General features: G+C 45.6%; 1 protein-coding gene and 2 long non-coding RNA genes across 4 annotated transcripts; 2 read left to right on the top strand and 1 right to left on the bottom strand.

Moving 5' to 3' along the window:
* The first annotated feature begins 13,653 nt into the window (after positions 1 to 13,653).
* LOC309349172 lies at positions 13,654 to 14,474 on the top strand. Its single transcript, XR_014159794.1, has 2 exons — positions 13,654 to 13,945; positions 14,305 to 14,474. It is a non-coding gene; the product is annotated as an uncharacterized lncRNA (long non-coding RNA).
* Positions 14,475 to 50,587: 36,113 nt separating this feature from the next.
* LOC309349063 lies at positions 50,588 to 51,805 on the top strand. Its single transcript, XR_014159653.1, has 2 exons — positions 50,588 to 51,545; positions 51,623 to 51,805. It is a non-coding gene; the product is annotated as an uncharacterized lncRNA (long non-coding RNA).
* Positions 51,806 to 73,670: 21,865 nt separating this feature from the next.
* Positions 73,671 to 201,018, bottom strand: ADCY8 (adenylate cyclase 8). 2 transcript variants are annotated; one of them, XM_081874004.1, is made up of 18 exons: positions 199,232 to 201,018; positions 155,068 to 155,217; positions 149,381 to 149,511; positions 147,075 to 147,186; positions 139,592 to 139,719; positions 135,458 to 135,616; positions 127,225 to 127,495; positions 118,800 to 118,997; positions 110,654 to 110,754; positions 107,908 to 108,109; positions 106,519 to 106,608; positions 104,673 to 104,845; positions 99,126 to 99,207; positions 92,184 to 92,342; positions 87,851 to 87,997; positions 77,149 to 77,241; positions 75,962 to 76,076; positions 73,671 to 74,257 (listed from the first exon to the last, which is right to left on the bottom strand). In XM_081874004.1, exons 1-18 carry the CDS (start codon positions 200,102 to 200,104, stop codon positions 73,770 to 73,772), a joined length of 3,672 nt encoding a protein of 1,223 aa, XP_081730130.1. In that variant the 5' UTR covers positions 200,105 to 201,018; the 3' UTR covers positions 73,671 to 73,769. The 2 variants fall into 2 exon arrangements, with proteins under 2 accessions (XP_081730130.1, XP_081730131.1); XM_081874005.1 differs by lacking the exon at positions 118,800 to 118,997.
* Between the last annotated feature and the right edge of the window lie 87,340 nt (positions 201,019 to 288,358).

Raw genomic sequence — 288,358 nt, 5'->3', positions numbered from 1 at the left:
CATGGTGCCTCTCATCACACACCCATTTCTCCAGTCCTCCCAGCCAAAGGGTGGATCTAAATTGTGCCACGCAATCGTGTTAATATGGATTTCAAGGCCACATGCAGGCCACATTCACACTTTGCATTTAAAGCAGGAGCATGCCACTTTAAACAGTCATGGCTTCACAGAAACACAAAGCTGGAAGGGACCCCAAGCCCAATCCAGTCCAATAATATTATAATGTTATTATATTATTTATACCCCGCCCATCTGGCTGGGTTTCCCTAGCCACTCTGTGTGGCTTCCAAATAAAGATTGAAAATACATAAAACATCAGTCATTAAAAACTTCCCTAAACAGGGCTACCTTCAGATGTCTTCTAAATGTTAAATAGTTGTTTATTTCCTTGACATCTGATGGGAGGGTATTCTACAGGGTGGGTATCACCACTGAGAAGGCCCTCTGCCTGATTCCCTGTAACCTCACTTCTTGCAGTGAGGGAACCACCAGAAGGCCCTCGGAGCTGAACCTCAGTGTCCGGGTTGGACGATGGGGGTGGAGATGCTCCTTTAGGTATACTGGACTGAGGCTGTTTAGGGCTTTAAAGGTCAACACCAACACTTTGAATTTTGCTCGGAAACGTATTGGGAGCCAATGTGGTCTCATCGGCTGCTCCCAGTTGTCAGTCTAGCTGCCACATTCTGGTCCAACCCACTGCAATGCAGGAATCTTTTGCCCAATGCAGAGATTGAACCCATGGCCCTCAGATTAAGAGTCCTATGTTCCACCAACTGATCTATCCAGCAATGGGAGATGTAGTCTGTTCAAGGTTCTGAGAGTTGTTGTTGTTTAGTCATTTAGTCGTGTTTGACTCTTCGTGACCCCATGGACCAGAGCACGCCAGGCACTCCTGTCTTCCACTGCCTCCCGCAGTTTGGTCAAACTCATGCTGGTAGCTTCGAGAACACTGTCCAACTATCTTGTCCCCTTCTCCTTGTGCCCTCCATCTTTCCCAACATCAGGGTCTTTCCCAGGGAGTCTTCTCTTCTCAAGAGGTAGCCAAAGTATTGGAGCCTCACCTTTAGGATCTGTCCTTCCAGTGAGCACTCAGGGCTGATTTCCTTCAGAATGGAGAGGTTTGATCTTCTTGCAGTCCATGGGACTCTCAAGAGTCTCCTCCAGCACCATAATTCAAAAGCATCAATTCTTTGGCGATCAGCCTTCTTTATGGTCCAGCTCTCACTTCCATACATCACTACTGGGAAAACCATAGCTTTATTATATGGACCTTTGTTGGCAAGGTGATGTCTCTGCTTTTTAAGATGCTGTCTAGGTTTGTCATTGCTTTTCTCCTAAGAAGCAGGCGTCTTTCAATTTCGTCACTGCTGTCACCATCTGCAGTGATCATGGAGCCCAAGAAAGCAAAATCTCTCACTGCCTCCATTTCTTGCCCTTCTATTTGCCAGGAGGTGATGGGCCCAGTGGCCATGATCTTCATTTTTTTGATGTTGAGCTTCAGACCATATTTACTGGAGTGGCTTGCCCTTCCTGCTCCAGGTGGATCACGTTTAGTCAAAACTCTCCCCTATGACCTGTCCATCTTGGGTGGCCCTGCGCAGCATAGCTCATAGCTTCTCTGAGTTATCCAAGCCCCTTTGCCACGACAAGGCAGTGATCCATGAAGGAGCTGAGAGTTGTTAAGAGGTCCCTATTCCTTTCCTAGAACTGCAGTTCCCACTGTGGTGTAACATACAACATCTCTTCCCAGGGAACTCTGGAATTGTTGCTCGAGGGGAACAGCAGCCTTGACAAACCACAACTCCCAGGATTCTTTGGGAAGAAGCCATTGCAGTTTCAAGTGCTATCAGCTGGGATTTCCTTAAAAAAAAAAAAAGAATGACGAGAAAGAGAGAGTAAAATATTGCCTCTAATTTGCTTAAGAACAGTTGGCATATTAAATCACAACGTTTTGCCTTTTCTCTCCTCCTGCTCGGTTGTGCTTGGTCTCGTTCCAAGCCGGCTTCCTCTTTCTCCCTGCGTGGGCCGCTTGCTCCATTTACCCCCTGGCTGTCCTTGTCCTTCGGCTGCTTCCACGTCGCATAATAACAGCTTATGGGGATCTATCATAAAGCAAATTACCGGCTGCGGGGTACAGTTGCTCAGCTGCGAAAGGACGGAAACTTCCTCACTGCTCTCGTTACCTGCAAGCGTTTAAAAATCTGAAGGACCCAAAACCACCAGCAGCAAACTGACCACACAGGGTGGGTGCAGCCCCACAAGTGTCCCTGTTTTCCAAGGACAGTCCCGAATTTACAGAAGCCGTCCCGGTTTCGATCCCAGAAGGTCCTGCTTTCCTTAGGACAGCCCTATTTTCATCAAAGAAATATTGGAGAGCATGATAGGGCACCCATTTTCATTGGAGTAATGATAGAGGGTAGGGAGTTAAGTGACCCCAGAGCCAAGGAGAATTTTGCACTGCGAAATTCAGAGAAGGGTAAGTTTTGAAGAATGGCGTCATCTTGGTTCATATACTGTTCTGGAAAGCATGAGTCTTCAATGGAAACTGAACCTATGTAGGAGAAGGGACGCGGTGGTGCTGTGGTATAAACCACAGAGCCTAGGGCTTGCCGATCGGAAGGTCGATGGTTCGAATCCCCGCGATGGGGTGAGCTCCCGTTGCTTGGTCCCTGCTCCTGCCCACCTAGCAGGTTGAAAGCATGTCAAAGTGCAAGTAGGTAAATAGGTACCACTCTGGCGGGAAGATAAACAGTGTTTCCACGCACTGGTTCAGAAACCAAAGCTTGGCTTCTGATTGGCTGCAGGAAGCTCCTGCAGCCAATTGGAAGCCATGAAAGCCCCACCGGACATTCAGCTTCAAAAAATAGTTCACAAACTGGAACAGTCACTTCCAGGTTTGTGGTGTTCAGGAACCAAAACGTTCTAGAACTAATCTGTTCGAAAACCAAGGTACGACTGTACTGCAAATTCAGACCAGTTATATACTCATAGCCCAGTGGTAGAGCATCTCCCTTGCATGCAGAAGGTCCTATGTTTAATTCTCGGCATTTCCAGGCAGGGTAATCCTGATATTTGGATTTTGAATTGTGATTTGTTGTATGTTTAGATGTTTTAACATCAAATAAATAAATTATGCAAAAAATAAATAAAAACCTTTCAGCTCCTTTAAACTACAACTCCCGGAACTCTTGGGGGGGAAGCCATGACTGCTTAAATGCATTTTAAATGTACTTATAATGTGAATGTGGCTTCAATCTACTTTTCTCCTTGCCCCCCTCTTCTGAGATCTACAAAGGCAAAACTGAGGCTCAGAAGGAGGAAGCTGACAGGCAGGACCACCTCCAGGGCTGGTTGAAGGTGGCAGGCAGGCAGGCAGGTGAGGGGTGGCTGAGGGCAGACTGAGGTTGGCAGGAATGTGCCCCTCTCAACCCAACAGACCCGCCTCCCCTGCTTTTGGAGAAGCGTCATTGGTTCATTGGAAGTAATGGGCACATGCTTCCATCACTGTCCCACTGAAATGAAGCAGACTTCAGCAAAAGGAGGTTGGCTGATGTATAACTTCCTGTCTTATTCATGGTGGCGATATATCTTGGAAGCGAGTGAGACTTTTGCAAGAAAAAGAAGAAAAGAACCTTGAACTCCAGCCTTGGATTTGGACATGTGGAGAATGAGGAGAGGAATAATGGGGATGGAGGAAGGGGAGAGATTCTGCTATTTAAGGTATTCAGCAGCTGGTAAGTGTGCCTGTGTGAGCATTTGCTGGTTAATCCTTCAAAGCTAGAAGTTAGGACAGGCTTTTTTTTGTAAGCACTCATCTGCCTGGCATCTTTGGACACTTAATCCATAAATTACAATCGCATGCTTGTAGCCAAATTGCATCCTTTAAAGTGTCTCCTCCTGCAAGGCACAAGAGCACAGCTTCGCTTATCTTCCGGGTCATCTGCGTTTTGCTAATTTTATCCTTTGAAAGGAGAGATGGACCTGGAAGGGGGGTGCTTCAAAGGAAGGAATCTAGTTAGACTCGATTCTGCATTCTAATCACCCCGTTTCCAGCTCACAGAACAAGCCTCTGTGTTTTGCCCTTGGAAATTCTTGCTGTGCTGTTTGCAAAATGCAGTGTGTGTGTGTGTGTATCTTGAGAAAATTGCAGGCTGTGGACAAATGCTCTAGGGCCTTGTCGAGGCTGAAGGCTAGCCAAAAATAAATAAATAGCGGCTTCCTAGCAAGACCTTTTCAGATAGTGGCATTTTGCGGCTTCCCACTTCCACGGGCAGTAGGGGCTCAGAAGTTCCAGGGGCCGTCTTCAACACAGTCATTTCCTTGTGATGAGAGAGCACTGGAGCCTTTTGGTGCTACTGTAACATCTGCTTGTTTACAAATGTGCAAACCGAGCAGGAGCTAAGCTGGAAGGTCCATAGACCTGCATGTGTTTTGTGATTTAGCAGTATATAAATAAGGGACGCGGGTGGCACTGTGGGTTAAACCACAGAGCCTAGGACTTGCCGATCAGAAGGTCGGCGGTTCGAATCCTGCCCACCTAGCAGTTCTAAAGCACGTCAAAGTGCAAGTAGATAAATAGGTACCGCTCCGGCGGGAAAGTAAACAGCGTTTCCGTGCGCTGCTCTGGTTCGTCAGAAGCGGCTTAGTCATGCTGGCCACATGACCCGGAAGTTGTACGCCGGCTCCCTCGGCCAGTAAAGCAAGATGAGTGCCACAACCCCAGAGTCAGCCATGACTGAACCTAATGGTCAGGGGTCCCTTTACCTTTAGTATATAAATACTTTTATAAATAAATAAGCAAAGCACCTTCCAGCTTCCCCAGATCAGCTACAGAGGGTTTGTGTGTGTGTGTGGATCCAGAACATATTTAGGGTGTGCAGGAGGAGATGGTCCCATTGCACAAGGAGAAATCATAGAATTGTAGAGTTAGAAAGGACGCCTCTAATCGAACTCCCTGCAATGCAGGAATCTCAACGACACCATCCCTGACAGATGGCCATCCGACCTATGCGTAAAAACCTTCAATGAAAGAGAATCTGCCACTTACCTAAGGGAGTTTATTTATTTCAAATCAGTTCTATATTTCCAACTCGCCTCTCCATCACAAGGTTGCCCAAGCTGGCTAATAACAATGATGATGATGATGATGATGATAATAAATAATAAATTTTATTTATACCCCACCCTCCCCAGCCAAGGCTGGGCTCAGGGCGGCTAACAACCAATAATAAAAACAAGTTGAATGAATACAACTTAAAAAACAAGATTAAAATACAACATTAAAACATTAAAATGCAGCCTCATCACAGGAGGAGAAAGGAAAAAAGAAAGAGGGTGAGGGAATCAAACTGACTCCAAGCCAAAGGCCAGGCGGAACAACTCTCTCTTACAGGCCCTGCAGAAAGCAATCGGATCCTGCAGAGCTCTGATCTCATGAGACAGAGTGTTCCACCAGGCCGGAGCCAGTGTTGAAAAGGCCCTGGCTCTGGTTGAGGCTAATCTGACTTCCATAGGGCCCGGGACCTCTAGGGTGTTGCTATTTATGGACCATAAGGTCCTCTGTGGGGCATACCAGGAGAGGTGGTCCCATAGGTACGAGGGTCCTATAATAGTCTCATTTTGCCAAATCTCTAGCTTTTCAGGTTTCGACAGGTATTGCTCCCAAGCTCTCCAATGCAGAGTCACAACCATATTGTCTGGAAACCTGAAAGGAATATGAGAGTCTAAAAAAAAAAAAAAAGGGAGTTCTGGATACAGAGCCATGTCCTACGTTGTTTCTTTGCTGCAGTGGGATCATAGCATAGAGACACACCCCAGCCCCATGGCTCAGGAAGGAGAAAGTGAGGTGGGGCGGGGCGGGGGGCCGTGAGGCGCTATGCACTACCTTCCCAGCTATTAAACATGAAAGCAAGAAGTCTCTCTTTCGTTTGGCAGCAGTGACCAGAACAGCTAGTAACTCATTGACTGGCAGGCTTAACTGGGTTGGCAGCCCGACTGCTCAAATTCTACACACGAGCAGCAAATAAATCCTAGGGCCAAGTCTGGCATGCTCTCAAAACTCAGGGGGTGGTGGTAAATTCTTGAGCAAGTCATTTTCACCCAGAGTATCCTTTCAGCAGCTGGATGGGGGATCTAAGTGGCTTGAGAGGCTATTCTGAGCTTGACAGGCACCCAGAGCAAAAGGCTGCAGCACACCAGAGGGGTTTGCAAAGCCCGGGTTTATTATCTCCTTTCCTTTTCCTGCTGCCAGAGCCCGGTCATATGCACAGAAATGAACGTGCCATAAGGCAAAATTTAGCTTCCCTTTCCAAGGGTGCTTCCAGACTATTTTGTGGATGGGATTTGATTGCACGCCAGCAAGTTTGACTTGCAAAATTCAAGTTGCATTTGGCAACTGTTCACAACAAACTTGCTCCCCCCCACTGCAATAATAATAATAATAATCAGAATTTTTGCTTTAAAAAAATGATGGGGACATGCTCTGGAAAAGGTACAATAGCAATTGCTTGATTATTATAACCTATTTTATTATTTGTTTGTTTGTTTGTTTATGATTATTATTTATTAAATTTGATGTGACATTGCATGTTGTTGTTGTTTAGTCGTTTAGTCGTGTCCGACTCTTCATGACCCCATGGACCAGAGAACGCCAGGCACCTCTGTCCTCCACTGCCTCCCGCAGTTTGGTCAAACTCATGCTGGTAACCTCGAAAACACTATCCAACCATCTCGTCCTCTGCCGTCCCCTTCTCCTTGTGCCCTCCATCTTTCCCAACATCAGGGTCTTCTCCAGGGAGTCTTCTCTTCTCATGAGGTGGCCAAAGTACTGGAGCCTCAGCTTCACAACAAATCAGAATGAATGCACAATAAGTAGCTGACATCATCTAATTTCCCCCAAAACTAGCAGATCAGGAAGACTCCTCAACCAGGTCATCTGGAAATGAGCTAAGCCTGATATTGCACAATTCATTTCGTCCCACCAACTCTGCTACAAAGATGTCAGCAGTCATGAGATTAAGGCTGGCAACATCAACTCTGCTGTGTGGGAATCCTTCACAAATGACCGCAGTGCCTGGTCGTGCACCCATTGCAGTGACCAGAAGAGGGTGTTCCACAGGGTGGGCGCCACTACCGAGAAGGCCCTGTTCCCTGCAACCTCACTTCTTGCAGTGAGGGAGCCACCAAAAGGCCCTCAGAGCTGGACCTCAGTGTCCGGGCTGAACGATGGGGTTGGAGACGTTCCTTCAGGTATACAGGAGGACCGAGGCTGTTTAGGGCTTTAAAGATCAGCACCAACACTTTGAATTGTGCTCGGATACGTACTGGGAGCCAGTGAAGATCCTTTAGGACCAGTGTTTTATAGTCCCAGCAGCCGCTCCCACTCACCAGTCTGGAATCTGCATTCTGGATTAGTTGTAGTTTCTGAGTCACCTTCAAAGGTAGCCCCACGTAGAGAGTGTGGACCTGACATCCCTTTCAAGTAGAAAAGGATACTTTACTGCTTCTTCTAGTCAAAACTCACACCAACCAGCCCCACAAGGAGAAATCCCTTATCTGAAAATAACCACCTGCCTCTGACTACGGCTAATTTTTGAATGGCAAAGCAGAGCAATAAATCCCAAAGAAGAGCATGCATGCATGATGGGAGACTTCCAGCCTTTTGAATAATGAGCAGATTATTTAGGATAGATGAATCTCAATAATAGATGTGTCTAATACAGCCTAAAGGACAGAACGGGCATTCGGGCAATATTCTATCCCGCCTGAATTTAAAGCACCACTTAGAGCCATCAGGGGGTTAGAACCATAGAGAGCCCATTACAAGTCTTTCTCTGGCTTCTGGCCAATGCCTTTCCTCTGCTGCTGTTCTCGATGTAGTTACCTCTAAGCGTACGCAAGGGAGAACGAAAATGGAATGAGCACTAAGGGCAGGGGGAACCCCCTACAGAAATATTGTGATTTCATGGTTCACGCAAAGGGGACTTCTATATACTCCAAACATCCGAGCACGGATATTATGCTATAACTGAATTAACTTCAGTTAATTCCATTGCATGCAGGTTGTACATTGACAATCAAGGTAATTATTATTATTAACTGAAATACAAACTGCACTCATTGACATCTGTGTTTGCTGCAAGATGCTTTAGCATTTATGCGCACACATTTACCAGCCAAATGCACCCACTCATCTACTCAAAGGTTTACTTCATCCCCTCCGACATTTCTCTGATGAAAATAGGGACCATCCTCTTCTACGTCGGGGAAGCTTCTCCTGCATTTGATCTCAGTGCACACATAAATGTCACATATGCATTGACATTGGTCACCTAGTGACCTCTCCTCCAAACCTACCTCACAGGGTCATTGTAAAGAAAACATGTTTGAGGGAAGGGATCATGCGCAACACCTTCCACAGATAAATGGAATGAAGTAAATGTTTAGCAGGAAGCTTCCTTGAGTCCCTGTCAGGGAAAAAGGAGAGACACAACAACAACAACAATGGAAACTATGAGAATGACCAGGAATACACCAGAGACTGAGAGTAAATCCTATTGAACTCAGTGGGACATAGTTCTGAGTAAAGATACTTAGGGTCACAGTGTAAGTTGATCCAGTTACCTGGGTCACAGTGTAAATTGATCCAAATGATCCAGTTACCTGGGAGCAAACTCCATTGAATACCGTGGAACTTACTTAAGAGTATACAGTGTAACTGGAAGGACAGGTCGTGAAGCTGAGGTTCCAATACTTTGGCCACCTCATGAGAAGAGAAGACTCCCTGGAAAGGACCCTGATGTTGGGAAAGATGGAGGGCACAAGGAGAAGGGGACGGCAGAGGACGAGATGGTGGGACAGTGTTCTCGAAGCTACCAGCATGAGTCTGACCAAACTGCAGGAGGCAGTAGAAGACAGGAGTGCCTGGTGTGCTCTGGTCCCTGGGGTCACGAAGAGTCAGACACGACTAAACGACTAAGCAACAACAACAGACAGTGCAAGGCTCCATTTGCAATAAAGGAATAAACACTCCACACACTTCCTAAGAAATGGCCGGCTGCGGAAGCATAGCAGTGAAAGAATTTAAAGTGGACTGGTGACCTTTCCCTTCAAAATTATAGAAAGGGCTTTGTATGTGAGCTTTACCATTTCCTACATTTGGCTCAGGTGTTTTATTTTCAGGATAAACAGGACTCTGTTTTTGCACCCACACAAACCATTATTAATCGCTATCTAAGACATGGAGATAAAAGGAAAAGTGGGGCATTCCAGGGTCAAGTCAGAACCAGGACAGCTTCTGTAAGTCCAGGACTGTCCCTGGAAAATCGGGACACTTGGAGGGTATGTTATTTGTCTCAGAGGGAGCTACCAAGTGCAGTTTGATGCATCTGAATTGGCCAGGCTTGATATTCTCTTCTGAATGTTTTTCTCACTGATATGAAAGCATTGATGCCACCAGGACTGGAGTTTTGGGCAGAAGTCGAGGGCCCCACTCAACAGAACGAACAGGAAGGTCCCGAGTGCAGCTGGGCTGTGGAAGGGGTGAAATAAGTGAATAAGCCTGTTACCATTAAATGCCAAAGTGCAAATATCCATGGAATATCTGCACAGCTAGAACATATTTGGACAATATTCACTATTTACCGTATTTTTCGCCCTATAGGACGCACATTTTCCCCTCCAAAAATGAAGGGGAAATGTGTGTGCGTCCTATGGGGCGAATGCAGGCTTTTGCTGAAGCCTGGAAAGCAAGAGGGGTCAGTGCGCACCGACCCCTCTCGCTCTCCAGGCTTCAGGAAGCTCTGCGCAACCCTCAGGAGACCGGCTCCGAGGGTTGTGCAGAGCTGCCTGCAGTCCCGGGCTCAGCGCAGCTCTGCGTGGCCATCGGGAGCGTGGCGCGAAGTCCCGCCCGGCTCCTGGTGGCTGCGCAGAGCTGCCTGCAGTCCCGGGCTCAGCGCAACTCTGTGCGGCCATCGGGAGCGGGGTGCGAAGTCCCGCCCGGCTCCCGATGGCTGCGCAGAGCTGCCTGCAGTCCCGGGCTCAGCACACTTCTCCCCATCGCCAGCCCCACAAGCTCGGGGGACAGCGGGGAGGCGGAGCGCGCCTTCCTGCTGTTCCCCGACCTGGTTCTTCCAGCCCCGCACCTGGGGGGGAAATAAATTTTTTCCCCTTTGTTTCCCCCCAAAAAAACTAGGTGCGTCCTATGGGCCGGTGCGTCCTATGGGGCGCCAAATACGGTATGTTTGTATGCACTGAGACCCTCCTCAGTTGGCTTGACAGATGATCAGGGATTAAACATGAGTCATTATGCCTGATAGCATAATGGGTCACGAAAACAAGATGTTTTCATGCATGGGGCTTAAATCATTTTCCGTGTTTCCTGTTTTGGCAACGTGGACGAGATGTGCTGCTTGCTTCCTGCCAGCTCGGTGGAGTTCGCTGGTGCTCCCTAGTGGCTTGGCAAGAGGTCTTCCAGCATCTAACCTTCTTTGACCGACATGAAAAAGTTAAGCTGGCATCTCCCACCCATGTGTCTATGCTGCTTTGAGATGCATTGCCAAACCACTTGCTCTGGGGTGGGACTGCCTTGGCAAATACAGGACACAAATCCATCGTTCACGGTCCAGCCAGCCTTGCCTGGAAGGTCATAAGAAGAGTTGGGACTGAGTTTAGAAGTTTATTCTCAAGCAAAACATCTCAGGAATTTTGTGGGAAGCCAAAAGAGTTTTGATAAGGTTTGCAAAATTCCTAAGGACTGGGCTGGAAGGCTTTGCAACAGCCTTAAATTGCGCCAGATTCTGCCCAAAGCAAAATTGGAGGTTCCCGCTTGAGCTAAACATCTGTGGAATTTTGAGGGAAATGTAAAGTCTCTTGATAAGGCCACCATAGTAAGTTAAAGACTAAAGGTAAAGGACCCCTGGATGGTTAATCCAGACAAAGGTGACTATGGGGTGGCGGCACTCATCTCACTTTCATGCTGAGGGAGTGGGCGTTTATCCACAGACAGCTTTCCGGGTCATGTGGCCAGCATAACTAAACTGATTCTGGTGCAACGGGACACTGTGACGGAAGCCAGAGAGCACAGAAATGCCATTTACCTTCCCTCTGCAGTGGTACCTATTTATCTACTTACACTGGCGTGCTTTCGAACTGCTAGGTTGGCAGGAGCCGGGACAGAGCAACGGGAGCTCACCCCGTCGTGGGGATTCGAACCACCAACCAAGAGGCTCAGTGGTTTAGACCACAGCGCCACCCGCCACCGTAGTGCAGGGGTTGCGCTCATAGTTACAGAACAGAAAGTTGGGCACTTGAAAGCTGGCGTTCCCATCCTGACAATCATGTGAAATAATCTATCTGGAATGGTTTTCCTTTGCCCAGCCATGGACATCTGGCTCTCCTGAGTTGTTCCAAATATACCCGCTGAGCCGCATCAGGAACTGAAGGCATTGTCCTTGTGTAGAATCATTCTTTGTCAGCTGTCAGAGGCAGGAAAATCAACGTGATAGATACATCCTCTGGCTCGGCTGAAAACTGTGAGTCACTTTAGTAATCCAGCTTAAAGTGATGGACGACTTTCCAGTTCTGCCGTAAGGCAGAGTTGGCTGACGCAGATACATCCTTCTCGGAGAGCAGAGAAAGAGGCAGGGCTGGAATCTGCTACCCTATGTGATGCCCAATGACCCTATCCTGATAAAAACCGCTTGGACTCTGACATTAATGGAGTGATGGGCTATACCACTAGGGCAGGGTTTCCCAAACTTGGGTCTCCATCTGTTTTTGGACTACAATCCCCATCATCCCTGACCATCAGGGATGATGGGAGTTGTAGTCCCCCCAAAAACCAGACCCAAATTTGGCATATAAGGGAACCAAATAGAAGCCCATAGCAGATGCAAAGCTAGGAGAAGACTGCTGAATTAGGCCAATACGCCACATACTCCCAATGGCTTCAAATTACAAGGAAGGAGATTCCGGCTGAAGATCAGGAAGAACTTTTCTGACAAAAAGAGCTGCTCAGCAGTGGAATGGACTCCCTGTGGAGGTTGTGAGCTCTCTTTCCTTGGAGGTTTATAAGCAGTGGTTGGATAGCCACCTGTCATGGATGCTTCAGTTGAGAATCCTGCATTACAGGGGGCAGGATTAGGCGCTTAGGATCCCTTCCAACCTGACAATTCTATGATTATGATTTGTTCATATCTCACGTGGGTTCCATCATGGTGTCATGGAACCCACCAGTCAGAAAGCTGGACAAGAACTTTATTGCTTTTCCTCAAGAAGAGCAACAGGAAACTTTGTAGTGCCACCTAGTGTGCAAAAATATAATGACACTACCTGCCTAGAGTTAGCCGGTGCCTTGCCATCCAGACCTGAACCTCTTTAGGTGCCCCCATTCACCCCAAGCCTTGAGGCTATATCATATGTCCTGAGGCATGTTTTATAAAACTGAAAAGCCCTCAAAGCTGTAACTTTTCCTTATGGTGAGGCTGCTCTTTAATAAATGGAAATGACACCCTCTCGATGTATATGACTCTGCTTTTTAAATACGGTATATAAGGAGAAAGGAAGGAAAGAATCCTATTTATTGTTAGGGAATGGGTAGAGAATTCAACATTCAGGAGGCTAGGAAATAATTTTCTTTTCTTTCTCCTGCAAGAACAGGGTCCTCTTGACTCCACCCAGATAAAATTAAGTCCAGTGCCACCTAGTGTCTAACTACAGAATGACACCACCTACACGTTTATTTATTTTAAAAAATATTTTTTACGGCGACCTTTCAGTTCACAAAATGAGCTCATGGCTATCATATGGTGACTTGCAAGGAACCACCCACTTCTCATAGATAAATATTGTAAAAATGTTTCCTGTTCCAACTTTCGTTAGTACTGGCTGGTGTGCTGCTTGGCTATTCCCCTCCCCCACCTTTTTAAACCTGTTATGTGGTTTCTATCTTTAATTTATCTTTCCTTTGATATATCTGAACACTTTTTTAATAATTTTTTATTGATTTTCCAATTTTATCAACACAACACTAAACAATACATACAACAACAGACACACACACAAAAACATAAATCCTACTTTCTTAACCTCCTTTTCGTAAGCCTCTTTTCTCAGACTTCCCCATACCTTCCCCTTTTTGCATCCTAGTTTCACAATTTTTCAGCAACTCTTTTAGCCAATTAAAATTTAAACTTATTCTCCTTTTCAATATTACATTAAGTCAAAAAGAATAAATATAGCTGTAATTATACATCTTCCTTTCCCTTCACACTTTAACAGTCCTTATATCTGAACACTTTAGGACAAAAAAAATAAAATAAATATATATATATATATATCTGAACACTTTAGGACAAAAAAATCCTCCTCTTTGAGCTTGGTGGCAGCAGCACCGGCAGAAGAAACTGGGACGTTCCCGGATCAAATCAGAAGCTGGGATGGCTTTTGTGATTTTGGGACTGTCCCTGGAAAATAGGGGCACTGAAGGATACAATAGGTGCCAAGACAACTGGTAGTTGCTTGACAACTCCCTGATCCTTTAATACGTGTGTGTGTGTGTGTGTGTGTGTGTGTACACACTGTTGTGCCAAGTTACCCTAACTCAAGGTTTGACTTAGCGTATCATCTGACCCTATTGAGAGTGTATTGACCTATGGCCTGTGTGTGTGGTTTGGGAGCTGCACGGTCAGGGGAAAAACAATGCTGTCCAGGGTTGTAAAGACTGCAGAGAGAATAATTGGGTGCACTCTTCCCACCTTGGATCAAATTTATGCTTCCAGGTGCCATAAGAAAGCTGCAGAGATAGCGCAGGATAGTGCACACCCTGGAAATGATCTCTTTCAGCTTCTGCCTTCTGGAAGAAGGTACAGGGTTATAAAGACGAGCACTAGCCACCTGAGAAACAGTTTCTATCCAAATGTGATTTTGGTTTTAAACGCAGTGTAAGGTAGTCTCTGGAAGGGATGCGGGTGGCGCTGTGGGTTAAACCACAGAGCCTAGGACTTGCCTATCAGAAGGTTGGTGGTTCGAATCCCCACGATGGGGTGAGCTCCCGTTGCTCGGTCCCTGCTCCTGCCAACCTAGCAGTTCGAAAGCACGCCAGTGCAAGTAGATAAATAGGTACCGCTCCAGCAGGAAGGTAAACGGCGTTTCCGTGTGCTGCTCTGGTTTGCCAGAAGCGGCTTATTCATGTTGGCCACATGAGCTGTACGCCGGCTCCCTTGACCAATAAAGCGAGATGAGCGCCGCAACCCCAGAGTCTGTCACAACTGGACCTAATGGTCAGGGGTCCCTTTACCTTTTAAGGTAGTCTCTATGGGAGCATATTGTATTTAATTATGGGGTATCAGAGTTTTTAGGGGGTTAACCAGGCTGGGATAGCTGGGATAGCAGGCTTGTTGGTTTTTGAATGTCTGATGTAGATTTTTTCAATTTCGTTGTTCTGTATGGGACAATGACAATAAAGATTACCGTATCGTATCGAATCGTATCGACTTGTGGCAAAGCTGTTTCTGGCGAACCCTCTCACCAGACCCTACCTGGGATCTGCCTTTTGCATCTTGCTTTGCCCGCATCTCGTGGCTGCCCCTGCTCTTGTGCCTTGGCTCTCCACAATTATTCAGGTGGTGCTTCCCCCTTCGTGGCTGATCTCCGCGCCAAGGAAAGCCGAATTGTTGCACTTGAGGCTGTTGTTTCAAAGGCTGGAGCAGAGCCAGAGAAGGGAAAGAAATTGGCAGCCTTTTCCCCCATCGTAGCACATGATGGGGCTTTCGAACTGGTCATTACCACCCAGAGAGACGGAGCTGGCAGTTGGTACCACAGCACGCAGGCTGAATTACAGAACCAGGGCGAACAGAACTAGCGTGGAAAGTGACGGTGCGCAGACCACCTACATGCTTGCTGGACTGGAGAATGTTATGCTTCAGGCGCTCTGAAAGCTGTCTGGTTGCCATATGTCGGCTGAGTATTCCCTTCCACAGAGCGGCCTAGGTAATCCAACAGCCTGGGCCCAGCTCATATTTCATCTCGGGCTGCTGCTGTGTTTATAAGAAACAGAACTAAAGCAATGGCTCGATGTCGGAGGATGATAGATAGCTTCTTTTGCTGAAGGAGCACGGAGGAAAATACGGCTTCCTGGCAGGTGACTGCATCCTTTCGGCGATTTCCACTCTGGTAGTGAGCCGAGAGAGCAGCCCTGTCTGAGTTTTCCATTTAGGGAAGGGGTTGGGCACACGCCAGCTCTTTCAAAACACCTGCCCTCTGCGCAAAGAGCCCACAGCGCAAGGAAAGCATTTCCTAAAGCCCTTTAAAATGGAATATTGCTTGCAAGTACACGCCGCTCTCTGCGGCAAACTTGTCTTTCAGAAGGGCATTCCTGGATTTCAACCAGGAGAGAGACAAAGCGAAATCTTTAGTTCGGGGGAAAGCAACAACAAACCTCAACTTTAAAAAAGGAGAAGGGGCAAGTTCCGAACTGTCTGCGAGGGCAGCTGGCTAAATTATCTGATTTACAAATGCAAAAACAAACAAACCCCTCTAGCATTACAAGTTCCTTAAGGCACATATTCGGAGGCAGCTAAGTCCTAACAGCCAGAAGCAGGGATTTTAATTACCGGTAACTCAGGGCCAAGCCACATGGTTTGGAGAATCAAATGGTGCAGCTCTAGAACAGGGGTCAGCAAACTTTTTCAGCAGGGGGCTGGTCCACTGTCCCTCAGACCATGTGGAGGGCCGGACTGTATTTTGGGGGAAAAAATTAAAATGAACGAATTCCTATGCCCCACAAATAACCCAGAGATGCATTTTAAATAAAAGGACACATTCTACTCATGTAAAAACACACAGATTCCTGGTGTTATGTACTGAGGTTCTCACCCTGGGCCAGCAGGAGGATACTGTAGATAGTTTTCACCCAGGTCCACATATGCAAATAAGGGGTTGAAAGTGACGTTCAGTGATTGGATAGTTACAGAAAGTGGTTACAGTTGCATTGTACTGGAGCTCTGTATAAGCAGGCTGGCTGAACCCTTCAGTTCAGTTCTGTTCTGGCCTGTGAATAAACAAGAGCTGTTTGAAGAATCGCTGTGTCGTCTGATATGTTCATCCACAACTTAACACCCAGACTGCCGCGGGCCGGATTTAGAAGGCGATTGGGCCGGATCCGGCCCCTGGGCCTTAGTTTGCCTACCCATGCTCTAGAAGTACATCACTTCAGACTACAGGTGTGGGTGCTGCATTTTTTAAACACCTCTCCATTGTTATCATTTTTAAAGCAAACTCTAGCACACGGGTCTTCAACTGGTGATTCACTCAGGACCCACAATCACGTCATGGCCTGATCTAAGGTGGGTCGCAGTACTGGGGTTTCAACTTCTGCGTATGCAATTTTGGGGTGAAAGTGGTTCACACGTCAGAAATGGCTGGAAACGTCTGCTCCAGCACATTAGAAAGTCAGTATGCCGGGGGGAAACCTCTTTCCTAAGCGTGATAGTTTTCCATGTGTGTAAACTTTTACAGTCGTGCCTTGGTTGTCGAATGCCTTGGTACTCATCCATTTTGGCTCCCAAAAACCACAAACCCGGAAGTGAGTGTTCCGGTTTGTGAACATTTTCTGGAAGCCGGATATCCGACGTGGCTTCCGCGGCTTTCAGTTTAGTTCAGGAAGCTCCTGCAGCCAATCGGAAGCTGTGCCTTGGTTGTTGAACATTTTCGGAAGTCGAACGGACTTCCGGAATGGATTCCGTTTGACAACCAAGGCACGACTGTATTGATGTATTCCTTGGGCAACATTCAAACATCCCTGCCTGTACCCAGCAATCTAAATCCAGCCAGCGAAGAACCATAATGTGCACATTAGGCAAGATTTAATAGACATGTGTGCAAATTAGGAAAAATGGGCAATTAAATGCTGATGAAGTTTCATGAGAAGCATTTTTTTTTTTTAAAAAAATTGCAAACTGATGTGGAAATGTGGAAAACAGAACTTATGATTAGGTAGAGCATCTGCTTTGCATGCAGAAGGTCTCGGGTTCAACCCCTGGCATTTCTAGGTAGGGCTAGGGAATAGCTCCCTGAAACCCTGGAAGGCTGCTGCCAGCCAGTGTAGGCAATATGGAGCAAGGTGGAAGTCATAGTTGTTGTTGTTTAGTCGTTTAGTCGTGTCCGACTATTCATGACCCCATGGACCAGAGCACGCCAGGCACTCCTGTCTTCCACTGCCTCCCGCAGTTTGATCAAACGCATGCTGGTAGCTTCAAGAACACTGTCCAACCATCTCGTCCTCTGTCGTCCCCTTCTCCTTGTGCCCTCAATCTTTCCCAACATCAGGGTCTTTTCCAGGGAGTCTTCTCTTCTCATGAGGTGGCCAAAGTATTGGAGCCTCAGCTTCAGGATCCGTCCTTCCAGTGAGCACTCAGGGCTGATTTCCTTCAGAATGGATCGGTTTGATCTTCTTGCAGTCCATGGGACTCTCAAGAGTCTCCTCCAGCACCATAATTCGAAAGCATCCATTCTTCGGCGATCAGCCTTCTTTATGGTCCAGCTCTCACTTCCATACATCACTACTGGGAAAACCATAGCTTTAACTATACGGACCTTTGTTGGCAAGGTGATGTCACTTCTTTTTAAGATGCTGTCTAAGTTTGTCATTGCTTTTCTCCCAAGAAGCAGACGTCTTAATTTCATGACTGCTGTCACCATCTGCTGTGATCATGGATCCCAGGAATGTTAAATCTCTCGCTGCCTCCCTGTGATGGGAATAAATAGCCTCCCTACCACCCCCCCCCGGATTGTGGTGGGGGACTTCCCTTGCCTGCTGTGCCCTATACCACCCCCGAATTTGTGGGGATGGAGGCACTAGGCACAATGCCCTCCTGTGGGATTTCGGCGTTCCTGGACGCTGTCTCTGATCCACGCCACTAGCTGCAAGAACTTCAAAAGAAACAATTTGGATGAAGCAAATGCAAATGTTTCAAGGACGAAGGGGGAGTAAAGACTGCTAACAGAAGAGATCTCTGATAAAACAAGACGAGTCAGAGGAACAAGTATAAATCAAGAGAAGATACACCAAGACTCGGTATGGCAAAGGGACTGATAGGGGAGGGGAAAAAACCTTTTCTTTCTTTCCCTTATGTGATTAAACAAGAATCCCCTCCCCTCACAAGTCAGAAATGTCATTTTAAGGACTTAAACTGTGGATTTAAGGCTGTGGAGATAAGCTTTCGAACCAAAGCATGTTTTAAGAAGAGCGTGGAATGTATAAGGGCTTTGGAATGGCGCAGTTAAAAATTCCATCGCCGTATTGGGAATTTCTGTCGGAGGACTTAAGTCTGAGAGGAGAAATAGAGAAATAGTGCTGTTTTTATATTGTGGGTGAAACTCCTCAGTGGGACTTAAGAACGACAGTTCTGTAATTAATGGTGGGAAAACCGCTGTTATCTATGAAGGCGATGATATATGGAAACCATCCCGATTTGAGGATTGGAAGAACGGAAAAATTCACACAGGATTATTATTGGTGTTTATCGGCTTAAGGAGACTATCAGAAGAGATCATAAAGAAAAAAGAGAAAATATATGAACAAGATGTGATGTGGAAACAGCAAGACAAGACTGGATAGAATTATGAACTCTGTTTGGACTGATTTGGACATTAACGCAGTGGCAAGAAGATGATCAGAATCCCCCTTCGGATCTTGAAATATGGGTTCCCTCAACAAAATTTAAAATTCGGCTTTGTAATTCGGAATTTATGTGATGTGATTTGATTTGATTTGATTGGCCGGTTAATAATTTTTTTTTTTTAAAAAAATCTCTCACTGCCTCCATTTCTTCCCCTTCTATTTGCCAGGAGGTGATGGGCCCAGTGGCCATGATCTTGGTTTTTTTGATATTGAGCTTTAGATCATATTTTGCGCTCTCCTCTTTCACCCTCATTAAAAGGTTCTTTAATTCCTCCTCACTTTCTGCCATCAAGGTTGTGTCATCTGCATATCTGAGGTTGTTGATATTTCTTCCGGCAATCTTAATTCCGGCTTGGGATTCATCCAGCCCAGCCTTTCTCATGATGAATTCTGCATATAAGTTAAATAAGCAGGGAGACAATATACAGCCTTGCCGTACTCCTTTCCCAATTTTGAACCAATCAGTTGTTCCATATCCAGTTCTAACTGTAGCTTCTTGTCCCACATAGGGAAGTCATAGTACTGTTACACAAATTGATGCAGCAGATCCTAGTGCTACTTTATGCAAGATTCGCCCCAAATGATTTCCTTCCCTCCACCACCCACTGTATTTAAGACTTTGCTTTCTTCTGAGCCCATTTCTCTTTTTTCCCTTCCAAAGTTTATATATATATATATTTATTTAAAAAATGCTTCTGGCTGACATGAAAAAAGATAAAACTGTAAGCTGTAAGCTGTTCTTCCCTTCCTGCTAGATATTTCTAGATCTCCAGAAATACTTTTCTGAGGTTCAGACTTCAGCCACAGAGCTTGGCCACAGCACACCAGGGGTTTGGAATGCACAAGCTGAAACAGCTCTTTAATTTTCAAAACAGAAATGTAGGCAATCGTTACATAAAGCAGCCTAGATTACCCCCCCTCCCTCCCCTTCAGGAGATTTGTCTTTCAGTGGAAAAAGGCTGAGTCATTTTTGCCTGAAAAATCACTTTGCTGGGTGAGATTATTCCTTTGCTGTTGCTGGCTTTGCTTATTTATTTTTAGTGCTAACGCTTGTTTAATTTATTTTTTTTAAAAGAGAAGAAAAAACCATGCATGCCACCAACTGAGGAAATGCAATTTTTCTTCAGAGGGTTGTGAGTTGCTCTGATGATTTTAGCAAGCAGCTGGAATGGTGACAACAGAAAGTCAGAATTCACAAAAGAAACCATTCATTGTTGTGGAGGAGAAAGGCTAGGCATCAGTTTGTGGCCCACGAGCCCTCTCTGTCTGGCCCCCAGAACCCTTCGCAGTCAAACCCCTTCTCCCCTGACAGCACATCTTGCTCTGTGTCTGAGATGGTCCATTAGCCTAATCCAGAAGACTAATGTTCTTATAACCCCCAAGGGAAACTTTTACAGCAGCATCTATGGTGGCATCAGTTTTGCAGTCCCAGTTACAATTCCCACCATTTCCAGATAGAGCAGGGGGAGTTAAAACAGAAGGTGCCAAAATCTTCCACAAGACTGGACTGGTTACACCAGAGGCTCAGTTTCTTGCTGCTATCAAATGAACCTCACCAATTTGGGGAGCAAATCCTGGAGGAGAAGAAGAAGAAGAAGAGTTTGGATTTGATATCCCACTTTATCACTACCTGAAGGAGTCTCAAAGTGGCTAACATTCTCCTTTCCCCTCCTCCTCAACAACAAACGTTCTGTGAGGTGAGTGAGGCTGAGAGACTTCAGAGAAGTGTGACTGGCCCAAGGTCACCCAGCAGCTGCATGTGGAGGAGCGGAGACGCGAACCCGGTTCCCCAGATTACGAGTCTTGACCACTACACCATGCTGGCCACTGCCACTACAGAGTGGCAGCTTTCCCCAACCTTGCACCCTCCAGATGTTCTGAGCTACATCTCCCATCACCCCAGACAGAACGCCCAGTGGCCAGGGATTTGGGAAATTTAGTCTAACAGAATCTGGAGGGCACTACGTTGGGTGAGATGGATAAAGTGAGCTAGATGGATTGGTTAAGTACAGCAGGGGAGCGGAATAAAAATCTGTTTTCTTTTTACTGCCAGCAAAAAACAAAACAATGGCTTTTGTTTAATATTTAAGACGAAACACAGTCTTATTGTTTCTGTTTGCTGCTTAATATTTTATGGTTAACTTTGGGGTGTGTGTGGAAAAGGGGAGGAATATTTAACTGTTCTGGCTGTTACCTTGGGTCCCGTTATGCATTTTGAGATGGCTCTGATACACACACATTCAATAGGCATTCTTGGGCCTTCAGCTTTCTATGGGGAGGCAGCTACAGAAATGATGATGATGATGATGATGATGATGATGATGATGATGATTATATTTATTCCCCGCCCATCTGGCTGGTTTTCCCCAGCTACTCTGGGTGGCTCCCAACAAAATATTAAAAACACAATAAAACATTAAACATTAAAAACTTCCCTAAACAGGGCTGCCTTCAGATGTCTCCTAAAAGTCAGTTGTTTACTGGTATTTCCTTGACATCTGACGGGAGGGTGTTCCACAGGGCGGGTGCCACCACCAAGAAGGCCCTCCACCTGGTTCCCTGTAACCTCACTTCTCGCAGGGAGGGAACTGCCAGAAGGCCCTTGGAGCTGGATCTCAGTGTCCAGGCTGAACGACAGGGGTGGAGACGCTTCTTCAGGCCTGCCATGGCAGCTTTTAAATTCAATCCAAGAAAATTGGGGTGGCAAAAAAACTGAAGAAGAAACTTTGCCATAATCCTTTGGAGATGCTCACTGGAAGCAGCGGTGGAGCTAGCCTCTCAGGCACCCAGAGCGTGATCTGCCTGTGGGGCGATCGGTGCGGCGGTGATCCGCCCAGGGGGATTTTGTCTCCACCCTTTTGGGGTGGACCACCCCCTGCCCCTCCTTCCTACGCCCCTGACTGGAAGCTGTCAGAAGCTGCTTTCTGAAAGGCTGGAAGTCAGTCGGAACAAATGATAACAGCAATAGTGCAAGCAAGGCCATCGGCACCTTTAGGCAGTGTGCACGGGTCCTGGGGGCTAACCGAGAGGCGAGGTCCGAGGTCCGAGTCCAGTCCAAGGTCAATGGTGCGGTATGGAGGCTGCCCATCAAAGCTGTGGCTGGGTGCAAGGCAGGGAGTCGGGTGGGGTCAGGAACTCTGGCAGAAGAGCAGACAGGGTGCAGGCAGGAACAGGCTACCAACAACATTGCTCCCGCAACCTGGGACTGGGGCTGGCTGGCTTTTATCTGCCCCGAGGCATAGGGCGGCCCCAGTGACTCACCTCTCCTGACTTGGAGGTGAGTACTCCTCCTGCGGGAACTTAGTCCTCTCCACCTCTCTGCCCTGAGCCTCTGCAGCTCAGGAGAGGCTGGAGGGTCACCAGACCCAGAGGCAACCTCAGCTTCCTCTGACGGGGCTGAGAGTGGAGCACCTGCAGGCAAAGGGTCCTCCATCATCTCAGGAGCCAGAGCAGACTCAGCTGATGTCTGCACCTGAGGACCCAGCACAGGTGAGGACCCTTCAGGCTCAGGCCCCAGCCCCACCTCAGCTGGTTCTGGAGGCGGGGACTCCTGTGCAGGCTGGGATTCCTCAGGTTCAGCCTCCGAGTCCGAGTCCCAGGCCATCACACTGTTTATGCAAGAGGACTTCCCTCCTAGGGCTGCTATTTTTCTAGAAAAAGAGGTGCCGGAACTCACCACAAATGAGGCCCACCTGAGAGGTGCCAGAACTGAGTTCTGGCAAGTTCTGGCTGGAAAAAAAAGCCTTGTTTCCTTTTGCAACCCACACCCTCCCTAAAACTGCTTCGGAGAGCTGGGGGCACTGACGGACGAAGATGGGGGGGGGCAGAAGCGGTCCGTCCTGGATGCTATTGGGGGGGTTTTTGCTATCATGGCCACCCCCGGGACGCACACTGCTTGCTGCGCACCCCCGTGATGCTCGCCGCGCATTGCGCCACACATTGCGCACCACTTTCGATGCATGCCATGCCTCCCGTGATACGCGTCATGCACCCTGCACCCCGCAGCGTGCGCCAGCCACACCCCTGCCTGTTTGTCGCCGTGGGTGCCGGAGCCTGATGTTCCGCCACTGGCACGGGAAACCCCTAGAACACATTTAAGGTTCAACTGCCACTCCAGTCTGTTTCTGTTTTAGAATGTATTTCAATTAATTGGCTGTGATTTTATGTAAACTGTGCTATTTTTACTGTTGTTAGCCGCTCTGAGCCCAGCTTTGGCTGGGGAGGGCGGGATATAAATAAAATTATTATTATTATTTATTTATTGTTATTGTTGTTGTTGCTGTTGTTTTATTATTTGCTTGGAATTAAGTGGGGGGGGGGCCATCATCTTGTCCTTGAGTTGAAGCAGCAAAGTGCCCTGCCTAAGAAAGCTGTGTTCTGGAAAGCAAAGCATTTCTCAAACCATTTTCATCTCTCTTAAAAAAACCCTGATGGTTTGTTTCCAGCTTGGGTTAATCTATGCCTCAGGTTTTATTATACTGGACTCGTTTCCTCCTTCATTAACTCCCCTCCCCGCCAGTCCTCTAGGTGTGCATATTCTGGCACTGAAGTGAGACTGAAAATAATCAGAATTTTTGCTGACTCGTTCATTCGAGTAGGTGCATGATGTGATTTTGCACATCCGACGCTTTTATTCCGGCAGGTGTGCTTGGCTGCTGGATGACTGCTCTCCTCCTTGAACACGGCGATGGGGTCTTAGATCTCTCTGGCTTCAATATCAGTCACTACAGCAAAACCCCCACCACCAACGCTAACTGCAAGATTAGCAATTGCAGGAATTGCTCAACAATTACATTATGGGCACGTGACATCATTATCCCGTTGGCTGCCAGCCATTCCCTCCTTGTGGAGCAATGCAGAGTTCTTACTTCTTTGTTCGTATTGGCTGGCAAGGTCAGGAAAATCAATGGGGAAACAGGCGACTTTCAGAGACAGCCGAACCTGAAAGCCATCTTCAGGTGCGCTTGCTATCGATGAGCTAATGTAACTCTGAGAGGCAGCCCCTTCATCATTTTCACATCGCAGCTAATATTGGTTGATATGCAAGCAACAGAGCCTTGAATCTACCCTTTCCCCAGGTCTGCATTTAGCAACGTTTGAAAAAAATAAGAATCGGTTTATGCTATTTATGTTGGAGAGGGAAACTACGTTCAAAGCTGTAAGCATCTACAAAGCAGGAAGGAACAGGAGGAAAAGGAAATCATGAGTTACAGATGATACACAGTCGACATAAGAACTTACAAAGAGCATTGCTGGATCAGACCAATGGTTCATCTTGCCAAATCCTGACACACGCATGGTGAGGCCGTGAAGCCTACAATTTCACCTCCTCCAAAGGGCAGAAGTGGCTTTATCGCAGCTTAAAGCCTCCAGAGTTCACAGGCTAGCAGCAGCGTCATAATACAGAAAATGGCCACGGTGGGTTAAAGCTGAAGGTCACCTTTTACATCATTATAAGGTTCAGAGCCACAGTTTTCACGGTAACTCTTCTTCTGAAAAAAGAAAAGAACTGGGGTTAAGGTTTCTGTCGTTATCACAGAACACATCCAGATCCATTGTAGCAGCGAATGTAATCAATAGAGATGAGAGATGAATTAATAAATCAGCTGGTGTCCTCCATACTTAAAGGAGTATTTTTAAAAAACAAACAAACAAACAAACCCTCCACAGTATAAAGTATTCATTTGATCTGGATCCAACACAGAATATGTTATTATGGGCACTGTTGAAATGCTTGCAGGAAACTCTCTAGCTCTTAATGTCTGGAGTAGCTGAGTCTTGATTTTATATTGCCTTTATGGCAATGTTTGGCAGGCCTTCGATGTCTTAATTAGCTCCATTGTATACAGCATTCTTCCTCTGTGCTGTCATTCTCATGACAGATAAATGGGGATCTGCTTAGAGAAACTCCCACAGTGGGACCAGGGATGTACAGAGGAATTAATCCCAGTCCGTCCCATTTCCATGTGCATTCTTTAAAGAAGAAATCTTCGAAAATCTGTAGGGAAATAGGAATCCAGATGAAAACCAGCGTTTCGAAAAGCAAAAAACAACAACCAAGAACAACAATGTGCAAAGCAGTCTGTGCTCCAAGAGGTTTGCAAAATGGCTCCTTTCCATTCTCGGAAGTGGCTGAGAAGCTGTTTTGCCTTCTTCTACACCCCTGGCATCTCCAAGTAGGGCTGGGAATGTCTCCAGCCTGAATCTCTGGTCCATCAGTGTGGACATTTATGAGCTAGATGGAGCTTCCCTGCCATCTAAGGTGTCCAGCATGGAGAGTCCTCTCCTCCGCCTGGTAACTTCACAGACCAGAATTAACGAGCAGTTTACATTTTATTGTCCTTTTTATTCAGTCATCTGGTTGCAAGCAAAAATCCACATCTCTCCACAAGGAGAACAGTTGGCTACTCTAAATCTTCCGCCTTCCGTCCCCCGCAACATCCTGGGCACCAATGAGAATTTCTTCCTCCTCTCTGCATTCTTTGTTCTCTAATATGGATGGACCTCCTAGTTTGTGGGGAGGGAGGGTCCCCCACATTCTCTAATGAAATCTCTGCTATCTGTTCCCTCTCTTCTTCTTTCTCTTGCCATTATCTCACAGCTAGGTAACTCCTGTCTAAGTTTCTGGAAGTTGAGCAGTTGAGGGAGTGGTGCAGGAAAAACAACTTACTCCTTAACTTAAAGAAAACAAAAGAGATTATTGTGGACTTTAGGAAATGTAAATTGAATAGTCAGCCACTCATTATTGAGCGGAAGTGTGTGGAACAGGTCTCAGTCTTTCGATTTCTGGGAATGGAGTTGAGAGATGACCTAACCTGGGGAGAAAACAGTAAAAACCTGATGAAGAGAGCACAGCAGAGGTTATATTTTCTGAGAATCCTCTGTGTGTGTGATTTGGGAGCTGCACGGTCAGGGGAAAAACAATGCTGTCCAAGGTTGTAAAGACTGCGGAGAGAATAATTGGGTGCCCTCTTCCCACCTTGGATCAAATCTGGTGTTATGTACTGAGTTGAATAGGATCCAAATTGCAGCAGTCTGATTGGTCCTAGAACAATAGGATCCAGAATGCAGCAGTCTGATTGGTCCGCAGGAGCCACCCAATCCAACTCCAGGTGGAAGTGAATCCGTAACCTGATTGGCCTACAGGAGAATCCCGGAATTAGCCAATCACGTGGGGCCCATTGTGTAAATAATGTATATAAAGCAGACATTTCAGGGGAACTTCCATTCCTCCTCACTACTATGAGCTGAATAAAGAGCATGAAATCCACACTCGACTCCGAGTATATTTCATCTATGCTTCCAAGTGCCATAAGAAAGCTGCAGGATAGTGCGCACCCCGGAAATGATCTCTTTCAGTTTTGGAAGCCATGTCCACCCAAATTCATCCCCATCGATAACTAAAATAGGAGAGGATATTCTCCTTGTGATGTAGGACAAGTCAAGGCCATTGAACATGTCTTCCTCTACTGCCCATTTTATGCAGCAACCCATGACAAATGCTTAAGCCCCATGCTGAAGGAGAGGTTAAATTGTTCTGACTCCTACAGGGTTTCCTTTTTATTGAATAGCTGTGGGCATGACAGAATGGAGAAAGTAGCAGTATACCTGAGGAACACCATGAAACTGTTGGCGATTACTGCTCCGTGACTGCAGTCATGGGATTGTTGTTTATCACATGACGGTGTATGTTTCGACTCCACAGAGTGGGAAGTGTGTATCCCTAAGTGTGCCGATGTCTGTTGGCATTGGTCGTTGTGATGTTCGGGCAGAAGAAAGCTTTTGAAGCTCCCAAACAATCGACCAGGAGGGAGGGAACATGCCAGTCGGGCACGTGTCTCTGCCAGGTTCCTAATCAAGTGTAGGACGAGCTCCTGACAGAAACTATGTTGTCATAAGACTCGAGTACTACCTTTTAACCTTATTAGGTCTGTATACCATCAAGAAGGCTGATCGCTGAAGAATTGATGCTTTTGAATTATGGTGCTGGAGGAGACTCTTGAGAGTCCCATGGACTGCAAGAAGATCAAACCTATCCATTCTTAAGGAAATCAGCCCTGAGTGCTCATTGGAAGCACAAATTGTGAAGCTGAGGCTCCAATACTTTGGCCACCTCATGAGAAGAGAAGACTCCCTGGAAAAGACCCTGATGTTGGGAAAGATGGAGGGCAGAAGGAGAAGGGGACGACAGAGGATGAGATGGTTGGACAGTGTTCTCGAAGCTACAAACATGAGTCTGACCAAACTGCGGGAGGCAGTGGAAGACAGGAGTGCCTGGCGTGCTCTGGTCCATGGGGTCATGAAGAGTCGGACACAACTAAACGACTAAACGACTAAACAACAACAACAACAACAATAGGTCTGTATAGTTTTATCTCAAAGCATCTCCTCCTGTGAACAGATGCCAATTCTATGCTTAGATTCATCTATTCCTGCCTTCTCTGTATGCCAGCAAAGGTTGGTTGATTGATTGATTGATTGATTGATTGATTGATTGATTGATTGATTGAAGTGAAAATTGCTCAAAAAGGGAATGGATATTTCAATGGAGGAAAATGCACTTTGTGCCAAAAACTTCCTCATGTGGTAGGTGGTTTTGTGGGTAGCCCTAATCAGCTCAAATTCTAAAAGTGACAGCGGGAGGCTGTTCTTGCTGTCTTGCCCTTGATAAAGAGAACTAACTCCTTGAAGCATCCTCACCCCCAAATCAGACCAGGAGCCGAGCATGCGGCAACATCCAGACCAGGTGTTCTGATTTTTCAAGATGTGGCCTGGATGCTGCTGAAGAGCAAAGGCAATGAATGATCATTCTAAGGTGCACACAAATTTAAATACCCAAACATATTTCCCCCCCCCATCTGAAATAACACCTTCTATTTTTAATTCGGTATGAACTGCCCAGATACTGCTGACATGTCTGGGTGAGATATTCATCTTCCTTCCTGGAGCTTGCCTCGAGACAAATTCCCCTGTGCTGAGCAAACGTGACATAAATCTTCTTTATATCCAGTTTTGTGGGCACTCTTTGCCGTTTTGCAGCTTTGCAGCTTGGGCAGTCCGCCCTTCAGTCATTTTACCTGCAAGGTGTGTGTGTGTGTGTGTGTGTGTGTGTGTGTGTGTGTGTGTGTGTGTGTGAATGGATACATTATACCCCATGCATAGGTCTGGCAGAACACAGGCAGTTGCCCTAGACTGAATCAGACCGTTGGTCCACCAAGCTCAATATCATTTGGTTTGCTGCAGCTCACAGGGGCTTCAGACAGAGATTTCTCCCGGCTGCAGATACCAGGAATTGAACCTGGAACCTTCTGTGTGCAATGTAGATGCTGTACCACTGAGTTATAGGTCTTCCCCATAGTGTAAGGGAGGGGGTACAAAGTATTTGATGTTTTATGAGGGTCCCATGCTCATGGCACTGCTGTTCAGCATCATTTGCTGAACAGCATTCAGTTGACCTTTGCTTGTGTGAACAGGCACCTGCAAATGTATTTATTCAAAGAGGTGATTAACAGCTAGCTGAGCTGCCGTGTTTTTAGCCGTTTCTGCTGTTAATGACTGTTTTCGTCCGTGGTTTCATATTGTTTCTTCTTGTTTCCATGCACTGTTGTTTCCTTTTTCTCCCAGCCTTTGTAAGCAGCTCTGCAGGCCCACTGAGCAGAAGAGCTTGGCAAATATTAACAACAACCACGGCATCAAACAATAGAGGCTGAGATGACCATTGTGTGCAACTCTCCCTTTCTGCTCATCACATCAATAACCCTACTTTTTATGTTGGTTTCCTGGATAACTTATGTGACAAAGAAAAAGGGGGAAAGGGTGACGGAGAATAATAGACTTTGTAGAGCTGGAAGGGACCACGGGGGCCATCTAGTCCAACCCCCTGCAATGCAGTAATATTTTGTCCAAAGTGGTGTTTGAACCCATGACCTTAAAATTAAGAGTCTCATGCTTTTCCTACTGAGCTATCCCAGCTGTCAAGGAAAGCTGTCTCTGGAGGGGAGAGCTGGAAATAATAATAATAATAATAATAATAATAATAATAATAATAATAATAAATAATATTTCTACCCCACCCATCTGGCTGGATTTCTCCAGCCACTCTGGAGGCTCCTCCATTCATAACCACAGACCTTCAGCAACAAAGAAATAGCCATTTATCTGTGCTTATGTTGCATTCTGCAGTTTATCTCATAAGCATGACAGATGCTTTGCGATAAAACTCAGCTACATACAGAATTGTCACCATATATGGGACAATATCTCGGAAAACATGTGCGAGGACTTTCCGCCTCGGGTTGACGTGCGGGAGGTAGGAAGAAGATATATGTCTGGAAGCCAACAGAAAGAAAGCTGATGCAGTCAACATAAATTCTGGGGTTCTGGTTGCCTCAGCTCAAAAAGGATATTGTAGAGTAGGAAAAGGTTCAGAAAAGGGGCAACTTCCCTATGAAGAATGCTTACCACATTTGAAAGCCTCAACGGTATTTATGTATGTGACCACTTTGGCAAGAATTCTCTATGCACAGAAATGGAAGGAAAACACCTTCATAGGAAGATGGTTGATGAAAACCTTGGAATACAGTGGTATCTCTGGTTACGTACTTAATTCGTTCCGGAGGTCCGTTCTTAACCTGAAACTGTTCTTAACCTGAAGCACCACTTTAGCTAATGGGGCTTCCCGCTGCCGCCATGCTGCCAGAGCACAATTTCTGTTCTCATCCTGAGGTAAAGTTCTTAACACAAGGTACTATTTCTGGGTTAGCGGAGTCTGTAACCTGAAGCGTCTGTAACCTGAAGCGTCTGTAACCTGAGGTACCACTGTATGCAGAAATGTTGACATTGACAGCAGTGATAAGAGACACAAATTTAGAATCTTTTAAAGAAGACTGGAAACCCTTTTTCATTCCTGAAATGCTCTCAGCCTGGAGGGTAGGACTTGAAACCTCCAAGTTACAAGAAAGGCAATTCCAGCTAAGCAGACAGTAAAAGAAGTTCGACAGTGGAACAGACTCCCTCGGGAGGTGGTCCGTTCTCCTTCCTTGGAGGTTTTTAAGCAGTGGATGGATGGCCATCTTATCAGGGATGCTTTAGTTGAGATTCCTGCATTGCAGGGGCTTGGACTAGATCAGGGGTTGGCAATTTGCAGCCCATGGGCCGGATGTGGCCCACAAAGACCATTTTACCGGCCCACAAGCCGCCCCCAAACCGAGCAGCCCACTCAGCAAGTGCCCCCTCGTACTGCGCTAAACCGGCGCAGTGCGGCACGGGGTCTCACCGAGCAGCTCCCGAAATTGCGTCTGCGCACGTGCAGATACCGAAAATCGCATCTGCACATGGCCAGAGGCCGAAAATCGCACCTGTGCAGGCGCGATTTCCGGCGTCTGGGCATGCGCAGAAGCGATTTTTGGCACAGCAGATATGCACAGATGCAATTTCCAGCATGGCCGACGGATGATCTCCGTGGGAGTGTTCCGGCCCATGGCTGGTAAGCCTTGCTGACCCCTGGACTAGATGACCCTTGGGTCCCTTCCAAGATTTTATGATTCTATGAACCACCTTGGATAGACATGAATACTTTTTAAATTCTGCATCTCATACTTACCAATCCTTTCCCCCCCAGTGAGTCCCACTCACTTTTCTGCCTAGACAAAGGAAGTTCCTCCACTGCATTTAATATTTCATTTCGTGTATGCATCGGAGCCTTTCTCTGACTGATGGCTTTCATATTCATCGTTCTCGCCTTTGCATATCTTTTGTCTTAGCTGGTTCACGTGGGACTTGTGTCAGGTGGCAGCAATTTCTCTCTTTGATACAGCTGTTGTTAAGTGACAGGACTTAATAAGATTTGATGAGTGGGTTTCATTTGTTTCAAAGAGCAACGGCGTGATGATCAACTGCGCTCCCATTTCAACACCTCTGTTGGGTGGAGCGCATGTAAGATCTAATATTTAGGCTACTGGCATGATGGAGGGCTCCGTCCCTCAGAAGGTATGAATTACTCCTTCTTCTCTTCTTAAAGCATTCTCCTTTTCATCCTATCCAAATACGGCTGATTTCTAAGAGATTAATCACTGGTTTTATTTGCACTTAATGGGAAGTAGAGTGAACGGCTATAGCAGGCTGTCAGGATCAAGTATCTCAGATGCCTTCTAGAGTCTCTGATGAAACATGGCCAGCTCCATGGGGACATTGGTTTCCAGGTGGGAATTGATCACGGTGTGGATTTGCCAAGCGTGCCTTCCTCTTAGCACGTTTCTCCCTTGCGTCCTGAGTTCAAGTATCTTCAAAGGCCATGACACCATTGGCAAAGGCTGTTCTCCAGTTGGAGCGCTCGCAGGCCAGTGTTTCCCAGTTGTCAGTGTTTATACTACATTTTTTTAAAGATTTGCCTTGAGACCTCTTTTGGATGTTGAGTGATAGGCCAAGCTTTTCGTAAGCTTCTGCAAAGATATTTATGATGGTTTGGCGGTCATCCTCTGAGCGTGCACACACTACATTGCCCTCAGCATACTGAAGCTCTATGATGGAAATTACGGTAACCTTACTCTTTGCTTTCAGCCTGCTCAATCTCCTTCATTATACCTTTACCAACTCTTCAAGGTCCTAACCACACTCAATGGACCAGAATGTGGTCTAAACCCCCCTTTAAATCCATATCAACGAAAAGAAAAGAACTCGCACTGAAACTCACCTACAGGTGGTACCTAACACCAAGGAAACTAGCGCTAATACACCCAGGAACCTCACCAAAATGCTGGAGAGGGTGCACCTCCACAGGCACATACCTTCACATGTGGTGGGAGTGTCCCAAAATCCAACTATTCTGGACAACAGCCATACAAGAAATATGTAAAATAACTAAGCAAGTATTAGACTTCACCCCAGAATTGGCCCTACTAAACATCTTCCAAGACAACAATGCCCATTTACACCACAAAGAACTCATAACCCACCTACTTTCAGCAGCCAGAAACACCATAACCAGACACTGGAGAGACCTGTCAGGAGTAAGCATGGACTAATGGTACCAAATAGTATGGGAAACAGCCCTACTAGAAAAATTAACTAATAAACTGAAACTGACACGGGGACAAACAGAAGAAGACACCTTCACCCCGGTATGGCTCCCCTTTATCACATACACAGCCCAACAGGACAATGACAATAATCCACCAACAGCATACAAATCAATATGGCTAACCTGATCCAAAACACCCACCCACCTCACTCACACACGAAAACAAAGATCACCACAGCCAATCACAAACAAACAATCACATCCTAGGCCAACCCCAACCTCTCTCACCACCAAAGGAACACAAGTGAACAACACAAGCACGCTGACACCAAACTACATACATTAAGCATAATAGAAACACCGCTCCCGACCCCACCCCCATCCATCTCCCCTCCCTCCACCCCCTTTCTTTTTTTTCCTTTTTTTCTTTTTTCTTCTCCCCCTAATGCCTCAACAAATGAAATGGATTTGTAAAAATGTGACATGGGGGGGGGGGGGGGAAAACACAAGGCATTACACTTACTTACACTGTAAAACAAGAAAACCCTTAATAAAATATTAAAAAACCAAAAACTCTTCAAGGTCCTTTTTTGAGATCTCAGGCAGGCAGGGTCTCACAGGAAGGGGTGTAACACAGTGGTAGAGCACCTCCGTTTCCATGCAGAATGAAGGTCCCATATTCAATCCAGGTAAGGCTGACAGAGTCTCCTGCCCCAAATCCTGGAGAGCTGCTGCCAGCCAGTGTAGACAATAATGAGCTAGATGAACCAATGGTCTGATTTAGTATAAGGCAGCTTATGTTGTTTAGTGTTCCAGGCAGTCCTCTCCTGATCCCTCTAACCCAGCACCTTCTTCATGCTACCTGGGATAGCTCAGCTGGTACAGCATGAGGCTGTTAATCTTAGGGTTGTGGGTTCAAGTCCCACATTGGGTGAAAGATTCCTGCATTGCAGGGGGTTGGACTAGATGATCCTCATGGTCCCTTCCAACTCTACAATTCTATGATTCTGTGTGATGAGCCTCCCCTAGATCTTTCCACAACATCTATCTAGTTGGGTGGGTCTAGACTTGAAACAAAGAAATATAGCTTGCAACGAAGTTTACGGTAGAACCTCTTGCCACCATCCATTGTGGGCATCTTGGCAGCTCCACAGAACATGGAATTCTTTGCCCCATACAGAATTTCACACCAACAAAGAACCGCGAGATGAACCTTCCCCCTCTTGAATCTTCGGAGGTTTGTTTTAGATGTGAGACAAACACATAAACGGAAATACAATGGAATTGGCTTTGGTCCGGCCAATAAAAGGATGTCCGTGGCCTAAAAATTGCACACCGACTGCTTTTGGCTGCTCTCCCAGGACTGCTCTTCACAGCACACCCACAGCATTAGTGATTCCTGTAGAGACTCCATTTTTATTTCCTTGCACATAATTGCATAGACTTCAACTCCACAAGCTCTGCCAGGGCACCTTCTGTACCCACAAGGGTGACCCACTCCTGTTCTGCACTCAGGTTCCATGAGGCATCTGCCTCGGGCAGCTGAAACTAAGTGTCCTGGAGCAGCAACAAATTGTCATGTAAATTATTATTGCTGTGTATTTCCCTGCCTCCTGCCTACAAGACACGATGCTGAGACGAAGGAGGACAAAGTGGACAGCCAGGGCCACACCTTGCACTGATGTCAGGTGTGTGACAGGTGTTCATGTCCACTAATGAAAACACTTAGTGTGCTCCTGATTGTGCACTGGCAAAGGAAAGCAAGCTTTGGCTCTCCTGCCCATCAGCTGATGCCCAGTCACTCCAAAGTCTCAGGTGTTTTAAAGTACCACACAGCGCAATTTGCAAACTGTGTGCTGCTTTGACGTCCCTACCTCAGGACGTCAAAGCATCCAATCACCTGGCATCGTTGAGATGTCAGGTGACTGACAGCTGGGTGGGTGGCAAATGATGGGCAGAGCTAACTAATTTCAGTATTGTTACCATCCTCCTCTCTGCTGAGTCCTCCAAGGAGAAGAGCCAAGGAGGGGGAAGCTGGCAAGCAGGACCCCTCCCTTGTGTGGTTGTGTAAGCAAGATGGCAGACAAGTGGGGGCTGACTGAGAGCAGACTTGGGTTGGTGGGGCAGTACCCCATTTTCACCAATGGGCCAGCTTCCACTGAAGGTAACCTTGCTCAAATCATGGACCGCTTATAAACGCCATCACCAACTCCTCGAAAGATTCCATCAGCGGTGTCTCTGAAAAATTTTACACATCACTTGGGAAGACGGGCGAACTAATATCAGTGTACCGGAAGAAGCAAAGATCACCAGTGTCAAAGCATTGATTCTTCAACATCAACTTCGTCGGACTGGTCATGTTGTGCGGATGCCTGATGATCGTCTTCCAAAGCAACTACTCTACTCCAAACCTAAAAACGGAAAGCGTAATGCTGGTGGTCAACAAAAGAGGTTTAAAGACTGCCTCAAGGCAAATCTTTAAACATGTAGTATAAACACTGACAACTGGGAAACACTGGCCTGCGTGCGCTCCAGTTGGAGAACAGCCTTTACCAAAGGTGACATGGGCTTTGAAGACACTCAAACTCAGGATGCAACGGAGAAACGTGCTAGGAGGAAGGCATGCTTGGCAAATCCACACCATGTTCAACTCCTGCCCGGAAACCAATGTCCCCACTGTGGAAGGACGTGTGGATCCAGAATTGGCCTCCAAAATCACTTACGGACTCATTGTTAAAACCGTGTTTATGGAAGACAATCTTACTCGACTACGAGTGATCGCCAAAGAATAAGAATGAAGGAGAACCAAAATGTTTGGGGAGTTGGGGTGGAGCAACTACAAGGAAAGGGTAGGACATTTGGGGCTTTTTTAGTTTAGATGAAAGGTGAGTGGGGAGGGGACATAGGAGAGGTGTATAAAATATGCATGGTGTAGGAAAAAAAATGGGTCTCCCTCTCCCATAATATTAGAACCTGGAGTCACCTAATGAAGGCAATTGCCCCCACACCTGGCTTGTGGCCTTCACAGAGGCATCTGGTGGGCCACTGTGAGAATGCTAGACGTATTAATATTGCACAGCATGAAGCAATTGGATGCTTAAAGTTGCCTCCTTTTGGAATAAAAATTGCCCAGACTTGTAAGTATTCTTCAAAGCTTTACTAACCAAACCTTATTCAAAACAGGTACAAAAGGATCCATGATGCTTCTGAAGGTTTTATAAATCCTATGCCTATTCAAACATAGGTTCTTCTTCTTACATTATGATTAGAGCAAAAATCCAAGCTCCATGTCTCCCATAGCCTGCATTAGCTTGCATCTAGCCTAAGAGCTGTGCAGCTCCTGTAGAGGCATCTTATTATATCCCTTTCTCACTGTGGCTGGGAACAAAAGACAAAGGCAATGGCAAATTTGTAGTTTAATACCTTACTTGCATGATCTAAGGTTAAACACTCACGCGAGAGCTAGCAGAGAATCACAACAGTCAACTCAGCTAAATGCTCAGAGAGCTTCTTTCTAGCTTAGTATACTCCAATGGAGTTTTCCGATGTTAAATCCTTAGCAACATATATACAGGCATTCTCCGTTTCGGTGTGCAATTAAACAATTATACTTGACAAAATGGGCTATTAGTCTGATCCAGCAGAACTCTCCTCATGGAGTGATTTATTTATTTATCGCATTTATATCGCATCTTCTCCAAGGAGCTTAATGTGGCTTACATGGTTCTCTCCCTTCTCACTGAATCTCCACAACAACCCTGTGAGGTCGATTAGACCGAAAGGCAGTGACTGGCTCAGGGGTCACCCAGTAAGCTTCATGGTCCAGTGGGGATTTGAACCCTGGTCCCCCAGGTCCAGGTCAGACACTCTAACCACTACACCACACTGGTTCTCTTCTTTTTGCTGTTGTTGTTTAGTCGTGTCCGACTCTTCGTGGCCCCATGGACCAGAGCACGCCAGGCACTCCTGTCTTCCACGGACTCCTGCAGTTTGGTCAGACTCATGCTGGTAGCTTCGAGAATACTGTCCAACCATCTCTCTGTCGTCCCCTTCTCCTTGTGCCCTCCATCTTTCCCAAAATCAGGGTCTTTTCCAAGGATTCTTCTCTTCTCATGACATGGCCAAAGTATTGGAGCCTCAGCTTCACGATCTGACCTTCCAGTGAGCACTCAGGGCTGATTTCCTTAAGAATGGATAGGTTTGATCTTCTTGCAGTCCATGGGACTTTAGTACCACCTAAATCAGTCCATAGTTTCTACTGTGTTCGCAAATGGAGAAATTTAAAAATATTGCTTAGCAAAAACAAAACTCATTCAGCCTGACTTCTGAGATTCCTCTTGCCAGCATTGTCAAGCAGCAATTGTCACAATGCATTGGGGTATTTTGGAGTGGTTGGGTTAAATCTTCAAGCCACAGCAGAGAAAGACATTTTCTTTGCAGCAGAAAGAGTGAGCCTGGATTTGCATGTGTTTTTCGTGGCAAGTACACTAAATCCACCAAGCTACTTTTGGAAATGTTTTCTGTTGTTCTTGGGGAAGAAAAGAGGAGGAAAAGCCTGGCTTTTCTATCAAAGTTGGAGAATAATGGAGCTAATCAGTCCAGGGAGCCAATTTTGAATTTGGTGTTACGTTCTTGCATCAGGGGGAAGGTGTTGAAAGATACACCAGAAAGTGGTCTTGTCTCTGAAGCAGAACCAATGCATTAGCAATTTTCCACTTACAGATAGGTAGCCGTGTTGGTCTGCCATGGTCAAAACAAAATAAAAAAAATCCTTCCAGTAGCACCTTAAAGACCAACTGAGTTAGTTCTAGGTATGAGCTTTCGTGTGCATGCACACTTCTTCAGATACACACTTCTTCTGTGTATCTGAAGAAGTGTGCATGCACACGAAAGCTCATACCTAGAACTAACTCAGTTGGTCTTTAAGGTGCTACTGGAAGGATTTTTTTTATTTTGTTTTGACCAATTTTCCACTGTTCTGTTATTTTATTTCTGGAACTAGTTGTGCATGGGTCCATTGATACAACACAGCAGGAAAACAGGAACATGCTATGTTCATACCCATGATTATATCAATAATAATAATAATAATAATAATAATAATATTTTGACATTATTAGTTAGAACTCAAAGCAACTTAGAAAAAAATAGCACATGCATGAAAACTAACTTAAAACTGAAACAGAGTGAAAGATGAAAACATGTCCATATTCATAAATATGTCAGGACTAAGACATCCCGCTCATTGGAGGAAGTAATTAAAGGCTAAATGCCTGGCAGAAAAGATACATAGTACTTAAATATAATGATGACGCCAGGTTTGCCTCTCTCTGTGTGGGGCCACCACCGAGAAGGCTTTTTCTTATGTTTCTTATGTTGACACCACCTGCGCATCCCTCAGATGTTGAATGCAGGTTCCGGTTTGGTTCATCTAAGATATTATGAATGCGTACATTCAAAGGTGCAACTTCATAGAAGCAGCACAATGCCTCCTACTCCCATGTTTGTAAGGGCAGTGAGCAAAATCACTAAATAACAATGAGCAAACCCTACTTGTCCCACAGGGAGGCAACCCCAAGACCCAATCCCCTCACAAGCACACACACACACACACACACACACACACACACACACACAGTGGTACCTCGGGTTACATACGCTTCAGGTTACATACGCTTCAGGTTACAGACTCCGCTAAGCCAGAAAGAGTACCTCGGGTTAAGAACTTTGCTTCAGGATGAGAACAGAAATTGTGCGGTGACAGTGGGAGGCCCCATTAGCTAAAGTGGTGCTTCAGGTTAAGAACAGTTTCAGGTTAAGAATGGACCTCTGGAACAAATTAAGTACTTAACACGAGGTACCACTGTATACACACACACACACACACACACACACACACACAATGGGATGTACTACGACCTTCTACCCTTCACAACCTCCAAACAGATTGATATCCAGATAGCTTGAGAGATAAACTTGATCAATCTGTATAGAGTTCATCTATAGTAGGGGTCAGCAAACTTTTTCAGCAGGAGGCTGGTCCACTGTCCCTCAGACATTGCGGGGACTGGACTATATTTTGAAAAGAAAGAAAGAATTCCTATGCCCCCAAAATAACCCAGAGATGCATTTTAAATAAAAGGACACATTCTACTCATGTAAAAACACGCTGATTCCTGGCCCGTCTGTGGGCCGGATTTAGAAGGCTACTGGGCCAGATCCGGCCCCTGGGCCTTTGTTTGCCTGCCCATGATCTAGAGCTTCTCCATCCATACTAGACAGTGGATACACCTTTAAGCTTATCTTTGAATGAACTCTGAGCAAAAGGTTTGTTCTCTTGGCTCTGTTCGACAGTCAGATTTGGAACAGGCTTGGTGTAGTGCAGCTAGGTTCTAAATTCTGTGGTCTTCCCAAATTCACTTCCCAACACAGGGAGTGCTACAGGAGGGGCGACCGCAGTCTATCTTTCCCCAACCTAATATGGTAGGAACACTTGAAGAGGACTCATGACAAGCTGGTGTTTTCCCTCGGTGATGGAGAGGATGAGCTGGCAATCTGTTGACTGAGGAGTCCTTTGCGAGGTACAAATGGACCTGATAGGTATTCTAGGGGCTGAGATACAAGCATAGTACATAATGGCATGACCTGCTTTGGAACCAGAGTGTTGCCTGCAAACCATAAAAAGTCCTTTCAGATAATTAGTTTCTGTAGATGTTGTCACTGATGCAGATAAGCACGGTTTCTCCTTTGCAATGTAATTGAAGTTGAAAAGGTGGCAGCGTGGAGCTTACCTTTTTCCTTACCTTCATTAGTCCTAGAGAATTAACTGCTCAAACAGCACCAGTCATATGTTTACGGAGAATTCGGCAGCGGATCTTTGCAAAATACCCAAAGCCACTGCAGCAATGATGAGCTCATACCAAACCACCCTGTGGAACCTGACTCTGGCTGTAATTAATTGGATCTTTGCCATCAGCTCTCATAGCAGCAAACCTGACGGCTGATTTTTCCCTTGACTCTGAGATGCACGAGACCTCAGAAAATTCATGCTGAGGGAATGAAGAGAAAGTCCTGCTCACCTGGATATGGTAACTGCCTGTCAACATAATGTAACTACCAAACTTTTAGAAGACACCTGAAGGCAGCCCTGCTTAGGGAAGCTTCTAATGTGTAATAGGTTATTGTATTTTAGTGTTTTGTTGGAAGCCACTCAGAGTGGCTGGGGAAACCCAGCCAGATGGGTGGGGTATAAATAATAAATTGTTGTTGTTGTTGTTGTTGTTGTTGTTATTATTATTATTATTATTATTATTATTATTATTATTATTATTAATTTACTCATCAGGGTTGTATTCAGTATGGTTTCCATACGTCTGGAACTTCCTGGACACAGATGGGATTAGGTAGTCAGAAACTGTGTCTGGGCAGAAATCACAGAAATGTCTGGGAAAATCCAGACGTACGGCAAAATAACAACAACAACAACAACAACAACAACAACAATTCCCCACCCCCCAGTTTTGGTAGGTGCCCAATTTTCACTGAAGCACCCCCTAAAAATGCTCCCTTTTCAGTGGTTAAAATGGCAGCGCCCACTGGTGGCTGCCTTAAAAAACAAATCCCGTCTATATGGCAAGTTTAAAGAAATAAAGCATTTAAAGAGGAACGCCCCACCCCCATAAAGACACATTATAATAGGCGGAGAAAGAGGTGGTAGCCATTTCTACCCCACCAGAGTGCATTGCAGTCGAGCATCCTGGGAGAAAAGGATGTCAGCTACCAGCCAAGCAGAATTGTGGGGGAGCCCTGGGATATCTCCTCCCCCCCCAAATTTAACACCTTTTACCAGTGAAAGCTGCCAAAATCTCTCCCCCCCCCAATTTCATGGGTTTCAGCCGAACTGGAAGGGTCCTTCCCAGCCACAGACTCTCAGCTTCCAGCCAGGTCACCTGCTTGCACATGTTTTGTTTTTTTTATAAGATATTTATTAAAGTTTTCAAAAATAATACATTGTAAAACAAAAAGAAAGAAAAAAACAAAAATACAAAAGTACAAAAATGCAAAAATAAAAGCAATTTAAAAACACATAGAATTTCCATTTACTTATTTTCTTTTAACTTATTTTCCAGACCTCCTCATACCTCCCTTTCTTATATTCCAATTCAAATTGTTTGTTCAGCAAATCCTCACCACTAATTCTTTTAATTATTTCAAAACCTTATTTTCCCTATCTCTTAAACATTACAGCTGAAAACCACTTAATTTCTATCCAACATCATTCTAACATTCCTTAATTTTACAATATTTCTGCAAATAGTCTTTAAACTTGCACATGTTATACAAGAGGAGTTCGCGGTTATTTCTGCTGGCTGCTTTTCAGCTTTCTGGAACAGACAGTGAAATTCTGCCACTCAGTAGTACCGGCAAGAGAGATTCATGTGCATAAGCAACCCCTCCATCATGCCTGGATTCCGATTTACGAAGCACATCGCATCACAATGCTTGTAGGAGCCGTAAAGAATTGGGAGGATGCTTTTGAGGTGTGTGTGTTTTGCCAGTGACGAAGCATCATCCTTCCGAGGACCTCCACTCATCGCTGGCGATGTTGCCAAAATTGAGAGCGCAAGATAAATAACTTGGCTGAATGATCACCAGGGAGGTTGCAGTAGAGTATTTCCTGCATCAGCAGTTAGGTGTGTTAGAAAAGTCCCTTCCAAGCCTTTGATTCTTTCAAAACTGAATCCGTTACAGATGTGGGTCATGGAGACCTGGCCCATGCTCACTACTAGGGTACCAACTCTCGGGAAATGATTATTCTGGGGACAAACTCCAAGTGAGGTCTATGCCATGGGATCACATTCATCCAGTGCTTTACCAACTGCACTGGCTCCCAGTGGAGTACAGGGTCAGGTTTAAGGTGCTGGTTTTGACCTTTAAAGCCCTATGTGGTCTAGGACCCACGTACCTATGGGACCGTCTCTCCTGGTATGCCCCGCGGAGGACATTGAGGTCCACAAATGACAACACTTTGGAGGTCCCGAGCCTCAAGGATGTTAGATTGGTTTCAACTAGGGCCAGGGCCTTTTCAGTACTGGCCCCGACTTGGTGGAACACTGTCACAAAAGACTAGGGCCCTGTGGGACTTGACATCTTTCCGCAGGGCCCGCAAGACAGAGCTGTTCCATCTGGCCTTTGGTTTGGACTCGGTCTGACCCTTATGTTTCCCTCCCCTTATGGTCTTGATTTATCAGTTACTTTAAAATGAGGCTGCATTTTAAATTGAATTTTTACCTGTATTTTAAATTGTTTTTTTCCCCTTTTCCTCCCCTCCTTTCCCCCTATTCTGTTTTTACTGTGATTTTATTGGTGTTAGCTGCCTTGAGCCTGGCTCTGACCAGGGAGGGTGGGGTATAAATAAAAATTATCATTATTATTATTATTATTATTATTATTATTATTATTATTATTTTGGGGTGGGCTTCTGGGCAAAGAGTATCTAGGTGGACCAAGGTGTGAAGCAACACACACTTTGCTTTTCTGTCAAATGCCCCAGAGATGGTCCACTACTCTTTCAAGGATTTTGTGCATAGATCTGCCCTGACAATAGCAGCTTTGCTCCATGCTGGTTAAAATTGTGCAGCGTTTTGGATGCTTCTGCTGCAATGAAATCCAGAACGAGTGACCTCTTGTGGCAGAATGCACACATAGCAGGTGAGCCCAAAGTTCATCCAGAATTTGAGCATTCATCCCAGAAGTTTGGAAGCTGCTCTGCAGCACCATTGGGGAAATAAAAACCTTCACTGATTTATTTAGACTGAGGGCTCCTCCAGACATCCTTTTAAAATTTTGCATTCATGACTATTTGTGCTCACAATGGTATTGGGGTGGTTATACGATTGCACATTCAATACTTGCGCCTGCAAAGGTTTTGAGCTGAACCTACTGCTTCGCTTCTGATCAGTGCATGTCTCATAAAGGTAAAGGGACCCCTGACCATTAGGTCCAGTCACGGATGACTCTGGGGTTGCGGCACTCATCTCGCTTTATTGGCCGAGGGAGCCGGCGTACAGCTTCCAGGTCATGTGGCCAGCATGACTAAGCTGCTTCTGGCGAACCAGAGCAGCGCACGGAAATGCCGTTTACTTTCCCGCTGGAGTGGTACCTATTTATCTACTTGCACTTTGACGTGCTTTTGAGCTGCTAGGTGGGCAGGAGCAGGGACCGAGCAACAGGAGATCAACCCATCGCGGGGATTCGAACTGCCGACCTTCTGATCAGCAAGCCCTAGGCTCAGCATACCATGAATGTTCCCGGGGTGTGTGTGTGTGTGTGTGTGTGTGTGTGTGTGTGCGGCCCCACTTCTGTTGCTGTAGGGCAAAGAGTTCCCTTCTGAACAGCGGTGATGGAATAAGAATGGGGAAGCATCTCAGAGAAACTGCTTAAAAGGAATAATATGTGGATGGTTAAGCATAAACTGATGTGCTATTTTGTTGCATCAATGGTATGCTGCAGAAGGCACAAGTCTGGAGGGACCCTAGCAGTGCTCTCCCTTCTTAAGGTTCTTCATCTTTAAATTGGACCTGGATCAGACATACCTTCAAATAGAGGACCGCCCACAAAGCCACTCTCTTTGTTCTTCCACCTTCCCTGCCTATTTGCCCATCCAGCTCAGGGCGTCTCCCCTGCCTGGAAGCAGTTCTCTAGTACCTTGGGCAGTAGGCCCTTCTCACCATGTGCTCCCTGAACTTCTCAGGTGGAGACATCAGGAATAATAATAATAATAATAATAATAATTATTATTATTATTATTATTATTTATTTGTACCCTGCCCATCTGGCTGGGCTTCCCCAGCCACTCTGGGCGACTTCCACAGAAACCAAAAATACACTAAAATGTCACACATTAAAAACTTCCTGTCTTCTGAATGTCAGGTAGTTGTTTATTGCTTTGACATCTGATGGGAGGGCGTTCCACAGGGCGGGTGCCACTACTGAGAAGGCCCTCTGCCTGGTTCCCTGTAGCTTTGCTTCTTGCCATGAGTGAACCGCTAGAAGGCCCTCGGTGCTGGACCTCAGCGTCCGGGCAGAATGATGGGGGTGGAGATGCTCCTTCAGGTATACTGGGATGAGGCCGTTTAGGGCTTTAAAGGTCAACACCAACACTTTGAATTGTGCTCAGAAACATACTGGGAGCCAATGTAGGTCTTTCAAGACCAGTGTTATGTGTTCTCAGCGGCCGCTCCTAGTCACCAGTCTAGCTTTCGCATTTTGGATTAGTTGTAGTTTCCAGGTCACCTTCAAAGGTAGCCTCATGTAGAGCGCATTGCAGTAGTCCAAGCAGGAGATAACTAGAGCATGCACCACTCTGGCGAGACAGTCCGCAGGCTGAACCTGGGACTGTCTGCCTGCAAAGCAGAGATGGAGCTCTGCCACTGAGCCATGCGGTCCATTTCCCATTAAATGTGTGACGCTGAGCTACCTAGACACAACCAAGCAAAGGGTGCGATATCATTGAGATGAGTTGTTTTCCTTCTATCAGATGATGTGCTTGGATGGGACGCAGTTCTAATTTCAGCTGCAGGCGATTAGTCTGGACTGTCTGCATTAAGAGAGCCTAGTTAAGGGATCCTTATATAACCTTAGCAGCTTTGATGTGGCTATGGTTTATTTATATCAGCTTGCTCTTTGTGAATAATAATTGCTGCTCCAGAGAGCATTTTGCAGCTTGCGGAACTTTCTCTTTCCTGTTCTTGTCTGCCCTTCGGAAACCGAGACAGTGGGGCAGTGGAGAGATGTACTGTTTGCTTGAGCTAGGCTTTGTTAAAAGGTTCCGGGAACAACTTCAGAGTGACAACAGCAGGTATCTCCCTCTTGGCTCGCTGGCTCGCTGTCCATTGGCCAAGGCTCTGAACAATACAGCCAATCACAGCTGGCTGTTCCCTTCTGAGGATGCATCAGTATGTCCAGAATGACCTTTTCTGTTCTCTTCTGTATATTTTTAGTGGCTCTTCCCGACGGCGCTTGGGTTGCGTTTATAGATGGATTTCATAGAATTATAGAACCGTCAAGTTGGAAGGGACCCGCAAACGTCATCTAGTTCAAACCCCTGCAACTCAGGAATCTCAGCCCTGACAGACGGCCACCCAACTTCTGCTGAAAAGCCTCCAATCTGATGACTCCCTGCTAGGCAAAATGATTGAAGGGGACCCAAGTTAGTTTTACCAAAAAAAGGAGGTGTAAAGGGCACAACGTTTCTGAATGCCATAGGGAGAGTAGCCCTGAGAATGTCAGTGCAGGCATCAGATGCTGGGGGTCTTGGTGGTCTTCCCATCTTGGTTGGAGGGACTTTGCGGGTGGAAACTTTATACATGTAACTCTGCTCTTTAAGCTCACATCTGTTCACCCAAATGCATGCCCAGGGACTGGAGAATGTGAGTGTTCAGGGTAGATCAGAGGCACAACCCAGCAAACACAATACCATAGTCACAACCTCATTGCTTCCAACATGTCTCTGATGAAAATAGGGACGTCCTATTCCATAATAGGAGGGACGTGGGTGGCGCTGTGGGTAAAGCCTCAGCGCCTAGGACTTGCTGATCGAAAGGTCGGCGGTTCGAATCCCCGCGGCGGGGTGCGCTCCCGTCGTTCGGTCCCAGCGCCTGCCAACCTAGCAGTTCGAAAGCACCTCGGAAGTTCGAAAGTAGATAAATAGGGACCGCTTACCAGCGGGAAGGTAAACGGCGTTCCGTGTGCTGCGCTGGCTCGCCAGATGCAGCTTGTCACACTGGCCACGTCACCCGGAAGTGTCTGTGGACAGCGCTGGCTCCCGGCCTATAGAGTGAGATGAGCGCACAACCCTAGAGTCTGGCAAGACTGGCCCGTACGGGCAGGGGCACCTTTACCTTTACCTTTATTCAATAATAATAATAATAATAATAATAATAATAATAATAATAATAATAATAATAATATCCCACCCATCTGAATGGGTTGCCCCAGCCACTCTGGGCAGCTTCCAACATATATAAAAACACAATAAAACATTAAATGTTTTTTAAAAACTTCCCCACACAGAGCTGCCTTCAGATGAATTCTAAAGGTTGTATAGTTACTTATCTCCTTGGTTCAGAGGTTGCTTAAGTCCATACCCTCCAACATGCGTCCAGTGAAAATAGGGATGTCCTGAGGAAAAATGGGACATTCCGGGATCAAATCAGAAACTGTGACAGTATCTGTAAATCCGGGACTGTCCTTGGAGGGTCTGCAACCTTTGACTTAGCTCTGTGGTTGCATTCCACTATCAAAAGTATTCACCGTACTATCCCTTCTTCAGTTTTGCTACAATACATTTAAAAAGAGAGGTCAGAATCTGATGTTATTGTCTTTGCTATAGTCATGGGTAGGCAAACTAAGGCCCGGGGGCCAGATCCGGCCCAATCGCCTTCTAAATCCAGCCCGTGGACGGTCTGGGAATCAGCGTGTTTTTACATGAGTAGATTGTGCCCTTTTATTTAAAATGCATCTCTGGGTTATTTGTGGGGCCTGCCTGGTGTTTTTATATGAGTAGAATGTGTGCTTTTATTTAAAATGCATCTCTTGGTTATTTGTGGGGCATAGGAATTTGTTCACCCCCCCCATATAGTCTCCCCCCACCAAGGTCTGAGGGACAGTGGACTGGCTCCCTGCTGAAAAAGTTTGCTGACCCCTGCAGTATAGGTCTTGCTTTCTCCTACATAGGCAGGTAGAAATTTGATTCAGTTTCCATTGAAAGGTGAGCTCACACTTTGCAGACCAATATATGAACAAAGATGCCACCATTCTTCGAAATTCACCCTACTCTGAATTTTGCAGTGCAGCTCCCTGGGAAAGTAATTTGTACGGAAATGCATATACTTCAGCAAAGCGTACATGCAAATCCATGCATTGTTGAAGAGGAGATTTAGCCTTGATGACAGGTAAACACAAAGGAACTTATCCAGGTCTGGTTGGCCTTGCTAAGTCACATCATGCACGGAAATGACACGTCCCTAAGGGCAGAGATTGGCTTGGGAGCCTTGCTGGCAATGCTTTTATTAGAACACCCAGAGTTACATAAACGTATGCTTGCAGTTCATTGTGTTCGGTGTTAGGTAATGTATAAGAATAGTGACAAAGGGACCTCACAGGACCAAGGTTTCTGCGTGAAATGCTATGAATTACCTGCACACTGAATCAGCACTTGCGTAACTCCACAAGAACCACACTTCCCTTGCCCTCTAATCCAACAGACCCCAAAGTTTTGTTATGAAACATAGTGAAGCAATGAACAAATCCATGGAAAAAATCCCAGTGGATTGCAGTATCTGCTGTGGCACAAAGAGACCTAGTCTAGCCATTCTTAGAGGCCTCCATTATCAGTCCAGGCTGATAATGATATTGTTAGACCCTTGGGACAGCAGACAACTTGCTCCTTTAGGATATGCCATGGCTGGGCTTTTGCCGCAGGAGGGCTCTGTTCCCTCACTTTTATGTGGAATTTGCATGTTGTCATAACCATTACCTCTGCCAATTAGTTTCTAGGTCCTGTTCAAAGTGCTGGTGCTGACCTATAAAGCCTTACATGGCTCAGGACCTCCATACCTTAAGGACCCCCTCTCCCCCTACGAACCAACCTGGACTCTGCGCTTGTCATCCGAGGTCCTTCTCCATGCCCTCCCCCTACTCAAGAGGTTTGGAGGGGGGCAGAACAGAATGGGCCTTTTCTGTGGTGGCTCCCCATCTGTGGAATGCTCTCCCCAGAGAAACGTGCATGGTGCTATCATTACAGGTCTTTAGGTGCCAGGAAAAAACAACAACATTCCTCTTTATCCAGGCCTTTGGCCATTAAATATAGTGGTACCTCGGGTTACAGATGCTTCAGGTTACAGACTCTGCTAACCCAGAAATAGTACCTCGGGTTAAGAACTTTGCTTCAGGATGAGAACAGAAATTGTGTGGTGGCGGCGGGAGGCCCCATTAGCTAAAGAGGTGTCTCAGGTTAAGAACAGCTTCAGGTTAAGAACGGACCTCCGGAACAAATTAAGTCCTTAACCCGAGGTACCACTGTAATATGTGGCTTGTTAAAGGTCTGTGTATGGGGGGTGTTGTTATGATTATTTTTTGTATTATGCTGTTTATTACTTTGCTTTGTTTTATGTTTTCATTGTGATGCTCTGTAAAATATGTTTTTTAATGTTGTATACTGACCTTAGAGCTTTTGATTATACTGACCTGAGAGCTTTTGATAAAGGGTGGTATATAAATTGAAATCTTCATCAGCATCAAATAATATACTCCCCATGCCTCGTTTAGCTTCTGTCCCCCGCCGTCTTTGAGCTCAGAAAATCCAACTCTTTATTTATATATATATAAACCATAACGAAACAACTGAGTTTATTCATTCATTTTTTAGATTTATATTCCGCCCTTCTTCATAAGACCTGAGAGCGGTTCACAGAATAAAATACAGGATAAAAACAAGTAATAACTAAAATGAAACAGCAACCGCTTCTCATATTTTAAAGGCTGTAGAGTATTAGTGAGCCAAAGGCCTGGTTGAAGAGGAATGCTTTTGCCTGGTGCCTAAAGATATATAATGAAGGTGCCAGGCAAGCTTCCTTGAGAAGAGAATTCGGGAAATGGGGAGTCACTGAGGAAAGGGCCTCAGAGGTGTGGGATGTGACACATAAGAAGCAGTCAAGTACAACATTCTTTGTTTTCCTAGAGTGGACATGCCAGAGAATGTTTGGTCCAGCTGGTCGAAAACTTCCTGTTTCCTCCTGGCTGGAGCATCCTTCCTTTGCATGTGACTGAATGTGGCCGTGACCTTACCTGTCCAGGTAACAAGAGGACAAGACACACAGCACATTCATTTACTTTTTGACTTCCTCCGTCGCTGGAGCAGCTTTTTAGCTAGAAATGCCCTGTTGGCTTCCAGCCAACAGAGGACACTGGGATTATCCCCATATGGGATAGATCCACATGTATATATATCTGTAACTAAGTCTGCCTTCAGGGATCCCACTGTGAACTGATGTGAGTAAACTTTTATATACTTTAAACAAGATTGTGGCATGCTTATTCTTTTAAGAGGGATATAAGGGAACTTACCAGGAACCTAGTAGTGAGAGGCTTACACAAGCCTGCAACTAGCTACCCTAAAGGGGAATGTAAAACTCTGCTAAGTAAAAGAACTTGCTAGCGCAAGTTAGGAAGGATTTTAATAAACAATATATCCTCTCCTGCCTCCCTGAACATCCCCACAAGAGGATGAACACAGAGCCTGGGATGGTTTATATGGGGAGAGACAGTCCTTGAGTTATTGAAGGATTTGCCCAGATGTAGATTATAGGTTTCATGTTGTTGTTCAGTAGTTTTCTTGGCCAGGTATGGTGTGCGTAGGTTGCTCTGGTCATTTCTGTGAGATCACTGGAAGAGCCTTCAAGTGAAAGGCCTCTCTAATCCAGCACTCTGCTTCCATAGTGGCCCACTAGATACCTATGGGACACCCACAAGCAACTCCCGAGTGCAACTGCACATCTCCCCCTTGTGATTCCCTGTCAGTGGAATGTTTAGATTGGTTAGGAACTGGGGATCATTTGGTGCCAACAGAAACGGGCTTCACCTGAAGGAATAAGATCGCGCTGGCTTTTAACACAGAAAAAGGTTGTCAAGTAGCTTTTAAGATGGGTTCTGAGGAAAGCCTTACAGGGGAGCAGCTAGCTCAGGATGACTCATCCCTTAGAGATGCCAGAATAAATGCTTCAGGTCAGCTAGGGTAGAACTTGAGGATGAGCAGGTAGAAACAAACGGGAGCAAATAAAGGAAGGAAATCACACAGAGGGAAGACATGAGGAGAGGGATGAAAGGGATGCAACCTGCAGTTTATCCACCACCAAGGTACAATTCCCAGCACCCTTAACAAACTACAGTTCCCAAGATTCTTTGGGGGGAAGTCACAGTGCTTTAGATGTGCACACAGCCCAGACATGGGTCAAACAGTCCTTCAAACAGAGGATACCATCCAAAAGAAGACTGTGTTCTGATAGCCCTTCAAACAGAGGATTGTTCTCTGTAAAGTAGGATTCACGGCCACCCTGTAGTTTGGGATGAGGGGCACTGGAGTCCAACACATCTGGAAAGCCACAGGTTTCTCATCCCTGGTTCCCATCCTTCCATGATTTGGACACACACACACACACACACACACACACACACACACACACAATGTCATGAGGGCAGTCAAAATCCAAGGTGCCTTTTGTCTGTAGAGAAAACAAAACAAGAACCCCCTATGTCTTATTTGGAGAGAGAATGAAGGTAGGGTCTTAGGGAAATGCCTGAGCTTTTTGGGTGCATTCGCTGCTGCGATACTTTCCCGAATTTGGAATTGCAAGCAAATGATGTGTCTTTGAAAACCCGCGGGGAGGGGGAAATAGGCCAGGATGTAAGAAGACATGCCGCCTGTGGTTCTTTTTCTCCTTGGCTCCAAAGGGTGGTGAGTGAGAGTCTTCCGAAGCAGTGATTCAGGTGGCCTTAACCAACCAAGGCTCTGCTAAACGATGACATAACAGTGGCATGTTCATCTCTCCTGCAGTCCTCAGGATAATGGCCAGGACTGTCACAACGCATGTTCTAAAAATACTGGATCTGATCTCCCAGCTCCTTTGAGGAGACAGAAAAATTCCACCGCGGGAAGCAAGAGAAGAGAGTTGGATATCATCAAAAGAGGTTGGCTGAACGTTGCCCCTGTACTCTGGCTCCCCATGTCGCTGGCAGATCATTTGCGGATTTTCGACGTGGATGCAAATCAAAAGGCAGGACGAACTAATTTGTCCTTCCTGAAGGTGGGCGTAGATGAAAGAAACAAAACAAAACAAAAGGCTCCCAGATTCTGCTGCCTCCTCATTTATGCAAACTTTGATCTCCTATCTGCCTTCTGATGCCCAGAGGCACAATCTACCAAGTGCTATTCCTCTACTGCTTAACTTCCATTTGAATTCTGCAGCTTGAAATTTGCATCCAAGAGTTTCCTTCCCTGGTTGGAACACCTACACCTACACACACACACACACAAAAAGACACAAACACACACTTACTTGTGTGCTTTTATAATCATCACCTGCTTTTCATCCACAGAGCTCAGGGTGACATAATAATAATAATAATAATAATAATAATAATAATAATAATAATTTATTATCCTTCAATAAAGGTCCATAAATAGCAACACCCTAGAGGTCCCAGGTCCTAAGGAAGTAAGATTAGCCTCAACCAGAGCCAGGGCCTTTTCAACACTGGCTCTGGCCTCGTGGAACGCTCTGTCTCATGAGACCAGGGCCCTGCAGGATCTGATTTCTTTCTGCAGGGCCTATAAGACAGAGTTGTTCCGCCTGGCCTTTGTCTTGGAATCAATTTGATTCCCTCCCCCTCTTTCTTTTTTCCTTTCTCCTCCTGTGAGGAGGCTGCATTTTAATGTTTTAATATTGTATTTTAAATTTGTTTTTTAAGTTGTATTTTAATCAACTTGTTTTTATTATTGATTGTTAGCCGCCCTGAGCCCGGTCTTGGCTGGGGAGGGCAGGGTATAATTATTATTATTATTATTATTATTATTATTATTATTATTATTATTATCTACGGAAGCTTTTAATGTTTAACAGACTACTGTATTGTAATGCTTTGTTGGAAGCCGCCCAGAGTGGCTGGGGAAACCCAGCCAGATGGACGGGGTATAAATAATAAATTCTATTCTATTCTATTCTCCCCCCTGAACCATGGTCGTAGAATAATAGAATTGTAGAGTTGGAAGGAATCTCAAGGGTCATCTACTCCAACCCCCTGCAATAGTCCTGATACGATTTGCCACTGAAGGGACAGGATACCCAAATCCTGTCTGAAATCACCCCAGGTTTCAATAATCACCCCAGGCCTCAAAACTGTCCAAAATTCCTTTTGTCTTCTAAAAATCCAAAACAGCTTTTCTCTGCTTGTCTCTGCTTATTCTCACAAGATGCTGTGCATAGGCAAAATGTTACTTTCAAAGGCTAATGAATAGGCTCTGTCATTGCCAAGAATACTCAGGCCTGAGAAACAAATCTTATCTCATTCGGTTGCAACATCTTGGACATGCTGAACCACCAGGGCTCCTTGACCCACCCCCTCGGCTTCTCACCCCCCTTTCCTGGGAAGAGTCCAATAGTCCCAAGACAGCTTTCTGTTCATGCTCAGAGGAACTCATGGGCAGGACTCCTGAGGGAGGAGAAAGGGGGAGGGAACTGAAAAGGGGTATATATGCTTGTGCACAGGACTGTGAACTTCGTGCATGCTTTTGTGAACTATCACACTTGCTCCTTCTACCAGTTCATGGATGGTAGAAATAAAAGCCTTTTCTCCGAAACTATTCCTTGAGTGTCTGTTGACTCCCATCTCCCTTTCCCGGGCGCAATACTTTTCCCACCCGAGGGCAAAGCCTCATAAGGCTACATTTCTTGGTGCGTTTGGCCGGGAAAAACAACATTCCCTGAGGATAAGGGATGTGGGTTCAAGGCGTCCCTGCGGTGAACAGCTCGGTTCGTGTCAGCAGTTCCAGTGCACCTCCTGCCAAGTTCGTGGGAGGAATTGCCACCCGTTCCTGAGTGGACACACTGCAAGGACCGGAGAAAAAGCAACGGCCGAAAGAAGGTACCTCGAGGAACAAGGTAGGCTCCACAGGGTATAGGTGGGAGCAAGCTCCACAGGGATAGGTGCGAGCAAACAAACAGGGCCTGATCAGCCCGACCAGTAGGGTAGAAAAAGTGCCACTGGTTTTGGTGTCGCCCAGAAAAAGCAGTAAAGGGTGCTGCTGGGCCCCGGTCGAAGTCTAAGCGCTGCCGGTTAGTTGTTGGTTTTGTGCCCAGAAGAAGCAGGAAAAAAGGTGCTCTTGGGCCCCGGCCGAAGTCGTGAAACACTGCCGGTTGTGGTTTTGGTTTTGGTAAAAATGGGATTGGGGGAGGTGCATGGGTTTTTCTGAATGTGCGTGTGGGGACACTCCAGTGAATGTTTTGAGTGCATGAGACGTTGAAAGCAACGTGTGGTCTGTGACTGACTGAGAGAAATGACGTTAGGAGGAGGGAGTGTCCTAGTGTCCCGGTATCCCAGTGTCCAAAAGATGCCACGAAGGGGAGAAGATTGGGGATTTTAAAACCCTGGAGAAAAAAATAGACTCCAACACTTATGTGAAGTTCCTGACCGTCCCCCATGGCTTAGGAAAAATAGAACTGTGATTAGCCCAAGCCAAAACTGTGCCCAGTATGGCAGCAAGTACAAGTTAAACAACAACAACAACCCAGCAGTCTTGCCAGACCCAGAAGAGGAAGGAGGAATAATTAGCCCCCCTCCACCCTATGCAGCAACTGCACCAGGGCTAAATGAGGTTCCCCCTACCCAACCCCCAAGCAAAGAAACTGAGGAAGAAAGAGAAGGAGGAAAGTTGAGGATGGTGAATTCAGAAGGAACTGAGAAAATGGACAAGCAGACAGTCCAAAAGAATATTTCAGTATGTGAATTGGCAGAAAGAAAAGAGCAGAAGATTTTAAAGAGCCGCGTGAGATAGAGCCAGTAAGCAATCCAAAAGAGTGAGCTGGATGTGACCAGAGAAGCGGACACGGAGCAATGGTTCCAAACTACAAGAAAGAAGATTCCACCTAAACATTAGGAAGAACTTCCTGACAGTAAGAGCTGTTCGACAGTGGAATTTGCTGCCAAGGAGTGTGGTGGAGTCTCCTTCTTTGGAGGTCTTTAAGCAGAGGCTTGACAACCATATGTCAGGAGTGCTCTGATGGTGTTTCCTGCTTGGCAGGGGGTTGGACTCGATGGCCCTTGTGGTCTCTTCCAACTCTATGATTCTATGACTTCTTGGTTCTAGAAGCAGCACAATGCAAGGATGTGAATTGGCAGACAGAAAGAAACAGAGCAGAAGGCTTTGAGAGCCGCATGGGACAGAACTGTTAAAAAAGAGACAATTAAACCCAAGGGATTAAAAACCCTAGGATTACAATACTGACCATTGAGGAAATCCGCAAGATAAATGCCCTCAGGGCAGCGGACAATACTGATGTTGCAATTGAGGCAGCTAAAACTCCACTTTGATGGCCCCACCCCACCGAGTGTATGACCCCCTGGAGTCATCCGACGCCCAGGACCACAGACCTCCAAGCACCTTAATCAGAATCCTTCTTTCGAAGAGGACCCAGCCAAAATTAGGGGTTTGTCTTCAAAGAGCCGGCCAGCAGTCAAAAATGCAATCCTGGAGGGTGTCCACGGGAGGGGCAGGACGCCTAGGGAAGAAGCCAGTGCGCCATCTGCAGGCAAGAGGGTCACTGGGAAAATGGAATGCCCACAGGCCCCACGCCCAACACACCCCACCCCCACAGGCTGGGAACAGTAACCAAGGTTCCAATGCCTCAGCGTTACAGCCACAAGCCCAGCCCTGAACTCCAAAAAAATCAAGGCAGAGGGCAAGAACAGGGATACCCCATGGCTTGGACCCCACCTCACCAGCCGGGAGCACAGGCCATGGCCCTGAGAGGCGACGAAGAAACTTACTAGGGTAAACCAGGCCCAACAAACGCAGGTTCCCAGAAGCTGCCTGGCCCTGATCCAACAGCACACAGACTAAGATTTCTCAAAAATGATTTCTTCTCATCTCTGTTCTTGCTCAAAGACTGTTGCAGAAAGCATGTGAACAGACTGTTTTTTTAAAATCATGCAAGTAACAGGACATCAGCCTTTTCCCCCCCTTGTGCACTTGGAGGTAGCTTCAGAGCGTTATCTCTTGGCTGCTATCCCAAGAGGAAAATGCTGCATTCTCGCCAACCAGCTACCCTGAACCTCACACTTTCTGGATTTACAGTCAAGCGACAAAAAACCCAGAAGGCCAAGGGTTACCCACCCCCTGCCTAAGCACTAACCTGAAGAGTGACTTTCTTAAAAAGCAAGTGAATGCTTTCTGTGAACTTTGTCAAGTTTTTCTTTTTAAGGTGCAATTTTACTCTGAAAAAGGAGCCGCTGCTGCAACATAGGAACTGATACTTTGAGGAATTTGATATTTTGCCAGAAGCAAGGGAACACACTGGACACTAGCAAACTTGGCAGATGAAAACTGAAATTTGCAACATGGCTTACAGGCCACGAGAGCTCTGCAAATTAGCGCTTTTAAAAAATCTCAGCTGGCAAACTTAACCCATGAAACAGGATTAAACTGGGTTGCCATGCTATCCCCTTTGAGTTACTATGCCTTGTGTGTGAATGTTATCTATCAATGCACAGTCGCTGCCGTGTCTGTTTTTCTCTTCTCTTGACAGGTAAACCGGCCAGAGACTGTCCTGTTATCTACAGCTGTTAAAGACACCGGCATCTGTGACACCTGATCTACACCCGATCTACACCGGCCCAGATGCTCCACCCTTGTTGGAAGAGACCCAAGACGTCCACCGCCCTGCTATGCAAGACTACAGCCCTGCTCACGTCACTCCTGGACGCTGGCGCTTTGCACGGCTCAAGAATCCAGCATGGATTGAAAGAGGACATATTCTCATTTTCTTTTCTTTCCCTTTGCATATACAGTTTTTATAGAAGGTTGCAGGGCCCCTGGATAGCCTTACAACACCCCTGCAGAGGAGGGTATTTGTGTGGGATATTAAATCAGGGAAATTGCACCCCACTTACACCCCAGCCTGCTTCCACCTGGTAGAGCTCCACCCAGAGCCTCCAGAACTTAACTGACGCCCTTCTTGAACCACAGCACCAACTTGGTAATAACCCTGTGCACGAATGGCACAGATAAGGCTAGGTTCACCGTATTACTGGCTGGCTTTGTGTCAATGAGTCAAAGAGCGCCAGTGACAATCTGACATGTACGTCCCCAGCCCAAACCGTTACACCTGAGTCCACGCCAGGAACTCTTTCTGGCTTAGTATGGCCTTCAGAAGGGGAAGGTAGTGTCTCTGGGGCTCACAGACGTGTGTCAGGCAGGCTTATGGAAGGCAAGCATCTCATATCCACCCACAAGGATGGTATGGAGTGTGCTTCCCAGCCTACCTAATTCCTACCATGTGGATTCCTGAGCAGGTAGCTACTGCACCCCGTCAAAGGAGACGTTCAGCTGACCTAGCAACAATTGCTGGAAGCAGCTCCCAGCTCCCAAACATGGGGCAAGCATCAGTGGCCTCAAGAAAGGATAGTGGTCCATTTGGGACAGGCCTGGCGGCTGTCCAAAAACAAACAAACACTTCCCTTTCCCGGACGCAATATTTTTCCCGCCCGAGGGCAAAGCCTCATAAGGCTACACCACCCATGGCAGCTATTTATTTATTTACTTTAACAGTGAGAGAACAGATTGGAATTCCAGTTTTGCCCTGTGTGCAGCTTTCCCTTGGATCGAGATGCAGTAGTAAGGAAACCTTTACCTGACCAACGCCTGCCTGTCAGATAGTCAGCAATAGCACAGGAGTCCGTCCATGGAAGAAGAAGAAGAAAAAAGGAGATGTCAACCCTAATCTGAAAGGGGAGGGGAAACGGAATGGAAAGTTCCACAACAGAATTGGTTTGCCATCTCTGAAAAATCACAGCAGCATTTAACATTCTGCAGCGACGGCAGATGTCAAGGTATTCTCTGAGAACAGGCGTGCTTTTGAAACATGCTTTTGAAAGCAGACTTTTGCGTTGGAACAATTTCTCCGCGTCCTCTAAACCCTGTGGAAACCATCGCAGACAGAAATAGCTGCAGATGTGCTTTTGCAAATGGCATCTGGCTGCCTCTCCCCCCCTAACCCTCTCTCACTGTCCTAGGTACAATATCAATTATTGTCATTGTTGATATTTTATTGGAAGGATTTCATTTATATATTAAAAAAAAAAATGATAAAAAGGGGGGGGGGCGTGAATTAAAAGAAAAACACTCAGTTACATTTCCATACATCTATACAAATGTTACAAATAAATACCTTTATCAATAACCTAATATATTCTCTTTAAAGTCATCCGAAATATAATTGTACTTATCCAAAGAACGGCATCTTTGGAAACTGCATCTATAAGCAGTCCGTTCATATGTTGCTAATATTATCATGTTGCCAAGCCATGGATTAAGGGAAATAATATCTATGTTCTTCCAATTCATCAGTTTCAGCTTCTTAGCCACCATTAGGGCACGTAGAATCTATTTTTGCTGTCCCATTAAATTAGATCTGCCAACGCACAGCTAAAAAAACGTGTTGACACTTCTTTCAGGGGTGCCAACACCTTCAGTAGCTAAGGGTGGATAAGAGGCTCGTCTTCAGAATACATTCCCCCATATTTTTTCTAAAAATTCCCAGGCAGCTAAACTGCCTAGCAATCTTAAGTCTCTTATTACAAACAAATGAAACTCTTGGAGGAGAATTTTGCCTTTCAGTTTAAGAGGCACAACAGGTTTTCAGCATTCAACTTTCCCCCCTGGGCAGGTAAGTGTAAATCTGCAATAAAATGCAAGGGGCAGGGGAAATAACCCTCCTCTTCCTAATTCCAGAGAAGATCTTAATCTGTCCCATATGAAGCAGAGGCGATGTAACTGAAGCCCACCCCCCATTTTCTTTTATTGCTTTTCCAAAATTTTAAAACAAACAGACAAACATACATCTTAATTATACTTAATCCAATCTTATAGTAACTTTGTTACGTGACTTCCTCAAATCCCCCTAGCTGAATTTCAATGTGTATCATTGTAACAGTTTTCCAAAACTAATTTTCTCATAAAATTAACTTAATCACTTAATATCTTTCTTTCTTTTCATTTCAAATTTAAACATGTTATTCTCAAACATTGCATATTCAAATCCTAAGCCTATCTGGCATTTGGAAGTTTTTCCAATTAAGTTATCTTAACATATTTAACTAAATAGTCTCTGAATTTCATCCATTCCTCCTGGTACTCCTCCTCCTTCTGGTCGCAGACTCTTCCAGTCAGGTCAGCTAGCTCCGAAAAGTCCATCATCTTCATCTGCCATTCCTCTACTGTTGGGACTTCTTGCATTTTCCACTTCTTAGCTAACAAAATTCTAGCTGCAGTTGTGGCATACAAAAACAGTCTAACATCTTTCTTGGGCAATTCCAAACCTGTTATTGTAACTGAAGTTTTCTTGATTGGATAGGAAGGAGGCTGGAGTGAGTGCCCTAACAATACAGTGGTACCTTGGTTCTCAAACTTAATCTGTTCCAGAAGTCTGTTCCAAAACCAAAGCGTTCCAAAACCAAGGCATGCCTTCCCACAGAAAGTAATGTAAAATGGATAAATCCATCCCAGACTTTTAAAAACAACAACAACAACAATTTATTATTTACACCCTGCCCATCTGGCTGGGTTTCCCCAACCACTCTGGGCAGCTTCCAACAGAATATTAAAATAGAACAGTCTATTAAACATTAAAAGCTTCCCTAAACAGGGCTGCCTTCAGATGTCTTCTAAAAGTCTGCTAGTTGTTTTTCTCTTTGACATCTGGTGGGAGGGTGTTCCACAGGGCGGGCACAACTACCAAAAAGGCCCTCTGCCTGGTTCCCTGTAACTTGGCTTCTCACAGTGTGAGAACCGTCAGAAGGCCCTCGGCGCTGGATCTCATTGTCTGGGCAGAATGATGGGGGTGGATGAAGAAACCAGAGGCCTTTCTCCTGGGCATGGTCGGCCAATTGGTGTTAAAGAAGGATAGAACTTTTTTTATGTATGCCACAACAGCAGCAAGAATACTCATCACAAAGTATTGGAAGACACAAGATCTACCCACCCGGGAAGAATGGCAGATGAAGGTGATGGAGTACATGGAGCTGGCGGAAATGACTGGCAGAATCCGAGACCTGGGAGAAGAGTCGGTAGAAGAAGATTGGAAGAAATTTAAAGACTATCTACAAAAATATTGTAAAATTAAGGAATCTTAGAAGGATGTTGGAATGAAGTTATGTGGTTTTAGCAGTAATGTTATAAAGGAGTATTTAAAGATGGATTGTTAACAGGTGAGAATGTAAAGTTATAATATATTAAGATAAATTATTTAGATAAAAGCAAAAATGGAAAGGATTTGCTGAAACAACTAATTGAACTAGAATACAAAAAAGGGAGGTGCGAGGAGGTCAGGGAAACAAGTCAATGAAAGTCAAGCCATGGAAAGGTTGATTTGTTTTTAATTGTTTTTACTTTTTTGTATTTTGTATTTTTTTGCTTCTTTTTTTCTTTTTTCTTCTTTTATTCTTGTAACTTTTTTGAAACTTTAATAAATATTATTTTTTTTAAAAAAAAAGGGGGGGGAAAGAATGATGGGGTGGAGACGCTCCTTCAGGTATACTGGACCGAGGCTGTTTAGGGCTTTAAAAGTCAGCACCAACACTTTGAATTGTGCTTGGAAACGTTCTGGGAGCCAATGTAGGTCTTTCAAGACCGGTGTTATGTGGTCTTGGCGGCTGCTCCCAGTCACCAGTCTAGCTGCCGCTTTCTGGATTAGTTGTAGTTTCCGGGTCACCTTCAAACCCCCAAAACAGCAATTTAACAGGAATTTTACTACCTAACAAGACCATTGATCCATAAAATGAAATCAATAATCAATGTACTGAACTATAAAATAAATAAGACAGTACTGTAGATGATGAAAATTAAAATTATTATTAATTTCTTACATGCACTGATGATAGTCCTTGTTTGGATGGGGTTTTTTTTATCCATTTCTGCAGTCACATAATCAATCAATCAATCAATCAATCAATCCGTAGCTGAACTGGGTTCCACACAGTCACACAAAACAAGTCACAAAAACGATTTCACAAGCCACAGTCACAAGTCAGTTCCATAAAATGAAGAACAAGTCACAGTCAAAAAACAAAAAAGCCACACAAACAAAAACACAATTTTTTAAAGCAAAAACGAAATCTCCAAATATCACCTCTGCGTTGTGTGGGTGCTCGGGACTCAACAGCCGACAGACTCAACAGGAAGCCTCTGATTAGCAGCAGGGGACTCAATTTACAAACGGAACACACTCAACAGAGAGCCAGTGTGGTGTAGTGGTTAAGAGCAGTAGTCTCGTAATCTGGGGAACTGGGTTTGCTTCCCTGCTCCTCCACATGCAGCTGCTGGGTGACCTTGGGCCAGTCACACTTCTTTGAAGTCTCTCAGCCCCACTCACCTCACAGAGTGTTTGTTGTGGGGGAGGAAGGGAAAGGAGATTGTTAGCCGCTTTGAGACTCCTTAAAGGGAGTGAAAGGCGGGGTATCAAATCCAAGCTCTTCTTCTTCAGCAAGAAGCAGAACATGTTCAGCTTCCAAGGCAAAGTTCACAAACCGGAAGACCTACTTCCAGGTTTGTGGCATTCTATTTCCAAGTTGTTCATAAACTAAGCTGCTCTAAAAACCAGGGTACCACTGTACTCTCTAGACAACTTACCTTTTTTGCAGCTTTCGAACCTTCGGAGAAGGAGAGATGACTTTGTATCTTCTTAATTTTTGTAATGTAGTATGTTGAGGAGCGCCACCCAATGTCTGCAGATGTTGGGTGTGCTCCCCAGTTCCTCCTGTGGTGCCCATGAACAGCCTCAGAAAACATGCCCTCTGGCATACTGCCTGCACTTCGTTTTCTCCTGAGGCTCTGGGGCAATGAGGGATATTCAGCAAATAATGGGAGACTTGTGATGGGGCCATTAGGGGGCCCAGGCAAGGCATCTCTGAGATGGGCCTCAATTGTCTGCCTTTGGGCTGGTGCAGGTTTCTCCATGGTTTCTCCAGTGGGTCCAGGGTGGTACAAGGGAGCCAAAGACTCTCCATTGAAGAGGATCTCCTCAGGGTCTGGGTTTGACCGGGTCCTAGCTGAAGTTCATGGAATACAACCGGTGTCAACAATGCCTGCCTACTGTGATTCATGTACAGTGGTACCTTATAACAACAACAACAACAACAACAACAACAACAACAACAACAACAACAACAACAACATAATAATTTATTTATACCCCTCCCATCTGGCTGAGTTTCCCCGGCCACTCTGGGCGGCTCCCAATCAAATGTTAAAAACAGTACAGCATTAAATATTAAAAACTTCCCTGAACAGGGCTGCCTTCAGATGTCTTTTAAAGATAGGATGGCTGCTTATTTCCTTCACATCTGAAGGGAGGGTGTTCCACAGGGTGGGCGCCACTACCGAGAAGGCCCTCTGCCTGGTTCCCTGTAACCTCACTTCTCGCAATGAGGAAACTGCCAAAAGGCCCTCAGTGTTGGATCTCAGTGTCCGGGCTGAACGATGGGTGTGGAGACGCTCCTTCAGGTATACAGGACCGAGGCCGTTTAGGGCTTTAAAGGTCAGCACCAACACTTTGAATTGTGCTCGGAAACGTACTGGGAGCCAATGCAGATCTCTCAGGACCAGTGTTATGTGGTCCCGGTGGGTTACATACGTTTCAGGTTACACACTCTGTTAACCCTGAAATAGTACCTCGGGTTAAGAACTTTGCTACAGGATGAGAACAGAAATCGTGCTCCGGCGGCACGGCAGCAGCAGGCGGCCCCATTAGCTAAAGTGGTGCTTCAGGTTAAGAACAGTTTCAGGTTAAGAACGGACCTCCAGAACGAATTAAGTATTTAACCTGAGGTACCACTGTATCTGATTTAGAGTTCGTACTGTAGGCATTTTGTCGGGAATGCCACAAGATGGCAGTCAAGGAAAACCTAAAGCTCACACAAATAGGGCATTCGAGGATATAGAGCTTCCCAGCTGTGATTAAGAAGCTGAAAATAGTGATGTGTGAGAATCTGGCACACTTCTAAAAAGCCACCTGGCGAGAAAGGGATCCATATATATATAAAAGGGTTTTCTCAAGCTGTCATGAGTTTATGGGCAGCTTAATATAATTGAACGCATGATGTTGCTTCATCCAGAGTTAGTCCTTGGCTCTGGATTAGCTCTACAAGGTATCAGGCAGAGACCTTCAAAATGAAGGTGCTGGATCATAGAATCATAGAACTGTAGAGTTGGAAGGGACCCCGAGGGTCATCTAGTCCAACCCCCTGCAATGCAGGAATCTCAGCTGAAGCACCCATGAAAAGATGGCCATCCAACCTCTGCTGAAAAGCCTCCAAGGAAGGAGAGACCACAACAGTGGCATGTGGTCCATGGACTAGTGGGCCTAGCCTAGTCCCCTTAATGTTGCCAGCAGGAATTTTCTGTGTACCTGCTTAGTCAGTGTCTCCAGGCTCCTTGTATGTGTGTGCATGTCTGTCTGTCTGTCTGTCTGTCTGTCTGTCTGTCTGTCTGTCTCTGTCTGATTACCTCCATAAAGGCTGCAAAACTCTACAAGTCACATGAGTAGAAAGCAGCTGCTTGAGGCACAACTGTAGTCCCTTCTCCATTTTTATTTTTAAGGAAGAGCTGTCAGAAAGCCTGAAGAGCCAATGGGGTGGGGGACAAGATCTCTGCAACCTTAATATCCTCCCTCCCTCCTCTCCTTCAGCCACTGTGTGTGTGTGTGTGTGTGTGTGTGTGTGTGTGTGTGTGTGTGTTTTGAAAGTGTTACAGAAATTACAGGGGGGGGCACATCTTTAAAGTTGTGAAATGTTACAAATATTATGCATAAATGTATCCTTTTGACTAGCAGCACAGGGAAGTTACCTAGCTTTAAAAATCATATAAAATCAACTCCTTTGCCAGTTTCCTTCATTCCACCGCCAATTTGCTTCATTGGCCAAGGACTTGGAAACCAGTTGGTCTCTGCCATAATCCCTCAAGCGGGAGGTCATGTATTCACAGGAAGGTACTCATAGGTGTCAATCGCTGGGCAAAGGCACTCCTCTGGACTTGCCCAGGTGGCAGACTATGCAAACCAAAGTTCTATTGTCCTCTTGTACTAGGTGTTTAGAATGTACAGTGGTGCCTCGCAAGACGAAAAAAATCCGTTCCGCGATTCTCTTCGTCTAGCGGTTTTTTCGTCTTGCGAAGCAAGCCCATTGACGGCTTAGCGGCTTAGCGCTATTAGCGGTTTAGCGGCTTTTAGCGGCTTAGCGGATAAGCGGATAAGCGGATAAGCGGCTTAGCGGCTTAGAAAAAGGGGGAAAAAGGGGGGGGGGAAACGCAGGAACTCGCATGACATTTTCGCCTTGCAAAGCAAGCCCATAGGAAATTCGTTTTGCAAAGCACCTCCAAAACGGAAAACTCTTTCGTCTAGCGAGTTTTCCGTCTTGCGAGGCATTCGTCTTGCGGGGCACCACTGTACTTCCCAATACATATCCTGTATCCACCTGTTGCCCCAACACATTCCTCCTATGTTAATCATGTGTAACCCTCCCCTTTTCTGATGTAGCAATGATGTAGTGATGATGCTCAATGAACTGTATGCTGGGATAAGATAGAAACTTTTAAAAGTCCTTGTCACTCCATCCTTGCGGTTCAAAATTCCTCTTTGACCTGTTGCACAGTAACTTTGGTCTACAGCTATTTGCTCCGGTTGGTGGCTTGACTCCTTCCTTTATTCCGCAGGGACCCACGGGCTCTGCCCACGGAGCTGGGTGAATGAGCACCTAGATTTTTCCATTAAAAAGCATGGTGCTTTAATAAGATAAACCCTCAGCCAGAACCTGAAGGATCAGCAGCAACATGCAACAGCCCACAACAACAGGTATCTATTTAGGTATCTAAAACCTAAACAGCTGCACACCAAACTGGGGAAGAACCCCACACAATTTAAGTGTTCCTTGAGAAAGTCAAGTAGGCAGAAAAGGGAAAAGAAGGAAACAAATGCATAAACTGTTGCAACACCCTTATAGTGAAGTGTTGCTGCAGCTCTTCTTTCTACAAAGGCTTTGACAAGTAGGCCTTTAATGGTGAAGTGGGAGTTCTGTTGTCTAGGCAAACAGGCACTAAGTGCCGCTCTCAGTTATTCAAGGCTTGTGATATAATGAAGGAATCAATCAGATCTATATAAGGGTGACACAACATAGATAAATAGCCTCGAAACTGTGGGGGCTCTTTTTCATCTTCTGGGAATCTGGGAGGAAAATAGACTCTTGAAGACAGGAAACTCTCTTTACAAATTCTTACCACACAACTGACAGGTGGAAATAATTAAGTGCATTTTACCCAAACAAAGCAGCATGCATGCATGAAAATAGGTAAACCCAGTGCTCCCCCCCCTGAAAAAAAATGTTTAGGGGTAGTCTCCATAGCTGTCAACTTTCAGATTTGAAAATAAGGGATCAGCAGCCTCAAAAATAAGGGATCACCTGTCCCGGGGACAGTCTACAGCATATCTAACAATCCGGGATAGCAGTGGGAAACAATGGAAAACGGCGCTGGAATAAGGGAATTTCCCGCAAAAAAAAGGAAAGGTCGACAGCTATGGTACTCTCATTTTCCTACTCATATTGAAATACTTCTGCTCAATGAGGCCAAACTTAGGTTCACAAAATGTTTACGGGAATGCTTACTCCTGCGTCCCCCCCCCTCCGAAAAAAGCACTGGGTAAGCCTGCAGCCTGAAAGAGTCCACGTCCAGCAGTATACTATCATGTTGTTGTTTAGTCGTGTCCGACTCTTCGTGACCCCATGGACCAGAGCACGCCAGGCACTCCTGTCTGCCACTGCCTCCCGCAGCTTGGTCAAACTATCGTACCCTCCAACATTTCTCCGATCAAAATAGGGATGTCCCATTCCATAATGATAATTTTACTATTTATGCCCCACACAACTTATTGTGTTGCCTCAGCCACTCTGGGCAGCTTCCAATGTATATAAAAACAATGAAACATTAAACAAACCTCCCTATACAAGATTACCTTCAGATGGCTTGCGGGTCGGATAACTCCATACCCTCCAACATTTCTCCATACAGGGGATATGTACTGGAGATACAAAAGAAGAACAAACAAACTGTTTTGCATTCTAAAAATACATGGTCTTCAGGGGGACAGGTGATGTCAAAGGATTCGGGGGATGTGAAGTCCCCTCTCTCCTAAATGCAACCTGTCAGCTGACAGTGAAGGTGAGAGAAGGGGGAGAGAGATGCCTTAGTTTGGCAGCAGGAAAAGAGGAGTCTACATTTTCACTGTTTGATGGTGAAAGATGAGAGGCCAGAAGCAGCCTCTGGGGCTCACTTGTTGATGCAAAAGTTATTATGGCTGTCACTCTGAAGCTCTGGCTTCCGAACGTGAAAAGTGTTTGGTGTTTGAATTTCTGGTTCCCTGTGCAAACATTTCACAGCTCTGTTGCTAAGGGGGAAAGTTAAGTTTCAGGAACTTGAAATTACTTAATTTGATGAGAGCTGTGCTCTGAATGTTTTTTGGAAGCCCTGTCTTGTAGAGTCAGCAATGCTGACGATAAATATTATATGGTTATGTCATTATGTATTTTTCTATTTTACTTTTCTGGTAAATCTCTTAGGAGTGAGGGTTTGGTTCTGCAAAGCAATAAACACTTCTCATTTGAGAGGAGACTGAGAGGAGATATGATAGCCACCTTTAAAGATCTCAGTGGCTGCCACATGGACGATGGGGCAAGCTTGTTTTCTCCTGCTCTGGAAAGGAGGACTTAAACCAAGTTATAAGAAACGAGATTCCGGCTAAACACCAGGAAAAACTTTCTGACAGTAAGAGCTGCTAGACAGTCAAACACTCTCCTTCCTTGGAGGTTTTTAAGCAAAGGTTGGATAGTCATCTGTCATGGATGTTTTAGCTGAGAGTCCTGAAATGCAGAGGGTTGGAATAGATGACCCTTTGGGATCTATGATGTTGGGAAACTGTGTACGTGCAGCTACTCACACAGAGTCAATTAAGGTTTGGCAGACAACCAGAAGGCAATCTGAAGGAGTAAGTCTGCCTGGTGATAACAGAGACATGGAGACCGCTCCCTGATTGGTCAAGCTCTCTCAAAGGAGTGATAATTGGCCTACTAACTGTTAGTTCAGAAGTTCGTGAGTTCAGAGTTCAGTCTGTCAGTGTAAGAGTTGTGAGAGAGAGAGCTAGCAAAAGATCTGTGTTCTGTTCCTGTAAATAGTCCACTGTATATAATAAACACCTAACTACAAGTTCCTGGTTCCTGCTTCGTCTATCCTGTCTGCAGCCAAGTTGCCAATTGATTCCGTGGATTCTGCGTGTACTCTGCTAGGTCTGGCTAAGGTCCTGCAACTAGTCGGAAAGTTGTGAAACATCAATAGGTTTTGCCAATAGTAAGAGCTGCTAGACAGTCAAACACTCTCCTTACTTGGAGGTGTTTAAGCAAAGGTTGGATAGTCATCTGTCATGGATGCTTTAGCAGAGTCCTGAAACACAGAGGGTTGGAATAGATGACCCTTTGGGATCTATGATTCTATTATTCTAATTTACCTGCTTAATAATAATAATGTTACAAGCCACCCCAATTTTTGCCGTGTGATAGCAAGATCCTAGGGATCTTGGCCCTTGACCAGGGTTTGTGCTCCTTTGAAGTGAGGCACTGTGGAGACCGCAGTGTCTTTAATAAATATGGTTCATTCACACATATTTACACTGTGGTTTTATGGAGTCAGAGTTCACAGCATTTACATCTGAAGAGGGGCTCTTCCTTCCCAGCAGCACAGTATTGAATTCAGAGGCATCCTAAGTGCCATCCCTATGTTTCTCTGTAACAGCATGCTTCTGCCAGCCAGCATTGCAGCTGCCCATCAAAACCTGCATGAAGTTCTGCCCCCTTCCTCCTCCTCCTTCCCAGCAGCCTTTGCAGAAAACAACTTTCCCCCTTCTGCTTGCAGCCTCCCCCCCCCCAACACCAGTCACCCTGGTAACCTCTGTTTCTCAAACCCATTGCAAAAGCATCTGTCCCCCCCCCCCCGCCGCCCTGTTGCATACATCAGGCCAACGGTAGTCCTATCCCAAAAGCTACTGGGCAGAGGGTCTTATACTTGGCCAAAGGCTTACCCTTATCAAACAACCAGGCCATTGTCAGCGGGCCTTTGCCAGGCTGGCCTCAAGAGGAATCTAGCTGGTCTCCAGTTTCCAACCCTCACTAAATTCACGAGTTTATGTCTTTGCTCAAATTCTATCGCTTTTCTGAATGTAGAGATTATTGTGGGGGTTTGCCCCCCACCAATCTCATAACATCATCAATAATAAATTGCAATTATATAGTGCATTTTAAGCATTCAGAACACCTCACCTGCGTACCTAAATCAGCTCTGTCAGACAGTCCTGCGTTATTCTTACCAGAGACTGTGATTGCCTAGTCAACGGGGAAGAGAGTCAATTGAAATTTGGACTAGGGAACTCTTTCTTTAAGATTCATACACTGATTGCTGGTTTGCACATGCACTTATATATAATTTGGTTTGATCGTTGCTCATGTAATGACTGGCATTCGGATGAACGGCACTGAAAACCCCTGCCTCAGGGGTTAGATGTTCCACCTGTGGTGTGTTATCTAGGACAGGGCCATCTTAAGCATATCCGCCCCCCATTTCCCAGAGTTTTTTTAGGGAGGACGGCACTGCCGGCAGGGCGGAGGAGGCGGGCAGTGCCTGGAGGGTGGCTCCTCTGGTGGGGAAGAGGCGGTGTCTGGATGCAGGGCCTCCCAGCTCAGCTGGATGCTTTGTGCCACAGTGGCCACGACAGACGGAGGCTCTGGGTGTGGCACTGCTTCGGTGTGGCATGGCTGAGGCAGGCGAGGGCGGTGAGCTGATGCCGGGAGGCACTGCTTCCAGCCCCCACCTCTTCCCTGGCACCTTCTAGAACTTGGCACCCTGGCTCCCTGTTTCACTAGCCTCTATGGGTAAGACGCCACTGATCTAGGATGAACAATTCACACACCCATGAACCCTCACTTGATATTGACTTCCTTCCTTTATTTACCACATCCCACTTTTCTTCCAAGGAGCTCCAGGTGGCATCAGTGGGGCCAACTCCCTGGGGCCCTGGGTGCCCTAGCACCCACAAAATTCCCCATGAAGGGGCCAGGCACCCAAAAATATCAGTGCCAGAGTACACTGCATGGCACCCATGACCCTGGGCACTCATGGTTGTGGGGCCAAGATGGCACTCCTGCCAGGTGGCACACATAGTTCTCCCCCTCCCCATTTTATCCCCACAACAAGGTACTCGGTCAGGAGCTCAGCCTACACTCGAGTAGGACCCAGGCAGAGACACATGCCCGACTGGCATGTTCTCTCCCTCCTGGTCGATCGTTCAGGAGCTTCAAAAGCTTTCTTCAGCCCGAACATCACAGCGACTGATGTCAACAGACATCGGCACACTTAGGGATCTGCAGAGTCTGCGCAGTTCGCATGACAGGCCTCAGCAACTCAGCATTTTGGCTAATCTACTTTATTTACATGTAAACACACATGGAGCACTGCAACATGGCTCCCTCTCTCTCTAGCATCAGACAGTAAAGAGAAAAAGAACAAAGGACAAAAATCCCACTTCACGGAACACAGTAACACAAACATCCTGTTTCCGTCACTTCCCACTTTGTGGAGTCAAAACATACACCGTCATGGAATAGACAACAATCCCATGACTGCAATCATGGAGCAGGAATTCTAACATACTCATGGTAACTCAGTGTGATTGAGCACTGGTCTCCCACATGCTAGCCTGATATTGGTCTGTCTTCCAGGCTTGAAGGCATCTCCAGACCCTCCAAATGTCCCTATTTTCCAGGGACAGTCCAGGATTTACAGAATCCATCTCAGTTTCTGATTTGATCCCGGGATGTCCCACTTTTCCTCAGGACGTCCCGATTTTCATTGGAGAAATGTTGAAAGGTATGGAGTTATGTGACCCCGCCCCCCAAGCCAAGGAGATAAGTAAGTACAGTACACAACCTTTAGAAGGCATATGAAGGCAGCCTTGTATAGGGAAGTGTTGTTGTTTTTTAACATTCAATGTTTTATTAGGTTTTTGTATATGTTGGAAGCCACCCAGAGTGGCTGGGGCATGAATAATAAAATGCTGCTGCTGCTGCTGGAATAGGACACCCCTATTTTCTGTTGTTGTTGCTGTTGTTGTTGTTGCTGCTGCTGCTGCTGCTGTTTTACAAATTTATTTATTTGGTTTTTCAAATTACAGATTTAACAGAGATATATCAAACATAAATAATAAAAACAAAATTCCAAGGAATCTCCTGGACTTCCATCCTCCTGTATGTGGGTCCTATTATTAATCATTTCCTCCTGCATCTTTTATGATACTCCATATCCTTTACCTCTTCCATTCTGTCCAGGATTCAACCTTAAACTACAAGTGATATTCCAGTCCTACTAATGATTTAACTGTTTACAATGGTCTTAAGATAAGTTATAAATTTTCACCATTCCTTATTAAAATTTTGGTCTTCTTGATTTTTTTACTCTTCTGGCCATTTTAGCCATTTCAGCATAGTCCATTAACTTCATCTGCCATTCTTCTCTGGTAGGAACATCATCTTCTTTCCATCTCTGGGCCAGTAACATCCATGCAGCTGTGGTCACATACATCAATAGTCTTTTCTGCTCCTTTGGGATTTCAGCACCTAGAATTCCTAAAAGGAAGGCTTCAGGCTTTTTAACAAAGATTGTTTCAAACATTTTTTTCAACTCACCATATATCATTTCCCAAAATTCTTTTACTACCTTACAATTCCACCACATATGATAATAGGTGCCTTCTTCTCTCTCACATTTCCAGCATTCATTAAAGCATGTTTTATACATTTTTGCTAATTTACTAGGAGTAAATAACTAGGATTCCCTATTTTCACTGGAGAAGTGTTGGAGGGTACGCATCTCCGGACCCAGCAAATGCATCCTTATGTTCTGAGCGCATCTTAGGTTTAGCTGTTACAGGATTACTGTAATTAAGGTAATTAAGTGGCCATGGAGACTGACAGCACCACCTCCGCTGGAATTTCACTTCCTTCCTTCCTTCTTGAAGAAGGCAAGGCAAAACAAATGTGATTTATGTTGTGTGTTGAGATGATAACCTATTAATAATTCAAAGTAGTGGAGGCTTTTCGGCTGCTTCGCCCTGTTTCATCCATCAATAAAATATCCCGCCTCCATTGTCTGGCGGCTGCTGCTAAGCCAGGGGAAATATTAGGAGTCAGAAAAGGCAGCATCTGTCTTGAGACGGAAGCAGGCAGCCAATGCGGATCAGAAATTTGGAGGGGGAGATGAGGCCCCGAAGGGAAATAAATTCCCTTTTCCTCCTAATTAGTCTTCATCTAAAGCACAGGAAAGGCATTTTGACTTCTGTGCTGCTGTTGCATGATGCAGTTATTTCAGAACAGCCCGCCCGACATCTAAAAATAAATCTCTCTCAAATTCCAGAGTGTGGCTCTCAATTTGTGTCAAACCAAAAGCACTGGAACTATGTGCGTGTGTGTAAAGGTTAAGGGACCCCTGACCATTAGGTCCAGTCGTGGACGACTCTGGGGTTGTGGTACTTATCTTGCTCTATAGGCCGAGGGAGCCGGCGTTTGTCTGCAGACAGCTTCTGGGTCATGTGGCCAGCATGACTAAGCTGCTTATGGTGAACCAGAACAGCACACAGAAACGCCGTTTACCTTCCCACTGGTGAGGTACCTATTTATCTACTTGCACTTGACGTGCTTTCAAACTGCTAGGTGATCTTCTGATTGGCAAGCCCTAGGCTCTGTGGTTTAGACTACAGCACACCTGTGTCCCCTGTGTGTGTGTGTGTGTGTGTGTGTGTGTGTGTGTGTGTGTGTAGCCCTGTGCAAACTTCCATTCTATGTAGAACTGAATATGCATATATTGTACAGTGGTACCTCAGGTTAAGTACTTAATTCATTCTGGTGGTCCCTTCTTAACCTGAAACTGTTCTTAACCTGAAGCACCACTTTAGTTAATGGGGCCTCCTGCTGCCGCCGCACTGCAAGAGCACGATTTCTGTTCTCATCCTGAAGCAAAGTTCTTAACCTGAGGTATTATTTCTGGGTTAGCGGAGTCTGTAACCTGAAGCGTCTGTAACCCGAGGTACCACTGTACTACCAACCTTATTTTATGCTAGTGAAACGTGGACTGCTTATAAACACCATCTCCAACTCCACAAAAGAGGCTTGCTTAGCATCCTCATTTTGCATCCTTAGGCACCAGGCAAAAACCAGACATTTGGTCTTTTCAATACATTTGTGGGAGAGGGGTTATTGCTTTGTTTCTGTTTCATTGTGTACCGTATTTTTCCCCCAACCCCAGCCCCCAGAACAGGCTGCTATCTGCAAGCCTTGGGAGCCCAGCAGGAACTCCTGCGGGCTCCCCAGGCTTGCGGATATCTGCCCGAAGCCCATGGCGCACTGCTCAGCGTGTCCCGGGCTTTGGGTACAGGCTGCTATGTGCAAGCCTAGGGAGCACGGCGGGAACTCCAGCGGGTTCCCAAGGCTTGCGGATAGCTTCCTGAAGCCTGGAGAGTGGGAGGGGTCGGTGCGCACCGACCCCTCTTGCTCTCCAGGCTTCAGCGAAAGCCTGCATTCGCCCCATAGGACGCACACACATTTCCCCTTCATTTTTGGAGGGGAAAAAGTGCGTCCTATAGGGTGAAAAATACAGTATTTTGTGTTCTCATTTTTTGTTGCTATGTTGTGAACCACCCTGCGAACTTCAGATGAAGGGTGGTATAAAATTTTAATAAATAAGAATAAGAATAAATGACCTGAGACTCAACCAGATCTGAGCTAGCTAGCTGGACCAATTTAAGACAGTTCTGTATAATCACGAAGAAATTTTCTCCCCGTGAAATCATCCCATGCCTCTCTCCTTTCCCCAAGGAGAACGTCTCCTTTTAAAAAAAAGATTTCAGCAATATTCCCCCTCCAGCGCTTTCTCTCTCAAGGTGAAGTGGGGCTGAATCTTCTCTCCTTTAAGCTGAAGGCAGATCTGCTTAGAAGTTCTTCAAATGCGCGATACGCTGTAAATCGGCAAGCCTGCCAACCCGTCAACATTAGCATATTTATTAGGCAGCCCCGGCTACCTCCTGCAGGATGAGAGCTGCTAGGTCAGGAGTAGCAAGCGTGAGGAGCATTCTCAAGGCAAGCTCCCGCCGTGCGGATTCAGAGTGGGCTGTTCCACACCATGGATTTGGATAAATGTAAGGTAAAAAATAGGGACGTGGGTGGCGCTCTGGTGTAAACCACTGAGCCTTGGGCTTGCCCATCAGAAGGTCGGTGGTTTGAATCCCCGCGATGCTGTGAGCTCCCGTTGCTCGGTCCCTGCTCCTGCCAACCTAGCAGTTCGAAAGCACGTCAAAGTGCAAGTAGATAAATAGGTACCGCTCCAGCGGGAGGGTAAATGGTGTTTCCGTGCGCTGCTCTGGTTTTGCCTAAGTGGCTTAGTCATGCTGGCCACATGACCCGGAAAAACTGTCTGCAGACAAACGCCGGCTCCCTCGGCTAGTAAAGCAAGATGAGTGCTTCAACCCCAGAGTGGTTTGCGACTGGGCTAAACTGTTAGGGGTCCTTTACCTTTTTTTAAAAAAGGTAAAAAATGGGTAAAGGACCCCTGGATGGTTAAGTCCAGTCAAAGGTGACTCTGGGGTTGTGGTGCTCATCTTGCTTTCAGGCCGAGGGAGCCGGCGTTTGTTCGTAGACAGCTTTCTGGGTCATGTGGCCAGCATGACTAAACTGCTTCTGGTGCAACCAGACACCGTGACAGAAACCAGAGCGCACGGAAACATGGTTTACCTTCCCGCCACAGGCTACTGCCCAGCAAGAACTGGAGTATTTGGGGGGAAGTTTTGTTGGGAGTTTTTGCTGTTGTTACTGATATTAACTGGTACTACTGATAGTAACTTTTTGTATCTTTATTTTTATGCGGAAATTGTTTCATTTGGTTATGTAGTTTTTAATGTGTTTTATTTATTTTTGGCTACTTTGCTATGTATGTAATCACGTAAATCTTTTCATATTGTAAGCCGCCTCGAGCATTGTTTTAAGTGTGGAAAGGTGGCATACAAATAAAAAATGATGATGATGATGGTACCTATTTATCTACTTGCACTGGTGTGCTTTTGAACTGCTAGGTTGGCAGGAGCTGAGACAAAGCAACGGGAGCTCACCCTGTTGCCGGGATTCAAACGCCGACCTTCTGATCAGCAAGCCCAAGAGGCTCAGTGGTTTAGACCATAGTGCCACCTGCATCCCTAAACCCCACTTAGGAGCGGTGGAATACAAGAAGCTGCAGTAGTGGCTGGCAGGGCAGGCTGACAGCACTGCCTTGACGACCTTGCAGTGGAGTCACAGATGCTTAGGTGGAGAATTAAGGACAAAGTGGTGGGGAGGTCAGCACAGGGCAAAGGAACTCTGCTGGTGCACTCGCATGGTGCTGATGCCATGGACTGGCTGGACGCAGAAGAACGGTGGGAGGTACCAGCTGGGGAGTCCCCAAGGGAAGAAGGCTCAGAGCCCAGGGATTGATGGTGGGATGATGATGATTGGTCAGAGGGAGAAAGAAGCCTGCGAGGAAGCTGAAGCAGTGACAGGGTTTAGTGAACAGGTAGAATCTGTGGCAGAAGCAGAAGCAGGAGAGAAGGGAGGCCAAGAGGCAGAGAGGAGTCAAGCTCAATTCAAGGTGCCTTCCCCTCCTGACGTGACAAGCTCTCCTCTCTGGTCTCCCAGAACCAAGAGAGGCATGAAGAAGGAAGAGCAAAGGCTGGTGTAGTCTCAGCTTGCTTCGAAAGGACCTGGGGGAGAAGGAGATTTAGGCAGTTGTGAGAAGGTAGGGACCTTCAGTCTCCACAACTTAGGGGCAAGACCTACCGAGGAGAGTTGCTGTGCTCATTGGGCTTGAGCCGATTATATTTCTCTAATAAAGAGCTAACTTCCCTCAGTGTGATTTATTGCTGACCTGTTCCTGTCGGCTTACCTCCTACCAACTTGCCTTTCTTGGTAAGCAGCCCAAGAACATAAAAAGAGTCCCACTGGATCCGACCAGTCACTTATCTAGTTCAGCATCCTGTTCTCACAGCGGCTGACCATCTGGTCACTAGATGTCTATAGGGAAACCTCAGAGAAGGACTTGACCACAAGAGTGCTCTCCTCACCTGTGTTTCCCCGCAACTGGCCTTCAGAGGCACCCTGCCTCCAACAGTGCAAGGTAGAACATTGCCACCTTATAGCCGGTTTCAGCTGCTTCATCTTTGCACGCCAACAACATGCTGAAGGAGAGTGGAAGTGTTATGTACTGAGTGGAATAGGATCCAGAATGCAGCAGTCTGATTGGTCCACAGGAGCCACCCAATCCAGCTCCAGGTGGAAGTGAATCCGCGACCTGATTGGCCTACAGGAGAATCCCGGAATTAGCCAATCACGTGGGGCCCACTGTGTAAATAATGTATATAAAGCAGACATTCTGGGGGAACTTCCATTCCTCCTGAACACTATGAGCTGAATAAAGAGCATGAAATCCACTCTTGACTCCGAGTATTGTAGGGATATCGCCAAGTGGACAGTGGGGTCCGGAGGGAGCACACTTTCCACCAGCAGGCAGCCACAGTCTGCCTGCACACGTGACCATGGGGTGCAGGGAAAATGCCCCCTCAGACAAGCCATGGCTGTTGGAACATCGTCCCCTGTGTCTGACCTTTCTCAGCAGTCAGCAGTGTCCTGTCTGTAACCTTTTGTCCCTGAGACTATTTGTCTCCATTCGTCATACACTGCGCAAGGAGAAAATGATGCTGTGGAAAAGGTGCCAAAATAGCTTTGTACCACCCCACGATCTCAGGACGGAAGATGTGTAAAGGTCACAGCCCAAAGTGTATTTGCCTGGCTTGCATATTTGTCTCAATAAAAGGAGGCTCCACAGGAATGGTGGTAGCTCGCTTCAGACCACCTGTGCGCAGCTCACATGATGATCAACACCTGTCTTGGGCCTTCACTTCAGAGTATATTTCAGGAAGGTTTGTGTGTGTCTCTGTGCATGCCTGTGTCTAAAAATAAGCAAACAAAGCAGCCCCGATCTTAAAAAAAATTAAACCATATTTTTATTTATATATTTATTTTTTTCATATAGAAAAAGAAATTAAAAAATGAAGAGGACGACGAAGAAAAAATGCAGGCTTATGGCAGTTCAGTCTTGTCGGCCCCCTCCGCTTGGGCCACGGATTCCGATGCTCCGGAAGTGAGCAAAGTCCTCCGGTTGTAGTGTCCTTTGATGATCCCGGAATTGTTGTTCTCGTTCAAGATCTGCTTCTGCTTCTGCCTGTTGAGGGACTGCACCAGCCCCAACACGACAGCCGCCAAGGAATACTGCCCCGTCAGTTTTCTCGGTTGCAAGATCAAAGGGTTTGGCTGTACTCTTCCCAGAAGAAAATAGGTCTTGATCTTCCCTTCTTGTTCGCTGATGCCCTTGACGTAGATCTCCCCCCGGTAGTCAAAGGCAAACCCCCGGTCCTTGAGGATGAGATACGTTTCCTCGGGCACCTGCATTCGGCCGCTAATGCCGGTGCTGTCCATTCGGCTTGCTAAGTTGACTGTTTTGCCCCAGATATCGTACTGGGGTTTCTTAGCACCAATGACGCCCGCGACGACAGAGCCATGGCTGATCCCTAGGAAGGGGAAAAGAGAAAAGATCAGGCTAGAAGAATAGTCATGTTAGTCTGCTGCAGCACAAACAAAAAAGAAGGACTGTTTTTGGATCTAACATGGCTGGGGTACCAGATATACTGGGGTCAGTATATCTGAAGGAGCATCTCCACCCCCATTGTTCTGCCCAGACACTGAGGTCCAGCTCCGAGGGCCTTCTGGTGGTTCCCTCACTGTGAGAAGCCAAGTTACAGGGAACCAGGCAGAGGGCCTTCTTGGTGGTGACACCCGCCCTGTGGAACGCCCTCCCACCAGATGTCAAAGAGAAAAATGACTACCAGACTTTTAGAAGACACTTGAAGGCAGCCTTGTTTAGGGAAGCTTTTAATGTTTGATGCATTACGGTATTTTAATATTTTCTTGGAAGCTGCCCAGAGTGGCTGGGGAAGCTCAGCCAGATGAGCGGGGTATAAATGAATGAATAAATAAATAAATAAATTATTATTTTCACCCCAGTGATCACATTCCCCTTCAAAGGTCAGCCTTGCTTACTTGCAGGATAGACTTAACCCATCCATGGCTGCTCAACTACTTCTGTCTGCAGAACTGTCTCATAATACAGTCATATCTTGGATCCCAAACGCCTTGCGAGTCGGAGGTTTTGGCTCCCGAACGCCACAAAGTGACTGTTCCAGTTTGCAAACATTCTTTGGAACCCGAACGTCTGACAGGGCTTCTGCGGCTTCCGATTGGCTGCAGAAGCTTCCTACAGCCAATCAGAAGTGGTGATTTGGTTTCCAAACGTTTTGGAAGTTTAGCCATGCTGGCCACACAACCTAGAAAGCTGTCTATGGACAAACAGCATCTCCCTTGGCCTGAAAATCGAGATGAGCACTGCACCCCATGGTCGCCTTTCACTGGTGTCCAGGGGTCATTTACCTCTACCTCTACCTGGCTTTAGGCACTAGGCCCGTTGACAGACTAACTCTGTGCTACAGAGATGTCAGCAAACATGACATGGCAACATCAACACACTACAAGAAAGAAGATTCCACCTAAACATTAGGAAGAACTTCCTGACAGTAAGAGCTGTTTGACAGTGGAATTTGCTGCCAAGGAGTGTGGTGGAGTCTCCTTCTTTGGAGGTCTTTAAGCAGAGGCTTGACAACCATATGTCAGGAGTGCTCTGATGGTGTTTCCTGCTTGGCAGGGGGTTGGACTCGATGGCCCTTGTGGTCTCTTCCAACTCTATGATTCTATGATTCTATGTGGGAATCCCTTGCAGATGACCACAGTGTCTAGCAACAGACAATTTGTGTATCCACAGATGTGACCAGAGGAGGAATGACCGCTGGGAGGGATGCAGAGAGAAATAATGCCATAGTGCATTTACACCAGCACAACCGGATGCCTTCGTCTGTCCCCAGGTGCTGCAGCCTTCCAACAGTTTGACTTCACACCCAAAGGTGCACTCCTGCAATGTATCCTGAGACAAATGGATGGCAGCTCCCAGCTCCCAGGATTATATTGCACATGGCTTCAGTGTAGAGATGCTTGCAAAGGCTTTCTCATTTCCTCCAGGGAAGAATCAGCCTCAAGCCTTCAAAGAGAAGCCCGTGCGCTGCTACCTTTTCTACTGATGTGAAGCCTACTCACCTGGGAGCGGTAGATGCACCTGAAACTCTACATTCGGGTGACTAATGCTAAAGGGCTCAGCCCATACGTACCAATGCGGAGTTCAAAGTTGTTGAACGAATGCTTGTTGATCTCTTGGATGCTTTCGTTCAGGGCTATGGAGAAATCCGCTAGGGCACATAAGTGCCCCCATTTATCTTCGCATTGCTGGGGAGGGAATGAAAAGCAGAAAATCCATTGCACAAGTCAGGCATATAACACCAGTCCTGAGATGACCTGCATTGGCTCCCACTACATTTCCAAGCAAATTTAAAGTGTTGGTGCTGAGCTTTAAAGCCCTAAACGGCCTCAGTCCAGTATACCTGAAGGAGCGTCTCCACCCCCATCGTTCAGCCCGGACACTGAGGTCCAGCTCCGAGGGCCTTCTGGAGGTTCCCTCCCTGTGAGAAGTGAGGTTACAGGGAACCAGGCAGAGGGCCTTTTCAGTAGTGGCACCTGCCCTGTAGAACGTCCCCCCATCAGATGTCAAGGAAATAAACAACTATCTGACTTTCAGAAGACATCTGAAAGCAGCCCTGTTTAGGGAAGTTTTAAATGTTTGAAGTTTTATCGTGTTTTTAATATTCTGTTGGGAGCTGCCCAGAGTGGCTGGGAGGCCTGGCCAGATGGGCGGGGTATACATAATAAAATATTATTATTATTATTATTATTATTATTATTATTATTATTATTAGGCATAGGTCAGCTGCCCTCCACTCACATTTCATATAATCGGGATCTTGCTCCCTGTCCCACTAGAGATTAATTTTATTTTTTATTTGTTTTAATTAACAGAATTTGTTTGCCACTTAATTGCAAATAAACACCCAGAGAAAATGTTTCTATATCTCCAGGCCTCTGGCTGATTAACATTCTAAAGCCTTTTAGATGTAATTTGGGGGTTGGGTGGGTGGGTTATTTTTTTAAAAATGCATTTTGTGTTCACAATTTGCATTTTTGTTGTTGTGAAGCACCCTGTGATCTTTGGATAAAAGGTATATGGTATATATATATATATATATATATATATATATATATATATATATATACACACACGTACACACACCAATATTATTCAACCAGCATGTAGCCATGACAAGTGAGAACAAATGTCTGTTTTGTTCCAGGAAATGCCAAACTGCATATATTTAAAAGCGACTCTAATGTCCTGTGCGTTAGACTATGACAAATGCGTTAGAAAATACAAGCTCTCTTTGTTAGGCAACAGCAAACTCCTTACCTGTTTTTCAGGTGATAACCCGGACACGGCCATGTAGGTGCTGCCAATGGTTTTGATTTTTTCAATATCTTGAAACCTTTCTTCACCTAGCAACTAACAAAGAAGAGAGTTCATTGAATCACGTTTTATTGGATGCACAGCTCCCAAACGGTTTTTTATTTTTTATTTTTCATCACTTGCGATTTGGAAGGTGGCACTTTGCAGTGGCACTTTGCAGAAGGGCTAATGACCTGTGGTTTGTTTTTTTTAAAAAAAGCATAACTGATAGGAAACATTTAAGAATGTTTCAATCCATGGATGGAATAATATGCTTCAACTCACCAGGTTTGCACCAGAATGTGATTATCTGAATATGCATTTATGCAGTTGCGGATGGGACAGAATGAAGATGTTGGCATTTTGTGTTAATATTTGTGCATTTCCACACACCTGCAGTACCGGAGAAGCTGAACTGGCCTTCCTTCCCTGGCAGACTGAGGAGGTTGGAACGCTCTGCTATTTACACAGAACATTCGTATCCTGACCCCATAACCAGAGTTCTCTGGGCACCGAGCCATGAAATTGGCAGGATGCAACCCAAGCATATTAACACAAATACAGCATAAAACAAAATGACCCAAAAAACCCTGTTTAGGCCATAACATCATGTTGGAAGATTGGGAAAGGTTATGGAAAATTGATTTAAAATTCACAGATTGTTCTTTGTTGAAAGAAAACCATATGAAAATGATGTATAGATGGTATATGACACCAGTGCAGTTAGGAAGAATGTATAAAACAAGTTCAAATCTGTGTTGGAAATGTAAGGAAAAAGAAGGGACGTTTTATCATACGTGGTGGAATTGTAGTAATTTTTTTTTTAAAAAAAGGGAAATGATATATCATGAGTTGAAGGAAATGTTCCAATGCTTTCTTGTTAGGGATTGTAGGAAAAGAGCTGCTAAGGAAATTAAAAAACATTTTCATGTACGCGACAACGGCGGCAAGAGTCTTAATAGCACAAGGATGGAAGAATGAGGAAATCCTGACTAAAGAACTGTGGCAAGAGAAACTGATGGATTACGCAGAATTGGCAAAACTGACACATAAACTGTGACTTTAAAGAAGAATGGGAACATTTTATGAAGTACTTAAAGAAACAGCTAAATAAACTGGCAGGTATTGAATAAACATTCACAAACTCTTTATTGGTAATATACCAATAGGCAAATTGGAGATCTTTACAACGTTATAACATGCAGAGAATAATATGTGCTGAGAAACCAGAGAGAGGAGCTGAGGGAAGTCTGGGTGGGGTGGGGTGGAAGGGGGGGGTTCTTCTTTTTAGGGGAGGGGGAGGGGAAAATGGGGGGAATGAGGATGATGTATCTTTGATGAATTGTTATGTCAAAATTCCTAATAAAAAATACTTATAACCCCCCCCCCCGTTTTTGCACAAACCAGCTTACCCTAGCGACTGTTTCCTGACATGAGCCACACCAGGTTGCAGTCACTGCCCCTGCCAGCCCCCAAATATTCCTTTCCCCACTGTAATGGAAAACCTCTCCCAGCGACCAGTTGTGCTAGCAGAAGGGTTTCTATATATTTTATTGGGTTTTTTTGACATATAATTTCCAACAGTCATATAACATAATTTTCATCTTATACAGTGGTATCTCAGGTTACATACACTTCAGGTTACAGACTCCGCTAACCCAGAAATAGTGCTTCAGGTTAAGAAATTTGCTTCAGGATGAGAACAGAAATCATGCTCCGGCAGCGCAGCAGCAGTGGGAGGCCCCATTAGCTAAAGTGGTGCTTCAGGTTAAGAACAGTTTCAGGTTAAGTACAGACCTCCAGAACGAATTAAGTACTTAACCTGAGGTACCACTGTACAATGTTTTAGACTTCCATCAACGCCTCTGATGATTTTTGTTCTTTATCACTTATTCTGCTTTTCTTAATTTCACCATTACTCTTAATTGTCATTACCGGTGACTAATAATTCCCCTCATAGTCTTCCCTGCAATATTTCGAATAATCCTCCTTACAAAACTTCTTGCAGTCCTACTAGCGTAATCTGTTCAGTACAATTACTTTCCAAATAGTTCGTATATTTACTCCAATCTTCTAAGAATCTCTGATCCTGCAGGTTTCGAATCCTTCCAGTTAATTTATCAAGTTCTGCATAGTCCATCAATGTCATCCTCCATTCTTTTTTCGTCGGTAATTCTTCTTGCTTCCATTATTGTGCCAATAATATTCTTGCTGCCGTCATTGCATATAAAAACAATTTACAATCCTGTCTATTAATCCCATCACCTACATTGCCAAGTAAAAATGCTTCTGGTTTCTTGACAAATGTATATTTCAACATATTTTTCATCTCATTATATATAATTTCCTAAGTCCTGTTTCATATTCTTAACTATCATTTTAGTTTTCTTTTTGTTCAATTTAAAACCTGCTACATGTCCAAATTGTTCTATCTCTTCTAATACTTCATTGGCACTAATTAATGGTTCTTCTGTTGTTAATACCAAGTCATCAGCAAAGGCTTTCATTTTATGTTCCTATGATAGCAGAGGGGTTTCTGGCTTGAGTTCTGTAGGGATTCAAGCTTCTCAGATGCCACCTCCCATGTTTGGGAAAAACGCAACGCAACACTCTGATTTCGCATGAAGTGAAAGATTGCATTTTTATGACTCTCTCGATCAGTTTGTCATCTCTGCACCCAACAGCAATTGATGACTAGATAGCACGCTGTTTGCCACACACTCTGTAAATCCAAACTGTGCTTCGAAATCTTCTGTTGGCATGACACTGCAGTCCTGTCTACGCTCAAGGTCACTGCAGCCGTGCCCAGAATGCAGGACCTGGGCTTCTTAAAGTGTGCTTTACAGAACGGCACAAATCTACAGACTGCTCGGAAACTTGACATGCCCTGCAAATGAGGCTTAATTCCCCCCCCGTCATTAATAATAATAATAATAATAATAATAATAATAATAATAAATAAATGTTGCAATGACCGTAATCTGCATTTTGCACCAGGATAATAGATGCCATGTAAAGCAGTTTGATTTCACACTCCCTGCACACAAATCTTTGCAGGATCGAAAGGAGTGAGAAATGTTCCCTGTAATGAGGGGAAAACTTAAAGCATTTCATGACAATATCGATATTGGTATTACCTGCACTGTGGGAGAGAGGAGGAAATGGAGCAATTAAGATTAGATGGGATACGCTCAACAGATAAATGAGAGCAAAACTGTGACTGTGTGCGAATTTGAGAGAGAGGGTGCGAAGAAAGGGAGGGAGAGGAATCACACTGTTTGATTCTTAAGAAAGCCACTTCTGCCCTAAGGAGGAGGTGGGGTTGCAGGCTTCATGGCCCCTCCACGCACGCACGTGGTGGGTGGAGGCCAGCCCCCATGTGATTGGGGAGATTCCCGGCCGCGTCACCCCCTGGCCAGCCAATCAGCTGGCTCAGGGGCGTGGCCTGCCCTATAAAGGCAGGGCTCAGCCGGGGATCTCCCTCTTTGCCGCTCGTGAGCTGTACCTGCTTTTCCCACTCTCCCACCCTATAAGGTTGCCGTTCTTTGACCTTGATATGGACCTTCGTTGGTCGCCGTTGAGGGGCCTGGTAGGAATTTTTCCACTTGGCAAATTGGCACTAGCCACTTGGTTTGCGCCTACCTCGTAGCAAATCGTCACAACTGTTTGGGTATTGGCGGTTAGGCATTGGTATTGTTCTGTAGATGGAAGAGGGGAAGTAGCACCATCACCTGCACCGCATATTGAAGGGTAGTCTGGTCAAGGATTCTGGGGGGGCGTGGCCCTGTCTGAAGCCTAGGGAGGTGAGGGCCTAAGGCACACCCCCTAGCGGTGACCCCGGGGGGAGTTCCTAGTTGACGTGAATCAGCGGGTCTCCCCCTACTGGTGGTTAACCCTTCCCGAACTTCGAGCAGACGGGCTGGAGTCAGATATAGTCAGTTAGGACCAATGCCTAAGCCAATACCGATCATCACCTGTAACCAATAAAGTTGTGGCCTTTTTTTAGCCCATTAACCTTAATAATTGTGTCATGTGCCATTATTTTCACCGGGGGGGGGGGACTCGCCATGCAAACATAAGCCCAGCTGGATCAGGCCAAAGTCCCATTTAGTTGAGCGTCCTTATCTCACAGTGGCCAGCAGGATATCTATGGGAAGTTCACAAGCAGGACCTGGGTGCAACAACCATCTCCCATTTGTTTTGGAAGCAGCAAATGGTTCTGGATATAAGTTGCTGGAAACTGCAGGAGGGGAGGGTGGGTTTGTGATTGGGTCCTATTTGCTGGATCCCTGTTGGCATCAGGGGACGCGGGTGGCGCTGTGGGTTAAACCACAGAGCCTAGGACTTGCCAATCAGAAGGTTGGCAGTTCGAATCCCCACGACGGGGTGAGCTCCCGTTGCTCGGTCCCTGCTCCCACCAACCTAGCAGTTCGAAAGCACATCAAGTGCAAGTAGATAAATAGGTACCGCTCCGGCGGGAAGGTAAATGGTATTTCCGTGTGCTGCTCTGGTTCTCCAGAAGCGGCTTAGTCATGCTGGCCACATGACCGGAAGCTGTACGCCGGCTCCCTCGGCCAGTAAAGGGAGATGAGTGCCGCAACCTCAGAGTCGGTCACGACTGGACCTAATGGTCAGGGGTTCCTTTACCTTTACCTTGTTGGCTGTGAGTAGAGGATTCTGGCTTAGATGGACCACTGGCTTGACCCCCCCCATACTATCCTTATGTTCTTATTGGCTCAGGAACATAAAGTCAGACACTTCATTCGCTGTGCGAGGTCATAGCTGCGGCACTTAATTGAACTGTCTCAGCTCCTTTCCTTCATTTAAGCCTGCTGAAAGAGGCTTCTGGTGGAAGTCAATCAACTGTGTCTCCAAATCAAAAACAGATTAACAACTGGCAAAGGACTGCATCACCTCCTCTTGCTTCCCAAAGTGATCGTTATATATACCTAACGATGTCGGGAGTCGCCTCTAATTGGATCCTTTATAAATTAAGCGGTCAGTGCAAGAATAGAAGGTTAAGTTTCTCGATGAGACTGATGCTTTCTGACTTTCTTGGCTCCTTGGGAAAATCCTAGCCAGTGTTGCGCTTCTTATGTGCTGTTGCAGGAATTTATGTATAGGTTGGGGGGTGGGGGGTTGCCCCTCCAGCAGATATCATGCACATGCAGCCCACTACCAAAACCAGCACAATCGCTTTTGTGATTTGTCCCCACAAAACACTTCATCACAGTTTCTTCCTATCTATTCAAAAGGCCTTTGCTGCACGATACCAAATGTAACAGTTCACCTGATCAATGCATCTATGTACTGGCTCACTGGTAAAACTTCAGAAATTCATAGACATGTGAGCTCAGCTACTCAGCAGCCCCTCTGCCTGAGTGATAATCCCTGGCATCCTGATACCTGAGTGCCAGACAGGTAGCCATTCCAGAAATAACAAACCCAGATGAAGACAAAAGGGTATGATTAACTTGGATGGGAAACAGGGAAATGTAAATATCTTTTTTTTTTACACTTGATGGGTGTTTGGTGGAGGGCAAGGAGAACCATGGGGCAGGGTCCAGGATGCTCAGATTACTGCCACTAGACCTCCCCTTTCATGATGTAATCATGATGTATTAGTGATGTAGTTTGGGGGGGTGTAACATGGGGATTCACAGCTAATAAAAGTTTGGGGGCTCTTGTTCGGGGCTTCCATCTTGTTCCACCTTGTGGCAGGTGGGAGTCCTGTCGCGACAGTCTTCAATAAAGACTAAGCCTACTGGCTGCTGTTTTGCTCTGGTATTCCTGGCTGGTGTCCTTGTTTTTTTGTCCAAGGGAGCCCTCAGATTTCTCCGTTAAGAGTGCTCAAATGGAATAAGGGCCAGATCAGGACCAGGTAATTTGAGAAGTCACCCTACCCCTTAAATATCCAGTAGGCAGCTGCATTCTGCAAGAGATTTTCTCCTTGAAATCCCCCCCAAATATCACAGTAACTCAGAGTAGGTCCTTCAATGTGACTGTCCCTGTTCTGTGGAACAGCCTCTCCATTGAGATATGAGGGGAGGTCATCGCCTGTACCCCCTCTTGAAACAATTGAAGTTGTTTTTGTCTTAGGTTTAAAAACAATGCAAAATGAACGCTATCTCCAGTTGTTTTTTGCACTGTTTAAAAAAAAACATTTTAGCTGTTATTGTTATATGTTTGTATTTCACCTTAAAGCACATGTAAAAGGCATTTCATGATTATTTAATATAATTACTATTATTGTTGGATATGTTTCATTTCTAAAGCATGCTGTTTTGTTCCAGCTGCAGCGCGAAAAACAAAGCCATTAATAAATACACCGATAGCTGGGTAAGAACTTGGGCATAAAATTGAGTTTTTATATCGATAGACACAGTGGGAGAGGATTGCCGGCAGTGTTTGAAAAGCTGAACACCTCTTTGAAATGTCTCTGAGCTGCATTACAACACAAGCTATTGAACGTTCCCGTCTTAAAGGCTACCTCTGCCATGCCCTCGGCTTGTCGATCTATACAGATTTGTACAATTGCTCAAAATGTCACCTTGAAATGAGGGGGAGAGAGAGTCAGAGTTTCAGGGAACATTATTTCCTTCAGCTTGAAATGGCAAGCTGGCAAGGATGGCCAGGTAGAGGCTCCAGAGTGTGAAGAGCCAAGCTGGAACAACCATACCATCTCTACTGTCTGAAATGGCTTGCTGGCTTTCCCGAGGAATTGCACTTTCAAGGAGCTGGCACGCTTGTCTCTTGATACATCCTTTGATCTGCATTTCCTGACGTTTGTGCACATGTAACCAAGACACAGACAGCATCTTAAAAAGCAGAGACATCACCTTGCCAACAAAGGTCCGTATAGTTAAAGCTCTGGTTTTCCCAGTATTGATGTATGGAAGTGAGAGCTGGACCATAAAGAAGTCTGATCGCCAAAGAATTGATGCTTTTGAATTCTGGTGTTGGAGGAGACTCTTGAGAGTCCCATGGACTGCAAGAAGATCAAACCTCTCCATTCTGAAGGAAATCAGCCCTGAGTGCTCACTGGAAGGACAGATCCTGAAGCTGAGGCTCCAATACTTTGGCCACCTCATGAGAAGAGAAGACTCCCTGGAAAAGACCCTGATGTTGGGAAAGATGGAGGGCACAAGGAGAAGGGGACGACAGAGGACGAGATGGTTGGACAGTGTTCTCGAAGCTACCAGCATTAGTTTGACCAAACTGCGGGAGGCTGTGGAAGACAGGAGTGCCTGGCGTGCTCTGGTCCATGGGGTCAGGAAGAGTCGGACACAACTAAACGACTAAACAACAACAACAACCAAGACACACAGCAGCCCAGAATCCATGAGGGGGAGCCCAATGAGAGAGAAACTCAAAGAATGCAACAAAAGTCAGTGAAATGCAACAGTGGAGACCTAGCAGAGGTGTTATCTCAGGACTCCAAGGCACTAACTGTATTTTGAGATGCACTGCCATATGCCAGCGCTGGACACCTGTGTCATTTCAAGCACAGGGAAGACATATTGCAGAAATGAGGAGCCTGGGGCCTGGGAAGCAAATGTGGCCCCTTAGCTCTCTCTATCTGGCCCCTGGGAGGGCCCCAGGCCACATAACCTCTCCCTGGGCCACATCGCTCCCTGCCCTGCTTCTGCCCTGGCTAGAATTCACCCTTCAGCTCTTCTGATATTCAGAGCCGTCTTTCCCATACGGCTTAGTGGTTCGTTGCGCCAGGGCACCGGCCTCTCAGGGGCGCTCCAGTGAGTGGGGGAGCTGCACGTCTTTGCTGGCGGCCTCCCCTTTCCCTGCACACCTGCCAGCTGCTCCCCGTCAAACATATGGCTGGCGGGCATGTAGCTTCCCTCCCAAGCCTTTCCCGCAGCAGCATGGGGGAGAGTTGCGCACCCCCTCCCATGGCTGGCAGTGTGCAGCTTTGCCCCTCCCCACTATCCATGGTAATTTGGGGGTGCAGAGCGGATATTTGCACCCTGGCGCCGCATCTGCTAAATATGGCCCTGCTGATGCTTCTTACTAGCCTGGATGGAGGGCAGAGAGGGGCATGTATGGAAACTAGCCAATTGCACAAGCTGAAATTTACATTTGTTGCTCTGCCCACTTCTATCCCTGTCCACTACTGATCCGTGGCCCCTGCAGAGTTGCCAGGAAGGGAATGCAGCCCTTGGTTTGCCAAAGAGTCATTTCCCTTGCCTCATTGTTACCAGAATAAGCAGTTGTGTTTGGTGCTATATACAGTGAGGGGGGGGGGAAGTATTTGATCCCCTGCTAAATTTGCCTGCTTGCCCTCTGACGAAGAAATGACCAGTCCATAATTTTCATGGTAGGTTTATTGTAGCTTTGAGAGACAGAATAACAACAGGAAAAAACCCAGAAACCCAGAAGACAAAAGTCAGGGTTTTCCTGTTGTTATTCTGTCTCTCAAAGCTACAATAAACCTACCATGAAAATTATGGACTGGTCATTTCTTCAGCAGAGGGCAAACTTAGCAGGGGACCAAATACTCCCCCTCCCCCGACTATATATATATATATATATATATATATATATATATATATATATGCTTTCGTAGATTTTCACGGGTACAGGAATGCAGGTTTTGGTGTCCTCGGGTGTCTTCCCGTGTAAAAGTTGGGGTGTCTAGGCGACGTTTCGACGAGGTCTCACTCGTCATCTTCAGGCTGGTGCTTTCGGCTTCTTGTTACTGGAACAGAGCAGGATCTCAGTGTTTGAGTTCCTATAAATACTGTAGAGGGGGTGTGGTGTATAGCCTCCAATGTTCTGGGCAGAGAGGAAGTTCCCAGGCTAGTGTGCCTTTTCTTCTTTTGTTCCTTAATTACTTGAGAGATATCTTGAGTGATTTCTTGAGTGATATCCTGAGTACCACTTAGGTGGGTCATTAGGTGTGGATTAGTTGCTAAAGTCTTTGTGTCTTGACCTCTTGAACTTTGTGAAGAGTTTTCCTGAGAAGATGGCTGTACTGTACTTAGTTGTGCTCTGGCTTGGCTTCGTGTATAGGGGCGAGCTGTGGTTTTGTGGCTTGTGTCAGCCAGATCTGTGTAGGGATTGCAGGGGGGTGCAGCATCCGGAGGTGTCACCATGGATTGGCTACTGGATGGTGTCTGTAATTCATCTGTGGAGAGGGTCTGGGTTTGGGTCTGGTGTGGTTGATTGGTGTTGGCGTTCTGTGTGCCTCTGGATCTGGTGTCAGTTTTTGTGGGGAGGGCTAATTTCCAGATGTCTGGCAAGCGGGATGTGTCGTCACGCTTGTTCATGTTGTGAGGGTGTTTCTCTATCTCGATGGCTTCCATGATTATTCTCTTGTGGTGATGTTCCGTGTTAAAGAGCAGGAAAACTCTTCACAAAGTTCAAGAGGTCAAGACACAAAGACTTTAGCAACTAATCCACACCTAATGACCCACCTAAGTGGTACTCAGGATATCACTCAAGAAATCACTCAAGATATCTCTCAAGTAATTAAGGAACAAAAGAAGAAAAGGCACACTAGCCTGGGAACTTCCTCTCTGCCCAGAACATTGGAGGCTATACACCACACCCCCTCTACAGTATTTATAGGAACTCAAACACTGAGATCCTGCTCTGTTCCAGTAACAAGAAGCCGAAAGCACCAGCCTGAAGATGACGAGTGAGACCTCGTCGAAACGTCGCCTAGACACCCCAACTTTTACACGGGAAGACACCCGAGGACACCAAAACCTGCATATATATATATATATATACAGTAGCACCTCGGCTTACATTGCCCTCGGGTAACGTAAACTTCAGGTTGCGAAAGTGGCAAACCCGGAAGAGTTTTGGCGAGCGCGTATGCGCAGAAGTGCTCTACCGCACCGCGCGCATGCGCAGAAGCGGTCCCCCTGGTTGCGGAAACCTCGGGATTTGACCGGAGCTCTGGAATGGATTCCGTCCGCAACTGGAGGTACCACTGTATATATTTACATCACTGGAGTCTGGCAGCCAAAGGTTAGGCTATGTGTCAGGGATTCTTTAGTTGTGATTTCTGCACTGCAGGGGGTTGGTCTAGAGGACCTTTGGGGATCCCGTCTCTACAATTTGATTTCAAATTAATATACAGACTTCCTCCACTTTGGGTCTCCTGCTTGCATATTTTTTCTTCCGGCTCTCCCTCTCACATATCCTTCTCTTACGGCTTCTTTTCCAACCTTCGCTTCCCAAATATCCCAGCTTCCCTTGCTGTTCTGCTTTCTTGGGCTGCTGCCTTCTTTCCAAAGCCCTCGACTTTTTCTTTCCTCTGCCCTTCTGTCTGTTCCGTAGGATGCATGCGACTGAGCCAATGGCAACGAGAGTCCTTTCGGAGGAGAGCAGCTGAGCCAATCGGAGTGAGGAAATCTTTCACCTGCCTTCTGTGCCACCAGGGCAGCTCGGCCAATCATTGCCCGAGAACTCATTATCAACCCCCGCCTCCCAAAACCCCCTCAGCACATTACCATATAGATTGAAATAAAAGCAGCAGAAATCACTGCATGGAGGTTAAACTAATGTAATGACTGAGCTGGTGCAAATGCCAGGCCTCCCGACCCTGACCGCCTGTTTTCTTAAATTTCATTCCACTGCGCGCACACACACACACACACACACACATGCCCAAAAACGCCACCAAGGGCTGCGAAATTACCTCATCGAAGTCTGCAATGATTTCGTTCAGCAGACGCAGACATTCCACCCCCTGGTTGTTCATTTCAGTCTGGGAATAGAAGTCGGCAAAGCCCGGGATGGAAGCAAACATGACGCCGACAGCGTCGTAGGACTGGGAATACAGTTCCTAGGGATAGCCAAAGAGCAAAAGGACAGAGAGGTGAAAAATGCACATCAGTGACATATTGTAGGTAGCAGACTGAAGGGGGTGGGCAGTGAGTTTCATTGCCCGCAGTTAACACACTATAGAGTTTTGTGCATCTTGTGAGCAAGAGGAAGGACATTATTAATAATAATAATAATAATAATAATAATAATAATAATAATAATAATTTATACCCCGCCCATCTGGCTGGGTTTCCCTAGCCACTCTGGGTTGTTCCCAGCAGAATATTAAAAACACAGTAAAACAAACATTAAAAACTTCCCTAAATAGGGCTGCCTTCAGATGTCTTCTAAAAGTCAGATAGTTGTTTATTTCCTTGACAACTGGATGCTGTTTAGTTGGAATTCCTGCATTGCAGGGGGTTGGGCTCAATATCCCTTAGGGTCCCTTCCAACTCTACAGTTTTATGATTCTATGATATACAACGGTAGATGAAGGACTCAGCCACATTAGTCAAAATACAGCATTATAAATGCGTCGTAACACTGTGACACCAGATGGCGCTGAAATCACAACTCAACAATATTTTCAATTGTGAGCTTTACAACTTTTTTTTTTGCAGAGCGTATTCAGAACGTTTCTTATAGCTGTTTAGATCTAGCCCTAGGATGCAGGGCTGGCCTCTGGCAACTGGCTTTGGCTGCCATGAAAGGGCTGCAAGGTTTAATGTATGTAAAAGGTAAAGGGACCCCTGACCATTAGATCCAGTCGTGACCGACTCTGGGGTTGCGGCGCTCATCTCACTTTATTGGCCGAGGGAGCCGGCGTACAGCTTCCGGGTCGTGTGGCCAGCATGACTAAGCCGCTTCTGGCGAACCACAGCAGCGCACAGAAACGCCGTTTACCTTCCCGCTGGAGTGGTACCTATTTATCTACTTGCACTTGGACGTGCTTTCGAACTGCTAGGTTGGCAGGAGCAGGGACCCAGTAACGGGAGCTCAACCTGTTGCGGGGATTCAAACCACCGACGTTCTGATCGGCAAGTCCTAGGCTCTGTGGTTTAACCCACAGTGCCACCCGCGTCCCGTAATGTATGTAAGATGTGCTTAATTTATTTAGAAGTCGCAAATACAGCAAGGCCACTTGATACAAGCAAGAGCCTGCATGTGTGAGCCATGTGCCTCGCAGTGGCAGCGAAGCTATTTGATGTGCAAAATTCTTTGTGCCCATCACCTCCTTACGTGGCTGCAGGGGTCTCAACCACGCCGTCAGCACAGCGATGCTTATGGAACAATTCATACTACGGCCACAGATGGGTGGGGTATAAATATAATAATAATAATAATAGTAGTAGTAGTAGTAGTTTAGGGATTATGCATGAAAAAATATTCACTCTTCCATTCCCCTTTCCTGGAGAGCAGTGAAGCTCACATTTTAGGTAGATGAGCACTTTCTGCATTAAAGCACCAACAAGCCAGTGAGCTGATTCACAAATCTTCAGCAGGCATGATAATGAAAGAGGCTGAGAGAGAGGGGAAATGGATTATTATCCTGAGAGATCAGAGTCTGAAAATAACAGGCATAAATGGCAAACTATGCAGAGAGTGCTCTCTGCACAGCGAGAACAGATGTAGCTTAGCATAACAATGGCCTAGTTCCCAAGTTGAGAGCAGTAGACCTGGCTTGAGAGCAGTACATGTGAAAAGGATCTAGGAGTCTTGGTTGACCACAAACTTGACATGAGCCAACAGTGTGACGCGGCAGCTAAAAAAGCCAGTGCAATTCTGGGCTGCATCAATAGGAGTATAGCATCTAGATCAAGGGAAGTAATAGTGCCACTGTATTCTGCTCTGGTCAGACCTCACCTGGAGTACTGTGTCCAGTTCTGGGCACCACAGTTCAAGAAGGACACTGACAAACTGGAACGTGTCCAGAGGAGGGCAACCAAAATGGTCAAAGGCCTGGAAACGATGCCTTATGAGGAACGGCTAAGGGAGCTGGGCATGTTTAGCCTGGAGAAGAGGAGGTTAAGGGGTGATATGATAGCCATGTTCAAATATATAAAAGGATGTCACATAGAGGAGGGAGAAAGGTTGTTTTCTGCTGCTCCAGAGAAGCGGACACGGAGCAATGGTTCCAAACTACAAGAAAGAAGATTCCACCTAAACATTAGGAAGAACTTCCTGACAGTAAGAGCTGTTCGACAGTGGAATTTGCTGCCAAGGAGTGTGGTGGAGTCTCCTTCTTTGGAGGTCTTTAAGCAGAGGGTTGACAACCCTTGATCTAGATGCTATACTCCTATTGATGCAGCCCAGAATTGCATTGGCTTTTTTAGCTGCTGCGTCACACTGTTGGCTCATGTCAAGTTTGTGGTCAACCAAGACTCCTAGATCCTTTTCACATGTACTGCTCTCAAGCCAGGTGTCACCCATCTTGTATATGTGCCTCTCATTTTTTTTACCCAAGTGCAATACTTTACATTTTTCCTGTATATGTGCCTCTCATTTTTTTATATGTGCCTCTCATTTTTTTTACCCAAGTGCAATACTTTACATTTAACCCTGTTAAAATTCATCTTGTTTGTTTTGGCCCAGTTCTCTAATCTGTCAAGGTCATTTTGAAGTGTGATCCTGTCCTCTGGGGTGTTAGCCACCCCTCCCAGTTTGGTGTCATCTGCAAATTTGATCAGGATGCCCTTGAGTCCATCATCCAAGTCGTTGATAAAGATGTTGAATAAGACCGGGCCCAAGACAGAACCCTGTGGCACCCCACTAGTCACTCTTCTCCAGGATGAAGAGGAACCATTGATGAGCACCCTTTGGGTTCGGTCAGTCAGCCAGTTCCAAATCCACTGAATGGTAGCATAGTCAAGTCCGCATTTTACCAGCTTCTTTACAAGAATATCATGGGGCACCTTGTCATCATCATCATCTTCAAAACTATATCTTGACACTAGGAAAACACCCGCCATCATGGTCAAAGCTGAATGTAAGTGGGATAGCTCAGCTGGTAGAGCATAAGATTCTTAATTTCAGGGTCACGGGTTTGAGCCCCACTTTGTGTGAAAGATTTCTGCATTGCAGGGGGTTGGACTAGATGAACCTCGTGGTCCCTTCCAACTCGACAAATCTGTGATTCTGTATGCACAGTGTCAGCAGAATTGTTTGCTGCAATACTCAGGGAGAGCATTTCACAGACGGGAGCCACTGCAGAAAAGGCCCTTTCTCACGTTGCCACCCTCTGGACCTCTCAAGGAGAAGGTACATGAAGGAGGGCCTCAGAAGATGATCTCAGGGTCCGGGTAGGTGCATATGGGAAGAGGCAGCCCTTGAGGAAATATTTTGTTGCCCTCTGGATTGCCTCCCATACATTTTTTAAAATTGTTAGACCTTATTATAAACTCCTTAGTGGTGTTTCATCGCAGCAGGCGGCAGACCACCAGCTCCCTGTTCAGGTGAGTGGCAGAGTGTAAGGGAATGGCGACAAATTGTGCCTTACCTCTAACACAGTTCATTTCAGACTTGGAATTTGGGTTTTCTTGCTCCATGGTTGAAATATACTTGGAGTGGAGATTGGATTTCATGCTCTTTATTCAGCTCATAGTAGTGAGGAGGAATGAAAGTTCCCCCAAAGTATCTGCTTTATATACATTAGTTACACAATGGGCTGCACGTGATTGGCTAATTCTGGGATTCTCCTGTAGGCCAATCAGGTTGCGGATTCACTTCCATCTGGAGCTGGATTGGGTGGCTCCTGCAGACCAATCATACTGCTGCATTGTTCTAGGACCAATCAGACTGCTGCATTCTGAATCCTATTGTTCTAGGACCAATCAGACTGCTGCATTTTGGATCCTATTGTTCTAGGACCAATCAGACTGCTGCATTCTGAATCCTATTGTTCTAGGACCAATCAGACTGCTGCATTTTGGATCCTATTCAACTCGGTACATAACAATGGTTATTATAAATAAGGTTTTAGAACTCTTGGCTGGGACCCAGACATGCATCCATGCACTGAAGTGTTAAGCCAGAGCTTTGCTTGCTGTTTTCTTTCCACTGCTTCCCCCATTTTACTGAAGAGGCAAGCCTTTTCAGCAGCTTGTCTCTTCAGCGGCAGGAATTTCACCAGCTGTGAAGACCCAACTGTACAAGATTTTTAAATGCTGCCCATTCTTAGGTGATACCAGAGCCAAAATATTACATACTTCATTATCTCGGTCCTTTTCCAAGAAGTGACGGGCAACGTGGCTCGGAAGGATATTACGCAGCATGTTTTCGTTGTGCTCTCTTAGCTCCTTCATCTCGTTGATTTCTTCTTTGGCTTGGCCACGCCACAGGAAGTCCAACCGGGCTGTGTATTCAAGCTGTAGAAGTGAGGAGAGGAAGGGGAAACGAATTAAATGTTAAGTCGCTTAGGGTTTTAATTACGTGAGCAAATGCACATAAGTCAGGCACTGTGAGTCAGACGCCAGTCTCACTTGGAGATGGGCTTTCCCTTCCCCATTTCATCCTCACAACAGACCTGTGAGGTAGGTTAGGTAGGGTTGCCATATTTTGAAGAGCAAAAAAGAGGACACATTTGCCAACTTCTGCTTTTAACTACAGATCCCTGACGACTCTCATTTCAATACCCCTACTATACGTAGGCTATAGAAGTTGGGATATATTGCTGGTAGCAATGTTCTTAACTTTCAACAAAATAATAATAATAATAATAATAATAATAATAATAATAATAATACATATTTCTCCCTCACTTGCCACATGAAAGTATTTGGGCCCATGTTCCCATCTTTGTGAACACAAGTGTGCACAGAACAATTGATTAAACTGTTTAACATGTACAGTGGACACTCAGGTTGCGAACATGATCTGTGTGGGAGGCACTGTTGCCACCCACAGCGCCGCGTCTGCGCATGCGTGGGTAGCGATTTGGCGCTTCTGCGCATGTGTGACCGCCAAAACCTAGAAGTAACCCGTTCCGGTACTTCCGGGTTTCGGCAGGTCCATAACTTGAAAACATGCAACCTGAACCATCTGTAACGCGAGGTATGACTGTACATTCCATTCATTAAAATCAGTGAGGAGTGGGAGTGCGATGCATGGGGCTTTAAAAATTGTTTTTATTAAATATACAGTGGTACCTTGGTTTACGAACTTAATCCGTTCCGGAAGTCCGTTCTTAAACGAAAGCATTCTTAAACCAAGAATGAGAGGCACAAATACAAGATGGGTGACACCTGGCTTGAGAGCAGTACATGTGAAAAGGATCTAGGAGTCTTGGTTGACCACAAACTTGACATGAGCCAACAGTGTGACGCGGCAGCTAAAAAAGCCAATGCAATTCTGGGCTGCATCAATAGGAGTATAGCATCTAGATCAAGGGAAGTAATAGTGCCACTGTATTCTGCTCTGGTCAGACCTCACCTGGAGTACTGTGTCCAGTTCTGGGCACCACAGTTCAAGAAGGACACTGACAAACTGGAACGTGTCCAGAGGAGGGCAACCAAAATGGTCAAAGGCCTGGAAACGATGCCTTATGAGGAACGGCTAAGGGAGCTGGGCATGTTTAGCCTGGAGAAGAGGAGGTTAAGGGGTGATATGATAGCCATGTTCAAATATATAAAAGGATGTCACATAGAGGAGGGAGAAAGGTTGTTTTCTGCTGCTCCAGAGAAGTGGACACGGAGCAATGGTTCCAAACTACAAGAAAGAAGATTCCACCTAAACATTAGGAAGAACTTCCTGACAGTAAGAGCTGTTCGACAGTGGAATTTGCTGCCAATGAATGTGGTGGAGTCTCCTTCTTTGGAGGTCTTTAAGCAGAGGCTTGACAACCATATGTCAGGAATGCTCTGATGGTGTTTCCTGCTTGGCAGGGGGTTGGACTCAATGGCCCTTGGGGTCTCTTCCAACTATGATTCTATGATTCTATAAGGCATGCTTTCCCATAGCAGTGGGGAACTCAATTTACAAATGGAACACACTCAACAGGAAGTGAAACATGTTCTTATTCCAAGGCAAAGTTCACAAACCAAAACATCTACTTTTGCAGCGTTCTTAATCCAAGTTGTTCACAAAGTAAGCTGTTCTTAAACCAAGGTACCACTGTGTGTATGTGTGTGTGTGTGTGTGTGTGTGTGTGGACAAAGCTATCAATGGCTCCTAGCCATGATGGCTCTGTTCTGCCTCCACAGTCTGAATACCAGTTGCTGGAAACTACAGGAGAGTAGAGTGCTTTTATGCTCGAGTCCTGGCTATGGGTGTCCTACAAGCATTTGGTTGGCCAATGTGAGAACAGGCTGCTGAAGTAGATGGGCCATTGACCTGATCCAGCGGATCCTCTTCTTAGGTGATATACCAAGAAAAAAAACACACCAAGAACTCAGGCCAATGTAAGTTTCAATAGTGGGAGTGGTCCCTACTCGCAAATCAATAGTCAATAGTAATAAAAACTAATCCATTCAAAAGTATATATTCTGATAAGGATTACAAACTCAAATAGAGATTACAAACACTAACAAAGATTACAAACTCAAACTCATAAAAATATGTATGACACAGTAATTCATTACAGAATTAGAGATAAGAGTTTATGAGTAGAGATAAGTTCATGTTAGTCCAGATTCGTCATAGAGGTCTTAGTTTCAATCAATGAGCAGAAGTCAGAAGTCAATTATGGATTAGAAACCAGGACAGGGCCCTGTTTCAATGTATTCACCTTCATCAGCTAATTTTTAAAGGGTTGTGTAAGTTTGAAGACTTTTGGATAAATAGATCCTGTTATTTTCTACGTTTCTCAAGGATAACAACTACGTGTGGGTAGATCAATGTGTATCTTGAGCTTTTCTGTGCATTTTCAATTTGGAAGTGAGCCTGTTACTGATACTTTTGAATGGATTAGTTTTTGCTACTATTGACTATTGATCTGCGAGTAGGGACCACTCCCACTATTGAAGTTTACATTGGCCTGAGTTCTTGGTGTGTTTTTTTCTTGGTATATTTAATAACAAGAACTTCTTCTTAGGTGATGCCTTACTTATGCAGAGGGTCCTTGTTTATGTGGGTACCTGCCATGGCAGGATTGGGGGTCCTGTACAACATGCATGTATAATAACCAGTGTTATATCTGAACATTCCTTTTTTAAAAAAATAATATTTATTCCAGTTTTAAAGGTTACAAAAAAAACACTAAATTAAGCAAGAAAAAACAAAGCAATACATCACAATAGAAACAAACAGACAAAAAAAGAAAAAAAATCACAGAAAAATACGAACAAAAAACAAATCAAACCTTCCCATAACTTATTTTTCATCTGCTTGTTTCCTTGACCTCCTCACACCTCCCTTTTTTGTATTCTAGTTCAATTAGATATTTCAGCAAATCCTTTCCATCTTTGTTTTTATCCTAATAATTTATCTTACCATACTGTAATTTTACATTCTCTTCTTTCACCAATTAACAATCCATTATTACTTAATCCTTTATAAGATTTCTGCTAAAGCCACTATATCTGAACATTCCATACCAGCATTGAAAATACACGTGCTCGGACCACTCAGGGGATAAGGTAAAAAAAAGGAATGGGATTGCTTTAAAAACTGCCTGACAAAATATGGTTTCAAAACCAATACTTGGTTGTGCTTAGATTAATCTCACAGATATAATGGGGGAAAAACCTGATGTTAATAAATGAATACAGAATATTTGTCACTTAAGTACTGAAGCCGCAAACAGATAGAGGGAAGTCAGCTAATATAGCAGGGATTCAAACTAGTTTTCCAGGACAGAAAGAAAGTGAATGTAAAGAAAGAAAGGAAAGAAGGATCACAAATGTATTTCTTTCGGAGAACTTGGCTTATAGAATATTCAAACTATTGTTTGTACCCTTTGGACAATTTTGTGTACTGGACTAATCCTTTTTCGGTTTTTTTATTTATTTATCACCCCCCCTTTTCTTTTTTATATTTTTACTTTTTCTGTAATTTTTATTTTTATTTTTGGATACTTGGATGTAATGTTAAATTCATGCTTCCTATGTAATTTTTAAAAAACGCAACAAATATAACTTAAAAAAAAAAAAAAGAAAATACACCTGCTCTGCCCTTGTTTAAACTGAAGTTTACTTGTTTTCCTTTTTTCTTTCTTTTTTTTTTTGCATGGAACAAATACTCCTAGCAGATTGATAGGCTGCCTTTTCTTTTAATGCTGTTTTAACGTAACTCTGAAAGCCAGAGCGCAATGAAATTATTGTAAGGGCATATTGTATTCAGCTCCAGAAATCGTTGCTTTTATGTTGCGTCAAGTCTCTGCTCCAAAAGCATCTGATTTATACTAATGCCAAGGACGGCTAATGGAACTCTTTTATTATTATTGTTATTTCAAATTTGGGGCTTAGCAGAACTCATCCTCCAGACATATTGACTATATGAGATATGTATCTAGGAGAAACCTTATTAGGAGCAAACAGTCTTGGTCATTTCAGGTTTTCCCAAGATAAATTAAGTTAAAGGCATGCCTGCTTAGCGTTCGGATTGGGCCTTGAACAAAAAGGAGCGGAGATGCAGACTCTTCATAAAGAATTGCTGGTGGACTGTAGCTCAAGAATGGGACGTATTTGATGCTTATTTGCTCTTAATCCCCATTGGTGCAGGGTTTGCTAGAACTTTATTTTAGCAAAATACAGGACAGGGTGGGTTGGCTGGGAGACATCCCCCCCCCCCAAATCTGGTGCTGAAGTGACTTCAAAGCAATCCATTACAACCTACTGCAGCCTAACTGAATGGTCCTTCTGGAATTTGTTGTGCACACACATACGCATGAGTTTGTAAATCTCTGTGCTTGGCTACCCAGAGCTTAAATATATGACCTTTCACACACCTTTCAAAGACATGCATTTGGAGAGGACCCCTAACTTGGCACAGAGAGCGAGATGAAATACAGTGGGTTAAGAACTTAACTCGTTCTGGAGGTCCATTCTTAACCTGAAAGTGTTCTTAACCTGAGGTACCACTTTAGCTAATGGGGCCCCCCGCTGCCACCGTGCCGACAGAGCACGATTTCTGTTCTCATCCTGAAGCAAAGTTCTTAACCCGAGGTACTATTTCTGGGTTAGCGGAGTCTGTAACCTGAAGCGTCTGTAACCTGAAGCATCTGTAACCTGAGGTACCACTGTACAGGACAAAACTGTATCAATACAGGACATAGCATTTTACGTTGAAACACAGGACAATCCTGTTATATAGGACAGGTGGAAACCCTATGGTACTGTGGATTACTGTCCCAAGCATTTGCTAACCTTCACTTTCCCAGAGAACACTTTCTGCATCATAGAATGGTTTACAGGCACATGGCATAGCTCAGCATCTGAAGCTCAGAGCAGTCTGGAGACTGAAAAATGCCTGGATGGGTGATTGCGTAGCACAGTCCTCTTCAACTTGATGCCTTCCAGATGTTGTTGGACTACAACTCTCATCATCCTTGATCATAGCTGGGGCTGATGGGTCTTGCAGCCCAACAATATCTGGACTTGGCGTGATGATCTAGGAGACCCCGCCCCCCAGCTGCTTTACATAGGGCTGCCATACGTCAGCTCAACAGCAACAACAACATGCGTGTGATTTAGAACAGAAAAAACAGCCAGAGGGGAAAGTATCAAGAAGACTATCTTCCTAATTGTCCTTAAGCATAGTGCTTCATCCTTTCCCACAAGAGGGAATGGTCACCACCCATTAGAGCAGGGGCTGCTAATTCTTTTAGGCTCCTGGGCACACACACATTTGGATTTTTGACATCTGGATGACACTCTCTCTGGTCACTTCTCTCCTCTCTCTCCAAGATCAGCCCTTCCAAGAGAAAAGAGGGAGAGAGAAAGTGTGCACATGCACACACACATTTCCAAGGGATCTGGAAAGATGCTATATTTAAGTAGAATTCATCTGAGTCTTGGCAAGCACATAGATCTGAAACAGGAAGTGGGAAAGAGTGTCAGTCTTCTAACTTCCTCCTTCACCTCTATGCACTTTTCAAGGGAGAGGAGTTTGGATTGGTATCCCGCTTTATCACTATCCTAGGGAGTCTCAAAGCGGCTAACATTCTCCTTTCCTTTCCTCCCCCACAACAAACACTCTGTGAGGTGAGTGGGGCTGAGAGACTTCAAAGAAGTGTGACTGGCCCAAGGTCACCCAGCAGCTGCATGTGGAGGAGCGCGGACGCGAACCCGGTTCCCCAGATTACGGATCTACCGCTCTTAACCACTACACCACACTGGCTCTCCAAAGGAAAGCAACCAGCATCACAACTTCATGACCAAGGTGGCAGGGTGTGTGGGTTGTGGGCACCACACCCCTGCCTTAACAAAGTGATGCAATCACAGACACCATTGGGATAAATTACCCTGTCTCTGCTGAACTCAACATCTGGGGCACAGATAACCTCCCAAATTGTCTCACAATACAGACCGTTTGCATCCACCTCTGCTTTGGGATTTGATTAATTTGGAATGTGCTGTAATGCTGGGAAAGACAGTTGGAGAACTGAGAACCTAGATCAGGACTCGTTTATCTGGCCCACGGAGACCCCTGCTGCCTCCCGCTCTTACCAGCGCTGCGCTGCACGGCTGCCCACTTCTGGGTCGGAGCAGCACCGGAAATAGCTTCTGTGCATGTGCAAGCGTTATTTGCACACGCGCAAGCGTTATTTCCTGTGCACATCCGGGTCGGAGGAGGCCCGTGCACATGTGCTCAAGCTTTTTCCAGTGCTCCTCTGACCTGGAAGTGCCCCAGAAATAGTGTGTGCGCACTCGTATGGGCACGTGCCCTCCAGCCCGCCGCGCGATCGGCACTGGAGACACTGGCCCAAGACGCAGTAAGTTTGCTGACCCCTGACCTAGATTATATATATATATAGAGAGAGAGAGAGAGAGAGAACAAAACTGCATAGAGAAGGATACTTTTTCTCCCTAATCAGTCTTTCTTTAAGGTTAATTAGACATCCAATTATTGAAGGTCATAAAATTCTCCTGGTTGATATTTCATTATTCGCTCCAAATGGCAGCCATTAGTCGGAAGGTAATTGCTAAGGAGCCACTGTGGATATTTTCCACTTTTGGGGAGAATGTGAAATAAAGAATAACCCTTTGCCTTACCTGTTGGCCATGGTAAAATACAGCAAGCAGAAACATGGCCATAAGGAGCAAGGAGGCCTCCTTTGTCCCCAAAAAGTCTGTGCTAGAAAAAAGGTGGGGGGAAAAAGAAAGAGTAGGAATCGCAAAGGTTCAAATACAAAGAAATAAAATAAAAGACCTGCCTTGTAGGGTCCAAGCGCAGGAAAAAGGTTAACCTTTATCACACTGGAAGCATCTATCTTGAACTAAGGCTGCCAGGGCCACTGTCTGCTTAACTGCATAGCGTGAAGTTACATATCTTGCATTATTGCTATTATTAGTTATTAAATTCGTACCTTACCCTTCTTCCAAAGATCACAGGGCAGTCCGCAATATAAAAATACAAAATGAGAACACAAAATGCATAATAAAACAAAACAACAACAACACCAAACGCAGGGGAGCCCAATTCTTACTGGGAAGGCAGCATGCGAGGCTGATCTCTTCATTCCCCCACTGTGGCTAGAACAGAGATTCCTGCACAGTGCTGGATTTACAGTACATATAAGCTCAACAAGCTATAGCTTAGGGTCCCATTCTCTTGGGGGGTCCCCCAAAAAATTAAAGGAAAAAACCTGGATGTACATTTCCAAAATATAAGATAAAAAACTAATAAAACAAAACCTACATACAGCAACAGTGTTTTGTGTTGTGGAGGCTCTTGTGATATAAGTAATGGGCCCTGCCTGCTAGCCTGCTCCCTAAAATATCACTGGCTCGCTCATTTCTATATATAGGGTGCCTACATTCTGCATGGACTGGTTGCATGGCAACATGGGCAAATGGCTTGAGATACCTATGAGGTCCATAAATTACCATATAGCATATATTCAACACAAAAGCAGCAACAATTTGTTGTTGATAAAGGACAGCCGGACATATAAAGCGTCCCATTGCCGTCAGTAGCTTAGGGCCTCATCAAACCTATATCCGGCCATGTTCCTGCACTAGGTATGCATAGGAGCTTTAGGGGAGTAACCCCCACTGGTGCCATTATGTCATTTAATCCTCAAAACCTCTAAGTGGTTTGCATCAAATGTCCTATCAATATTAAAGTAGGGTTACCAGATATTATGTACTGAAGTTCTCACCCTGGGCCAGTAGGGGGATACTGTAGATAGTTTTCACTTAGGTCCACATATGCAAATAAGGGATTGAAAGTGACGTTCAGTGATTGGATAGTTACAGAAAATTGTTACAGTTGCATGTTAGTGGAGCTCTATATAAGCAGGCTGGCTGAACCCTTCAGTTCTGTTCTGTTCTGACCCGTGAATAAACAAGAGCTGTTTGAAGAATTGCTGTGTCGTCTGATATGTTCACCCACTATTTAACACCAGACGTCCCTGTTTCCCGGGGACAGTCCCCAGATTTGCGAATAAGTCCCCAGACAAATTCCATCCCTGGAATGTCCCCGGATTTCATGTAATGTCCCCGGGAAACGAAGCAGCGGCAGTCTCAGCAGCCCGGAGCAGTTGGCTCTGGCTGGCTTCAGGAGCTGCTCGGAAGTCCCCATATGATGGTGGCACAGGGGCTCTAAGATGCAGCTTCCAGGCTGCCTCTACCTTTCCTCTGAAAGGCAGTGTAAAGCCTCGATTCCCCGCTGACGGATCCCCGCCCCCTCCTGCTTGCACACAAGTAGGAATGGGATTGGGGCTTGTTATGTACTGAGTTGAATAGGATCCAAAATGCAGTGGTCTGATTGGTCCTAGAACAATAGGATTCAGAATGCAGCAGTCTGATTGGTCCTAGAACAATAGGATTCAGAATGCAGCAGTCAGATGGTCCACTAGAGCCACCCAATCCAACTCCAGGTGGAAGTGAATCCACAATCTGATTGTCTTACAGGAGAATCCCAGAATTAGCCAATCACGTGGGGCCCATTGTGTAAATAATGTATATAAAGCAGACATTTCGGGGGAACTTCCATTCCTCACTACTATGAGTTAAATAAAGAGCATGAAAACCGCACTCGACTCTGAGTATATTTCAGGGCTGCTCCGATGGAAAGGGAGGCATCGCGCTGCCCAAGCCTCATCACTGCCGCTGGTCTCGGCCCTCCTTCTCCACATTCCCCATGCCTGACCCACTGTGAACTGCTTCCCCACCACCACCACCGAAGAACTCAGGGGCTGCCCAGGCTCATGGAGAAAGGCGATAGAAGCCTTGGAGGGAGGGGAAATGTGGCGGTTGAGGTCAAGGCGACGGTGGCCCCTCTGCCACCACCATTGCTGCAGCATCAACATCCCGAATGTGGAGTGATTAATTAATTAACTAACTAAAGTGTCCCTGGATTCATTGAAAAAAAATCTGGTAAAGGTAAAGGGAACCATGACCATTAGGTCCAGTCGTGACCGACTCTGGGGTTGTGGCGCTCATCTTGCTTTATTGGCCAAGGGAGCCGGCGTACAGCTTCCGGGTCACGTGGCCAGCATGACTAAGCCGCTTCTGGTGAACCAGAGCAGCGCACGGAAATGCCGTTTACCTTCCCGTTGGAGCGGTACCTATTTATCTACTTGCACTTTGACATGCTTTTGAACTGCTAGGTGGGCAGGAACAGGGACCGAGCAACAGGAGCTCACCTCGTCGCGGGGATTTGATCCGCCGACCTTCTGATCGGCAAGTCCTAGGCTCTGTGGTTTTAACCCACAGCGCCACCCGCGTCCCACGTATTCACTGAAAAATATCTGGTAACCTTATATTAAAGGCCCCAGGTAGTTCCATGCAGGACTCTACAATTCTTGTGCATGAGTGTTTCATTGACAGTCACACTCCAACATGGGTTTTGTAGTCTTCAGTTCCTCAGGAGGCTGTGTTTGTGAGGCTCCTACCTGTGAGAGGGGTAGGGGAGTAAGGATTGCAGGGGGAGGGGGTGAACAGATAAGCCTCCCCTTCCTACACATTGCCTTCCCAATAAGAATTGGGTTCCCTTCTGCTTGTGATTATTTCAGGAAAAGCAAGGCAGGAAGCTGCCTGCTACATAATTAAGGCAATTTCTCATTCTGCCCTCACTTTTCTGCGTTCAGAAAAGAGAGAGAGGGAGAAAAACACAGCTTTAGCTTCTCTCAGACATTCACACCTGATGCCTGAACCCCATCCTCATTTCCATGCGACAGCCTAGCCGGCAACTGACAAGAGAGCTGCATTTTTTGACAGTAATAGGAGTAAAAGATTGACACCTCAAACCATCCGTGGTATTGCTTTCCTATTTGTGGATCCATAATAAGGACACCCTTTTTCATTTCTGATGAATCCGTTTTCCAGCTGATGAGATATTCCCAGCACCACTAAGGAATTATCTTGTCTAGATATGAGATGACTTGGGTAAGGCTCTCTATTTCTCAAGGCTATTTTTACTTTCATTATTTGAAGAAATGAAAGGATGTTGTGTAAGGATCTGTTTATATACCCAGCAGAAATGGCAAAGCTTTTTCCCCCCTTCCCCTGAACTGCAGCACTTCAGTCAGCACAATATGTTCACGAGTGCTGGAGAGGGTCAGGGGGAAGAAGAGGGTATTCCAGGCTTGAAAAGACCCTAGTAGAGAAAATCCCTGAGTGTAGAAAGCTAGCTTACCAGGGATAAACCCAAGTTGAGTCCTTCTCCCTGACATGCTAGATTTCCAATAGCAGGAAGTTTGGGGCAAGGGAAGCAGTCAAAGTGAGGGCTTCCCACCTTGGAATAGTTTGCAGTAGTTTCCTCAAGAAAAGTTGAATGTAGAAACTAGTGCTAAGTCATGACAATGGGAAAAGTAAAAAAAACCTAAGGAATGTATAGTCGTGGACCAAAAAATAAATGAATCATGCAACATGAAAAAGAGACGTCTCAGAGAAAAGAAAATTGCCTTTCCCTCCCAAGGCCCCAAAATACTATTTATTTTATTTTATTTTGGAGGTGGGGAGCAAATCTAGTCCAACATACTTACAAGATTGTTACTGTCTTGATGAATACTTTATGTAATTAGTAACAAATTTGGCAGGCTTGCACCTAACGCCATCCATTTACATGGAGCTTTGATCTGACACAGCAAAACAAATTTTAAGTTTCTTAAGCCAGGAGGCTCAACTCCTGATTGAAATCCACTGCAAAGTGTAAATATTCCCAAGCATGATTTGCATGTTGTTCCCCAAAGTTGTTGCAGATCCCTCAATTCCGCTTTCAGTAGTTGGGAGACAAACTCACGCCAAGGTACAAAGGCCTGTTCTTGGATCTGTTGCAAAGTACACTGACCAAACTGTACCGTATACTGAAACACAGGAAACTACCTTAAACCAAGTCATCCCGCTGGTCTATCTAGCTCAGTACTGTCTACACAGTTAGGCAGCAGCTATGAAGCTTTTCCAGCCCTGACTGGACATGCCAGGGACTGAACCCAGGACATTCTGCTTTCAAAACCTGTGCTCCGGTGTGTTATGGAGGTGAAATAAAAAAATTAAGGTCTTATATATATAATAAATGTTCATAAATGTACCAAGCAAACACGTACATAAATATATAAACCACATGTCTGAAGCAGCACAGGAAAACAGCCCTGAAACCATTTTGACTCCCAAACTGACCAAATGATTTCTCTGCAAGGTCAAGGGAAATGGAAAAGCCTCCCCATTGCCTTTTCATTCACAAATCCTGTCTTAAGGGTATGTCTGTGTATGAACGGGGTGAGCCTGTGACCTGGCTCAGGAACGAAGTATTTATCATGACAAAAGACTGGCCAGGCTCCCCAGGGTATCCAATCAAGTGACCATTAACAGGTAACCTGCCAGACAGGAGGTAAACAATGCACTCAGATTTCTGTTGTAGACCGTGTTAGGGTGTGAAACCTAAGACGCTGGCAAGTTAGCAATGTCATGTGACTTTAAGTAGTCAAGCTCGTTAAGTTGTTAAGTTGCTCAGTATATAAAGAGTGTTTGTTTTCTCTGCCTGTGGGGCGTGAAGCAAAAATGTCTGAAAGCTCCGGAGGTGTTTCTGTTATCTTTCTGCAATAAACCTGTCTTTGGAAAGACAGGCTTCCCTGTGTCATTATTTCTTTGCTGCTGAGACTCTGAAGCTTGTACTGCAACAAGAATCTCTGCATTGGACTTAATCAATGCTCTGCAAAGAGAACTGTTGCTGGTTGCGCAGCAGAAGCGTTTACTGGACCAGTACACAGACTCTCTTAGACCGCCCTTTCTGTGATGTAGGTATGATGTTTCTGGGGGTGGTCTTGGACTCCAGAGCTGGCAATTTAAAATGTCTATATAAAGGCAGGCACACCTTGGTTTGGGGTCCTCCTCCTCCTGCGTGTGAAGGGGCACCCTGTTGCAACAGTTCAATAAAGATCAGGCTTACTAGCTGCTTTGCTTCTCAATATTCTCTGGTTGGCCTCTGTTATTTTCTCTGACCGATGGAGAACCTACAAAGGACTCTATAAGGGCTCTTGTGTCCCCCATAAGGGAATAAGGGCAGATTTTCGTTTATTATAGAGGGAAGAGGGGTAATTCAATGTCATCAAAGATCCCGGGCTGCAGGCATTTAAAGCTGCGTTAAACACTTACTCTCCATTGTGATTGATGTCGTCGTATCGCAGGAACAGCGAAGCATAAATGGTCTCTGTCAGGAAGCAGTAGATGGCAATCATAATGAGCAGCACCGCGAGCTTGAGGACGGAATTGAGACGGAGGAACACGGCACAGGTCACCATTGCCAGGATGCCGGTGAAGACGAAATACTTTGGAAAGGAGATTGGGATAGGAATTCGTTTCAGCTTCCAGCGCTCATGAATCTGCATTTCGTTCCCCCCAACTCTGGCTGTCTATTTCCAGGCTGCTGCTGTTGGCCATACTTGCAGCCCGGGTTGGAAAGCCCTCTGGGAAGGATTCTTCATTAAATTATCTTTCCATTGATATACAGTGGTGCCTCGCAAGACAAAATTAATCCGTTCCGTGAGGCTCTTCGTATAGCGGTTTTCTCGTCTTGCGAAGCAAGCCCATTGACAGCTTAGCGGATTAGCGCTATTAGTGGTTTAGCGGCTTTTAGCGATCAGCTGTTAAGCGGCTTATCAGCAGATCAGCTGATAAGCGGCTTAGCGGCTTAGGAAAAGGGGGGGAAAGGGGGGGGAAAGCCGCAGGAACTCGCGAGACATTTTCGTCTTGCGATGCAAGCCCATAGGGAAATTCGTTTTGCGAAGCGCCTCCGAAATGGAAAACCCTTTCGTCTAGCGGGTTTTCCGTCTTGCAAGGCACCACTGTATAATTTTATGGTATTATTCTGAAAAAACCTGGTGTTATGAGCCATCAAACCTCAGAAATACACTTTTCCCAAAAAGTTTCCATAATTTTGGCCACTGGTGTAGAATTGCAGCCTCTGATCATTATCACCTGTCTGCTCCACTTTGGACTCTGTGAGGCAGGTTATGCTGGGCTACCCAGTGAGCTTGACGGCTGATATTTCCCTACTCAAAGGCCAACACTCTATTAAACCAGACTGGTTTCAACCAGTAAGGAGGCAGTCCTACGGCAAGATATGCAGTTTGGACATGGCAGAACTTCGGTTGAGCTTGAGCTTGGGGCCAGTGTATGTCCCCGCAAAGTGGTGTTCTGACACTTCAGCTGGATCCTAACTCTGTTCAGCTCAGCCACGTGATCTGGGGAGAAAAGGTGGTACGAGCCAACCTCTATTTTAAAGGCCTGCTTTGTGTCTGACAGGTTTGGAGCTCCTGAACAGGGTTTGGATCTAGTGTATAGTGGTACCTCTGGTTAAGAACTTAATTCCAGGTGGAAGTGAATCCGCAACCTGATTGGCTTACAGGAGAATCCCAGAATTAGCCAATCACATGGAGCCCATTGTGTAAATAATGTACCTTGGGTTAAGTACTTAATTTGTTCCGGAGGTCCATTCTTAACCTGAAACTGTTCTTAACCTGAGGTACCACTTTAGCTAATGGGGCCTCCTGCTGCTGCTGCTGCGCTGCTGCTGCACGATTTCTGTTCTCATCCTGAAGCAAAGTTCTTAACCCGAGGTACTATTTCTGGGTTAGCAGAGTCTGTAACCTGAAGCGTCTGTAACCCGAGGTACCACTGTAGCTTTATGTTGGCTTAATTTACTCCAGCTTTCTCCCCGAATTGTTTGTATTTGTAACTAGAACAACCAATGTGATCATGTTAGATGTAGCTCAATGACTAACAACAGCTCTCCAGGATTTCAGCCAGGGGGTGCATTTCCCAGTCCTATCTGAGATATTCTACATGCAAAGTAGTCGCTGACTTCAGTGACGGGGGGTGGGGGGAAGGCCTTGGCAGTGACAGTCTCTATTGCATAAGCACTCTCTTGTGGAGCCTTGGAACGGGAAGGTTAGTTGTGAATAAATGCGCTGCCTTTCTAAAACAGTCCGCTCAGAATTACCTCTGGGTAGGAGCAAAGGTCCGTCAAATACACAGAAGAGTTGAAAGTCTGGTTCTTAAAGGGCATCGGTATGTCAAAATCACACCATAGCTGCGGACACAGAAGGAGAAGAATTTTTATTGCAAAAAAATCAAGTCATTTATGTGTCAACCATATGAGAGTGATTAAATACTGGCTTTGGGCAACATCTGATGTTAGAGTAGACTCACTCAAATCAATGGTTCAACATTGACAAGGGATATTACCTTGTGTGTGTATGTGTATTTCAGTCGATAGGTCCCTTTTTTGCCTATCAAAAATCCCTCAAACTAGCTTAAATGGTAAAGATAAAGGGACCCCTGACCATTAGGTCCAGTCGTGGCCGACTCTGGGGTTGCGGCGCTCATCTCGCTTTATTGGCCGAGGGAGCCGACGTACAGCTTCCGGGTCATGTGGCCAGCATGACTAAGCTGCTTCTGGTGAACCACAGCAGTGCACGGAAATGCCATTTACGTTCCCGCCAGAGCGGTACCTATTTATCTACTTGCACTTTGATGTGCTTTCAAACTGCTAGGTGGGCAGGAGCAGGAGCAGGAGCTCACCCTGTTGTGGGGATTCGAACCGCCGACCTTCTGATCAGCAAGCCCAAGAGGCTCAGTGGTTTAGGCCACCCGCTTCCCTACAAATTACTTTTATATCAGTACATATGACAGAATTCATACACGTTCCTTCAGCTGCAGATCAAACATGAGAGCCAATAGGTTTTCTTTTGATTTCTTTTCTTAAAAAGAAAATGTTAGAAAGTTAATCAAATAATAGATCTTATTCTAACTGCCTCTGCTAAAAAATTTGCAGTTTTTGCTGTTGCTTGGTTATCTTAATCTGCCAAAAGAAAGGACAAGCGACCTGATATGAATAGTAGAAGACGGGTAAGTAATAACCTCACTCCTCAAATCTTTATAAAGAGTACAGTCTAGCAGTACACGAGCTACTGATTTGATACTGCCATCTCCACACGGACATGAACTGTTTTCAGTGGAATTTTTTTTTAATTCAGCCCTCCAGTATGAGTCTATATGTAGCCGGAAATAGCAACATATACTGAGCAGAATAAAGCAGGAGGATTTTCTTTTTCTTTTAAAAAAGATTATCTTCGCAAGGGACAAATCAGGCTCCATGTAATCCCGCACTACAGCAGACTGATTTCCCCTGATGTTCGACAGCTCTGACTTGTCTGTGTGACAACATTAAAATCCTCCCTTGTACACATGCATTAGAAGCTCCTGCAGCTGAAAAAACAAAACAAAAAGCTATCCGTTGAAATAATTCATAAATCTTCTTCCTCTCCCCCCAGCCTTGCCCTGCCCTCTGCCCATCATCAGACCCTTCCCGACCCCCTTGGGGGCTTACGATGTTGATGATGGCTCCCAGGAAATTAATCATAATCGAGGCAAAGATGATGACATTCCGGGCCAAGTAAGTCTCGTTGATCCAGCAGCATGTTTTCCGGAGCACGAGGGGCAAGCATTTATAATCCTCCGCGGTTGTGATTAAGACGAGAGCCGAGTGCAGCATAATCAGGATGGAAAACTGGACAATCATCGGTACCATCCTGAGGAAGAGGAGGTAAAAGAGGACATTGTGAGAATCCACGCGGAGGTGTCTTGAAAGAGGAAGGAGAAGAAGAGTGCTTGGAGGAGACCATTTTGGGATAGGTGGGAGCAGGGAGTTCAAGGGAACACGGGAGGCAAAAGCTGGAAGAGGGATAGGGAAGAGGGCGGAGGGCAGAGGAAAATAGCTGGGCGGGAATAAGAATTTAAGGAGAGTTTGCTGGATCAGGCCAATGACCCATCTGGCCCAGCATCCCGGGGGAATGACTGGGGGAAACCTGGAAGCTGGACATGAGCACAACAGTACTCTGGCCACTTCTGATTCCCAGCAACTGGTATTTGGAGGAACGGGTTTAGGACATTGGTTCTCAATTGCTGCAGGACTTGTTATCTTTCCACAGGGCCTGCAAGACAGAGCTGTTCCGCCTGGCCTTTGGTTTGGACTTCGTCTGACCCTTATGTTTTCCCTCCCCTTATGGTTTTGATTTATGGGCTACTATTAAAATGAGGCTGCATTTTAAATTGTATTTTAACCCGTATTTTAATAAACTGGCTTTGTTTGTTTGTTTATTTGTCCCTCCCATTATGTTTTATTGTAATTTTAAAATACAGTAATACATCAAACATTAAAAGCTTCCCTAAACAGGGCTGCCTTCAGATGTCTTCTGAAAGTCTAGTAGTTGTTTTCTTTGACATCTGGTGGGAGGGCATTCCACAGGGTGGGTGCTACTACCGAGAAGGCCCTCTGCCTGTTTCCCTGTAACTTGGCTTCTCGCAGCGAGGGAACTGCCAGAAGGCCCTTGGAGCTGGACCTCAGTGTCTGGGCAGAACGATGGGGGTGGAGACGCTCCTTCAGGTATATTGGGCCGAGGCTGTTTGGGGCTTTAAAGGTCTGTACCAACACTTCGATTTATTCTTATTCTTATTCTTATTCTTATTCTTATTCTTATTCTGCAGACCCCAGGGGGTCCGCTAAACCCACCCAGGAGGTCTGTGGCACAGATTTGTCAACTGCCTGGGGCATCTCATTTTGCGGGCCTGTTGCTCTTGGATGAGAGCACAGTGCCCCAAAACACGTGAGATAGTGGCCAGGCACATACCTCGCGTGAGACCGTGGTTCTAAAAAACATGTGGTTTGGGGCGCTGTGTTCTTTTGCAGGTCACGTGACTTGCACAAGAGGATGGTCTGGTTTTGTGCTGGGATGTGCTGGAAGGCATGGTGGCACTATTCACATGGCAAAAGCTACCATAGAAAGCAGGAGTCCATGGCTAGGCTTTTGAGAAAGGGGTCTTTGGTACTTAGCTAATTGGGGACCACTGGTTTAGTAGATTGCTAGTTCTAATTGTATTCAGTTTACCGTGAATTTCTTTGATTTTTCCTCAAATAAAAACACTGTTTTTAGCCCTGTTCAGGGAAGCTTTTAATATTTGCTGTTGTATTGTGATTTAATTTGTTGGAAGCCGCCCAGAGTGGCCGGAGCAACCTGGTGAGATAAATAATAATTTTTTCTTATTATAAACCCCAGGTAATTGCCAGTGAGATTCACATGTTCCCTGCAGAGAGGGATAGATTTCTGAACAGCTCTGAGAGTTGCGTGGCAAGACCTTCAAGACGATCTCCCATTAGAATAAAGAAATTCACACAGACATTGATATTTATTTAAGGTTTTTGGGCAAAATTTTGGCCACAACTTTATTGACTATAGGAATGAGAGCGGTATTGGCTTAGGCATTGGCAAGACTGTATCTGACTCCTGTCCACTTTGCAGGAAGTCTGTAAGGGTAAACCACCCAAGGGGAAACTGCTTCGGGGGAACCCACCTGCATCTCCCCTGGCATGGCCCTAGCCCCTCAAGTGGACTTTGGACAGGATCCAGACCCCAGACTCCTTTAACGGAATACCCTTGAAATGGAGGGGCAGGCGATGGTCGACCTCCGTTCCCCCATTCTCCATAAGCCAATGCCTAACCGCCAAACCTTACAAAGTTGTGACGATTGCGAAGAGGTAGGCAAAAACCAAGTGGCCTGTGCCAATTTGCCAAATGGAAAAAATTCCTACCCGGTCCCCGACTCAAGACGGGCAACCAACCGAAGTCCAAAGCAAGGCCAAATTAAAGGGAGGGTGGGCGGGTGTTTGGCAGCGCGAAGCAGGTGATTGGCACATGTCGCGCTGCCGTTTTTATACTTTCCCCCACAATCACCCTTCAAAATGATTGGGCAATAGCCCTGGGTGATTGTGGTGCCACCGTGGTGTAAGCGTGATAGCTCTACCCACACCAGGGTGGGGAGGGGGACCGGGTTGGGGGCCTGCCCGCAACCAGGACCATCTATTAAGATGATCCCATTTGTAGCTCTGTGAATGGAAAGATGGGAATCTCCTAACAACTCCCATCACCCTTAACAAATTACATTTCCCAGGATGCTTTGGGGAAGCCATGACTGTTTAAAATGGAAAGATGCTCCTTCAAATGTACTGTGCAATATGAGGCCTGAAACTATTCAGACGGCTGCCTGCAATACCGTTCAAGAGAAGTTTCTGCCTTTACCTCGAAGAAGGAAGCAAGCTTTGGATCGCCGTGATAAAGACGAGGACCATGAACGCACACACCAAATTTGACTTGAACACTTCGTCCCTCATTTGGGAATACTGAAATAGAAAAGGGAACACAGAGGGGAAAGAAATAACTTTAGTCTGCTTTGACAGCTCTGCGAAGAGAGCAAGACAGCTTTGCGAGGCTTCTGGGAAATTAGCAAGGCGATCCGGTAAATTAATTAGCTTCCTAGGGTGAGATTTTTTTAAAAAAAATAGGAGTTATATATATAGAAAAATCCCCTCAGAAGAAATATGCAGTGGAGGAGATTGTAAATCACCCTCACCAGGGAAGCAAAAGACGACCGCTCCATCTTGCAACGAACTTTTCCTCGCCTGCTTTTTTCTTTTCATATAATGAGTCACATTAAAGATGTTTTTTGAAAAGGCAACTTCTGCCACTTAAGCCAGAGGAAGATGCTGCGGCCAAAAGGCCGGGGTTGATGGATTGAACGCAAAATGAGCAGCAAGGAAGGAATCCATTTGGTGAGATATCTAGAGAGCAGAGGGGTGTATGTGTTTGAGCTTACATGATGCAGCCACCACTCACTGGAATCCAGGGAGCTCAGGATTGAACCTTCTGCATGTAAAGCATGTGTTTGACCTGTTCTTTTGGAAGATAGGTAGTGCTGGAACGCTAGAGGTGATTCACTCCAAGAGGTAAAGGGGGCTTATCAGGTCTGGAATTAGGTTTGATGAGGCCCTAAGCTACTGAAGGTAATGGGGCCCTTTATATGTCCAGCTGTCCTTTGTCAACAACAAATCGTCACTGTTTTTTGTGTGTTGAATATATACCATATGGTAATTTATGGACTTAATAGATATCTAAAGCCATTTGCACATGCAGAATGTAGGCACCCTATATATAAAAATGAGCAAACCAGTGATATTTTAGGGAGCAGGCTAGCAGGTGTGGCCCATTACTTACATCATAGGAGCCTACACAACACAAAACACTGTTGCTGTATGTACAACACAAAACACTGTTGCTGTATGTAGGTTTTATTTTATTTGCTTTTTATCTTATATTTTGGAAATGTACATCCAGTGGTTTTTTCCTTTAAATTTTTTGGGGGCTCCCAAGAGAGTGGGGCCCTAAGATATAGCTTGTTTAACTTATACATAAATCCGACACTGGTACTCTTTTCTATGATCGATCTGCCTGACTTGAACACTACCTGACGGCAGCTGCGACTGATCTGGAAGTCCTCTGCTTTGGACTTCTGTAACTTACATTTCATGTTGGGTCACATTATCCCAACTTGACCCAGTCTTGGAAAAAATAGTTTTTAAACCTTCCAGGCCGTGAGCTGAATTAGGCCTGCCAGGCATCCTACCAGGTTGTTTTGGTTTTGAGCAGGGCCCACCTGCCCCACACCTGAGGCCAAAGGGGGTTGACAAACAACTGATAGCTGTGACAAAGTGCCACAGGTGGAACTATGCAAGCCCTGACCACCTCGGGAGGTTGTGGACTCTCCTTCCTTGGAGGTTTTGAAGCAGAGGTTGGATGGCCATCTGTCATGGTTGGCTTAGCTGAGATTCCTGCATTGCAGGGAGTCAAACGACATGACTCTCGTGGTTCCTTCCAACTCGACCATTCTATGATCAGTTGATTGCCGGGGCTTGCATCTTCGACACTTTGCGAGCCCCAAAGATCAACTGATCATGTGCACGGATGAAAGTGGGTCACTTGATGTCATTGTGATATCCAGCGACTGACAGGTGGACAGCTCCACCCATCTCTCAAACGTGGGCCATGGGGGAGGTAAGGATGTAGAACTCTAAGGCCTTTTCAGAAAGACAGCCCAGGCCTGGAAGCAGGAACAGCTAGGTTGGTGTTGTGTACTAGGTGTGTTATTTGCTCCTCAGCCTCAGGGCTGAGGCTTGGACAGGTTCTGGTCCTACTGGATTGGACTGGAGTACACCTATGTTAAAATTTCTGTTTCCAACATTGGTTTGGATCCAGATATGAATCCTCTTCAGACGCTCATCTGTGCAAGTTAAATTGTGGTATCTCCACCCCTCATCCCTGCCACCTTCTTTGTGTTCATCAGGGATGGTCTACAGAGGTTCCAAAACATCTAGGAGCCTCCACAAGTGCAGAATCTTACCCTGCAGTACTTTTGAGTATACGGAGGGTGTGAGGATGAGGGGTCAGAATGTGCACATTCATGTACACTCTACCTTCCTTGCACCCCAGTATAATCCCTCTAAATGATTGTGTTTATAGGGCTATAGGTACAAATAATGCATGACGAGACCAGCTTCTTACATTGATTTCTAGGGGACCTAGATTACTCTGGAGTCAACTCACTGTTGAATTATTTACTTATCAAAACTATCTAGGTGATATACAATATCTAGAAAACACAGAAAGCATGGATCCATATCAGAAACACCCTTCAAAACCGGAACAGAACTGTCATTAAATTTCAAGTCAGGGCATGAACAGAAGAAGGACTGTTAGCTCAGTGGTAAAACATTGGCTCTGCATGCAGAAGCTCTGCAGGTTCAATTCCTGGCATATCCAGGTTGGGCTAGGAATATCTGCAGTCTAAAACCCTGGAGAGCCACTGCTAGACAGTATGGTAGGCAATACTAAGCTACATGGACCAGTGGTTTGGCTCCAAGTAAGGAACCTTTCTATACTTCTAAGACTCTCTTGTGCTTGTCAACTGGCTTTCAGCATGATGCCACTTCAGAGTGTGAAGCTTTTGTCTAACTACCAAACCATCATGAACCTGTCCAAAGGTCCTCCTCCTGCCCAAGGCATCTCAGCTACTAGTAATTTCCATACCTTGTGGCAATGAATTCAATACATTAACCATGTGTTATGTGCAATGCTTCTTTTCACCTGTCCTAAACCTACGGGCAATAAGTTGCACCAGATGACCCTACATTTGTGACACGCCACTTTCATCAACATCAGAAAAGGGGACAAAGGAGGAGGCAGATTTGCATAACATTTTGAAATAATTAGCATAAGTTATATAGAAGTACAATGAGTGGTATCCAACTCAGACACCCCATCAGTGCAATGGGACTTCCCCTCCTCTTCTGCACTCTGTTCCTTCCCCCAATCTGCTCTGGAGGGCTGGGGGAACCCCCAGAACAGATTTAGGGATGGGGTGAGGAGAGGGTGAGAATTCTGTTGGGCAAGCAGAAATCCTTGCTAGTGATGGATACAACCCATTCAACCAAGTGGGGAAGGCTACAACCAAATGACGAGTGTCTCTATTCACTCCATCTTCCACATGCTATTGATGGGCAACTCTCCTGCTTTGTATTCTTTATCTTTAAAATAGTTATGGACCTTCAAATAGAGGATGCTTTCGAGAAACAACTGTTCCCAGTAGGATATATGGGTACCCGACGCAACACTCTAAATGTTCTGAGAGATGGATGGGTGATACCTGCACCTACTTTCTGTACACAATTCATAATTCTACAATAAAATCTCTGGCACATCATAATCCTACGCAGTGTTTAAATTGCAAACTGCCTTGGGTACCTTCACAGGAAGGTAGTACATAAAGACAATAAATATAGAATCTATAAATATTCAGATGGCTGTTCATGAATGATTATTAGGAAAACAACAAAACAACCAAAACCCATCGCTGTTGGGAAATTAATCGTGTTAACATACCCCAAACACACTGAATGATGACCCCTGATTTTTGGCAGCTGCTATGCTGGAATGGGAAAAATCTCTAGGATCCCAAGGTGTAAGGAAACAAAAAGTCTGTCAAATAGTAAAGTTCAGCCAACTAACTAGAGCCCGTGCATGAAGGGACAGTCAAAAGATTCGACAGAAATCTAATCTTATGGCTGAGTGGCAACCTTATGTCAACCTTTGGAGGGCCAGACATAATTTTAATAGCAATTGTTTTGCTGCATTGTAATACACTGCACTATAATGCCCTGTAATACACTGGGACGCGGGTGGCGCTGTGGGTTAAACCGCAGAGCCTAGGGCTAGCCAATCAGAAGGTCAGCGGTTTGAATCCCCGCGACGCGGTGAGCTCCCGTTGCTCAGTCCCTGCTCCTGCCAACCTAGCAGTTCGAAAGCACATCAAAGTGCAAGTGGATAAATAGGTACCGATCAGGCGGGAAGGTAAATGGCATTTCCGTGTGCTGCTCTGGCTTGCCAGAAGCCGCTTAGTTATGCTAGCCACATGACCTGAAAGCTGTCTACAGACAAACACCGGCTCCCTTGGCCTATAAAGCAAGATGAGCGCCGCAACCCCAGAGTCGGTCATGACTGGACCTATTGGTCAGGGGTACCTTTACCTTTACCTAGTCTGAGAGTGAAGGTTGAACCCAGCTCCCATCCTCTCTGAACAATGGTTAATAATAATAATAATAATAATAATAATAATAACAACAACAACAACAATAACAATTTATTATTTGTACCCCGCCCATCTGGCTGGGTTTCCATTTGTGCAGGTTAGGGTGAATAACCAGGAATCATGGGAAGTGTTGTCCAACAACCTCTAGAAGGACACAATATCCCCACCCCCAGAGCTAGGGGAAGAAACTTTTTCCTGGCTGTGGTGCATATAAATTGACTAGGAGATACTTCCCCCACCATTTAGCTCTTTGGGCAGATCCAATGCACATATAAAAAACGTGACTTTCCCCTGCCCTGAAGAATCCTGGGAACTGCAGTTTTCTTCCTTACAGGGGTTCAATTCCTAGCTTCCTTAATAAACTACAGTTCCCAGGTTTCTTTGGGGGAAAAGTCATGTGCATTGGATGTGCTTTAAACATATGGTGTGCCAGAGAAAACTGCATTTTTTTATGTGCCAGCAGGCTCCTGTTTAGATACAGAAGCTAGAGGGGGGAAGCTGGTGACCTTAGGACAGGCACTCCCCACCCCCAGGAAAAAAATAGCATTGTCAGGCAATGAAATCTTAATGCAGCCAGTTTACAACGTGGTTCAGCATTAAGTGGTTTGAAGCTTTGTCTTTTCTGATGGGCAAGTACTGGACTGATGCCAAAATAACTTGGCTCCCAAGAAAGCTCTTCTATTATAGACATTTAACCCAGCTAAGCTTTCAATTGCTATTTACGGTTTGTCCTTCTTCTTAAAAAAGAAAAGAAAAAAGTATCATCATTATGATCTGGCCACTGCAAATTGAATTGCAGTCATACAAGGAAGCGGAGAAATTAGATGAGCTGACATGTTTGCAGTTCTGCGGTTATTATCCATTTCCCGAAAAGAAGAAGAAAAGAAAGCGCCGTTATTTGATTTTCTTCAAGGTTGCTTTCCCTATTCAGCTTGTTTCCAGTATTTCGGAAAATAATGGGATTAAGTGGACAGGGGGCACTTCAGACCGTGGAGAGTGAGACACCTTCCGACAAGGAATGCTTCTTGGAAACCCCCACCAAAGCCAATGGGAGCTGTGTTCAGCTGGAAGATGCTTGGACAAGCGATGGGGGAGATGCAACTCTATGAGTCTGCCTACATCAGTCTCATAAGCCTTAAATTAAAGGTGTATTGCTTCTCATGCTAGGAGGCATTTATGTTTGGAGCAAGGCCTGGAGAAAGATGCTCTGGTGTGAAAGGATTGTGAGCTTCATCCAGTTCCGCTACTAAAAAGCAAACTCCTAGGCTCAGCATACAGTCACGGAAGCACCACATTCAAACTAAGCCCTACCCACTGAAATAAACAGGCCTGAGTCCACGTATGACCATTGTTGGATATCACCCTATCCCCATTGCTCCTAGCTTGGGATTCTAATAATATGCCAGCAAAATAGACCCAACATCATACACAAGGGCACCGTTCTATATACCAGTCATGGGAAGGAGTGATGGGAGGCAGAGGACTGGAACAACAATTCATTAATGAGAAGAAGTTTACAATAAAATAGAGAAATATATATATATATTAGAATCCTGTTTCAAATATCTTTCTCAAGTCTAGCCTGCCTGTAATTTTGGACTCCTTATTAAGCTCTTGGAATTGAGTCACTTCCTTGGATAAAATCAATTTCCCCTCATTCTCCTGACCTCGATGACATAGTTCCTCCTATTCCTAGAGCTAGGGTTTTGACCCATCCAGACTGGCCTGTCATTTCAATCTCAAACTTTTATTGGCATATAGACAAAATTCTGAAAGGTGCAGTGCAAAAACAACCACTCCACAAAATCTTCATCTAACAATTAAAATTCTGTAATTTGTGTCACACTCAGTCTACATTGCCCTTTTATTATTATCACCATTACAGTTGATTTATTCATCACCTTCTAAACCACCGCCTCAAGGAGATTTGCACATACAAGTACAGTGGTACCTCGGTTTACAAACTTAATCCATTCCGGAAGTTCGCTCTTAAACTGAAACCGTTCTGAAACCGAGGTGTGCTTTCCCTAATGAGGCCTCCCGCCGCCGGTGCCCTTCCACTGTTTGGCTTCCGTTCTTAGACCGAGGTAAAGTTTGCAAACCAGGACACTACTTCTGGTTTTGCGGAGTTCGTAAACCGAATAGTTCATAAACAGGGCTGTTCTTAAACCGAGGTACCGCTGTATTACAAATTGTTAAAAATACAAACCCAACAGATACATTTAAAACAACATTAAAACCCTACCCAAAACCCTAATAAATGGACATGTGTGGTATAGACTCATTTACTCAGCTGGGAACGCCTACTGGGGGAAAAATGTATTTAACAGACTGTAGTGATTTACTCAGCACTTAGGACCCTAACATAAAGACTTTGGGCTAATGGCTCAGAGGGGGCATTAAGAACATAGAGAACTGCCTTATACCCAGTCATACGATTGGTCCATCTAGTTCTGTATTGCCCACACTGACTGGACATGGTTCTCCAAGGATTCAGGCCTTATCTAGAGAAGCCAGAGATCTTTTTTGCATGTAAAGCATGTGCTCTAACCACTGAATCACAGCCCTTTCCCAAATCATCAGGGCACTTCCCCAAATCAGGAGCTGATTATCACCAAGTAAGGAGGGCCTGTCAATTCCCAGCTTTAAATCATATACTTGTTGAGTATAATTGATTAATTGACGCTGAAATGGGGAATGCCTAAATGTGAATTACTGAATGTTTAACATGGGAAAACTCCACTGGATTATACTAAGTGGTCTCTGAACTCCTTGATGGGTTGATAATTAACTGTTGTTGTTTTCTACTAGCTAACATGTGAGTGTTTAACCTCAGATCATATGGGAGGCTATTGAATTGCAAATTTGCGACCTTGGAAGGTCAGGATGTGTAAATGACCATTCCCAGTGAGTGAATACAACTCCAGTCAAAATGGAAGCAGTAGGGAGAGACAGACCTCTGATTTTACATCTGCTGGGAGTATTTCATATTTTATAAGAAGCTGAGCCTGTGCTGGACTTGTACATGATCTTATGCATATTTTGCATGTACCATTTACTTCGTCCTGTTTTGAAGAAAGCTCTGCAAGTAAAGCTTTAATCAAAATTATGGGTCTTGACAATGTTTTATTCCCAAAAGGAGTCTGTTTTTATGCATCCTGTTGTTTTAAGCTGCACAATATTAATATCTGAAATAATTCTCAAGTGGCTTATTTGCAATGGCTCTTTGCTTTTATGCTCCTGCTCACCCCTTCCAAAAGAGGGTTCTGAATCCTCTCTCCACCCTTTAAAAATGGCCACCAGACTACAGTTTCATACATTTGTGGTAAATATATGGTTATGGCCCATTGACTGTTGGTGAACATTCCTAGGCAGCCAGCTGTCACAAAACCCCTTAGCACATTGTTACAATAAAAGTGTCTCCTGACTTCAGAGCAGAAAAGCAGAGATTTGTTTGTTGGTTGTTGGTTGGTTTGTTTAAGCCAATCTTTGTCCCTCCTCCCCCCTTTTTTATATCACAGTGCTTTGGTTGTCTTGCAAAGCTTAGTCACTTCTTCCAGAAGGGGTTTCCTGGCTCTTAAACTGAGTCACCACACTTATGCAACTACAGCAACTGGGGGAGAGGGCAGGGAGAGAGAAAAATCAGAAAAGAAAACCCAAAGCAATGTCATCTTATTCACTAATTCCAAGACAGTTTTGAGTTGGCAAAAAACGAAAAGAAAAAAGCATCTATCAAGACCCAGCTACCTTATGCTCCAGGCTAGAGTCTTTAAACATCAGGGAGAAAGGCTTGATATGCTCTCTTCGCAATTTATCGCCACTCCGCAAGTCGATGGTGTGCTCTATTCGCTTGTTAATTTCCTCGGGCCCAGACTGGACATGCAAAGCTTGTGCAAGATGGTTTGGAAGCAGATTTATTGAATTTCTTGTTAGGGCAGCCAGAGTCTAGGGGAAAGCACATGCAAAAAGAATAAACTTGCTAGTCCCCTTTGGATTAAAAATGCAATCTTTATTTTATTTTTTATTTTTTGCTGCTTCTCTTTTTTTAATGACAGCATCCCATGCAATTCATTCACCCCGCAAAGTTTGAAATGTAAAGGTCCGAACCACAAAATCCACACAAGTAAAATAGGCAGAACTGCTTTGATGGCATGTTTTCAATGGGTTTTGAAGCTGGCAATTCCATTTGTCCATCCGTCATCTGTCCATTTATTATTATTATTATTATTATTATTATTATTATTAATTGCTGTTAATAATTTTTGAAGGAATACAACTGCACATCATCCAATAACAAGTTAAACCCATCAAAACAATTTCCAAAGCAGGGGAGTGGGGAAAGATCATGTGCTGCATGGAATATAAGGAAGCTACCTATGTTCTTATTCCTTTTGGAATAAGACAACATCTAGCTTGGTGTTGTCTGCACTAACAGCAGCTCTCCAGCATTTCTGAAAGCAGTCTTTTCCCAGCCTTACCTGAATATGCTGGGGATTGAACCTAGATCAAGGGAGAACAAGGTAAGGTGACAACCCTCAGACCATCTCATGATCATGGAGGATGTGGGAAAGGGCTCAGGTGCTTCATGGGCAACAGTGGAGAACCTCATGGGCACCACTGCACCCAGGTGCTCCAGGTTGGTGACCCTTGTGCTGAAGTCTCCCCATGGATTGCTATTGTGGCTACAGCCATATGGAATGGGAAATGTATAAAACAGCAAGATTGCATGGCTGCCCAGGGGGGATTTGCTTGTACACAGGGACCTGAGTTTCTCCTCCCCCATGTACAATAATATTTTCTGGGAAGCTGTGTGGTCCCAGCCACTCAAACATTACTTCCTTCACAGGCCTGCGTTCACAGCAAGGCACTCTGGTTTGGGGATTTGACCGTGCACGATGAACCAGGTCTACAGAATTCATGTATACTTATCAATTTCATACTTATCACCACAGCCATATCTATCTCTACTGCTCAGATGTAAGTCTAGCACTGAGGACCTACTCCTAAATAAGTGTGTGTAGGGTTTCAGCGTATGAATGCCTCTATTACAGAACACACACACACACACACACCATACATTGAAAAATTAATAGTAGCATTAAAAAGATAAATTGCTACAATATATGTGTTTGAAGCTGAATCTCAGACATGAGAGTTCGGATTTGGATTTGATATCCCGCTTTATCACTACCCAAAGGAGTCTCAAAGCGGCTAACATTCTCCTTTCCCTTCCTCCCCCACAACAAACACTCTGTGAGGTGAGTGGGGCTGAGAGAAGTGTGACTAGCCCAAGGTCACCCAGCAGCTGCATGTGGAGGAACGGAGACGCGAACCCAGTTCACCAGATTACAAGTCTACCACTCTTAACCACTACACCACACTGGCTCTATTTAACTATATAAACACATAGTGTCCTGCTGGTTCAAAAAATGATGCCATCGAGTTCAGCATCCTGTACCAGGTGGTCACTTTACAGAGAGCTTTCCAGAGCACGTCTTGTTTAAAGAGATACAGAATTCTATGAAGGGGCATCAACAGGGTCCTCAAAGTCATCCAGGTGCCCACCTGCTCACCAGGATAGAAGGCTGAGCAGGCAGAAAGGCCACCTGGTCACCATCTTCCCACCACAGTGAGATGCATCATATTTCTATTTAAATAATAGCCATTGTTTCTAAATCTGCATCTCCGTGTATAAAATTAGCACATGCCAATTTCATGCAAGCCAACATCTTTTCTGAAGAGCGCATTGCCGTGAGTAAGGAGCTACCCTAATTCTGTTCTCAGAGGCAGTCTCTGGTGGACCGAGAAGCAGTCTATGGAACATTTCCTCCAGTCTTTGTCCCTTCCTCCCAGCCATTGATATTTAAAGCTACACTCCCTCTGAACACAGAGACTTATTTTGGTTATCATGGCCAAAGCTGCTCATAGACCCACTCCCCAGTCTATCAGTCCCCACGCATTAAATGGTAGTGAATTGCATTAGCTTAGTGTACGATAGGAAAGCATCTGACATTTTTTTTTCATGGTTTCTGCTCTCATCGAGGGTCTGCCCTCTACGTACCATTGTATGTGTACCATTGTATGTGCTGAATCTTCACCTTTGAGCAAATTCTTGTGTGGGTTTGTGGGTGGGGGGAATATACAGAATTGTAGTTCCCATCATACACATTGGCAGAACATCTGAAAAAGGTGCAGCTTGAATCTTTTCAAGGGCTGTAGATCAGCAGTAAAGTATCTGCTTTGCTTGCAGAAGGTCTCAATTTCAATACCCGGCATCTCCAGGTAAGTTTGGGAAAGATGCTTGCCTGTAATCCTGGGAAGCTGCTGTCAGTGCAGACAGTACTGCGCTAGATGGATGAATGGTCAGTATAAGGCAGCATTATTATTTTTTGTTCCTATGAACCCACCTCACAGGGCTGTTGTGAGGAAAAATGGGGGGAGTCCATATTTTTCACCCTCGGACAACAGGGGGGAATACAAATGTAATAAGTAAATAAGGCTGTAGCTGGGTTGTCACACAATGGGAAGAATAGCAGCTGTGTGTTACTTTTCCATGTGATTTATCGCAACTGGGAAGCACATGGAGCCAAAGAGCACAGCTGTTAACAGGTATGTTCTCTACTACAGCTACTATCATGACACTGGCATGGAGCATGCTAAAATGGAGGGTGAGTACAAAAAATTATTTAAAAATAACTGCATATGCTCAGAATGAACACACACACGAACTGTAAAACTGTAAGACAGAAGTTTTGAACAAAGAGAACCCTAGTGTCATGCTCAAAAGGCCTGAGGTATTTCCCTCCAAAAGCAGAGACATCACCTTGCCAACAAAGGTCCATATAGTTAAAGCTATGGTTTTCCCAGTAGTGATGTATCGAAGTGAGAACTGGACCCTAAAGAAGGCTGGTCGCCAAAGAATGGATGCTTTTGAATTATGGTGTTGGAGGAGACTCTTGAGAGTGGACTGCAAGAAGATCAAACCTCTCCATTCTTAAGGAAATCAGCCCCGAGTGCCCACTGGAAGGACAGGTCGTGAAGCTGAGGCTCCAAGACTTTGGCCACCTCATGAGAAGAGAAGACTCCCTGGAAAAGACCCTGATGTTGGGAAAGATTGAGGGCACAAGGAGAAGGGGACGACAGAGGACGAGAAGGTTGGATAGTGTTCTCGAAGCTACCAGCATGAGTTTGACCAAACTGTGGGAGGCAGTGGAAGACAGGAGTGCCTGACGTGCTCTGGTCCATGGGGTCACGAAGAGTCGGACACGACTAAACGACTAAACAACAACAACATTTCCCTCCATCAATGACTCGTGGGGTTTTCTTATTCCCAGTCATAAGCCTAAGATGCAAGGGGCACAGTTGGCAAAGCAACATCTCTAGTTAACAAAGCAATTGTGTTAGACATGTGGACCTCGTTTGGGACGAGGAGGACTAAGCATGAGCAGAAACAGGAATGAGGTATAGTGTCATTACGGATCTACCCAGCAAAGAGGGAAAGACGACTCAAGCTGACCTTCTTCCGCAGTGACTCATCAATCTTTTAAATGTGGTAGAAAGACTGGTATCTTAAGGCACTTTAACCTTTTCCTCTTTAATTTCTTTAAGCAGACAGCCTTCACAAGGGATCTTTTGACAGCTAAAAAATCAGATCCTACAAGCCTTGAGGCAATGGTTGCTGAAGAAGGAATGGAGGCAGTGGTCCAACAAAGTCCTTTCTTTCTGGCTGTCAGAAATCAGTGTTTTCCAGGGTTCGGCAATCTATGTATACAAGTGAGACCTGCAACAAATTGTTGCAGCTGTGGGTTAAACCACAGAGCCTAGGACTTGCCAATCAGAAGGTCAGCAGTTCGAATCCCTGTGACAGGGTGAGCTCCCGTTGCTCAGTCCCTGCTCCTGCCAACCTAGCAGTTCAAAAGCACGTCAAAGTGCAAGTAGATAAATAGGTACCACTCCAGCAGGAAGGTAAATGGTGTTTCCGTGCATTGCTCTGGTTCGCCAGAAGTGGCTTAGTCATGCTGGCCACATGACCCAGAAGCTGTATGCCGGCTCTCTTGGCCAATAAAGCAAGATGAGTGCCGCAACCCCAGAGTCGGCCACGACTGGACCTAATGGTCAGGGGTCCCTTTACCTTTACCTTTAGACTGATCCTATTCAGGGTTCCAGTCACCCACCCATGCCGTCATCCATTCTTCTCCCTGACCCTGTTTTCCATTTCCCTCAGCTCCCAACAGGTAGACTATAAGAACTGCCTGTAGGATCAGGCCGGTGGCCCTTCTAGCCCAGCATCCTCTTCTCACAGAGGCCAACAAGATGACTACTCCTACTGGAAGCATTCTCCTCACCTCTGGATTCCACCAATTCAGAAACATGCTGCTCGCAACAGTGGAGGCAAAGCATAACCAATCAGGGTTAATAGCCCCTGATATAGACTTACGCTCCATGCATTTGTCCAATCCCTTTTTTAAAGCTATCCAAGCTGGTGGCCATCACTGCCTCCTTGGGGAGCAAGTTCCATAGTTTGACAAGGTGCTTCAAGAAGAAGTGTGCCCTCTTTTGTCTGCCCTGAGTCTTCCAACATTCAGCTTCATTGGAGGGTGGTCCCTGGGTTCTAACACGAAGGCAGAGGGAGAAGAACCGTTCTCTGTCTCCTTCTTCCATAGCATGCATTTTGGAAACCCTTCTGTTACATAGTCCAAAGGTTGGGGAAATTCTATTCAGCTCAAGGTCAGATTCCCTTCTGGGCAACTTTAAGGGCCCAATGTGTCATTGGTGGCAGGACCATAGGCAAAAGCGGGAAGAGCAACAAACACGAATTATACTTTTGTACAATAGGCCAGCTTCCACACACACTCCCAAATCTCTCTTGTCCACCATGCAGGCAAGGAAACGGCATTTTCATAGTGCAATGACTCATTCCAACCATGCAAAGATATTCAATGGCAGTGCAAAGCAGTGCAGGCAAGGGGTGTGGCCTAGCATGAGGGGCATGGCTGGGGAGGGGGGTTGCTAGATGTAGTATTTGGCCCTAAGCCTGAAGTTTTCCCTGCCCAGCCCTAATGAGACCAAGAAACAGAAGCCAGGATGGGACATATGCAGATACAAGCAGCCTCGATTTGCAATGTCCAAGGAAGCTGTTGGTCAACCGGGAGAAGAAGCACATTTAGCCTAAACTCAATGGGTACCACCATATTTCAAGCCTTATGAGGAGCGGTTGAAGGAGCTGGGTATGTTTAGCCTGGAAAAGAGGAGGCTGAGAGGAGATATGATAGCCATCTTCAAATATCTCAAGGACTGTCACATGGAAGAGGGAACAAAATTGTTTTCTCCCACTCCGGAGGGTAGGGCTCAAACCAAGGCTTGAGGTTGCAAGTAGATTCCAACTAAACATACAGAAAAAAAACTTTCTGACAGTAAGAGTTGTTTGACAGTGGAACAGCCTCCCTTAGGAGGTTGTGGACTGTCCTTCACTGGAGGTGTTTAAGCAGAGGCTGGATGGCCATCTGTCATGGATACTTTAGCTGAGATTCCTGCATTGCAGAGGGTTAGACTACAGCAGGCATGGCCAAACCTGGCCCTCCAGCTGTTATGGGACTACAACTCCCATCACCCCTAGCTAACAGGACCAGTGGTCAGGGATTATGGGAATTGTAGTCCCAAAACAGCTGGAGGGCCACGTTTGGCCATGCCTGGACTAGAGGATCCTTGGGATTCCCTTCCAACTCTAGGATTCTCTGAGTCCAGCTATATAGTTCCCCCGAAGCAATTCTAAGGAATGCTTACAATGTACACAAAGTCCCTGTAAAAACACCCCACCTGTTATCATGACAGCCATTTGGTAGTTAATCTGGGTTCCATCTAAGCTTCTTTCTTTGGCCAGGGTGGGGGGACCCTGTGAACAAGGGCAAAGTCTCCCGCTTATTGTACTGCTTGCTCTGATTGCCTTCAACTAATAATTGCAATAATCATCATGATGTTGCTTTCATCACAAAAGGGACCCAAAGCACCTTACAAAAGCAATACAAGCACTAAAACCAATTATAACAAACAAACCAATAACCACCCCCAAAACATCTGTACAGGTCTTGCAGATCCCACCCCACTAAAAGGTGCCACAAGACCTCAAACCCCTTCCAATCAAGGGCCAAAAGCCCCTGGAAAAAGGAAAGTTTTTGCCTGGAGCCTAAACATAGATTAAGATGTGTCCTTGAGGAGAGCATTTCACAAGCAAGGAGCCATCAGAACATTCTGCTCACTCATGACAATGCACAGCCAATGAGATTTGGCCACACGTTGTGGATGAAGCCAATTCAAAGAGAGGGCCAACAGCAAGGAGGGGTGCCACAGCCATCACCATTAAGACCACAAATGGTGGGCAAAAGGTGGTGAGTCACGGAAGCAATGTGGGAGAGCCTTGACCCTACTTGAGACAGCACATTCCAGCCCATGTGTATCAGGTGTGTTTATTCCACACACTCAATGAGATGTGAATTAGAGCTAGGAACTGCAGTTGCCTTATGCTGGGCCAGGCTATTTCACACACAGCCACGCTGTTTACTCTGAATAACAGAAGCTCCCCAAAGTCTCCCACCATCTGCTATCTCAGAACCTTTCACAAGAGACATCAAAGATTTGAACCTGGGATCTTTTGCATGTGAACTGGTACTCCACTATTGATCTTTGACTTCTCCTTAAATGTTGTCTACATTATCACTCCATGAGAAGAGCTCTGCTGGATCAGACTAATAGCCCATCTTGTTAAGTATAATTGTTCAACTGCACACTGAAATGGAGAATAATATAATCTATTATTTATACCCCACCCATCTGGCTGGGTTTCCCCAGCCACTCTACCTGTATGTATGTTTTTAGGGATTTAGCACTGGAAAATTGCATTGGAGTATACTAAGCTAGAAAGGGCTCTCTAAGCCTCTAGCTGAGTTGATAATTAACTATTGTTCTCTGCTGGCCCTCACACTGAGTGTTTAACTTTAGATCATGTGATTAAGGCATTCAATTGCAAATTTGCCATTTTGAGTGGTGCCTTTGCCTTTTGTACCCCAGCACAGTCAGAGAAGAATGTGATAATGATGCCTCTTCAGGAGCTGCAAAACCTTAGTCTGGATGCAGGCTAATGTAGGCAATGGGAGAGTCAGAGCTTGGATTTCAGCTCTGGTCATAATTGAGTAATATATTTAAGGAGAAGAACCTGTGCATATGCTTTATATACCTTTCTGGATGCATCATTGATTACTTTGTACCTGTTTTGAAGAAGTTCTGGTTAGTAAAGCTTTGAAGAATACTTACGAGTCTGGGCAATTTTTATTCCAAAAGGAGTAAACTTTTATGCATCCAATTGCTTCATGCTGCACAATACTAATATTTTAAAGTTGCCCTGTGGTTTGTAGCAAGTTTTGCATCCTTTATTTGCAATACTCAGCCACCAACACAGCATGTTCCATCTCACATATTGGAGACTAAGTGGTAAACCTGTCTCCTGACTGCGCAACTTCAGAATAGGGGGCTACATTGCTGAGTTCTCTTGCATACAAAATAAAATAAAATAAAATACATCCTTGCACATAGCAAATCAGAAGTCCAGAAATCAAGACCCCAACCTAGCCTTCACCCATCATGTTGTTTTCTATGTGTAGATGGGTTTTTTAAAAATAAAATAAAATAAAAACATTTTACAGAGGATGATTCTCCTCCCACAACACCTGCAACAAGAAGTGGTGCATTCCAGACACAACCCTGCCGTGTCGCCTGCTATTTGTGAGAACTAAGTCCCGGGCCCAACACACTGTGCTGATAACTAGCAAAATGTTAGCTGCCTGATGGTTGCTTGCAGCAGTTTAAGCAGCTTTCAGGTCTTCTTCTCATACCCATAATGAACTTGTCTGAGGCTCTGATTCAATTAACACTCAGCTGTGTGCAACATTTAATTTTGGCAGGGAGATGGGAGGGGGGACATTAGCACTTCCCGAGATTCTGATGCATAGGTTAACTCTGACCTGTGGGGGTTTGTTTAATCATCTGCAGTTCGTGTTAGAGGGAAAAGGTTAGAGAGAAATTTGTTTTCCTCCAAGGCTTTTGTTATGGAGATGCATTAAAGGAGCATGAGCACAAAGAGCAGGACAGGAAGGAAGGAAGGAAGGAAGCTGGGACTTACATGCTGCTTCCCCACAATGTTATCAAAAGGAAGCTCCGGGCTCCACGATCCTTCGGTGAGCATCACCCCGCTGTTCCTCCTGTCCGCAGCCGCCACCGACTCCTTGACAATGTCCTCGGGCAGAGTCAACAGGCTCTCCTCGGGCTGCTTGATCAAGTACGTCTCAATGTTGTGCTTCCTCAAGAATTCGTTGCGTTCCTTGCCATGCCCTTCTTCAACTTTGTAATCCCCGTTGAGGCAATCGAGCGTAGCTTTGGATATGTGGATTCTCCTGCGGAAGTATAAAGCAGTGGAAAGAATCAACACACATGGTGCCTGGGTAAAACCAACAAACCAACCAAGAAAAAAACACACCCAAAAGATGCAAGGGGGAAACCCTCAACAAAATGCTGCAGTATAGGAGTGCTTCAGTTCAGAGTCCCAGTAAAAGGTAAAGGGACCCCTGACCATTAGGTCCAGTCGTGGCCGACTCTGGGGTTGCGGCACTCATCTCGCTTTATTGGCCAAGGGAGACGGCGTACATCTTCCGGGTCATGTGGCCAGCATGACTAAGCCACTTCTGGCAAACCAGAGCAGCGCACGGAAACGACGTTTACCTTCCCGCCAGAGCGGTACCTATTTATCTACTTGCACTCTGACGTGCTTTCGAACTGCTAGGTTGGCAGGAGCAGGGACCGAGCAACGGGAGCTCACCCCGTCGCGGGGATTCGAACCACTGACCTTCTGATCGGCAAGTCCTAGGCTCTGTGGTTTAACCCACAGCGCCACCCGCATCCCAGTAGGCTGGCCATAATACCCTGCCCCAGGTTACTCCATTCCATCCCTGCTGTTCTTTTTCACCACAGGTTATACTCAGCAGTCTGTGGCTAGCAGGGGGGCCAACTTGAATAAAATATTGGAGAGGGGGGCCAGGTAAGCCCCGCCCAACATAGCTGATCACAAGACACAGCACACACAGACCCATTTGAATGGCAATGTTTATCTCAAATATTTTATTGGGGAGCCCGAAGGGACCTTGGCCCCTAGGAGTTGGCTCCTATGGTGGCTAATGAGCATGCTCAGTCCTCATTGGCTATTTTTTTTTGGGGGGGTCTTCAGTCTCTTTAGTCTTTATAAAAAGCTTTTTTGTATTTTACTTATTTGACCACCTTTAGTTACATCTATAGCAATCAATAGCAATCTAAGATTATCTGTAACATCCACAGTATAAGATTACAGTATCTGTAACATTCACAGCCCAGTAAAATTACAACCGAAATCCTCAGGCTTACCCTGAACATCCCAGTATCTCCCTTTAATTTCTCAATGGCTACATAACTGTTGGCCCTCACCATGTGAGTTTGCTTCTAGAGACATTCCCCCAAGAGAGATGATAAAACTTAATTCTCAGCCCTGTTATATTTCAGCCCAGTAACTTAACTCCTGTGAAGAGAAACCAGCTTTTGCACTGATAGTTAACCCTCATGGAATGGTTCACAAGGACATGGGGGCTAACATTAACTCAGGGCCTTTGAGGGAAGGGGTTAAGATTTTCAGAGGCACACTAAAGGTACCATGCTTGACTGAGCAAACCTGTGTCTGAAAATGCATGCGTCGGGCCACTGAGAGCCCCGTTTAGCTGCAGATCTGTCAAGCATATAATTGCCGCTGTCATGCAATGTCTGGAATAGCTTTTATTGTCTGGTCTGGAGACACTTGCTTTGCTTAGGGTTTCTGTTTGCTTAAACCATAGGGACAATTTATCTTCTGTGTTTTCCAACCCGTATCTGTAATGATTAAACGTTAATGCTAAACGTCTTAAACGAATGCCTACAAAAGGAATCCACAATGGAGGATCATCTTGTTGATAAAACATGCCATCTGCCTACATGCTAATCACTTTTGAGTGCAGCAGCTGCAGTTGTGGCTTCCTGTGCCAGATTCACTAAACAACTCATGACGTTGTTGATGAAGAAGATGATTTGTAAGATTCTTTGACCTGTCCTTCACCATGAGTTCCCAGGACCTCATGCAATTTTGAAATACAGTATTAAAATCCCTTTAAAACACATCACAGTCCAAAGAATGGTGTGGGACCCCCAAAATATATATCCCAGGTGTCAAAAGCCAAGGTCAAGAAGCTCATCTTTAGACAAAGATACATCATGAAGTTAGCAGAACACACCTCTGTGAGGAAGTGTGGTCTAGATACTTCTGCTGAAGAGTTAATGAAAGAAACAAAAGGAGACCAGTCATCATACTCTTCAATGTTGTGCTAGCTGGTCTACAAGAGAAACCTTGCAAACCGCAAAACACCAGTTTTGTGGAGGTTGCATTCTGAGTTATTGAATACTTGTGTGAAATTGTGTGCAATTGAAACACCCCATTCTGCCGCTGCTCTGCCCCATTCCACCCCCCATCCTGCACTGCCCTCTTAGTGACATTTCCAGGTTTGGCGCTGCACGTGTGTCTGCAATTGTGCACCCATTTAGGCATGCCTAAAGTGAGGGTTGCCTGTAGTACATTCACTTCTCCATAATAACACAATCTCCATCTGGGCTTCTAAGATATAGTGGATTATTAATGGCTTAAAATATAATCATTTGCTCCTCAAAATAACGAGAGCAAGACAAAGCCTGGGTCTTCAATCAATGTAATATTGCTCCATTATGAGCAGACAATGTGCGAAATCCTTTATTTACTTGTGCCATTAATTTGTGTTCATCCTTCACAATTTGCAGTGACTGGTTTTCAGCCTTGTAGGCCTACTATATAGTGGGGCATTTGAAGCAATGAAGAACAGGTGGGTTTCAAATGGGTAATTCAAAGCAGAATATTGCATGAGATTCTGTGGTGCAACAGATGACATGTGTGACAAAATGAGATGGGAACTTGGAGCACACAAACAGCAGCCAGATGTCAGAAACCTTCTTTCCTTCTGCCTGCCTCTATTTAATGATGGCGTTGAAACTTGTAATTAGTTGGTATGTACTATGAGTCTAGCTTGTTAATAATTCCTGTAGGTATAACAAATCCTGACTCCGATGCCCCAGAATGTTAATATTTTTGTAACTGGAACATAGATTAATCACAGACACCCTTGTTATTACTGCTTCTGTGGCTTGTTCTCTCGCAGTCACTATATCTCCATCTTTCAACTCCTCCATTTGTAATCAAAGTATACGTGATGCTGACCAATGACAGATCGACAACCCAAGAGGTCATTGTGCCACCTAGAGTCACAAAAGGACCACTGCACTAAACAACCCACAAACCCAAGAGACATTGCAGTGGTGTGCATGTGCTCAAATTTGGCCATTCTTCAAGAGCTTGGGATAATGGAAGACCTTTCATCCAAATTTTCAGTCAGATGCTCCATAGCCACATACTCTTTTCCAAATCACAATGGAAGAAGAGTTTGGATTTGATATCCTGATTTATCACTACCTGAAGGAGTCTAAAAGCGGCTAACAATCTCCTTTCCCTTCCTCCCCCACAACAAACACTCTGTGAGGTGAGTGAGGCTGAGAGACTTCAGAGAAGTATGACTGGCCCAAGGTCACCCAGCAGCTGCATGTGGAGGAGCGGAGACACGAACCCGGTTCACCAGATTACGAGTCTACCGCTCTTAACCACTACACCACACTGGCTCTCAATGGAGTCACCCTCACTGGCCCTATTTACTCCCACAGGAACAAGAGATAACTGATCTTCCATTTTCTGGGGACCCAGCAGAAGCCAGAGATGAACTCTGATCCTTCTGGAAATCTGACAAGGTAAGAGTCCACCTTGTAGAAGTGAGAATGAGGCAGCTGTATTCAGTACACCTCTGAATACCAGTTGCTGGAAATAAGAAAGTAGGGAGAGTTCTGTTGCACTCAAATCCTGCTTAAAGGTTTCCCGTAGGCATTTCCATTGGCCATTGTGAAAACAGGATTTCAGGTTAGATGGGCCTTTGGCCTGATCCAGCAGAACTCAATTTAACTTCTTATAATGATCCTTCTTACCACATCTGATTTTCAGTGATGGAGGAGAAAGGCCCAGGGAGTCGCTGAGATGTTTGTCTTTTGCTTTCACCCCAAATCCTTTGCACCTACTTTAATTTTCTAGAGGGGTTCAAATGAAGTTGAAACCAGAGTCCATTTCAATAAAATCAAAGTTTTGTTTTAACTCTGCAGACCTCACTTAGGTTTGCATGTTAATGAAAAAAAATCAAACAGCAACGTTAATTGGTTCCATCCATTTGATTAGATAGAGGCAGTGAAAGAGAGACATTGACTTCCATTAAAATGCAAATGTACAGTCAATCCATGACCCAGTTGAGCTGCTGTGTTTAGATATACCTAAGTTTCAGCGGGCAATGGCAGGGAAGGAAACAATCTGCTGAAACCTATGTATGCTGCAGATGGGCTATAAGGGCCAAACTACATCTGATATAGAAGTCCTGTGATCAGATCTCCAGACCTTGTTTCTGTTTGCTTTAAAGATGGGTATGTGTGTGCTCTCAGCCTCTTAAAAAGCAGAGGCATCACCTTGCCAACAAAGGTCTGTATAGTTAAAGCTATGGTTTTCCCAGTAGTGATGTATGGAAGTGAGAGCTGGACCATAAAGAAGGCTGATCGCAGAAGAATTGATACTTTTGAATTCTGGTGCTGGAGGAGACTCTTGAGAGTCCCATGGACTGCGAGAAGATCAAACCTATCCATTCTGAAGGAAATCAGCCCTGAGTGCTCACGGGAAGGACAGATCCTGAAGCTGAGACTCCAATACTTTGGCCACCTCATGAGAAGAGAAGACTCCCTGGAAAAGACCCTGATGTTGGGGAAGATGGAGGGCACAAGGAGAAGGGGACGACAGAGGATTTTATGGTTGGACAGTGTTCTCGAAGCTACCAGCATGAGTTTGACCAAACTGCGGGTGGCAATGGAAGACAGGGGTCACAAAGAGTTGGACACGACTAAACGACTAAACAACAACAACATGTGTGTGCTCTGGATTTGATCAGAGTAATCACAGGTTGGAAAGGGTAAGGCAGTGACCTTGTTCCCACCATGGAGAGGAGATGTTGGAAGTTTCTCCTTGGAAGGAAAGCAATACTGAAGAGATGCAGAACATCCCTCTCCCTCTGAGGAGTTGAAGCTTGGTTTTGGAGTCCTGGCAACTCCTCCCAGTGGAGGGAAAGTGGTGTGTTGAGACACAGCAGCTGCTGCCCCTGCAATGGCCTTGACAGTGGTGCTCGTTTGAACAGGTAGGGATCCCAAAGGTAGGCAGAACTGGAGCCAATGACAGGCAGAGTCAACTAATACTAGGTTTGTCTCCATCCTCTTGTCAGGAGTTCAGTCTACACTCGAGTAGGACCCTGGCAGAGACACATGCCCGACTGGCATGTTCCCTCCCTCCTGGTCGATCGTTCAGGAGTTTCATAAGCTTTCTTCAGCCCAAACATCACAGAGACCAATGCCAACCGACACCAGCATACTTAGGTATCCGCAGAGTTTGCGCATCATGCGAGTGACAGACCTCAGCAACTTAGCATTTTGGCTAATCTACTTTATTTACATATAAACACACACAGAGCACTGCAACATGGCTCCCTCTCTCTCTAGTATCAGACAGCAAAGAGAAAAAGAACAAAGGACACAAACATCCTGTCTCTGTTACTTCCCACTTTGTGGAGTCAAAACATATACCGTCATGTGATATACAAAAATCCCATGACTGCAATCATGGAGCAGGAATTCTAACATGCCAACTTCAGCAATAATGAGATTATGGAGAAGGAAGCTGATAGTCATAGCCACCTCCTGGATTGATGGTATGTCAGAAGATAGGCAAGTCAGGGTCACTGAGTACAGATGAGGTTTGTAGAGAAGTGCCCCATTTGCCTTAGGGCACCAACCTTCACTAGTCTTTTGTGTGAGTGTGGGGAACAGGAGAAAGGGAGGGCAATAATGGTTGTGGGCAACTGATGTGCAGGTTGAGTGGGCTCTGCTTCTGATTTTGTTCCTCAATACAGGTGGGACCAGAAGCCATGACTTTCCAGGAGCAAAGAATGTGCTCCCCGTGTTCCTAGAGCATCTCTGTTTCATGCAAGTAGAGGAAACATACCAGTCAAAATTGGCCGATAAGTAGCTGATATATGGGCTTGGAGGACGAGGACTTGACTGGTAGGTTTCCCTCCCTCTTGCAAGCTGTCAACGTCACCGTTGAGAAACGGCAATTGCCTTACCCTGTCAAAGGAACAAGCTGTGCTTCTCGGAATGTGTTGAAAAATAGGCCATGTCAGGTAGAAACAACATTTGTACCCAGCAGTTAGTGCAGCCACTTTGGATGAAGAAACAACTGGGCAGATGGGTGGAAAGAAACTGTGCACATCTCACCTTAGATGCAGCAATGTAAAGGTTATCAGAAATACATGTTAGCAACCCACAACCTCATATTAGTGTTAAGATCGCCTGCAGGGCATGTTTTGCAAAGCGCCATGTCATTATGTTGGCAGATGATAAAAGAAGCAAGCATACATTTGAAATATACATTTTTAAAAAAACCAGAAGCATTTTTTACTTGGTATTATAGGTCAGGACATTAATAGGCAAGACGTTAAATTGTTTTTATATGCAACAACTGCGGCAAGGGTGCTGTTAGCCCAGAAATGGAAACAAGAAGAAATTCCGACGAAAGAAGAATGTTAGACGAAATTTATGGGCTATGCAGAATTGGACAAAATGACAGGAAGGATTTGAAACCTGCGGGACCAGAGATTTACAGAAGATTGGAAGAAGTATATGAATTATTTGAAGAGCAACTGTAATCAACAAATTACGCTAGTAGGACTACAAGAAGTTTTGTAAGGAGAAATATACGAAGTGTTACAAAGTAGAAAAAGATAGAGATATTGGTTATGAGTTTGAAATGTAATAGGGAAGATAAGAAAAGCATAATGAGAGATTAGATTGGTAAATTTTCAGACAGAATTCATGGAAGTCAAAAATTTGAATAAGATGTAAAAGTATGTTTAATTACTGTTGAAAATGATATGTTAAAAAACTAGTAAAAATATATATACAAAAAAACAAAAACAAAAGAAGCAAGCAAGTTTATCTAAGGAAATATAGCAGGTGGAGCCAGTGTGGAGCCCTCCAAAAGTTGTTGGGCTCCATTCAGTCCCAGCCGGCATGGCAAATGGTCAGGGACAAAGTTAAACTATGGAACATGCTCCCGTGGTAGACAGTGATGGCCAACAACTTGGATGGCTTTAAAAGAGGGTGTGATGGCCTGGGAATCTGATTCAGAGGCTGAACCGGAGGAATCCCAGCCTGTACAGGAGCCCTCGCCTCCAGGGCCGGCTGAGCCGGGGCAGGGCCTTGAATCTGAAGCGCCTGCACCTGTGCCGGATCCTCAGGAGCAGACACCAGATGAATCCACTCTGGCTCCGGAGGTGATTGAGGACCCATTGCCTGCAGGTGCGCCTCTCCCAGCCCTGTCAGGGGAAGGTGAGCCTCCCCCTGGGTCCAGTAACCCTCCAGCCTCTCCTGAGCTGCAGAGGCTCAGGGCAGAGAGGCGGAGGGAACTGGTTTCTCCCAGGAGGAGTGCTCACCTTAAGGCCAGGAGAGGCGGGTCACCTGTGGGCTGGGACCACCCCTGGCCTCAGAGAAGATAAAGGCCAGTCAGCCCGGTCCCAGGTTGCGAGAGCAACGTCGTTGGAAACCTGTTTCTGCCAGCACCCAGACCTGTTCTTCCAGAGTTCCTGACCTTGCCTGGCTCCTCGCTTTGGACCCCGCTTTGCCCTTGGTGGACAGTCTCCAGACCCTCGACCCAGGACCGGACTCTGAGCACGCCTCACGGTAACCTCCCCCCGGGACCAGCACAGAGGGTTAGATAAATTCTACGTGGACAAGGCTTTTAATGGCTACTAACAACAATGACTGTGTTCTATGTCCTTTTCACTTTTAAAGCTATACATGTTGGGCTGTCAGGCTATCTTAGGCACTGCCTTTGGAGACATCTGCCTGCCCACATTGCTGGCCCTCAGTGACAGTGGTGGCACCAGTTCAGGCAGTAAGCAGACAAACAAGCCCAATACCATTTTGTTTCTATCCAATGGATATAACAGAGGCAGCCATCTTGATTCCACGTGGATATGACTGAGCAGAATTCAAAATGGTGGCATTTATGCCATGATGCTCTAAGGATACATGACTCAAAACAAATTGCTCCAGCCCTAGATTGTAGACTAATGCAAGCAGACACTTACCCAGGGATTCCACCTGACTCGAGTTTGTTTGCAATATCAACATCCCAGGACCAGACATCAAACTGCCACTTTCGTAGACCCAACACGCCACACAGCACGGATCCAGAGTGTATTCCAATCCGCATGTCGACATCGTGCTTCGTTCTTGACCTAACATACCTGAAAAAGAAAGTTAACTTAAAATTTATCTGAAAGATCGAATAGCCATTTTCCATCATGACATGGGATGCTCTCTGAAGGCCATTTATGTGCTAAGCCAGGATTCCAAGGGTGATGATTGCTCCTCAGTCCTGGAATTAATTCCCTTGAGGAATTACCAAATGTGGTATGGGTGACTTCAACTGCCCTTGCACCTGTGTTTCAGTCATAACAATGAGGAAAAGAATCCTTGATACCCTAAATGACTGTGCCTGTGCTGGTCATGGAACTGACAGCAGTGTGTGTGTGTGTGTGTGTGTGTGTGTGTTGTAGTATGGGACAGAATTAAAACTGAAGTGTATATCTGATGGCAGTAAAGGGGACTTTAAATTACACACCTTTTTTTGCTAGGTTCATACAATTAACACCTTACACTATTAGCGGAAAATATAAGCAGCAGTAAAATAACTCTGCAACGTGGATTATCACAGGAACACTTAATTGCATTGCACGGTCTGGTGGTACACACATTACTGCTATTAAACAGGAGCATAAAAGAAAAGAAAAAAGACTGATGGAGGATATTTGGATGGAAAAAGCTACAAGCTCCATTAAGCTTGCTGAACTTTTCCCCATAGAAACCAGAGCAGGGATATTTATTATAGCACCCACAATTGGTTTAATTAAGAAGTTCCCTCAACTTACCTCCTGTTTCAAGCAATTAACAGCTTTGTACAAAAGTTTCTACTTTTTAAAAAAACATTTTCATAATATTACTTGCTGGAATTATTATTTTTTTGCAAACTTCTAATCATAAATAATAGAGGCAGGAGGATAAAAATGTGGTTGTGAGAATATGAGGTGAGCTCCAGAAAGCTGTTTTGTAGATCAAGGCCTAGCCCTGAAACGTGTTAAGTAGCAATGAAGAAGAGCATGTGGAAAGAGCCTTTCTCCAACTATGAAGTTGTGGCAACTAGTCTCAAAGCATCCTCCATCTTTCTGTTATTTGGGTACCGTATTTTTCGCCGTATAGGACACACTTTTTCCCCTCCAAAAATCTGGGTGCGTCCTATGGGGCGAATGCAGCCTTTCGCTGAAGTTTGGAGAGTGAGAGGGGTCGGTGCGCACCGACCCCTCTTGCTCTCCAGGCTTCGGGAACACATCCGCAGCCTAGGCAGCCCTGTGGGAGTTCCCCGCAGGGCTCCCCACGCTGCGGATAGCAGCCTGCCGCCCGGCGTGAAAGACGCCCTGAAGCAGAGCGCCCCTCGCACCGGGCAGACATCTGCAGCGTGGGGAGCCCTGCATGAGTTCCCCGCAGGGCTCCCCACACTGCCGCCCAGCGGGCAGGGCGCACTGAAGCAGAGCGCCCCACGTGCCAGGCAGGCATTGGCCAGCCCCACAAGCTCGGGGGACAGCAGGGAGGCGCAGCGCCGCCATCCCGCTGTTCCTCGACCTGGTTCAGTTTCCCCAACCTGGTTTTGGGAGGGAAATAAAGGAATCCCCCCCCCCAAATCTAGGTGCGTCCTATGGGACGGAGCGTACTATGGGACGAAAAATACGGTAAGTTCATCAAGTGTCTCCAATACTTTGGCCACCTCATGAGAAGAGAAGACTCCCTGGAAAAGACCCTGATGTTGGGAAAGATGGAAGGCACAAGGAGAAGGGGACGACAGAGGACGAGATGGTTGGACAGTGTTCTCAAAGCTACCAGCATGAGTCTGACCAAACTGCGGGTGGCAATGGAAGACAGGGGTCACAAAGAGTTGGACACGACTAAACGACTAAACAACAACAACATGTGTGTGCTCTGGATTTGATCAGAGTAATCACAGGTTGCGGAAGGCTGTGGAAGACAGGAGTGCCTGGCGTGCTCTGATCCATGGGGTCATGAAGAGTCGGACACGACTAAACGACTAAACAACAACATGAAGTGTCAAAGCAAGGCCTTGTTAGCGTTGAACCACAGCTATGGAAATCACATTGCTTTCCATGGGGGAAATCCCTGCTTACCTGGGAGAAGAGCAGACATAGAATAAACAGCTCCACTTGTCTCCCGTGACCCTACTAATGAGTCTCAAATTTCTTAGGGTACAAATACCTGGAGGATCAACTCTTTGCATCTGAACCTGCCATGCTTAAGTGATACCTGCTGAGTCCCTCACCTATAACCTCCAACATTTCTCCAATGGAAACAGGGACGTCCCATTCCCTAATGATGATTTTACTATTAATACCCCACCCATCTTACTAGGTTGCCCCAGCCACTCTGGGCAGCTTCCAACATATAGAAAAAACATAATAAAACATGGAACATTTTTTAAAAACTTCTCTATACAGGACTTCCTTCAGAAGGCTCTGGGGTCGGATAACTCCATAAGGCAAAGGTAAAGGGACCCCTGACCATTAGGTCCAGTCGTGACCGACTCTGGGGTTGCGGCGCTCATCTCACTTTATTGGCTGAGGGAGCCAGCGTACAGCTTCTGGGTCATGTGGCCAGCATGACTAAGGTGCTTCTGGCGAACGAGAGCAGTGCATGGAAACGGCGTTTACCTTCCCGCCGGAGCGGTACCTATTTATCTACTTGCACTTTGACGTGCTTTCGAACTGCTAGGTTGGCAGGAGCAGGGACCGAGCAACATTTCTCTGATGGAAATAGGGACAGCGTGGGTGGCGCTGTGGTATAAACAACAGAGCCTAGGGCTTGCCAATCAGAAGGTCGGTGGTTCAAATCCCTGCGACAGGGTGAGCTCCCATTGCTCGGTCCCAGCTCCTGCCAACCTAGCAGTTCGAAAGCGCGTCAAAGTGCAAGTAGATAATGTTGGGATTTTGCTATCTGATGCAGCTTCCCACAGAAGCAATTAAGGAGTTGGCCGAAGAGATATTCTGCCTAGAGATATGGAACCTTCGATATAACTCTGCTATTGGTCGAGGTCTCCACATAGGCATGATGACTCATGACCTTCCTGCTTGGTTGGTTAGTTGGTTGGTCAGTGTGTGGTTTGAGAGGTCATTGGAGTTTGTTCTGTGAGAGAGTTAAGATCCGTGTCTGTATCCTGTATATAGTAACTTGTGATTCTGCTGTAAATAATAAACCTATAAGTAACCAAGTTACTAGTAGCAGTGTCTTGTTTCTGCATCATCCTGCCTGCAACGGACTGATTCTGGACTGTCTGCATATGCTCTGCTATATTTAACAGGTTCTGGCTAAGATGCCTCAACAGATAAACAGGTACCGCTCTGGCAGGAAGGTAAATGGCATTTCCGTGCGCTGCTCTGGTTCGCCAGAAGTGGCTTAGTCATGCTGGCCACATGACCCAGAAGCTGTATGTCGGATCCCTTGGCCAGTAAAGCGAGATGAGCGCCGCAACCCCAGAGTCATCAGCGACTGGACCTAACAGTCAGGGGGTCCCTTTACCGTTAAGGAAAAGTGGGACATTCTGGGATCAAATCAGAAACTGGGACAGCTTCTCCAAATCAGGGACATCCCTGGAAAATAGCGTCACTTGGAGGGTTTGCCTCATCTAGGAAACATCACTGGCCTGGTTCACACTTCAAAGTGAATGACCCGTGTCTTGATGCACACTGTTGATATCATGGGTGCCTTGCTTCTCTCTCATACCAGGAGGAAACAAACCAGAGACTGCCTTCTGCGTGTTGTTTGCTTGGAGAAAAGCAAACCACGAGTGCTGCACTGTCTCTTCCCCAGTGCAGCAGGAGCAGGAATGGGGAAGAAGCAATTTCAGGAACTTCTGCCCCCCCCCATCAAGCCAAATTTGTCCTCTCTCTCTCTCTCTCTGTGTGTGTGTGTGTGTGATGAATAGTCCATTGAAAATGGGGAGGGAATCTCAGCTCACTGGTACCCAAAAGAACACAACAAAGCAGCATGAGAGACTTTGAGGCTATTCTGCTGTCTTGCAACAAGGAGCCAGCACATCACAGACTGAAGCACAGTGTGATGGCGGCAGAAGAAATGAGAGAAGGAGGAAAACAAATTACCTGATTGTTTTGATCATGCTGAGTCCCATTTCAACGCAACAATGAGCATGGTCTTGGCGAGGTTCCGGGAGCCCGGATACGCAGTAGTAGCAGTCCCCTAGGATCTTAATTCTAAGGCAGTGATGTTCCTGTAACCAAAAGGAGAATGATTAGAAGTAATGAGATTGGGTGTGATAGAGCAGGATGGTTATAAAAATGAGCAGGGTGGAAAATATGGAAAGCAAAATCTGAAAGCTTTTTGGGAAAGAGATGTTTGTGTGTGTAAAGGACAAGCAATATCTTGATTTTGTTCTGATCTGTGACAAACATTCATTTTATATATATATATATATATATATATATATATATATATATATATATCTCGCATCCTGGAAAGAAAGAAAAAGCATCAGAGAAATACTACAAAGATCTGAGCACTGCAGGCAAGCTTGGCTGTGCTTGCCAAATTACCTAAATCAGAAGACAAGGCAAGACATTTCCATTTACTGGAGACTACAGTCAGAGGGACGTGGGTGGCACTGTGGGTTAAACCACAGAGCCTAGGGCTTGCTGATCAGAAGGTCGGCGGTTTGAATCCCCACAACGGGGTGAGCTCCCGTTGCTCGGTCCCTGCTCCTGCCAACATAGCAGTTCGAAAGCACATCAAAGTGCAAGGAGATAAATAGGTACCGCTCCGGCGGGAAGGTAAACGGCATTTTCGTGCGCTGCTCTGGTTCGCCAGAAGCGGCTTAGTCATGCTGGCCACATGACCTGGAAGCTGTACGCTGGCTCCCTTGGCCAATAAAGTGAGATGAGCGCCGCAACCCCAGAATCGTCCACAACTGGACCTAATGGTCAGGGATCCCTTTACCTTTTTAGATATTGGAAGCCTGAGCAGTGGGTAGCAGCTATGGTGATATCACTCTCCTCTGGTGCCCTCTGGCGGGTCTGCCCCCTAGATGTTGTGACTTAAAATCCCCAACATCTCTGAGCATTGGCCATGCCACATGGGGCTGACTTGCATCAGAGGCCAAAAACATCTGGAGCACCACGTGCCAGTTATTCCTTCTCTGTATATTCAGAGGTAGACCACATCCCCTAGATCGGGGGGAGAGGGTGCAGAAATACCTCCATATGTTATTGGACCAGCATGGCCAGTGATCATGGAGGAGTTGAAACCCAACATCTGGAAGGACACAGGCTCTGCATCTCTGCCCTATATGCTCACGTCCTAAGATTTGGGAAGACAGGAGGACGGCTGAGATAGCTTCCCTTTCCTGCCTCCTGCATCATGCATTTATTTATCAGCCTTGATGGCGCAGTTGGCTAGAGCATGGTGCTGATAATGCCAAGGTTGCAGGTTTGATCCCCGTATGGGACAGCTGCATATTCCTGCACTGCAGGGGGTAATAATAATAATAATAATAATAATAATAATAGTAATAATAATAATAATAATAATAATTTATTATTTATACCCGCCCATCTGGCTGAGTTTTCCCAGCCACTCTGGGTGACTCCCAGTCGAGTGTTAAAAACAATACAGCATTAAATATGAAAAACTTCCCTAAACAGGGCTGCCTTCAGATGTCTTTTAAAGATAAGATAGCTGCTTATTTCCTTCACATCTGAAGGGAGGGCATTCCACAGGGTGGGTGCCACTACCGAGAAGGCCCTCTGTCTGGTTCCCTAGAATCTCACTTCTCACAATGAGGGAACCGCCAGAAGGCCTTCGGCACTGGACCTCAGTGTCCGGGCTGAACGATGGGGGTGGAGATGCTCCTTCGGGTATACAGGACCGAGGCTGTTTAGGGTTTTAAAAGTCACCACCACCACTTTGAATTGTGCTCGGAAACGTTGGACTACAAGACCCCCAGGGTCCCTTCCAACTCTACAGTTCTATGATTCTATGATTCTATACTGCTTTAAACAGTCATGGCTTCACCCAAAGAATCCTGGGTGCAATGCCAGAAGGGAACTGCAGTACTGTGAGTTGTTAGGAGAATACAATTCCCCTCATAGAGCTGCAATTCCCAGAGTGGTTTAACAGTCAATCCCTATTCCCATGGAACTCTGGGAATTGCAGTTTTGTGAGGGGAATATGGGACTTTAAACAACTCTCAAGCGTGCTGAGAGTTGTTAGGAGTCCTCTATTCTCCTCACAGAATGACAATTCCCATAGTTCATACTGTGTTTCTAGGACTTCAAAGCACCTTGCACCTGACATCATTGTGACGTGAAGTGATTGACAGGTGTTTAACCCAGCCCACCTGCCATATTTGGCATGCTGATCCTCATAGGTATTTGGCCGGTGGAGCCAAAAAGATTCTCTACCTTTGTGGCAGACAGAACCATCGGGGTGGATTTCAGCCTGTTTGTCTGGATGTGTGCTTGAAATGGGTCAGGGAGATGAGGAAGATTCACTGGATTTAAGAAAGAAAGAAAGAAAGAAAGAAAGAAAGAAAGAAAGAAAGAAAGAGGCAGGCCCTTAATTTTCAGGTCTTGGTTCCACAATGAGCTCTTGGGAATATTCTGAAAAACTAGAGGAAGCCACAACGGCTTGGATCTTGATGCCTCATTAAATGCTGCATGCTAAACCATCTGCTTAAGAAAATTGCCAGAAAGAATAAGAGCAATGCAGAAGGTTGCCAGGAGATAAACATTTCTAACTAGGACGTCACAAAAAAAAAAAAGTACTGCAAGCAAAGGATTGGTTGTATGCAACTGTTGAGATATTTTTGCCAGGATGAACATTCCAAAGAAATACCTATCCTTCGATATAGCCATGCTCTGCAGTGAAAAGCTCAAAGTAGCCAGATTGCCTAAGAGCTTTGAGAGCCTGGTATTCTCATAACGCCGCAAGCTCTACGCCAGGGGTCAGCAACCTAAGGCCCATGGGCCGAAAGCAGCCCACGGAGGTCGTTTGACCAGCCCCCAAACCAAGTTGCCCGCTCACGTGCTACGCTAAACCAGTGCAGCGCGGTGCAGGGACTCGCTTCCGCGGCACCAGAAATCGTGTATGATCCAGCCCACGGAGGGATTTCCACAGAACCGATCCGGCCCAGACAATATAAACCTTGCTGACCCCTGCTCTATGCCGTCTGCTTTCCCATGGATCAAGAGAGCTTGTATTAAGATTCACCTGACTTTCCAAAGAACATTTCTGCAATGGGTGCGATTGCAGCCAACACGTTAGAGGGAGATTAAGCCACTGTCATGGACTATCAGGGCTCTGATGAGTGTGTGGCAGGGGAGTTGGAGGCTGACCCAGGAGATGGGGGACAGCTATTTATGGGATTGTGTGCCGCCCACAAGGCTAGTGGATGGGGAAGAGCCTGAGCAGTCAGAAGCGGGGAAAAGGGCTACAGGATGTATTGGAAGTGGAGGAAGAAGCTGCTCAGGTGACAAGAGCGAGCCAGCAATAAATAACACGATTCAAGGAGGAATAAACTCTTTATTAGCAAGAACATGATGTGCACAGACTTGGCAGAGTGTTAGGCCTAATGAGTGCAGTGGCTCAGACTTGGTAGGTCTTGCCCCATGGATTGGTTACCGAGACTGAAAGTCCTTGACTCCCCACAGCCTTCTAAGTTCCCCCCTCTCCAGGGCTTTCCCCAAAGAATCGGAGACTGCACCTCCATGAAGCCAACCTCTCCTCTGCCCTTTTCACGCCTCTTCTGGTTCTGGGAGGCAAGCAGGGAGGAGAGCTTTAGAGCACAAACAATGATGAGATGAGACTCCCCATAGTATGTGTGGTATGAAATCCTTTAGTTTGTCTGGCCAAGCTTAAAGAGGCTTCTTGGCTCAACTTAGCTAAAGGTTAGGCAGAATTTCATGATATGTCCTCTGGATATATCCCCACTCAGTAGCTGTTTGGTTAAAAGAGATCATAGTATTGTATGGATTTGCTTTACACTGCCAGTCCTCAAGCAGCCCTCTCAGTCAGACGGTAGTACCAGCCTTGCCTGAAGTTTTTTAAACTGGAGAACCTGAAAATTAAAGATTTAGATGCCATAACTCTGTCCTTTGCTTGCAGAAAAATCTTAGGTTCCATCCCTGGCATCTCCAACTAAAGGAGTGGGCACTGACTTCCACCTGAGGTACTGGAGAACTACTCTTAGAGTAGACCAGTCTTCCCCAAACCAGGGGACCCCCAATGATGTTGGAATACAAATCCCACCATCCAAAGCCATCCATAGTCAAGGCTGATGGGAGCTGTAGTCCAATAATATCTGGGGACCAATGGCTGGGGGAATAATAATAATAATAATAATAATAATAATAATAATTATTTATTATTTGTACCCCACCCATCTGGCTGGGTTTCCCCAGACACTCTGGGCGGCTTCCACAGAGACCAAAAGTACACTAAGATGTCACACATTAAAAACTTCCCTTAAGATGTCTTCTGAATATCAGGTAGTTGTTTATTGCTTTGACATCTGATGGGAGGGCGTTCTACAGGGTGTGTGCCACTACCAAGAAGGCCCTCTGCCTGGTTCCCTGTAGCTTTGCTTCTCGCAATGAGGGAACCACCAGAAGGCCCTCGGCGCTGGACCTCAGTGTCCGAGCAGAACGATGGGGGAGGAGACGCTCCTTCAGATATACTGGGCCGAGGCCGTTTAGGGTTTTAAAGGTCAACACCAACATTTTGAATTGTGCTCGGATATGTACTGGGAGCCAATGTAGGTCTTTCAAGACCGGTGTTATGTGGTCTCGGCGGCTGCCCCCAGTCACCAGTCTAGCTGCTGACTTCTGGATTAGTTGTAGTTTCTGGGTCACCTTCAAAGATAGCCCCACGTAGAGCGCATTGCAGTAGTCCAAGCGGGAAAGCTAGGGTAGACATAGGGTAGATGGTCTGAAGCAGATTCATATACACTCAAGGCCTTCTGAGTGCAAAGCAGAATTCTGTCACTGAGCTATGACTACTCTGCACAGAACAACATTTGACTGAAGCTTCTGAGTTACTTTACAAAAACAACACACCATGGTGACTCAAAGCATGAAAAAATTGGCACAAGAAAGAGCTAAAGAAATGAGCTGCTCAAATATCCATCTACCAAAAGGCACCAAACAGAAACTTCATTAAGGTTTCTCCCCCCCCCCCTACTTCCCAGGGCAGGGAAATGATGGATTGTGTTTTCTAAGACTCATACTGTGCTATCAATTCCACCCACTCTTCAAATAAGACCGATATGCTGTGTGCCTAGCAGAAGTTTGGAGCTCGCTATTCATCTCAGTTTGGAAAACAGGTTTTGGAAACAGATGGAGAATGCAAAATCCCAGCAGGAACTAGGGAGAGGGACCTTAGCTTATGCTCTTCTCGAGACTGTTAAGACCCGAGCTGGTATATTCCACGTTTCTGTGCAACCAAGACACACAAGCATAAGTGGACAGTAACGTGAGACTCCAGCATTTCTAGAATCTCAGTTTTACTACCCATTTCTATTTCTATTTCATTTTAATTAATGGTCCTGAAGCAATAAGCTTGAACATGCGTGGGCAATGCCTGCTGATATCTCCTAAGCCCAGGACAGAACTTGGGAGGCTGAATAAGATTCCCAGTGGGCAGGAATCGGGGGCTAGAGCACCTGTCAGTGGTGAGATGGATGGAGACAACCTTACAGGTACTTCATGGATCCCAATTCTCCCTACAGAGAAGGAACTTATCACAGTAAGCAGCGATGTTCCCTTCTCTCCCTCACCTCCCCAGATTTATGATCAGGCAGAACAAAAAACATTAGCAAAGCTTCTGACATTTGAGGAGCTCCCTCCTTTGGCTCCGCATCCTACCAATTTGTTTTCCTCCCTCTCCAGCCATGCCTGTTGCTAAGGACCACGGAAGTATATCAGGCATGAGTGGTTGGGGGAGGAGAGTTTCGCAATCACACATTACAGATAGATATACATCTGAATACAGATGGCACCCAAGGGAGAAGTTGAAGGTGTGTGTGTGTGTGTTTCCTGTGCATATCCATGCTTTCCCACTTCCACAGTAAAGAGCGTGTTTTAGCAAATGCAGATAACTGCCCTGAACGGTCGTGTGTGTGTGTGTGTGTGTGTGTGTGTCTGAATGTTATCGCTAGATCTATGCCAGGGCCGGATTTAGATTTGATGAGGCCCTAAGCTACTGAAGGTAATGGGGCCCTTTATATGTCCAGCTGTCCTTTGTCAACAACAAATTGTCGCTGTTTTTTGTGTTGAATATATGTTACATGGTAATTTATGGACCTAATAGGTATCTAAAGCTATTTGCACATAACAAAATATGTATTTTATCAAAGTACAACCAGTTTTTCCCCTTTATTTTTGGGGGGGCCCCCAAGAGAGTGGGGCCCTAAGCTATAGCTTGTTTAGCTTATATGTAAACCCCACACTGATCTATGCAGGAAGAAAGAGACAGAATTAACTGTGCTAGTCGTGGGAACAATCCCATGCTCTAGCAACACTAATAACATACATTTAAAGTGCAGATGTTTCACTTTGACAATCACAGCTTCTGCCAAAGAATCCTGGGAACCTTATTTTGTTAAGGGCTCTGGTATTGTGGCTCTGAACAATGGGAGTGGAGACACTCCTTCAGGTATACTGGGCCAAGGCTGTTTTAGGCTTTAAAGTTTAGCACCAACACTTTGAATTGTGCTCAGAAATGTACTGGGAGCCAATGTAGGTTTTTCAGGACCAGGGTTATATGGTCTTGGCGGCCACTCCCAGTCACCAGTCTAGCTGCCACATTCTGGATTAGCTGCAGTTTCCAGGTCATCCTCAAAGGTAGCCCCACGTAGAGCGTGTTGCAGTAGTCCAAGCGGGAGATGGCTAGAGCATGCACCACCCTGGCGAGACAGTTTTCAGACAGGTAGGGTCTCAGCCTGCATACCAGGTGGAGCTGGTAGACATCTGCCCTGAACACAAAATTGACCTGCACCACCATGGACAGCTGTGAGTCCAAAATGACCTCCAGGCTGTGCACCTGGTCTTTCAGGGGCACAGTTACCTCATCCAGGACCAAGGAGTCCCTCACGCCTGCCCATCCCCTGTCCCCCCAAAACAGTACTTCTGTCTTGTCAGGATTCAACCTCAATCTGTTAGCAGCGATCCATCTGTCTGTGAAATGGTAGGGGAACCGAACACCTGTCTTTGTAAGGAAATGTTGCCGTGCCAAGAACAACAGGACAAGTATAAGTAAGGTTAAGTTATGTAGAATCTCCTATAGACTTGAAAAACTGCTGAACTACCAAACCCAACACAATCTACCAGCCATGGCCCTCCAGGGACATCATACGTTTTGCTTACCTGGGACCACAATGACAGGGATGTTGTGAAGCTCCTACCAAGCCACAATTCAGGGCAGGTAGACTGCATACAGCATGGTGGGTCACAAATCCGATCTAACACAACAAATTTCCACCCCTCACAGCACCACACAGGGTTTTTGAAGCACCAAAAATGAACAGGCAGCTTGACTCTTGCGTGCTAAATGAAACAAATAAGCCTCTTGACTCACATGTGCTAGGCGATCAAATCTGGCAAAGAGTTCATTCAGCATTCGGACTAGTTCCTGGGCTGATAGTGTTGTGGAGAGGTTGGTGAACCCTTTCACATCTGCAAAAAGAATGCTGGATACCAAATGGAGAGAAGAAAGAAAATCAGGACTCCTGACTTATAGATAACAACAGTGACAGTAACACTTTGCAGAAAAAACATGCCACAGTCCACCTTCCATTTTAGGTGGAACCTCCATTAGATAAATAGAAATTCAACAATGTCTTCAAAACTATCAGAAGTGTCCATGACAGGGTTGGGGAACCAATGGCTCTCCAGATGTTGTTGGGCTCTTATTCTCATAAGTGTTTCTCCTTCAAAGCATATTCCAATGAAGCTGAAGGTCTGGAGATTATGAATTGATGTCAATGCATCAACATCAATGGGGGCACTTCATGCTTTGAGTTGAGGGTCATTCTACTGGACGTATGTATGATCCAGCCCATATGCTTTTAATGAATGAAAACAAGAAGATGCTGTGCTATGATGGACAATGTATCTATATCAATATCGATATCAGCAGTTGAGACAAGGCAAGCTCTAGTTGAAAGACATCACCCAGAACACTTGGACCATTGTTGGGTTTTCAGTACCTTGGTAATGGTGATCCCTGACTCTTGCATTTTGATTTGCATATTGTTTTGGGAAATGCAAATTAAGTCATTTGCCTTTAAATGCAAACTGGACCATATTTATCCCCCATCTTTCAAGGTACACAACACCCTGTTGCTTCTTCCTGGCCCCCTTCCTCTGCTGCTGGACTCAGGTGGCTCCCTCTGCCTAATGATATTTTTGGGTCCTCATTCAAGAAGATTGTTCTTTTCCCTTTGGATGTTGGCTGCTTTTCTTACATGGACACTGGCCAGGAAGGAATAGATTGGTTTCCCCCCCACGTGATGAATAATGCTATCCTAGGTGGTTGTTTGAACTGCCTATGCAGCACGACAGATGCTGCCTGTATCAGAAAGATTACACTCTAATCCTAATCATGTTTACATGGAAGAAAGTCCCATTAATTCCAATGGGATGTACTTCAAAAGTCAGTACACTTGAGATGGTGGTCTCTGTGTATTGCGGTGAGAAGCTGGAGCATTGTGTGTGTGTGTGTGTGTGTTGGAGGGAAACTCCTACCCCCTGTTTGCATGTACTTGAGCAAGCCGACTCAGAATGACCGCTCCCCGCTTAAAACGGGGGGCGCCCTTTGCGTGGACGCGTGCAGCCCTGGATCTGGAGTGGCCCCATCAGCATAGGCTTTGCCTTCCCTCAGGTGGGATACCTGGAGGTCCCCGCCTACCCCAGTGTGTTGTCTAATCCCACCTGGGGGAAGCGTTGCCAGGGAAACCAGGCCAGGTAGGGGGAGGGATTACCTGCCCACACAATAGAGGGTGGATCCTTCCTGGTAATCCTCACTTGGCTCCAGAGCTTCTCCCACCCTACCCACCCTCAGTTAATGTCTTCTTTTGCAGGTTAACGTTTCTTCTTAGGTTTTGCAGGTTAACCTTTCTCCACAGGTATGCGGGCACTGCTACGATAAGGTCGCTGTTAAAGGGCCGGAAAGGAATTTCCCTGCATTGGCAGGTTTCGCCTTTCCCGTAGCAAAACGTCACAACTTTGGCGGTATCAGGCCTTGGGCGGAATCCTTTAGTCCATCTTCCTCTTTGCGGCGGTGATACCAGGGTTCCCCGCTAAAGGGGTTTCTGAAGGGAGGCTTTGACCGTACGCCGAAAGGTCGTCATTGCTCTCCCCTGCGGCGGCGGCGTAACGGGGGCGGCTATCTCTGCTTGAACATATGTTCTCCAGAGCCAGCCCTTCCCCCCCCACACACACTGGATAACCCTGTAGCTCCCTAGGTCCCCGGCTGGGGACTGGGGAGGGAGAACGCCCAATGCCTGAGCCAAGGTCTACCCACATTTGAAATTTAATAAAGTTGTGGCCAATTTAATCCCATAGCACGTTGTCTAGAGTCGTTATTCCACACAACGGGGGGGGGGGGGACCACTCGGGATCTGGGGACTCCGCCTGTCCATGCAAATACTGCGGTGAAAGAGCAGTCGCCAAGGAGCTTTGATGAATTAAGGGAGAAAAAACGCTACTGTGAAATGTTTGTCTGCTAAAAGGGCGTGGGGAGAGAACAGCAACATCTCCCAACATTTCAAACCCGTGATGAATGAAGTGATCAAAAGACTCCACGCAAAAGCCCCCAGCTGACATTCAGCAGAGGAACAGATCGTTAAGAGAAAGAGAGAAAATTTGAATGCATGCTCTCACCTGACATTTTCATAGCGGTGAATATAGATCTTGTGGAACTGGTGTTGAAGATGCTCGTCTTCTACGTTGGTCATGTCATTAATCATTTCTAGGACTACAAATCGAGGTAACACAGACAGAACCAGACGTTCCTGAAACAACAACAACAACAACAACAACAACAACAACAACAGGAGATTGGAGAGGCAGGCACAGAAGAAGAAGAGTTTGGATTTGATATCCTGCTTTATCACTACCCGAAGGAGTCTCAAAGTGGCTAACATTCTCCTTTCCCTTCCTCCCCCACAACACTCTGTCAGGTGAGTGGGGCTGAGAGACTTCAGAGAAGTGTGACTAGCCCAAGGTCACCCAGCAGCTGCATGTGGAGGAGCGGAGACACGAACCTGGTTCCCCAGATTACGAGTCTACCGCTCTTAACCACTACACCATACTGGCTCTCAAGAGGTCCTTGGCATGCTTCCTTCATGGTGAAACAATGACAGCAAACCACAACAGCGAACCCTCTTGGTGCCACCTCCAAAACACTCAGTCTTAGGTCCTTAAACACTAATGTGAACACTTTAAATTGGGCCTGGAGGTGTAATAGCAGTTCCAAGTGGAACTCCAGCCAACAATGGCGACCACCTGAGAGGTGGCCAAACCCACCAGAGAAGTGATGGAACTGAGTTCCGGCTGGAAAAAGAAAGCTCCGGTTATAATGTATCATATATGATTTCATGTTCAATAATTACCGTATCCATTACATATCTATACAGCAGTGTTTCCCAACCGGTGTTCCGCGGCACACTAGTGTGCCGCGAGACGTTGCCTGGTGTGCCGCGGGAAAAATTAAAAAATTCGAAAGATATCCGGAGAGGCGGCCTTCGGGCGAGTTTTAATTTTAATTTTCCTTCTCCCACTTAATGCCCCACGCTCGCCCGAGCAGCTTGCAGTCCTCGGTAACCACGGCGACCCGAGGGAGGGGAGGGAACAGGGAAGTCGAGGGCGGCGGCGAGCCGCGATGACGTCAGTGGGCCGCGCCGCCTCGCCCTGGCACGGTGTGAGAGCCCCGGCTAGTCGCGCGAGCTTCGGAATAAGTGGGATCCGCGTGCGCGAGACTGAGATCGCGGGTAAGGAGCTCAGCCCTGGGCAGGAGGAAGCGGGGCCGCGCGTGCGGGCCACATCCCCACAGAGAGCGAGCCTCCCCCGGCCCACCACTCCGGGCAGGTCCACTCGCATGAGGGGGCGGCGATGGCGACGGCCGGCAGCTTGCCTGCAATGCCATCCCTCGAGCAGGCGAGGACCCCGGAGGCTACCAGATGCGAGTCCTCTTTCCCACTCTGCTCGGGAGTCCAGAGCACTTGGTCGCATTCAGGATCTAGAGTGGGGAAGCGGGGCTTGTGTCTGGGCTGGACACATTGGGCTGCCTGTGCCGCTCGACCTGCGGGGAGAAATCAGGGTGGGAGTCACGACCGTGAGGCAGGGCTGCCAAGTGTGGCAGAAGAGGACACGGCCGTCGCACCTGTCCTTAGGTAGGAGCTTCTTCCGTGTCGACCTGCTGCCCTAAAGTCTTGGCTTTTTTCTTGGCTTTTTGGCGGTTGGCACAGAAGGAAGGCAAGGGGGAGGGGAAAAATTGAAACTTACACTTTCGTGCGTCCCTCCCGGCGTGACGCTGCGCGCTGACGTCACGGGGCTGTAATGGTGGTGTGCCTCGAGATTTTTTTCATGAAACAAGTGTGCCTTTGCCCAAAAAAGGTTGGGAAACACTGCTATACAGTGGTACCTCGGGTTACAGACGCTTCAGGTTACAGACACTTCAGGTTACAGACTCCGCTAACCCAGAAATAGTACCTTGGGTTAAGAACTTTGCTTCAGGATGAGAACAGAAATTGCGCAGTGGCGGCACAGCGGCAGCGGGAGGCCCCATTAGTGAAAGTGGTGCTTCAGGTTAAGAATGGACCTCCAGAATGAATTAAGTTCTTAACCCAAAGTACCACTGTACAGTCATACCTTGGAAGTCGAATGGAATCCATTCCGGAAGTCCATTCTACTTCCAAAACATTTGGAAACAAGGGTGCGGCTTCTGATTGGTTGCAGGAAGCTCCTGCAGCCAATCAGAACCCGTCGAAGCCCCATTGGACATTCGGCTTCCAAAGAACGTTCGCAACTGGAACACTCACTTCTGGGTTTGCGGCATTTGGGAGCCAAAATGTTTGAGTCGCAAGGCGTTAAACTTCCAAGGTATGACTGTATATACCTGTGTATTATCATATCTTATAATTACATCATATCCAATTGTTATATGTTAATTTGGGATTCATTTCATTTTATTTTTCTCTCTGACAAAATACTTCATGTTTTATTCTTTTTCTTTTTCTCAGAACAATACTTCATTTCCAAGCAGGAGGTTGGAGATACAAGTGTATAATCAAACCAAACCAATCAGAAGGTTGGAGATACAAGTGTTTAATCAAACCAAATTAGTCCACAAACACACATACACAAAGCACAAAGTCTATAATAAAGTATCACCAAAGTATTAACTTCCTCTGAAGTTGAGCTCCTTAAGGAAAGATCATAATAAGTAAATACGTGTGACCAGTCCTTTTTACCAGCTTTCCTCTCTTACAGCTCTGAAGTGCAAAATCCATTTCGTGCCCTCTCCTATAGGCACTTGCCTTCTGGTTTATGAACCTATGCACACATCACTTTTGACTCCAGAGAGAGAGAAACCACTTCACACATGAAGGATTTTATCTGTTAAGATCCATTTTGTTCATCTCAGCAAACTTTGCCTAGAAAAGTATAGACTCAATTATCTGTGAGGAGAGGGTGAAGTGAAAACTTCCTGCTCTGTGCCTGACTGGCAGAATATAAATAGCTTTATATGGCCCTGCATTTTAGCTCCAAGTGACATGTCTCATATTCCAGCACCTAGAAGTCTTCAGTTCAATGACTAGTTGTGGCAGCTGTCAAGCATATAAAAGAATGCTCAGAAGAGATTACCTATCTCCTCAAGAATCCATTGTCCTTCAGGATCCTTCATTTAAAAAATAGAATAATCAACTCAGGAGGTATCAAACTCCCTACATTAATTACAAAGGATTCTGGAGAAAACAACAGCAGCAAAAACGATATCACTTCTTACTTAATTTAGTGCAGCCAACTCCTTTATTTTCCCCATTTTGAAACCATTTCACCTAGAGCAGTGGCTGTAGGAGATCATCTCAGATTCCTCCACAGATTGGGGTCTTTTGGGAAAGGGGGGCAGCTTTATCTATTTATGGATGGATCTGTCTATTTTTCATGTGGCACCTGTAAGTTCATTTCATCCTGTTTCAAGTATCAACCTGTGATTCCCCCCCCCCACATGCACAAAAATTCAAATTATTTTCACCGTTTCTTCACAAAATATTCATTGTCATACATTAAAAATGTGCTTTATTCACTTTCTCCTAAAATGCACGTTCCTACTGAGTTTGAATGGATTGGAAAGATCTGGCCCATTATGACCATGATCAAACTAACCTACTATAAGAGAAGACATGTAAATCAACCCAAAAGTTTTATAGAGAGATGGGAGGTTTTTTGTGATCTGGAATAATAGCTTCAGTGACAATGTACAACCATGTGCTGTCTTTAACTTATTGCAATGTTATTAGTTTATTGCAATTAGTTTGTGTTTTTGTTATTGATGTACTTAAAAAAAAATGTATGTGTTTTAACAAAAATATGCATTTTAATAATAATAGTAATAGTAATTTATTATTATTTATACCCCGCCCATGGTGCTGTGGGTTAAACCACAGAACCTAGGACTTGCCGATTAGAAGGTCGTGGTTCGAATCCCCGCGATGGGGTGAGCTCCCGTTGCTCGGTCCCTGCTCCTGCCAACCTAGCAGTTCGAAAGCATGTCAAAGTGCAAGTAGATAAATAGGTACCACTCTGGCGGGAAGGTAAACGACGTTTCCATGCACTGCTCTGGTTCACCAGAAGTGGCTTAGTCATGCTGTACGCCGGCTCCCTCGGCCAGTAAAGCGAGATGAGCGCCGCAACCCCAGAGTCGGTCATGATTGGACCTAATGGTCAGGGGTCCCTTTACCTTTTATACCCCGTCCATCCGGCTGAATTTCCCCAGCCACTCTGGGTGGCTCCCAACTGAGTGTTTAAAAACAATACAGCATTAAAATATTAAAAACTTCCCTAAACAGGGCTGCCTTCAGATGTAATAATCTGCTCCATTCTGCTCCACTTCTTGAGCTAAGAACTGTATCACAAAAATTGGAAAAGTGCAGAAATGTAAGGGTACCTATGCTCAGATCTAGGGTATTAGTCTAAGGAATGCAATCGGGTTGGCACACTTTAAGATGTGGACTAAGTCAAATCCTTGAGTGCCCCATGCAAAATAACACTTTGGCAAACATGTGGGCTATAAACCCTGTTAGGATCTGTAGCTTGCAAATTGTTGAGCGTTTTGCCCCTGATCAGCTTCTTATCCTCCCACACCGGCAACATACTTTTCATATTCTTGGCGACTTTGTTCAGATGAGTTGAAACAAACTTTTGATTTAAAGCTTGCTCCCATTGCTGGCTCCTGATTAAAAAGGAGAGATGCGAGGTCTTGATAAATATGGATAAGCAATTTTTTATTTGCCTGCGCTTCCAATCTTTTCCACTTAGGGACGGCTTGATTATATAGCCTACAGAAAATGTGAGATTGCTGGAGAGGGAATGAGAACATTCCTGAGAAATCAGGAGTGATAGGCTAGACCTGGAAATCACCTAAAGGAGATGAGGGAGTGACTGATTCTGAGAACTGTAACTCTGCGAGATGAATGGTTGGGATCATCTTCGAACAACTTTCAGCATCCTTAACAAACTACAGTCTCTGGGATTCTTTCCAGAGTGGTGCATGCTCTAGTTATCTCCCACTTGGACTACTGCAACATGCTCTACGTAGGGCTACCTTTGAAGGTGACCCGGAAACTGCAATTAATCCAGAATGCGGCAGCTAGACTGGTTAATGGGAGTGGCTGCTGGGATCACATAACACCAGTTCTAAGAGATCTGCATTGGCTCCCAGTACGTTTCTGAGCACAATTCAAAGTGTTGGTGCTGATCTTTAAAGCCCTAATTGGCCTCAGTCCTGTATACCTGAAGGAGCGTCTCCACCCCCATCGTTCTGCCCGGACACTGAGATCCAGCACTGAGGGCCTTCTGGCGGTTCCCTCATTGCAAGACGTGAGGTTACAGGGAACCAGGCAGAGGGCCTTCTCGGTAGTGGCACCCACCCTGTGGAACACCCTCCCTTCAGATGTGAAGGAAATAAGCAGCTATCCTATCTTTAAAAGACATCTGAAGGCAGCCCTGTTCAGGGAAGTTTTTAATATTTAATGCTGTACTATTTTTAACACTTGATTGGGAGCCACCCAGAGTGGCTAGGGAAACTCAGCCAGATGGGCGGGGTATAAATAATAATAATAACTATTATTATTATTATTATCATTATTATTATTATTATTATTATTATTATTATTATTATCATTATTACCGTTTAAAGTGGAATAAGACCATTTTCAATTTGTAGTGCAGATGGGGCTTCAGCTGGATATTGACCTCATTCTTTAATGTACAATTCATGTGTTTGGTTTTGTTGCAACAGATTGACATGGCTGCAATTCGCAACTTCATTTCCTCCATTATCCTACCTGCCTCTGGTTTTCGGTTTCCAGCCTCAACCGAGCTTCTACACATCTCCGGGTCTCTAAGAAGGCTTGGCGCTGAGCACGGTCTGATAAGTAGCTAATGAAGATCCCAGCGGTATTCATGCACATAAATAAAACCGCCTGAGCTGCTGTCTGAAAGAAAGAAGAAGAAGGAACATTAACGGCATGGCTGTATCGTAGAAATAGAGGCGTGCACATACCGATAGAAAACAGAGCTGTGAAGTGATAAAAATAGTGATATACACTGCAGTCCCAAATGTATTAAATGGAACTTATTTCCAGGAAAGTGTGCATCCGATTGCAACCTCAGCTGATGAATTATCTTCCCACTAACCAATCCATTTAAATAAATCTATGCAACCAAAAACGTACTACATGGAACGTACTGAGATGCTGAAGAAACTGTATGATAATAGCTTTATAAACGATACCTAGCAATCTTTTTTTTTACAGTTACCATTTAATAACACCCTCGTTCAGTAGCATACCAGAAACACAACAACAAAGAAAGCCAAAATCAAGTCTGTTTTTAAATGATAGTTGCACTGCGTAAAGCTGACATTCTGTTGATAAAAACTGAATTTTTAGTTGATTAATCTACCCAATGGAGAAGGATAGAATTCTAAAGATAAAGGCAAACTGCTTCTTGAATTCAAATATATAAGTATAAATATAGCATAAATATGGACAATAGTTTTTTCTATGTAGTAAAATATTGTGTATAGTATAATTATAATGATTTTTTTAACATGCATTTTGCTGTGTGTGTGTAAAAAGTAAGGGGATTTAATCAAGGTCCTTTTGAACTTTTAAAACAAAGAAAGAAATATGATGATCAGGATCTCAAAGGCATTGAAACATACAATACTTTCTGTGCCAGGAGGAAGAAATAGACAGTGTTTGGGGGCATTAAACTCTCAATGAACCACAGATGATGCTTGCTAGAGCTGAGTCACAGCAGTGGAGTCAGGAATGATTACAAACATAATTAGCCATTTTTTATTTTTACTTTTTGGGGGCAGAATGTCTTCTGAAGCAAATGATGTTGTTGTGACTCACTGAACAGTCTAGTGTGTACGGAGAAGATCTGGGGAAAGTATGGATCACAATCTGCATTTGTCATTATTATTGTTGTTGTTTGTCACCATCGGATTGTTTTGGGTGATAATGAACGTCTTGAACGAAATCACAGAGCAAGTTTGCATGGATTTGTTCCTTCTCAAAGTGCTTATGTCTCGCTCTGTTTCTTTACTCAGTGATTCTCCTTCCTTCTAATGCTGAAGCTATCAGGGCTGTGTGTCCTGTATTTACACAAGTAGGGCAGAAAAGTCAAAGCAACTGGTATCACCCTTAATATCATGAGTATTTTTGCTCTCTATATTTAAAGCCCATAAAGAAGGCTGATCGCCGAAGAATTGATGCTTTTGAATTATGGTGCTGGAGGAGACTCTTGAGAGTCCCATGGACTGCAAGAAGATCAGACGTATCCATTCTTAAGTAAGTCAGCCCTGAGTGCTCACTGGAAGGACAGATCATGAAGCTGAGGCTCCAATACTTTGGCCACCTCATGAGAAGAGAAGACTCCCTGGAAAAGACCCTGATGTTGGGAAAGATTGAGGGCACAAGAAGAAGGGGACGACAGAGGACGAGATGGTTGGACAGTGTTCTCGAAGCTACAAACATGAGTCTGACCAAACTGCGGGAGGCAGTGGAAGACAGGAGTGCCTGGCGTGCTCTGGTCCATGGGGTCACGAAGAGTCGGGCACGACTAAACGGCTAAACAACAACAACATTTAAAGCAATTTTTAGACCCTCCTGCAAAGGTTGATTTACACTGTGAAATATCCGAAGCTGGAGGATTTCTGGTGCTCAGGGATTTCATACACTCAATCTGTCTTCATTTCCTAATATTCTAAATTTCCATTACATATCCCTGGTAAATCGCTCTCACTTTGCTGTCCTTTTTGCCTTGGAGTGGAGGAGTGCACCCTGCTAAAATGCAGATAAGTGTGATTCCTACCGTTGTAATCCTTACTTATTTTAATTCCATTTCTGAATCGCTTCCCATAAAATATCTCTGTGCGATTTCACAGTCAAAAGCCCAACTAATAAAACCAATCCCATATGCCAAAAAACCCAGCAACAATTAAAACCAATTTCATATGTAAACACCGTTACAAATCCAACGGAGATATAGGATGGGAGAAAGTATTTCACTTAAGTAGCTTGATGGGGAATGAAAGGTCAACAGGCGACAAAAATACTGTATAGACAGTGCCTGGTTGATACACAACAAAAGAGAGTTTCAAAGAGTTGGTGACTCCACACTAAAGGCTGGATTCCATATTGTATGGAAGGGATCATTTGAAGACCATAGTAATGAATAGGGGGCTATTGCACAACCCTTCACTGCCCTGGTCTCTAGAAGTTTTTTACTGACAACTCAGACCCATTGGTTGATCTAGCCTGCTTCCTAGGTGCAGTCCTGTCTGTTAAAAAGGAATGGGCCAGATCACATATGGTTGGCTGCCAATACTATCTAGAGCAAAGAAAGTGGGGAGCTGGTTGCCAATTCTGAGTGGAAAGTACTGGGACTAATTACAAATATATGTAGAAATGTACTTTCTTTTTGTAATGCACTGTTTTCTGTGAGGGGTGTTAGGGGAGCAGTTGGAGGATGGATGGCGGTTAACAGACTGAGGTTGAATCCTGAAAAGACAAATGTACTGTTTTGGGGGGACAGGAGGCGGGCAGGTGTGGAGGACTCCCTGGTTCTGAATAGGGTAACTGTGTCCCTGAAGGACCGGGTGCACAGCCTGGGAGTCATTTTGGACTCACAGTTGTACATGAAGGCGAAGGTTAATTCTGTGCCCAGGGCAGCTGCCTACCAGTTCCATCTGGTACACAGGCTGAGACCCTACCTGCCTGCAAACTGTCTCGCCAGAGTGGTGCTTGCTCTACTTGTCTCCTGCTTGGACTACTGCAATGAGTTCTATGTGGGGCTACCTTTGAATGTGACCCGGAAACTACAACTAATCCAAAATGTGGCAGCTAGACTGGTGACTGGGAGTGGCTGCTAAGACCATATAGCACCGGTCCTGAAAGACCTACATTGGCTCCCAGTATGTTTCTGAGCACAATTCAAAGTGTTGGTGCTGACCTTTAAAGCCCTAAATGACCTCTGCCCAGTATACCTGAAGGAACATCTCCATCCCCATCATTCAGCTCCAAGGGCCTTCTGGTTGTTCCCTCACTGTGAGAAGTGAGGTTACAGGGAACCAGGCAGAGGTCCTTCTCGGTAGTGGCGCCCGCCCTGTGGAATGCTCTCCCATCTGATGTCAAGGAAACATGATGTTTAGAAAACATCTGAAGGCAGCCCTGTTTAGGGAGGTTTTAAATGTTTGATGTTTTATTGTGTTTGTAATTTTTTATTGAGAGCTGCCCAGAGTGGCAGGGGAGGCCCAGCCAGATGGGTGGGGTATAAGTAATAAATTATTATTATTATTATTATTATTATTATTATTATTATTATTATTAGCCCATCTAGGAGAAGGAAAGCTCTGATCCTAAACTCCCACTGCCTTTCCAGACATCTTTGGGAGAAGAAAAGGCTAAGGAGTAAACTGAACACCAATCCAGAGGGGAGTCCCTAAAACAGTTGGGTGGCACCCTGCCCGCCTACCCCAGCCCCATCTCTACATCTCACAGGAACTTTTCTCCCAGATTCCAATAATGCTGAAGCTCAGAAGCCTGCAACACTTTCCTTGCGAGGCTTACCCTGCTCCCCTGAATGCAAGCTATTAGAACATAAGGAAATATTGCACAATGAGATCATTATATAATTGGGTGGACCACTTTAGGGACCCTAGGGAGGCTACAGAAAATTAAATACAGTTGTCTGGGTGGTGTCAGTGGCTTCCGGCTGGTTGCCCAAGAAGGTATAAAGACAAGGAAAAGTTTCTTACAATCCTTTTTTTATTTCAGACTTTACAGAGAGAGGCTATAGAACCCAGCCTCTTGGATAATGGCGTTGTCCCAAGTGAATCGCCACCCCCCATCTCTCCCACTTCCTCATTCATCATCATCATCATCATCATCATCATCATCATCATCATCATCTCCTCTACAGGTGCTGCTAACCTGTCTTTGAGCTCTTTGCTCTCCTACTTTTAAGGCTTGCCAGGTTCTGGGAGATGCTTTCTGGTCTGGAATGCTTTCTAGTGACAACGTGTCAGCCAGCCGCTGCTCTGGCTCTGCCTGCTCCTCCTCTCCCGTTATTTCCCAACTTTCTCCTCCATCTGCCTTTGAGCTGAGACATTCCTCAAACCCGGGTTGTAAATCTATACTGTCTTCCTCTTCCTCCTCCCTGGAACGGTCAGGATGTGGAGGCACTCTCCACCACTCCTCCCCCTCTGCCCAGTCCCTGACAACAGTATTAAATTTTTTAAATAAATTGGGCAGAACACAGAGGAACTGCGGCATCAGCCGTTCCGCTGCTGAGGGTTATTCTGTTTTATCATGTTCCAGGTTTATGCTCTCCTCATTAAATCTAAAATTGGTTCATCACCCCCTCTCTCAAGCATCTTTGCTGTACGCCTCCTTCGCCTCTCCCACCTCCAAATTGGTAAAATAAATATTAACTTGTTCCTTTCCCCCTAATTTAGTGCTCTGACACATACATGGAGATGCATATCATATAAATAGCTCTTTATTACGGCATGTCTGAGCTTTTGCTCTCCACTTGTGACTGGAACATTTGCTGTGCATTCATCAGGCCAGGAGGAAGACAATGAACGGAATATTGGATTTTACTCAGGACAGAAGAGCCTGCACAACTAACTGGTGACCCACTAGCGAAGGCGTCATAGCTCGGTGGTAGAACATCTGTTTCGCATGCTGAAGGTCCCAGGTTCAATATTTGGCACCTCCTGGTAGGGATAAAAGAGGCTCTTGTCTGAAACCTGATTCAGTATAAGGCAGTTAGCACATTTGGAAGCTAAGCAGGGGCTGCTATGGTTTCAAAGTGGATGGGAGACCGCATGTTGAGATTCCTGCATTGCAGGGAGTTGGACTAGATGACTCTTGAGGTTCATTCCAAATCTATGATTCTATTTCCCAAGACTATTATAATTTAGATCCCCAGTGTTTCTGGGGCTCCTCAACCACCAAAGAAGCTCACAAATGTTGATGAAAGAGCATGGCGGCCACACACTGTACTTTTACAGTCTTCTATTTGGTAGGTAAAAGGGACGCGGGTGGCGCTGTGGGTTAAACCACAGAGCCTAGGGCTTGCCAATCAGAAGGTCGGCGGTTCGATTCCCCGCAATGGGGTGAGCTCCTGTTGCTCTGTCCCAGCTCCTGCCAACCTAGCAGTTCGAAAGCACGTCAAAGTGCAAGTAAATAAATAGGTACCTCTCCGGCGGGAAGGTAAACAGTGTTTCCGTGTGCTGATCTGGTTTCACCAGAAGCGGCTTAGTCCTTATGGCCACATGCCCCGGAAGCTGTACGCCGGCTCCCTCGGCCAATAAAGCAAGATGAGCGCCACAACCCCAGAGTCGGCCACGACTGGACCTAATGGTCAGGGGTCCCTTTACCTTTACCTTTATTTGATAGGTGGTTCTCTGTTTGAAGGACTAAGGCTACTATAAGACTTCAGATTAGGAGCTCCAAGGGCAAACACTTCCTGTTCAAAAAGCCAGATCCTGTTTTCAAGCTGGCTCAGGCAGGGCAGAGGAAAGGGGGGTGGGTGGGTGCGTCTGCCCCGGGTGTCACCAATGAGGGGGGTGACAAAATGCCGGGCAGCACTCACTGCAGGGCCAGCAGCTCTCCTGAGCCACGCATCTCTCCTGGGCCAAACAGGAGCTTGGACTCACTCAGGCTCCACGCTGGCCAAACAGTCCGCCCGCTGCCTCTACCCCAGCTGTAGGACGACTGAGTGGGAGAAGGCAGGCAGACTCCAGAGGCCCTGCCCCTATGGGCGGCTCGCCCCGCCCCTGGGCACGCCGCCCCAGGTGCCCAAGTGGCTTCCTCTGCTACTGGGCTCACATTGTTTTGAGCTGGTCTGGACACCCTTTCTCAGCCTTCTACTTCCTCAGGTAAGAACACAAGAACTTAAGAAGAGCTCTGCTGGAGCATATCAGCGACTCATCTAGACCAAAATCTGATACTCACAGTGGCCAATCAGTTGCCGAAGGCAAGCTCACCAGCAGGACCTGGGTATAGCAACCCTTAATCTGGGTACCAGCTTATTTTTGAGAATGGCTGCAGCATAGCTGTACTTCACAGAGGACAGTCCTCTATTTGAAAGCATCTGGGCTGTTCAGCTTAAAAACAAAGAAGCGTCAGAACGAAGAGCAGGGATGTTGAAGGTGCCCATCAACAGTTGGTACCTACCTAGACGGAAGACTACGAGGCACACAGGTCCGCTGCTGACAGTCCTCACCACTTGGGTGAGATGTCCTGTTTTTGATTTAAATTATAGTATTTATTTCCAAATTTGAATGTATACATGTGAATTAGCATATGTAATTTCGATGCAAACCTGAACCCTCTTTTGTCCTCTTTTTGGGTGATGTGTAAGCAGACACTAATACTTAGCAAAATTAGTTTGCATGAGCCAAGAGGTAGAATATTCTGCCTCCTCTTCAAAGCTACCTCCGGCTATATATCTTCTGTATCCTGATACAGACAAACTGAAATAATTATTTGCGAATTATTTTGCTTACCAAAAAAAGCCTTCAAGTTCTTTTAGGGCTGGTGTGTAGTGCAGTGGACAGTGTTAGATTATGAAGTCCCCCCCCCCCCATTCAAAAGTTGTCTCTGCAGCCTAAACTCACTACATGTTGCACCAGTAATGCAGGCTGGCCACCCTTAGATCTTTAGCCCCCATTAAAAATAAATAAAATAAATTTATATAAGCCTGAAAAATGAATTTTAAAATCAGAACTCAAAATTTTATATCCAAAATTTGATATTAAAATACTTTTAAAAATCCCAAACTTTTAAAGTATGATTTTCTTGTTGCAATTAGGCATGGGGGGATTCAATTCAATTTAATGAAAAATGCCTAATTTGCAGTTCTCAAACAAATATGCAGAGTGAAGCACAAATATCTTTCAAAATTCACACGCCTCTGAATTGTGCAACACTGTTCTTGAACCACATAAGGATAACAAAAATGCAGATATTAGGGAAAGTGTGATTAAAAATACAGATATCAGGGGAAAGAACACACACAAATTATTCAAGCAAATTGCTTTCAAAATGTGTATATGAAGAGAAAATCACATTAAAATGCTGATAGGTATTTTCAAGGTTTTTTATGCAATTGCAAACTTCTAAAAGGTGGAAAACTGAATTTAATATTGGAAATTGTGAGAAACTGGAATTGACAGATTTGTCCAAACCTAGCTGTAATTTTCTATTATGAAAACTATTCCCTCCCCAATCATCATCATCATCATCATCATCATCATCATCATCATTATGCATAAATCTTGGACTGCCTTTTCAAAGACCATAGAATGCAAGAGAGCCATCTTCTTGCCAGGCTCATTTGACTTTCACGCATCTATTTCAGACAAAATCAGACACTTTCAAGACTTTTCATTCTTTTGCCATATACTTGGGGAGGCATTAACTATTTGAGAAACGCTTGCCCTCTCTAGAGGATTAATGGAAACTAACCAGATCAATCGTATCAAGTCCTGTTATCAATTTCCTGGAAGCTAAGAGCTCTTATCTCCTTTGAATCCACATAGAAACCAAATGTCAGATCAAATCAAATTTACATTTACAAGATATCCTACACGCTGGGACCTTGAGGCACTTGCCAGAGTCAATATTAAAAACAAACCACAATAAAATAAAATAAAAATCCACACCGAAGTCAATGAAGCATGGGTGAGCCACAGTCAAGCAGGTAAGATAATTTCATATTTGAAAATGGACCTTAATGCAATGCAATTCATTTTTATCTGCCTCCTGTCATGCAGCATAAATAGTAAGAGGTATTGCTAGCTGAGATCACAGGAAGAAAAAGATGGAGGTGGTGGCAGGTCTTTGGATAGATCAAAAAGCAGCAACTCTCTGGCATTATGTGAGCTCACACAAGCATTCGTCTGGCTTGGTTCAAACTGAGACATTAGCTCCAGATTCAGAAACTAGTTTTCCTCCTCCTCTTCCATCACTGCCACACGAAAGTTGAGTTCAAAAAACAGAGAAGATCTGCTGTGCTCCTGATGGCATCTTCACAAGAAAAATGGAACCTGAATGTGTTTTCCACCTCTAGAATCCACCTACTCAGGATGGAGGAGATCTCTGTTTCAGACAGATTTCTACACGGGTTTTGGTGGTTCCAACCCAATCCCGTCAAATCAACTCTTGCACTGAGCAACTTCTTATTATCTCTGATCTGCTGGTACATTCTTGGGTTTTCTTTTATAGACTTCTCCTCACACACAATCATCATATTTAGGTAGCTCCATCCATCTCCATCATCATCATCATCATCATCATCATCATCATAGAAATCTCTTTATGGAAGGAGTCTATATGTTTTAGATGCTCCTAGAAAAGAAACCGGTCCAATATATAACTGTACATTTCTTCCTGATGGGTGTCTGTCTTAGTCTCTTGAAGCAAAACAACAACACAGAGTCTTTCATCATCATCATCATCACATATTTCTATTATTATTACAATGAAGGTACATTCTTTCACCTTTGGTGGACGTGCCCAAGGATTAAGGCTTTCTGGGAGATGATATATAATGAAATGAAAAAGGTACTTAAATATACCTTTCTGAAGAAACCAGAGGCCTTTCTCCTGGGCATGGTTGGCCAATTGGTGTTAAAGAAGGACAGAACTTTCTTCATGTACGCTACAACAGCAGCAAGAATACTAATTGCAAAGTATAGGAAGACACAAGATCTACCCACGCTGGAAGAATGGCAGATGAAAGTAATGGACTATATGGAACTGGCGGAAATGACTGGCAGAATCCGAGACCAGGGAGAAGAGTTGGTGGAAGAAGATTGGAAGAAATTTAAAGATTATTTACAGAAACATTGTAAAATTAATGAATGTTAATATGATGTCGGAATGAAACGAAGCAGTTTTAGTAATAAGGTTAAAAAGGAATATGTAAAAATGGATTGATAATAGATGAAAATATAATGTTATAATATGTTAAGGTAAGGATAAGATAAGATGAGATAAGATAAGATAAGATAAGATAAGATAAGATAAGATAAGATAAGATAAAATAAGATAAAGAGCTAAGATAAAACAAAGAGGGAAAGGATTTGCTGAATTAACTATTCGAACAGGAAAACAAGAAAGGGAGGTGTGAGGGAGTCATGGAAACAAGTAAATGAACTGTAAGACATAGAAAGAGGGATTTATTTTTAACTGTTTTTATTTTTTCTGTATTCTGCATTTCTTGTATTGTATTGTCTTGTTTAATTCTTTTTCTTTTCTTTTGTAATCTTTAAACTGTTAATAAATATTATTAAAAAAAGAAAAGAAACCAGAGGTACCACTGAAGAGCTCTGTTCCCCTTTGTTGGAAGCATCACACCTGGAGTCATCTCATCTGGCAGAGACCTAGAGATAAATCTTAGAGAGATGGTGTAGGGGTTTGGACCAGGGCAGGTACGAATTCCAGTCAGCTCACTGGGTGGTCTTGAGCCAGTTACCTAGCCTACTTCACAGTGTGGTTGAGTAGGAGCAGGGGCATAGCCTTAGGGATGCTGGGGGGCCATAACCCTGGGCACACAATTTTTGAGAGGGTGCAAACTAGGCGTCCCAGTGCTCCTCTCCACCAACTGGCTGGGCTCTCTCCTGTGTGGGCAGGCAGGCAGGCGGCACAGTCGAGCCCTGCAGTGCTCGGGGTGTGTGTGTGATATCACTCCAGTGGCATTGGTGGCAAGGGCGCATGCCCCCATGACAACCCCACACGCTGGCAACTGAGGCTACGCCGCTGTGTGGGAAAACCATGTCTTTCACCTTACACTTCCTGGAGGAAATGCAATTTTATTTCTGAATCCAGTTGGAAGAAGCTTATACCCCGAGAAATCACTTCGTCTTTAAGGTACTCCTTGCTGTGAAAAGTATCTGTGACAAGCCTTGGCCACTTGGCATTCAGCCCATGTTTCCTGGCAAGGTTGCTTCGATGCAATTTTGTCCGTCTGATAAGGAAATGCCTCTTGTATTTCATAATCAAATAATGTGATTAGGCACCTGTGATTACACAGTGGTTGCAACAAGGCTCCTTCTCTCCTCCTAATTGCCCCCATGGACCTTAGCCCTCTTCAGAAATGATACCCAAGTGTTCAATCAGAGCACGAGCACATCTGGGCTGGTTAGCTCCACTCTGTGGCATCTGCTGCAAGCATCTATGGAAAGGAAGCCTTCTTCTGCACCTCTGTTACACAAAGCCTTCCCTGCTCAGGCCACCTGCATTGTATGTGTGGATGCCAGAGGTGGGGCTAGCTATTAAAGCTGATCCACCTCTACCCCCTGCTCAGGTGACGATTGGATGCCTAGGCATCATTTGTAAAGTGAGCTCTTGCTGAATCCCCTTTAATTTACCAGAGTGAGGTGAGATCCTTATTTATACCCCACCCACCTGGCTGGGTTTTCCCAGCCACTCTGGCAGGCTTACGGCATATATAAAACATAGTGGAATATCAAGCATTAAAAACTTTCTGATACAGGGCTGCAGATGTCTTCTAAAAGTTATGTAGTTCTTTACCTCCTTGACATCTGAAGGGAGGGTGTTCCACAGGGCAGGCGCCACTACTGAGAAGGCCCTCTGCCTGGTTCCCTGTAACCTCACTTCTCACAGTGAGGGAACTGCCAGAAGGCCCTCGGTGCTGGATCTCAGTGTCCGGGCAGAACGATGGAGGTGGAGACACTCCATCAAGTATACTGGGCTGAGGCCATTTAGGGCTTTAAAGGTCAGCACCAACACTTTGAATTGTGCTCAGAAACATACATGGGGGTGGTGATGCTCCTTCAGGTACAGTGGTACCTCAGGTTACAGACGCTTCAGGTTAGACACACTTCAGGTTACAGACTCCGCTAACCCAGAAATAGCACCTCAGGTTAAGAACTTTGCTTCAGGATGAGAACAGAAATTGCCCGGCGGCGGTGTGGCGGTAGCAGAAGGCCCCATTAGCTAAAGTGGTACCTCAGGTTAAGAACAGTTTCAGGTTAAGAACGGACCTCCAGAATGAATTAAGTTCTTAACCCAAGGTACCACTGTATACTAGGCTGCGGCTGTTTAGGGCTTTAAAGATCAGCACCAACACTTTGAATTGTGCTTGGAAACATACTGTTAAACCATGCCTGAGATTGCAAATACGAGGGATTGACTCAGAAACACAGAAAGGAGAAATTTCAAAATGCGTTGTTGTTGTTGTTGTTGTTGTTGTTGTTGTTGTTGTTGTTGTTGTTGTTTGCTGTTTCTGTTTAAAGGTAAAGGGACCCCTGACCATTAGGTCCAGTCATGGCCGACTCTGGGGTTGTGGCGCTCATCTCGCTTTATTGGCCAAGCATACGGCTTCCGGGTCATGTGGCCAGCATGACTAAGCCACTTCTGGTGAACCAGAGCAGCACACGGAAATGCCATTTACCTTTCCGCTGGAGCGGTACCTATTTATCTACTTGCACTTGATGTGCTTTCGAACTGCTAGGTTGGCAGGAGCAGGGACCGAGCAACGGGAGCTCACCCCGTCACGGGGATTTGAACCGCTGACCTTCTGATTGGCAAGTCCTAGGCTCTATGGTTTAATCCACAGAGCTTTTATCTCATGTTTTTATCTTGTGAACTACTGCAAGACTGGAGAGTGAACGTCTCAAAGTTGGCCACCAGTGGTGTACATGGTAGTCCCATTGCATTTAACAAATCTGTTTCTCTTTCTTGATGAGAGTTGCTTTAGGTGACAATGAGTGTCGGAAAAGCAGGATAAAGTATGTTTTTGATGCGTTTTTCTTTTTCTTTTGTTTATCATGTGTTTTTTCTTTTTTCGTTTTATTGGTGTTTGATATTGTAAACTAAAAAAAAAAAAAAAAAGGAAAAGTAGGATAAAGAATACAACAGGTAAATAAGTCCCAAGCCCCATGGATTTCAATGTGTCTGCTCTAAGTCTGGATCCAACAAAATATATTGAAATAAATGCCACCAGTTTCAATGTGCATTAATGAAATTTGCTGAAGGCTGTAATATTAAAATTGGCATGCGAATGAGAAATATATCTGCCATACACAATTCAAATCAAAATATGCAATTACTTGGATCAGACACAACAGGAGAGGGGAAAATGTAAGGCGATATACCTGTCCTTGGGGAGCTAAATGAAGCAGCTCCATTAAAGAGAAGAAAAGAACAAGGAACTGATTACATTCGGTAACAATCTGCAGATTTATTTTACATAGGGTTGACATATTTCAAAAAGTGAAAATCCGGACACAAAGGTTGTTGAGCTTTCTTTGCAAAATCTAAAAAGAGAGAGAAGTTTTGGAGCTATTTTTAATGAAATTTGCCAAAACCAGCACTTCCGACTTGGGTGATATACATCCGGATATTCCTGGACATTTCAGCGATTTTACCCAGACACTGTTTCTGACAGCCTAATCCTGGCTGGATTAGGGTTGGAAAAAACTAACTCTAATCACTTGCACTGATCCTCTTTGGCCAATGACAATGCAGCATTTTTTTAGCAGCAGGATTTAGTCCAAACCATAGAGAATATGAAGTTGTGATATTCCTCCATACAGCATATACAATATGTGTTGCCCGAAGCATTGGTTGCCATGGAAATTATTAGTTAATTAGGCCTGAATAACAATTTTGAATCATCATTAGCTATTAAGCTAAAAATATCAGCTTGTTTTCTTTAATAAGTTGAACATGCACATTTTCTTTTGCGCAGATTCGCAGGGAGCAGGGAGAGCAAAAATAATTCATTTGTGCTAATTCTTTAACAGCTCAGATAATGGCTAGTTCATTATTCTTCTAAGTTGGAGATGGAGTTGTTAGATACTGAAGGTAAAAACTTATCTAAAATGTACAAGCTTTTGCTGGACTGGCATACGAAAGATGAACAAGTTAAATCGGTGATGATAGACTGGGCAAGAGATTTAGGACATAACATAATGTTTGAGGACTGGGAAAGATTGTGGAAGAAAGGGGTGAAGTTCACCGCATGTACTTTGTTAAAGGAAAATATTATGAAAATGATGTATAGATGGTATTTGACACCTGTAAAATTAGCAAAGATGTATCATAATTGTGATAATACATGTTGGAAATGTAAAGAAAAGGAAGGAACATTCTTTCATATGTGGTGGACCTGCTCCAAGGTGACTTCTGGGGAAAGATTTATAATGAATTGAAAAAAATGTTGAAATATACATTTATAAAGAAACCAGAGGCCTTTCTTCTTGGAATAACAGGTTCGGAATTGCCCAAGAAAGTTGTTAATCTATTTTTGTATGCCACAACTGCGGCTCGTATTTTGTTAGCTAAAAAGTGGAAAACTCAAGAATTATCAACAGTAGAAGAATGGCAGATGAAGATGATGGATTATATGGAGCTAGCCGATCTAACCGGAAGAGTCCGCGACCAGAAGGAGGAGGAACATCACGAAGAATGGAAGAAATTTAATGATTATTTAGTTAAATTTGTTAAGCTAAAATAACTGGAAATAGCGTTCAGATACATAAAGGGCTTAGGATTGTATCTATGTTAACTGATAAAATAATATGCTTAATACAAGAAGGAGAAGATTTAAAGATGTTAATGTTTAATTTAAAGGGTATTAAAATTGGGATTTGGAAAACCGTTATAAGGATATGCAATGAAATTCAACAGGGGAAACAAGGAAGTTGTTTTACAAAGTAAATAACTGTTATTTTCAATAAGGTTATGATTTATGTCTGTTATGTTTTGTTTGTTTTATGTTTTTGTTTGTCATTGATATTGTAAAAACTAATAAATTTTTTGCAAAAAAGAAAAAAGAAAAAAGATAATGGCTAGTTCATTATTCACTCACTAGCAAATTGATTCCATAGGGCTGTGATGGAAACATGCCTGCTTAGTCGTAGAACCTGAAAGTCCTCATTTGTAGGAAATAAGAACTTTTTGAAATACTCAAAGAGAAAGGAGTCCAAGATGGATGGGAGTTTCTTAAAGGTGAAATGTCGAAGGTACAAAATGCAGACAATTCCAACAAGAAAGAAAAGTGGAAAGCATCTAAAGAATTGATGCAATAAGGCAGGCACGTCCAAATCCCAAGAGACTGCGACCTACTCCCAGTATAAAAATACTGGCATCGTCATTGAGGAGTTGTTGAGCTTTTTTTTTAGGGGGAAAAGGCCTACCATTAACTACAACGCTAACAAGCGCACAAGACAACTAACGTCGACTATCAAAGATCACCCTTTTGATGCTGCGTTGGGACAGTGCGAGGGGGGTGGGGGGAAAAGGAAACATTCATTTTACATTACATTACATTAATCCCACGATCGATAAGGGTCCCGCGATCGACAGCAATCATCCAGGGATCTACATGTCGATCGCGGTCAACTGGTTGGACATCGCAGCAATAAAGGAATTGCAGCCCAAGATAGAAAAATAGATGGCAAGGGATCACCTAGCTACTTTAAATGAATTCAAATCCCCATGCCCTGATGAGCTGCACCCAAGGGTACTACAGTGGTACCTCGGGTTAAGAACTCAATTCGTTCTGGAGGTCCATTCTTAACCTGAAACTGTTCTTAACTTGAGGTACCACTTTAGCTAATCAGGCCTCTTACTGCCGCCACACAATTTCTGTTCTCATCCTGAAGCAAAGTTCTTAACCCTAGGTACTATTTCTGGGTTAGTGGAGTCTGTAACCTGAAGCGTCTGTAACCTGAAGCGTCTGTAACCTGAGGTACCACTGTATAGGAGACTCCAGATGTAATCTCAGAGCTGCTGTCTATAATCTTTGAGAATTCTTGGGGAACACATGAGGTCCCTGCAGACCAGATGCAGGAAAATGTTCTTCCCACCTCAAGGTGATTCGCCTATAAAATAATTAAAAGCAGTTGAACTCACAAAGGCACTTAAAATAAGACTGAAACCCGAACAAGAGGACACTCATGATAAAGGCTCTGTTTCGCCAGCTGGGAAACAAAAAGTAATTAATCAGTTAACCAATTAACACCTTTTATACAGTGGTGCCCCGCAAGACGAATGCCTCGCAAGACGGAAAACTCGCTAGATGAAAGGGTTTTCCGTTTTGGAGGTGCTTCGCAAAACGAATTTCCTATGGGCTTGCTTTGCAAGACGAAAATGTCTTGCGAGTTCCTGCGGGTTTTTTCCCCTTTCCCCCCCTTTTTCTAAGCCGCTAAGCCGCTTATCCGCTTATTCGCTAAGCCGCTAAGCCGCTAAAAGCCGCTAAACCGCTAATAGCGCTAATCCGCTAAGCCGTCAATGGGCTTGCTTCGCAAGACGAAAAAACCGCTAGATGAAGAGACTCGCGGAATGGATTCTTTTCGTCTTGCGAGGCACCACTGTATTTGGGGTATCTAGTGAGTGGTCCAAGATCCTTCAGTGAGCTTCATAGTTGAGTGGGGATTTGAACTTAGGACTCCCCAGTTCAAGTCCAGAATGTCAATCACTCCTTCATACTGGTCCATATGACATTCAAGGATAAAAGCCTGACCTTGGCTCGAAACAACGGATGTAATTTTCAGCAGGGATGATGCTCATCAAATAAGAGGCAGTATCAGGCAATTACAATAGAACAAAGCCAAACTTTGACATCCCTTTCCCTCCGAAATAGCCTTTATGCTATTTCTGGAAACATAAAAAGCAGCTTAAAGGGTGTGATGTTTCATTGAGAGCGTAGAAAAACAAAATCACTCCCTCCCCCCTTCACCAGAATAATGTCATCTGCATATATATATAAAAGTGTCTCATCTCAACGCAGAAATGTGTTAGGCTGTCTATTTTTCACAATCACACAGGGGGAGGAGAATCCATATTGCATTAAGAAGACGACAGCTATTCCCCTCCCCTCCCCACACAATTAAATGTCAGAACAAAAATGTTCATAGGTGATTGCAAACATATAATTTAGCACACCAGCCCTCCATTTTGGCCTGGGTATCTGTGACTCACTGCGGCACACCAGAACTTCCAGCAAATTATGGTACATCAGAGACAAAGTGACAACCAGAAAAGGCCATTGAGAAATGCAAGCAAGCAAGCAAGCTGAAAATGTTACCTATTAGTGCCACTGGTCAACTCTCAAAGTGCCAAGCAGTTTCCCCCAAATCACCACTTACATGTCTTCAGCAAGTCTGATGCTTGCAATGTATGATCGCCGAAACACAAAATGCAAAATCAGGATGGGGAGAAATTTGATTTCGTTTGCATCAAAGGGCAAATCTACTTAATTCACACATTCCAAAACTATAGAAGAACTGAAACGCAGCTATCCTTCAAATTTCCCACTTACCCAAATTTTGCAATGCAGTTTTCCAACTGAACAAGATTTACAAAAATGCCTAGGGGAATTGTGCATAAAAATGATTATGTTAGTGAGAATAACATACAGAAATGCATTATGATGGGGGAAATTGCTGTCAAAAACATGTGCCTTGGTCAAAGGTGCATGCAAAAATGTGTTTATTTGGAAAGTCACACTAAAGTGTTAACACATTTTCATAAGGATTTCTTTTTTTAAAAAAAAAAATGCAAATTGCTGCACAAATGTGTGGAGCTGAATTTAAAGGAGATACTCAGAGAAATCAGCATTGACAAATCATTTGATCCCTATATTTAAATTCAGGACTCAGCAACATTTCACTGTGGATCAGAGTAAATGAATACAACATACATTATAACATGCCCTCCAATATTTCTCCCATTACATAATGATAATTTTACTATTTCTACCCCACCTATGTGACTGAGTTGCCCCAGTCACTCTAGGTGGCTTCCAACACATATAAAAACACAATAAAACACTCAACATTTAAAAAACCTTCCATATACAGGGATGCCTTCAGATGACTCAGAGGTCGAATGACTCCATACCCTCCAACATTTCTCCAATATTTTCTTAACAAACTAGATTGAATTGGGGGATGGTCTGCGCCTACAGATCTGTGCGCAGAATCTGATGATAATCCGGGCCATCTTGTGGTCTTTGCCTAACTGGAGAAGATCGAATTTTTGCTTTACTGGGAGGTCAGTAAGCATCACCATCAGGGGGTCAATGGTTTCTCTACATGCCTCATTGTACAAGTGACATCTAAAAAATATGTGTTCAGGGCTTCCTATATCCCCCAATGGACAGGCGCAAATTCTCTGGTCATATGGGACTTTTTTAAAGGATCCTTCCAAGACTGGCAAGGGCAGAGCCGAGCTTCTGGCAAGTGTAAAAGCCCTTCTTGCATTTTTGGATACAAGAAAAAAGAGATATGCTGCTGGAGCAGCTATATATATCTTGATTTCTACAATTTTGTCGGGGCCCCTTAAGCAGTCCTGTTGTCTCTTGGTGTCTCTTGGTGTCTATAATTCTTTGCCTAACCACAGCTTTTGCTTGGCCCAAAATCCAGGATCAAATCAGAAACCAGGACAGCTTCTCTAAATCAGGGATGTCCCTGGAAAACAGGGAACACTTGGAGGGTCTAGTATAGCATAAAATATGAGCTTAAGAGACCCTACTTGTAAAGTTGATTTGATTAGCAGGTACGAGAGACAGGGTCTTCTCTGTGGTAGCATCATAGTTCTTCCAATTCTGCAACCCAGCCTGAGCATCATTTCTAGACATAGAGAGCAATCTTAGAGCAATCTCTTCTGGGATGAACAGTTTAGGATTCAGCAACTCTCTTGCTCAGCCAGCTGGTTCCTAGTTCAGCTGGAATTAAGTGCCCAACCCCAACCCAGCCAAAGATATGGCTGCAGAACATGTTCAACTCAGCTCAGCTGGAGCTCAGACATGCCGTAAGTCCCCCAAAGTCCAGTTTAAGTCACCCCAAAGGAGAGTGGTGGAGCAGGACCACACTGGGGTGACTTAAGATGCATCCGAACTCTGTTCAGCTCGGTCAAATGACTTGGCAAAAAAAGATAGTGTTAAAAGATAAAGGGACCCCTGACCAGTAGGTGCAGTCGTGGCCGACTCTGGGGTTGCGGCGCTCATCTCGCTTTATTGGCCGAGGGAGCCGGCGTACAGCTTCCGGGTCATGTGGCCAGCATGACTATGCCGCTTCTGGTGAACCACAGCAGTGCATGGAAACACCGTTTACTTTCCCGCTGGAGTGGTACCTATTTATCTACTTGCACTTTGACGTGCTTTCGAACTGCTAGGTTGGCAGGAGCAGGGACCGAGCAACGGGAGCTCACCCCGTCGTGGGGATTCGAACCGCTGACCTTCTGATCGGAAAGTCCTAGGCTCTGTGGTTTAACCCACAGTGCCACCTGCGTTAGTCACACCCTATTTTAATGGCTTCTTTTGCTTCTGACGGGCTTGTTCAGCCAGCATTAGCCTTGCTCCGCAACAGGGTTTGGATGTGGAGTAACTTTCTGCCCTCTTAACGCCAGATTGGTTTACATCTGTTTCTTGTGTACAGGATTCTTCCCTTAGCAGTTAAGGCTCCTGAGTAGTAGACTGATAGTAGACTGATTGTCTACTATCCACAACATTCTGGAGCCAAGCCTAGGTAACGCAATCTAAGAACCTCATCTCCAAGTTTCAGAGTTTGCAAGGACAAGCTTGACCTCTAGGGAGTTTGTTCCATTTACCTTTGTTTTGGAGGTAACCTCATTTGGAAACTGTTTAGTATTCCAGGCAAATACAAGTGTAATTACATGAAGCAGAAGGCACCTGCCATTGAAAGCCACAGGGGAAAAAAATGAAAACATTGCTTATAATAGAGGTGATCTTCTGAAAATAAGGACATGTATGACAAGTGTGTCCAGACTTTGAGATTGGGAGGCAGAGCAGAAAGTGATTGTCAAAAGGACATTTGAAAAAAATAAGGTCCTTGATCATTTGTTGAAGATTTAGGGGCATGGATTTCAGGGACGTACATTCAAAGCCTTTCTCAACCATGAAGCTCACTTGATGAATTTGGCCAAACCACAATCTCTCCATCCAACCTACTCCATAGGGCAGTTGTGAGGATAAAACAGGATCATCTCAACAGACCTTCCCTCAGATCCTTGGAAACAGTGCTAGATTTTGGGTGGTGTGGGTGCCCCCCCGGGCATCAAGCCAAGGGGGCACAAAATTGAGAGGATGCAAAATTTGGGAGCACAAAAATTTGGCCTCACACAGGGCACCATATTATGAAAGATTATCAAAGTCCACCCCTGCTTGGAATAACTTATTCCACCTGTAGTGATTATGAGTCCAACTGAGACAAACTGATGGCCACTGATTCTTTAGAGTGGATCCAGGTTGTGATCAATAATAATAATAATAATAATAATTTATTTATACCCCGCGCTTCTGGCTGGGTTTCCCCAGCAACTCTGGGCGGCTTCCAACAAAACACTAAAATACAACAACCTATTAAACTTTAAAAGCTTCCCTAAACAGGGCTGCCATCAGATGTCTTCTAAAATTTTGGTAGTTATTTTTCTCTTTGACACCTGGTAGGAAGGCGTTCCACAGGGCGGGTGCCACTACTGAGAAGGCCCTCGGCCTGGTTCCCTGTAACTTGGCTTCTTGCAGCGAGGGAACCACCAGAAGGCCCTCGGCGCTGGACCTCAGTGTCCGGGCAGAATGATGGAGGTGTACTTCAGGTATACTTGGCCGAGGCCGTTTAGGGTTTTAAAGGTCAGCACCAACACTTTGAATTGTGCTCGGAAACGTACTGGGAGCCAGTGTAGGTCTTTCAAGACCGGTGTTATATGGTCTCAGCGGCTGATCCCAGTCATCAGTCTAGCTGCCGCATTCTGGATTAGTTGTAGTTTCTGGGTCACCTTCAAAGGTAGCCCCACATAGAGTGCATTGCAGTAGTCCAAGTGAGAGATAAGCAGAGCATGCACCACTCTGGTGAGACAGTCTGCGGGCAGGTAGGGTCTCAGCCTGCGTACCAGATGGAGCTGATAAACAGCTGCCCTGGACACAGAATTGACCTGTGCCTCCATGGACAGCTGTGAGTCCAGAATGACTCCCAGGCTGCACATCTGGTCCTTTAGGGGCACAGTTACCCCATTCAGGACCAGGGAGTCCTCCACACCTGCCTGCCTCCTGTCCCTCCAAAACAGTACTTCTGTCTTGTCAGGATTCAACCTCAATCTGTTATCTGCCATCTATCCTCCAACCGCCTCCAGACAATGCATCCTGGTAGGAGGAAGTGGTCACAGCCATCTTGAAAGAGGCAGAGATCTGACCACTCCTGAAAAAGCCCACTCTGGACCCATTGCTTTGGGACAACTAGCACCCTGTCTCAAGCAGGGAAGATCATCAGTAGGGTCCTGCTCTAACAATTTCAAGTTTTCTTCATCAGATTATCTTGATCCATTTCAGTCTGGGTTCAGGCCTGGTTATGAGACTGAAGTGGACTTGGTTGCTCCGGTGGATGACCAGGGCAGGTTTCAACAATTTTAAAATAAGTTAAAATATGATAGTGAAGAGAATATATACCATAGGCCTGCCCTATGTCCAGAATTTCCCAGACATAGATGGGATTTGACCATCGGAAATAGTGTCCTAACAGAAATCACTGAAATGTCTGGCTCAACAACCTTGGGTAAAACTTAAAAAAAGCTCAACAAATACTTTGTGTCCAGATTTTCTCATTTTGAAATATAGCAACCCTATCATAGGTGTCAAAGGCCAGGGTAATAGGTCTTCAGCATATGACGAAAGCTATATCATGAAGGTGCCATAACTACTCTGTGGGGAGGGAATTCTGCAGCTTAGTGGCTGCCACCATTCAAATTTGTCATGGTGGTAGAACTACCAAGATGCTCCTCTCTGCCAGTCTGAATGCCCAAGAGGATCTATTGGGAAGGAGGTGGTCTTTCAGATATTTTGGATCAGAATTTGTTTATCCATGACCTGGACTACCGTTACCCTTCGTGGCTGCACACCACAGGCTCTCCAAAACAATTTTGATTTAGAAACCATAAATAAATGGCTACCCTTTGTGCCATTAGGAACTATTCATGTCCATTAGAAGCCATTTATAAGTTTGAAAACATTAGCGTGCTGTAAGCCAACAATTTCCAGGAACGCATCATCTTCCCATCTGGGCCCTGGGCCAAAAAAAAACAGACCATGTCCTGCCAACGTAATATGTGTCCATTTTCAATCTCATTTTGGGTCTTGCTTTCAACCATGAAAATGGGATTTCCAGTAAAAAATAATTGCCACAGCAGGTCTGCCAATTGCACACAGTCTGTCCTACAGTGCAAATTTCCAAGGGGGTATTTGTTGTTTTCTGACACCTCTGTCCAGTCAATCCAGAACTTGCTCCAGCTATAAATGCCCCTTGGCATCTATGGTGGTAACAGCAGGAGCAATGTATTCAACGTAGTGGTTTATTCTAGGGCAGGGGCATTCCTTTGACATTTCTTAGGTGAAAAGAGGGACATCCTATTGCATCCTCTCCAACATTTCTCTGATGAGAAGAGGGACACCTTTCAAAAAGGACAAGCAGGAAAATTTGGGATGAAATCATAAACTGGGACGGCTTCTGTAGTGCAATAAGCCAGGTTACAGGGAACCAGGCAGAGGGCCTTCTCAGTAGTGGCACCCACCCTGTGGAACGCCCTCCCACCAGATGTCAAAGAGAACAACAACTACCAGACTTTTAGAAGACATCTGAAGGCAGCCCTCTTTAGGGAAGCTTTTAATGTTAAACAGACTACTGTATTTTAATACTTTACTGGAAGCCACCCAGAGTGGCAGGGATGGGCAGGGATATAAATAATAAATTATTATTATTATTATTATTATTATTATTATTATTATTATTATTATTATTCATTCCGGAACAGTCCCTGGGAAATCAGGACACTTGGAGGGCCTGCAGGAGTTCCCAAACTTTTTCAGACCAACACCCCTTTAATTCTATAAACTCATCCATAGTGCCTCCTCCCCTACAAAAAACATTATTCAGAATAGCAGTTTGCATGGCCCGCTACGGAAGATAACCACACAATAAAGTCAAAACAGTAAGAATTATTTGCACATTTATTCAAAATTCAATTACAACTATTTAGTTTATTTCAACAAAATGGGTGAACTTGATCTAGTGATGCCAGCCTTTCAAAGTCTGATACTCATTTCCACCGCCATGCCACCCCCCATGCCTCTTAGCAACCCCCCCCCCAGGTAATCCAGCCACCCCCGGGTTGTAGTTCCACCCCCTTTTGGAACCACTGTTCTAGAGCATTATGAGAAATTAAAATGATGGCTTTTAGGTACCACCAAAAGTGGGGCAAGAGAGCCATGTATTCCACTATGAGCTCTTTTGGGGAAGGGTGCCACAAACATGCATTTTTTTAATAAATAAAAAGACTGTTCTCAAAACAAGGGCAGACAGTAAGAGCACAGCAAAAATGTCAACACGTCCAGCAGCCAAAATATAGCTATGTCAGCCTTATGCACCCTGTAAGTAGGTCCTAGGGGTGGAACTAGTCCTCACCTTCATAAAAAGGCCATCCCAGAGCTCAGTTTCAATAAAGGCCCTGCTCCTACATCATACCCTCCAACATTTCTCTGATGAAAACAGAGAGAATAACAACAACAATAATTTCATTATTTATACCCCGCTCCATCTGACTGGGTTTCCCCAGCTACTCTGGGCAGCTTCCCACATACATAAAAGCAGAATAAAGCATCAAACATTTTAAAACTTCCCTATACAGGGCTGTCTTCAGATTTCTTCTAAAGGTTGCATAATGACATATTCCACCCAGTAGGAAGATCTGTAGCCCAGACTTCTGTAGCATGAACATCTTCCAGGATATTGGCAAATCATGGGCTAGAAAGTTTTGGGTGGATTGCTGGCTTCTACCAAATTAAAGCCATGGTTTTCCCAGTAGTGATGTATGGAAGTGAGAGCTGGACCATAAAGAAGGCTAATTGCCGAAGAATTGATGCTTTTGAATTATGGAGCTGGAGGAGACTCTTGAGAGTCCTATGGACTGCAAGAAGATCAGACCTCTCCATTCTGAAGGAAATCAGCCCTGAATGCTCACTGGAAGGACAGATCGTGAAGCTGAGGCTCCAATACTTTGGTCACCTTGTGAGAAGAGAAGACTCCCTGGAAAAAACCCTGATGTTGGGAAAGATGGAGGGCACAAGGAGAAGGGGATGACAGAGGACGAGATGGTTGGACAGTGTTCTCAAAGCTACCAGCATGAGTCTGACCAAACTGCGGGAGGCAGTGGAAGACAGGAGTGCCTGGCGTGCTCTGGTCCATGGGGTCACAAAGAGTTGGACACGACTAAACGACGAAACAACAACAACAACAACCAATAAGCATCATTGAATGGGGATGTCACAAATGAGTGGAAAATGCACTAGGACTGGTGCCCCAACCTTATGCATTGCAGGAGATTGTACTATATGACCCTCAAGGTCACTTCCATCTCTACAGTTTATGTTTCTATAATGCTATACATTTTTGGCTCAACCTTTCAAGCCAGCAGCCTGCACACATTTCAGTGTCTGACATCTTTAAAAAAGTGTGTGTGTGTGTGTGTGTGTGTGTTCCTGTACACACTCCCCAGTGCTAAGCAAATGCACGCACAGCAAACAGTTATATTTTCCTCATTGCCTCAGCAATTAACTGCATCAGTTGAATTACACCAGCAATTAATTTGTCACTTACATCTATTAGCTGAAAGCAGTTCTGTTGCAAAACAAGAGGTTTGGCATATCACAACATATCTCGGCATTAAAAAAACAAAACAAAAAACCCACACGTTTCAGCCAACACAGAAAGGATCTAAAGAAGTCAAGCTGTAATAAGAAACGAAAGAATCGGTTCAATAAGTTGTCAGCTCTGAATAGATGGTCATCCTGGCAAGGTTCTGCAATTGAATGCACACATTCATTTTCAGCTGCAACAGAAAACCTCAATATTTTATGGACTATATAATCATCCAAGTTGGCCAGTAAGAAATAAATCTTAACCAGGATCTGTAAAGTCTGCAGAAGCAGGTATATTTGTGGTAATGGTGTTCACCGCCTTCCACCACTGTTTGGGGGGAAAGGAGGATGCAAAATTAAGGGTGGGGGAAAATCAAAATCAAATGCAAGCACCTCTCTCTGATTGCTGTATGTAAAAGACAATATAGAATGCAATGCCTTGCATCTTTAGTTATAGCAACAGAAGTATATCGTCCAGATCAAGGAAGTAATAGAATTACTCTATTCTGCCTTGGTCAGGTCATACCTGGAAGACTGTGTCCAATTCTTGGCACCACAATTTAGTAAGGATATTGACCACTGGAAGGTGTGCAGAGGAAGGCAACAAAGATGATCAAGGGCCTGGAAATCAAGCCTTATGAGGAACAGTTGAAGGAACTGGGTATGTTTAGCCTGGAATGACCACCCAGAACTGCTCTTTCATGTGCATGTGATTTTATATTATTTTGCTTTGCCTTGAGCTTTGAAATTTATAGGACGGTATATAAATTCAATAAATAATAATAATAATTGGTGTTTTTCATTTTGATACTGGTCATTGACTGTAAAGAAAAAGAACTTGACATGACTTGTTGCATTGTAGCTCCACTCATCTCTGGCCGTTGACCATGTTGGCTGGGACTGATGAGAGTTGGAGTCCGACAGCATCTAGAAGACCACAGTTTCATCACCCCTGGTGCAGAGACAGTGTTGAGTTAGATTGACTAAGAGGCTGTCTCTGCATCAACATTGGTTTATCCAGCAGTCAATTGCTTAATGCAGCAATTAAATTATCAGCATCAATTATTCGGCTCTTGGCTGAACTGGACTTTGAACCCAAATGTTTTCTCGGCACTGGAATCAATTTTCACTTTGACACGTTGACACTTTGACACTTCTTACGGAAGCCTCCTCCTTCTCAGCCAACTTAAATAGCATTTTCTACAAGAGGGGAAATCGCCTTCAGATCTCGAGTGATATTAATGGAGGTGAAGGATGGCTGGCATTCTAGAGAAATGCCAAGCCCCTTCCATGATGACAGCGAGGGAAAGTCTTCTGAGTCATAGCCATGCTCAATTTATTTCTGTGCTGCATTTTCCACAGATCCCTTGGACCTCAAAGAGGGTCACAGGCAACCAACAGTCTACATACAAAAATCATGTTAAATAATAAAAATGAGATTACTGCAGCGTAACACGAACATTTCAGCAATTATCAGTTCATTTAAAATACATAAAACATTGGAGTATAAAACTTACTTATAGATCAGTTAGCGATATCCACACTCCAAAGCATAGGTGCCAACTCTATAGGACTGAGGTGTCTTCAGCCTCCCCTAAGTCTGTTGGGATGGGGCTGAGTCCGATTCCCCCCCCCCATCTTGAGGAGCCAGGCCTTATGGCAGTGATCTCCTCCTGCCATTGGCTTCCTCCAATGCACGTCAAGTGATGCATGTCACATCGTGCATGTGTGATGGGCCCCCTCAATGTTGGTTGCAAACTCAATGCCTCTTGTGATAGCCTGGGATTCGGACTAGGATGATGAATCTGAGGGATCCCAGCCTGCACAGGATTCCCTACCTCCAGGACCAGCTGAGGCATGAGTCTGAAGGGTCCTCACCTGTGCTGGGTCCTCAGGTGCAGAGATCAGCTGAGTCTGCTGTGGCTCCTGAGGTGATGGAGGACCCATTGCCTGCAGGTGCTCCACTCTCAGCCCTGTCAGAGGAAGCTGAGGTTGCCTCTGGGTCCGGTAACCCTCCAGCCTCTCCTGAGCTGCAGAGGCTCAGGGCAGAGAGGCAGAGGGAACTAAGTTCCCGCAGGAGGAGTGCTCGCTTCCAGGCCAGGAGAGGTGAGTCACCTGTGGACCAGGGCCGCCCTATGCCTCAGGGCAGATAAAAGCTGGCCAGCCCCAGTCCCAAGTTGTGGGAGCAACATTGTTGATTGTGAGTTCCTGCCCCACCCTGGCTCCCTGCTTGCAAGCCTGTTCCTGACTTCACCCGACTCCCTGCCCTGCACCCAGTTTCAACTACTATGGACTGTCTCCACGTTGCACCTTTGACCACTGACCGGACCTGGACCTCACCTCTTGGGTAACCCATGGGACCAGCACACCTCTGCTCCAAAGTAGCTCTGAAAACAGCAGATCTCTCTCTCTCTCTCTCTCTCTCTCTCTCTCTCTCTCTCTCTCTCTCTCTGCCTCTAACTTCTTCCTAATTCAGAAGCAGGAGACGCCAGGCAGTTGTAATCAAGTATACATTCTGTTCCCACATATCACTTCCCTGGTGATCCATAGGAACTAATGGCAGGCCAGTGTCAGGTAGCAGAGGAACCACCTCCACGGCAGGTTGCCAGGAACGGATAAGACAAGGAAAAGTTCTTACCATCTGTTTTCTTATTCAATATTCACAGAGAGAGGCTTAGGAATGCAGCCTCTTGGAATAATGGTGTTGCTCCCAGTGATTCTCCAACCCCCTTTCTCCCACTTCCTTCTCCCCTACGGGTGGTGCTGAAGGCCCTTTGCTTCTGAGCCCTTTGGTCTCCTACTTTCAAGGCTTGCCGGGTTCTGGGAGAGGAGGGTGGGTCTGGAATGCTTTCTAAAGACACTGTGTTTGGCAGCTGTCACCCCTGCAGTGCTTCCTCTTCCTCCTCCTCCTCTCCCATTATTTCTCAACTTTCCCCCTCATCTGCCTCTGAGCTGTGATCTCCCTCAACTCCCTGTTGTAATTCTGAACTGTCTTCTCCCCTGGAAGGGTCAGGCTGGGGAGGTGGTCTCCATCATTCCTCCTCTGTCCAGTCCCTGACAGCCAGACTAGATGTGCACCCAACCTATCTTCTCTCTCTGCAGCTTTCCAAGATCTTAAGCAAAGGCTCTTTTGCATCACTGGCTACCTGGTCCTTGAGCTGGCAGTGCCAGAGTCTGAACCCAGGATCTTCTGCATTCAAAGCATGTCTACTACTACTACTACTACTACAGTTATTTGTTTCTTTTTTTCACAGACTAACCCAAAAAACATCAAAAACAATGAAGAACAACCAAAAACCCCAAAAGCTCAGCTATACAAAGCTTGGGTAAAGAGAAAGGTTGTTGTCTGGTGCCTAAAGATGGATGAAGATGGGTTCAAATTGCCACCCAGCCATGAAACTCACATGGGGTGAGAATCTTGGACCAGTCACTGTCTCTTAGCCCAACCTACCTCACAGGGCTGTTGCTAGGGTGAAATATAGACATAGGAGAACCACGTATGCCGCCATGAGCTCCTTGGAGGAACAGTGGAATACAACTGTGATAAAAATAGTAATACAGTGGTGCCCCGCAAGAGGAACGCCTCGCAAGACGGAAAACCCGCTAGATGAAAGGGTTTTCCGTTTTGGAGGCGCTTCGCAAAACGAATTTCCCTATGGGCTTGCTTCGCAAGACGAAATGTCTTGCGAGTTTTTCCAACTTTTTTCCCTCCCCCCCTTTTTCTAAGCTGCTAAGCCGCTTATCAGCTGATCCGCTAAGCTGATAAGCCGCTAATAGCGCTAATCCGCTAAGCCGTCAATGGGCTTGCTTCGCAAGACGAAAAAACCGCTAGACGAAGAGAACCGCGGAACGGATTCTTTTCGTCTTGCGAGGCACCACTGTACTAGATTCTGTGGACTTCACACAACCTAGCAAAACCAACTGTCATAGGCAAGGAGCACTGAGCTCTGCCCCCTCCCCACCACAGGAAGAAAATGTTCAGTTAAAGCTGAGGCACACTGAATGCTCAAAATTTTCAGTTAATCATGATGTGGACAGACAGCTCCTAGTAATGAACACTGTTCTCCAAGAAAGCAGGTCTTATTCATCACATTTGCTGAATAGGGAGAGGCACCCGTGATGCTAAACTCTTCTTTCTGACAAAGAGACAAGTACCTCCAAATTGAACAGATGTAAAATCCTGTGTGAGTAATGAACTTCTCCCAAAATATAAACACATTTCGTTTGGAGCCCCTTTTTTGCATTTCTCAATCTCTCCACTGAACATGTCGCTTTAACACCTAATCCCTCTGAAGCAGCTGTTTATTTTACATCCATGTATTTTTGCTTCCAAAAAGCTTGATCCTTGACAGGCTTGACTTAGCTGCCTCTATACCAGGGGTTCCCAAATGTGGGTCTCCAGCTGTTTTTGGACTACAAGTCCCATCATCCCTAGCTAGCAGGATTGGTGGATGAAGGGAATTGTAGTCCGGAAACAGCTGGAGACCCAAGTTTGGGAAATCTTGCCCTAAACAGACTATACCAGGGACAAAGAGTTCCATGCTGTGCTTTGAAGTCCTGCCCAACAGCTGATAATTGGTGTGTCAGAAGCCTAGCAATTGGCTGGTCTTTGTGTTTCAAATGCTTGCAGAAGCACAGCACATGAGCCTTACAAAGTGCTGATGACCAGCTGATTGACAGCAGTTCAGAAGCTCCTTTTGGCTCAGCTTGGCTGCCTTTTTACCTGTCCATACCTGGTGTCATATATGACATCAGTTGATTGGTGTGTGTGGGGGGGGGTAAGTATGGCTTGGGCAAAATGGCTTGGCAAATCCAATTCAGCCCATGGGCCAGAGGTTGTATTTCACATTATATTTATCACATGTGAAGAAGCAAATACAGTGGTACCTCATGTTAAGTACTTATTTCGTTCCGGAGGTCTGTTCTTAACCTGAAGCACCACTTTAGCTAATGGGGCCTCCTGCTGCTGCCCCACCACCGGAGCACGATTTCTGTTCTCATCCTGAAGCAAAGTTCTTAACCTGAAGCACTATTTCTGGGTTAGCGGAATCTGTAACCTGAAGCGTATGTAACCTGAAGCATATGTAACCTGAGGTACCACTGTATATATGGAGAGAAGCGTGGCTGTTCTTTCCTACGGCAAACAGTGGGTCTTCAGTGGGTAGAATTTGACATTTTCAATTAGTTCTGTCCAAGCAGAACCCCAAATATGGCACAATTTGCAGTTTTCTGTGGGATTTTACAGCATTTGTCTTCAGGGCCATGCTACCATTGTCTTAAATAGGGAAACCGCATATTAAAATGTCACACACACACACAAATGGAAGGGCATGCCATTTATGTAAACAATCTCATGAATGCATGTAAATAAATGGATAGCATATTATGGTCACTATGGGAGTGGCAGTAACAGAAGCCCAGAATTGCATGGCCCAGCCTCTTTCCCATTGCTAGGACTTTGTAACACATGCAATAAATACACACAGAGGGATTCCTGATTCATTGCAAGCCAGAATTCAATACAGCATACTGGTTGGGAAATGTGACCTGAAATATGAGCCATTATTTCTTTACAATGTCCTTCATTGCAAACAACGGGGAAGGAACAGAAAACTAGTCTTTGTAAACATCTGTCAAGTTAGACCACACTGAGCTTGGTTTCCTAGGAGCTGCTGCTATGGATAAAATCTACTAGGAACCCTGAGGTTTGATGCTCAAACTCAGTGTGGTCAGCTGCTTGGGACTGTGCATGCTCCGGTGGCATTTTTCATTTTGGGGGCAAGACAGCCCCCGTATTTTTCAAATGATGGACTGACTGTAATTGACCTTTCCTGTTCAGGCCGCACAGAAAAAGCATTTTGGTTCCTGAAATTCATTTTCATAGAATCATAGAGTTGGAAGAGACCACAAGGGCCATTGAGTCCAACCCCCTGCCAAGAAGGAAACACCATCAGAGCACTCCTGACATATGGTTGTCAAGCCTCTGCTTAAAGACCTCCAAAGAAGGAGACTCCACCACACTCCTTGGTAGCAAATTCCACTGTCAAACAGCTCTTACTGTCAGGAAGTTCTTCCTAATGTTTAGGTGGAATCTTCTTTCTTGTAGTTTGGAACCATTGCTCCATGTCCGCTTCTCTGGAGCAGCAGAAAACAACCTTTCTCCCTCCTCTATGTGACATCCTATTATATGTTTGAACATGGCTATCATATCACCCCTTAACCTCCTCTTCTCCAGGCTAAACATGCCCAGCTCCCTTAGCCGTTCCTCATAAGGCATCGTTTCCAGGCCTTTGACCATTTTGGTTGCCCTCCTCTGGACACGTTCCAGTTTGTCAGTGTTTGTGCAGATAAAATATAAGTGATAGAATTCCATTGGATGGGGGTATTAGTGTGTGAAAACAGTCTAGATGCAAGGATCCCCAGACATGCACTTCCATTTGGTGGAGGTGTCAGGCAAGCACTATCCTGGTGCCAAGGCATCCTCACTTGGTCGCAAGTGGTCAAAAGCCAGATGCAAAATGCGCCTAGCGCCTGGCTAATTTCTAACACTGCCGCCTATGCTCCACCTTGCAATTCCACTATTTTCAGGGCCCCTGCACTGGAGGGGATGTGTTCCCAGTGTAGATTTGGATACTGGTGCCCATGACCTCAACCTTGCTTTGAGAAAGTGGAGAGTTGATGCTCTTTAGACTTTCTACGTAGCAAAATATTTTCAGGTAAGGACAGCATTTTTACTAGTTCAGACCAATTGTTCATATAGATCAATTCCAACCCTCCTACCCAAGATGCTCTTGACTGGACAGAACAGGTACTGATCTCCCACCCCCCTCTTTTGCCTGCAAAGCCCTTCAGAAACTTTGCTTCTTCTCAATTTTTCTTGATGCAGAAACATCTGAGTACAAAGAATGTGGTCTAGAACCAAGAAATGAAACTTTCAGTCCCCAGGTCCCAATATCTATACACGTTTAAAGTAATGCTCTAAATACCTATTTCTGAATGAAGGAAACACTCAGACATTTCACACATTGGTTCCCTCAAAACAAACAAACAAACAAACGAAAAAGATTCCATGAAGAGCTTCCTTTTGCTTCAAATAGAACAGATCCTATCTAATATTTCCCTTCTGTGAGACATCTGCTCTTCAGATTAATTGAAAAAAAGATCTAGAATCAAAGCTAAACAGAGAATTCAAAGACTGTGCTTGTGAGAACCTAGAGGTTTCCACTAGAGGGAGCCAAATGAAAATGCTGCAAGTCTAACAACTTGCACATTAGCTTTAGAATAGAAAACATTTCAGAACTATGACATGTGGATAGCTCCCCCAGTATTCATTTACCAGTAAGTATAGCAGCTTTTCCACCTCCCTTTCATTTCTCTAAGTGTATATAGTTTTGATTTTTCTACTCTTTAGTAAATGCCAGCGCCATCAGCCTGGAAAGTGAGATGAGCGCCACAACCCCATAGTCACCTTTGACTGGACTTAACCATCCAGGGTCCTTTACCTTTACCTGACTCTAGCAGTAAAGGTAAAGAGACCCCTGACCATTAGGTCCAGTCATGGCCGACTTTGGGGTTGCAGCGCTCATCTCGCTTTACTGGCCAAGGGAGCCGGCGTACAGCTTCCGGGTCATGTGGCCAGCATGACTAAGCCGCTTCTGGCGAACCAAAGCAGCGCATGGAAACACAGTTTACCTTCCTGCTGGAGTGGTATCTCTTTATCTACTTGCACTTTGACGTGCTTTCGAACTGCTAGGTTGGCAGGAGCAGGGACTGAGCAACGGGAACTCACCCCGTCGCGGGGATTCGAGCCGCCGACCTTCTGATCAGCAAGTCCTAGGCTCTGTGGTTTAACCCACAGCGCCACCCAGGTCCCGACTGTAGCAGTACCTTTTCCAATTTGCAGCATGCATCCTAGCTTACATATTGCACCATGTTTTGGACATCTAGAAACTTCTTGTTGTGCCCAGAACTTGCACTTATCCACTGTATGGGTAACTAAAGTCATCCAATACTCCAACATTTCCTCCTGTGGATGCCTCTGTGATTTCATTCTCTTTCTCAAGATCATCCTGGACATTTTGGTCAGGTGGCCAAAAAATAGCATGTGGCCAATGTTAAAATTACTCTGCTGTATTTCCACCCACAGTCGTTCTGTGGAGGATCCTGTCCCTTTCTAGCTCATTGGTCTCTATGTCCTCTTTGATGCCTTTGAGATTATCCTCATTCTGCATCTGTATTGCAACTGTTTCTATATCTTTCTGTCATTGATGTGATTGCTAAATAAATAAATAGATAAATAAACAAACATACATTTTCCTGTTCTTCCTGTACAGTTTGTATCCAGAAATAATGATAATAATAAGAGTTTGGATTTGATATCCCGCTTTATCACTACCCGAAGGAGTCTCAAAGCGGCTAACATTCTCCTTTCCCTTCCTCCCCCACAACAAACACTCTGTGAGGTGAGTGGGGCTGAGAGACTTCAAAGAAGTGTGACTGGCCCAAGGTCACCCAGCAGCTGCATGTGGAGGAGCGGAGACCCGAACCCGGTTCACCAGATTACGAGTCTACCGCTCTTAACCACTACACCACACTGGCTCTCTATAACCTGTTTCTCTATTCCACCAGGTTTCCACCATCTAGGATCTAATTCAGTGCTGTTTTTAAACTTTAAGGTCCTAAATCAAGGGCAGCCATGCAGAACCCTCCCTAGGTTACATCTGGTTGGCCTCTGTGAGACCACAATGCTGGACTAGATGGGCCATTACCCTGAACCAGCTGGCTCCTCTTACAATCTTATCTTCTTACCCCTAAATGACCTGGGAACCAGAATGTCTCAAGGACAGCTTTCTTCCAGTCAAGTCAACTAAAATGTTTAGACAATTTCCAGCAGCCCTCCCTGCATGGATCTGAAGTGGGTAGCGGGTAGCAATGCAGAACAGGGCTTTTCCACATAGGTACTAACTTTTTGGAAAATTCTCCTCCAGTGGTCTTCAACTTTGGCTCCCCAAATGTTGTTGGACTACAACTCCCATCATCCTTGAGCTAAACTGGCTGAGGATGATAGGATTTGTAGTCCAGCAACACCTGGGAGCCCCAAGCTGAAGAACACTGCTCTTTTCTCAGCTTACCTTGCTAGCTTCCCCGTATAAAATTAAGATGGTACTTTCCTGGAGGGCTGTGAAATACTGGTGCTGCTTATCTTTCTGCATTGTCTGGTGGGAACACATTCCTTTTATCTGCCAGCAGTACTTTCATGTCTTGGTTTTTATATGGCTTTATTATGTCTGGTATTTTTAACTTTGTTGTAAGCTATCCTGTAGGTCCATGTTGAATGGAAGGACAGGATGAGAATATTTTAAATAACGAATTAACCAATCAATCACAATTGCAGAGGGATTAGAGCTGGCCGTGGCTGAGAAATATTCTCTGAACATTCTTACAGACACTCCTTTCATCAATTTACCTGCAGACCAGGGATGGGGAACACAAAACACATTTCTTATGCATTTTGTACTAGTTTTGTGGATGACATTTTACTGTTGGTTTTATGGCATTCACAGCCAAAATAATTTGTTTTCTTAAGGCTGGCAATATAGACATTTTTGCAAATAGAAAAAAATAAACCTGCCCTCCACTCAGTTGTTGCTGGATTCCCAACTCCCATTAGTCCCAGCCAACATGATCAATGGTCAAAAGTGATGGGAATTGTAGTGGAACAGCACCTGGTTCTTTCTCAAGGTGCCTTGTACTATTCACAGTTTTTATAAGTTCCTGTACAGTGGTACCTCTGGTTATGAACTTAATTCATTCTGGAGGTCCATTCTTAACCTGAAACTGTTCTTAACCTGAAGCACCACTTTAGCTAATGGGGCCTCCAGCTGCCACCACTGCACGATTTCTGTTCTCATCCTGAAGCAAAGTTCTTAACCAGAGGTACTATTTCTGGGTTAGCGGAGTCTGTAACCTGAAGAGTCTGTAACCCAAGGTACCACTGTACTAAAGTAATTGTATGTATCTATTTATATAAAAATCAGCTCCTTGTTTAAATGGGAACCCCTGTCTAGTTAATCAAAGTTTAATTTATTAAATCAGCCCACTGATTGACTAAGCCAGGGATGGGGATTCTGTCGCCCTCCAGACGTTGTTGGATTCCAAATTCCATAATCCCCAGCCAGCATGGCCAATGGTCAGGGGTGATCAGGAGCTGAAGTTTACCAACATCTGGAGGGTCAAGACTTTACCATCCATGCTGTAGTTCAACAAGACCTGGAGGGGTGCAGGATCCCCATCCCGGGTCTAACCATTGCAGACACACATCTCCTTTATCATGAACCCCCAGTGTTCCACTGCAATTATGCTAGTTGTTCAGAATTGCAGGTGAGGGGAATGCTGGGACACTCATGTCCAGTTTACCGACTTCCCATCTGGTCAGTCCCTGTGAGAGCAGGATGATGGACTTGGTGGACCATGGACCTGATCCATCAGGCTTGTCCTGTGTTCTTATTTTAGGCATGTCTATCCCACTCAGTTCACTCGGCTTTTGAAGCTGAGGCTCCAAGACTTTGGCTACCTCATGAGAAGAGAAGACTCCCTGGAAAAGACCCTGATGTTGGGAAAGATGGAGGGCACAAGGAGAAGGGGACGACAGAGGACGAGATGGTTGGATAGTGTTCTCAAAGCTACCAGCATGAGTTTGACCAAACTGCGGGAGGCAGTGGAAGACAGAAGTGCCTGGCGTGCTCTGGTCCATGGGGCCATGAAGAGTCAGACACAACTAAACGACTAAACAACAACAATTGTACACAAGACTAAAAATTAATTCCACGCCATACCTGCCTGCCTGCCTGCCTGCCTTCTTCCCTTCTATGTGTTTATTTTCATCTTATTTATCTCTCTTCCATTTTGTCCCATTTCTCTTCTTTCCTTCTCTTAAACAAACAAGCAAGGGACAGGGATGGCGGCCATGACAAAGGTAAGGCTCACCTGATGTGGTTCTTGCAAAAAGCATTTCTTTTCTTTTTATTAGAGTAATGATCTGCAAGTTTATTTGCATGAAATAAGATGCAAGCACTTTGACAAATATACAGAAAAAGGTAGGATCAACACAGAACAGAAATCTAGCTTAAATGGAGGGAAAGCTTAAGACAACATACTCCCAAGAGGAACTTTCTTCTGCAGTTAAGTTACTTATGTCAACAAAATAGAGAGTGATAGGTATAAGAAGGAACTCAGTTTGTGCATTTTTCTTAAACTTCAAAATGTTAATATATGCCAGTTAAACACTACAACTAAAATTTACAAGTAAGCATGACGGGGAGTTGAGTTTGTTAGTTACCTTTCCTCTTTGAATAATCCAAAATAAAACAATTACTATAGTTACAACTGGCTGTTGGACTGGTTGATAAAGGATTGAGTAGTGTGTTAAAAAAGGGATGCAGGTGGCGCTGTAGTCTAAACCACTGAGCCTAGGGCTTGCTGATCGGAAGGTTGGCGGTTCGAATCCCTGCAACGGGGTGAGCTCCTGTTGCTTGGTCCCAGCTCCTGCCAACCTAGCAGTTCGAAAGCATGTCAAAGTGCAAGTAGATAAATACCGTATTTTTCACTGTATAAGATACACCAGACCACAAGACGCACCTGGTTTTTGGAGGAGGAAAACAAGAAAAATTATTCTGAATCTCAGAAGCCAGAACAGCAAGAGGGATCGCTGCACAGTGAAAGCAGCAATCCCTCTTGATGTTCTGGCTTCTGGCTTAGCTGCATAGCCTGCATTCGCTCCATAAGATGCACACACATTTCCCCTTACTTTTTAGGAGGGAAAAAATGAGTCTTATAGAGCAAAAAATACGCTAGGTACCGCTCAGGCGGGAAGGTAAACAGCGTTTCCGTGTGCTGCTCTGGTTTTGCCAGAAGTGGCTTAGTCATGCTGGCCACATGACCTGGAGAACTGGTTGCGGACAAACGTCGGCTCCCTCGGCCTGTAAAGCGAGATGAGCGCCACAACCCCAGGATCATTTGCAAATGGACTTAACTGTCAGGGGTCCTTTACCTTTACCTTTAGTGTGTTGAAGTCCATCTGAAGTTGTGACCACTGGCATTTAGAGTGCTGCCAGCTTTCAAGAAGCAATGGTCATACACGAAGCTGGAGTGTCAAAGCCATTCTAAGTGTCAAACCTAATATTCAACACAACCCCCTTTAAGACTGTTCATTTCAGATATTTCCGAAGTGCCTTTCCAGACTACAGCCCGCCCAAGGTGGCTCACATGAATAGCAAATACGTAATTTCATTAAGAAGAGAAGCATCGAAACATGCAGCTCAAACCGCTACAAAAACATCGCACTGCAATACAAGTCAGTAAATGCTAACAACCCACCAGCAGTAGCAGCCCATGCAAAAAAACACCCCTCTAAATTAAAAGGCAAGGAAAACAGATGAGTTTGTAAAGCAGGCTTCCTCAACCTCAGCCCTCCAGATGTTTTGGGACTACAACTCCCATGATTCCTAACTAGCAGGACCAGTGGTCAGGGATGATGGGAACTGTAGTTTTAAAACATCTGGAGGGCCGAGGTTGAGGAAGCCTGTTGTAAAGCTTTCATAAAAGGAACCCTAACAGAAATCTTGCCAAGGAAATGTACCAGTGTCACAAACTGTTTTGTCCAGTGGGGGCAGGTGGGAGGAGGGACCATGCTCTAAAATTAGGAGTCTGTGACCCCAAATACAAGGATGGATGGGCACTAAAGCTCAGCAGCTTATTGAAAGGGTGCAGGAATATAAGAACTTCCATGCAGGGTGAGATCGACCATGTGGTGAGTAGTTTTGTTTCCATCCCCTGCCAACCAAATGCCTTTAAAGCATCACTTTGGACTTTCCCTGTTGTTTCTTCCCAGCAGCTAATATCCAGAGGCATACTACCTCTGTACCTCTTGGTGCGGGTGGACAACCTAAGCTACTGACCGCCTCTGCATCTTAGGAACATTAGAAGAGTCCTTCTGGATCTGAACAAGGGACTGTCTAGTCCAGCCTCCCATTTCCAACAGTGGCCAAGAAGATGCCTCTGGGAAGGCTACGAGTCTGACTTGTGTGCAAAAGCAATCACGATCCCCAGCACCTTGCAATTCAGATGCGTGTGGCCTCTGACACCAGAGGTATAACCCTCCCATCTCTGCTGATAGCCATTAACCGCCATGAATTTAAAGCTATCCAAGTTGGTGGTCATTCCTATGTCATGTGGTATTGCATTCACTATGCACTGTGTGAAGAAGAACTTCCTATTGTCTCTCCTGAACCTTCATTTTCACTGGATGACCCTGGGTTTCTAGTATTACAAGAGAGGGATATATATATATTTTGGAGGGGAAACCCTATGAGAGTAAATTCCGTAAGTTACTTACATAGTCTGTGTGCAGGAATGCACACCCACCAGATCTACTGCCTGGAGAAGATGGGTTGAAATCTAGAAGCTAAGAGTTATCAGGAAACCAATATGTACAAATTACTCTGGGACTGAATCATCACTTACTTTTCCTTGGGAAATGTCTGAGCTGTGGGTGTGGGAAGACATTGAATTCAGACACACCGAGACAGCTATCTACACCAGTCTAGTCATAATAAGATAATCCTATTAAGGTTTATGGGAGTCACAACAGCTGCAGGGTGGAGCAGAGGCTCCCAGTGCCGCCTCCTGAAATCAGATCTAGCCTGATCAAATCTGCTGAGTGGTCTGGGAAAATAAGCTGGGATGAAGCACAGCATGCATCCACCTTGCTTGTGCAGTTCCTGGTGCAAGCAACTACAAGGATAGAATCATAGAATCATAGAGTTGGAAGAGACCACAAGGGCCATCGAGTCCAACCCCCTGCCAAGCAGGAAACACCATCAGAGCACTCCTGACATATGGTTGTCAAGCCTCTGCTTAAAGACCTCCAAAGAAGGAGACTCCACCACACTCCTTGGCAGCAAATTCCACTGCTAAACAGCCCAAGCTGTATTGCTATGAAAACCAGGTTTGGCATCAGGTGGATGAGAAACCAGTTGTAGCAAATTGGCTAGAAGATACTAAAATTTGTGGCACGGTGCAGGTGTTTCCTAAGAAATGGTCTTGCCCCATCAAGGACATGGGGGCCTCCACCCCCTGCATGACTTAGCCCTAGATGACTTCGGCCCCAGATACCTGAGAGACCTCATCCTACCCTACAAATCCTCCTGGGTTTTAAATCAGCAGACAGCAGACTTGGTTCAGGTGGTGGCAGCCCAGGAGAGGACATTTGCTCTGGCAGCCCCTTAGTTGTGGAATTCCCTCCCAGCATAGGTGCATCTGGCATCTTCATTATACAGAACCTCTTTACCAGGGCCTTTGCCATGAATACTAATAACATCTCACATCCCCTTGGCTACCCATGTTTTGTTATCTTCACCACCCAGCAGCCAATCCCACTCTGGCAACTGCCAGCAGCCAGAAAGGGCAATGTTGCACCTGCAAATCCTTTCCAAAGAGCCTGTCCACATCCTGCACAACCCTAAAGCATTTAACAGAACAAGAAAGACTAGGCACTTCCAGTAAAGGTAAAGGTAAAGGGACCCCTGACCATTAGGTCCAGTCATGGCCGACTCTGGGGTTGCGGCGCTCATCTCTCTTTATTGGTCGAGGGAGCCATCGTACAGCTTCCGGGTCATGTGGCCAGCATGACTAAGCCGCTTCTAGCGAGCCAGAGCAGTGCACGGAAAGGCCGTTTACCTTCCCGACAGAGTGGTACCTATTTATCTACTTTCACTTTGACATGCTTTCGAATTGCTAGGTTGGCAGGAGCAGGGACCGAGCAACGAGAGCTCAGCCCGCCGCGAGGATTTGAACCACCGGCCTTCTGATTGGCAAGTCCCAGGCTCTGTGGTTTAACCCATAGCGCCACCTGCGTCCCGCACTTCCAGTACTTCACAACGTATCATCCAAGCTCGATTGGAGTTACAGCAGGTGAGGGACACGAGGTGTTGAAATCCCCCAGAATAACCAGGATATATTCAAGACCGCATTTGATACCACCTCTGCCAGCTCAAAGGGTGGAAGGTACACTATAAGAACTTAAGCAGAGCCTGCTGGATCAGGCCAATGGCCCATCAAGGCTGAGGTCCTGAACTCACAGTAGCCACCCAGATACCCATGGGAAGCCTGACAACAGCACCTGAACACAACAGCACTCTCTGCTTTTGTGTTTCTCAGCAACTGGGATCCAGAGGTGTACTGCCTCCAACAGAGGAGGAAGGTCGTCTGTTCAGGATTCCACCAGCCATTCCTTCCAGTGGGGTTTTTCTGATCGCCCCTCTCTAATAATAATAATAATAATAATAATAATAATAATAATAATAATTTTTTTATATCCCGCCCTCCCCAGCCAAAGCTGGGCTCAGAGCTGCTAACAACAATAAAAGTAACACAGCATTCTAAAATCAATTCATTTTAAAATCAATTCAAAATCAAATTAATGGCAACCATTGGGCTAGAGTTCTGTGAGGATTGCCAAAGGAGGGGGTCAGGCTGTCCTTGACCAAAGGCCTGGTGGAACAGCTCTGTCTTGCAGGCCCTGTGGAAAGATGTCAAGTCCCTCAGGGCCCTAGTCTCTTGTGACAGAGCATTCCACCAGATTGGAGCCACAGCCGAAAAAGCCCTGGCTCTGGTTGAGGCCAGCCTAACCTCCCTGTGGCCCAGGACCTCCAAGATGTTTTTGTTTGAAGACCGTAAGGTCCTCCATGGGACATACCAGGAGAGGTGGTCCCGTAGGTATGAGGGTCCTAGACCGTATAGGGCTTTAAAGGTTAAAACCAGCACCTTAAACCTGATCCTGTACTCCACCAGGAGCCAGTGCATCTGGTATAGCACCAGCTGAATGTGATCCCGCAGTGAGGACCCCGTAAGGAGTCTCGCCACGGCATTCTGCACCCACTGGAGTTTCTGGGTCTTTCTCAAGGGCAGCCACAAACAAAATCAAAATGAAAACCCTTTTAGACACACTAAAAGAGCATGCTGTTCTCAACATAGCCAACCATATTCCTGTAAGAGGGACCCAAATGCAACAGGACTTTCCCACTTGTGATCCGAGCAACTGATATGGAGAAGTATAATTCCTCTGACAGCGGAGATACTGCAAGCACTCACTTCTCTCTTGCTGGACAGAGAGATGTTCCAATCGTCCGTGCCGCACCACCCAAAAAGAGAGGGCGAGCAAGCAACGGTTTCTGTGCTGGGGGGGGGGGGACTGGTCAAGCAGCAGCCATCACTGCATCCCAGCAATGGCAGGGTATCTGCCTTACAATTTAGAAGGTCCCTGGTTCATTCCCCAGCCTGTCCTCTGCTAGCTAGCTAGAGCAGGAGTCAGGTGAGATGTATGGCAGATCCCTACATCCCTGTGCTTGCCCTCTCTCTGTGCAGCAAGCAGAAGCCTGGGATTCTGCTGCTTCAGGCCAAAGGCATATCTAATCCAGAACTCTATTCTTGCAGTGGCCAATCTGGTGTCTGTGGAAAACCTGCAAGCAGGACTTGTGTGCATCAGTACTCTCCTCCCTTTTAAGGTCACCCATGTTGGTGTTCATCACTGCCTCCGGTGGGGGTGAGTTCCATATTTTATCCATGCACTGCAAAAGCAAGAAGCGCTTCCTTTTGTATTTCAGATTCACTGGATGTTTGTGAGTTCCTGTCTTCAGATGCCAGGTAAAAAGGTAAAGGGACGCCTGACCATTAGGTCCAGTCATGGCCAACTCTTTATTGGCCAAGGGAGCCGGCGTACAGCTTCCGGGTCATGTGGCCAGCATGACTAAGCCGCTTCTGGCGAACCAGAGCAGCGCACAGAAACGGCGTTTACCTTCCCGCCAGAGTGGTACCTATTTATCTACTTGCACTTTGACGTGCTTTTGAACTGCTAGGTTGGCAGGAGCAGGGACTGAGCAACGGGAGCTCATCCTGTTGTGGAGATTCGAACCACTGACCTTCTGATCAGCAAGTCCTAGGCTTTGTGGTTTAACCCACAGTGCCACCCACACCCCCCGACGCCAGGTACAGACACTCAAAATTTGTACTGCTAAAACGAGGTTATCGGACCACAACAAAAATGGGCAAGGCCTTCCCTGACTTATCAGTCAAGTCTGGACTATTGTGGACTGAAAGACCAGGTGGTCAGTCTAATGCCATCCAGCTCACCTGCTTTGCATCCCGCCTTTGGCATTCGCCTGACTTGGTCAGCTTCTGCTGCCAGCCCTGGCTATAACTATCACAGAGTGCACAAACGCTGTGGAAAAATGACTGTGAAGGAGTAGAACCAAGGAAACTAGAAATGAGAATAGGGGAGTAAAGTCTCAAAATGATATTCTTATTCTTCTATTCTAAAGAAGGGGATATACCAAACTGATTCCTAAAAGGCTGCCAAGTTATTGCAAGCTGCTGTGTTTGGTGGAAATGAGAGTTAAATAAGACATAGGAGAGATGGATCTGCAGGTACCAGCTTTGATTTGAGAGGTTGCTAGAGCATAAGAAAGTTAGTCCTATTTCTGATCCAGTTTGTAAAAATGGCAGAAATGGGATTACAATCCTAATGAAAATGCCTTTTCCCTCTGAGTTGTACTGGACTCCATTCTCTCATATGTTTGTAGGCTTCCAGGACTCAGTGGTAAAATACACTCTGAACTTGCTCAGAGGTGCTTTCTTCAAAACAGCTGCCAACACATATCCCATTGCTGAGCCCTTGGCACTGAAAACAGGATCTAGGATCGGAGCTCTAGCAATCTTAGGTGTCAATAAACTATTAGTCCATAAATCATTTCTGTCTCCCCCTCCTCCAATGCTTCCTAAACCAAATGATCTGTTCTGGGTTCTCTCTTCTGACTAAAAGGCATGTGTCAAAAGGGCTGCCAACTATGTCTTACAACAGGTGATGAGGTTTTCTCATGATTGTAAAAAACAACAACAACACCTTTGTTTGTCAATTCCTGCTACAGGTCAAGCTGCTACTAGAGTCTTTTGAAAAAAACGGGAACTGTGAACCTAAAATAACCTGAAATTGTGTATTAAAAGGCAATTGCTAAGTATTTAAGGGCTCGCCCCACCCGCAAAGTGTTAAGTGCACAAAACATTTCTCTTGGATTTTTAATAAATAAATAAAGTCAATTCCTATCAGCAAGACAATTTCTAAAGCAGATGAGAGTTTCCACTTTTTAGATCTCATGTCCCTGTAAAATGTTGGGTTGCATTGTGTCACACAGCAAAATAATCCTTAGACCTGCAAGCTTTCCAGTTTGTTTATTTTATAAATACAGCTGGCATTATTTATTTACTTGAGGGAAGACGCTTTTTTTTAAAAAAAGTACCACGTATATCTTGAAACTTGTAATAAAAGAAAATGGATTTTTGTTTCATTTTTTAAATATATTTCTGCCTTCAGAAAACAAATTTAGGAATAGGTAAAACTGATTCATTTATGTATTATATTGTTGCATTAATATCCCACCTTTTTTCCAAGTAGCTCAAGGTGGTGAATGTGGCTCTTCTCTCTATTTTTTTACTCACAACAACCCTGTGAGGTAGGTTAGTCAGAGAGGCTGTGACCATCCCTAAATCAGTCAGTAACTTTCATGGCTGAGTGGGGATTTGAGAGTCCAGCACTGTGACCAAGCTGACTCTCTTGTGTATGCCAAATAAATGACAAAAGTGACTGATCTCTCCCTGTTCACCATCATTAATCCCTGATAAATTAGAAACTGGCAGGAGCCAAGACCGACATAACAATTACTTCTTTCGAGACCTCATCACTCAAAACCTTTGTGCAGGTGACAGAAACAGAGAACCGGACCCCCAGCAAAAGCCATTTGGCATGATCTGCATTTTTATTTTTTTGAGATTGAATACTGTTTTGCAGTGGGTTGGGGGAACAAAACACCTCAGCGACAGCAGCCCACGAACTAAGAAACCAGCACTACTCAGTGAACACTGTCATTTAATGGAGAGATGATCTGATTTACTTCTCAGAAACTAAGGTTCGATGCTAATTTGACCACAGACCCATCAGGTGGCTCTAAGCATATATTGCTACATTCCCTGCTTCATCCATCATGATATGCAATCAGGACAGATTTGAAGGTGTCAAATGCAGATTGTCAAGCCCACTGAAAAGTGTGATATGCACAAGTGCTAGGGATTTGCCAACTGACACCTCACCCACTGCAAGGTGAGGTGGTATTCCAATATGCTCCATATTAGCACGATACAGACAGAAACCAAGAATCCAAAAATAAGAAAAGGTACAGTACATCCAACTGAAACTGTTCTCCTTCTTGATTAACCTTGTCCACTGAATGGTTGCCAAAATAGCTCCAGGGATTGAAAGCAGCATTTTAGGGTTGCAACGAGCTTGTGTGTGTGTTTTGCAAAACATTCAGGTGCATCAGTATATCTACCGCCTTCTAAATTCTGCTTCCAGGTAGATTCTTTTAACTCCAAATCCACTCCAGATCACCACTTGGTACAAGTATCAAGTGGAGGAGAATATGGAGGACCCACTAGGGAATGTTGCAGTGGACACAGCTGGTCTTGGACCAGGAGTGCAGTGGTGGACTTGGGACAGGAGACCTGCATTCAGACCCCTCAGACCTGGATAATTTTGGACCAGCTGCTGCCTCTCTGCCTAACCTACTACACAGAGATGTGGTGAGGATGACATGAGACAAGCTCATGAGCAATGAACGTCCTGAGGTCCTTGGGAAGAGTGGGATACATATGTGAGAGGTCGGGATGCAGATGGGAGTTGCAATCCAACATCTGGGTGCCAGATGTTGCATTGCAGATGAACATAAAGATTAAGGATGGGTGCTCTTCAATATAGCCTTCCATTTGCATCTCCATCTAAGTGACTAAAATATGGCTATGAGGAGGACATTAGATTTCCATGACATGGGTTGTTTGATCATGACAAAAACCCAACTTTTATGTGTCGTTCCTCATAAGGTCTCACTGCCTCCTCCCTCTCCCCACCCTAAACAGAGCTAGATGTCTGAACCTGTAATTCCTCTTGCATTAATCAGGATTATAAATGTACCAGCACATCCTTGCTAGGATATAATCAACCCATTATGAGAAAGGATAGCTTTACTCAATGATGATGTCTAGCTGTCTTAGTAACCCAGCTCATGGAGGAGATGAACATGTGTCCTTACAAGTTGCCCCACTAAAGGTGACTTCGGAGAGAAAGAAGGATGAACCCACAGGAAATACCTGGTTGATGGAGGTCATGGTTTGCCTCGGGATCACCATCTGCATGACGAGCTGCAGAACAGAGGTGACTAAGCCGGCCAGGATAGCCCAGGTGAGGGGCAGAGGCAGCATGCTGTAGGTGGCGAAGAGCGTGAAGAGCACATAGCCAATTCCATCTCCAAGAAGACCACAGCCAAGGCCAGCAGCCAAGATCTGTGTGGCCATGGCCACCCAAGTGACCACCCCACTGTACTGCAGGTAGGTGTAGGAGGTCGTATCCTTCCTGACCACCACTAAGGCACAGATGACCACCTCAATGCCCGTGAAGAAGCCCAGCAGGATGCCCTTGATGGGGTCCATAGGGGCCGAGGCCAAGGTGAGGTGGAGCAGCAGGAGGGTCAGCTTGGTGAGCACATCCAGGATGTTCACCACCACCTCGGATTTGCGCCTCTGGCCCAGGAAGTAGCGTTGGTAGAGGCGCTCCAAGTCCCGCGACTTGAAGGAATTGCGCAAGGTAGGGAAGATCACGCCGCGGTATGTGTAGCCCCAGTTGAGGAAGAAGTCCGAGTTGCTGGGAGCGCAGTCGAGGGGTAGGAAGCCCAGGTCCCCACTGCTGCTCGTGCGCTCCGGGAAGACTTTGGTTCCCCCATTGTTGTGGCCGCCAAGGCTCTTGCCTGCCGACCGCGGATGGTGGGAATGGTTGGAGCAGAAGGACTCCTCCGAGCCCAGCACTTTCCCTCCGCTGTGCTCCTGGATGAAGCGCTGCTCAGTGATGTGGCGGACCGCCGTCTGCCACAGCAGGCGCTGGGAGCGAGCGCCGCTGCTAGGGGGCGTCTGGTTGATGGTGTACAACTCGTCGCTGTCGCTCAGGCAGCGCACCTCGGATAGCTCCATCGTGTGGCTCGGGGTGGTGGCGGCAGGAGCGGCAGGAGAGGGAGGGTGTATCACATTGAAAGGCGGTGGCTGCCCCCTACCCCCTTGGCCAGCGGGGAGGGGGGGATCAAGGGTCAGTCAATTATTGCAGAAGAAAGGGGACTCCCCATGCCTTTTTGGCACCGGATAGACCTTTGCATGGGGGGTTGGCTTTTTAAAGTGCATCTGACCTTGCCCCCCAGGTTATTATTACAGCTGGCGGTGGGGGGGGGAGAGCAGATTGAGAAACAGAAGGCCCTTCTTGCTAACAGCGTGGTCAAAAGTCCAGTCCAGTGCAATCAAAGCCACATCCTTGTGGGCCCCTGCTTGGCGCTGCAGAATCCAAAGGCAAAGAGGGGAAAGATACCCACAGAGAGGCAAAAAGTGCCCTTCAGACTGAGCCAACGAAAGGAGGGCAGGTTAGTGGCTCCCATCCTACATTCAGAAAACATGGCGTACTGCTGGATATTGGAAGTTGCCTTAGGACGAGCCAGACCATTGGTCCATAAAGCTGAGGACTCCCTCCTCTGATTGGCTCTCCGAGGTTCCAGGTTCAAACCCTTCCCAGTCCTGCTGCGGAGATCCTTGCAACTGGAAATGGCAGGGACTGAATCCAGAGCATGTGGTCTATCAATTGGATATGACTTCTTGCAGAAGAAAAATGAGAGCCCTGTGCAATAGTGATATAGGTGGGTGGTTGTCTTCCTTAAATATACATATATTTGTATATATTGTAGAATATTAAAGGTGCATTAATAACAGCAACAACAACATCATGCAACTTCTTAGGAGAAGGAGAGGGAAGTGACCATCTGGAGGCTTCTAGGAGCTTGATGGAAGATCTGTTCCTTTCACACGGGTACTTATATTTATATATATATCTGTACAGCTGCAGCTGAGAGGGCGAGAGAGAGGTGATCGCTGGTTTGCTATAATCCGCGGCGCAGTCGCCTATCAGGATCAGCCATCCGTGCCACAAAGAGGAAGAACCGAGAGGACTGAAACGGGAAGGAGGTTAGAAACCGAAAGGGAGAGAAATGCCCAAGGAGACCCCAACCGGGGCGCTGGTCTCACTCCTGAAATTGACAAGGCTGCCTGTGGTCCAAGCGGGAGGCGAGGTGCGAAGCTGACAAGGTCAAGGGAGCTGGAGCTGGCGGCTGGCCCGGAGTCGCCTCTTCCCAAGCGCGCGCCGAGAGCGATCCAGGGAAACTCCAGCCGCGCAGGAAGATGCAAAGAGTTTTCCTTTTCTTTCGGGAGATCGGAGACTTGCAGCAGCGAGACATGGCCGGCTTGGCGATGGGAAGGGAAGCAGTCGGGGTGGGGGGTGCAGTGGCTGGCGGCTCACGGCTCGGCGACTTCAAGTTTCCCCGCAGGAGGAGAGAGGAGCCGTCGGCGGGATGCCTGGCTGGACATCTCTTTGGAGCGCGGCGCTTAATGGTTAGGCGACGGTCCTCATTGCGCTTCCCACGCCGCTTTAAACCGATCTCCCTCCCTCTCCAGCCTTCCTTCTTCTCCCTCTTCCCCTTCCCCAAAGCCTAACCGGAGCCTTCAGTCTAACATGCCGCTTCCTCGAGGGGAGGGGATGCTTTATGAGATCCAAGGAGCGCCCCCCCAAAAAAAGAAAGAAAGAAAGAGAGGCGAAGGGGCTGCCCTTCAGAGCAGCTGCCCCGGGATGGCAGGAGTTTGGGGCACCCGGAAAGTCAGAGCGCTCTTCCTACCCCACCCGAGGGGGCTGTTTACTCCTTGCTGCTCCGCGCGCCCCCCATCCGTCCATCCGCCCCTTTGGCAGCTGCTGGGCTAACAGCAGCTCCGCCGATTGGGCATTTCCGGCGCCCTCGGGTCCTACTCTGGCCCACCGCAGCCGCGATTTCCTGTTAGCCCTCCGAGAGTGGAATCAGAGCAAGCGAGCGAGGGAAAAGATAATCCGGAGCGCAGGAGAGCTGGTGCCGCGGCGGGCGCTCCTCTTGCCGCCACCGCCGCCGCCTCTACTGGGAAAGGCAGAGCCCGGCTCGGTCAGCTGATGGCCCAGTGACGTCAGGCTCTACTGCTCCCGCTCCCCTGTGCGCCCACTTAAAGAAGTACCATCTCCCCCCCTCCCCAACAACAGCAGCCCCAAGACACGCGCATTGTCCCCAAAGGGATGGATCCGAATGCGCCAGGAGCCAGGGGGTTCCTGTTGGATTCTACTCATCCTGCTTATCACCACCTTCACAGGCAACCAGTGCGAGCTCCCTTGGAAGCAAAGTCCGCTTTCCATTAGCTAAAGTGGTGCTTCAGGTTAAGAACAGTTTCAGGTTAAGAACGGACCTCCAGAACGAATTAAGTACTTAACCCGAGGTACCACTGTATCAATATTAGTACTACAAACATCAGCACACCTGGCTTATAGCTTGCAGAAAACAAAAGAAGTCTTCTTTGTTTTTGGATTCCATTTGTTCTCCCTGCCCCCAGACTTCAGGGTGCGTTATAGGGCCTCATCCTGTCCACCATGCCACACATACAGAGGAGGTCAGCTGTTCACTCTTTCTAGCTAGGTAGCTCTGTTGGCTGTAAGAACTTACAAAGAACCAACTAGATCAGGCAATGGCCAGTGGAGTAGCGTGGGGGGTGCAGGGGGGGGGGGGCGGCCGCACTGGGCGCAACATGGGGGGGGGCGCGCTCGCACTCACAGCTCTCTACCTGGCTCACTCACTCACTCTCATTGCAGTGCTGGCTGTGCGAATTCTATCCGAGCCGCCGGGTCGCCGCCCACTGTGGAGGGGAGAGAGAGCGAGGGACTATCTGGGGGAGGGACAGTGCAGCGGCCGCCCAGCGCTGAGCGTGGGAGAGAACCACACCAGACCAGACCAGGCAGCAGCAAGAAGAAGCTGGCAGGTTAGGGGTTAGGGGTTAGGGGGCGCAAATTACTTGCCCTGCCCCAGGTTAGGGGGCGCAAATTACTTGCCTTGCCCCGGGTGCTGACAACCCACGCTATGCTGCTGGCAATGGCCCACCTAGTCCAGCAGCCTGTTCTGACAGTGGCCAACCCCTGGGAAACCTACAAGCCAGACCTGAGCCCAGGTCCCCTCCTGTGGTTTCTAGCAACTGGTATTTGGAAAGACTACTGCCTCCTATTGCCTCCATTGTTGGAAATAATGTGTGTTAAGTTTTAATTCAAAGGATGAAAATATGCTGAGGTTTTGGGGTCACTGCTACTGTGCAAGACATCTCACAGTCATTCCTCTTGGCACTTAGAAAAAGGCAAGCATCCATGGGGGAGGGAAACATTTCCTAGGCTAACAGCATCTGTGGAATTGACTTCTTCTGACTTTGAATGGTCACTCATGATCCACTAATATGGGGATCAGTAAACACAGAACTGTGCTTTAAAAAAGGACAGTATGTGCTTGGGTACAGAGAGTAATAGAGCTACAGCCTGTGATGACAGAGATCACATTATAAGGTACATAGTCTCCACGCTTTATGAGATACATGGTTTTTATTCATGTATACAAGGAACATGGGGAGGGACTAGAGAGCAATGGTACGGCATGTGCTTTTCATACAGAAAGTCCGAGGTTCAGTGCTCGGCCATTCAACTGGAACAGGGATGTGGGAACCTGTGGAACTTCATAAATTGTTGGACTCTAACTTTCACCAGCCTCAGTCAACATGGACAGTGGTCAGGGATAGTGGGAGCTGTGGTCCAACAGCATCTTGAAGGCCACAGATTCCCTGTCCTTGTACTAAAGGAACTCCAGATGCAGGAGACGTCTCCAGCCTTTGATCTTGGGGAACAACTACAACACCACCACAAATACCTCCTTTTCAAACAAGTTGCTAGGGAGAATACAGTAATACCTCGGGTTACAGATGCTTCAGGTTGCGTTTTTTCGGGTTACAGACCCGCGAAAGCCGGAAGTACCAGAATGGGTTACTTCTGGGTTTCGGTGGTTGCGCATGCGCAGAAGCATTGAATTGCAACCTGCTCGTGCGCGGATGCAGCTCTGCGGGTTGCGAACACTGCGGGTTGTGAATGTGCCTCCCGTACAGCGTCCACTGTACAGTAATTGGTGATGAGCTGCAAGCATTTCTGGAGGAAACTGAGCATCTAGATCCATTCCAATCTGGGTTAAGGACTGAATCTTCCTTGGTCTCCTTCTCTCAGGAGAGGAAATTGTGACCCTTTTGCTTTTACTAGACCTGTTATCTATCCTCCGAGACAGTTTATGGAAGATGTGTACTGAGGACACAGTTCCCTTTGGGAACATGGCACAACAGAGACTGTGGCGTCTTTATGATATAAGGTTTCATTTACACATACTGTATATAGAACCTGCAGCTAAATCACAGAGCTTTCACATCCTATGAGGGTCTGGATTCCACAAGGACAGCATTGGACAGGCAGATTTCATCCCTTGTGTGCCCCCTTCGTTGGACAATATCTTACATGTTTTTGTGTGGGACTCACAGGTCAGATAAGCAGCCCAAGATAGGAAAATAAGTAGTAAGGGAACACCTAGCTACTTTAAATGAATTCAAATGTCCAGGGCCTGATAGGCTGCATCCAAGGGTACTAAAGGAGCTTGTGGATGTAATTTCAGAGCCTTTGCCTATTATCTTTGAGAGTTCTTGGGAAACAGGTGAGGTTCCTACAGACTGGAGGTGGGCAAATGTTGTCCCCATATTCAAAAAGGGAAAGAAGGAAGACCCAGGTAACTACCAACCAGTGAGCTTGACATCGATACCAGGGAAGGTCCTAGAACAGCTAAATCAACCGGTGGTCTGTGAGCATTTAGAAAAGGATATTGTTATTACTAAGACCCAGCATGGGTTTGTCAAAAATAAGTCATGCCAGACCAATCTGATTTATTTTTTATGGAATTACAAACTTGGTGGATCAGGGGAATGGTGTGGACATAGTGTATCTTGATTTATACCAGGGGGACAAGATCCACTGGGATGAGCAGATAAGGATCCAGCTGGTCTCTGGCTCAGCCAGCTGATTCCAAGCTCTGCTGTGCTCAGCCAGCATTGAGACCTCCAAACCTGGCTCAACCAAAGATCCATTGACATAGCTTGCTCAAGCCAGGTCAGCTGGGGCTCAGATAGTACAAGTCTTCCAAAAGGGTCATGGCAAAGGTGTAGCAGAGAGGTCAGCAACCTAAGGCCCATGGGTGGGAAGCGGCCCGCGGACGTCATTTGACCGACACAGGAGCCACCCCTGAACCAAGCTGCCCGCTGGTGCCCTGTGCTAAACCGGCGCAGGGCGGTGCAGGGACTCGCTTCTGCGGTGCCAGAAATTGCATCTGTGCAGATGCCAAAAATCATGTCTGCACACACGCAGGGATCTCCACAGGATCTCCGCAGGCAAGATAAGCCTTTCCAACCCCTGGTGTAGCAGAACCAGAGACTGGGGAATTAGGTTGGATTGCAAGCCTGTTCAGCTTGGTTACATGACCTGGCAAACTGGCATAGAACACTATTTTAAGACTTGTTTTCCCTCTGCCAGGTTTAGGCAGGGAAGCAACAGCAACCCAGCTGCCGAACAGGGTTTGGATCTGGTGCAATTTTATGCTGGCTCAAGTTACACCTGCTTGCTTTATTCCAGCTTCTGGTGCATAGGATTTCTCCCTTAGTTTGCCATTGTCTTTTGATCCCAATCTTTTTCTTATGCCTTAATTTTGTTGAGGTTTATTTCCATTTTTGTACTGCATGGTAGTTCCTTATGTACCTGTTCAGTCTAGGATGGCACTCCTTCAATTATCAAGCAATTAATCTCTCTCTCTCTCTCTCTCTCTCTCTCTCTCTCTCTCTCTCTCTCTCTGTGTGTGTGTGTGTGTGTGTGTGTTGCAATATATCCTGCCTAGATTCCACCCTCCAGGCTAAATGAGTTGGCAATAGCAGTTATGGAGAACATGTACTCAGAACGGTTAATTCAGAAGTTTAATATATTCTAACTTTCCTAAGAATGCCTTATTCCATCTTTTGAGACAGGAAGAGAGAATTGGGCAATGCATTCCAATGTTGTCTTCTGATCTGAGTAATGAAGAAAATTAGCAAGTCAGTAAAGGAAAGACCGTAACGACTCTTTCTATATTAATGTTTTGTAATTGGATAGAGTATTCCTATCCATGTGATCCTTGATGAATCACAATGATTTCTGCTTGGTAGCTATCCTGCCAAAAAGATAATAATGACAGATTGTTCTGATGAAGGTGGCTTCATTCGACACTTACCCAGAATGGCAGCGTTTAAAGCAAGCTTTTTTTTTTGCCACACACCAGCTATGCAGTTAAACTTTGGAGTTACACCAATGCCAGCAATTAAGCAGTAGGGAGGATAAGAAGATGCTTGCTTGTTGAGATGGAGGGCTGATCTAGTTCAGAATCTAATAATAATAATAATAATAATAATAATAATAATAATAATAATAATTTATACTCCACCCATCTGGTTTCTCCAGCCACTTGGGCAGCTCCCAACAGATTAAAAATGGAATAAAACATCAAACATTAAAAACTTCCCTAAACAGGGCTGCCTTCAGATGCCTTCTAATAGTCAGATAGTTGTTTATTTCCTTGACACCTGATGGGAGGGCGTTCCACAGGGCACCACCACTGAGAAGGCCCTCTGCCTGGTTCCCTGCAACCTCACACCTCACAGAGAGGCAACCACCAGACTGATAGCAGCCAGACTGATGCCTCTGGAAAGGAAGCCCACATTGCAAGGCCCTTCCCTGTTATATGCCACTGGCATGTGGTGTTCAAAGGTATAGTGCCTTTGAACATGGCATTTCCATTCAGCTGTTCTGGCTAATACTGATTGGCTGACCCAGCAATGCAGTGGTTAAATTTTAGAATGCACGAGCTCATTGTGACAGCTCTCCTAGCCACATCCCCAAGGAGAGTCCAAAAATCCAAGACAATCCATTATGCTGGACCCACTAAAGATCAGCAGCGAATGGTAGAAAGCCTGATTATTGCCATCACGGTGACTGTGAGCCTATGTGCAATTTCCTGGGAATAAGAAAAGGAAACCAGCTCAGTGTATCTTTAAAAATTCTAAAATCAGTCTTGAAGAAACCAGAGGCCTTTCTCCTGGGCATGGTCGGCCAATTGGTGCCAAAGAAGGATAGAACTTTCTTTTTGTATGCGACAACAGCAGCAAGAATACTCATCGCAAAATATTGGAAGACACAAGATCTACCCACTTTGGAAGAATGGCAGATGAAGATGATTGACTACATGGGATTGGCAGAAATGACCGGCAGAATCCGAGACCAGGGAAAAGAGTCGGTGGAAGAAGACTCGAAGAAGTTTAAAGACTACTTGCAGAAACACTGTAAAATTAAGGAATGCTAGAGTGATGTTGGATAGCAACTAAGTGGTTTTCAGCTGTAATGCTTAAGAGATAGAAAATAAGGATTTGAAATAAGTAAAAGATCTAATGGTGAGGATTTGCTGAACAAACAATTTGAAGTGGAATATAAGAAAGGGTGGTATGAGGAGGTCTGGAAAGTAAGGTAAAAGAAAATATGTAAATGGAATTTATACATGTATTTTTTGTTTTTCCTTGTTTTTAAATTGTTTTTAATTTTTGTATTTTTGTATTTCTGTTCTTTCTTCTTTTTTCTGTTATAATGTATTAACCTTGAAAACTTTAATAAATATATATATATAAAAAATCTAAAATCAGGATGCATGACATAACAATCATCTGCTCGGCACGACAAATGAGAACTGGCATCAAGGATTGGTATGGTTAGGGAACAGACAAAGCCCCCACACCAGCAGAGGGGGGCGGACATTGACAGGCACCTATTGCTCTTCTTCCCCATTGTGGCCTGCCTTCTTTTCCACCCATTTTCCCCTCTGGCCAAGGTGTGGTGGTCAGAGGCAGGCAGGCAGGAGATGCTGTTGCTCGATTGCTCCTTGGCTCTCTACCTGATGAGCAAGCAGGTGGGAGAATCATGAGGAAGAAGGTGAGCAGCTTGTGCAGCTTGTAGTAAGGAGGTAGACATACCCAGGGAGAGGACCTCTTGCCCAAGGGCCCTCCAAAATCTGGAGCCAGCGCTAAGACAAAGGCTTGCTAGAACAGGAAAGTTTTAACCAGTTAGTGGGAAATTCAGAAGAGCAGTGTTCCTTCATGATAGTCACAGCCATGCTCCTTATAAGAATATGCAGCATCCTAAGGTTATACATTGGGATGCGGGGGGCGCTGTGGGTTAAACCACAAAGCCTAGGACTTGCTGATCAGAAGCTTGGCGGTTCAAATCCCCGCAGCGGGGTGAGCTCCCGTTGCTCGGTCCCTGCTCCTGCCAACCTAGCAGTTCGAAAGCACCTCAAAGTGCAAGTAGATAAATAGGTACTGCTCCAGTGGGAAGGTAAACGGCATTTCCGTGCGCTGCTCTGGTTCGCCAGAAGTGGCTTGGTCATGCTGGCCACATGACCCGGAAGCTGTACACCGGTTCCCTGAGCCAATAAAGCGAGATGAGCGCCACAACCCCAGAGTCGGCCACGACTGGACCTAATGGTCAGGGGTCCCTTTACCTTTAAGGTTATACAATAAAAATAAATAGGAATGGACTGCAACTATCATTGCAGATCTCCATGGTTTTGCTTTTCAGATAGATCTACTATTTTCTGTGCACATTCTTGGGAAATTATTTGGAGTGCTCTATGGGACCGCCTCTCCTGGTATGTCCCACGGAGGACTTTACAGTCTTCAAACAAAAACATCTTGGAGGTCCCGGGCCACAGGGAGGTTAGGCTGGCCTCAACCAGAGCCAGGGCTTTTTCGGCCATGGCCCCAATCTGGTGGAACGCTCTGTCGCAAGAGACTAGGGCCCTGCGGGACTTGACATCTTTCTGCAGGGCCTGCTAGACAGAGCTGTTCCACCAGGACTTTGGCCAAGGCACACAGTCTGACCCCCTCCTTTGGTAATCCTCACAGAACTCTAGCCCAACGGTCACCATTAATTTGATTTTGATTTGATTTTAAAATGAATTGATCTTAGAATGCTGTGTTACTTTTATTGTTGTTAGCCGCTCTGAGCCTGGCTTCGGCTGGGGAGGGCGGGATATAAATAAATTATTATTATTATTATTATTATTATTATTATTATTATTATTATTATTATCTTTTGGAACGACTTAAGTTGTGCTTTCTGGGAATTTGCACACCGCTCTTTTGAAACTGAAGTACTCTGCTTTTAGTGCCTCAAAGTGCTTAGCTTTGGAGAAGACAGAACAACAGGTCCTCTTTTAAGAGTTTGGAGAGTTTGGATTTGATATCCCGCTTTATCACTACCCGAAGGAGTCTCAAAGCAGCTAACATTTTCCTTTCCCTTCCTCCCCCACAACAAACACTCTGTGAGGTGAGTGGGGCTGAGAGACTTCAAAGAAGTGTGACTAGCCCAAGGGCACCCAGCAGCTGCATGTGGAGGAGCGGGGAAGCGAACCCGGTTCACCAGATTACGAGTCTACTGCTCTTAACCACTACACCACACTGGCTCCTCTACATTCTTCCCATGAACCTCTTCACAATGACCCTAGGAGTCAATCCTTCGAGGCCCATTCCTTTCACTCTGATTGGCTCCAATCAGAAAAAAGGGGTGAGAATTACTTATTTTCAGTGGGAGAGAGACCAGCTCAGGATCCAATGGATCCCCCCGCTTAGAGTGCATCATTTGGGGCCTTTTGGTTGGCTCCAGCTAATGGCGATCCCATGTGCCTGCTCATTTGGCAACCAGTGGGAGGTCATCTTAGCCACTCATTCCAATACTACCACACTCAGCCTGGCATAAGGTGGTGGTGGTGGGGTTTTGACTTGAACTGCCCATTGTCTGCCCAACCCCATCTCTCTGTGACATAACAGCAACTCAGCCCATCACTGCCAGAGAAGCCACCTCAAAAGGGCAGAGTAAATTCACATATAGGACAGAGAACATGCATGTGTGAATCACCCCATCTGTATATTGTTACACCATTAAAGTCAGCCCAAGCATTGACACGGTGAGTCAACTGAACTTCGTTGCACATGCAAAACCCACTCATTATCTTAGATTCACGCTAGAGATTCACTTCAGATTTTCCTGGGTGCCAGCTTACATTTTGTTTCCTTCCGATTACCTAAACTTCCCACTTCCTTAACCTTTCTTTCTCTTCTCCTACCTACACCCTCAGAATACAAGCCACTGTTTTGCAAGCCTCCCCACCTGTCAGTTTTGATTGGGCCAAGTGATATCTATTTAATTCTCTCTCCCCCCCTCCCACCACCCGCTTTGCTCCCAAGTCAAGCTCAACAGCTCTTTAATCATTTTGCTGCCCTTCTCTTTCAATTCCCACATCTTCCCTTGGCTGCAGACTCTAGAAAACCTTCAAGCGGAGTCCCTGGACAGCGGAGAAGGCTGCAGAAAAGAATTAATGCATAAATCCATTCCGATTACTGAGTACAGGCCTTCTTTGGTGCCGGTCTTCTTTGCTATTTCACCAAAGTGTGACAGGAGGAGCCAAGGCAAAGCAGCAGGTCAATTGTGGTCAAGACTATGCTTTATTTATATCCCAGTGTTAAGAAGAATCAATGTAAAATCTGGGATGCATGTGCAACCATTTCCCAGAATGAGACTGAGAAGAAGGACACCATTTGAACTCAGGGTGGCATACCTGGTTCTTCTGCATTGGCTCCCAGTACGTTTCCGAGCACAATTCAAAGTGTTGATGTTGACCTTTAAAGCCCTAAATGGCCTCGGTCCAGTATACCTGAAGGAGTGTCTCCACACCCATTGTTCTGCCTGGACAATGAGGTCCAGCCCCAAGGGCCTTCTGGTGGTTCCCTCACTGCGAGAAGCAAAGCTGCAGAGAACCAGGCAGAGGGCCTTCTCGGTAGTGGCGCCTGCCCTGTGGGATGCCCTCCCACCAGCTGTCAAAGAGAAGAACAACTACCAGACTTTTAGAAGACACCTGAAGGCAGCCCTGTTCAGGGAAGTTTTTAATGTGTGACATTTAATGTATCTTTAATCTTTGTTGGAAACTGCCCAGAGTGGCTGGGGAGACCCAACCGGATGGGCGGGGTACAAATAATAAATTATTGTTATAATTGCTGCTCCTTCCACTTTATCCTCACCACAATCCTGTGAGGTAGGTTTGGACCATGCATGGCCAAACTTGACCCTCCAAATGTTTTGGGACTACAAATCCCATCATCCCTAGCTAACAGGACCAGTGGTCAGGGATGGTGGGAATTGTAGTCCCAAAACATCTGGAGGGCCAAGTTTGGCCATGACTGGTTTGGTTTGTTGTTTAGTCATTTAGTCGTGTCCAACTCTTCATGACCCCATGGACCAGAGCACGCCAGGCACTCCTGTCTTCCACTGGCTCCCGCAGTTTGGTCAGACTCATGTTTGTAGCTTCGAGAACACTGTCCAACTATCTCATCTTCTAAACAAAATAAAAAAATTCCTTCCAGTAGCACCTTAAAGACCAACTGAGTTAGTTCTAGGTATGAGCTTTCGTGTGCATGCACACTTCTTCAGATACACTGAAACAGAAGTCACCGGACCTTTCTATATAGTGAGAAGGTGGACCAACTCAGTTGGTCTTTAAGGTGCTACTGGAAGGAATTTTTTTATTTTGTTTTGACCATGGCAGACCAACACGGCTACCTATCTGTAACTATCTCATCTTCTGTCGTCCCCTTCTCCTTGTGCCCTCCATCTTTCCCAGCATCAGGGTCTTTTCCAGGGAGTCTTCTCTTCTCATGAGGTGGCCAAAGTATTGCAGCCTCAGCTTCACGATCTGTCCTTCCAGTGAGCACTCAGGGTTGATTTCCTTAAGAATGGATACGTTTGATCTTCTTGCAGTCCATGGGACTCTCAAGAGTCTCCTCCAGCATCAATTCTTCGGCGATCAGCCTTCTTTATGGTCCAGCTCTCACTTCCATACATCACTACTGGGAAAACCATAGCTTTAACTATACAGACCTTTGTCAGCAAGGTGATGTCTCTACTTTTTAAGGACATTTGCATAGGGCTGACATATTTCAAAAATTGTAAATCTGGATACAAAAGTTGTTGAACTTTCTTTTTTAGGCCCCACCCTATCAACTGGGACCTCATGGTGAATGGAGAGCAAGAAACCTAAATGACTAATAAGAGTATTGCCCAATTATTGGGTTTGGAAATTTCTTAATGGGCCAACGCAGCTATCATTATTTTTTTTTATAGAAAAGATGTAACAGCATTCTTTGTCATGAACTAAATGTGCAGAAAATGACACTGGAACCTGAAGGAGAGGAAAACAGGCCTCTGGGAAGAAAGATCTCTGTCTGTTTCCAAGGCACAGCCAATTAATCTGTAATAAAATGGCCATAATAGTTTGTGTTTATCTGACATAATTGGCCCCAAGGGATCATATTAAGGACTTACCGAATTGAAATATATGAGGAGGAAGCCTCTGAAAAGGCAGGTCGGAAATTTGATTGCCGGAAATCTCTCTGGTGTTAGAGATGGGGACGATCAGATTAATTAATCCGCCACATCCTCAAAGCACTCATTCATCTGCACTTTTACACCATTAAGTTGAAGAGTGATTATCACTGCTGCAATCCTATCACTTAGCTGGGCAGAAGTTTTGCTGAGCTCAGATGGGCTTGCTCAGTGAAGACATGCAGAGGAATGCACTATAAAGGTTGAGAAATACCTTTATCAATGTCAATCAATTAAATTTAAACAGAATACTGTTTTCATAGTGTGTGTGTGTATGTGTGTGTGTCCATAAGTTTTTGTTCTTGAGTTAATGATCTTTTATTATGTTTTTATGTGTGTTAGAAGCTGCCTAGGGTGGATGGGGCTATAAATAAGAAAATTAATCATCAAGATCAACATCATCATCTTGGAAGATTGCTACTGTTGCTTATTTGGAAGGTCTGCTCTATCCAAAACCTTTTCAAGGAAGAATGGGCAATAATCCATCTCCTTCCTCATGTAAAAGGCTTTTTATATGATCCTTTTACCTGAGTAAATAAGTGTGGTTACAGGGTTTTTTGTTTTTAACATTTGTATCTGTCTTCCATGACTCTTAGGGTTCCTTCCTTGTGTGTGTGTGTGTGTTTTCTGCTTTACAATTTAAAGTACTCATTTTTAAATCCTTAAGATATCAATGACTTCTCTTCTTTTCTTTCCATGGTTCATTGAGACAAGAGTGACCTTTCGAAGTCTCCAGTATTTTCTGCTCTGCTTTCCTCAATAAAGAAACTAGCTGTAAGTTAGCCAACTGTTTTACTATCTTTCTCTGATCTGTGAATGACCTGCTCTCCTTGTCTGCTCCCTGGCACAACATGGCCAATGGTCACAGAGGAGTTGGGGTTCAGCAACATCTGGAATGAGACAGGTTCCCATTCCGTGGAGTGTTGGGCAAGGACTGATGAATTCTGGACGCAAATCCCTAGTCCCTGAATGTTCACTAGGCAACTTCGGGCCATTCACTGCCTCTTAGCCTAGGGATGGCTAAGACATGTGGTTGGACTCCCAATTCCTGCCAGCCCCAGCCAGCATAACCTAATGGTCAAGGCTGATGGAAGTTGGAAGCCAGCAACATCTGGAGTGCCACCAACTCCTCCACCCTTGCCCTAAAATACTACTGTCTAAACCAGTCTAGACAGCATATTAAAAAGCTAGATGCTAGACAGCACCTTAAAAAGCAGAGACATCACCTTACCAACAAAGGTCCGTATAGTTAAAGCCATGGTTTTCCCAGTAGTGATGTATGGAAGTGAGAGCTGGACCATAAAGAAGGCTGATCGCCGAAGAATTGATGCTTTTGAATTATGCTGCTGGAGGAGACTCTTGAGAGTCCCATGGACTGCAAGAAGATCACACCTATCCATTCTGAAAGAAATCAGCCCTGAGTGCTCATTGGAAGGACAGATCCTGAAGCTGAGGCTCCAATACTTTGGCCACCTCATAAGAATAGAAGACTCCCTGGAAAAGACCCTGATGTTGGGAAGGATTGAGGGCACAAGGAGAAGGGGATGACAGAGGACAAGATGGTCAGACAGTGTTCTCGAAGCTACGTACATGAGTTTGACCAAACTGCGGGAGGCAGTGGAAGACAGGAGTGCCTGGCGTGTTCTGGTCCATGGGGTCATGAAGAGTTGGACACAACTAAACGACTAAACAACAACATGCAAATGTCCCAGAAAAACTGGGACATCTCATTTTTTTCCTTGGGGGAGAACGGCAGCCATTTTGGATGCTATGATATTGCACGATTTTGCACCCAGATTTACAGAAGCAGTCCCAGTTTCTGATTTGATTCCAGAACGCTCCGCTTTCCTTAGGAAGTCTCTGTTTTCAAAAGAGAAATGTTGGAGGCTATGGAGCTATCTGATCCCTGAGCCATCTGAAGGTAGCCTTGTATAGGGAAGGTTTTTTTTAAAATGTTTAATGTTTTATTATGTTTTCAGATATGTTGAAAGCCACCCAGAGTGGCTGGGGCAACCCAGTCAGATGGTTGGGGAATAATAGTAACATCATCATCATCATCATCATCATCATCATCATCATCATCCAATAGGACACCAGAGAAATGTTGGAGGGTGTGAGCTAGAAGCCACCAATAGCTGTCTCCTCCATGAATTTTTTCTAATCCTCTTTTAAAGCAATCTAGGTTGTGGCCATCAGTGCTTGCTGTGGGAGGGAGTTCCACAGTTTAACTACTTTCTTTTCTAGGTCCTGAATATTTCTGCAGCTAGTTGTGCATAAAATTGCTCCCTAAGGACTCATCTAGACTTCCTTTCCTGCTACACTGTCCAGACACAAGTCTGTGCTTTCTAGGTCTAGGTCTGAGTGTTCCCCTCTGACCACCATCACTTTCCCTGGCCTGGGAAAACCCGCCATTTGCAGGCTGAATCGGAACAAACGTCAATCCATGGAAAACCCGATTGCTGCTTGTTCTGATTTAGCAGTAGTACAACTCATGCAACACGTTGGCAACTAACATACAAACAATAACTGCCAAAATAATTATACATTCTTTATCAATCTTCTGAGAAAAATACAAAACCTTGTGTAAAGCCACAGAGACTTATGAACTACCCAACTTCAGATGAACTTATAATGTCTGGTTTCAATTGATTTTTTCAAATGCTTAACTCAGTCTTTTGTTTTCTTTATCTTTTTAGGTAAGTTCATGAAGATACCAACAAAGGGTAAGTTCGGTGTTGTTCACAATACTGAGAGATGCTAGTGAAGTTGTAAGGTAAAGGTAAAGGTAAAGGGACCCCTGACTATTAGGTCCAGTCACGGACGACTCTGGGGTTGTGGCGCTCATCTTGCTTTACTGGCCGAGGGAGCCGGCGTTTGTCCGCAGACAGCTTCCGGGTCATGTGGCCAGCATGACTAAGCTGCTTCTGGCGAACCAGAGCAGTGCACGGAAGCGCCATTTACCTTCCCACCAGAGCGGTACCTATTTATCTACTTGCACTTGACGTGCTTCCGAACTGCTAGGTTGGCAGGAGCTGGGACCGAATAACGGGAGCTCAGCCTGTTGCGGGGATTCAAACCACCGACCTTCTGATCGGCAAGCCCTAGGCTCTGTGGTTTAGACCACAGCGCCATCCGCATCCCTCAGTGAAGCTGTAGATGGATGTTAATGAAGTTGTAGACAGTGCCTTGGCAGTCCAAGTAAGGCTGCTGTTCGCCCCTGATGGGGCCCTTTTACCGGGGCTTGCAGGTAGCACACTCCCAAGGTAGTTTCCGGGCTTCTTCAGTGGTCGAATCTCAAAGTCTTGATACGTATATTGATATTCAATTTCATAAAGAATACTATTTCTTGGCTTAAGCTTAAGAGACTGACTTGTTCTGATTCAGCAGCAAACAGTGGGTTTTACCAGGGAAAGCGGCATGGAATAAAACAAAAAAACTGCTCAGACACAGAAGACCTGGAAAGTGCAGGGCTGTTCCTGGAAAGCAAGGCACGAAAGGAAGCGTATATGATCCCTAAAGTGTTAAGGGCTTTAAAAACTAAGCAAGCACCTTAGTTTCTAACATTTACTTAACTCTTTTCCCTTCCCCAGGCTGGATCTGCAGACCCAACTTCTGTTTGTCTCCCATTAGAAGCTCCTGGCGTGATGCCTTCCCTTCAGGCTACTTCCCTATTATTGCAGCTGCTGTGTTTTCCACAAAACTTTCCCCAGTCACTCTTTGTGTTGTCTTTGCTACCTTCTTCTGCTGCTGCTAGGGCACACTCAGGTGGTTCCCTCCCTGCCACCCGGCTCCTTCCCAACAACAGATCTAAACAGATCTCCCAAACCATCTATGCTCGGAATCTGGTTCTGGATGGGCGGTGCCCCATGGAATATAGGGCAAGGAGAGGAGGTTTGAAAGTGGAGAGTCCAAGTCCAAGCCAGTGCTGAGCCTCAGGGCTCACTAGATCACAGGGCTCACTGGGCAAACCATTGTTTCTTGGCTGAACCTAGCTTATGCAAGATCTGATGCACCCAAGCCCAAGGCAGTCCACCAAGGACTTCATAAATCTCTGCTGTGTGTCTCCCTGGCTGGAGCTGTCAAGTTTATGGGAAACCACAGAGGAGAAATAAATAAGGGGTTTATTTTAACACACTCTGAGCTCCTTGACACAAGCAATGGAAAGTAAGGCAAATAAATCAATAACGCGAAGCATCAGAAACATCCTTGTGTGTCTCTTTTCATCTTATTCCTTCCCAAGGTTCAATTTCTTCCATTTTCCTACAATCATGCTAGAGCTTCGTGTCACCCATACCAGAGGTGGCTTGAGGGTGATCTGACTGGCGTGGTCACAATGGCCGCCATGCTGCAGGGGGCGCCAAAACCACGCTGTAGAACGGATATATTTTACTTGTCCACCACATATGAAAAAATGACCCTTCTGTTTGTTTACATTTCCAACTTGACACATTTTTAATACATTTTGGCTAATTTATTTGGCCACTGAGGCTTGGACTTGCTGATCAGAAGGTCAGTGGTTCAAATCCCTGTGACGGGGTGAGCTCCCATTGTTCGGTCCCAGCTCCTTCCAACCTAGAGTTGGAAAGCACGTCAAAGTGCAAGTAGATAAATAGGTACCGCTCCGGCGGGAAGGTAAACGGCATTTCTGTGTGCTGCTTTGGTTCACCAGAAGCGGTTTAGTCATGCTGGCCACATGACCTGGAAGCTGTATGCTGGCTCCCTTGGTCAGTAAAGCGAGATGAGCGCTGCAACCCCAGAGTCGTCTGTGACTGGGGTCCCATTACCATTACTGCCACCTGTACATCATCTATCATCTATCATCTATCATCTATCATCTATCATCTATCATCTATCATCTATCATCTATCATCTATCATCTATCATCTATCATCTATCATCTATCATCTATCATCTATCATCTATCATCTATCATCTATCATCTATCATCTATCTATAGATATCTATCTACAGACGCTTCAGGTTACAGACGCTTCAGATTACAGACTCCGCTAACTCAGAAGTAGTACCTCAAGTTAAGGAACTTTACCTTAGGATGAGAACAGAAATCGCGCACTGGCGGCACAGCGGCAGCGGGAGGCTCCATTAGCTAAAGTGGTACCTCAGGTTAAGAACACTTTCAGGTTAAGAATGGACCTCCAGAATGGACCTCCAGGTACCACTGTCTTACTAGAAGAATGCCATTTAATCCAGCCTTGCAGCCAGTGATTTCTAAAACACCTAGTGTTTTCCAAAGCAATAGGTATCTTCAGCAGGAAAGATATATATTTAAATGTGGCAGTACATCTCGCCTGCTTTGTCTTTTTTTTTTTAATAGGAAGAAATGAATTGATGGTGGTTTACTTCTGCTGTTAATTTGCCTCTACCGAATCAAATCAGTTCATGCTAATGCGGTGAATAAAACACCAGCAAAATTGAAACATAGAAATCCCCATGGTCTGCATTTATTCAAATGCATTGCAGTGTCAAGATTTCCATGTGAAGCAGACATGGGGGGCATCAGGTTTGGGGAGGGGGTGGTCTGGGGTGAGGTGGGGATCTTGCAGGTGCAGCAGGGGCACCAGATTGGCGGTCCCATGGGTTCAATTGCACAACCCCAACCTGGATGCAGCCTCATACAGGTAAGGAACAGTGACATTAGATTTTCCGCTCTAACCCACCATACCTGCTGCTGCTGAACTGGACTGTACCACCTCAGAATGCAGGTGTGGAGAGTCACATTTTTGCATACATAAAGAAGAAACTCCCAGGAAAGGACAAAACTAACAAGGAAGCAACACACTATGCTAGAACTTCTCCCCTACCGCATGGGTTAGTTATTGTTTAACAGCTGCGAGCATTGGAGACTTCTCCCCAACCTGCAGTATGGAGTGGTACAGTCCATAGAAACCCCCTCAGGATTCAGGCTACACCCTACATTTAAAGTGCCATGGTACCACTTTAAACAGCCATGGTTTCCCACAAAGAATTCTGGGAGCTGTAGTTTGTTAAGGGTGCTGAGAGTTATTAAGAGACCCCTGTTTCCCTCACAGGGGGGGTTAGCAACCAATCCCTCATCACAGTGTGTGTCCCACTGAAATCAGTGGGGTTTTGGCAAGCAACTGGCTCCTTTTAAAGGATGCCTTGAGGAAGCATCTATTTTTGTTGTTGTTGTTTAGTCGTTTAGTCGCGTCCGACTATTCGTGACCCCATGGACCAGAGCACGCCAGGCACTCCTGTCTACCACTGCCTCCCGCAGTTTGGTCAAACTCATGCTGGTAGCTTCGAGAACACTGTCCAACCATCTCGTCCTCTGTCATCCCCTTCTCCTTGTGCCCTCCATCTTTCCCAACATCAGGGTCTTTTCCAGGGAGTCTTCTCTTCTCTTCTCATGAGGTGGCCAAAGTACTGGAGCCTCAGCTTCAGGATCTGTCCTTCCAGTGAGCACTCAGGGTTGATTTCCTTCAGAATGGAGAGGTTTGATCTTCTTGCAGTCCATGGGACTCTCAAGAGTCTCCTCCAGCACCATAATTCAAAAGCATCCATTCTTCGGCGATCAGTCTTCTTTATGGTCCAGCTCTCACATCCATACATCACTACTGGGAAAACAATTGCTTTTACTATACGGACCTTTGTTGGCAAGGTGATGTCTTTGCTTTTTAAGATGCTGTCTAGGTTTGTCATTGCTTTTCTCCCAAGAACCAGGCGTCTTTTGACTAATGCCATTTCTTGAGCCTGGCAGCCCCAGATTTTCGAGAACCATGCCTGTTTCTATGTGTCTGGCCCCATCTTTCAGACTCGCTAATGGCAGGCTTTTAGGGACTGGCCTGCATCCTATTCTGCCAGAATTTCCGGGAGTTATGTGACCACCACACTGTGCAGTGTGATCAGGGCTGTGTGCCTTCCTGGACCCCCTGGGCTTTGCCAATCAAGTAAATGAAATTTGCACACCAGGCTTGAACTTACTCTCCTTATTGAAGAGGGGAAGAGATTTTCCTGCCAGCAACCGCAGCTGTAATCTGCCGCCTCTCTCAAAGATTACAGCTCAAACATCAAATGAAATCTTTATCAGCAATAAGGGAGGAATAAGCCGGTGTGTTTGTGTGTGCGGTCTGGGCAGCTGCTCAAAGGCTGATATCTTTGCCCAGGAATGCTTGGTAAAGGAGCTTGGAAGCAGCTCACAATGTTTGGGGCTGTGCCCTGGGCAACTTGAATGCCTGACCACACTTTATGGTGGAACACAACGTCCCTAACGCCAACACCGCAAAGTTTGTTCCCCAAACGGTCTTATCATTTCCATGGGTGGCTAATCATTGTTATTATATACTTGTCTAGCTGCAGCTGCCTTGGCTAAAAATGGAAGAGTCTCTGTGTGTGTTGGTGTGCGTGTTGGAGTGGGAATGTGTGTGAGTGCTGCAGTTTGACTGCTTGTGCTGAGAAACAAGATCCACGTAGCTGAGACTGGAGCATTAGAATAATAGCATTAAATCAGCAAATGATGAAACTGGCAGAACCTGATTATTTACCTTTATTGGTTTGGAGCTATGGTTATACCCCTGACTCCTCTATCAATCGTGATATTTGCTCTGTGCCCTGGTATCATTTGACAGATACATGTACTGTACATCATCTATACTTCAAGGCTGGGGAATCTGCAGACCTCTTGATGTTGATGGAATCTAGCTCCCGGACAGCATGGCCAATAGTCAGGAATGATGGGGTTTGCAGTCCAGCAAGTTCTGGAGGGACACAGGTTCTCTGCTGCAGCTGATTGCTGGCAGCCATAATTATTTCAGAATTAGTTCATTATTATTTTTGCAGTTGATGCTCTTCTGCAGAATGCATTCTGGCTCTGAAAGGCACAGAGAAGGGAAAAATTCACGTACAGGACTCAAAAAGACAACATAAGTGAAATCTCTGGCTTCTGAGATTTCACCAGGCCTGGACACTTTAGGTCTGTTTTTTGTAATCGTGAAAGCTCTAACGCTGGTTGACTATCCCAGGAGACAATGGTGTTCATGTTTTTGGGTGAAGTCAGACTGTTGGAAGGCTACGGTTCCTGCTCTGGCTGTAGAGACCCACATGGGAATGGGAGAAACATGTTTTGTTGCAGCTGGAGCAGATGAAGGAGTCTGGTTGTGATGCTTCAGATGCACCAGGGCGTTTCTTCTCTCTGCTCTTCTCCAAACAGTCATCCTCCTCTGGTCACTGCTATGGATGCATGACCTGACAGTCTATCTCCAGGCACTGTGGTCATCTGCAAGGAATTCCCATTTGGTGGGGTTGATGTTGCCAACCTTTGTGTCACGTTTACAGACATCTTTGTAATGCAGAGTTGGTCCGCCAATGGACCTGGTACCTGAAGCCAGCTCCCTGTAGACCATGGGGATCCTGTCATCTTCCATTTTGTGGTCATGACTAGGAATGTGGGCTTGGGAGAGCACATATTTGTTTGAGACTCTGTCCAAAATCTTCCTGACACGGCACATGTACAAGGCATTGAAGTATTGCTCCCTCCCTTTCTATAAAGGATTTGAACTTCAGAAGTGGAACTGCGCTGGGAGTATGTTACAACCGGTGCAATCTGTTGTGGAAATGTAGAGATCTGAACTTAAATTTGGATAAATGAGAAACAGAGAAAACTCAGAATTGACAGATTTGCTCATCTCTGATCATGACTAGTAGGCAGCTATTGATAGACTTAACTTACATGAATTTGTCTAATCCTCTCTCAACAGCTCTAACCTTCCGATGAACTTTGCAGAACCCTTATCCACTCCAATGGGGAAAATGTATTTGACGCTTTCTCATGCCGTTCGTTCTGTGAGATTTTTCATTCTTCATTTTGTACACAAAGCTTTGGCTTGGGGACTATTTGTGTGTTCTTCACCTTCCTTTTCAGAAAGCCAAGAATAACACGACCCGTTTGTAGAAAGCAAAGGCCAGCTGTAAGAACTGGGGTGAACCTTTACACAACTCTGATTGCAGAATTCACACAGACATCCCCAAAGAACATTACAGTTTTGACAAACAGGGAAGTGATCTTGTGTAGCTATGAACTACCTTAGGAGTCATCAAACTCCCCCTGACTGTTAGACCTTGCAGAGCTTTGGCTGACTTCTGAAAGGGGGCATTGTCTCCAATGGTTGACACAATCACTCCTAGATGTTTTCTCCCATTGATAAGAGCTCAGTCAACTCCCCATTCTATTAGGATGTCTTAGGGCAGGCATGGGGAATTTATTTATTTTTACTACAGCTCCTATCACCCTTGATCATTTGCCATGCTGGCTGGGGCTGATGGGAATTGGAGTCTGACAACTTAAAGAGGAACACAGGTCCCCTAACCATGCTTTAGGAAAGATGGCAACAGGTCTAGAGGACCAGTGGCAAAATACAGAACTCTGTACAAAATTAACAACGGAGGATCCCTAAACACATGGTTTCCCTTCAGAAATCAAGAGCAGACAATTCTTTCAGAACTCTAAAATCTGAGGGTGGAAGAATCCAGATCAAGAGAATTCCAGGAGGGCTGCACCGTTTGTGAACTTTGGGGCTTGATACAGCTCACTGTTTCTGTATGGTGGAACAATGGAGCATCCATAAATATACTGGGTTTGCTGCTTTGTCTAGAACAGAATATGGGTTTATCAAGAAAAGGCCCATTCATATGAGCTGCATGAGGCTGATTTCCTTATGATTAGTCCCATGTTAATTCTGATTTTCTTTCAAAGGGCTCAAGACGTAATACAACCAGCAGTGCAGTGGAGGGGGGACATAGGGAGCACAGATCAAACACAATTTTTAGAACAGGAATGCAAACTTAGGACTGAGGACTTTCCAGGTTCTCCACCCTGCTGCAAAAAAAATATGGTTGACATCCAACTAAACTGTTCCCCTAGAGCACCCTTTCTCAAACTGTGGGTCCCCAGATGTTGTTGAATGACAACTCCCATCACCCCTAGCTAGCAAGGCCAGAGCTCAGGGATGATGGGAGTTGTAGTCCAACAACATCAGGGGAGCCACAGGTTGAGAACCGCTGCCCTGGTGCAAAGAGTTTTACTTGCACAATTGTACTTCCCCATCCTCCCTCCTCCCTCTGGGCTTCCCTAGATCTGCTCTGGAGGGTTGAGAGAAATCCATAACAGATTTAGGTGTTGTTGGGGGTGGGGTTGCACGGGGAGAGGAGAGGGCAGGGGACCTGCATAGCCTAAATACCTCTCACTAGTGCAACTGTGTAGCTGAATGCCACCCAGGCCATCAGTGGCTACTAGTGATGAAGACAATGATGATGTTCTGTCTCCATGAATGGATGCTGCATGCTTTAGAATACCAGCTGCTGGAAACTGCCGGATGTTAGAGCGCTGTTTTGCTTGGATCCTGCTTGCGAGCATCCCATAGGCATCTGGTTGGCAGTGGTGTAACAACAGGGGGGACGGTGTGCCCCAGGTGCCATGTCTGGGGGGGTGACAAGAAGGCACCCCGCAGGTGCTCGCAGTAGCTTGAGCAGCCATTGCGCCACTGCAGCTGCACATGGAGGATCCTTCATTTGTGGCTGCAGCTGCGAGCAGAGGATTCCAGGACCGGCAGCAAACCGCTATGTACAGTGCATGTGCGCTGCCGCACGCATGTGCTGTACATAGCGGTTTGCCCCTGGTGCCACTTGAGCGCCATATGGACGGCGGTGGGATCCTTCCGTCGCCACTACAGCTGCAAGCAGAGGATCCCGGCACCGTCTGTACGGTGCTGGATCAGTGCCAGTGGCAAACCGCTATGTACAGCACATGTGTGGCGTCACTACGTACGGTGCATGCGCTGTAGATAGCGACGCTGCACATGCACCGTACATAGTGGTTTGCTGCCCCGGGTGTCATGACGCCTTCGTTCGCCCCTGCTGGTTGGCTCCTGTGAGAAGTGAATGCTGGATCAGGTGGGCCATTGGCCTGATCCAGCGCGTTCTGATGTTCTTACATTTTGTTGGTCCTAGTAGAGGCTGTATAACTTGTCTGAGGTTGGGATGCTCTCCCCCTGAATGTTCAAGTATGCATTTTGGATCTTCCACTGGTCTCAGCATTGCCCCCCGGATGTCTAAAAGGTGTTGTAGGAATCGAGAGCTTTTATCAGCTTGGGCTGGTTTGCCAAGTGTCATCTCACTGGGAGAAAGAGAATCTGGTGCTCAGCTGCTCATAAGTCACGTAATTTTCAGTGCTCGCTATGTCAGACTGTTTAAAAAAACCACAGCTTGCATAACATACAGCAGCCAGAATGTTGGTGGGTGGGTGGCAATCAGATCCCATCGCAGTGATCATATACCAGCTGCACTGGTTACCTGTTCTTTTCCAGGCTCAGCTGAATGTTTTGGGGCTTGCAACCTTTAAAACCCTCACGATGCACTATGTTCTGGATTCGAGGAGGCAAAAACTTGGAGGATGTCCCATTAAGGTAATATGGAGGGCAAATCTCCTTGAAGGTAGAATGCTGGGAAGGAAAAGTTGGGATTTGTCAGTTAAAGCAGTTACTCAGTCTGGGATCAAGAAAGAGAGTGGATAGAGGGTACTTAGGAGCAGATCTAGAATTTGAGATATCCTGCCTTGGGATTTTCTGTGCAAAAACCAAGTGTGTGTGTACACACACACACACACACACACACACACACACACACACTTCATAAGAGAAATAATGAGGCTCGCATTGTTTCTTGCTTGCTTCCATTCCCTATGAAGAAAATCTGTTAAAATCATTCATCATCATCTATCTTGAGTGGAATTCGTATTTTAAAGGTTCACACCATCACTCCGTCATCAGTTCCCCAACCGAGTAATGTGCAGAAAATGCATATATTAGGGTAAAGTGTGCATAAGAATGCAGATATTACTGATGCAGACAAAAAGGCATTATATCGGGGAAAATTGCTTTGCAGAACGTCATACAAAAAATGTGTATATTGGGAGAAATCCATGCTACAATGCTGATGCATTTTCATGAGGACTTTAAAGATGATGATGATGATGATGATGATGATGATCACAAATTGATGTGGAAATGTGGAGAACTGAACTTTGGGGTGGAAAAATGAGAAACTAGGAGGAACTGAAATGGAGAGATTCACTCATCCTTAGTTGTGTGGCAAGTTCCTGCCTCCCCCCAGTAGGAATAAAGACACAGGACGCAATTATTTAAGGCTAATAGGCTAAAATTGGTCACAACTTTATTGGTTACAGGTAAGAGCAGTATTGGCTTAGGCATTGGTCCTATCAGACTATCTGGCTTCAGCCTGTTTGCTTGAAAACCGGGAAGGGTTAACACCAGCAGGGGGAGCCCTGCTGATGCACATCAACTAGGCACACCCCCGGGGTCACCGATCGTGGGGGGGGGCACTTTAGGCCCTGGCCTCCATAGGCTTCGGATGAGGCTACGCCCCCCAGAATCCTTTACCGGACTACCCTTCAATATTTGGGGGAGGAACAGCTGTGCAGACCAAAGAGGGAGATCCCGGGGCCGCGCTTGCCTTAAATGGCTGGCTCAGGGAATGACGCGGCCCGAGGATTCCCCTGATCGCGCGGGGCTGGAAACCAGCCTTCGCTCGTGTGTTGGGGGCGTGAGCCCACAACCCCACCTCCTCTTGATGTCGGAAGTGGCTATGCCACCCAATGATATTTATACTGATTGGGGATTTGAGTCCCGTTCTCCTGCCCATGACCCACTTAACACTACACAAACCTGCTGTGGATCTTTGGCTCCAGCTCCAGTGCAGCCTTATCACGAGACTTCCTTTACTATGGAATCTGGAAACTACTGGTGATCGTTTTGCCCTAGTGGCCTCTCATCTGTTGAGCACTAATCCTCCAAAGATCTAATTGTTGCCCTTGAATAGTGAACAGAGTCTGACCTCAATCTGTCACCCTCAGATTATTAACATGACTGGTGCATGTTGATTGGCAAATGTCAACAAGGCGGTGTGGGGGGGAAGTGTCATTTCCTGCACTTTGCATTTGAAGTGACATTAATAATTCCAATGCACACTGAATGAACTAATTCAGTTTTTGATTCCTCTGAGCACCTACTAGGGAATAATAGATTTATTTGTGATGCTTGTGTTTGCTGATTTAAACCTGCCTTCCGGCTGCTGGATCAGAAAAAAAGCGCTTATGCAACACCAAGACAAATAAACACAGGATTAATCTGTACTTAGCGACTTGGCTACTTTAGAGACTATTCATTCATAGTCAAACTTGAATGTCAGAGATATCCTGTTGTGTGTATACAAAGCCTCTTGAAATCAGGATTCTTGGATTCCTGTAGGTGGGATGAGCAGGGGTGTTGCTTAGCAAATGCGTGTGGGCCTCTAAGCCACCCCCATGGGGAGAGTTGTTGCCAGGCGTGGCCCAAGCCTTAACTGCTGGGCCCCGGGATAGTGCCGGGCTGTTTGGGCCAATTGGGGCAGTTGGCGCGATTCTTGGGGCCTATAAAAGCAGCAGCGCGGTGTAACTGGGGGATGGGGTTGTGCAGAGTTGTGAAGGCAGCAGAGAGCATTGTTGGCTGCCCACTCTCCACTTTAGAGCAGATTTATGCCACAAGGTGCCATAGGAAGGCACTGGACATAGTAAAAGATCCATCACATCCTGGTCACTGTCTCTTCGAGCTCCTGCCGTCGGGACAGAGATACAGGATGATGAAGACAAGAACGAGCCGTCTCAAGAACAGCTTCTTCTCCAGAGCGATCTCGGCCCTGAATGGGAAACCTGGACTTTGAAAGTCATCTAATCTTCCTTGCTGTATTATACTGTATTGTTTTAATTAGTGTTTTTATAGTTGTTCTGATTTTGTGTGGAGTGCCCTACCTGGGTGGATGGAGCAGCCAAGTAATTTTCGTTGTCCCCGAGAGGGGGCAATGACAATAAAGATGATGATGATGATGATGATGATGATGATGACTTGCATCACGCTGCCGAACACCCACCCTCCCTCCCTAATTTTAGGTGCTGCTGCTTTGGCCTTGCTTTGGACTGGGTCGCCTGCTTTGGAGCAGGGGCTGGGTAGGAAATTTTCCATTTGGCCGATTGGATGTATTCACTTGGTTTTTGCCTACCCCCCTAGCAGTCGTCACAACTTTGTAAGGTTTGGCGGTTAGGAATTGGCTTATTGAAGTGTGTGGGAGGGGAGGTGCGGCCATCACCTGCCCCTACATGAAGAAGGGTATTCCGGTAAAGGAATCTGAGGGTCCTGGATCTCATCTGAAGTCCGCCTGAGGGGCTAGGGCCATGCCAGGACCACAGGAACCCCAGGGTGAGCTTCATTGGTCTTCATCAATGTTGCTCCTTCGTTTGGTCTTTACCCTTCCAGACTTCCAGACAGAGAGGCAGGAGTCAGTTATAGTCTGTTGCCAATGCCTAAGCCAATACCGCTCACTTTGCTGTAATCAATAAAGTTGTGGCCTAAATTTTGCCCAATAACTTAAACTAAAATTATGTGTCAGTGTGAAGTTATTTCAGGGGAAGGGCTTGGGGGCCTCAGAGCACAAACATGCTGAGTGGTGTGATCTTCAGTGACCTAGCTGCATGTCCTCTGATTGCAGTTCCAAGAGAGTTTTTCTCTGTATTTTTGGTTGTATATCTCCCTGCTATGTACAAGCCCTGAATTGAGAGACAGGACCTCTCTGCTTCTTTCTCCTCAGATTATACACTGTTTTGGTTCAGTTTGTTCAGTAAAGACTTATCGGGACTTTTCTGTGTAGACTCCACCTGTGTTATTTAAGTGGCATTTTTAACATACCGTGGTGCTAAGTTTGACATCCAGGCAGGGCCACTAACCTTTCAATCACCTCACATCACAATGTCACCAACTGATTGGTGGCACCTGCAAATCCACACTCAGCCCAGTCATGACACTACATGGTATACAGTGAGACTCAAACAGAAATCCATTTCACCTGCTTGCTGCTAAACAAATATAGTTCTTTGCCGCAGAAGGAATGAGGGAAGCATGATAAAAAGGGTTCTAAAATATGCTCCCAGGGAGTATCAAGGCTCTTTAGTTGCAAACCAACATGTTTTAATTGTTACACTAACCAATTAATATGCGTGTTTGATCAGGAAATATGTGATCTCCGTAAGTGGGGAACTTGATTTACATCAATGGCATTCTCCTTTAGTTTTGATTTGTTGTGATTTGAACTAGTCATTCACCTTGATTTAAATCAGAGGTTTCCAAACGTATTTGGCCTGTCAGAAAAAACATTACTCAGTACCCCCCTGGAAATCAACCTTCTTTAAGCAAACAAACAGAAAGATGCAGTGACAAATTTGTGTTCTTTTATGTATCTACAACATAGTAAAGATGTTGTTGTAAATAAAACACATCGAAGCTTGAAATTATAAAATTAGTTATTAAAATCTACCATACTAACATTTAACTCTGTTTTACATTTGTGTCATCACAACAGATGAAACATGTATGAATCCCCCGCCCAAAATTTTCTTTTCTTTTCTTTTTCTTCTTCTTTCTTTATGCTTCCGCTGCCCCCTTACTTCTATTCAGTTACTCCCCTAGTTGCACCCGGGCTACTACCATACTGCCTTGTTGGATTGTTCCAGCACCCCTCCCCAGGGGGCAGTATCACCCACTTTGAGAAAAACTGATTTAAATCTAAATCTCTCCTCAAAGCCAGTTCATTCTGCATTCAGCTAATTTACATGCTGGACTAAAGAAATAACCTGTGAAACACTTATGAACTCAGTAGGTGCACTGACCTGCTAGGCATTCTGCCACCTATAGAAACTGGGTAAGGGTTAAAACAAGTGCCCAAATTCTGATATTCCTGTGTATTATAATTTGAATTTTTGGAGGCAGTAGGTTCCAGTTCTGACTCAATCACAACATTAGTAGTTGGTTTTGAATAAGCTACCTTTAGTCTCTCCAGTCCCAACTTCTGGACCACAATTTCAACTCTTGTAGACCTGTATTAAAATCAAGAGCCTGCTCTCAAAATGGCAGTTATCCCATTTTGGCCTCTGCATGGATGCAGAATTCGGTGACCCTGTGAGTTTTTTTTTGTACTGTTAGATATTTCATGTTCCTTCTTACCGTGCAACATAAACCCCTTCAGGAACGAGTGAGTGTGATGTGCTATGAATTTTCCAAAGAAAGCATCCACTCACACACAGGGCTGTCTTAAGCATATGCAGGGTGCAAAAATCCACCCAGCAACCGCCCAAGCCTTCTGGACAGAGCTTGGTCGGATGCCGGGTGTTGGCAACAGGGAGGGAGTTACAAATCAAATCAAATGGCCAGGGACTCCGCTGAGCCAATTTCTCTGTCACTTGTGTTGTCCTCCCTGCTCACATGTTGCCCTCTGTCTCCAGCAAAATGCCTAGAATTTGGGATGCAGAGAAAGGGAAGGAGGAAAGTTAAGGCTGGCGGCCGCTGGGCACCCAAAGGGCAAGCCTTTGTGGGCGGCTCGTGAAAGTTTGTCCGGGGACCTGCTCGCTTTGATCAGACACTGGGTAGGAGTGTGGAGGGTTGGGGTGGAGAGCCGCACGCAGCAGAAGAGCCCGTTGTGACGCTCCGACCAACAGACAGGCTCTTCCCCGGGCTCAACTCTCGGGCTCCGGTCTCTCAGCCTGGTGCCCCTGAGAGCCCGGTGTGCGGGTGCCCTGCACCCCTAGCATCTATGGGTAAGACGGCCCTGCTCACACAGTGTACACCATTTACTCCCATAAGATGTAGGCCACCAGCCTGAATGACTTTAAAAGAGGATTAGGCAAATGCACAGAGAACAAGGTCATCAGTGGCCACCAGCCACAATGCCTAAGTTTTACCTCCATTCTCAAAGGTGAGAGCCAGTGTGGTGTAGTGGTTAAGAGCGGTAGACTCGTAATCTGGTGAACTGGGTTCGCTTCCCCACTCCTCCACATGCAGCTACTGGGTGACCTTGGGCCAGTCACACTTCTCTGAAGTCTCTCAGCCCCACTCACCTCACAGAGTGTTTGTTGTGGGGGAGGAAGGGAAAGGAGAATGTTAGCCGCTTTGAGACTCCTTCGGGTAGTGATAAAGCGGGATATCAAATCCAAACTCCAAAGGTGGTAGGCCTCTGAATACCAGCTGCTGGGACAGGTGGGCAGAGTGCTGTGGCTTTCATGCCCCGCTTCTGGGCTTCCCAGACGCATTTGGTTAGCCTGATCCAGCAGAGTTCTTCTTATGTCCGTACGTCATGAGGCATGTGCTATCACAAACGGGCCGGTTGCATTTGTCCAGTTCCAGCAGGTGCAAATAATAAAGAAAGATGAAAGAATCTGCTCCCATTGTGTGGTAGACGATGGCTAGGATGTTCAGAACAGTTGGTTACACTGGAGAAATAGGGTAAATTTCCCCCTTAGGGGGGAAAAAACTTTAATGTTTTTTTTTCCACACTGTGTGAGAGAAATATGCACCAGGAGGAGCTGAGCAGTACAAAGAAACTTGCTTTTAGCAAGATTTAGAAGTGTGACAGTTTAAGCCTCCCTGAGCAATTGAAGCAAGAGACATACACACACACACACATATATTGTGGACGAAGCATTGATTTTTAAACATAGTTTTTATTACTGCCCCATATGGTGCAGCAATGTCCTTTGTTCAGTTCCCCAGCACTTTCCCTCAAATAGAGCTCTTTTTCTGCCCAGCAAACACTTGTATGTTAGGGAAGCTTGTAAATGAAGTGTGTTTTGAATAGTCCCTCGTTTCAATATTTGCTTCCATTCAATGCAGCATTTTAGGCACAGCCACGCAAATGAGTGGAAGGAGGGGACACAAAACCACTCATCTCACCAAGCCTTTGTGCCATTTCAAGTGCTGTTTTGTCCCCCTGGCTATTTCTGATCAGCAGCGTTTTCCATCTTTGCCCTTGCTGTCCTTGCCTTCATTTACCAACACTGACATTTAATTCAACTGACTCTTCCCAGAGCCAACTCTAGGGTTGAGGTGGTAAACCCTTCTCAAAACGGTGGCCTAATATTTGTGGGGAGCCCTTGCGGCTTCGCTTTGTTCACACCGGCTCATGGCAACTGCCATGTCCTCTCCTCCAGTCCCTTAGAACTTGGCTCATCTTCGGATACAAAATATATATCTGCTTTTCACTTGATTCTAGCTGCTCAACAGTTCCACTCAGAAGTAAGTCTCTTTGTGTTTAATGTGGGTCACTCCCAGGTAAGTGGGCACACAATTGTGACCTAGGCTTTGGTTTAGGGTTGACTGTTTTTTTGGGGGGGGCAGGGTTATCATGCCTTTAAAAGCTGTTTGGCAGGCAGAAATTCAATGGGTCCAACCCCTTCTAGCACTGGGGAAAGCTTAACCAGCTCCCATTCTGTCCGTCAGACATTTACTCTGTGTGTGTGTGGTCACTGATTTATTCTGGGGCTCTCCACTCCACCAGCAAAAGAGGACATGCATTTGCATCTGCAAATTTGCACCGTTTTTCGCAAGTGGGTGGAAGGACTTAATCCATATACAGCGCACTGGGCCCAGATTTAGCCCTTCATAAGAATGAAGCAAACAAGCAAATCTATTGTGCCTCCTGCAACAATTCCCTCCCACCTGAGGACTTTTTCTTCTCTTACATCGTCAACAGAATTTAGGAAGGATGTGCTCCATCTCCAGTTTTACAACTGATTGAAAACTCCCTTCCAATTTATTAGGGCTGTCTTTCCCTTAATAGTGCAGTTGCTCAAGCTTTCTGGCACCAAATCTTCCTATGCAAGCACTGCTCCTACTACAGTAAGATCCCATCCAAAAGATAATTTTGTTTAGGAATATTCCATGTCTTTCGTTCCCAGCGTTCTTGATTACTAAGACGATTTGCATAAACACAAGTCTCTTTGTGTCTCAAGTGTTTACTTACGCACCTGATGGAATAATTGTCTGTTTGTCGTATAGTAATTGCTTGCATTGGAGTCATCATTATGAACTTTGCATTAAAAAAGAAAGATAGATCCCGGCTGGATTAGAAAAAATAATCCACTCTAGGCAAGTATCCTGTTTCCCACAGTGGCCTGATAGATGCCTTGGGGAATGGCAGAAATATGAAATGTGTGCACCTTTCCTCTTGTACTCTTGCCTCCCTGCAACAGATATTCAGTCACAAAATCTTGATATTCGTATGTGACATTTTATCCGACACATCCAAACAAGCACATTCAGACAAGCCAAATGTATGTAGTTATAGCTCTCGTTCTATTATCACAACCACCCTATGCTTAGGGGTGAATTACTATTTCAGTTTTAGGTTCTCCTAGTTTCTCATTTATCCAATTTTAAGTTCAGTTCTCCACATTCCCATGCTTGTTTGTGTTAATGAAAAAACAGCCATCAAGAAAATTTGCTAGCATTTTCATGCAAATTCCTCCCAAAAAATACATTGGTCTATGCAATTTTGCATAATACACACATTTTTATATATTTTTTTTATTTTTTGCAAACCAATTTCCCCTAATGGAAAGCATTTTTGCATGTTATTTTCATTAATATGAAGACACATTTTCATGCACACTTTACCGCAATATATGAATTTCTGAACACATTTCTTGGCTGGAGAACTTCATTGCAAAATTTGGAGTGCAAATTTGTAAGGGTGGTTGTGCTTTGGTTCTCAGATGGTTTCGGAAATTGCAAATTTGGCATGTTCACCTTTCAGTGTGAACTGAATCAAATTTCTCTTTCGTTCCTACCTATGATACATTAGGTCAAGAGATAATGCCTGGCCCAAGGTCACCTAGTGAGATTGATGGCTGAATGTGGATTTGAATATAGGTCTCTCCAGGGCTGGGCTGCCTATGAGGTGTACTGAGGAAGTTGCCTTTGGTGGGTGCCCCACCAGCCCTGCCACCACCAGAGAGGTAAGGAGCACCTGCATAGGTAAGTGAGGCTTCGTCAGAAGGGTGTTGGAGGTGGTGGGAGTGGCAGAAGAAACCTTCATGCTTTGCTTCTGGCAGTGAAACAGGATGGGTAACCTCTGGGTCACCCAGGGCTATGAAATACCTGTGTCTGAGATCTTGCAGAGCTGCAGTCGATCAGAGGGGGCGGCACTGGCTTCATTCCATCAGGCTCCAGCAGAAGGAGAGAAGGACCACCATCAGTTCTGCTGAGAGTCCAACACCATCAAGCTCCACTCTCCAGGAACTGTCAGCTGGCAACAGTCATTCCATCATGCTGTGGCAGAGAGCAAGCAGGGCGACTCCATTGACTCAACTGAGAGACTAGCTTTACCAGGTTCTCCCTTCCATCATCAGCTGCAACCTGGCACCAGTCATTCCCTCAAACTACGGCAAAGGTAGAGAAACTAAGCAGAGTCACTCCATGTGCTCCAATGAGAGTTCAGCTTCATCAGGCTTCTCCCTTCATCAACTGTCACCTGGTGGATAGCTCAGCTGGTTAGAGCATGGTGCTGATAATACCAAGGTCCCACACTTTCTCCTTTTCACACTTCCTCTCATTGAATTCTTCCCATTCCAGCTGTTTGCAATCACATCTTTGCGACAAATAACTACTGTCTGGGTCTCCTTTTCTAAACCTTTTCCTTCTCAATCCCTTCTCATTTTGTGCAGTGTCTTGTAAACTACAGTGGTTGTTGTTGTTTAGTCATTTAGTCGTGTCCGACTCTTCGTGACCCCGACTCTTCGTGACCCCCAGAGAACGCCAGGCACTTCTGCCTTCCACTGCCTCCCGCACAGTGGCACCTCTTGTTAAGAACTTAATTCGTTCCGGAGGTCCGTTCTTAACCTGAAACTGTTCTTAACCTGAAGCACCACTTTAGCTAATGGGGGCCTCCCGCTGCCACCGCACAATTTCTGTTCTCATCCTGAAGCAAAGTTCTTAACCCAAGGTACTATTTCTGGGTTAGCAGAGTCTGTAACCTGAAGTGTCTGTAACCTGAGGTACCACTGTATAAGCCTGAGAACAGTCAGTCTCATTACTGATCTTTATAAGCTCCTTTGTAGGACTTTCTCAACTAAATGGAGAAGGACCATGGCTTAGAGGCACAGCATCTGTGTGGGTGGTGCTGTGGTCTAAACCACTGAGCTCCTTGGGCTTGCCGATCGGAAGGTGGGCAATTCGAATCCCCACAACAGAGTGAGCTCCTATTGCTCTGTCCCAGCTCCTGCCAACCTAGCAGTTCAAAAGCACACCAGTGCAAGTAGATAAATAGGTACTGCTCCGGCGGGAAGGTAAACGGCGTTTCCGTGCGCTCTGGCTTCCATCACAGTGTCCCATTGCACCAGAAGCGGTTTAGTCATGCTGGCCACATGACACGGAAAGCTGTCTGTGGACAAACGCTGGCTCCCTTGGCCTGAAAGTGAGATGAGCGCCGCAACCCCATAGTCGCCTTTGGCTGGACTTAACCGTCCAGGGGTCCTTTACCTTTACCTTTTTTACCTTTGCTAGCAGGAGGTCCCAAGCTGAACCCCCAGCATCTTCAGGTAGGGCTAGGAGAGAACCCTGCCTGAAACCCTGCAAAGCTGCTGTTGGTCAGTGTAGACTGTACTGAGCTACGTGGACCAATGGTCCAACTCAGTACAGGGTGGCTTCCTATAAAGAGCAAGAAGCCACAACCAGGTGATCTTCAGAGATTGCAAATTCTGATGCATGAGGCTTTGCAAGTCCTGCTGATCAGCTGACACCAAGAAAAAGAGAGCAGCATCTTGCCCAAGTCCCTTCCTAAAACCACTACAGGGATGCTATTTTCAGTGACACATGCGAGTCAGGCATGGTGTGCAGTCAAGGTGGCCATGGACTCCTGAGTCATTCTGATGGAGAGGAAAGCAGCTAAAGAAAAGAGCTTAGCTAAGTGATCTACAGTTATTTAATACATTTCCAAGCTTTCTTCTTCCTCATCTTGCTTCTGTGCTGACAAAATAGGTGATTTTCTATACAACTCTCCACAGTTTGGGAGCCGTTTACAATCACTGCAATTTACTGACAAAATACCTCTTGAATATCCATGGAGAAGTGCCAAATTAAGTATAGTCCCCATCAGAAGTTTGGTAAAATTTGATGTGTTTCATTTTGAGGAAGGATATTGATATGATGTTCCAAAAGAGGAATTATTTGCTGACAGCGAGTTCTCGTCCTGGGGATTTCTTTATGCTGAGTTTGTCTTGGCTTTGCCTCAATTTCCTTGCTCCATAATTCTCCTGCTGACGCATTCCGAGCTCCTCTGATGTCAAAGCACTCCACTAGCAACACTTAACAAGGAGCCATAAAAACGCCAGGGCAGTTTCCTGCGTCAGCAAAGGGAACTCAGTTTCTGCTACCAAGGAAAACCATAGAGGCTTTTCGCTGCCATCTGCCATTGAAGAAATGAAATGAGTTGATAGGCCAGGTCTTAAGAACTGCAAGTCATTGTTAGGTAGCCATGTTAGCATACCCTCCAATATTTCTCCGATGAAAATAGGGACATCTCATTCCCTAACGATAATTTTACTATTTATACCCCACACATCGTATTGGGTTGCCGCAGCACGCTGGGCAGCTTCCAACATATATAAAAACATAATAAAACATTAAACATTTTTTAAAAATTGCTATACAGGATTGCCTTCAAAGGGCTTGGTGGTTGAATAATTCTATACCCTCCAACATTTCTCCAATGAAAATGGGGACATCCTAAGGAAAAGTGGGACGCGGGTGGCGCTGTGGGTTAAACCACAGCACCTAGGACTTGCCGATCAGAAGGTCGGCGGTTCGAATCCCCGCAACGGGGTGAGCTCCTGTTGCTCGGTCCCTGCTCCTGCCCACCTAGCAGTTCGAAAGCATGCCAAAGTGCAAGTAGATAAATAGGTGGGAAGGTAAACAGTGTTTCCGTGTGCTGCTCTGGTTTGCCAGAAGTGGCTTAGCCATGCTGGCCACATGACCCGGAAGCTGTACGCCAGCTCCCTCGGCCAATAAAGCAAGATGAGCGCCGCAACCCCAGAGTCGGCCACGACTGGACCTAATGGTCAGGGATCCCTTTACCTTTACCTAAGGGAAAGTGGGACATTCTGGGATCAAATCAGAAACCGGCATGGCTTTATATCATCGGAGTTGGAGTCCAAAATCATCATATGGATTGCAAGTTCCTTACCCCTGATGTAGAACTCAGGGATGGGAAGAGAAGGGGTGAACTAGTTAGCTGTGCCTCCATTGCTGATGATCACCCTCCAGTTCCTGGCAAGGAGAGACTGGGGGCAACACCCTAACCCTTGGTTTACCTGTTTGCGTGCTCTACATGTTCACAAATATAAATTGGCCTTACAATGTGCAGCACTCAATGCCTATGCTGCAGCCCTGACTCCCCTCATTTCCTGCGAAATCTGGACTAGAAAGGAGCTTGGCGGGGGTCGTCCCAAAATGTAAGGGAGTTGCCCCACCTCCCAATGTAATCTGAGCACTGTTCAGGAGTTAGCCCATCAAGGGAAGTTCTGCATCTCAGTGGTAGGGCATATTGCCTTCAAGCAGAAGGGGGTTGGCATTTCCAGGTAGTTCTGGGACAGAACCTGGCCTGACACCATGGAAAACCACTGCCTGCCAGTGCTGAAAATGCTGAGCTTAGATGGACCCAATGGTCTGACTCAGTTCAAGGCAACTTTCTTCTGTTTTCTTCCATTTAAGAATGTATTCTAGCCTTCAGACAGAGAGGGGCTTTCCCTCTGGTATGAGGCTAAGACCCTTAAACAAAAGTTGCTTTGTTGTCATCTGTGCAACAACGGATGGTGACCCCATAACCATGCAGTCTTAGACCTGCAAACAACTTTGGAGCTGTGAATCAACTCCATTGCTCCAATATTCAAAACTTGTGAGAGCCGGTGGATTTGCAGTTAACACAGCTTCCTGCAAAGTCATTTCCAGTCCATCTTCTTCTTTTCCTTCCCACACTGCTACGGAAAAATAAATTGTTGTAGTTGACTGTAACAGTCTCCTCGACACAGGTCCCAAATTGCCTTCAGCTATACTTTTCATGACCTAGTTAAGTCATTTATCCAGAGAAAAGTGGAGACAGAAAACATCAGAAATTACCATAATGCATTTCTTCCCCCTCTCTGGAGAGCTAAGCTTGAAAGAAAACAACAACAGCGGGTGGGGCCATTGGCTGCAGGTAGGCAAGATCCGAATCTCCTTGGCTTCTCAGGCTATGGTTCAGATCCAAGATGTCATCAAACATCAGGCGTCAAACTCAGGAAAGTTTTTCGCACTTGACAGTTGTAGCTTTCTAGGCCCTTTGTCAATGGCCAGTGATCTAGTTAAGTCGCTTCCTGTCGAGAACCATAATGCCATACTGTTGTGACACAACTCTTTTGTTACCATCAAAGGATTTATGTCAAAGGTTGGATGGAGTGAAACTTCAGCCCTGCTGAACTAGAAGCAATGACCTTGGGAGTCATGGCACATGTCCTGGCCTATGGTTCATTTTGGGACAACACCAGGGTTCATTCAGCCATAAAGCTCACTGGGTAACCTTGGGCCAGTCTAGCCTACCTCACAGGGTTGTTGTGAAGATTACACGAGGAGAGGGGAAGCCGTGCATGCCAATTTGACAGCTTTGTGGGAGCAACCACACCCAAGTATTCTCTTTTTAAGACAATTGTCATCAGATTGAGTAGAGGGTGATTAGACCAGGTTTTCACCAGCTCACGGTACAAAGGCTGGCTGGGGCTCTGTTTCAACTATCAAATCAAGCTTCCTCTAATGGCATTGCGATTTCTAAGCCTCTTAATGAGTGACACCCAGTTGGCTTCTCTCAAGCCTTCAGGATTCTAATCTGATTAACCTGGAAGAAATGCCAACAAAACCTTCCTATGACCCAGGATGGGTGTAGGTGTGATAGGCAAAGCTTTTCCGTAAGCTTCTGCAAAGATATTTTACACCATGTGGGAAGACAGGCAAACCAATGCCAGTGTACTGGAAGAAGGAAAGATAACCAGTGTCAAAGCAATCAACTTCATTGGACTGGTCATGCTGTGTGGATGCCTGATGATCGTCTTCCAAAGCAACTACTCTATACTGAACTTAAAAATGGAAAGCGTATTGCTGGTGGTCAACAAAAGAGGTTTAAAGACTCTCTCAAGGCAAATCTTTAAAAAATGTAGTACAGTGGTACCTCGGGTTAAGAACTTAATTCGTTCCGGAGGTCCGTTCTTAACCTGAAACTGTTCTTAAACTGAAGTACCACTTTAGCTAATGGGGCCTCCCGCTGCTGCTGCCACACGGTTTCTGTTCTCATCCTGAAGCAAAGTTCTTAACCCGAGGTACTATTTCTGGGTTGGCAGAGTCAGTAACCCGAAGCGTCTGTAACCTGAAGCATCTGTAACCCAAGGTACCACTCTATAAACACTGACAACTGGGAAACACTGGCCTGCAAGTGCCCCAATTGGAGAACAGCCTTTACCAAAGGTGTCATGGACTTTGAAGAAGCACAAACTCAGAACAAAAGGGAGAAACGTACTAAGAGGAAGGCATGTTTGGCAAACCCTCACCGTGATCAGCTCCTGCCCAGAAACCTATGTCCTCACTGTGGAAGGACGTGTGGATCCAGAATTGGCCTCCACGGTCACTTACGGATTCACTGTGAAGACTGTGTTCATGGAAGACAATCTTACTCAGCTACAAGTGATTGCCAAAGATGAAGAAGACAAAGAAGAGGAGGAAGAAGGAGAAGGTGTGGAAGCATAGAGGATTATTTTGTTTCACACTTTGTGTCACGTGCTCTTTCTTCTTCTTCTGACTACGCTTTGACTGATTTATTCCTGTAGAGCCAGAAGTGTCCACGTGCTGCCCTTCAGATGTTGTTAGAATCCAACCCCCATCATTCCCAGGGATGATGGGACGTGTAGACACCATCTTGGCTACCCCAGCTGTAGAGCAAGCACTAGGACTATGTACATCTAAACACCGGAAGGTGACTTAATGCAGTTGATTGGTCTTCTTCTTTGGCGATCACTCATAGCTGAGTATTTGGAGTATTGAAGGGAATATTGGAGGCCAGAGGAAAAGCACAGGCTAAGCTTTCTTTCCAAGCCAGGGCCTCACCTGGGATAGAGGTATTCAGATGACAAAAGGGGTTGCTGGTCCATCTGAGAGCCTGGGTAGACAGAGGTTGCCATGGTGATGGGTGTGGATTTGAAGTGACAGTGAGTCTTTAGCAAGGAGTACTGGGAAGAAGAAGGGACGCGGGTGGCACTGTGGGTTAAACCACAGAGCCTAGGACTTGCTGATCAGAAGGTGAGCTCCCGTTGCTCAGTCCCAGCTCCTGCCAACCTAGCAGTTCAAAAGCACGTCAAAGTGCAAGTAGATAAATAGGTACCGCTCCGGCAGGAAGGTAAACAGCGTTTCCGTGTGCTGCTCTGGTTTGCCAGAAGTGGCTTAGTCATGCTGGCCACATGACCCGGAAGCTGTATGCCGGCTCCCTTGGCCAATAAAGCGAGATGAGTGCCTCAACCCCAGAGCCGGCCACGACTGGACCTAATGGTCAGGGGTCCCTTTACCTTTAACTTTACCGGGAAGAAGAACAGGGGAGAAGAAAGACTGGGATCCATCTTGGGCAGGCTGGCTGAAGGCTGGTTGGGGGAGATGCTTTGGACTGCTGTGGGGAACGGATCCTCTTGAAACGACCATGCTATAAGATCTGGACTCCCTCCATGCAGGCTGAGGGTGTGAATAGATGAATAATCCATATTTCTTAAAGCTATGACAGTCTCCACTGTGTCTCAATTCTCCAGAGATCCTGGGACCTGCTGTCTTGCTACCGCTCAGCAGAGAGAGTAGGGGTGGCACCCAACTTCCATAACAATATGGAGAGCAGGTTTATCAGTGGCTGCTAGCCATGACAAGTGGCAGTCGCAGCAGAATATGGCAGTGTACCCTCTATTCCTAAAAGGAGTACATCTGTTGGTGGTTTTTGCCAGCCAGGCAGCCCTCCATGCCCTTCTCCAAGATAGTTTAAGTGGTAACCTCAAGCAGGGCGCTCTTCTCTCTCCCCACCCACGTGCCTAATTCCCCCACTTTCTTTTCCAGCTGACATCCAACATCTGAGCATTCTCAATTCCCATTGGGCAGGTTTTGTTTATTTGGGGAGAAGTTGCTGCCATCATTTCCTAAAATAGTTTTTTTGGTTTTTTTACTTCCTCACTGGTTTCTCCAGCTCTGTATTTCTGTTGGCACTCACCACCCAGGGTCACTGCTAGAGGGAATGATAGCTCAACGGAACCCTACTGTGCTCAAATTAAGACAGAGATGCTCTGGGTACCAGATGCTTGGAGGGGGGGGGGCGGGTAGCAAGAGTGACTTTCTCGAAGCATCTGCTTGGCTGCTTTTGGAAACAGAATGCTAACTTCAAGGCATCATGGCTTGCTCCCACTCCAGCAAGGCAATTGCTATGCTCTTATGATTTCTTGTTCATTATATTTGGGTACCGTTGACATTTGTTATGTTTTCTGTGTCCTTGATGTATCCCATCTGCCTAGGTTTTGGTTCAGAGGTTTGGATAAATGATCATTCATGTCATTCTAATAAAGAACGGGGTTTGGGGGGAAGGAATGGAAAGTTAGTTCTATAACACAAACCCAAGTATGAGCTGAAATCACTTTAAAGGAACATCTAGTTCTCACTGAGTGACCCCCAGAGTGCTTTCAGGCTAGGAAGTCATTGTTGCCCTGTCCTGCAAAAACAGGTAATGAGTTCCTGAGCAGACAATTTATGGCTAGGATGTCCATGCTTCACAGCCAGAGCATGTCATCATTTGCAATGTTGTGACCCTGGAGGGGGGGGGGAGAAACTGTCAAAGGATGAGGAGGAAGAATGGATGGCTCTCCAGCCTTCACTGCCGTTCAAGAGAAGAAGATAATACAGGTTGTCAGGGAACTGCCATCTGAGCCAGAGGGAGAAGGAGGGCTCCAGAGGGATTCCGGAGAGCGTCCCGGGAGGAAGAGAAGCAGCCCATCTTCTGGGGAAGGAAATCAGGGTAGCACCAGTGGAGAAGGGGGGCAGATGGGGGAATCGGCGAGGTGGCTCCATGACTCCTCGCCGGAGACCAGCGGGAAGAGCACGGGTCCTCCACTGCCCACACCCTCCCTGCGCAGAAGGCTTCCTTCCGCACAGGGAGAGTAGACGGAGACTAGGTGTCAAAGAGCTTCTTTGCTGGAAGAAGTTCAAGAAACGCCCACTGACGGATTCTGCCAGCGACTGAGACAGCCACGGGTGAGTGGCTGTCCGGACAGAATAGGGTTCACCCAGGTAACTCAGCCACGTGTGGCGCCGATTTACGCACGAGCAACCCCTAGAACCATTACACAGGTCTTTGCAGGTGTGTTTAAACTAAGCTGTTTAATAAGACTTTCAAGAACCATATTGTCAGAAAAGCAGTGTTTAATGTCTGGACAAAATACAAAGATTTACTGGAAAATAAAACTCCAAGGTGGCTCTCACCATTGGAAGCTAAGGCCCGGAAAAGACTCAATATGGAGGCCAAATGGCCGAAGTATTGGGAAATATTAGAAAAAGATGGAGATAACTGGAAATTGCAGAGTCAGGAGAAAATGAAAGACAAAGTGCGAGATTGGTTACACTACGCTCAGATTAAAGAAGTTTTTAAACCCGACAAAAAGCTAGGATTCCAGGTGGAAAAATCGAAGCTAGAAATGGAATTGTTAGAGCCTAAGACTAAGGTACTTTCAAAAATGTATAACTTGCTGTTAAAATGGAATACACACGATGAAACGGTCAAATCGGCTATGATAAAGTGGGCACAGGACATTGGATATAACATCATGTTTGAGGACTGGGAGAGGTTGTGGACTACTGGGCTGAATTTCACTGCATGTAATGCTTTGAAAGAAAATGTTATGAAAATGATATATAGATGGTATATGACCCCAGTCAAACTTGCAAAAATATACCACTTGTCTGATAACAAATGTTGGAAATGTAAAGAAAATGAAGGAACATTATTTCACCTCTGGTGGACTTGCCCTAGAGTGAAGGCTTTCTGGGAAATGATATATAATGAGCTGAAAAAGGTACTCAGGTATACCTTCCCTAAGAAACCAGAGGCCTTCCTTCTGGGTATTGTCGGCCAGAAGGTGTTAAAGAAGGACCGAACATTTTTTATGTATGCAACAACAGCAGCAAGGATACTTGTCGCTAAGCATTGGAAAACCCAAGATTTACCCACACTGGAAGAATGGCAGATGCAACTGATAGACTATATGGAACTGGCTGAGATGACTGGCAGAATCCGAGACCTGGGAGAAGAGATGGTGGAAGAAGATTGGAAGAAATTCAAGATTTATCTACAAAAATATTATAAAAAAATTCCTTCCAGTAGCACCTTAAAGACCAACTGAGTTAGTTCTAGGTATGAGCTTTCGTGTGCATGCACACTTCTTCAGATACACTGAAACAGAAGTCACCGGACCTTTCTATATAGTGAGAAGGTGGGGAGGGGTATTACTCAGAAGGGTGGTGGGAATGGGTGATTGGCAGATAGCTGCGATGGGCCTGTTGACGACTCTTAACGACTGCAATAGGTCTAACAGGAAAAAGCAAGGGGTGAGAAGGTGAAAAATGGCTTTGTCATGTATAATGAGATAAGAATCCAATGTCTTTGTTCAAACCAGGTCTCTCCATAGTTTTAAGTTTGGTGATAAGTTGCAATTCAGCAGCTTCTCTTTCCAGTCTATTTCTGAAATTCCTTTGTAATAGAACAGCTACTTTGAGATCTTGTATAGAATGTCCTGGGAGATTGAAGTGTTCTCCTACTGGTTTTTCTGTCTTGTGGTTCCTGATGTCGGATTTATGTCCGTTTATTCTTTGGCGTAAGGTCTGGCCTGTTTGTCCAATATAGAGAGCTGAAGGACACTGTTGGCATTTTATGGCATACACAATGTTAGATGATGAGCAATTAAATAGTCCCGAGATGGTATGTGTGATGTTGTTGGGGCCAGTAATGGTGTTGTCCGGGTGTATGTGGCAGCAAAGTTGGCATCTGGGTTTATTGCAGGCTCTGGTGCCAGTGTCCGTGTTAGGTCTGGTTGTAGTATTATTGTGGGTTAGGAGTTGTTTAAGACTGGGTGGCTGTCTGTAGGCAATGAAAGGTCTTCCTCCCAGAGCTTGAGAAAGAGAACTGTCATTGTCCAGGAGAGGTTGTAGATCTCTGATGATGCGTTGTACTGTTTTAACTTGGGAGCTGTATGTGATGACTAGGGGTGTTCTGTTATTTTCTTTTTTGGGTCTGTCTTGCAGCAAGTTCTCTCTGGGTATCAGTCTGGCTCTGTTGATCTGTTGTCTAACTTCATCTGCTGGGTATTTTAGTTCTAAAAAGGTTTGCTGTAGATCTCTTAGGTGAGAGTCTCTGTCTGTAGAATTGGAGCAGATGCGGCTGTAACGTAGTGCCTGGCTATATACAATGGACTGTTTGGTATGTTTGGGATGGTAGCTAGAGGCATGTAGATATGTTTGTCGGTCAGTTGGTTTACGGTATAAGGTGGTGTCTATGCGCCCATCCTGTATTTTTATAGTAGTGTCCAAAAAATGTATTTCTTGCATAGATTGATTCATTGTTAGGTTGATGGTGGGGTGAAAATCATTGAATTTCTGGTGGAAGGTGTCCAGGGTCTGTTGACCATGTTGACCATGGACACATGGTCAACAGACCCTGGACACCTTCCACCAGAAATTCAATGATTTTCACCCCACCATCAACCTAACAATGAATCAATCTATGCAAGAAATACATTTTTTGGACACTACTATAAAAATACAGGATGGGCGCATAGACACCACCTTATACCGTAAACCAACTGACCGACAAACATATCTACATGCCTCTAGCTACCATCCCAAACATACCAAACAGTCCATTGTATATAGCCAGGCACTACGTTACAGCCGCATCTGCTCCAATTCTACAGACAGAGACTCTCACCTAAGAGATCTACAGCAAACCTTTTTAGAACTAAAATACCCAGCAGATGAAGTTAGACAACAGATCAACAGAGCCAGACTGATACCCAGAGAGAACTTGCTGCAAGACAGACCCAAAAAAGAAAATAACAGAACACCCCTAGTCATCACATACAGCTCCCAAGTTAAAACAGTACAACGCATCATCAGAGATCTACAACCTCTCCTGGACAATGACAGTTCTCTTTCTCAAGCTCTGGGAGGAAGACCTTTCATTGCCTACAGACAGCCACCCAGTCTTAAACAACTCCTAACCCACAATAATACTACAACCAGACCTAACACGGACACTGGCACCAGAGCCTGCAATAAACCCAGATGCCAACTTTGCTGCCACATACACCCGGACAACACCATTACTGGCCCCAACAACATCACACATACCATCTCGGGACTATTTAATTGCTCATCATCTAACATTGTGTATGCCATAAAATGCCAACAGTGTCCTTCAGCTCTCTATATTGGACAAACAGGCCAGACCTTACGCCAAAGAATAAACGGACATAAATCCGACATCAGGAACCACAAGACAGAAAAACCAGTAGGAGAACACTTCAATCTCCCAGGACATTCTATACAAGATCTCAAAGTAGCTGTTCTATTACAAAGGAATTTCAGAAATAGACTGGAAAGAGAAGCTGCTGAATTGCAACTTATCACCAAACTTAAAACTATGGAGAGACCTGATTTGAACAAAGACATTGGATTCTTATCTCATTATACATGACAAAGCCATTTTTCACCTTCTCACCCCTTGCTTTTTCCTGTTAGACCTATTGCAGTCGTTAAGAGTCGTCAACAGGCCCATCGCAGCTATCTGCCAATCACCCATTCCCACCACCCTTCTGAGTAATACCCCTCCCCACCTTCTCACTATATAGAAAGGTCCGGTGACTTCTGTTTCAGTGTATCTGAAGAAGTGTGCATGCACACGAAAGCTCATACCTAGAACTAACTCAGTTGGTCTTTAAGGTGCTACTGGAAGGAATTTTTTTATTTTGTTTTGACCATGGCAGACCAACACGGCTACCTATCTGTAACTACAAAAATATTGTAAATTGTATGAATGTTAAGAAGGATGCTAGAGTACAAACAACTCGGCACCATTAAGACCCACAGGTTGAGAAACACTGCTCTATTGGAAAAATACAGTGGTACCTTGGTTCTTGAACAGCTTAGTTGACGAACAAATTGACTCCTGAATGCCGAAAACCTGGAAGTAAGTGTTCCAGTTTTTGAACATTTTTTGGAAGCTGGACGTCCGGCACAGCTTCCGCTTGAGTGCAGGAAGCTCCTGCAGCCAATTGGAAGCCACACTTTGGTTTTCAAACAGTTTTGGGAGCCGAACGGACTTCTGGAATGGATTAAGTTCGAGAACCAAGGTACCATTGTAGTATGTTTCCTGAGCAATCCTCCCTACTCTTCACCATGGTAATCTGTTTGTGGCTGTTTTCCATCCTCCCCACATTTTTGCCCCTGGTATTCTTCTTAGAAAACAACTCCTCCCCAACCAACCAATCAGGAAATGCACCATAAGCATAATAGGAGGGGTGGGGAAGGCTGGGGGGGGGGAATGTGCAATATTAGGCAGTACTGAGTGCACAGATGTGGATGTTAGAAGAAATACATCTCAAAATGTGAAGACATTTGCGTGTGTGTTTAGCTATTTTCAGAAACGATTTGCAAAATGATGAAGAAATGGGGTGAACTGAACTTCAGATTGAAAAGAGAGAGACTGAAGAAAACTGAAAATGATGGATTTGTCCATCCCAACCGACTGATGCCATATTAGATTGACCTTGGCCTTTTTCTGCAAAGCATTTTTCATGTTTTTAACACTAAATGTGCCTGGGAGGAAATGTTGTGGACCTTTAGCTCATGAAGCAGACTCCATCTGCTGAATTCTCCAGAGAGAGAGAGAAAGAGAGAGGGGGAGAGAGAGAGAGAGAGAGACAGAGAGAGTTTCCTATGGCTTCATCAAGAGCTGCTGGTCTCAGACTCAGAGACCTGGCTTGCTTGCACATTAATTTGGACCACAATGAGCTGTTGCACCTGCCAAATTTAGCAGCAGAAACCTATAACCACTGCTGGGGACCAGCCACTGAATCTTTAACATTTGGTGGCTTCCAGATTTGACACTTTTCTGAGCATGCTGTAACTGTTCTCTCAACTACTGCCTCCCTGTGTTTCTATGCATTATGCCCTGCTCAGTGTTTCAACCTGCCCCAAACAATGCTGCAGAACAGAGCATGAGAGGCGGGGTGTGTGTGCGCGCACAGAAATTTAGCATAGCCCAAAGTCCACCACTGCTTCTAGCCTCAGGCTGGCTTAATCATTTCGGGAGAGCTTTAGGTACTGCAATTTGGTGCAATTATTGTTGGAAATATCCTCAACATCCCAAGATCCTACAGCTACAGTGGTCAAAGTGGGCTCTGAGACTATAAGTTGTTGCGGGCTTCTGCATTGTTTGCAATCTAGGATCTGGAAACTAAGCCTTATGAGGAACGGTTGAGGGAATTGGGTATGTTTAGCCAAGGAAAGAGGAGACTGACAGGAGAGATGATAGCCATCTTCAAATATCTGAAGAGCTGTCACGTGAAATTCAAACCATCTTAGCCACTCTGGGGAGGGAGAAAAGCCCACATCAATATGTTTTTCTGGAAGCAACAAATGCCCACAGAATGCTTTCCCAAAAGGTCATATTTTACCGTCATTACTTTTTTTCACTTTATAGCTTTGCAGAATAGAAGTTTGCTACAGCTCAGACAAATCTTTCCGAATGAATTTTCAAGGGGTGTGGGAAACCATCAACCACAATGACAGAATCTGCAATTATCATTATTTTAGTCTTCTGGAGAAAAGGCTGCTTGCTTTGAGAGGAAAAAATGCTGGTTTTTTTGTGAGTTGTTTATGTAGCCTAGGATCAATTCCTGTTTTAATTTAAAAACTGCACTTTTGAATAATGTTTAGAAGGCAAACAAAAAAAGGCAGATCAAGACTCTGCCCCATGCCATACATCATGGGTGTCTTATTAAAACTGTAGTCATTTTGCCAAATGTATGTTAATGGAATCATTAGCAATCCCCTCTCCTCATGAGGATAATATTTTATTTACTATTGGACAGTTCAATTTTATCACTGCGTGCACAATATTGACCTGTTCCATTTTGCTTTCTCACTGTGTTCTGAAACAAATAAAAAATGTGATAGGCTTGTTGAGGTTCTCTCCTAATCCCCATTTACCAGCTTTCTGAATAATGGACATGCACATTAATACAAAGAGTAAGACCATTGAAAGAAACCAAGCTATTAATACTGAGGTTGCTTGCTGGCACAAACACAGTGCATTTCAACTGGTGTGAATGTTTCTGAGCCTATTTCCTTACGTTGAGGAGCCTGGCTTAGCCAAAAGTCAGGTATATCAGGTATATCAGGTATATTGCTACGAGGTAGGCGAAAAAACCAAGTGGCTCCCAAAATACAGCCAATTAGCCAAATGGAAAAACTCCTACCAGGCCCCTTGCGGCGACCAGCCGAAGCCCATAGCAAAGTCCAAATGCACACCTAGAGGGCGGGTGGGTGGGAAAACCGCAGCTGCTGAGAAGGAAAGAGGGCAAGCCAGGGCTGCCCTGAACTTAAGAGGACCTGGTAAGCCCGCCCCCTAACGCCAGCCGATTGGCTGGCGCCGATGGAGATGAATATAGATGAGAGAGGGGAATCCCTGAGTCCCGCGGGGCTGACGCCAGCCCCGCGAGATTGTAGTTGGGGGCGTGAGCCCCACAACCCCACCCCCTCCTGATAGTGGCTTTATCGGACCCAGAGGCAACCTCAGCTTCCTCTGATGGGGCTGAGAGTGGAGCACCTGCAGGCAATGGGTCCTCCATCACCTCAGGAGCCAGAGCAGACTGAGCTGGTGCCTGCACCTGAGGACCCAGCACAGCTGAGGACCTTTCAGGCTCATGCCCCAGCCCCGGCTCAGCTGGTTCTGGAGGCGGGGAATCCTGTGCAGGCTGGGATCCTTCAGGTTCAGCATCCGAGTCCAAATCCCAGGTCATCACACACGGGGCCTTGGAGATCACGTCCAAGGCCTTGAGAGACCTCTGAAGCAACTTCTGGTTTCTACCAGAAGTCAAGGCCTGCCAGGGCCTCAGACATCACTTCCTAGGCCTCACGGGGCCTCAGAGGTCATGTCCAAGGCCTCATGACGTGACTTCCAGTTTTTTCGCAGGGCCTCGGACGTCGCCTTAGACATCACGTTGGAGTCTCGTAGTGTGGGTGCTGAGCACCCACAAAAAAATCTTGTGGGTGCCTGGGTGCCATTTGTTGGTGCCAGTGTTGTTATAGGTCTTGCAAAAGTATCAGCAGATGGTCAAGGGTCTGGAAACCAAGCCTTATGAGGAACAGTTGAAGGAGCTGGGTATGTTTAGCCTGGAAAAGGGGAGACTTCCTCTTAAGAGCAGAAGGCCTCTCTGCAGATTGACTGTCAGGAGTGCATGCAGGAGCCAGGCCCTGTGACTGGTAGGGCCTTGCAGGACTGGGGCCTTCCTGAGTTTGGCTTGGAAGGGCAAGGCATGGCCACACAGGTGAGGCTTGACAGAAGACTCATAGCACCTGGTGGCAAGGGCCAGGAGGGGAATATAAGACTTGCACTTCCCTCTGGCTCTTTGCCACAGCAACACACCACCTACCTAGCTGTGCTTCCTGGCTCCTGGTATCCTGACTCTTGGACCCTTGGTTACCTGACTCTGGGTTTCCTGACTCTTGGACCCTTGGTTACCTGACTCCGGGATTCCTGACTCTTGGACCCTTGGCTTCCTGACTCCTGGTTTCCTGATTTGTGGACTCTTGGCTTCCTGACTCCTGGACTGCTGAGTCCTGCTTCCCGACCTCTACCCCGGTCCCGACGTACCAAGCCAGGACTCTGGCTGCCCGTCACAGTGACTCCCTAGCCCTACCTGGCTCTTTCAGAGTGTGACTAGTTCTTATACGTACATACACTGCATAGACAAATGCAGCATACAGCAATTGGGGGCAGCACCTTCCTCAGTGTGTGATGGCAGAGGTTGCGAGAGGCCAAGGACCCTTAGTGTAAGACCAGAGGTGTCACTATTACAATCTGTGAAATGCTGGAGTTATGTGATGCCCAACCCATGCCATTTGAGCTCAAGTTTCTTTCCATTTGATATGGATTTTCTGCTCATTAATAGTCTGAGTCCACATGGGCAGACTCCTCTTGTAAGGAGCACCTTTCATTTGCTCCCTCCCCCCCCCCGAAACTTTTGTGTGCAGGCAGGAAGAGTTTCAATCCTGGACGATGTGCAAGAGCATCTCTCTAATGAGGTCCTGCCCATTAGCTGGTGCCCGCTCCTGCTGCTCAGAACAAACGGTCCCTAACCTTGGTGTGAAGAATGGTGGAGAACAGAGGACTTTCAAACAGAGAAATAAGAACCAGCCCATGAGCTCCACTCCTTCTTATGACTAGGGCAGCCTATAAATATGCCTTGGCAAAGAGAAGTGGGTCAAATTAAAGATCGGGACAATGGGCCTTTGGAAGGACGTGAAGAGGGAAGCAGCAATTTTATATTATTATTATTATTTTAAGAAAAAGTAAGAGGAAGCAGGATAAAGTTAGTTTGGAGAGAAACCAGACAACATGGAAGATTCACTCAGGGGCAAACCACAAACTCAAGGAGGGATTTTCATCAGGTGGGTGGAAGACTTAAACCTTGCGTCTCCATGTATTGCATTCTCAGTACAGTCATACCTTGGGTTACAGATGCTTCAGGTTGTGTTTTTTTGGGTTACGGACCCACCGAAACCCGAAAGTACCGGAACGGGTTACTAAATTGTGCTTTGCACATGAGCAGAAGCCCCAAATCGCAACCCACGTGTGTGCAGATGCGGCACTGGGGGTTGTGGATGTGCCTCCCGCACAGATCACATTCGCAACCTGAGCATCCACTGTACTGGCCAACCTCACCGTGATAGCTATTTTAAAATAAATATCAAAACATGGATCTTCTTCTTATTATTATTAACAATTCACTTTATACACCACCCTTTCTCAAAAGATCCCAAGGCAGTGTACAACATAAAAACACACAGTGCAGAGCATCAGTAATAACAGCATAATAAAAGGTATACTGACAGACAGACAAATAATAAAGTAGTTAATAACAGTTTCTCTCCCCCACACTTTCACAGGCCATAGGTTATTTAATGGCCATAGGCCTGGCTCCTAAAGACATGTAACAATGGCACCAGGCAAGTTTCTCTGGGGAGAGCATTTCACAGGTGGGAAGCCACCACAGAAAAGGCCCATTCTCTTGTTGCCAGCCTCCGAAACTCTCTAGGGGAGCCTTTCTCAACCTGTGGGTCCCCAGATGTTGTTGAACTACAACTCCCATCACCCCTAGCTAGCAAGGCCAGAGCTCAGGGGTGATGGGAGTTGTAGTCCAACAACATCTGGGGACCCACAGGTTGAGAACCGCTGCTCTAGGGTGTTAAGTGCATGCATTTGTTTAAGGTATCATCTCATTGGGCCCTTGAGCTTAGTTGCACTAGCGCAGTGTTTTGCAGCATGGTTGCCCTCCAATGGTTGTTGGACTTGAGCTCCCATCAGCCCTAGGCAACACAATCGCTGGTCAGGGATTTTGGGAACTGAAGTCCAAGGGCACTAGGTCAGGGGAGGTTGGATATGTGCATGAGAAACAGGGGTTTGTGTAGAAGGCTTTGTAGAAATGGTGAGTTGCAAAAGCTCAAAATCTGTTGCCCTTGCTAGCTAGTAATTTATTTACTGCCCAGGGTCACTCAGGAAGCTCCACAGTCGAGTGGGGACTGGAACCCAGGTCTCCCAGGTCCTTGTTGGACACTACAACCACACCAAACCTTTTACATGCATGCATACATACATTCCTACCTGTGTTTAGAATTCCTGACCATTCAGAGGAGTTTCTCGGGGCTATTTCCATCTGAGTTGGCTCTTCAAAGTGGATGTAATTGAGTCTGGGTTAATATAAGCTTCATTGTGAATGTTATAGTTTGGCTCCGAAATGAGGTCAGCTGCCGTTTCTGACACGTCTCTCCACCTACTTGATGTGCTGCTGATCAGATATTTGGTGAACTGCCTGGGCTTAAAACTTTTCCAAAAGAGAATTAACGTCTTTCCTTTTAAGCATCAGGCTCCAGCCAGCGGCACTGCATTAGCAGGAGATGCGATAATTAGATCATAGCAGAAGAGAGGATACATCCTGCATGTGAAATGGATTTGGCGCACGGGAGAAAGTGAGAGTTAAACCCAACGGAAACAATAGATAGCTGTGAAAGATTGGAGGAGGGGGAAATTTCTGGGCATTCACTAGCATTAACTCTGCAACACGAAATTTATGTATTTATTTACTGTGCACCCCTATGTTGCACACCACTGTAATTTGTAATCTGCTAACCACATTTTAGGGACACAGATGGCACTGTGGGTTAAACCACAGAGCCTAGGGCTTGCCAATCAGAAGGTTGGTGGTTTGAATCCCCGCGACGGTGTGAGCTCCTGTTGTTTGGTCCCAGCTCCTGCCAACCTAGCATTTCGAAAGCATGTCAAAGTGCAAGTAGATAAATAGGTATCCCTCCAGCAAGAAGGTAAACGGCATTTCTGTGCGCTGCTCTGGTTTGCCAGAAGCGGCTTAGTCATGCTGGCCACATGACCCAGAAGCTGTATGCCAGTTCCCTTGGCCAATAAAGCGAGATGAGTGCCGCAACCCCAGAGTCGGCCACAACTGGACGTAATGGTCAGGGGTCCCTTTACCTTTACCTTATGACTTTGTGTATGCCTCCTACATTTCTATTTTAACACAAATACCTTTCAGGAATGCAGATCACCATCTATATGCATATTGTCATAACCTTGCAAGCATGCCATGGAAAGAAGAAAAAAACTACAGTGTTCATGGCGTGTTGGAAATGAACAGAAACAAGTTTTTGCCTTAGGGCACTTACAATCTAATGCAGAGACTGGAGAAGACAGCAGGAGAGTAGAAGGGGGGGGGAATCAGTTGATTTCCTCCTCCCCTCTTCCAAGAGTAACCGGTCGACTCCAGTTCAAATACTTTGTCTCTCCGGGCCCCAAATCACCAGTCGCAGTGATGAATGAAATGCTTCACCCGCCACCTCCCATTCACAGAAAACAGCGAGGGAAGCTGAGAAGCCTGAATGTTCAGCAGGGACAAAGAATTTGGCAAATCTGGAGCACCGTATGAGCAGAAGGAAGTTGTAAGTTTAAAAGCACAACAACAAAATTTAAAATTTGGCTTTGTAATTCGGAATTTATATGATGTGATTTAATTTGATGTGATTGGCCAGTTAATAAAAAATATTTTTTAAAAAGAAAGATAAAAGCACAACAACATAGTAGGGTTTAAAAAATGTTATTAGAGTGTACTGGGTGATCTGTAATGCTGGGCTCTTTGAAGATCTGTTGAGAAGAAGAAGAAGATGAAGATGGTGATGATGATGATGGAGAAGAAGAAGAAAGCTAACTACATCCCAGGACTGAATGTTGTACATGAGCCAAAATTTGTTTCCAGGTCCCTTGTTCTGCATAAAATGACCTCCCCCCCATCCATTCAGAGCTCCCAAGCTGTCATAAATGCATTCTAATGATTTCCTCGGTTTACTGCACTGCAGTGGCATTTCTTCTTCTGCCTGTAGCTCTAACGTCTGTTCAGTCCAAAAAAACAAAAACACACCAAGGGGGGAGAAAAAGAGGATTGGAGGCGAAAGGGGAGGGGGGAGGGACCCTTTGCCCAGCACCACCACTCACGTCGGCCTGCACTGCTGCAGAATTTCATTCAGAAGAAACGACCCCTCAGTGCATGTGACCACATCCAATCTTCTCATGTTGCTGGGAGAATCAGATGCTCTGGTGCCTTGCCTCCTGCTGCTCTCTGTTTTTAAGGAAAGCCTATTGGGAGACTTTCTCAAACACAATTAACTCAGATGCTTAAAAATGTGTTTGGGAGGAGTGTAAGATTGGGGGGGGGGTGTTTATGAAGCAAAAAAGTGCAATTTTCTTCAGATGCAGAAAATCCAGTGCATAAACAGCATCACACCTGATTACAGTGGTACCTCAGGTTACATACGCTTCAGGTTACAAACTCCGCTAACCCAGAAATAGTGCTTCAGGTTAAAAACTTTGCTTCAGGATGAGAACAGAAATCGGGCTCCGGCGGCGCGGCAGCAGCAGGAGGCCCCATTAGCTAAAGTGGTGCTTCAGGTTAAGAACAACTTCAGGTTAAGTACGGACCTCTGGAATGGAATAACTTAAGTACTTAACCTGAGGTACCACTGTACTTAACACAGGCCTCTTCTAGGGGAGCATAATTTGCATGAGCTAATGTCACAGCTTTCCTTATGCAGGTGGCACTGTGGTCTAAACCACTGAACCTCTTGGGCTTCCCGATCAGAAGGTCGGTGGTTCCAGTCCCCACAACAGAGTGATCTCCCGTTGCTCTGTCCCACCTCCTGCCAACCTAGCAGTTCGAAAGCACACCAGTGCAAGTAGATAAATAGGTACCACTGCAGCAGGAGGGTACATGGCATTTCTGTGCACTCTGGTTTCCGTCATGGTGCCCTGTTGCACCAGCAGCAGTTTAGTCCTGCTGGCCACATGACCCAGAAAGCTGTTTGTGGACAAACACCAGCTCCCTCGGTCTGTAGAGAGATGAGCGCCACAACCCCATAGTCACCTTTGACTGGATTTAACCGCCCAGGGGTCCTTTACCTTTACCACATTGGAATGACTCCCTGGGGCAAGTGAAGATTAAAGTGAGTGCACATTATGGACCGTTAGTCCGTCTAGCTCAGAACTGCTGGTACATTGACTGGCATTGGCTCTCCAGAGTTTTATTCCTAACCCTACTTGGAGATGGCAGGGGTTGAACCTGGGAGGGAGATACTCCACCTGCCCCCATGGCAATCTTTCATGGGAGCCACACAGAGTCAGAGGAACTCATCTTGCTTTATTGGCCGAGGGAGCCAGCATACAGCTTCCGGGTCATGTGGCCAGCATGACTAAGCTACTTCTGGCGAACCAGAGCAGTGCAGGGAAACACTGTTTACCTTCCTGCCAGAGCGGTACCTATTTATCTACTTGCACTTTTGAACTGCTAGGTTGGCAGGAGCAGGGGCTGAGCAACGGGAGCTCACCCTGTCGTGGGGATTCAAACTGCCGAAGATACCCCTCTTAATTGTGGAATTAGGTTGGAACAAACAACTGGATTTTTAACAGCTATTTAAAACATCCAGCTAAACCACAAAGCCTAGGGCTTGCCGATCAGAAGGTTGGTGGTTCGAATCCCCGCGACGGGGTGAGCTCCCGTTGCTCGGTCCCTGCTCCTCCCAACCTAGCATTTCAAAAGCACGTCAAAGTTCAAGCTGTACGCCGGCTCCCTCGGCCAATAAAGCTAGATGAGCACCGCAACCCCAGAGTCAGCCACGACTGGACCTAATGTTCAGAGGTCCCTTTTTAAAACATCAACCAAGGGCAAGTTCCTTGGTGAAAATCAAAACCTATTCTAAAAAACCGGCTCAGCCCTACTTAAATTATGTCTCTGGGAGTGCAAGGGAGAACAGTGCTATTGTTCAGTTGCCTCTGGCTGATCTGGACTCAGTTTAGGTCACTGAGACCTTCTCCACATGCCGGACCGAAAGTCAACTGGTGAAATATTCCCCAGCATGCAGATGCAGTGAAGGTAAATGTTTAACCTTGGAATTCTGGTGGTTGCATGGCTGTTAAAGGCACGGTAGCTCTGCCAAGAGAAGCTAGCAACTCTGAAAAGGGGGTGTTTTCGTTCTTGGCTTAAATGCATGTTGATAACGCCAAAGACCACCCTGGCTCTGCAGCACAAATGGAAGTCTTCATTCCAGAGGATGCAACATAGTTTAGTAGTTGTCAGGGAACTGCCATCAGTGCCGGAGGGAGAGAGCAAAATCCAGAGGGATTCCAGAGAGCTTCCCGGGATGGGGAGAGGCAGCCCATCTTCTGGGGAAGAAAATCAGCGTAGCGCCAGTGGAGAAGGGGGGCAGATGGGGGAAGCGGCGAGGCGGTCCCATGACTCCTTGCCGGGGAGAGTAAGGGTCCTCCGCTGCCTACGCCCTCTTTGCGCAGAAGGCTTTTGTGCAGAGAGGGTAGGCGGAGACTAGGCGTCAAAGAGCTTCTTTGCTGGAAGAAGTTTAAGAAACGCCCACTGATGGATTCTGCCAGCGACTGAGACAGCCACGGGTGAGTGGCTGTCCGGACAGGAAAGGTTCACTCAGGCAACCCAGCCAGGTGTTTGCACCGGCTTACGCACGAGCAACCCCTAGAACCATTACAGTAGTATACCATGTGCTTGGGATGAAGAAGGTTTCAGGTTCAATCTTCATTTAAGAAGATCAGGTGATGGGAAAGAGAACTGCTACCACTGATAATATTGGATTAGATTAGATAACTGTCTGGCTGCTGTATAATGATGCATGTCGGTTTACCAGAGCTACCACTTATCTGATTCCTCAAGCAATTTTTTTCTGCCCTCCCACCATCCAAGACCTTGCTACTTTTAGCTGTGGCAACCAAAGGAAAATCAAATAAAACAGGCACAGAGATGGGGTTTGAACCTTTCTGCCCAGGTCACCTGGTCGGGATGCAAATGGTCCTTCCCTTGGCCAGGAGACCGGTCATTTGATGTTCTGGGAGCAATAATCCCCTTCTTTTGCTAAGCAGCGCAAAGAGGGATGTGTGTGGTGCTGAGCCTAGGGCTTGCCAGTTGGAAGGTTGGCGGTTCGAATCCCTCAAAGTGCAAGTAGATAAATAGGTACCGCTCCGGCAGGAAGGTAAACGGTGTTTCCGCGTGCTGCTCTGGTTTTGCCAGAAGCTGTCACGGCTAAAATGGCCACTGTTTTTTTAATGCGAATAAAGCTGGGTCAGCATGACTCAGCGGCCTGCACCAGGTTGTATATATAGAATGAGAAATGTTAGTTTGTTGCTGAGGTTGGGTTGGTTGGTTGGTTTGTGAAAGCTGGTAGTGTTGTTGTGTGTCAGTCACTTTTGCACAAGGACTTTTAAGAATAAAACTCTGCAAGGATATTCTCGTGGACTCTTTTATGCCAACAAGGGTCCGAGGACCAGGCTGAGGAGACAAAGGGAGGTCACAACCCTTTCCTTCTTTTTTTGCTTTTTACAAACACTGACAGAAGCGGCTTAGTCATGCTGGCAAGATGACCTGGAAAAACTGTCTGCGGACAAACGTTGGCTCCCTTGGCCAGTCAAGTGAGATGAGTGCCTCAACCCCAGAGTCATCTGTGACTGGACTTAACTGTCAGGGGTACTTTATCTTTGGCTTTTTACAAAGAGGGAACCCTCCCCAGCTTTGGACTATAGTTACAGTTGGTATGTGGCCCCCAGAGCATTGGCCAAGGGAGAATGTTGCCCTTCAGTCAATAAAGGTTAGCCATCCCTTTTTAAGGAACGTATCACTTTTTTAAAAAAACAACAACAACCCCTTTCAGGCACAAATTCCTGGTCTCTTTGATGCCAACAGCAGTGAGCTGCTTTGGGATGGAGGGGCCAAGAGGTCTTCCTCCTGGCTGTTTCTGCCAGCTATCCCAGTTTCTCCACAACTGAGTATATTTCCATTTAATTTCACTTCTTCTCCCATTCCTTTATGCCATATCTTTATGTTTCAGTCCTCACCTTCACCATTCATTTAGAACAGTATTAAACAAAAGTCATGTCTTCCCTCGAAAGTATCCTGGGAACTGCAGTTTGTTGAGGGTGCTGAGAGTTGATAGGAGACCCTTATCCCCTCACAGTGCCTCCTTTTCCAAAGTGGCTGAACAATAAATTCCTCTTCCCAGGGAACTCTGGCAACTGTAGCTCAAGGGCAGGTGGGCAGGGCAGGGGTCTTCTAACAACACTCAGCACCCTTAAAAAACTACAAATCCCAGGATTCCTTAGGGGGAAGCCACAGTGGCATGATAGTGCTTTAAATGTCTGGTACAGATGGGGTCTAAGTTGTAAGTCATGGCATGGAACTGTTCTGTTTCCCACTTTCATACAGCAAATAGCTGGTTTTTATTATGATTTTGTTCCCCTTATGGCAGAATAATGAAACCAACGGGGCTCCTTAATTTTGAAAGGTTGGCCTGACACCAATCCTCGAGAGAGCTTTTTCTTGCCGTAGTCCAGACTGGCCTGCAAAGATTGCCGACTTTCTCATGAATATTCAAAACCCAATTTGTTCCTTGAAGCATTTCAGTGTCAAAAGAAACAAGCAAAAAAGCATCTGCTAACTTTTAATTCTGTAGGCTTTGTTCGTACTGGTTTGTACACAATCTGGACTAACACCAACATAATATTCAACGAGTCTAGCTATATGTTACAATAAACATATAGCATGCAGGTTCACACGTGTGTGTGTGTGTGTGTGTGTGTGTGTGTGTGTTTAGACAATACAAAGTAGTACAGTATTGTAGTATTGTCTTCCTGAAACCCTTCTCCCAGTTTTATTCCCTTGCAAAAGAGGCTTCAATTTTTCTACCTTGTTCTCCTGGGACTTCAGAAGTTCTTCAGGATGTTGTTGGGTGATGGGATTTGAGCTTACCTTATCACTGAAACGTGGCTGAGTGTGGAATCATGAAGGAGTTCAGCAATATCTGTTGTTGTTGTTGTTTAGTCATTTAGTTGTGTCCAACTCTTCGTGACCCCCTGGACCAGAGCACGCCAGGCACTCCTGTCTTCCACTGCCTCCCGCAGTTTGGTCAAACTCATGCTGGTAGCTTCGAGAACACTGTCTAACCATCTTGTCCTCTGTCGTCCCCTTCTCCTTGTGCCCTCCATCTTTCCCAACATCAGGGTCTTTTCCAGGGAGTCTTTTCTTCTCATGAGGTGGCCAAAGTATTGGAGCCTCAGCTTCAGGATCTGTCCTCCCAGTGAGCACTCAGGGCTGATTTCCTTCAGAATGGATAGGTTTGATCTTCTTGCAGTCCATGGGACTCTCAAGAGTCTCCTCCAGCACCATAATTCAGAAGCATCAATTCTTTGGCGATCAGCCTTCTTTATGGTCCAGCTCTCACTTCCATACATCACTACTGGGAAAACCATAGCTTTTACTAGGACCACAAGTTCCTGGTATGGTCTTGCGATAAGAATTTTAAGGTCTTAGATATATATTAAATGTTCATAAATGTACCAACCAAGCACGTACATAGATCAACCAGGAAGACTGACCTGAAACCATTTTAATGGGTGACAGACTATCAGGAAAGGCAATCAGATAACCTGGCAGACAGGGAAAACAACATTAAAATTTCTGTTTTAGACCACCTTTTCTGTGATGTAGGTATGTGGGAGGTGGTCTTGGGTTACACACCTTTTGTGATGTATATATGAGGTATGGAGGGGTGGTCTTGAGCTCCAGGGCAGGGAACTTAAAATGTCTATATAAGGGCAGGCACACCTTAGTTCTGCATTCCTCCTCCCTCCTGCGTGTGGTGAGTGAGGACCCTGTTGCAACAGATAAATAAAAATCAGGCCTACTAGCTGCTTTGCTTCTCAATATTCTCTGGTTGGCCTCTGTTATTTTCTCCTACCAATAGGGAACCTATGTAAGGACTCTATATGGACTCTTGGATACCCCATAAGGGAAAAAAGGGCAGATTTTTGTTTACAACAGTCTCCATCCAAATGCTCGGTAGTTGTTCTCCAAAGACAAAAAATCCCAGCTCGATTGCTGAGATCATCTGCAGAAATCATCGCTGGCCATTTCTTGAGTTGGCAAGGCTCATGTGACAACAAGAAACCAAGTCTTTAATGTCATTGGCCCAGTATTGCAGAATACCCTGTTTCAATTTTCAAACGCCTGCTTTCCTATTCCATCAGGCTTGGACGGGTGATTAAGAACACATCTTTCCACAATATTTAGCTGATTTCTGATTTCAACTTTTTATATGCTTTATATTGTACAATTGTTGTAAACCGCTCTCATTTCTTTTTATGACTGGCAGTATATAAATTTACTTCCTTTTTTGGTAAATATATAAGAAATAAGCGAGCCGCTTTTGAAAGCCGCCACCATCCTTCTTTAAAGCAAGAAGGAGAAACATTTTAGAAAACATTATTGTAGGCACTTACTGGTTTACAGGAGGTTAAAAGAAGTTAAGATTCGCAAAAGGAAGACAGGAAAGAACATGAAAGCTTTTGATCATTGAAGATGGAAAGAGTTATACCTTGCAGTTTTCCTACCTGTGGTTCCTTTCTTTCTGGTTTCCTTTTTTAAGAAATAGAAAAAGGAAAGGGACCTCAAGAAAGAGTGCTCCTTCCTTCCTTCCTTCCTTCCTTCCTTCCTTCCTTCCTTCCTTCCTTCCTTCTTTTCTTTTCTTTCTAAAATTCTTTTCTATTAAAGATGACTCTTGTTACAAAACAAACAAATAAACAAGGAAAAGTACATATGGCATCTCCACTTTCAATTCATAGAGTCTTTTTCACAGTTTGTTTACATTCAGTGTGAGATGCTATTGTCAAAGACATTGGGGGGGGGAAAGACGGAAGAGAGAAGGAGGGCGCAAAATGGGGGGGGGAGATATAATGATCTTTCATTCTATTGCATAGTGCAGGTTTTTTGTGTCACCCTCACGTGGGTAGGTCCTTTACTTATATATTTATTTTTATCGGCATTGTGAGAGATTGTGGGGAGGCGGCCCAGAGCTTGGCTGTTTGCATTTGGTTGTTTGCAGTATGGTTTGTTTGCTTACGTAAGGAAAATGTGAGGTACTGGGGAACAGCAGCTGAAGATTTAGATGACTGGCTTAAATCACTATGCTTAAGTCAGATCTTTGACCTCACACCTGCACAGTTTCCTCTCAATCTCACCGAGAGTCAAAACAGATGGGATGCTGAATGCATGAAAGCATTTAAAGCATCCACTTCTACTATCAAAACAGGAGTTTTGCATATGGGCAGAGAGCAGGAGCATCTTAGATCCAAGGTAACATCGCAAAGCCTGAAAAGACCTCAGGGTCATCTGTCCCCATCCAACACTTCTCTGGTTAGTATTGATCTGCCAATCAGTAGATGAATAGATGTTGGCTCTTTTTGAGAATTATTTCTTCATGCAATTAGCATTGCTTGAGTGTAACAGAAAGGGGTTGTGCCTACTAGATGGCGCCAGATTTAGGTTTGATGAGGCCCAAAGCTACTGAAGGTAATGGGGCCCTTTATATGTCCAGCTGTCCTTTGTCAACAACAAATTGTCGCTGTTTTTGTGTTGAATATATGCTATATGGTAATATATGAACCTAATAAGCATCTTAAAAAGCAGAGACATCAGCCTGCCAACAAAGGTCCGTATAGTTAATGCCATGGTTTTCCCAGTAGTGATGTATAGAAGTGAGAGCTGGACCATAAAGAAGGCTGATCGCCGAAGAATTGATGCTTTTGAATTATGGTGCTGGAGGAGACTCTTGAGAGTCCCATGGACTGCAAGAAGATCAAACCTATCCATTCTGAAGGAAATCAGCCCTGAGTGCTCACTGGAAGGACAGATCCTGAAGCTGAGGCTCCAATACTTTGGCCACCTCATGAGAAGAGGAGACTCCCTGGATAAGACACTGATGTTGGGAAAGATGGAGGGCACAAGGAGAAGGGGACGGCAGAGGACAAGATGGTTGGGCAGTGTTCTCGAAGCTACGAACATAAGTTTGACCAAGCTGCGGGAGGCAGTGGAAGACAGGAGTGCCTGGCGTGCTCTGGTCCATGGGGTCACGAAGAGTCGGACACGACTAAACGACTAAACAACAATAAGCATTTAAAGCCATTTGCGCATCTTGCCATGCAACCAGTCCATGCAGAGTGTAGGCACCCTTTATATCAGGCATCCCCAAACTCGGCCCTCCAGATGTTTTGGGACTACAACCAAACTCCCTGACCACTGGTCCTGTTAGCTAGGGATGATAGGAATTGCAGTCCCAAAACATCTGGAGGGCTGAGTTTGCCTATGCCTGCTATATATAGAAATGAGCAAACCAGTGATATTTTAGGGAGCAGGCTAGCAGGCGGGGCCCATTACTTACATCATAGGCGCCTACACAACACAAATCACTGTTGCTGTATGTAGGTTTTATTTTATTTGTTTTTAATCTTATAATTTGGAAATGTACATCCAGGTTTTTTCCCCTTTAAATTTTTTTGGGGCCTCAAGAGAGTGGGGCCCTAAGCTATAGTTTGTTTAGCTTATACAGTCATACCTCAGGTTAAATGTGCTTCAGGTTGAATGCTTTCAGGTTGCGCTCCACGGCAACCCGGAAGTAACAGAACATGTTACTTCTGGGTTTCGACGCTCACGCATGAGCAGATGGTCAAAATGACATCACACGCATGCATGGAAGTGGCGAATCGCAACCTGCACACGTGCAAACGTGCAGACGCGGGTTGTGTTCGCTTCTGGGTACTAACAGGGCTCCGTAACAGATCTCCTTCGTATCCAGAGGTACCACTGTATGTAAATCTGGCACTGCTGCTAGATGTGCCATTGGACAAAGGCAAAGGACCCCTGGACAGTTAAGTCCAGTCAAAGACGTCTATGGGGTTCAGTGCTCACCTCGCTTTTCAAGCCAAGGGAGCTAGCCTTTGTCCACGGCTTTCTGGGTTATGTGGCCAGCAGGACTAAACCACTACTGGTGCATGGAGGTCTGTAATTATCTGCCCGCCCACCCCGGCCAGACTGGTTATATGCACTAAGGTCTGCAATGGGGAACCCTGCTAGATGTGCATAGGCTCTTCCTAAGGGACACGGATGGCGCTGTGGTCTAAACCACTGAGCCTATTTGGCTTGCCGATCAGAAGGTCGGTGGTTCAAATCCCCGCAACAGGGTGAGCTCCCATTGCTCTCTCCCAGCTCCTGCGAACCTCGCAGTTTGAAAGCACACCAGTACAAGTAGATAAATAGGTACTGCTGCAGCGGGAAGGTAAATGGCCTTTCCGTGCACTCTGGTTTCTGTCAGGGTGTTCTTTTACACCAGAAGTAGTTTAGTCCTGCTGGCCACATGACCCAGAAAGCTGTCTGTGGACAAACACCAGCTCCCTCAGCCTGAAAGCAAGATGAGTGCCGCAACCCCATAGTTGCCTTTGACTGGACTTAACCGTCCAGGGGTCCTTTACCTTTACCTTTAACCTAGGCTCTTCCTGAGACAGGAATCTTAGCAGAACCAGCTAGTAGCTATCTAACCAGATTCTAACATATTCTCTAGCATGCTCGTAAAGCCCAAAGATTCTGTCTCCGTCTAACACCTAGTAATCAATTCATCTTTGAAATCGAGCTAGGTTAAGAGACTCGTATTCAGAGGAAAATCAAACAGAACACCCATTGAAGTGTAGGTTGCTTGGGTGATTCCACGAAGAAGGGGAAAAGAGTGAGTGCAAAAATCTGGTTTGAAAGTTACAGCTACAATATTTTGATTGAATTGTTTTCATCTGTTTCTTAATAATGAGTCACGCACTCCCGAGAGAGATCGATCTGTGGAGCCTGGCATTCCCTTTGCAAAAGAGCGCACTTGGAAAGACAGCCATGCGCTAGCGGAGCCAATGGGCCGTGGCATTTTCTAAGCGACTGCAAATTTATGGGGAGAGGCGGCACTACAGCCACAGCCAATTCAACAATCGATTGATGCTGAAGAGTCTGAAATCAATCACAAGCAGATGGGAATATTTGGGAGTGGGAATCGAGATTGAAAAGAGGGAGGCAGAGAGAGAGAGAGAGAGGGAGGGAGAGAGAGAGAGAGTGAGAGAGTGAGAGAGTGTGCACATATTCAAGAAAAGAGAGTAAATGAGGTTTTCGTTATGGTGGGGAAAATATATACATCATTTTTTTAAAAAAAATATTTATTAAAATTTTCACAAGAAAGAAATTACAAAAAGGATAAAAAGAAAACACAAGAAATACAAACACTAAAAAAACAGAACCCCCCCAAACAATTAAAAACAAATCCCTCTTTCTATATCTTACAGTTCATTTACTTATTTTCCTGACTTCCTCACACCTCCCTTTTTTGTATTCCAATTCAAATAGTTAATTCAGCAAATCCATACCCTCTCTATTTTCTCTTAGTTCTTTGTCTTCACATATTATAATTTCGAATTTTCATCTAATATCAATCCCTTTTTACATATTCCTTTTAACCTTATTGCTAAAACCACTTCGTTTCGTTCCAACATCATTTTAACATTCAATAATTTTACAGTGTTTCTGTAGATAATCTTTAAATTTCTTCCAATCTTCTTCCACCGACTCTTCTCCCTGGTCTCGGATTCTGCCAGTCATTCCCGCCAATTCCATATAGTCCATTACTTTCATCTGCCATTCTTCCAGGGTGGGTAGATCTTGTGTCTTCCAATACGTTGCGATAAGTATTCTTGCTGCTGTTGTGGCGTACATAAAAAAAATTATGTCCTTCTTTGGCACCAATTGGCTGATCATGCCCAGGAGAAAGGCCTCTGGTTTCTTCAGGAAAGTATACTTAAATACCTTTTTCATTTCATTATAAATCATCTCCCAGAAAGCCTTAATCCTTGGGCACGTCCACCAAAGGTGAAAGAATGTACCTTCAGTCTTTTTACATTTCCAGCATTTATTATCAGGCAAATGATAGATTTTTGCAAGCTTGACTGGTGTCATGTACCACCTGTATACCATTTTCATAATATTCTCTCGTAAGGCATTACATGCCGTAAATTTCATACCTGTGGTGGAAAATATATACATCAAATGATCCTAGTTCTTAGTGAATATTTGATATGCTTTAGGTGGAAGGAGAGTACGTTTTCCAGAACACCTGACCGAGTTCTCTCTTTTGCTAACATGGGTGGCTTGGCCCAAAGAGTAAGAAGGGCATTCATGGTGCTACTTGCAGTCTTACTTTGGCTAGCAAGGGTCCTAACATAATAATAATAATAATCCCCGTGATGGGGTGAGCTCCCGTTGCTCGGTCCCTGCTCCTGCCAACCTAGCAGTTAAAAATCACGTCAAAGTGCAAGTAAATAAATAGGTGGGAAGGTAAATGGTGTTTCCATGCGCTGCTCTGGTTTCATCAGAAATGGCTTAGTCATGCTGGCCCACATGACCCGGAAGCTGTCTGCAGACAAACGTCAGCTCCCTTGGCCAGTAAAGCAAGATGAGCGCCACAACCCCAGAGTCACTCACGACTGGACTTAACTGTCAGGGGTCCTTTACCTTTACCTTTTTAAAGCTACACCAGATCCAAACTTTGTTCAGCTGGCTGAGCCCCAACTGGATAAACAAGTTAGGCAACCCTGGCTGAGCCAGGGTTGAGGACTTAATGCAAGCTGAGCTTGGCTGAGCTGGGACTCAGCCAGCTGAGCGTGAGATCCACTGCATCCTAGGGTGATCTCATCAGCTCTTGTCATAGGATTACCCCAAATCCCGGATGTGATTGAGCGGGTGTTCTTCTCCTGCTTCCCATTTCAAGAGGGGATCTAGAAATTGCACACCTCGTGAACTTACAAACCCTTCTCCAGTTTCTCCCATTTGTATGGGATGTTGTGTACATTGGAGAATTCCTGGAGATAAAAACATGAAACTATCCCTTCTCATGAGCTTCACTGTTGCTTTTCTCACTTTCTCTCTTTCTCTCTCTTAGTGTAGGCACTATGGAAATGGAATACGCTAGAGACTAAGAACCAATTTACCAAGCTATAAATATTCTTCCTGGGGAATCACAAAATAATAATAATAATGATGGAACATGAGATTACTTAAAAAAAAAAAAAAAAAAAAAACATCTTTAAGGAAACCTTCACTATAAGTGTACCAAATATTATTTAGGGTTGCTTTCCTCCATTCTTTCTTCAATCTGCCTGAATTTTTGCACCATTAGGTGGGGCTGTTGAGGATGAGATTTTGTCTTTTTTTGTTTTGTTTCCAAGTCATCGTGGGAAATGTAAGCACTCTTCTTCTTCTTCTTAATTTCCCCACGGTTGCCCATCGCAAGGAAAATGTGCAGCCATCAAGCTCTCGAAAAGATATTTTAAAAGTTTGTCGATTTCATTTTTTCCCGCCACGCAAATGGAAATAGCTTGAAAGAGATCCTGTAGCGCTTCTAATTAAGCGCTTCCTCCGAGGATGAGAGCCGTTGCAGGATGCTTAACGTATGCTCAATCGGTGCCAAAAGCTAATTAAAAGATATGCTAATTTAAGTGGGCCGGGAAGCTCAGGGGGATGGGTAATTATTATTATTTACTGAGCCCCACGGTGTTTCTTATTGCGCCATGACAGCATGGCAATTTAGGTACCATGACTTAAACACAGAAGGGGGGCTGGGGGGGGGGAGTGTGGATCCATACCAGAGGCTGGTTAAGTGCTTGGGAGGAAGGAAAGCATGGGAGCTGGAAACATGGAGGCACAGTCCTGTTGGCCAGTGTGGGAGAAAATCCCATTTAAGGGTTTGATATGGAAGCTCACACCCAGTTTCCAACTGTTCAAGTTTTATTCAGTGACTCATGACAGGACAGAATCCGGAAAGTCTGTAACAGCTCTCCATTAGAACCTGAACTATTCATCACTAGCGCTTTCCAGACAAAGGAATGAGCACCGCAGATAGTTAACTCTCTATTGCCAAAGAAAACACTTACAATCACTGCTGTAGCTCTGGACACCTATGCATGCTAATCAAGCATCTAGACAGCTGCTTCCAGGTCTACACCCTATGAATCAATTGCAGCAACAGGAGACCACCAGTTTATGTACCTTCCTCCAACAGGCTGCACACACGCAGCTGGGGTCCGCACCTGCGTGGCGACTTCCTCTGTTCAAAATGATTTACAGATGGCATTTACAGCAGTCATGAAATTAAAAGATGCCTGCTTCTTGGGAGAAAAGCAATGACAAACCTAGGCAGCATCTTAAAAAGCAGAGACATCACCTTGCCAACAAAGGTCTGTATAGTTAAAGCTATGGTTTTCCCAGTAGTGATGTATGGAAGTGAGAGCTAGACCATAAAGAAAGCTGATCGCTGAAGAATTGATGCCTTTGAATTATGGTGCTGGAGGAGACTCTTGAGAGTCCCATGGACTGCAAGAAGATCAAACCTCTCCATTCTGAAGGAAATCAGCCCTGAGTGCTCACTGGAAGGACAAATCCTGAAGCTGAGGCTCCAATCTTTGGCCACCTCATGAGAAGAGAAGACTCCCTGGAAAAGACCCTGATGTTGGGAAAGATGAAGGGCACAAGGAGAAGGGGATGACAGAGGACGAGATGGTTGGATAGTGTTCTTCAAGCTACCAGCATGAGTTTGACCAAACTTCGGGAGGCAGTGGAAGACAGGAGTGCCTGGCGTGCTCTGGTTCATGGCGTCATGAAGTGTCAGACACAACTAAACAACAACAACAAAATACTCGCTAACATGTATAAGACTAAATCAGATAAGTGCTGGAGATGCATTGAAGTTGAGGGAATGTTCTTTCATATGTGGTGGACCTGTAAAAGGGTAAAAGAGTATTGGAAAATAATCCACAATAAATTTTAAAAATGTTTAAAAGTACCTTTCACACACAAAAAAACCCAGAGTCCTTTTTTTGTTGGGGATAATTCAGATGGAAATTCCCAGGTGTCAAAAAACGTTATTTATGTATGTCACTACTGCGGCCCATGTTTTGTTGACCCCCAAATGGAAAACGATTGAGGTCCCAACTAAAGAAGAATGGCAACTTAAACTGATGGAATATGCACAGCTTTCGGACTTAACATACAGAACAAGAGAGCAAGAAGAACATACATTTAAAGAAGACTGGAAAATGTTTATTGGATATATGGGGGAAAGTTGTGTACACTTGAAAACTTTGGCAGCGTTAAGGTAAATTCAACAGTGTAAATAAGTTTTGATGGATGTAATAATGGAATACTGAATGGTTTAGTTTATGTAAAATGTGTAGGGATTTATGGTATGCAAAATGCACCATGGAAAGAGAAGAAGGGAAGTCACTGGTATTTTAAGGTTGTTTAAATAAGTATTCTATATTGTAAAACAGAAAATCTAATAAAAATTCACACACACACACACACACACACACACACACATCCTCTGTTCATCCCTTTTGGGTGCTCTGGTACTTCCCTTGTCTCTGACTTTTGCCTCCTGGCTGGTACAGATCCCCACAAATCACTCAGCTCCTATCCTGTGTCGGACTCCAGACCCCGCCTTCCCCTGGTGCACACTTGTCACCATCCTGCCAGTCCCTAACTCTATTTAAGAAAATAATAATAATAATAAAATCCTTCCAGTAGCACCTTAGAGACCAACTAAGTTTGTTATTGATATGAGCTTTCATGTGCATGCACACTTCTTCAGATACACTGAAACAGAAGCCACCAGACCCTTATATAACACCATTACTGGCCCCAACAACATCAAACATACCATCTCAGGACTATTTAATTGCTCATCTTCTAACATTGTGTATGCCATCAAATGCCAACAGTGGACTCCAGCTCTCTATGCCAAAGGATAAATGGACATAAATCTGATGTCAGGAATCACAAGACAGAGAAACCAGTAGGAGAACACTTCAATCTCCCAGGACATTCTATACAAGATCTCAAAATAGCTGTCTTATTACAAAAGAATTTCAGAAATAGACTGGAAAGAGAAATTGCTGAATTGCAACTTATTGCCAAACTTAAAACCATGGAGAGACCAGGTCTGAATAGAGACACTGGATTCTTATCTCAATATACATATGTAGCTATTTTTAGCCATCTCACCCCTTCCTTTTTCCTGTAAGACCAACTGCAGTCGTTAACAGTCATCAACAGGGTTACCACACCTATCAGCCAATCACCCATTCCAACCACCCTTCTGAGTAATACCCCTCCCCACCCTCTCTCACTATATATAAGGGCCTGGTGACTTCTGTTTCAGTGTATCTGAAGAAGTGTGCATGCACACAAAAGCTCATACCAATAACAAACTTAGTTGGTCTCTAAGGTGCTACTGGAAGGATTTTTTTTATTTTGTTTCGACTATGGCAGAACAACATGGCTACCTACCTGTAACCAGAACTATTTAAGAAAACATACATCACCATGACAGTTCCATCCTATCTCCAGCCACTTCCTACCATCCCATTGTCGTAACATCTGTCATCCAGCCACAGTCCTTGAGATTCAACTTCACTCAGCTGAGTGTTTAATGACCTGGGTCTTCTTTTTGCCCCCCTTTTGGAAGACGAGGACAACCTTTGCTCACCTCCAGTCCACAGGAACCTCACCTGTTCTCCATGAACCTGGGTGAAGTTCATCAGGCCCTGGTATCACCTGTGGCTACCTGCCCTGGCAGGAGTGACAGTGAGCCAGCACATTCCAGTTGTGTTATGTATTCAGTGGTCTGTGTTTGCCTGAGCTTGAGTCCGCACTAAGGATTCTGAGCTCCTGTGTTCTGATTTGATACAAGATGTCCAATCACAGAACATTTCAGGATTTGGGCCTCTGCCATTGGCCCTTGAACTCTGAGCCGTGATTCGCAGCTTGGAATTTTAGACAGCCAATCACGTTGGGAGTGGGAGTGGCCCAGGCTTTCAGGAATGTATATAAGCAGTAGCTTTGCCCCTGTTTCCCAGTTATGGAGTTCAATAAAAGTTCTTGCTGTATTGCTGTGTCTTGCCTTGTGGGAACCCACCTACACTTCAAGTTGGACCCCAGAAAACTGAGGCCCCGTCCTGTAAGGTCATAAACCTCTGGTTGCATGTGGGGCCATTTAAATTTGGCATCAAATGTAAGCCACACGGCTGGGTCACATTTACACAAATCAGGAACTCCTGGTCATTCCTTTGCAAGCAGAGCTCACATTCAGCAATGTTCAAATTTGGCAGCCCAATGCAAACTATATAAAAAAATTCCTTCCAGTAGCACCTTAAAGACCAACTGAGTTAGTTCTAGGTATGAGCTTTCGTGTGCATGCACACTTCTTCAGATACACTGAAACAGAAGTCACCGGACCCTTCTATATAGTGAGAAGGTGGGGAGGGGTATTACTCAGAAGGGTGGTGGGAATGGGTGATTGGCAGATAGCTGCGATGAGCCTGTTGACGACTCTTAACGACTGCAATAGGTCTAACAGGAAAAAGCAAGGGGTGAGAAGGTGAAAAATGGCTTTGTCATGTATAATGAGATAAGAATCCAAGGTCTTTGTTCAAACCAGGTCTCTCCATAGTTTTAAGTTTGGTGATAAGTTGCAATTCAGCAGCTTCTCTTTCCAGTCTATTTCTGAAATTCCTTTGTAATAGAACAGCTACTTTGAGATCTTGTATAGAATGTCCTGGGAGATTGAAGTGTTCTCCTACTGGTTTTTCTGTCTTGTGGTTCCTGATGTCGGATTTATGTCCGTTTATTCTTTGGCGTAAGGTCTGGCCTGTTTGTCCAATATAGAGAGCTGAAGGACACTGTTGGCATTTCATACCTAGAACTAACTCAGTTGGTCTTTAAGGTGCTACTGGAAGGAATTTTTTTATTTTGTTTTGACCATGGCAGACCAACACGGCTACCTATCTGTAACTGGAACAATGCAAACTATGTTGCTTTGGAGACTGGGCCAGGAGCTCCCAACTGGTGCTGAATGCAAGCTCTGTTTTGCAAGCCATGGTTGCTTTCTGCCTGGGTCTGATCCACTTGGGAGCACCCAAATGCTTGCATGGCTTGCATCTGATGCCAAATTTAAGCAGCACCAAACGCAAACAACATTTGCAAGAGAACAATGGGAAGTTAGGGCAGCTTCTTAAGTTCAGATGTCTAGAAATTATTCTGTTTCCCCTTGTCACTTGACATAACACAATAGCATCCCCATTACTTCAAGTACTCCATGACGATTCCTCTTTGGGGATTTGGAGATATGTTTTAGTCTGGTAATTATTAAATTCCTAGAGCTATGAAAAACAGCATGAATTCTTGTCGTAGGCTGTACTTGCAAAGGGATGTCTTTGTTTCTATGGGTATGTCTTTTTCTTTCCTCCTAATAGGGGAAAATATTGATACAGTTTACTGAAACATGGGGGACACAATAGACTAGTCTGCAACAGCAATAACCTAGTCCAGTGTTTCCCAACCGGTGTTCCGCGGCACACTAGTGTGCCGCGAGACGTTGCCTGGTGTGCCGCGGGAAAAATTAAAAAATTCGAAAGATATCCAGAGAGGCGGCCTTCGGGCGAGTTTTAATTTTAATTTTCCTTCTCCCACTTAATGCCCCACGCTCGCCCGAGCAGCTTGCAGTCCTCGGTAACCACGGCGACCCGAGGGAGGGGAGGGAACAGGGAAGTCGAGGGCGGCGGCGAGCCGCGATGACGTCAGTGGGCCGCGCCGCCTCGCCCTGGCACGGTGTGAGAGCCCCGGCTAGTGGCGCGAGCTTCGGAATAAGTGGGATCCGCGTGCGCGAGACCGAGATCGCGGGTAAGGAGCTCAGCCCTGGGCAGGAGGAAGCGGGGCCGCGCGTGCGGGCCACATCCCCACAGAGAGCGAGCCTCCCCCGGCCCACCACTCCGGGCAGGTCCACTCGCATGAGGGGGTGGCGATGGCGACGGCCGGCAGCTTGCCTGCAATGCCATCCCTCGAGCAGGCGAGGACCCCGGAGGCTACCAGATGCGAGTCCTCTTTCCCACCCTGCTCGGGAGTCCAGAGCACTTGGTCGCATTCAGGATCTAGAGTGGGGAAGCGGGGCTTGTGTCTGGGCTGGACACATTGGGCTGCCTGTGCCGCTCGACCTGCGGGGAGAAATCAGGGTGGGAGTCACGACCGTGAGGCAGGGCTGCCAAGTGTGGCAGAAGAGGACACGGCCGTCGCACCTGTCCTTAGGTAGGAGCTTCTTCCGTGTCGACCTGCTGCCCTAAAGTCTTGGCTTTTTTCTTGGCTTTTTGGCGGTTGGCACAGAAGGAAGGCAAGGGGGAGGGGAAAAAATTGAAACTTACACTTTCGTGCGTCCCTCCCGGCGTGACGCTGCGCGCTGACGTCACGGGGCTGTAATGGTGGTGTGCCTCGAGATTTTTTTCATGAAACAAGTGTGCCTTTGCCCAAAAAAGGTTGGGAAACACTGACCTAGTCTCCAGCCTCCTCCAAACACACGGCTTGGATTCAGGAGTCAGCAAACTTTTTCAGCAGGGGGCTGGTCCACTGTCCCTCAGACCTTGTGGGGGGCCGGACAATATTTTTTGGGGTGTGTGTGAACGAATTCCTATGCCACACAAATAACCCAGAGATGCATTTTAAATAAAAGGACACATTCTACTCGTGTAAAAACATGCTGATTCCCGGACCGTCCGCGGGCCGAATTGAGAAGGCGATTGGGCCAGATCCGGCCCCTGGGCCTTAGCTTGCCTACCCATGGCTTGGAATCTTTTCTGTCTTTCCTATATTCATCAAATCAGACTTGTTTCCCATTCTGACCTTTCAAAATCTTTTCCTCCCCGATGTTATGTGTACAGTATCGCTGGAGGACTTTAATCATGTCTGGAAATGTACAATTTCCAACACAATAGAACGCTTAGCAGAGAAATGGGTCACTAGAGAGGAGTACTCTGGAGAGAGGAGGGGGAAAAAAGAAAGAAATTAGCAAGTGAATTTGTGAACTCGCCTTAAGCATGTAAGAATTGATCAAATATTTTGGTTCCTTCTAGAACTCCCGTCCCACTTTCTCTTGCAAATGGTGAGCCTCAGGTCTGGGTGGCACATTATATAGCCCAGCATTGCTATATTTTTCAGGGTTTAGCCAGGGCTGTGGGTGGCTGAACCCAAATCTAGATTTAGAGAATGTGCTTTCCAGCTTAGCATACCCAAAGGCAGTGAAGTGATCTGGTGCTTGATTTGCAGCTGGGAGGTGGAACTAATCTGTTGAAGGGTAGGAACGGGCAAATATTTCTACTCCCTTTCACATGTTTTTACCCATAATTCTGTTCTGCTCCATTTCTGCATTCATCTGCCTTTCCTATATCTCATCAAAACACATAATTGAATCCATCTTTACTCACAAAGTGCATATTGAAAACGTAAATTAAAATGGGTGTTTAATTTTATATTTTGTTTCACAGGGTGTATTTTCTCTCGCAATATGTAAGTAAATGTGTGTGTTTTTGCACTTAAGATGGGTATTTAAATACATAGGTAAAGGTAAAGGGACCCCTGACCATTAGGTCCAGTCGTGACCGACTCTGGGGTTGCAGCACTCATCTCGCTTTATTGGCCGAGGGAGCCGGCGTACAGCTTCCAGGTCATGTGGCCAGCATGACTAAGCCGCTTCTGGTGAACCAGAGCAGTGCACGGAAACGCCGTTTACCTTCCCGCCAGAGCGGTACCTATTTATCTACTTACACTTTGAGGTGCTTTCGAATTGCCAGGTTGGCAGGAGCAGGGACTGAGCAACGGGAGCTCACCCTGTCGCGGGGATTCGAACTGCCAACCTTCTGATCGGCAAGCCCTAGGCTCTGTGGTTTAACCCACAGCACCACCCGCGTCCCATTTAAATACATAGTCTGATGCAAATAAACTGCTGAAAATACATCTGTCTTGGGAGACAATGGAGGCATTTTCCTTTGTGCGTTAGGTCAAACTGTTGGTAGGTTACAGCGCCTGCTGGTTTTATAAAGACTGGTGTGGGGGAGACATGTTTTGTTGCAGCTGGGGCAGATGAAGGCGTCTGGTTGTGCTGCTGCAGAGGCACCAAGGTGTTTCTTCTCTCTGCACTCCTCCCAGCCGTCATTCCTCTTTCGGTCACTGCAACTGATGCACAACCTGACTGTCTCCTGGCACGGCCGTCACCTGCTAGGGATTCCCACACAGTGGGGCTGATGTTGCCAGTCTTCATGTCACATTTGCTGACATCTTTGCAACACAGGGTTGTTCTGCCAATTGGCCTGGTGCCAGAAGCCAGCTGCCCATAGATCCTTGGTGATCTTGCCATCTTCCATTCTGAAAAGTAAGCCACAACAATCACGTGAATTCAAAATGTGGTGGATGGTTAAGCTACGACTCGAGCAGAAACCTCAGAGGTGCTGAGCGGGCCATTTTGTACAGGAATTAGCAAAAGATCTAAATTCCTAATGTATCCCTAGTAGAACGCCAGGAAGCTGCTATTTACACAAGTCCTGCCCAATCCAAAGACTTTGTCCTGTCTGCTAATCACAGAGGCTAATGTTTCGTGACTCTGATTCTATTGACAGCCGACAAGGGTTTTGATGCTTCGCTACACACATCTTCAGACAGCGGGCGGAGCTCAGTTCTTTGCTCATGTTCCAGAGCCCCTGACCCCCTTAAACCCAGTGATTTGCATGATTGGCATTCACACTTAATAAATCCAAAGCAAGTATTTCTAAATGAAACTTTAGTACAGCATTAGCATCAGTGCTAATCAGATATATCTTCCATGCACATGAAAAAGGGGTGGAGAGGAAGAGATAATGACCTCCTTAATTTGTGCTCCTGAAAATGTCGCCATTGTTCTATGTATTGCTTTCATGTGGTATTATTTGTGTCTTTATGGAAGATTTATGAGAGATTAGCAAATCATTTATGTTATGTGACGGGCTCAGATCTCTTTGTTATTGTCAGTTGACTCAATTGGTAATTCAATTCTCGGCGTCAGAAGAATATTTCATTCAGAATCCCTGTGCGAGAAGTTGTTAATGAGAGCTATGGTTCGGGTTTCCATAACAACATGTTGCCATCAGCCAACAAAAGGAATATTAGAACCAGTCTTGGCACAAAATGGACTCAGGTAGTGTTAAGTGGCAACAAGAAGAACAAGGGACTTGTAGACAAAGGTGTGAGGGACACACAAACTCTACTAAGGCGAAGTTGTAAGAAAACCCTCTTGGGTATATTTGCCGCCTAATTTCACCTCCAGGCACATTGTGAGGTGAAATGGCAGCTTTTTCTCTCTCTAGGGTGAAACATATGAAGAATCACAAGGGTAGAAAAATGTCTGACGATGTGTTCAGACACGACAAATGAACCATGCACTTTAAAAAACATCTTTTTAAAGTACCTGAGCTACCACACTCTTTTATTTGGTCCAACTCATAGGCCAGGAAACACTCTGTGCAGGGCAATTCCCCCGATCAAATTCCAGGCCTGGGGAGAATAGAAGGGTCCAGCCTAGGAGTGGATGAGAAATTCAATGCAGTTTGCATTTAAAGGCAAACCCATCCAATTTGCACTTTCCTGAACAATACACAAACGAAAACGAAATTTGCATGCCTCTGAATCTTGCAGTGCTGTTTTCCAGCTAAGTAATGCATGTGAAATAGATAAGGGTAAGGACTAATTTAGTTAAAACCAGTCCTATTTTTTCTAGAAAAAGAGGTGCCGGAACTCACCGTGAATGCCCCCTTGTTCTCTAATAATGGTGCCCACCTGAGAGGTGCCGGAACTGAGTTCTGGAGAGTTCCAGCTGAAAAAAAGCCCCAGTTAAAACATTTTGGGAAGGATGGAATAAATGAAAACAATTCTTTAAGAAGATAGTTAAAAATAATTGTGTTCAGTATCAGGAGTATAAATGATGATAATTATAATAATGTTCTTGTATCTTACAGTGTGGTGGTTTGTTTGATTTTTCTGTTTGATTGTATGTTTGTTTACTTGTATGTAGGTCTGTTTTCTCATAAATGTATTTATTTTAAATTAATAAAGATACATTTAAAAAAGAAGATAGTTATAAAGACTCTTCTTAAAAACCTAAAAACTCCCGTAAAAGAATCAAGTCTTCAAAAAAGTTAAATGACCTAAGAAAGTCTTTAAAAGAATCCTTCCAAAAGAATTTAAAAATTATAATATAACACCTGAGAAGTTTTAGGTTAAAGCTTTCGTATGCATGCACACTTCTTCAGATGAAAGTGTATATACACGAAAGCTTCTACCGAAAACTACTCAGTTGGTCTCTAAGGTGCTACATTATAATTTTTAAATATAAGCCACAGCTCTAAAGATAGCAGAAAGCATGAATTGCAAATGCACTGTATTTCCTCCCAAAATGAAAATTGGTGAACATTCTTTGAAATATTAGAAGGTAATCTAAACTGGAGATGGAGTGATCCCTTTTATATTGGGCTCATCTTACTGGCATCAATGCGAACAACCAATGCTTTTTTTCTATTAAAAAAATGTTTAGGGGGTACTCTCATTTTCCTACTCATATTGAAATACTGTCCCTCAATGAGGCCAAACTTAGATTCACAAAATGTTTAGGGGTGTATGCACCCCTCGCCCCCCCCCAAACCCACTGTTTTTTCAGTTTGCAGATTCCATTTTTTGTGGGATGGTCGGAAATGCTTTGGGCTTGCTCGATCTCAAACTGCAGATGCACTCACAGTTTTGAATTTACACTTGCAGAAAACTATCCCCTCTTGCAACTAATTAGGACTTCGACAAGAAATGTTATTTGGTTAATCGCATGTCTCTTAAATGATTGATCTGTTGAGTAAATTTGCATATGGAATAATATTTCTGAAGCAAGAAGCATGCTTCCTTTATTATTTCAACGAGGCATAAATGAGGCACAGAGCAGGAAACATAACAGAAAAGTCTGTGATAGAGAAGAAGCAAGGAAATGCTTCTTTAAGGAGGCCACCCTATGGCAAGACCCACTGTTTAGGATGGAAAGCATCTTAGCTGGAATTATCTCCAGAGCCACTTCCGAACTGGAGAGGAGGGGGGGTTGCGGGCCCACGCCCTCCCCATGCACGTGGGGGGCTGACTCACAGCCCCCGCTAGAATGACGGAATCCTCGGGGGCGTCATCTCCCTGGTTAGCCAATCGGCTGGTCAGGGAGGTGTGGCCCAGACTATTTATGCCCAGCACGCCCGAGGACCGCCCTCTCTTCGCCTCTCCAGCTGATCAGGTTTCCAACCCACCTACCCTTTAGTTTACTGCTCTGACCTTGCTATTGACTCCGGTTGGTCGCCGTCAAGGGGCCTGGTAGGAATTTTTTCCACTTGGCAAATTGGCACCAGCCCCTTGGTTTTTCGCCCCCCTTGTAGCAAATTGTCACAACTTCTCGGCATTGGCGGTTAGGCATTGGTAGGGGTATTGTTATGCAAATGAGGGGGAAAGGAAGTGCCATCACCTTCCCCCAAAGCAGAGGGTAGTCCGGTAAAGGATTCTGGGGAGCGTTGCCCTTTCCGAAGCCTATGGAGGTGTGGGCCTAAGGCACGCCCCCAAGCGGTGAGCCCGGGGGAGCTCCTAGTTGATGTACATCAGTTGATGTACATTAACCACCTACTGGTGGTTAACCCTGACCGGTCTTCAGTCAAATGGGCTGAAGCCGGTTAGCTGATAGGACCAATGCCTAAGCCAATACCGCTCAATTCCTGCAATCAATAAAGCTGTGGACGTTTTCGCCCATTAACCTTAAATACTGTGTTCTGTGTCTTTATTTCCTAAGGGGGGAAGAGGATTCGCCACACAATCCCTGCTTAGCCAAAGATAGGCTGGCATAAATTGCTCAACCTGGCTGAGCCAAGGCTAGTGTAAATCCAAATTGGGCTAGTAGTGGTTCTGGGGGCACAGTGAGGGCAGGCGGGGATGGGACGGGACTTCATTTGTATTCTAACTCTTTCAGATCAGCCACGTGACCTTGCAAAAAGGTCAGTGTAAATCAACTACAGTCGTATCTTGGATCCCAAACGCCTTGTGAGTCAAACCTTTTGGCTCCCAAACGCCACAAACATAGAAGTGAGTGTTCCGGTTTGCGGACGTTCTTTGGAACCCAAATGTCCGACGGAGCTTCCGTGGCTTCTAATTGGCTGCAGGAACTTCCTGCAGCCAATTGGAAGCCATGCCTTGGTTTCTGAATGTTTGGAAGTCAAATGGGCTTCCGGAACGGATTCTGTTCGACTTCCGAGGTACCACTGTACTATTTTAAAGGCTAATCTCCCTGCTGGTATGATCAGGTTGGCTGGTATGGGGTTTATGGCAGCTTGTCTTATGCCAGCTTCCTGGCACAGGATAACTCACTAAGATGGTGCTTGTCATTTCCAAATGAATATTGTTACAAAAATTGGACTCTACTGCTATTCTCTGCTGAAGAATAGCAATATTGCAAAAGGTAAAGGTAAAGGGACCCCTGACTATTAGGTCCAGTCGTGGCCGACTCTGGGGTTGCGGCGCTCATCTCGTTTTATTGGCCGAGGGAGCCAGCGTACAGCTTCTGGGTCATGTGGCCAGCATGACTAAGCAGCTTCTGGTGAACCAGAGCAGCACACGGAAACGCCGTTTACCTTCCCGCCGGAGCAGTACCTATTTATCTACTTGCACTTTGACGTGCTTTCGAACTGCTAGGTTGGCAGGAGCAGGGACTGAGCAACCCTGTTGTGCGGATTCGAACCGCCGACCTTCTGATCAGCAAGTCCTAGGCTCTGTGGTTTAATCCACAGTGCCACCCACATCCCTTAGCAAGATTTTAGGGAGGTTCTATTAAAGATCCCCAGCTCCGACTGCAGAACTACAGCTCCCAGGGCTTACCATGAAAAACGAACGAGAGTTTAAATTTGTTGTGTAGACTTATACGTTTCAAGGGTGTTAGCCTCTTCGTTGTTAATCAACATTCAGAACAGTACTAGTCCAAATTCAAAGAATCAATATGAAGAAATCCTATCAATAATTCCACCAAATGGAGACAAAGTGAGAGGAGCTGCAGGGGAAGCATCATTAATTTTAGCGAGGTTAATGCTATGAACACACCTCTGTACAAGATGCAATTTATCTGCTGTGTCAATGCAACAGCAGGAGTGTTAAAAAATAGTTATTAGCAACATTTCTTCAGGTGAAAGTAGCAAATCTTCTGCACTCCTTAAGACAGATGGAGGTGAGGTGATGTTGCAGATCTTACAGTTCTTGAGGAATAATCCTAGAACTGTAGAGATGGGTAAAAATATGAACAAATTCCTACGCCCCACAAATAACCCAGAGGTGCATTTTAAATGAAAGCACACATTCTACGCATGTAAAAACATGCTGATTCCCGGACCATCCGCGGGCCAGATTGAGAAGGCATCTGGCCCCCGGGCCTTAGTTTGCCTACCTATGCATTGGTGCATCTTTGACTGAGCTGGGCTTGTGGACTTAATGTTGGCTGAGCCTGAGCTAGGAATCAACTAGCTGAGCTGGAGATCCACTTCATCTTAAGGTGCTGAACCCAGAAGATCTGGTTATTGGATTGCCCCCTGTCAGGGGTGGAGGAAGGGGGTGCGGTGGGTGTGGGCACCCTGGGAGTCACCACTGAGGGGGTGTGTGACAAAATGCTGGGGGGTACTCACCGTGGGGCCTGCAGCAAGCCCAAGTCATGCGTCTCTCCAGGGAGAGACATGGTGGCTCAGTCATGCGCAGGCTTCGACCTGGCCAAATGGTCTGCCCACTGTATCCCCCCCCCACAGCCATGGGGTGGCTGAGTGGGAGGAGGCAGGCAGACTCCAGAGGCCCCACAGTGCGCCCCGCCCTCACCCCGCCCCAATGGGTGGCTCGCCCTTGTCCTGGGCATGCCCCCCCATGCGTCCAAGCGGCTTCCTCTGCCATTGCCCCCTGTGTCCGTCAACATGACCCATTCCCTGTGAAGATGTTATTCTTCATCAAAGTGAGCGTCATTTCAGCCACTGGGACAGATAGCAAAGAAATGTGTCCTCATTTGGGGTTATATTTAATTGCAGTTTTTAATGTAAGCTGAGGACATTTGATCTTCCAATAACTTACAAAAAATATATATATCACAAAGTATAGTGACGGTTTGGCACTGTCCTACTTCTTTAATCCTTTTCCTTACACAGAAGCATGGGAAGTCTAGCGAGATTAAAGATAAGAGAACTAATAAATGTTTATGATTAAGTGCTGAAATTATATATATATATATATATGAGAGAGAGAGAGAGAGAGAGAGAGAGAGACACTACTATGTTTGCAGCAGACACATAATTAATGCAAGATTAAAAACTTAATTTTCTACAGAATATAATGAAGGCCTAAAGCAAGAGCTCGCATTATTTGATAATTAAACCGCAGACTTCACAGTATCCAGAAATACTGCCTGAAATTCTATATACTCTATGTTGGTGTAAATTGGACAAAATTGTGAAGTTGCACCAAGGCTGGATCTAGACACATCCAAAAAGTGTTTCAGAAAAACGCATTGTAAACTTCATAAAGGTATCTGAAGAATACCTTCTTGGTATCTGAAGAATACACTTCTTGGTATCTGAAGAAGTGTGCATGCACACGAAAGCTCATACCTAGAACTAACTCAGTTGGTCTTTAAGGTGCTACTGGAAGGAATTTTTTTATTTCATAAAGGGAAATCATGTTGGCCAAAGCCGGGACTCCACAGCGCCACCTGGTGTCACAGTGTTGTAACACACATAAAGCACTTTTTCTTTACCAGTGTAGCTGAGTCCCAAGTGCTTCGTCCATGCCTGGGTTCTGTTTAGAGTTACCATGCCAGCTGCCCTGGGTGGTTTAGAAACAATGCAAGGCTAAGTGCCTGGAGCGTGGCTCATGCACCCTCCCTTTCTCTAAGGAGTGTGTGTACATGCAGAGGCAGGTATAAAGCCAAGGATGAATTCGGCAGCAATGGCAGGAGTGTGAGGTTTGTGTGTTCAGACCCAGAGACCTACCCCCTAAATAAATTCACACATGACTCAAATTTTAGTTTTGGTTTTTGGCAGAATTTAGGCCACAACTTTATTGATTACAGAAGGTGAATGGTTCGACTAGCTCCCTGCACCCTTGCAGGCTGCACTGACCCAGGGCACCAGCATAGGTCAGCCAAGGGTGAACACCTGGGAAGGTGAAAAGCCGGGAACAGACAATGTTCACCACCCAGATGCCCCCTGGACTCAGGCACGGGCACAACCCCCTCACAGGGGTTGACCAAACCATTGTCCTTGGATTCCTTTAACGGAATACTCTTCACATAGGGTTGGCGAGAGCTTTCTCCCTATCACCTGAACCAGAGTCTATACGCTACCTTACAAGTTGTGATGATTTGCTACACGGCAGGCGAAACCCAAATGGCAATAGCCAATCAGCCAAGTGGGGAAATTCCTACCATGCCCCTGTCGCAACGACAGATGACACAAGACGGCATAGCAAGGACAATCGCAAAGCCCTAAAATTAGGGAGAGGTGGGTGGGTGTTCCAAATGCATGAGCCGAAAGAGGAAGCTCTGGGGCACTTGCATGGGTATAAATAGGTCCCTCTATCCCTTTTGGACTGCACCCCATTGGTCAGATTGAATCCAACATAGAGGGACCTACCTATCAGGTGCTGTGGCAAACCAATCCAACCCACCCACAACACAGGAGGTCAGTCTCCAGGTCTCACCGCAACACGTGCTCTCTTTTAGGGAGGACATGATGTAGCATGGTGAGCTAGCATGTTGAGGTGGTAGTTGATCTTTCTGTATATAGTCATACCTCTGGTTACATACCGCTCTGGTTACGTAACTTTCAGGTTACGAACGTGGCAAACCCGGAAGTGTTTACTTCCGTGTTTGCCACATGTGCATGTGCAGAAGCGATCTGTGTGCTTCGTGCATGCACAGAAGCGATCTGCACATTTTGCGCATGTGCAGTAGTGGCGCTCTACTTATGGACTTTTCAGGGTGCGAACGGCACCCTGGAACAGATTGTGTTCTTAAGTAGAGGGGCCACTGTACTTGAATCTTTACAAAGTTTACTTCTAAGACCATAAGAATGGTATTATAGTAGGTTAGTTCATGACGTGCCAACATCTCTTAAAAGTTTACGTAGCTAGTGTGTTCATGCTTGTCTTGTGCTACAATACAATAAACACTTTATACTCTAAACTGAACTGAGTGGGAAAGGAGTTTTCTTTACTGGGAAGTCTGGAAATAGTTGGCTACTGGGAAGCAGGAAAACCAGTGCTTTATTTCTGTGGGGACGCAGGGGTACGCATACCCCTAAACATTTTGTGAATCTTTGTACTTTTGTCCATTTACTGTATTTATTTTTCCCTATTTGAACTATTATTTATTTTTTTAAAACGCACACACTCAGATATCATTTTCAAAATGGATACATAATTTTTGAAATTATTTCTAATATACCTGAAAGCACCATGGAAGGGATTGTTAAATTGCTTCTTAAGAAGAGGGGTGTTTTGCAATTTTGGAAGCCTCTGGGAAAAGGCCCATTGAAATGATGGCTGTGTCGGTTGACATGTCAGATTTTCATCAAAGTTGAGTGATGTGTTTGTTCCCAGATGGATCCATGTCAGGTAACCAGGAGACTCCTAGAGCAATTGCCATCCAAACCAACAGCATGACTGATGGATGGAGCAAGTGGCTTGAAAAGAACCGCAGTGCTCAGAGTTTGCTGTGAGAAGCTGGCCTAAGATGCGGTGCTAATTCTCAAAGCCTCAGAACAGCAGGCATATAATCTCAAATATTATTACAGAGTCATAAAGGTTGGAGGAGAGAGCTGGCCTGCTAGCGACAGAATGTGCCTTTCACCTCCAGCTGTAACCAAAAGGATATCATGTACAACTGGCTGCCCACGTGTAATCATGGAACAGTGTGTATCTAAGCTATTTGCACGCACACGCGCTGAACCCTGTCTGTGGAGCGTACCCCCCAAAAAAGAATGAGACAAAAGACCAAAGTATGGGTTCAAATTGGCCACAACTTTATTCAACTTCAGAATGTGGGAAGCTTGACATAGGCCTTGGCATGTAACCCTCTCAGCCCGTCTGGGATTGAGGATGTGCAAGGCAATGAGGTGCAGTGGGAAGGGAAGAGGAGGAAACTGTCAGAATATTCCGTTCCACCTTAAGAGGAACAGGCATAACTGTTGTCTTTCACATGCCTGTTTACACTCCAGCACAGCTTGCTGGGAACTTCTGCTTTGTGTATAGCTATTGCTTATGCTGTTTGCTTGGACATGAAAGGGAGAAGACATGTTTTTCCTTTTGTCTTGATCTACGCTGAATAAACTGCTTGTAAATATGCTTTACGCAGCCTCTCCCTGCCACTTCTGTTGTGCGTTTACTCTGCTGAGTTGCGTGCCCAGCTTCTGAAGCTTCTGAAGCTCTGGGTTGCAGATTCATGCTGCACCAAAGACTGGAGTTCAACCAGCACGTCGGCTGGTGGGCTGGAGTCAGCTGGGGGCCTGTCAATTGCCCCCGATTCATTAGCAGCATCCCAACAGAAACAAAGTGAGGTTTCACCAAAGGGGTCAGCCTCTTTTCCCTTGGCCCTCGCCCCACCCCAGTCCATTGTCCTCCCAGGCCGGGGGCGGGACGATGGTCACCCCATGCAGGTGGGAGGCACCCAACCAGGTAAGCCCGCTCGGTGTCGCAAACCCCAGCCACCTGTTGGGAAGGGAGGGCGGAAATTCTCTATCACTCACTTGTTATTTTAGTTGTATCACATCCTCCTGCCCTCCAGCCACTATCGTCGCCATCATCACCATCCCAAGCCAATGGATTTAAGTTACAAGAAAGGAGATTCCAACTAAACATCAGGAAGAACTTTCTGACAGTAAGAGCTGTTTGTCAGTGGAATGGCCCCCCATGGGAGGTTTTTAAGCAGAGACTGGATAGCCATCAGTTATGCATGCTTTACTTGAGATCCCTCCATTGCAGGGGGTTGGACTAGATGACCCTCGGGGTCCCTTCCAACTCTACAATTCTATGATTCTATCATCATCATCATCATCATACAGTTCTCACTTCCCCTTTGATTTCAGGATCTATTGTTTTCTATTCTCTTGGAGTGAATGCTAATACACATGTGTGCTTACATTTTTGATGATAAAGAAATGAGAGCCAGCGTGGTGTAGTGGTTAAGAGTGGTGGACTCATAATCTGGTGAATCGGGTTCGCGTCTCCGCTCCTCCACATGCAGCTGCTGGGTGACCTTGGGCTAGTCATACTTCTCTGAAGTCTCTCAGCCCCACTCACCTCACAGAGTGTTTGTTGTGGGGGAGGAAGGGAAAGGAGAATGTTAGCCACTTTGAGATTCCTTAGGGCAGTGATAAAGTGGGATATCAAATCTAAACTCTTCTTCTCTTCTCTTCTCTTCTCTTCTCTTCTCTTCTCTTCTCTTCTCTTCTCTTCTCTGACACCTGGCTTTGTGTCACCAGTAAGAGGCAGCATGATAGAAGCATATAAAATTAGGCATGGAGAAAGTGGATAGAGAAATGCTTTTTCTTCCTCTTTCATAACACTAGAAGTCGTGGGCATCAAATTAAGGCAAATGTTGGAAGATTCAGGGTGATTTTGGGGGAGCACAGAAGGGGCAATGTGCCTTTCTCTGTAGGTGAGCTGTGTCCCACATGTTAAGATATCTGAAATTAAAAAATAACAGTATATATTAATAATAGTAGTCAGCAATGGGCACTCGCTCCTTGTTTTCGACTGTGGGTGGGGGGTTTGCCTCTTGCCCACCCCCTTTGGTGCCCCTGATGCTAATCAAGACATTGGCACATCTCTGGGATGGAGAACTTCATCCCAAACCATGGCAGCCACATTAAATTCTTCCCAATGTTTGAAACACAAACGGGGGTAGGGAGGCTTTGTCAGGCTTGCCATATGATCGCATCCTGCTACATTACCTCATTGGCAATCACATTTGCCTCTGCTAAAGCATCTGTTGTGTTAGAAATTCTTTCACCAGTCTCTAAGCACTATTAATATGTTACTTAACAAACACCACAGAGTGTGTGACTCTGACGGGAACATTTTGAGGGGAAGAAAGTGCTATGACGCCCACTCTGTTGCCTCACCAGCAGTTTCCTGTAAGAGAATAGATATTGTCTTTTGTTTAATTTGATCCCTGGTGTCAACAAAGCCCACTTCTCTTAATACGAGTTTCCTACACAGAGATAACATTGCATGTATATGCTAGACTATGAATGGCGAACCTGTGTTGGATGTAGAATGTGTTGGACTTCAGTTCCCATCAGTCCTGACCACTGGCCATGTTGGGTGGGTCTGATGGGAGTTGTGGTCCTACAACACCTGAGGGCCACAGGTGGACCATCCCTCCACTCTGTCATCTTCCCAGGAGTCCAGGCGGTTACCCAGGGTTTGTGTCTCCTTGGAAATGAGGAACAGCAGAGACTGTGGTATCTTTATGGTATCTGATTTATTTACCCACATATACAACCAGAGCTGGCTCCTTGGATTCAGACTGTCAGCCCCCACTCTCCAGCTGGAAAAACTGCTTGCAAAAATGCAACCAACTCACCTTCCATTTACATCATTGCCCACTGCAAGTCTGCCTCTCTCTCTTGAAACTCCTGTTAACTATCTCTCTGCTCAAGGTGATTCTGGTTTAAAAGATTTTATTGGGTAACAAAAGTACGCACAGTGTCTCTGTTTTCAATACATAGAGTCCTTTCTACAGATCAGTTACATTTTCAGTGTGAGACACTGCTGTTATAGGCAGTATAGCAGTTATAGGGATGTGGGTGGCGCTGTAGTCTAAACCACTGAGCCTCTTGGGCTTGCTGATCGGCAGGTCAGCAGTTCACATCCGTATGATGAGGTGAGCTCCCGTTGCTCTGTCCCAGCTCCTGCCAACCTAGCCATTTGAAAGTACACTAGTGCAAGTAGATAAATAGGTACCACTGGGGCAGGAAGGTAAACGGCATTTCCGTGCACTCTGTTTTCCACCATGGTGTCCTGTTGCACCAGAAGTGGTTTATTTATGCTAGCCACATGACCTGGAAAGCTGTCTGTGGACAAATGCCGGCTCCCTCGGCCTATAGAGTGAGATGAGCGCGCAACCCCAGAGTCGTCTGCGACTTCACCTAATGGTCAGGGGTACCTTTACCTTTTTATAGCAGTATGAGGTTAGGGGAGAAGAGAGGTGGGAGGAGAGAGCAGAGGAGAAAGAAATGGAGGTCGTACATCATGCATGTGTGTGGGTTTTGTGAAAGCAGTACATGATAGGTTCTTCATCTCTTCGTTAATTTGTTTTTGTTGGTGATGAGAGAGACTGGGGAGCCCAGGGCATGGCTGGTTATGTTCACTTGCCTGGCTTGTATTTTTAACATAAGTTGAATCTAGAGGTTGAGTTTAACTCCCCAAACGTTGATTAATTCTGACTTTTATTGGACCCAGGAATGTAGGGTGTCTGTATGGGTTTGTCTCACCTCCACAAACCCATAACAGAATATTAATCAGCGTAGGCAATGCTGAGCTACATGAACCAATAGCCTCACCTCTGTATATGCAGTTTCCTGTGTTCCTAACCAGCACATGCCCCATTATCATGCAGTTCCAGTGATAGACACACTTCTCTGACCTTGTCATCACTAATACAAAGCCTTTAGCAGCAGACTGTAAAACAAAAAAGCACGAGAACTTTAAGCCTTGCCAGATGAAAGTCTCTGTTGCCTGCAAGCCTTTCCCCAGAGAGAAGATGCGAGGGAATTGTGGAAGTTTGTGCAACAGATCTCATCTATCATATCCCTTAACATCTTCCCTGTCATTGAGCTAAATAGGTCCAGTTCTTTCAACCTCTTCTCATAAAATATGCCTTGTTGACTTCTTCTTTTACTGTCGTGTTCTCCTGGCCTTCTGCTGGCATGTTAAATACTAGCCATAGGGGAAATGGTACAGATTTCACCACATGACTCTTTTCCAGAGCTTCAGTAATAAAAATAGTCTGAGTCCATGACATAGCTTCCCACTCCTCTGTCCCAAAAAAGTGGGGAGGTCTGGGGAGAAGCATATGGTAGGAGATTTTATGCCTCTGAATATCAGTTGTTGGGAATCACTACTGGGTAGAGTTTTATTGCACCTGTTTTGGGGCTTCCCACAGGCATCTGGTTGGCAATTGCAAGAATAGTATATTGGACCAGATGGGCCTTGGGCTTTTCTCTTGTTCTTGTGGCTTGGTGACAAGCTAAACTCTTCTTTGGCAATTACTTGTAGCTGAGTAAGGTTGTCTTCCATGAACACGGTCTTAACAATGAGTCCGTAAGTGACTGTGGAGGCCAATTCTGGATCCACACGTCCTTCCAGAGTGGGAACATAGGTTTCTGGGTGGGAGTTGATCATGGTGAGGGTTTGCCAAGCATGTCTTCCTCTTAGCGCATTTCCCCCTTTTGTCCTGAGTTCAAGCGTCTTCAAAGTCCATGACACCTTTGGTAAAGGCTGTTCTCCAATTGGAGCTCTCACAGGCCAGTGTTTCCTAGTTGTCGGTGTTTATATTACATTTTTTAAGATTTGCTTTGAGAGAGTCTTTGAATCTCTTTTGTTGACCACCAACAAACGCTTTCCATTTTTAAGTTTGGAATAGAGTAGCTGCTTTGGAAGACGATCAGGCATCTGCACAACACGACCAGTCCAACGAAGTTGATGTTGAACAATCATTGCTTTGACACTGGTGATCTTTGCTTCTTCCAGTACACTAGCATTAGTTCACCTGTCTTCCCAAGACAGTTTACTCCCCCCCTCGAAAAAGTCTGGGCAATAGCATGTATTATTTCTGGGACTGTTCAGATTGAGTCAACCCACCCACCAGCTCTTCCAGCATGCACTGGGGAAGCAGACCCCAGCAGGATTGCACCATCTGTTCAGCAGCTGGTAAAGAGATGCAGCACCTCCTTTGCTAGCCCACCCCTTTAGACCCCCAATCCACCCCAGTTAAACATTAACCCCACCCCTGAATTGATTCAGTGGTGGGTGGGGTTAATGGGTTCTGGTGTGCACAGCTCTAATGAAAACTCAGTTATTTTAGATTAGTCCTCTTCTAATCAAACACATCCTCTTTCAAGCATTGATCCTCCAGCTTTTGCCATTATATTCTTTCTGAAGGACTCTCCCTCCTCCTTTACATCCTGCTAGTAAAAACATTAAGAAAAAAATTATTGCCAGATGGCCTCAATTGTGAGGTGTATTGGAATATTATCTGCAGACATATAAAAACAGATTTGCTAAAGTATATTTAATTCATTGTGGTGGTGATGGATCTAATTGCTCTTTTTTTTAAAAAAAAAATAGCAGTAGCAGTAGGAATAGAAATAGGAATGAAAGCAGCAGAAAGCCGAAGAAACATTTCTTGAGGGGTTAGAGAGGGAAATGTTCTATTATAATCTAAAGAAAAGAGAACTCTGTAAGATAATTGCAGCCAGCCAAATGGACTGCATTATATAAGGACAAAAACCAGAACAATTAAATTAATAATTATTGGAGGAATACAGGACAGCGAACCCAAGCAAAGGGCAGTCCTCAAATGAAATTAAAAACTAATTCAGCAAACTGGATTTAAAAAATTATTATTGCAGCCATAAATCATGTTGCCTGCCAACAGAGGCCTAAGATGATTTATCTAGTCCTGTCTTTTTGTTGAAAGTGTATCCATTTCCCCCCTCTGTGGTAGGAACTGGCAGGTTTATCATATCATTTTGCTTTATTTATATCCCATCCTTCCTCCAAGGAGTTCAGTGCAGCATGCTAGCTCAGGGCGGCACCGGGTGCAAAGATCCACCTAGTGTCCCACCCGGTTGCCCAGTCCCAGGCGTGCAGGAGGGAGGAGCCGGGCTGGCTGCCTCAGTGTCTCGCTGGCTCGTTCACCCCCGAACTCACGGCACTCCTGAACCCGCAGCAGAAAAGCCATGGTGCTCCGACCGATGGGAGGACTCTTCCCCGGATTCAACTCTCGGGCCTCGGACTCTCAGCCAGGCGCCCCTGAGAGCCTGGCGCCCAGGTGCCCTGCACCCCTAGTGCCTATGGGTAAGACGGCCCAGTGCTAGCTTCACAACAACGCACGGTTTGGTTACACTGATATCACTGCTCGGGACCTGCAAATCTGTGGGGTAGTGTAAAATTCAGATTTTTGCAAAGAGATTTCGTCTCATGCTAATCTGGGCCCCTGCTAGGCCTGTGGTTATGGGATATATAGCTCATTCAGGCTTAGGCAGAGCAGCAACAACAGCCCCATTGATGAATGAGGTTTGAATCTAGTGTAACTTTGCATCTTCTTAACTTACACTGTCTTGTTTCTTGTGCTCCCTGATTGATTGATTGATTGATTGATTGATTGAATGAATGAATGAATGAATGTATATGTGAGATTTTGACCAGCTTCGGCCCATCTGAAGCTAATACAGGCTCGTCTTATCTTGAGCCCAAGCAGAGTGTTGTCACACAGCAGAAGGATAAGCAGTATGTGCTACATTCTTAATTTTATTTACACTCTATGCTGAGAGAATACAAACATGCATCTTGCCTCTGTGAGAGCAGAGAAGCAACACCTCTCGGAAACAAAGAACACCGAGAGAACAGTGAAAAACAGGAAACCAGTGAACGTCACATCCAGTCTCCCATTCCCGTGGGAATCCAACAGTAACTCTGACTGTGGAATGCAAAACAATGTCTTGTGACTGCAGTTGCTGCTCAGTGAGGGAAATAGAAACCAACAGTATAGACCACCCTATACCTGCAGGTACATTCTTCAAAATACACATTTTCATGTACTGTCAGATGGATGATGCCACTCAGCTGTCAAAGCTGCTTCACGGGGTAGGAGCAGTGGTGGACTTTGGGCTTTCAAATTTCAGTGGCACCAAAATTCAATGCCCCCTGCCAGCTCTCACCTTCCATTCTAAGTCATTATTTTGGCACCTTCTGCCATGCCCCTGAGGCTCCGTGCCCAGGGAGGGCAAACGGGTTGTGCTTCCCTATATCTGCCTCTGGTAGGGGAAGAGAAAGATCTGACCCCCTGGGTCAAAAGAGTTCCCCACCCCTGCTATAGAGAATATAGGAAGATCATCCCTAA

The sequence above is a fragment of the Podarcis erhardii genome, assembly GCF_964252035.2.
Source record: "Podarcis erhardii genome assembly, chromosome: 8".
Classification (NCBI taxonomy): Eukaryota; Metazoa; Chordata; class Lepidosauria; order Squamata; family Lacertidae; genus Podarcis; species Podarcis erhardii.
This window is presented reverse-complemented; position numbering and strand designations above follow the sequence as displayed.

Bases quoted from the DNA above. Each gene is read 5' to 3' on its own strand.
- ADCY8 (XM_081874004.1), bottom strand. From the start codon at position 200,104: ATGGAGCTATCCGAGGTGCGCTGCCTGAGCGACAGCGACGAGTTGTAC. The intron at 139,720-147,074 runs GTGAGTCAAGAG...TTTTGGTTACAG, and splicing joins GATTTGATCGCCTAGCACAT to GAACATCACTGCCTTAGAAT. The intron at 87,998-92,183 runs GTATGTAATATT...GGCTATCCCTAG, and splicing joins AAAAGGACCGAGATAATGAA to GAACTGTATTCCCAGTCCTA.